This window comes from Periplaneta americana, chromosome 12 (assembly GCF_040183065.1).
Source record: "Periplaneta americana isolate PAMFEO1 chromosome 12, P.americana_PAMFEO1_priV1, whole genome shotgun sequence".
Taxonomy (NCBI): domain Eukaryota; kingdom Metazoa; phylum Arthropoda; class Insecta; order Blattodea; family Blattidae; genus Periplaneta; species Periplaneta americana.
Window position 1 is genome coordinate 111,297,911 of NC_091128.1, and position 288,358 is coordinate 111,586,268.

The following is a 288,358-nucleotide window of genomic DNA, read 5'->3' on the forward strand; positions in this document are numbered from 1 at the left end:
TTCAGGCTCTCCTGAGCTCTAAAGCGCGCGCTTGCGTCTGTGGGCATCAGTTGACATGACTGACTTACGCTTTGTCATATTACTATGATGTTCCGAAGTAGCCTACATTTGATGTTTCGTGTAGGAATTCTGCATTACCATATGGTGAAAATGAAGAAAAGTTCTCTCCGGCACCGGGACTCGAACCCTCTGAGTGCATCACTGTATATAGTGTGTTGGATATTGTGGCACTGTCATATATTCTGTGACACAGTACATGAGGGTAGGCCACCAAAGGGGAATTAAAAGGTAGAACTTAAACTGAGAAGGATTCAATCTGGCATCTAAACTAAAGTCCCGGTGCCGGGAGAATTTTTCTCCGTTCTAGCCATTCTTCATCATATCGTAATGCACGGAAACCATATGTATTTCAGTACATCTTAGTAACATATTAATACTGTATTACCCGTCCAAGACGAATGAGGACCCGGAGGTTCTGCGAATTAAACTATTTATCTGCTGTGGTTGTGAGTACATCCGTGTTCCCTCTCTGTCGGCCTGTACACTAAAGCGAATCGAAAAAAAAAATCCGAAATTCAAAACGTAAGAGTGTCGAAAAGTTGCCTTGTAGTATCTAATTTAACCAGTAAAAAAACTAGATCTCAGATTTAATTTTTCACCGAGCCGCAGGAAGTCTAAAGATGATCGTATAGGCAGGCCTACCTAAAAGTACAAGTAAATTTTTTATTTATTTTCATAATTCTTCGGTGCATGGTTAATAGGGCTCAAGTCACTTCTTTTCCACAATCTTTGTTTCTGAAAAGCTATTAAAAAGAGGAAAACTTAAGTTTTCGTTGGTATTACGGACTTGCGTCTGGGTGGAATGCAAGTCATAATACAGTAAAATGATTATTCTGCCTTAAGTTTTATTTTATAACTTTTTTTGGTATTATCGGTTTATGTCGACATATGCCCTAAGTATCATCACTATATGATGTACTGCCAGTGGCGGCTCGTACCTGAAAATAATAGCGTGCTAAATATATTTTTAGACTCTCCTAATTTTTGAAGATGAAATCCATCCGTCGACATTTTGATTGCACCGAGCACGCTATGAGTTGTCGCCCAAAGTTCTCCCTCACTGAGCAAGGGCAAATTTATTGGTGTGAACGTGTTTACTGACAGTGTAGTGAGAGAATACATTGAAAATAACAAAGTGCTTAAAGGCAATTCTTTCTTTCTAACTCGTTGGCTTTTTCACACAACATCGTGCTCACTATTGTGCAACCCGGTACGCTTAGAATTGCGCTTATCAGATTAGTAAGACCTATGAACACACCGAGATTATCTGACGTTTCCGTCTCATTGTGGCACGTAGCGCTAGGTCAGATTTCCCACAAAATTTAATACAATCAATTAGTTTCGATAAAATATATCGATTTTTTCGATTGTTCTAACTCTGAAAAAGTAGAACAAAATATGAAGGTGGGGGCAAGGTGAAGTGCTGTTCTGCGCATGAGCAGACACTGCTAGCCGGGGTGAATTGGGAATTAGCTCGTAGAGTAAGGATGGATTCCATTAAGTCTATAGAACCAAATTATCGAAAATAGCTGTTAGAAGCAGAATTTATATTATGTTCGTTTTTTTAACAATATTATTTCGACGATAATTTTATGGCGTGTTACAGCACGTTAGCACGTAAGGAGCAGCCGCCACTGTATACGGGAGAAATATCATGTTGATCACTTAAGATTTTTAGGCCTCTGTACTTAAACTAACAGCTGCCAATATTGTATTAATGTGGAAGCTTTTAAGATTTATATTTACATTGTTGTTATATTCTGTAATATAAATGAAAGGTATTAACGAGTTACTGAGTGTGTTGTTAAAGATGTTCTATAGTATAAAGAAACTGGTTCTTCTTGAACAAAAGCAATAAAGGTAGATAAATATTTTCATAGGAGTATTTTCTGTAAGTATTTCTATTTTAATATAAAACAGGCAAATTGACTCGCTCTATAAATTACAACCAAATTAAAATCATGACTTTAGTGAATGATATTATTTACTACATACAATTGATTCCGTATGGGTTATTTTTTGTCTACTGCAATACAGTTTTCTTCAATTTCTCTCCGTTCTGAGTGTGACAGAAACTACTGTGCCTATATGAAAACATTAAACATTATTGCAGTGAATTATGTTCAAAGTGTAATTAATCATCATCAATATCTATCAGGGTTTAGGCCATTTGGCCTGTTCCGTCTCAGGTGAAAAGCTGGTCTCTCCATCGCTTCATAGCTTCGCGGGGAGCATACCCAAACAGAAAACAGGCAGGTTCAGAGGCCTTAAGGTGGCATTCCCACCACTGAATTTTCTCAGCGATGGGTTGGTAACCCATTCTGAGGAGATTTTACTTACTCGTCATTCTCAGGAGAAACAAAGTGTAATTAATGTAGGCTATAATATTGGTAATGATAGTTATACTCTTTTTGTGTTACGAGTATACGGAGTAAATACATCGGCGGAAGGCTATTTGTAACATTTAACTAAAATTATGTGTAACTAAGTATATCACAATAATTATTAACTTATAAATATTATTTAATTGTGCAATGATACAAGGCTTTATGCCATGAAATACAGATTAATACGCCGCGTGGTCGCTTCTTATGGCTTCGCGTTAGTATCTGGTGCTTCAGTTGCCTCTATAGTCTGATCGTATTACTCGGCCAAGGCGAGTGTAGCCGCGGGCATAATGTGAACTATCGCGATGCGGTATTACGAACGCAGGAGCAGTAGCGCCACGGCTCCGGGTTGCAGGACTCCACTGGCCTTGGTCGAGTAATACCGCCTGCCTGCAGTAAGGTATCTTTTGTAAATAGAACAAGTGGAGCGCTCACCTCCCAGGCCCTTACTTGCCTTGGACGGGTAATATCTTTGCGATGGAAAATAAACTACTATTAGGCCTACTACTACTACATAATGCGAAGTTGTACGAGGCTGGGTAACTTTTGGCGCTAAACCCTGGACTCATTTAACTGGCATTATCACCTTCATATCATTCAGCGCTAGATAACCTTAGAAGTTGATAAAGTGTCGTAAAATAACCAATCTTAAAAAAAATGTAAACCAAAGATGAAGGTCAAGATCGAAAAAATATTTAAATTCTAAATCACAAACAATCTGATTTATCCCTTAAATCATAATTCAGTTATGAAATTAAGTAGAAAATGTGTTCAGTTACCTTTTTTGAAAATATTTTCTGTCCTTAATTTTTTTTTAACAATCACTGTCAGTAAACACGTCCACACCAATAAATTTGCCCTTGCTCAGTGAGGGAGAACTTTGGGCGACAACTCATAGCGTGCTCAGTGCAATCAGCAATGTGTACAGAATAATAAAAAATGAATATGTTTATTTTTTCTTAATATACCGTACTTGAATACTCACAACTACACATCACCCTATTTACTCAGGTGGACTGCAACTGTAGCTCACATGAATGAAATGACTCTCACTCTGAGCACCTGGTCAAGACAAAAGCTGTAACACTCGTGCATTGTTACAAGTGTAAAGGAGAGTATACAAAAGGAAAATGCCGCCAGCCGATTTATGATTGACGTCATGCCTCGATAAACAAGAGCATAATAGCCCACGCGTAGACTGAAGTCTTGTGACATCTTGTAAGAACCATCTCCTGGATATGTAAGCAAATTTTAGCCTTACGTTGTATGAATAGTCCGTTATGAAAACTGATCATCTGCATTCGTAAATTAAATGAGTTCAGTTTTTGTATACCTAAGAACTATATTCGCATTTTAGGATTGAATGAGAATCTGCAAGCAAGTCACCATTTTCATCCTTGAGCACGTTTACCCTTGCCTGACATCCTTTCTTAAATTCCTTTATTCTCTTATACAGGGACATCATTTTATTTTTACTTCAATTTTTATAGTGCATGAGTTTTTGAATGTACTTACCTCTCACCCCTTCTACTAATGAAGTTCCAACTGTCCTCCACATAGAACCAAGGCCGCATAATAAAGATTCGACCTCAAAAAACTCGAATTTTCGTGCTCTTTTCGTCATTCGAATCCTTCTAATACTAACCCAAAAAATTGTTAAAACTTGGGAAAGATTCGTTGTAACTCCATTGAAACCCAATAGAAGCGTTTACTAATAAAATTACGGCCATTGTTGCAATTTCGGTGGTATCCGGATCGCTAATATCACCTAGGACGGCCCTAGTGCCACATAGTGATGGGCAATGTCTTCAACTGTCAAAACTATCGACATTCAATTGTTTTCAATATTGTCGATAGTTCAGTCGATTGTTGATTGTATTGAAAAAAGGAAAATCATTCATTATACTGTATTTCAAAGTTGGCTCCGTCCTAGCATTGTGGGGGTAGTTATTTCTGGACATTTTGAAGAAAATTGAGAATAATAACAAATTTCAATGTCAGCTATGTTTGAGAATTTTATAAAGTGGGTAAGAATACCAGTAATATGCGTGATCATTAGTGATGGAGGAAATAATTTAAATACCGATATATTGATATTGCAATATATTGCAAACCTAATTTCGATAATCGATTTATAGGCTATTGCAGAAATATATTGATATATAGAACGATTATCGATATATCGCTATTCCGTAAGCAAATTAAATTTTCAGGTGTACATTAATTACTGTATTTACAATAAAATTACTTAAATTTTAATATTCCTTTCTACTATTGGAATTAACATCATAACATTGAAAAACATAAATGTAAAATTGTAACAATAAATAATACATTTTCAATACCATATGATATAGGTCCTACCCTAAATCAAAAATTATGGTGGAGGTAAGGTGAGCTTAAATGATATAGTGGGAAAGAGTAAAGTGAACTCTACGTGGTTGAGTATTTGATATATTTTTTTAGTAGGTTATTTTACGACACTTTATCAACATCTTTGGTTATTTAGCGTCTGAATGAGATGAAGGTGATAATGCCGGTGAAATGAGTCCGGGGTCCAGCACCGAAAGTTACCCAGCATTTGCTCTTATTGGGTTTAGGGAAAACCCCGGAAAAAAACCTCAACCAGGTAACTTGCCCCGACCTGGAATCGAACCCGGGCCACCTGTTTTCGCGGCCAGACGCGCTGACCGTTACTCCACAGGTGTGGACAGTATTTGATATTGGAACACGATTAAATTTTTCCAATTTCATATAGGATTCAATCCAGGACCCAGATATAATGCTCTTTTCTACCTAACAACGAAATAATTTTTGTTGTTGTTGTTTTCTAACGCCAGGCGTTTGAGAATAAAGTCATTTCACCTCTTGCACTCCAATATTTTTCAAAGATATTATCATGATCAGCCAATGAAGCACAGATTTTGAGGTGTTCCGAATCCATTTCTTGGTTTGATTTGCACAATGGGCAGTTAGGGGACTGATATATTCCAATTCTATGCAGGTGTTTAGCCAAACAATCATGGCCTGTTGCCAATCTAAATGCAGCTACAGACGATTTTCGTGGTAAATCGGGAATTAACTGTGGATTTTGATGCAGAGAGTTCCATTTTTTCCCTTGGGATTGTGTTATCAAATTTTGTTTGTTGAAGTCTAAGTATGTAGATTTAATAAATCTCTTCACAGAGTAATACGTAGATTTAATAACAAGTCTGTAAGTAGCAGTGCTGCCCTTCTTTGCTAAAGCATCCGCATTCTCGTTTCCCAGGATTCCATAATGGGATGATATCCATTGGAATACAATTCTTTTATTGAGTGATATTAATTGAGAGAGCATTTTAGTTATTTCTGCTGTTTGAGATGAAGATGTGTGTTTAGAGACGATTGATAGAATAGCTGCTTTGGAGTCTGACAATATAACTGCATTCCTAAATTTATTGATGTGGCATAGAAGATTCCTGAGACATTCACTTATTGCAATGATTTCACTACGAAATAATTTTTAAATGTAAGTTAAGTAAACAGAACTTGTAATTATTTTTAAATGTAAGTAAGCCTCGATTAATATATTTATTGAAAACTATTGCAATTATTATGTATGATACAACTATTAAAATTATAATAATAATTATTAAGGCATGATCATTTATATGTAAAGGTTTAACATTACTATCAATAATATTTATATACCATCCATTATCTTTATATATATATATATATATATATATATATGGTCCTATTTTAAATAATCAATTATTGATAAATAGATTTAACATATATATATAAGTAATATATTCTAATAATTTAGATTTATATTAATATAAATCATATATATATATATATACATATATATATACCTATATCTTCCTTTCCACGAATAAATAATATAAGATTCTGATTGTTACCACCTTCATTAACCGTATTACTAGCCAGTAGTATAGTAGAAAGAGGTGCAGGGGTAGGGTGAACAGTATACCCACCACTAGCAAGAGGTATTGCTCATGCCAGAGCATCTGTTGATCTAGCAATTAGAATGTTACAAGTTTCAAGAAACTTCACAGTTGATTTGATATAATCCTTCTGTAGCAAGTTCCCAATGCAAGTTATTGTCACACTCCAACATTCCAAACAACAATGGTAATGATGATAGGGATAGAATTTTTATGCACTAAAAGATATAATAAGAAAACAGAATGTGAGTCCTAGGCTGTACATAAAAATCATAGCCGTAAACAAATATCACATCGGTATTAAATCTTTTCATTTCAGAATGTAGAAATACGTACAAATTTTGATACCCGTTTTGAGGTCAGACTGTTCCCTTTCAGGGTGGGAATTGCTTCTGTCTTGGGAAACATTAATAACAATATTAAAACAGTAGCAGATAAACCTCCCGTCTGTCTCACGTTCGCACACGCTGCATTTTGAATTTGGTGCTGCATATTAAGCCATTTGAATTCGAATTCCAGTCCTGGCCAATTAGAGCAAGGTATTGATCATATTGGCTATTTCAAGGTTGTACAATTATGTAACAGTCCACTTATTAGCGAAATCTCTCGGGAATTATCGGAGTTTCTAGAGTGCATTTTGTTGTTGTTGATAATGATAATAATTCCACAAAAAGAAAACGATAAATTTATGAGAAAACCGATATATTATACGGTATACTGAATCAAAATTTCGATACCGATATATCGATATATCAAAACGAAAATATCGCTATTTCGTAAAAACCGATATATCGTTCCCATCTCTAGTATCATATGCAGAGGAAACAGAAGAAGAAAAAGCTGCCGGAGTTAGGAGTGACTGATGAATATTGTGATAATGAAACTGCCATGATGGCTAGTGTTGAAGCCTTATAGGGAAGAACAGAATCTGATTATAATATTGTGTGTTGCCTGTAATTCAATTCAATGTGAATTCAGTTTATATTATTAAATATGCAGACATATTTCTTAAATTAAGATTTCTACATTTTCTTTACGTGTGCTGGGGAAAAACAAAATATACCGGCTGCATGGAGAGTAGTAAAAACCAATATGCGGAGTGATTTATATAGAACTAACACATCTCTTTCTTACTTCATTTCAAAACGAATGATGTTAGCCAGAATTTGTTACTCCTCAAATGTATACAATAATCGAATAATTTAAACCAATGTACCGTATTTGCTCGCGTAATTTGCGCTCTTTTTAATTAACTTTGGCCACTGAAAAATTGGGGTGCGTAAAATATGCGGATTTTTCAAATAAGAGGTCCTGTTCTGAGTTTATCTCAATTAGTATATGTGTAGGTAAGTATTTACGGTAGGGCTAATTTTCTATACCGGTAACTTGTCTCTACCAAGGACAAGCATTGTTAAAGTAGCGGGACTTTGGGGTTTCTTTCTGAAGCAGGTACTTCAGTTGCTGGTGAATGACCTACGATGGACTGTAGGGAAGGAAAATCCCTACTACACTGAAAAAATATGTACGCAATCCCTACTACACTGACAAAAAATATGTACGTAAAATGTGTGCGCAAAATACACGGAGCAAAAATAAAATTCAAAATAATCCCTTAAAAATTAGGGTGCGCAAAATACGCGGGGGCGCAAATTACGCGAGCAAATACGGTAATAGCGATAACTCGTTCCGATAATAAAACTAAATTACATTTAAACATATCTTTTAGATTGCAACTAGACCGCGGTTTTTTAAGTCCTACTGTAAAATAAACTCTTTCAGTAACTCATAATAATAATAATAATAATAATAATAATAATAATAATAATAATAATAATAATAATAATAATAATAATTCTTTATTTATACTGCCAGAGTTAAGGCCATACACTCTACCAGGTCACGAAGTATACAAGCAGTGAAAATTTAACAAAAAGTTAAAGAACAGAATACTATCATATTAAAAAAAATAATAATAATGGCATAATAAAATCGACACTAAACAACATGAAAACAATACCATAATAGAAAAAAGGAAGTAGAATACATTGGAATATATAAAAGCAACACGTTTAGTAGAAATAGTTAATATGGAAAACGTAAGGAAGAATACAACAAAATTAAATGTAATAAAATAATAATAAAAAAAAAGAAATACGAAAATTAAATAAAATTCACAATAAAAAGGCTATGATAATAAATTCATCTGGTGATCAAGAGAACAAAAAAGGGGAAAGTAAGGCTTTAAAAACATAAAATAGACTCTAAAAGTATAGGGTAGAAAAAAATTAGTACAATGTTAAGAAATTAGTAAATTGGTTGAAAAATGACAAAGAATACAACATTAGACCAATACATAGAGTTGTAAATGACTATAGGAAATAGTATTTGAGTGTCCAAACGGTATTCATATAGAAGATTAAGCTGTGTCTAAGGTACTGGTACTGTCACTTAAAATTTTATGTACATATACGTATACTTAAATGCATTTAAAAATGCACAAAGATTGTTTCAACTGTTCAAACCATAGTTGGCTTCGCAATAAATTACAAAATTCTTTTATAAGTGTTGTAGAGAAAAAGTTTGGCGCTTGAAAATCAGTGTATAAGCAGAAAAAAAAACTTCATACGCGACGGGGACATACTTCAATTTCGGCACATCTTCAACTGGAATGTTGCAATCAACTACACCGGATTACTCCATAAGAATATCTACTGCTCCACACAGTTCGTTCAGGTCCTTGTTCTTTTGTAAAAATTTTCTATTTTTGTACGCACTTTTTCTCCCACAGCTCCTGGCGCTTCCTTGATTTTTCTTTTTGTTTAAACTCCTCCAGTAAAGTCGTATTTTCATAAATAGGTTTCCCTGGGTTACGAATTCTGAAATGATCGTATAGTGGGACCTAATGTCAGCCAAATCACGGGAGATGGACGAATCTTCGCTGTTTTGTCCAAGTAACACAAAAGCATCCTCGAATAGATTTTTTTTTATAGCTTGCTGGACCTTTAAGAAATGTTTACTGTAGTACTCTGCTGCTTTTAACCATGTATCCCATCGGGTAAGAACTGGTTGAGGTGGCAGAGGAATATCTGAGAGCTCTTTTCTGAAAATCTGTATCCTTGGCGGTACTTTAACTAAAATTTCTTCACCGTAAATATTAATTTTATTGGCCCTAGGATATTCTACCCTTACTTGTTCTGCTACGCGGTTAATGCCATGATCAAGACATGTCACTCGTAACACAAAAAGAAAGAACACCCTAAGCAACGCCATTGCAGTAACCATGTATATCGCGGCATCTGTGTAGGCGAGCAGCACTTTGTTTTGTCAACATTATACCTATACATATAATACTTTCAGTCCATTCTTAACAATTATTCCTAGTCTTGGGAAGTTGCTTTGTGCATGTCAGGTAAGCTCGTTATGGCGCATCTGGATTTCCTGACAACTAAATTGGCAATGTATCGACCAAGCTTGTCAGTCGGTTCGTCAAAAGATTTCAAGATACCTAAGTGAGTCTCCAGTATCGTGTAGGATTCTGTTCATTGCGTCATTTAGGTTGAATCCAAAACCCCGGAAGAAACCTCAACCAGGTAACTTGCCCCGACCGGGAGTCGAACCCGGGCAACCTGGTTTCGCGGCCAGACGCGCTAACCGTTATTCCACAGGAGTGGACGTGCATGCTGAATTAAATGGGACTTTTTATCACTCGAAACCTAAAGAAAATAGGATCCCTTATAGAATGGTGATGGTAAATTATTTTATAATTAATTGAGTTAAGTTGAAATTAATATCATTTGCTTGCTATTCGCTTACTTAAATATTAAAACTAACGGATTCATCTAGTGATGTCGTGAAAGAGAGGGGAGAGAGAGAAAAGAGAAAAGTCATTTTTTTATTTCTTACAACGTAAAAATTGGATTAAAAAACACTTCACAAACAGAAACAAAAATTAAAATTCGCTGTCTAGTTTGAAATAGGCAAAAAAACAGGTAAAAACTTCGAAATAGGCTGTTTAGGCACTCTCAAATAGTATTTTAAGCATAAATGTTCATGAAACGTGTAGTGTAAATACTAAGTCCCAAATCTATATGTCATCAAGAGAGAAATAGTTTGTTTCTCTCTAAAGATCCGTGGTCTAGTCGTTACAATCCAACGTTCATTTGGTATAAAATTCGAAAAGAACCCGCCTAGTAAAAATTCAATTCGCGCGTGGTACACACAAAGAAACAGGTTGTCTGTGCAAAGGAAAATCACCTGGTCGCCCATCAACCTCAGAGGAAGACAGAGAACGTGTGCGGATATGTTTTGTGCGCAGCCCGCAGAAATCAACAACTGCAGCAAGAGAACTGGACAACAAAAACAACAGTGTGGAGGGTTCTCCGTAAGCATTTGTCCTTCAAACCACTTGTCTTAAACTACACCAACAACTATCCAATGACGATCACAGGCGTCGAGTTGAATTTTGTAGCCAGTTCTAATTACGGGGCTTCAAAACTTTATTGCAAGTAAATTATATTGAACTCAGGTTAATAAAACCAGCTCAGAAATAACGAGGAACTCGAACAGTTTTTTTTCTGACACAAATGTTCGGCAGATGAAGGATTTATGGAGAAATTAATTTTCAATGATGAAGCTACTTTCCATGTCAGTAGCAAAGAAAAAACCGCCACAACGTCAGAATATGGGGAACTGAAACCCATGTGTCTATGTGGAACACTAGTGTAATTCTCCAAAACGTAATGTGTTTTGTGTCATATCCATAGGAGAAGTGTACGGGTCATTCTTTTTCCATGAGAGAACAGTAACAAGGGACATGTTAGAATAGTGACTTATACCTCAGTTGCAATAAAATCTAGCCCTAATTGCGTTTTTCAACAAGACAGCAGTCCCACAATTAAGTTAGTCTCTTCTTGAGCACAGTGCTGCCAAGACATATGCTATTCGTCCTTCAGATGCCGCGTAATATCGCAGACATAAGGGAACGTATCAGCAGTTGACATTATTGACAGGTCGCTGTTGATGCGAGGGCGGCAAGAACTAGACTTTCGTGTGATCGCGTGCCGTGTGAGACATGGTACGCACATCGAACATTTGTGTCAGAAAAGAAAATTTTTGAATCCCTCGTTCTTTCTGGGCGGTTTTATTAATTTGAGTTTAATAATTTACCTGTAATAAAGTTTTGTAACCCCTCAAATCTTTATGCTACATGATGCACAATACACACAAAGAAGAAAACAGGATTTATGATTATTTGAAAACATTAGAATATATTTTAACACTAAAAGTTACTGCAGTATTGCTGTATTGACAATATAGTAATAATTTACATACTAAAATGCTACATGTTAAATTGTGCGATTACATTTGGAAAATTGTCAGTGAATCAAAAAAATATGTTAGGGTAAGTGCAAAACTCTACATATCACAATAAAATTATTAAGATTTCTTTGCAGTTATGGATGTAGTAAATTAGATATACGGTACATGTAAACAACTGAATATATAAGAAATAAATAATATTTTCTGAAGGCTGATTAGTGTATTGTGTGTCTAGTCAGCTGTGTATGTAACGGCGAGGGAAAGGAACTGGCCACCTACCCCATTATCTCTTGGCTTAGTTACTATATAAGTGGTGGCTTATTGGTGTCACTTGTGAGGTTCAAAGTCTTCGGACAACAATAAATACTATTTCAAAATTATAATACAAAAATCCATATTAGAGAATCCTGAGAAATGCGAACAGAATATGACCCAATACGAGAAATTTAGATCTATGTTATTACAACATCTCATTAAACTTAGATAGCTCAATTTTAGGAAAAATATTTCCATATTGTAAATAATTACAGTTAGGTTCTAAATGATAAAGCTTCAATTATTCAACATTTCTGTTTACACAAAATTTTGGAGTTTAAATATTGCTGAAATGCATCTCAAAACGATGAAGCACATCTACATAACAATACTTCATTGAATTTTACTAATCACAGTTTAGTCCTCATATTGAGGTAGGATTTGCAAAAACAATAAAGTTTCATATGAAAGTCTGCTACACAAGAACTCTGGTTTCCATATGAATTAATTCGACTAACACTACCTGTAACTTGAACACTGCTGTTGCCTATACAATGACGAACAGTACCCTCAAACAATGCTCCTCCGGGAGTAGTCCTAATAACTATCACATAGTCCTTCAGTCCTTGATCTTTAGTTTTATTGTACAGATGTTCACGAGGAAACTGAACACTAGCACTTATAATTTCTGCCACTTGGAGTTGCGAACACACACCATATGGCTTTAAGAGGGAATTAAGATGGTCAACTAATATTAAGGACATATTTTTAATAATAGCGTCTCCCACTGGCAGAACCTTACTTTGTTGGCACGTACACCAATGTGGTTCTATTCCAGCTTCACTACAAGTCCGAGATTTATGCATAGGAAGAAAAAGACTAATGCCTCTGGGCTTTTGTTTATATTTACCCAATTCCAGACTTCTTCTCTTTATTGATTCCTGCTCAATCTGGTCAAGATTTAATATATCTAGTAGAGTTTCATGTATATCGAATGGTGTAGTAAGACGTTGTGTATTTCTGCGTAAGTTAGCGGTAGCAGTAGGATATTTATTTCTGAACCACTCCGGAAAAATAAAAAACACAAATGGAAGTCTTTCTTCCAAACGTCCCTGATAGGTTTCACGAATACTTCCCCATCGAATTCCATGATCACTCATGAAAATTAATACTGTTCGATTTAGGGATCCAGTTTCAATTAAATTATATAGAAATTGTTCATAAGTACCATCACCTAGACTGGGAAAATTGAGATAATCATGTGTCAGGCATGCACCCCAAAAGAATCCGAAGAAATCTTTAGAAGCCATAGTAATTGCGAATTTTGATATATACTGTAACAATACTGAAAGAGACATCTGGGATCCTATGCATAATTTTGCGCCTAATTTCTTGTTAAAACCTATATCATCCTCACTTTGCATTAAATATGGTCTTGAATAATAATCGGTCGGTTGTTTCTTAAATCCACGCCTCGCATAAATAAATAATCCTATATTGGAAGCATCTTCCCCGAAAGCTGTTCGGTATCCGGCTGCACTGAAATTCTTCCACACCCAATTGCACTCATCGAATACAGCGTTATTATTCGGCCAACATACATTTTTTAATTCCTTTGCAGAAAGACCCGAAAGGACTGGAATTAGATTTGGAAATGTATTATCTGCCACTTTGTTATAACCAAGCAATTCGATAGCTTTCATGTTTTGAAGAATTTTCAAAGTTCTGGGTAGTTGTCGATGGAAATTCAGACGTGAAACGGAATCCATCCCAACCACCAGTACACTCACACGTTCTCTCTGTCCAGTTGAGGAACTATCTCTTACTTTTTGGCAACGTTTCTCCACTTCTGGCTTTAAAGGAATGAAGGCGTGGTAATTTCTGTATATATTCTGGTTGTCCACATAACATGACACCTTAACAAATTCTTCTGGAATAAAAACTGATTCCTTGAATGAAATGCAGTTATTCGCAAATCTGAAACAAACAGACTAGAGTTAGAATTAAATTGTTTAATACAGATCTCTGAGTTACTTGTAGCATTTATTTGATGCTTACATTATATTGTAATCAAGATATCTGTCTACTTTTCTGGGCTTGGTCCTCCAGAACGGTCGATAGCAGCAGTCCAGTTGATCTAGATCGCTTATATTGAAGGACGACAGTGCAGACTTCACGATGAATAGTGACGTAATGTTAGAATCAACCAGTAGCGGATGCTTTTCGTGACATTTCAGAGGTGTCTCTTTAAATATGAACTCTCGAACAACTGGGTCAAATGGATCCAAATCTGGAATTCGACATCCATCTGTGTCAACTACAAATCCAGACTTTATGTTAGGTAGTGGTTTATCTGAAACTGAAACAATATTTGACTGTTGTTAGAAATGATCAAACACTGTGTTGCATTTTCTGTCTGATGAATCGCGTAATTTGAATCGAAAATTATCGTGTATAATAGGGGTAATAACTATTCCTAAGTCATTGATTTTGATTAGAAGCATTAATGTATTAGTTTTGTCTATATTGAGAGATACTTGTTCCTGTAGGTCTCGCCGAAATTTGTTCATCATGAACCAAATTGCTGACGAAATATAGTCTGACTATATCTTTCAAATAATAACTTCTATTCGACTTCAGTAAAATTTATAAATTGATGTTCTTGAAAGTGTATACGTGCTTTGTTTTAGAAAAACATTTGTTGGAAACAATTTAGCCTGTATTGTTCACAATGCTCCTAATTTAATTTATCTTACCTGGCACGGTAGCGTGTGGCACTGTAACATGGTAGTATATTTCACCATCAAAATCTAGAATGTACAGAAGAGTTCCAAGTAAAACAAGAGGAATCCAAAGTAACCTACGATGGAAAGTTTTAACTCTGTTTCCCCTTGTATCGTCCGTCTTATTTGCCGTATCACATTTAGTTATGGAATGCTGCAAATGCACCATCTGTAATAGTAATCATAATAATAATAATAATAATAATAATAATAATAATAATAATAATAATAATAATGATAATGATGTTAATAATAATAATGCAAGAGAGCACGTAATAGTAATTTTATTTGAAGAAATAAAAGAATTTGATCAATATGCTGAAATTTCTTCCTAATTTGCTGAATAACATTATTTTACCTTCATACGGATACTGTATTTAATATACTTACAGTTCTAAAGGCTAGATTTATAGGCCTACATACGAAGAAATCAATGCCGTAATGCTAACTTGTATCAGATGAACTTAGTAGCTTGTTCAGTATACGTAGGCTATATGCTCTGAGGAAAAAACTAGTATAACAAATATTCTCAAATGTAGGGTCATATAAATTTGTCTTAGACCAGTAGGTTTCATGTTCTCCTGATGATACTCCGCTAGATTTCGTTACTTGGGATGTCGATGTACAAACTACAACTAATGTAGTTACTACAAACTCAGCATATATTGTTTCCACATAGGTTTCTAACATAGTTCCTACCCTGTAGGTCTACCTCCTGCCCTGCTATACCTTCGATTTATGTTTGCTCTGCTCCGTTACTAGTCCTGTGAATTATTGTTAATTTTAGTTAGCTGTAATTTGCTACTTACGAATAATGAAATACAGTATTCATTTGTACTGTATGTTAAATTCAGTTAGCTTGTAATTTACTATTTAATTCAAAATTCTCTTACACTGTTGTTAACATATTTAACTTGTGATTTGTGATTTATTTTACAAATTCATTTCCATTATTGTTAATTTTAGTTAGCTTGCGATTTGCTATTTACTTTAAAAAATTGTTTGTACTATTTTCGTACATTTTAGTTATTGTGATTTGCTGTTTAAAATATTCAATTAAACTTCTGTTGTTAATTTTACTAAGTTTGAAATTTGCTGTGAATTTGTGCTTATTTTATTTTGTTTGTAATTATGATTTATCAATTAGCATATTATCGTATAATCTTGTTACTGTATTAATATTCCATGTCCAAACATTGTATTACCCTAGGGTGTAGAATGGGTAGAACGGAGAAAAATTCTCTCCGGTACACAGTGAGTAGTTCAGCGAGTCTAGCCGGCCAAAAATCATTTCTCGAATACTAATCGCTCAATTTTCATAAAATTTGGTATGTATCTCCAATTATTGAAGTGGATAACTTTAATAATGACAATAAAAATAGCAACTATTTTTACTGAAAATAAAATTAGTAATATTGTAAAAAAAATTCGATTTGAGTGAAAAAATAAATTAATGTTCATAATGTGGGATCAGCTTAAAAATTGAAAGCGTAAGACGAAAGAATATTGCTACATATCTTACTCGTTCACGCGCCAAATGCATCCCCATCAGAATCTGTATCCTCGCTGCTAGTCTCTCCTTCGGCAGCACCGAGTAATGGAGGCTCGGAGACAACTGCAGCACTACTATTAAAATCTACTGCGATTTTCTCTCCTTAATTTCTTTAAGCTGGTGATGTAAGGGTCCAAAGAAATAAGTAGCCTGAGTAAAAAATCGGTATTTGTATCTTTCTTGATGTTTTTCTTGCGAAGACTTCTCTGAAAAGTATAATATATAGTATTTTTTTCCTCGTTTCCTGGGCTTCCTCAGATAGTGTCCTGTGACCTTCTGTCCCTGAGCCAAAAGTTTGTGAAGGTTTGTAGGCATATAATACTATTTGTGCAAGCATAAATATAATTCCCTTGTCTCCTTTGAATACATGTCAAGTGCCGTTCATCAGTATTGAAAAACCGTAAGAAAAAGGTTTCTGATATATTATGTGTAAACAACTTATTAGATTCCATCTATTCCCGTAATATATGCGGTAGTGGAAACCTCCCTGAAAAATATTCTTGTGGTATTTGCATCGTTTTTATTGCGACTGCTTTTTTTATCATGTCAACAAGGTAGTCCTCTTTCCTGCCTGAACATATCCTATCTTCAGTGTTTCGCAATAAATAAAACGGTGGATCTAAATTAACTGTTACAAGATTTTGCATTTCCCTTAATTCTTTATATTGATTAGAGGTCAACTGTAAATCAGTAATCAAAGCGAGATCCTTATTAGGTGACAATAGTTGGTCGTTCCTGCAAAATCAATTTTCATATTGTTTTCTCCATTTTGTCGCACGTTGAAGTAATGCAAGTGAAAGCTCACCTACAATTTTGGCTGCATCTCATTTCCTAGAAGTTCTGAAACACATATGGGAAGCAGAAAGCTTTTCTTCTGGCGATCTTTCTTTAAAAAGTGGACTAGTTTTTTTTCCGTTTTGATCTTTCTCTCATTTCTCCGAAAAGTTTACGTAGACGTCTTCGAATGCTTGTATTGACAGACTAAAATTGGAATTGTTTTGTAGTAGATGGATAAGTATTATATATTTTACTCTCAGACTTAAAATCTTGGTTCAAACATAGCGCATTATATTTTAAGAAAATTTTCTCATTTACGTTGTATTTTTCCCACCGTAATCGAATTTTCGAGCATAGAAATTTAATTCATTTTTATTGGCTGTAAAATGTCTTCAGAGTAATCTTTGAGACCAACATGTTCAATTATATTCGAGAATTTCACTTTTCTCTCGCTCTTGTTCCACATCTGGAAAACAGCTCTCCGGATTACGGAGCGCATGGTGTCTGAAAATAATTAATAGCTACTCTGTATGCACCTGTTTGCAGAAAAAAATCACGACGTCGTATTCAGAAAACTATAATGAATATCTCTACAAAATTTTATCGAGGTGATAGAGGGCTACACCTTTTAAAAGTCAACTCGAAGTCATATAATAGGGTAAAACTAAAACTCTTTGCACATGTTTATCCAGACACTTATTCTAGACAATAAGATAATAATTTTTGTCACGAAAATCAGCTTATATGTAAGTACATACCTTATCATATATCCACACTCTGTATTAGAAAAAATACTATACTAACTTCACCACTTTGCACCATCCAATTGCAATTGGACTTTGGTTTCTTCGGAGGTTTTCCCCAGCCGTGGGACTGAAGCCGGATGGTCTATGGCGAGTCCTTGGCATCAACCCCTTTGATTTGATTACCCCCTTTGATTTGATTACCTGGTTGGGTTTTTCCGAGGTTTCCCCCACCGAAAAGGCAAATGCCGGGTAATATTTTGGCGAATCCTCGGACCTCATCTCATCTCACTACATCTCGCCAAAATGTAAAAAAAATTGTACAAAATTGTAAAAATTGTATAAAGTTACTAAATTGTAAAACTATAAAAATTTGTAAAAATTGTAATTGTACTATTGTAAAATGTTGACATGTTCCACATCTTAAAGCTTCATTGCTCATGTAAGATCTATGGAATAAAATGAATGAATGAATGAATGAATGAATGAATGAATGAATGAATGAATGAATGAATGAATGAATGAATGAATGAATGAATGAATGAATGAATGAATGAATGAAACTGCGCGCCTGCCTCTGCTGCGTAAATGATCTTACTGGAGACATGCAACTTTCGCTCTGTTGTGAGGGTCCCCTAACAGATGTAAGCATCTGTCTACATTTGGATAGTATACTTTGGAGTTTTATAAACACGTCTATATAAGAATTTAGCATTAAAGATAGGGTGTGAAAATTGATTTTTGGCCGGCTAGCTGCTTGAAATTACACACTGTGCGGTACCGGGACTCGAACACAGTTTTCCAGCTCTGCGTGTTGACGCTTTATCCATAAGCCACACTGGATTCTAGTTCCGATGTCGGATTGAATCCCTCTCAGTTTAAGTTCTACCTCTTAGTTCCCTTTTGGTTGCCCATCCTCATGTACTGTGGCACAATGTCCAACATACTATGTACAGAGGTGCACTCATTACGAGTGACTAAGTGGCCGGGGTCCGACGGAATAATTCGCTGTCTTGAATCACAAAGTGATTACTTACGCTTTGTCATATTACTATGATGTTCCGAAGTAGACTACATATGATGCTTCGTGCAGGAATTCTGCATTACCATATGGTGAAGAATGGGTAAAACGGAGAAAAGTTCTCCCCGGCACCGAGACTCGAACCCTCTGAGTGCACCACTGTATATAGTGTGTTGGATATTGTGCCACTGTCATATATTCTGTGGCACAGTACATGAGGGTAGGCCACCAAAGGGGAATTAAAAGGTAGAACTTAAACCGAGAAGGATTCAATCTGGCATCCGAAACTAAAGTCCCGGCGCCGGAGAGAATTTTTCTCCGTTCTACCCATTCTTCATCATATCGTAATGCAGAATTCTTGCATGGAAACATCATATGTATTTCGGTACATCAGAGTAACACATTAATACTATATTACCAGTCCAAGACGAGTGAGGACCCGGAGTTCTACGAATTAACTGTTTACCTGCTGTGGCTGTGAGTACATCCGTGTTCCCTCTCTGTCGGCCTGTACACTAAAGCGTATCGAAAAAAAATCCGAAATTCAAAACGTAAGAGTGTCGAAAAGTTGTCTTGTAATATCTAATATAGTATACTTTGGAGTTTTATGAACACGTTTATATAAGAATTTAGCATTAAAGATAGGGTGTGAAAATTGAAAAGTATAATGAATATCTCTACAAAATTTTATCGAGATGATAGAGGGCTACACCTTTTAAAAGTCATATAATAGGGTAAAACTCAAACTCTTTGCACATGTTTATCCAGACACTTATTCTAGACAATCTATACTAATAATAAATCTGTAGCCAAAATTTTTCTGGTAATTTTCGATTTTCCAAAAATAATTGGTGTTAACATGTATAAATTAACCATCTTGAAACCGAAAATCGCTTTTTTGAAATTTTTGTTTGTATGTCTGTCTGTCTGGATGTTTGTTACTTTTTCACACGGTAATGGGTAAACCGATTTATATGAAAATTGGAATATAAATTAAGTTCGTTGTAACTTAGATTTTAAGCTATATGGCATTCAAAATACTTTATTTAAAGGGGGGGTTATCAGGGGGCCTGAATTAAATAAATCGAAATATCTCGCTTACTATTGATTTTCATGAAAAATATTACATAACAAAAGTTTCTTTAAACATAATTTCCGATAAGTTTTATTCTATACAAAATTTTCATAGGACTGATATTTAATGAGATAAATGAGTTTTAAAATTACAATAAGAACGCCATCTAAGGCGCTGTACTGAAATAAAAACAAATGACTTCGTCTATAAGGGGCCTTGGACAACAATAATCGAAAGCTATTAAACATAGCCTAAGAGAATGTTTCTGTGTTTGTATGAAGTAATATCGGAAGCTAATTAATTGTTTAATTATTATTTCACCATTGGAAAGTGTAGTTCCTCTAGATGGACATAATTCTACAATATTATTACAGTAACTTCTGAAACATATAGCAAGTAATATAAATTATACACATTAAAACTAAATGATATGTCAATCTTCATTAAACTATGGTTGCATGTAATAACAATTAAGAAACATGTTAAAGGAATTGTCATTGCACCAAATGATTGCTCTCTGGACCAAAATGACCGCATTTTAATTATTTAAATACAGTTTAAATTAAGTAACATATTAAACGATTTATCCTTCTATCAAACACGAATGTTCCCTGGAACAAACATCCTATTTCAATTATGAAATACTATATATTTATTTCTAACGGGTGCAGCGGAGCGCACGGGTACGGCTAGTAAGATAATTTTTGTCACGAAAATTAGCTTATATGTAAGTACATACCTTATCATATATCCACATATATATAGTGTGTTGGATATTGTGCCACTGTCATATTATATTCTGTGGCACAGTACATGAGAGTAGGCCACCAAAGGGGAATTAAAAGATAGAACTTAAACTGAGAAGGATTCAATCTGGCATCGTAACTAAAGTCCGGGCGCCAGAGAGAATTTTTCTCCGTTCTACCCATTCTTCATCACATCGTAATGCAGACTCCTATCTAAAGTACAAGTAAAATGTTTATTTATTTTCATAATTCTTCGGTGCATGGTTAATAGAGCCAAATTTTGGTCTCCATTACTGGTGATCGCCGTTGCACTACTTATTTGCGTCAACGCTTAAGTATTGCTATTCAACGCGGAAATGCAATGAGCGTTTTGGGTACTCTTCCAGAGTCCAGCCCTTTGGACGAACTTTTTCTCCTGTAAAATTTTTTATCTCTATGTAAATGTTTATATTTAGTTTTTATATATGTGTAATTGTAACGGTGATAATATTGTTAATCAAATAATTTTTTATTCATTTATTTTTTTTTCATAAGTGTATATTATTTTTGGGAGTGTTTTTTGTAAATAATTTTATGAGGTTGTTATTGATATGCTGATAAATTATTTGTACGAGTGCATCCAGCCTGGTAAAATAAGCATTTGTAGCGAAAACCTAATTTTAATTAAACTTTAACGAGTACTTATTCTGAAGATGAAAGAGAGATGGAACGGAGAAAAATTCTCTCCGGCGCCGGGATTTGAACCCGGGTTTTCAGCTCTACGTGCTGACGCTTTATCCACTAAGCCACGCCGGATACAATCCCGACGCCGTTTAGAATCGTCTCAGATTAAGCTCCATCTCTTGGGTTCCCTCTAGTGGCCGCCCTCTGCACTACGTCATAGATGTCTATGAACGCAGGACCGAAGTCCATACATGTGTTGAGGTGCACTCAGATGAGTGACTGTTTGGCCGGGATCCGACGGTATGGGCGCCCATACCGTCGGATCCCGGCCAAACAGTCACTCATCTGAGTGCACCTCAACACATGTATGGACTTCGGTCCTGCGTTCATAGACATCTATGACGTAGTGCAGAGGGCGGCCACTAGAGGGAACCCAAGAGATGGAGCTTAATCTGAGACGATTCTAAACGGCGTCGGGATTGTATCCGGCGTGGCTTAGTGGATAAAGCGTCAGCACGTAGAGCTGAAAACCCGGGTTCAAATCCCGGCGCCGGAGAGAATTTTTCTCCGTTCCATCTCTCTTTCATCATGTGATGACGCAGAATATCTGCGTGGAAATATCATATGTACTTCGGTACATCAAAAAAAAAAAAAATATATATATATATATATATATATATATATATATATATATATATATGAGTACTTATTCTGTAAATTAGTAAATAAAATATAACCAATAAAAAAACTAGATCTCAGATTTCAATTTTCACAGAGCCGCAGGAAGTCTAAAGATGATCGTATAGGCAGGCCTATCTAAAGTACAAGTAAAATGTTTATTTATTTTCATAATTCTTCGGTGCATGGTTAATAGGGCTCAAGTCACTTCTTTTCCACAATCTTTGTTTCTGAAAAGCTATTAAAAAGGAAAACTTAGGTTTTCATTGGTATTACGGACTTGCGTCTGGGTGGAATGCAAGTCATAATACAGTTAAATGATCATTCTGCCTTAAGTTTTATTTTCTAACTTTTTTTGGTATTAAAGGTTTATGTCGACATATGCCCTAAGTATCATCACTATATGATGTACTGGAGAAATGTTATGTTGATCACTGAAGATTTTTAAGCATCTGTACTTAAACAGCTGCCAACACTGTATTAATGTGGAAGCTTGTAAGATTTATACTGTATTTACATTGTTGTTATATTCTACTGTATAATATGAAATAATCGTATTAACGAGTTACTGAGAGTGTTGAAACAGCGTTTTTTTTTCAGCCGATGTTATACATAGGTGCATCTCAAAAAGATTAACAATAGTTGCACTGTTTGTTTTGTTTTTCTAGTATTTCCGATGTTAAAAAAGTTTATTTCCTGGTTCACTGGAGAACATCACTACTACAGCAACATGAGCTACTTACCGTCCCGCAGCATCCGATGTCTCATCTACAGATACAAATACTTTGTTACTAAAAAAAAAAAGTAGCCACGTTCAATTTGTAGGCTAGCGGTGTCAAAGAGGACGGAAGCTTTGTAGTTTCAATAATTTTAATTATGTCGCGCTGTCCATTGTCGTCGTCAAGTCTTTTGAAGGCCGCTCCAATACTCCACGAGGAGTGTATAAACCAGAGTTGCAAATTTTAGCAGTGTGTCTTGTTCTAGTTCACAGTGAAAATTAATTATATTACAGTTCAGTGTATAATAAAAAATGTGGAGGCCGTGGGAAGCGAGTGAAGTGTCGGAACCGATACCCATGAACGTCAATAACGACGATGGTAATAATAATAATAATATAATAATAATAATAATAATAATAATAATAATATATCAGAGTTAAATAACAATTCAAATTCAAAAGCTAGACCAAAATTATGTAAGCAGTGTCAAACGTTTGTGTGCAATGCTCACACGTATGTTCTGAAAAACAATTTAGGTCAAGGAAAAATTTCGGAGACATCTAAAATTCTTAAATTAAATAGAAATACTGTAAGTAAAATTGTAAAAAAAGGGACCTAAGACACCTAAAAAGCGTGACACAATATTAATAAAGTAGATGGTTTTACGCGTGATTACATTCGCCATGAAATATATAGTTCTTACAATAAGGGCCAATCCTTAACAATAAAAGAATTATTACAAAAAGTCAAACTTTCCGGTTTTCCTTATGGAGAAACAACCTTAAGAGAATTGGTTAAAAAACTTGGGTTTCGTTTTCGTATCCTGAAAAGGAAACAAGCTATTACCGGTATGGAATCCGCAAGAATTGTGGCATGGCGTTATAATTATTTGCAACGCCTAAATCAACTGCGGTCTGAAGGATCCCAAAATGTATTTCTTGATGAAACATGGTACGATACCACGATGTTGCTCGGAAAGGATGGGATGATGGCACATGCAATTGTATTTTGAAATCTCCATCTTCAAGAGGGAAGCGTATCATGGTGCTTCATGCTGGGGGAAGAGAGGGATGGGTTCCCAATTGTCTTTATTTATCTGCAAGAACCATAAAAGATTCTAAAGCGGATAGTCACGATGAAATGACAGGTGAAGTTTTATAAAATTGGTTCAAAACTAGATTACTCCAAAATTTACCAAGAGACAAAAAATGTGTTATTGTTATGGATAATGCGAGTTATCACTCCAGGCAAGCTATCAAATTTCCCACTCTTAGATCATCTGTAAAAGACATCATAAATGTTATGCAATATCACAAAATTCCATTGCCTCATCCCATTCCTATTAAAGCAGCCATGATGCAAACAATTAGGAAAGCCAATATTAATAAAACATACATAGTGGACGAATTAGCTACCTCTTATGGACATGAAGTTCTTCGTCTCCACCCTTATCATTATGTTCTTAACCCGATAGAGCTAGTATGGGCTCGCCTTAAGTCCCATGTGAGGAGAAACAATACAACCCCAACCCTCAGTGCTAGTGTGTGTGAGCATTTAAGAGAAGGAGTTGAAAACATAAATTCTAACCTCTGGTCGTCCTGTGTTGACCACACAATCAAGGTCGGAGAACGGTACTGGATACAAGACACAACAGGAGATGGGAAACGTTTCATTGTGGATTTAAGAGAAAGTGACACGGATGATGAATAGATATTAAGAAGTAAGTACACCTATATTCATTAATTATTTACATTTAAAATAAAATTACATAATTTTTACTTATATTACTTTATTTTATTATCCATTTATTCTATTTAATTATTTCTTTAAATAATTAATTTAAAATAAATAATCTAAATAATATAAATAATCTTCAAATTAACTCATGCTTTGAGCAATTAAGCCTAGCCCATATCCATGTTATATTAATATATAGCAGCAACAAACAAGACGTGACAACGTCGCATTTTCATTTTATTATCGGTGCATGCAATAAAGACCTACAAATCTTAAAAGGAATGCCACTGCCTAATAATTAAACGAGGCAACTTTACCTATAGCTGTTCGAATGGGTTCAGAGTTTTTTCGTATATCCAGACCATTAAGTTGAACCGCATTGATGCTAGGCAGTTTTCTAGACGTGCATTTTTCTATAAACCGTTTAAAATGTGGATTTCTGAGCTTGTGTATTGGAATATTCGCCGATACCATCACAACCATCTTGCCATTAAGTGAAAACAGCACCAGAAGTACTGTAGGAACTGTAGGTAAGCCACTACAATGCAAAACAAGCAGGCAGCAGCGGAGAGCATCATAGGTTCGAATCCTAAACAAATCAAACGTAGGCTACGTTCGTTCTCCGGCGCACCACACACAGGTTGCCCTTTCCTGTCACACTGCAGTACCTTTGAACCCATGGCCTCCGTGACGTCAAAATAGGCAAGCAACAACCAACCTAAAATCCGTTCACTCTAGGACAAAGTGTCGTCCCTGGTCATAATACAGTAAAATGATTATTTTGCCTTAAGTATTATTTTCCAACTTTTTTTGGTATTAACGGTTTATGTCGACATATGCCCTAAGTATCATCACTATATGATATACTGGAGAAATGTTATGTTGATCACTTATGGTTTTTAAGCGTCTGTACTTTAAGAGCTGCCAACACTGTATTAATGTTGAAGCTTGTAAGATTTATATTTACATTGTTGTTATATTCTATAATATGAAAGAATCGTATTAACGAGTTACTGAGAGTGTTCTATAGTATAAAGAAAATGGTTCTTCTTAAACAAAAGCAATAAAGGTAGATAAATGTTTTCATAGGAGTATTTTCTGTAAGTATTTCTATTTTAATATAAGATAGGCAAATTGACTCACTCTATGAATTACAATTAAATTAAAATCATGACTTTAGTGACTGACATTCTTTACTACATACAATTTTGATTCCGAATGAGTTATTTTTTGTCTACTGCAATAAAATTTTCTTCAATTTCTCTTCGTTCTGAGTATAACAGAAATTACTGTGCCCATATGAAAACATTAAACATTATTGCAGTGAATTATGTTCAAAGTGTAATTAATGTATAATATTGATAATGATAGTTATACTCTTTTTGTGATACGAGTATACGGAGTAAATGCATCGGCGGAAGGCTATATATTATTGTGTTTATTTGTAACAATTAACTAAAATTATGTGTAACTAAGTATACCACAATAATTATTAACTTTTAAATATTGTTTAATTGTGTAATGATACAAGATTTCATGCCATGAAATACAGATTAATACGCCGCGTGGTCGCATCTTATGCCTTCGCGTTAGTATATATCTGGTGCTTCAGTTTGCCTCTATAGTCTGATTGTATTACTCGGCCAAGGCTAGTGGAGTCGCGGGCGTAATGTGAACTACCGCGATGCGGTATTACGAACGCAGGAGCAGTAGCGCCACGGCTCCGGGCTGCAGGACTCCACTGGCCTTGGTCGAGTAATGCCGCCTGCCTGCAGTAAGGTAGCTTTTGTAAATAGAACAAGTGGAGCGCTCATCTCCCAGGCCCTTACTTGCCTTGGACGGGTAATATCTTTGTGATGGAAAATAAACTACTACTACTACTACTACTACTACTACTACTACTACTACTACTACTACTACTACATCATAATGCGAAGTTGTACGAGGCTGGGTAACTTTCGGCGCTGGACCCTGGGCTCATTTCGCTGGCATTATCACCTTTGTATCATTCAGCGCTAGATAACCTTAGAAGTTGGCAAAGTGTCGTAAAATAATCAATTTAAAAAAAAATGTAAACCAAACATGAAGGTCAAGATCGAAAAAATATTTAGGGTGCTATTCATAGACATTTCGCAGCACGCGCTACGAGCGTACTAAGCTAGCCCCGGCTATCCACTGGTTACTAGTACAGAATTCAAATCATATCATCGCTAACACTGGTTTATGAATACGAAAAACGCTGATCATCCACCGGAAGCCCGCGCTAAAAATGTCTATGAATACGGCCCTTAAATTCTAAACCACAAACAATCTGATTTATCCCTTAAATCATAATTCAGTTATGAAATTAAGTAGTAAATGTGTTGTTACCTTTTTTGAAAATATTTTCTTTCCGTAATCTGTTTAACAATCACTGTCAGTAAACACGTCCACACCAATAAGATTGCCCTTTCTCACTGAGGGATAACTTTCGGCGACAACTCATAGCGTGCTCAGTGCAATCAGCGTATGCAGAATAATAAAAAAATTGAATATGCTTATTGTTTTCTTAATATACATAAATGCTCACAACTACACATCACACTATTTACTCAGGTGGACTGCAACTGTAGCTCACATGAATAAAGTTACTCTGTGCAGCTGGTCAAGACAAAATCTGTAACACTCGTGCATTGTTACAAGTGTAAAGGAGGGTATACAAAAGGAAAATGCCGCCAGCCGTTTATGATTGACGTCATGCCGCGATAAACAAGAGCATAATAGCCCACGCGAAGACTGAAGTCTTGTGACATCTTGTAAGAACCATCTCCTGGATATGTAAGCAAATTTTAGCCTTACGTTCTATGAATAGTCCGTTATGAAAATTGATCATCTGCATTCTTAGATTAAATGAGTTCAGGTTTGGTATACCTAAGAACTATATTCGCATTTTAGGATTGAATGAGAATCTGCAAGCAAGTCACCATTCTCATCCTTGAGCACGTTTACCGTTGCCTGATATCCTTTCTTAAATTTCTTTATTCCCTTATGCAGGGACATCATTTTATTTCTACTTCAATTTTTATTGTACCTGAGTTTTTTAATGTGCTTAACTCCCACCCCTTCTACTAATGAAGTTCCAAGTGTCCTCCACACAGAACCAAGGCCGCATAATAACAGTACTGAGTTAATGACTATAGTACGTTCCAGAAATATGTTCGCGTCTTCCAGTGACGAAAGATCTTTCAATATTGAATCATATTTTCGCACAGGTACTGTCGTCCGTTTGCCTATGTCGCATCCCGATTTCCCCCACCTGATTCTGCTCGCCCCTCTGTAAAGGCTAGTGGCTGGGATGTCTTAGCTGTTTTCTGAAAACATTAATTTCTGTTAGGAATTGGATGTCTACGTAATATTATACAACTGTTTAAAATAACTTAAATAAAAGGGCCTCGTTAAGTAATTAACTGCCACGTGAGTTTCCCCCTTTCTATGACCCTGCGACAAAACCACTTGGACGGACAGTAGATAGCATGTCTGAGTAATTTTATCTTTTCGGATCGGGTAGAAGTGAAGATTGAATTTACAGTACGTACGGTACTCTTTTATAGAGTAGGTACAGAATTATTTCAATTTGAGTTACTAGTACGAAGGAGGAAACTGGTAATTGGAATTAGGTGCAATAGTCTATTGTGCGATAATATGCACAAAAGAACTGAAGCCTGTATCGAAATGAACGGCCACCATTTTAAAAAATGTGTTTAATATCCATATTCTGATTATTTTTCAATTTAACTTCATTCTCTATATTGTATGCTAATGTGCTGTAGACAGTATAATATACACTGCATAATGAATACGTCCGAATGGATAGCTCAATTCGTGAGTAAAAACACATATTGTTAATTCTGTACTGTATTTTGATTAAACAAAAACCTTATGAAAATGATCAAACTCTAAATTGCGATATTTCCTATTTACGTAAATGGATGAACTACTTTTCTTCCCTCCTATACCTAGTAAAGTGATTTGTTTGTATTTTACGCCAGTATCATCGAACTCCAGTCGTGGAAGGGGTTCTCAACCGTTAATTCAAAGGTATAGCCAGGTTATTATTAAAAATGTTAGTAAAAATAAAATGATGTCCCTGTATAAATCTCTAATGTTTTTATTCCTACTATTTGTTTCTACCTCATTCAGCTTTTCCTTCAAGTAATCTCTCTTTTTTATAAAATATACTTACAGTAAATTATATCAAATAGGGAAGGATGTCTTTAATATTACAACGTCGGCCCAATTCAAAAGGGAAACAACTAAAAAAAAATTCACCTTTCGATTTAGACATATGTACATGAGAATCGCAGAAAATTACTCTTTCTAGGTCCATACAGCAACAACTCGTAACGTTTCGTATACGCAACATAAAAGGACTAAATCCATGTGCAACTGATCATTAGTAATGAAACAGACAGTCCAAAACGGCAACAACGCGAAACTTTTAATGTTGTGCTATTATCATTTTAAGAGTACTTGGTAGGGCATAGTTATTTCCTGTTAATCTAAAAGACAGTGAATGAGTTTTAAGCCTGTTGTTTACATTTGCTTTAATTTTGCTTTCTTTTCATTGCAATTTAGTCTTTATAATTATAGTGATTTGAAATTAAAATAAATATAAGTGTAATGAACAATTGAATGTTATGTATTAAACCATAAATATTCGGTCTGTGCACTATATCCAGGGGCGGGGAAAAGGACTCCTATAGACATATTTTATTGCAGTGTGTCGAAACGGAACATATCCGGAGAAAATATCTACCACCCTCGATGCTAAGTCAGAATAGGAGTTCGCTTGCATGTCCTGACCTCGTGGGGACTAGAGAATGCGAACAATAGACTGGATTGTTCTTGAAGGTGAGACAGACTAGAACTTCAGCTGTTGAAGTTTGTGGTGCGAACTGACGAAGGAATAATGGTAACTACTCAGTTATACACTTTTATGTCTGTTTTAGGTTAGAGTATATTATATAATGTGTTTTATTTGCGTCATTTTCATTTTAATCTGTTTTTTTTTTTTTTTTTTTTTTTGAGAGAGAGAGAGTGGTTGGATCTAATCATGGGTGAGAGGGGTGAAACCTACAAAGTAGGAATTGTTTTACACAGCATGTACAGTCAGAAGACCCGTGATTGGATTTAAGAGAAAATTATGATAATATAGTACATCTGTATGTATCCGGGCGTCATATGAGGATGTCGGTAAATTGGCCTCCTAGACCAAATTGGCTTCAAATGGATAAAGAAATTATTTCTTCTGACCGATTTCGTTAACATTATGTATTAGTCGTAGTAACATAAAATAAATCAAAGCTTTTTTACTAATGGAGGATAGTTAACTGATCATCATTCACCCATATGAAGCCAGTAATGTAGATCAGTTACCGACAGAGTCGTTGCCCAGGATGCGAAATTAGAGGCTTAACTACGCTACGCTCACGTTGAGGCGAGATGGTGATAGAGATTTGTTGGGATGCCACACGGAAACCGGAGCTCCCGGAGGAAACCCCTGTGTTACCTGGACCACGGGCTTGCCCAACAAAAACCATAAGTCGGAGGTACGCTGGGGGTCACACAAGGAACTACAGGATTATAAATTCAGCGCTCTAGCCACTAGACCACCGTGGCGGCTAGTCTTAAAATGTTGAATCCAGTAAAGAAACTCAGGCTGCACATAAAAATGTTTAGGTGCTATGCTAACCTGGCGCCCGGGATTTGTTTACCTCTGACTATAACCATTTTCTAGAATTTAATATTCTATTGTTATCGTTTAAGAAATATTTTACTGCAGTTATATATGCAGTCTCAATATTTATGCATCTATACACGTTACATTATATTCTGGCCATCATGCTACGAGACAGAATGACAAACGAAACATTACAAAAACTGACGAACACTACTGATGCAGCAGTACTAGCCACGATAACGAAGTGGACCTGGGGGGGGGGGACATGTGGCGAGACCACACCAGACAAGATGGACCCATGCAGTCACGATGTGGGACCCCTACGTCGGAAAGAGAGAACAGAGAAGACCACGGCTCAGACGGTCTGACATGTTTGCCAAAGAGGCGGGGAAACAATGGTCGAGGACAGCAAAGAACAGAGTTTTGTGGAAAGAAATATGAAAGGTCATGGTCTAGTAGCGAAGTGTGACAAAATTTTTGGGTAAGCTGGGCTGAAGGCATGGTTCGGAAATAGTGATCTAGGTCGTGCTTTACGTCCTATAAGGTAAACGAAACGCGGAAATGCTCCTGTTTCTAAATTGATCTTGTCCCTTCTTCGAAAATGTTTGTGAACGCTCAACTTACCCTGCCTACCCTGAGCTTTGCCACTGAGATTTCAGTATTAAAATAGTGTAAATAGTAAAGTCAGTATTTGTAAAAGTGTGAGATAAATTTTGTAAATAGTAAAGTCAATGTTGAGAAATAGTATAAATAGCATCAGTGTTTATCAAAGTTCTGGTGTTAGTATTATGTGGGCAGTGCATAAAATGAACAAAGAACAAAATACTGAGACTAAGTAAAGTTTAACAGGGTTAGTAACCATGTCACAACAGTAGGCTATACACGACAAACTCGCCTGGATTGGCTCGTCAAGCGAGTACACCTGAGTCATCCCTGTCGAGAGGGTTCTACCCCATCACAGGAGGCCTGTGCCCAACATGGGACATCATGGCTAGCATTCATTCATTCATTCATTCATTCATTCATTCATTCATTCATTCATTCATTCATTCATTCTCGCCTTACATTTAAAATCAAATGTGCAAGCTCATCTGATGAATGTTAAGTTATACGTTGAACACATATAAATGTTATTTATAAGTTGATCGTCATTCTTTATACTTTCAAAAAACCACCGCAAGTCCTTTCAAAGAAGAGGTAGCCTACATGCAGACAGAGCAATTGCTTAATTTTGCGGCAGTAAATGTGCATCTCGCTCTGTTGATAATGAAGTAAATCAGGTAGCTAAGTAGATATGAAAGAATAAAGCGTTGATATTGCCCCAAATATAAAACTGAAACCAGTACGCAGTTTCAAATAGGTATCTAGATTGTGTTTACAAAGAAGGGTCTAGGAAGTAAAGAGATAGAAGCAAGAGTTCACCAAGGGAAGAATTGCTTTTTAGCATGTTGTCTGATACACGTCTCAACACTCTGCTTCGATATTGTTTATTTTTGCCGTCATGTCTGCCCGGAGATTCTGTAAGGTTCGTGGTCTGCTTTTGTCGGATATATCATTGAGATAATCACACAGGAAGCAATTCGCTGACCTCAAGCCTGGTTATCTGGGGGGCCAAAAATTTTTCGAGGTACTACGATCCAATAAGATGTTGATGTGTGCCACTGAAGGTGTGGAACATGGGCCATCCTGTTGGAAGTATCTCTGCGTAAGCTCGATGTTGTCTAATGCTCAATGATGATCGTGGAAATGTACTTGTACACATTCGTGTTTCCTGTCTGCAAGCTGCCACCATAGCGAATAATGTCAATAGCTTTTGCAACATCTGTTCTCAGCGGCATATCATTGAAAGGAAAATAAATTATAATATTAAAGCAGAATGACAATTATTTCGTGTTTTCCTTAATTTTGTACCTATCGTATGTGGTCAATCTTCATTTTCAGTCTCCTTTCTGTGTCCGAATTATCATAATATTAACTTATAAAGCTGAGAAGTTGATAACATAGCTGATAGTGTAAAATTCAAATTATTGCTTGTTTCTCTGCGCCTATTCTGAAGGTATTATATACAGGCATGCCCATTGCGAATTCTAGCCTTTAAACGAGATGCAAACGTGTCGCAGAATATCTTTTAAGCGTGTGCCTGCATTCGATTATGAGATTCTACGCCACTGTTGCACCTGGTTTAAAGTTAGAATTGCCCGCAATTGCGTGCATTACAGTATGAATACTATTATTCTCCTGTCTATTCATACTGCACTTTCTGCGAAATTACCGAACAAATTTTAAACTCAAAGAAAATTTGGTTCTACACGTCTGCGACAATATAGACCTCCCGTTTCCTTAGTTACATTTTAATTTTACGTCCTAAACCACAATCTTAACTCTAAATTGTTTGGGGTAAGTTACGTAGGTAGTAACATTTGGTAGGTATACTTTTTTTCGGAATAATTTTTCTTCTATTTCAGACATGCTCTGTATTTCATAATGATATCATTCAGAGGTATTGCTCTGAACTCTACAGCTGGATCAGTTTATGAAATATAATTCGTTACCAGAAGAACATGATAGTCGGAGATGTTATATAACTTTGTAATCTGTTCAACTTCCCTGTCTTTGACATAAACAAATGTAAATTCAATTTTGAGTGAAAACAATATTATTCTAAGTACATTCTTTCCAGATAATTGTCATAAATGTTAAATGTTAACACAGTTTAAAATGTTACACCAGAAAGAGTTTTCATACAAATAAGTAAATTAATTTTTTTACAATTGTGAACTTTGGAAACACTTACTTTCGGCGAACGCTTGGAATATATATTTTTAACCTTGTAACATCTTCTCAAAAGACTGCACAATATGAGAACATAGTAAAGCAGTTTACACACTGTATATATATTCTTTATCTTCATCTTCAAGACTGAACAGTCGGACGTGTTACATTCAGCTATCTTTGAGAATTTATATTTATCTTTATCTTGAAGACTAAACAGTCGGACGTGTTACATTCAGCTATCTTTGAGAATTTATATTTATCTTCACCTTCAGACTAAACAGTCGGACGTGTTGCATTCAGCTATCTTTGAGAATGTATATTTATGTTCATCCTCAAGACTGAACAGTCGGACGTGTTACATTCAGCTATCTTTGAGAATTTATATTTATCTTTATCTTGAAGACTAAACAGTCAGACGTGTTACATTCAGCTATCTTTGAGAATTTATATTTATCTTCATCTTCAAGACTAAACAGCTGGACGTGTTGCATTCAGCTATCTTTGAGAATGTATATTTACCTTTATCTTGAAGACTAAACAGCCGGACGTGTTACATTCAGGTATCTTTGAGAATTTATATTTGTCTTCATCTTCAAGACTAAACAGTCGCATGTGTTGCGTTCAGAAATCTTTGAAAATTTTCAAGAATCTTAGTTATTCCACTCTTTTTTATTTAGTCAGTTGCAAAGCATTTTAATAAACGAGATAAATACACCTTTTCAAATACTTTACGAGAAAAGTGCAGGCATATTTCGGTTGGACCAATATACTCCAATTTAAAATAATACTATTTAGTTTTCTTTGCAATTATGGATGTTGCAAAACTTATATTCTATATTATACCTACACGTAACTAAATGACTAATATATAATAATTCAAAATTCTTGTAGAATAGTCCATTTTACAGATTTTCGTGCGATCTGAGAAACATCAATAAAATACAAAGCAAAGTGACAAAACTAAATCTGTATACTTACAACATCTCATTAAACTTGAATCCCTCATTTTTGGAAATGAAATATTTTCACGTTGTGAATAATTACAGTTAAACTTGTAAAGCTTCAATTATTCAACATTTCTTGTTACACACAATCTTGGAGTTTGTATATTGCTAACAACATCACAAAACGATGAAGGCACATCTACATAACAATATTTCAATCAATTCTACTAATCACTAGATAAATCACAGTTTAGTCCTCATATTGAGGTAGGATTTACAATAACAATAAAGTTTCATATGAAAGTCTGCTACACAAGAACTCTGGTTTCCATATGAATTAATTCGACTAACACTACCTGTAACTTGAACACTGCTGTTGCCTATACAGTGACGAACAGTACCCTCAAACAATGCACCTCCTGGAGCAGTCCTAATAACAATCACATAGTCCTTCAGTCCTTGATCTTTAGTTTTATTGTACAGATGTTCACGAGGAAACTGAACACTAGCACTTCTAATTTCTGTCACTTGGAGTTGCGAACACACACCATACGGCTTTAAGAGGGAATTAAGATGGTCAACTAATATTAAGGACATATTTTTAATAATAGCGTCTCCCACTGGCAGAACTTTACTTTGCTGACACGTACACCAATGTGGTTCTATTCCAGCTTCACTACAAGTCCGAGATTTATGCATAGGGAGAAAAAGGCTAATGCCTCTGGGCTTTTGTTTATATTTACCCAATTCTAGACTTCTTCTCTGTATTGATTCCTGTTCAATCTGGCCAAGATTTAATAAATCTAGTAGAGTTTCATACATATCGAATGGTGTAGTAAGGCGTTGTGTATTTCTGCGTAAGTTAGCGGTAGCAGTAGGATATTTATTTCTGAACCACTCCGGAAAAATAAAAAACACAAATGGAAGTCTTTCTTCCAAACGTCCCTGATAGGTTTCACGAATACTTCCCCATCGAATTCCATGATCACTCATGAAAATTAATACTGTTCGATTTAGGGATCCAGTTTCAATTAAATTATATAGAAATTGTTCATAAGTACCATCACCTAGACTGGGAAAATTGAGAAAATCATGTGTCAGGCTTGTGCCCCAAAAGAATCCGAAGAAATCTTTAGAAGCCATAGTAATTGCGAGTTTTGATATATACTGTAGGAATACTGAAAGAGACATCTGGGATCCTATGCATAATTTTGCGTTTAATTTCTTGTCAAAACCTATATCATCCTCACTTTGCATTAAATATGGTCTTGAATAATAGTCAGTCGGTTGTTTCTTAAATCCACGCTTCACATAAGTAAATAATCCAATACTTGTAGCATCTTCCCCGAAAGCTGTTCGGTATCCGGCTGCACTGAAATTCTTCCACACCCAATTGCACTCATCGAATACAGCGTTATTATTCGGCCAACATACATCTTTTAATTCTTTTTCAGAAAGACCCGAAAGAACTGGAACTAGATTAGGAAACGTATTATCTGCCACTTTGTTATAACCAAGTAATTCGATAGATTTCATGTTTTGAAGAATTTTCAAAGTTCTAGGCAACTGTCGATGGAAGTTCAGACGTGAAACTGCATCCATTCCCACAAGCAGCACACTAACACGTTCTCTTTGTCCAGTTGAGGAATTCTCCCTTGCTTCTTTGCAACGTTTCTCCACCTCTGGCTTTAAAGGAATGAAGGCGTGGTAATTTGTGTATATATTTTGGCTATCCATGGAACATGACACTTTAACAAATTCTTCTGGAATAGAAACTGATTCCTTGAATGAAGTGCAATTATCCGCAAATCTGAAACATGGAGAATACAGTTATAATTCAGTTATTTTAAATATAGTCAGTCCTCTTTCGAGTAAGTCGTGTTATTATACATTATTCTTACGTTATTTTGTTGTCAAAGTAATCGTCTACGTTTTTGGGCTTGGATCTCCAGAATGGTTGATAGCAGCAGTCCAGTTGTTCTACATCGCTTATATTGAAGGATGGCAATGCAGACTTCACGATGAACAGTGACGTATGGTTAGAATCAACCAGCAGCGGGTGCTTTTCGTGACATTTCAGAGGTGTCTCTTTATGTATGAACTCTCGAATGATTGGATCAAACGGATCCAGATCTGGAATTCGACATCCAACTGTGTCCACTACAAATCCAGACTTCATGTTAGGTAGTGGTTTATCTGAAACTAAAGAAAAACATTTCGCTGTTATTGGAGATGAGCGAAAATTGTGATGCATTCCCTGTGTCACGAATTTTTTTTTTTGCAAAATTTATTGAAAATTATCCTGTCAAATCGTTGAATATGACTGACTTTTCCTGAAATCATTGATTTTGTTGATTAATATATTTGTTTGGTCTGGATTACAAGTACTACGAGATATTTCTTACTGGGAACATTGCTTAAATTTTGTGTTATAAATGCAAACTGCTTACTACTTAAATACTCCTGAGTGTCTGTATAACACTTTTAGGTGAAGAAAAATACACTATGCTGCCCATCTTCACTGAAAGCTATAAATGTATGTCAACAGAAGCTTTTGTATGAGAAAAACCTTTGTTGAAAATAATTTTGCCTTCTTATTCATAAAATCCCTGATATAATTTGATGAACTTACCTGACACGATAGTATGTGGCAGTGGAATATGGTACCGTAGTTCACCACCAAAATCTAGGATGTACAGAAGCGTTCCAAATAAAACAAGAGGAATCCAGAGTAACCAACGATGAAAAGTTGTAACTTTCCTTTCATTTTTATCGCGCAACTCATTTGCAGAATCACATTTGTTTGTGGAAGGCCGCAGAGGCACCATCTGTAACAACATCAGCAACAATAATAACAATAATAATAATAATAATAATAATAATAATAATTATTATTATTATTATTATTATTATTATTATTATTATTATTATTATTATTATTATATATGGAAGAGCGTAATGGTAAGTGTGCTTGAGCATATAGTAGATTTTTGTTAATATGTTGTGATATCTTTCCAATTTCCTGATAATAATAGCATTTTTAATCTTCAAAACAAGAGTATCTTTAATTAGTTATACCGATGATTCATATGTCTAGAACCATTCTATGAAGAAAGCGTGTTCAATACACATATAAGAGATGGTTGTCACGGGAATATCTACATCAAGTCTTTCCAAATATACTGTCATGTAGATTTGTCACATACCAATTGCTTTTACATTCACCTCATGTTACTTTGCTTCAGATTTCATAGTGTGAAGTTGTATGAAATAACCAATCGTAAAATTTAATCAATTGATACATAATATCCGCAATAAATAACTTCGAAGCCGTTGCATTTTAAATATTTCAAAATATATTCAGTGCAAGAACGTAACTCCAGAAATAGTTTTCATTGCTGGAAAGTAATTTAATTGAGATTTACTTAAATTTAATGAGGAATCATGACAATTGACATGGCGTTTCCTTCGTAATAGCAGTTATGGGAATTAATTAAGACGTAATATGCCTGCTTCTTATTTGGAATCAAAAACACACAATATCAATTTTCTCCAAAACATAGCAGATGTTTGGTTCTGCGCGATTTTTATAATGGGTACAGTAAATTGACATGTGAAACGATATAGTTCCTACAGAACGAAAAATGTTTTTCTGAAAGAAATTCATTATTGCATAGGAATATACAACATTTCTGTAATTCCTTAAGTCTTTCGGAGCAGAAGACTATGCATGTAGAGTTTATCTTTCATAAGGAACTCTCCCCTGTTTAGTTAACCTACATCGTTATTCGTTAGACTACGCTGACTTGAATCTTGAAAACATCTTTTGAAAGTGTATTTTTTAAATGGCTGTCTACTAATATATCCTAGCAGACGTTGTTTTCGTCTACTTTTCAAACTCTACTGTTTGGTACATTACTTTCACTAAACCATTCCATTTTCACATCGCGTACTGCTCTTATTTATACGCCAGTCAAAAAAAAGTTTTGCATATTACATAATTTTTTATTTCTTGGTCGAATGTGCCACAAATTTCTATTACATGTCAAATGATTAGAGAAAAAAAAATAAAGTTTTAAACTTCTTACACACATAAGGGAAAAAAATATAAATCTTAATTTGGAACAAAAATTCAAATCTCATTGATTTAACAAAACAAAACAAAAACACATCTTGAGTCAATTCAATAATGTATGTGGCCTTCACGAACTCGTAGACATTTCTGGACACGACGTGACATGCTGGAAACCAGATTATCCCATTCGTTTTGAGGAGGATTGTCCCATTCCTGCATGACAGTTGATATCACGTTCCTTATGATTTCTGGAGGGTGTGGACGGTTGGAAATTGCTCTTTACAGAAGGCACCAGCATGTTATACACAATCCATATCCGGAGAAGCTTCTGGTCAGTTCATCTTATGAATTCCATGTCTCTACAAGAAGTTATTCACAGCACCGGCAAGGTGGGGACGGATGTTATCATCCATAAACATGAATCCTGCTCCAATGTCTTGTGCAAATCCAGTAACGATGGGTCGAAGAGCATTATCCTTGTATTTCTGTGCAATCCTTTTGTCCTGTATGTGAACTAATGGTATGAGACGTCCCTACATGACTTCTGCCCAGAACAGTGCTGAACCACCTTGCTGCTTGTGTATTCAGCCTTAAAGAATTCATTGTTACGTTGACCATTGGATCTCCACACACGAATGCTGTTGTTATCTGCGTTAAGGCCAATCCCTACTTCATCTGTAAACAATGTTTTTCCCCATTGTTCCCGAGTCCAGTTTACATGGTCTCTGTATCATGTTACACAATGTGCTGTATGTTGTGAAGTGAGTCGAGGAACATTTATTAGTCTTATATCATGCAATCGATTTCGTACTGTCTGAATTGACACGGTGGCCTCTTCAGTCCTGCGAAGGTCCCTCTGTAACTGGATGTAGGGCATCGCCGTGCAGAAATACGGAGATACTGGTGTTTTCCAGCCGCTGTTTTACATGGCAGTCATGCTCTCTGTCTGCCTGCTATGGACTTAGTCTCCTGGAATTTTTTCCATAGTCTAAAAACGTCACTTTGATTACAACCTATGATTCCTCCTGTCTCCATTTGTGTCATACCTTGCTGTCTTAAGGTGATTATTCTAGTGCGTTCTATTGCTAATACTGGGTGTTCAGTTCAAAGTGTGTCATGGCTCGCTGTATGCCGTCATATGGCTAGTCGATGAGCCTAGAGAATTCAATCTTCCCACACTTCCGCAGAGGTGTATTACTTATGTGCCAGAGAAGTTGCCTACCAAGTACGGCGTTCATTCAGACGAGTACTTACCGATACGTACGGTAACGCCGGTAGTCGCAGGAATGTGAACTGTTTCGAAACGTGTACTGAGGTGAGCTTTTTCTTACTGTCGGTATATGGGGAGAGGGTTAAGACGATTACTTACGTATTTGTTGGCATTAACTTGGACGGTCAACATGGACACGGAGCATTTGAGTTGTGTTGTGGAATGTTGCCGTACGCAACCGAGGATAACAAATACCCTGCGTACGACTTGGCCGCGCAAAACACAGTTCGAAAGAGGTTATGGTAGCACACAGACCGTACAGACCGCCATCTGTTGCTACGAAGTTCAAGTTATGCCATACACGTTCTCAAGTTCAGATTGAACGCCTTGATTAATAGGCAACTTCTCTGACACAAAAGCTGAAACTCGCTTCAAATCGCTGACTCATTAACAGTGACGTCATGACACTTTGAAATGAACACCCAGTAGTGTGTGTCGTGGCATTAGTGTAATGTAAACACCAAAAAACAGCAACCTCTCCGACCACTTCCACATACCAACTCGTTTGAACTGTTACTCGTCAAGAACTGAATTTTTTTTTTATGGAATACACTTTATTAAATACTGTCGACATTTCTTAGCTTATTAATTCTTTTGTCTCTTGTGATTTTTGACTATATTTTTATTTCCCTCATTTCGGATGTTCAAGATCAGCAGCTATGTATCTCAAAAAGAAATTATATAACTAAAACTAAAAAAAGCTAAACTTAAAACAATTACTAATGTTTAGTTTTGTAATTCGTTATAAATTTCGAAATAAATAAATAATTTTGCTTGAAGGTTAGGTGTAGCAGTTTGTATCGGGAAATCAATTTACGCTGGTCAAAAAAAGTTTTGCATATTGTCATAAAATCCATATAAGACCCACATCAGATGAAAAAAGTATTGTATCTTGCCTTTTTATGATCTTTGAAACAAGTTTCATGTGTTTAATTGACTTACTAAAATTCTATTTCACTAATGTTAGCTTCACCAAAACGTTTGAAGGAGCCGCCATTTCCAGTTGACTATCTATGTGGGAAACAAATGACGATCGCAAAGCATGTTTTATAGAACCGTAAAGAATTTGCAGTTTGAAATGTTGGCTAGGAAAGTGATAAAAAAATAAGTTTTATTGGTCAACAGTAGTATGACGTAGTAAAAGTGTAATATTCATCTTCATCTCACTCAGATTCTAGATAAACATAGTTGTAAAATAAACGAAAGAAAAAAACAAGCTCAGTCCATAAAGCCTATTTTACAATACATCACGTGTCTTTCATACAGTAATTTATTTACGAGTTTGTTCAATTTTAATCAGTGTTTATTTCAAGAAATGAACTGTAATTAAGTTAATTTTAAATAAACAACAACTATTTTTAACAAAATAATCTGCCCTCACTGAGGGTGACCATAAAGATCCAGAATAAAAGCACTACAGAATAATTTAGAAAGACAAAAAGATTAAATACAGGAATTGTTTAGTAAAACATCCAGAGAAATGCAAACCCAATAGAATCATCTATGGCCAAAATATAAATGGTAATGTAATATTTGGATTCAATCCTTAAGAATATCCAATAAAATTTTTTGGATTTCAAAAAATCGGAGACCGAGTGCTTTTAAAATATTCCATGTGAATTTAGGAAGTGTGCCACGTGCACCAAACAAAATACCAGAAACACTCCACTGACTAGTGGGAATGTTATATTTCTGACTTAGGTACGGGATGCAGGACTCATAAATGGATTTCTTCCCCTCATCAAAGTGTTGTGCCTGCAGAGCATCCCTATCATACATAGTATGTATTAATTACCGCTAGTTTATGCCAGCGACGAGGAGGTTGCAATGGACAGATGAATTACAGCATCACTGATGCGTTTTGTTAACAACATTAAAGCATTTCTTCGATCCTCTGTTCTGCCAGTCTTTGATCGTCAACCTGAAACAAATAGAGTAAATTAAGACAAATTCTATTTGGTGAAGTGTAACACTAGTGGTTTCTCGTATAAATAAATAAATAAATACGTGCAGTAATTCTGATATGTAGAAGATATCATCTAAAAATTGCCAATAATTCAATTAGGCTATAAAATACACATGAGACATGAAACTGACTATGACTTATAAAACCAGAAACATAAAACAAATTATTAGCTCACTGAAGATTTCACTGTTGGATTGGATAACATAAAGCAATAAATTGTAGAGAAAAATTACGGTTAATGGGGTGACTACAGTGTGAGATCAAACGTGGCATTTGCATTGCCGGTAAACGTCTTCGTATCATCGTACATGTCGGCACTTCCAAGGTCTTGGGTAAACCATATTCAGGATGACTAGGTTTACGTTTGTAGTATCCAATGTAGAGCATTATTGTTGTTGTGAACAGATATAGCAAAGATAGGAAAAAATAATTAAGATGATGTGGTCATCTGATGGCTATGCGAATATATGGTGGTAAGATTGTTAAGCGACCCCTCTGTTAGCTCACTGCTACATGACGGGCATATTATTTCGAGAACTCGAGTTTTATCAGTCTGGTATATACAGTCACGAAGCTTGAGTTGTTGAGGGTACTAGGAACAATAGATTGTGCCGGTACTATTTCGCATTGTCTGTGATGAGGCGATAGTAGCAATCCTAGTGGTTTGTAACTATCTATGGATGCATATTCCCTACTTATTGAGGTTCGTGACTGTATATACTAGACTGTGGTTTTATCTTAAGTGTTGGCTGGAATGATAGTTACATCTTGTGCACAAGATCAGCTGAGAATGAAGGTTTCAGAAACACTCTTCATTTCACAACATTCTTCCAATCTATATATTATTTCTTTTCATAAAAATGTAGTTTCGGAATAAGGTGTACGAGTTTAGGTGAAGCACTACAGTTGTTTTGTATTTGGAACGTTCGCGACTACTGTTCGCATTTCAGGAGAAGATCCCAGGAAGAAATGCGGGTTTTCCCCCTCTCTTACAACCAAATCCGACACGGAACCAGCCGGCCAATGACTGAGCCTCGTTCGTCCCAGCCGGCCAATGACACCACCTCTATCCACCTGTTCCTTCAGAGACGCTAAGTTACTACCTCTTCTCTTACTCCGCAAGGACCATACTCCTCTCGTGAAATTTGTACAGTATGTCGCTGTTAATATCCATGGGATTATCATGCATGGGAAGCACACTGCAGAATTTCTGGGAGAGGTCTGAGTTATCTGATGAGCATTAGGTACCTTCTCTATTGTATTTACGATGTCTTCGAGATTACAAACATGACTGTAGAGTCACTCACTAATTTCATCACATCAACTGGGACTTCTGCGCTTAATGAACCTGTCAGTATGGTGTACGTGAAGATGAGGATGGATACTCGTTTGCTCCTTTGTACGCTTAAACACACAAACCTAAAGACGTACAAAATTAAGCAAGTTAGAAACTGTAACTCAAAGGAGAAAATATACGTGGAGAAAATATATATGGGGATGTGCTGGAAGGGGCTCACAAGGGCTTGTGTTAAACATTTATATTAGTTCCGAGACCTTTGTTAGAATAGCTCGTGAGGAAAAACCAATAATAGTAACGCACTTTTCTAATTTAACTATTTCGTATTCTACATTCTGCTAGAGCGATCGATTGAAGATATAGGAATTTAGCGGCTTTTGTACTGCTTATTAGAGGCTTTCTGTAATTGTGATTTCCGATAATTCGTGGAGGATAACTTAATGGGAAAGAACAATATCTCTTTGCCATTAAGGGGTTAGGTACAGCTTACAGCAGTAAGATTTTGTAAATATTCAACATTTTTTTCCTCTATTACTGTATCTTGCACAATAATGAAAATTAGTATGTGTAAAACACTGTCCTTCTGCTATATGAAAAAAATATTTTTACGAATTAAAAAAATATATTTAATTTTTTTTCCTCAAAATTCAGTTCACTGTGCAGTGATGAAGCTTTTCCCACATAACTCAAAAAACAAATGGAATATTATTTATCAAGGAATCTAGTTGAAAGAGCATGATATTATAAACATGAATTTCAGAAATAAAATAAAAGAGAGAACATGAAAAAGTTAAAAAGTTTAGGAGTTATGAGGGAAACGCTTCATCACTGCACAGTAAACTGCCACCATTCCGAATTTTGAGAAATATATATATAAATAATTTGTTTAATCATAAAAATATTTTTTTCATATAGCAGAAGGGCAGTCTTTTACACATACCAATTTTTATTATTGTACAAGATACAGTAATGGAGAAAAAAAATGTTGAATATTTACAAAAATTTTACTGCTTTAAGCTGTACCTAAACCCTAAACTATAGCCAAAGTAACAAAAAAGTCTGGAATTCTATTACCATTAGCAACACGGAAGCTGAAAGAGGCTTTAATGTAATGGGTGACATTGCCAATTCTTTGTGAAGGAAGTAAGCTTACAGTATTTCACTTGTCAGTTTAATGACTATTAAAATTATCGGTAATTGGCAAACCTAGGAAAGTATGGGACTCGGTCCCGTTTGTGCTATCCTGCTGAACACATCGGTGAACGAAATGGGAGTTTGGGACCTATTTTGAAGGTAAAAAGTTGTTGTTGTTATTATTATTATTATTATTATTATTATTATTATTATTATTATTATAAAGTAACAAATTGTGTCCCTCTTCCCCTGCCCCGTATTTCTCCGCTGGCCACCACTCTTCTTCTTTTTTTGTAAGCTCCTTGTTAAATTATTGCCATCAATCCCTGGGTAGAACTCACGAACAAGCTTGACTCAGAGAAAATATGAAAATCAGAAATTTGAAGACTGGACCGAGATCGATGGAGGATAAGGAGAAGGGAAAGTCTAGGAGAACAAGGGAAAGAGAAAAAGAACGAGAAGATAATGAAAACAATGGGAAGGAAAGGAAAAGATGGGGAGTACTAGAAGAAGAGGTTACATTTTTATGTGATGTCGGTCAATTCTCAAGTTGCCCCATACGTAGTGAGGAGAAAGACGTAGTTATACGTCAGGGATGAAACGATATTAGCTCCCAATCACGGTAGAAGAGCTCGACCTTGATCACGAGCGCATAGCGTCGTAACGTAGACGTCAGGGATGTACATGCACATGCAGTGAATAAAGGCAGCAATTATTACAATAACTTGCGTTACTAAATTTCTGGCTATGTAATAGGACTAATTATTCAGTTATTTAATATACACATATTTTGTATAACTGATCTGAACTGCGCCCGAGCACGAGCTTCTGCTCTTTCGGGCTGCAATGCCTAATGTAGCTCAAGTGTATAGTATTAAATAAATAGTATTATTATTATTATTATTATTATTATTATTATTATTATTATTATTATTATTATTATTAAATATTATGTACATATATAAACAAATCGCAAAGGGAAGGGTTTTTTGGGAACAAAAAGAGAAATAGGAGAAGTTAATTGTATATGAACCATTTTCTTGTTAACAGCAATTATTTATTATGTAAATACTTAACTTCATTGGTTAGGAGAAACTAATAGGGTCTACCTGCTCCACGTGTGTGATCTCTAAGTACTTTTGAGTATATGTTGAAAAAATAATGACAGTATTGATTGAAACAGAGTATATTGATTGTGTGATTGTGAAAATGTAGTCCTTACTCTCCAGTCGTGATTATGTAATGAGTTTCCTTAGAGCGATTTGTGAGATGCACGTAATACGAAAAAACAAATTGATTAAAGTAAGATATTGAGAGCCATCGTAATTTTTGGGGTCAATCATTTAAGGGGATATGTATGATTTTTAAAACTTCCACAATTTTCGGCCAAAATTTGTGAAATTTAAACTATATAAACAGATCTATAATAATAACATCTGTACAAAATTTGGTGCAATTAGGTCTAATAATTTTGAAATTATATTTTAAGTATATTTTTATATTGACGTTACTAAAAAAAGCTCCTTGCATCAAAGTTTTCAAAATGTTTATTTCATATTTGCTCAAAATCCTGAAAATAGTTATTGGAATAAAAGTGAATTAGCTTTTTGAGCTTAGTAATAGTATATGTTAAAGTGCAATCAAAGATAAAATATTATTTCTAAATTAAAGAAACAAGTAGTCTAATAAAAGTAAATATCCAGAAACAAGCAATAAATAAAACATCAACAATACACTTAAAATAAAGAAATAAAAGGAACCTAGATACAGTCTACTGACCCAAATGTAAATTAATTTACCTTCGATGTCAATTCCGAAAACAATTTATTTCTCTCTTCTCCTGAATAATGCCTATATATATTTTTTTTCCATGTTGCGTCTCATAATGCTGTTTTATGTTGCTTTTTTGCAAATGATATATTTTTTACACAACAAACACTGGACTTCATTACCATGTTCGAGGCATAAATATTGTATCTTCCACTTTTCCTTGAAAGCTTTAAGAGCTTCAGTTCCGTCATGATGCGCTGTGTTCTAAGATCTGTACATCCTTTAGCAATGTTTACAGGTAAAAGAGCTCCGCGCGCGCTCAGCGGGCAGAAAAGAGCTCTCGCTCTAAAGTATTAGTCGCCATCGCAAGACTGTTATACGTCAATAAGAGTAGCTTCTATAAGGTGATGAAGATTATGAATATACACATAAGTACATTATTATTATTATTATTATTATTATTATTATTATTATTATTATTATTATTATTATTATTATTATTTACATTGATTATCAGACATCAGATACTGAGAAAGTAAAGATTCATTTTAGGCCTCTGAAAGAAACAAAGAAATTTTGAAATGGCGTAAACATAAGAAAGGGATAAAAATATATTATAATATGAACACAGGAAGCAAGAAAAATAGGATACACAAAAATATCCTTAAGGCCCGTTATCAGTTTAGTCTGCGAATAATGAGTTTGAATTACTTTTATGCTCGACCATGCCGAAATGTAGTAATTATACACCTGGTAGCAGCCCTTTAATGGACCTCATTAAAGTACACCTATTCATTAAAGTCCAGGTTTTCCACCAATCAGAAAGCACCATTGTAGCAATATGAAAGCGCAAGTATCGATTATTCTCGGATATGCAATCGAAAGACAACTAGCGAAACGTCACGGAGGCTGGAAATCCAATACTGTCGCAGAAGGTTATGTTCTGTTACTATAATAATTAGCGTTAATTGTAAATAATATTCAAATAAATTCAATTTGTCATCTCGTTTTCCAATGTCTAAATCAATTTCCAGGTTATATCAAGATTAATGTTCATTTTACTCTCTAGATTATATCAAGGTCAATGACATTTGTTCCTCGGAAAAAATTAATAACTTCGCGTCTGCGCACAACTCACAATTTACGAGGTATTGCACAAGGTCACTTCCGCTCCCCAGTCAGATAAGAATAATGTGAATACTTATGAATAATTTGAAGTTAGAAATATGGTCGAGCATAAAAAGTCGTATGAAACTTGCCTATAATGGTAATTAAGACGCTCGTATGAAAATTATGAAACTCGCTTGCGCTCGTTTCATAAACATACTCGCGTCATAATTACTACCATTATAGGCTCGTTGTATAATGTATTATTTTTAAACAGACAATATAATGTTAGTGTTAATTATATAAATAGCTCGAAAAACAATAACGAGTTAGAAAAATCTTCAAAGAGAAAGCGCAATATAAAATTCTAACACATTACCATATTAATGTTGTATATTTCGAAAATTGTAATCAAATTTACCGCTTTGTTAAAAATGGAGCATTGTGATATTTGCATTGGTTACATAACAAGAACAGTTTGCTATCTATTACCGATACCGACGAAGCCAGAATTTGCATTTTTAAACTTCGACATTGTACAAATACAATCACACGATAAACACGCCACCAATTATAGCCTATTTTCCACATGAGAAAAGATAGTACTAAATTGAACGCGACAAAGAAATTTTACAATGACGTAAACATATCAAATAGGCCTATGTTATCACAAAAGTGTAACAATGGATGTCTGGTTTTGAAGTAGTTTTGTTTGTGTGTGTGTGTGTATGTGTTTGTGTGCGTGTGTGTGTGGAGACTGACGAATGTACTTTTTCCACATGTAGGCACTTCATCTACCTTGACGAATTAAGTGGTACTAGCGATAGAGTATCGGCGAATAACGACAGCACCAGTCGCTTTATATTGATTCACACACATTGGCCAAGTTAAAAGAATTATTAAATGCTCTCAGCTCTCTATGTTGAAGCAGTAATTAGGAGAGGGAGAGACCGATTTATTAGCGAAGTGATATCTCCATATTTTTATTACATGTATTCGCGGGGATGTTCTGGCGACTTCGTTAGAATTAGCTTCCCCACACAGGTGTTTCGTCACTTGTCAGCATCGGACAGATTTAGGGCCACCTTGAGCGGGGTTTCGTATAGAGACTCGATGAAGCATAAAATCCTAAAGTCGGACTAGACCCGTGGGAAAGATACTGCCAAGCTTGGGTTTTCCAAAGAACGGGTATTCTTGTGAGATATACAAACTAATTTGAGGTTATGGGAAATCCAAAGTCTAAATTTAGAGATGACATATTTCGCGCCCAATAAGAAGAGATCTTGGTCCAGCTTATGAGATCACTTTGGACCAATAGGGAATAGATTTTAGGCCAGATAGTGACGTAGTTTTTTACCAATAGAATAGTTAGTTTTAGCGTAGGATAGGTTTTTATAAATAAGGGTGACGGGGAGCGGAGATAATGACTACTATTTCGCTTCGTGTCGACACAATCACAAGATCTCATCGTGTCGGCGGCCCTACATACAGGGCACGATCACAACTTCTCATCGTGTCGGCGGCCCTACATACAGGGCACAATCACTACTCCTTTTCGTGTCGACGGCCCTACATACAGGGCAGAATAACTATTTCGTCTCGTGTCGACAGGATAACTACTTTTCTTCGTGTAGACGGCGCGACATCTTTTTTTTGTGTCGGCGGCCCAACTTAATAGTCTTTCTTCAGGCGAAGACTCGATAGATTGAACTTTGTCATCGGCGAGGCCACTCGTCAACGTTTAGGAGCTTCGATCATAGTGTACTGGGCAGAGTATTGAATTTATAGTATCGGATAGAGCTTATTCAGAGTTGCCATAGAGTCGATACAGAAGTGCGACCAACGATTGAATTATAAGTCAGCCGGAAATACATACTCTAGGGTTTACCAAGTGAATACGACAATAAACTTATAGTTTTGGAGTTTACACTGCCTTTTATATAAGTAGCCGGCTTGGTATTATTCCCGACATCATCCTATACCACAACAGTACCTCGGCTACCCTGAGTGAATCTCACGCAACATCGAGACGCACCCACCCTCAAATGGCGCCCAACGTGTGGTCACAATAACCACTCACCCTCAAATGGCGTCCAACGTGGGACCTCAATAACGACACCCCACCCTCAATGTTCTGTTACACTGGTTCCCTAGCCATTCGAAAAATGATCCTCTATTTACACATTATTTATACGTAGTTTAGATCACTCCCCTACAGTTACAGTTTTTACTGTAATACTAACAACTAATAACAATAAAGTAAAGTAATAACCGTAACAATACGATTGAAGTCTATGGCCTAATTACATTATAGATTAGAACAGTGGTGCATATTCAAGCCCGTACGGGCTGGAGCGCACGGCGGACAAATTGCTCTGCGCGATGGTTACATTTCTTCCCCTTCTAGAATACACCGACAGAGGAGTAGCAGTGCAAAGGTTGTCCATGTACAGGTTAAGTAGAGCAGCGATGGAGGTACACTGTTCTTAATATGTGGAAAACATTGCATTATGAGAAATTAAGTATACAGAGACGCTAAATTGAAACGATTGAACACAAATTAGACCTCTTCTATCGGTCCCATTCCGAAAATCCAGGAGATCTGCCTCCAAAGTCGCAGCTAAAGGTAAAGAAGGTTGACGTTGAGAGATGCGCTACTTTCATTCGACAGAGATATAATCCAAGTTCACACAACTTAACAGTTTCGGTACCAACTTCCTAGTTCTGCTTATCATTTTCAATTACCTTTGTAAAATTTCTGCTTACAGAGTTTTCATTACGAAAGATAATATGAACGAAAACCGTTATAGTGTACACAGTGTTGTAATTTTCACTAAAGCTGTTTTTCTGGAAGTAATTATAGTTTTGTTGAAATCACAAGAACACTGCCAAGATCTTGGATTCTCTTCTAATGTTCCAACACCGATATTAAATACATAAACTATAACTAGACTCGACAATACACATCTTGGCTAATCTTACCTTTTGTCACGTTAAGCGACGCGATATTCTCACTCACGCACTTTTCACCGCATTTGCACCGCTTACCGTGTAGTGAGAGTTTAAACGTTTGTTGTACAAATAGGCATAATCGATAAAAAATATATATCTCGAGATATTCGATTGTTCATACATGTTGATAATATCCGGAAGCTGAAAATGACTCTCGAATTTTACATGCAAATACACAATGCACCTTTTCTTCTACGAAGTACTATGATATATACTGCACCTAATACGGTAGAGTTTCGTCTTTGTTTGTGAAATTAGGTAATGACAGAACATTCAATGCCACAATAGCCATAAATGCTAACAATTCCATTGTTTGTGCCAAACAAGATAACATTGTGTCCAGTAAGTTTGTGTAAAGATAAATATAATTATTAGGAGCCCTGTACACTGCAATACAGGGTGATCTGTTTAAGTATGGATAAAATAAAAACACTGTAAAACATTTACTACTGAACTTCATTTGTTGAAACTTTGTGCATACAACACTGAAAGATGGGAGATTTCTCAGAGCTCAACATGACCCCCATTGCGCACCCTGCACAACTCATAACGGTGATGCCCATGTCCGTTGTAACATAAGAGGGGTGATTTGTTGAAAAGCTTGAATAATTTTTACTCTCAGATCATCAATGTTTCTGGGTTTCTGTGAATAGACAATGTTCATTAGATATACTATATAGGAAAACAATTCTCTTACATAGGCTGTAGTTTGATGGAGAATAAGTAATGAATATAGTTTATTAATTTTTATTAGTTGTACATATTTGTGGCCTTTATTTTCATGTAATAATTTAGTTTACGACTGTTGAAAAAAGGACTAATTTATGTTAAACGTAAAATTGAAGAAACTGTTTCTAGCTTTAGGAACAAAATGGGTCGTTAAACTCAGTGTATTATTTGGGTGATTTCAGCATATTTAATGTGCTCCGTTTGTTTACTAATTTGGCAGAAGAAATTAATGATTGCATGTTTCAAATTCTTTAAGTTATAGGATAAATTTTATTACGTATGTTTCAAATAGAAACAGATGGAATGGTGCATAACCAATAGGCTATAAGAGTGTACCGCCACTGAGCCTGTTTCAACTATCATCCCCTCCTCTCTCCTGCACAGCGACTGATTCACGTGTAGACTTGTGCACTGTGCAGCTTCAGCCAGCACGACTGTGCGATCGTTTGACGACGCCTGATTTAGAATATTTAGCAAAAGGTATAAGCTAAAAAAAATTAATAACGGGAACGTTTTCAGAAAAATTTATAATTACATCAGTACAATTAATAAACTTAGCAAATCAATATGCTAAAAAAAATTCCTTAAGGGGTACATTTTCATCCCCAGCTAACTCGAATGCCTAGCGTTTGATTGTAAGTAGCAAGATAAACTTAAAAATTCCTTCCAGCGTCAATTAAGAACACAACCGAATTATTTGCGAATTTTCAGAATAAACAAATGAAATCTTTGCAATTACAACCTGATATGATTACGTTATTTCAAATAATCACTACACATAGCAGCTATATGGGCGAAACTTACAGTTACTGAATTTGACTACAGAGGACTCTTTCAAATGAATGTCACTCGATCATCTCCCCACGCTAATATCAATCAGTCGCTCGCTCGGCACCTGTTGGAGTGCTACGTGCAGGATCGTCTACGATGTCTCACGCAAATTCAGAAGCATATTACTTACATACGGTACATGAAGTAGACTTTATGGTGAGTAAAAATAATACAAATTAGTAGTGACTGACAATCACAAATTCCACCTTAAAAATTGTTTCCAGAAGATAACAAATACTGGCGTGTTCTAATGAAACATGCAAAGCGATAACAAGAGTTGTACCGCAACAGGTTGTAGACGTATTATAAATTTCAACCACGAGAAAGTTGCAGTAAGGTTATTAAAAAATAAACAGGGAAACCAAAACTTCCAAGTTACCCGTCGAATAGTGCTATGTAATGTATTTTATAAGTAACTTCTATTCATTAATTCATACTTTTCTGCCAAAGTGCAGGTCTTTCACTGCAAACCCAGCATTTTCAATCTTTCTTATTTCCTGCCTTCCTCTTAGTCTCCGCATATGATCCATATATCTTAATGTCGTCTATCATCTGATATCTCCTTCTAGCTTAAACTTTTCTCCCGTTCACCATTCCTTCCAGTGCATCCTTCAGTAGGCAGTTTCTTCTCAGCCTATGACCCAACCAATTGCTTTGCCTCTTTCAGATCAGTTTCAGCATCACTCTTTCTTCAACCATTCTTTCCAACACAACTTAATTTCTTATTCTCTATCCATTTCACACGCTGCATTCTTCTTCATATCTTCTACATTTCAAATGCGTCCATTCGCTTCTCTTCACTTCGTCGTAATGTTCAGGTTTCTGCCCCACACAATGCCACACTCCATACAAAACACTACACTAATCTCTTCCTTAGTTTTTGAATGTTACTTATTAAGATGTAGACTATGCATAAATTATTCTCATAATTAAAAATATCAGCGGTTTCCAGCTAAATCCAGTGTTGTTTTACAATCAACAGAGAAATATGAAATATTGAATTCTGTAACGCAGATATATTTAAGTACGGTTGGCGGCAATGAATATTATCTTCGCCATCTATTCATACAAGTAATAACTAAAGAAGTCCCACTTACACCAACACATTATCGATCACTATCGATTAGTAGTCAGATATCTTTGAACGCCAGTGTACAATATCAAAGTACATCGCAAAAGTATACTTACTCGTAAATATTTTTATATGAAATATTAAAGTAGCTTCAAAGTGTTTTTTTCCTCGAAAATCATAAATAAAGAACAAAATGTCAAAGGACATTTTTGTTAGTTTTACTGAAACGTTTCACCACTGTAAACAAATGGATAAGGTTACATTCCACTATATGTGTCTGGCCACATATGGAATTCTTTGATACGCCAACACAACCTGGTGCTGGACTGTGTGTGTTGTGCGTGCGTCTAAATATATGTGGAGAATAACAAAATGAAGAATGCTACAATACGAGTATAGCGAACAAATACAAACTCTAAAAGAAATGATATGATATACAATGTGTTAGTTAAGTATGGAATATTGCTAATAACTCGTTATATATTTATTTTATGAAAAAAAAAACCGAAAACAAAAGTTGTTGGAGATACCTAACTAAAACTTACGGCTGTGGTCTCACAAAAGTATTGATTCATGTACAAGGTGTGACAAAAAAATAACACTTTTTTTAAATGGTACCGTATATTAAATTTTACATATTTTAAACCTCGTAGATCGAGTTTGATGCCTAACGGAAGAACCCAGAGAAGAATCCCAATTACGAACTTGTCCTATATAAATGTTACTGTGAATTTTTTAACGAGTATGACGAGGACTCGAGGACCCGAAGGTTTAGACCAGCGGTCCTCAGCACACTGCACCCTCGGGCTAACGTCTCTTGTCTTCAGAGAAGACACTGCACTATGGTGCATTCGTAGCTGCTGGCAGGTATGCTCTCTACCTTTTCCTGCTGCACGACGGGGCACAACATGTTGTTCCACTTACCCTTTACCCATTTCAGCGAGTGCTGACGACCACTGGTTTAGACCATTCAGCCACCGCGAGAACTTCCGAGCGGTTTATCTTGATTAAACTTACAGTATCACTAGAGTCCTGCATTTGGTTACCTAAAGCTTCCAAACGTAATGTACTATATTTTCAAAACAAATTTTGTTCTTGAAATATATATCTATAAAATCATTAACTTTTCAACACCATCTCCACAAAAAGAGTATCTTATAAATTCAACGATTTTTACTTCTAAAATCACCAGAACTACTGTGCATTAGTTTGTCCCAATATCTGATGAGCAGGCTTCGAGACTTTGGACCCGATACAATAAGTTTACTGTGCATGCATTATAGGTTGTTGACTCGCTGCAGGTAGATAGAGATGTGTTGAGGTAACAACGTCGCTATTTAGAGTAGAGTACGGTAGTATGGAGAAAAACACATATGTACATTCTGAAAGTAAATATACATTACACAATGATAATGTCAAAAGAATGTGAAGAGCATTTATTCACCTGTCTTTTATAAGCATTTGTGTTTAATTATACACAGTGTTAATGGTGGAAATAAGCATGTAGCAATTTTAATTTCTTCATTTATCCTATTGGTCGTCTTTAGGAAGTGCAGTTACAGTACCGAATTGCAATGTACTACAAGATACATTTTCAGTGTCTCAAACGTAAGTCTTTTTCGGTTATCTGCCAAAGTTTGTACTGTAGAAAGCTGCGCTTTACGTCGCATGACGTGATAGGAGCAAAACGAAAAAACCTAACATCATTGCAGTCTCTAAAAGACAGTCCTTTATTCTCGGGTGACTCTATGTCCACTAATTTGCTGTTTATGTTACACAATGTTCCATATCTGTTATTTTTACATAAAATTGATTTCCACTTCTGTTTTATACATTCAGTAACCGGTGTAGGCCTACTTGATGTCTCATTAATTCTCTGCATCATTTTCTAAATTAATTTGAGGGCTTTCGGCATCTCTTGCTCTGACTTTTCTAACCGTGTAATACTGTCAGACACAGTTTGTATGAAAACCAAATTATTCGTCAGAACCTTCAAATCCAGAGCGTTTTCCTTTGCGTATTTGTTGGCATCTATTCTACAGTACCCCAACCCACTGTACGCTTTACCACTATCCTCAGAACGCCGTTATGCGGATTTCCCACTGAACTGCTCTATTGGGTCCGAAGTCTCGAAGCCTGCTGATGAGGCATTTCTTCGTCATAATTTATTAAATTTTCTTGGCGCATATTTCCGGAAAATATGTAATTATTTTAATAATTGCCGCATTAACATGTAATTAAGGATTACTTGTGATTTGCATTGCACTGTTTATTTCTCTGGGCTTACATTACAGGCTTAATTATATCGTTCTCGATTGTATTCCAGTAACGGTATTAACAACTCGTTCTGCAATATCCCGAGAACATGGTCTCAAACTTTCCTTTTTATATGGTCCTATTGTACTCGATATACAGTGTGATTAGCTCGCTACAGGCCCCAAACTTTTCACATTAAAGTCATTACGTATATTGCAGTTTGTAACGGAAATTTACACATACAAAAGCTTGAACTTTGTAAAATATAAGAATAAAGCCACGCACAATTAGCGGCCCTCGACGAAGCTAATTGGCGAGAAATTGCAGTCATTAGCAGGATACTCTTTATTATATTCCAAAATTTATAACGTAGGTAGTAGTGACGAACAAAAATAACTGACGCTCTCGCTCGCTGTGTTCGCTGCATTTGCCTTTCGTGTCTCGGCTCGTCATTCTCGCTGCGCTTCGAGTCTCGCTCATCATTCTCGAAATAGCATTTGGTCGGCGTGGAAAGATTTCGTAACTTTGAACATACATCATTGAAATAAATAGCATTATAAATGTTTAAATAAGACAAAAAGACAAAACAGAACAGTATCTTAGTTATCAAAATGTTCTGGTTCTATTATATGATATTGCCTATGGTTATATAAATAAAAAAAAACAGTTCTCAAATAAATTTGCATTTCTAAGAAACATAAATCATGACGTTAATATCTTTTTACTTGAGATTGCACACTTGATCTTAAAGATATGAAAAGAAAATTCCTAGCCTTTTAATAAGGGCCTAGTAATTAAATAAAGACTGGGGAATGGATTATTATACACTGAAATGTAGAGATGTTTCAAATAGGCTACTTGATTGTTTACACATATGTATGTAACAGTTGCCCAAGTAGATAAAAGTTCAGTCAGGTATAAACAACTGTGGTGATTCAAGGTTGCTTGACTTCGGGATGTCGGGACTTCATCACAATATCGAGTCTCGAAACACTCACAATCAGTCTGTACGTCAAGGACGCGACGTAATACAACATTGTCGTGCGGGGTTTCGGCTTTGCGGGCGCTAGTCTCGTTTTCTCGATCGTTGTTCATCTGTAGTAAGTAGTCTACAAAATGTATCGATACGAAAGCGAGCCATTTTCTGTATAAAAGTTCAAGATGTGTTTATAAACATTTACCTAGTACAAAACAAAATTCGTAGTAACTTTATTGGCAACAATTTTCAGCGTCTAGCAAGCTAATCAATCTTCCTTACATCAGTTCTGCTCTAATCTCTTCATTTCGTTTCTTTGTTATTTTAAGTGTAAAGAACTATAAAAAAATACTTTCTTTTCATCGGATCTTTTCTGATTGTCAATACCGTAAGTACTTTCGATCATAATATTATAATCTCGTCTTACTTCGTTCTTTAATATGTATCTTGAAAATTTTACAAATTGCCGAAGTAATTCCAAAAACTTGTAATTACAGAAAGCAAAACTTTCCAGTAAGAATAAAAATATTAATGGGGCATAACCAGGCACTTTGACAAAATATAACTACCAAAACCTCGCATTGAGCATTTACCAGATTTTGTTTTAACAGAATAAAGCACCAGAAACTCGTAGCCTATACAGAGTGTTTCCGGGCTAGTGTTACAAACTTTGAGGGATGGTGGGGAAGGACACATGTATCAATTTGAGATAAGGAACCCTGGTCCGGAAATGACCTAGGCCTAGTCGAAAGTTACAAGCAAAAATAGTTGTGTGGAAATGAAATAATTTTATTCCTCTGTACACCTTATTTGTGTGTATTTATGTGTACATCTTACACATGCTGTATTCATCTGACGTTATTTTTGTTGTCTACTTACAGTATTCCATTCAGTGCGCTGTCTGAGGGATGGGGACAGGAAACTACAATAAAGCAATGCAGATAGCGTAATGTGTAACGGACATGGTCGGTCCTGATATGCATGTCTATAGACAGCAGTGTATTTTTTATTTTATTGGGTTATTTTACGACGCTGTATCAACATCTAGGTTATTTAGAGTCTGAATGAAATGAAGGTGATAATGCCGGTGAAATGAGTCCGGGGTCCAGCACCGAAAGTTACCCAGCATTTGCTCGTATTGGGTTGAGGGAAAAACCCCGGAAAAAACCTCAACCAGGTAACTTGCCCCGACCGGGATTCGAACCCGGGCCACCTGGTTTCGCGGCCAGACGCGCTGACCGTTACTCCACAGGTCTGGACGACAGCAGTGTATGTGTACAAGTTGCAGTGTCCAGTCGATCAGTTCTAGTGAAATGGAGGAGTACACGAGATTGCAATAAGCGGACATGAATTTCGAATACGGATGAGCCAATGGGAACAGTAGACTAGGTCACAGATTGTATCCGTACAAGTACCCACGTAGGAGACATCCAGCCCATACCATCTTTCTACGATTGTTCCAAAGGTTAAGGGAAGGAGGGCACGTGGTACCAAATTACAATTCCATTTCCACACAACTATTTTTGCTTATAACTTTCGACTCAGTCATTTCCAGACCAGGGTTCCTTATCTCAAATTGATACTTGTGCCCTTCCCCATCATCACTGAAAGTTTGTAACACTAGCCCGGAAACACCCTGTATATCCAAAAATTAACTATACGAGGTTTTGTATTAACAGGTATGCTATAATTCAGTGTACGCGGTTTTGTATTTTGTCTTTTTCGGAAAATTTATTGTTCATTCTTCTATAAACGTTCATAAAATACTCGTATTGAAGAGCGATATATTGCAACCGTTAAGCCCGAAACCTCGATTTCAGATGTTATCAGATTTACGAGGTTTCGAAATATCAGTTACAATAATGCACTCATTTTTATATTTATAGCCTTCTTCCATGTACTCCACGCGTGATGTAAGGTACAATATTAGTGAGTATCGCTATTACCTTCTGTCAGATGCGTTTCCAATTCACTGTGGGCTAAAGCAAGGAGATGCACTATCACCTTTACTTTTTAACTTTGCTCTAGAGTATGCCATTAGGGAAGTCCAGGATAACAGTGAGGGTTTGGAATTGAACGGGTTACATCAGCTGCTTGTCTATGCGGATGACGTGAATATGTTAGGAGAAAATCCACAAACGATTAGGGAAAACACGGAAATTTTACTTGAAGCAAGTAAAGAGATAGGTTTGGAAGTAAATCCCGAAAAGACAAAGTATATGACTATGTCTCGTGACCAGAATATTGTACGAAATGGAAATATAAAAATTGGAAATGTATCTTTTGAAGAGGTGGAGAAGTTCAAATATCTGGGAGCAACAGTAACAAGTATAAATGATACTCGGGAGGAAATTAAACACAGAATAAATATGGGAAATGCCTGTTATTATTCGGTTGAGAAACTTTTATCATCCAGTCTGCTGTCGAAAAATCTGAAAGTTAGAATTTATAAAACAGTTATATTACCGGTTGTTCTGTATGGTTGTGAAACTTGGACTCTCACTTTGAGAGAGGAACAGAGACTACGGGTGTTTGAGAATAAGATTCTTAGGAAAATATTTGGGGCTAAGAGGGATGAAGTTACAGGAGAATGGAGAAAGTTACACAACACAGAACTGCACGAATTGTATTCTTCACCTGACATAATTAGGAACATTAAATCCAGACGTTTGAGATGGGCAGGGCACGTATGGGCGAATCCAGAAATGCATATAGAGTGTTAGTTGGGAGGCCGGAGGGAAAAAGACCTTTAGGGAGGCCGAGACGTAGATGGGAAGATAATATTAAAATGGATTTGAGGGAGGTGGGGTATGATGATAGAGAATGGATTAATTTTGCTCAGGATAGGGACCAATGGCGGGCTTATGTGAGGGCGGCAATGAACCTCCGGGTTCCTTAAAAGCCAGTAAGTAAGTAAGTATCGCTATTACCAAAAAATAGATCCCTAATAATTTTGTATGAAGGAATGTGGTAACACAACGACCTATTATTCTTCTTCCGAGTCATACGTCGACCAGAATCATAACCTAGCCTTAAGATTCGACAGCAGGGGAGTGCTTGAGTTTCCAGTCCCATTGGCAGCGAGTCTTGTCTCAGTATAATTTGCGATATTCAACCGTGTATTTATATTTAATGTCTAGACCAGCGGTCATCAGCACAGTGCACCCTCGAGCTAGCGTTCTTACCCGCGGATAAGACACTGCCCTATCGTGCATCCGTGGCTCATGGCCGGGTATGCTTTCTACCTCTCCCCTCTGCACGAGGGCGCATATTTAGATGCACTGTTTACCCGTTACCCATTTCAGCGAGTGCTGACGACCACTGGTCTAGATCATCCGTTTTCAATCGGTGTGCCGCGAATGATCCGTTGTTGTGCCGAGAGAAAATGAAAATAGTAAAGGTTGTTGTACCAAAAATGAGGAAAATAAAAGTGAAGAGCAGTAAAAAAAATGAGTCCACAAGGGTGAACATTCAGCGAACGCGATACAACTCAACATTCAGTAAACACATTCCCTCCTAAAATCCTCAAAATTCCGCAAGTTTAGGTTATAAGAATGTGCCGAGGGATTTTATATTAGCCTATACTTTTAGTATGCCACATGTTGAAAGAAATTGAAAAACGCTGGTCTACACCTTTTCCAGTTGTATTTCAGAAAATATCAATTGTATTTCAGAAATTATCAAATGTATTTCAGATTAGTCAATTTCTTCTTCTTCTTCTTCTTCTTCTTCTTCTTCTTCGGTTCTACAACGGGTTCCAGCCTTGACCGCCCCAACGATGCTTTTCCACGTCCTTCGATCTAACACTTTTGTTTTCCATCCTCTAACACAGGTATGCTCAAAATCGTAAAAGCCCCGATTACGCGGATGATGCTGCACTGCATAACACACACTGTGTACGGACTGGGCTCCGCAACTACATTGCAGCACCGCCCGTAGCATAGTTCTCACAGTCTTACAAATACGGATAATAAACTGAATTTGAAAACTGAAAGAGTATACACTGCAATATTCAGTTATTACATTATTTATTACATTTAATATAGTTATGATATAATAATATCATAGATAATATCATTTTCATATTCCACCATACAGTCTACTTTGCGGTCTATTCAACATCTGCATTCTTTTCTGCAAGTAATCGGGAATCTATTTCCAACGAGTTTACTGCAATGCGCTAAAGATGCTCATCTGTTAATCGGGACCTATGTTTGAATTTAGTAATCTTCATTCTCGAAAATAATTGTTCGCACATATATGTCGAGGCGAAGGTAGCTAACATAGTGGCAATGAATAAGCTCATCTTGTAATATTTAGTTTTGTTCATTTTTTAAATAATTCTATGCTTAACTCATATTCTCTGTATTTAGTTCTGAATTCTACGTTACTTAGTAAATCAATTAACTCGTCCTGGAACTGCACTGTCACGGATTGTACTAAATTTATGAAAAGATTAACAAAAATACTAATATCACTCTCCATACGTCTAAAATCACTAAATCTACGTTCTGTGAGTTCACATTTGAACTGCTGCAGTACAGAGACATAATTAACTATATTCTGTTCAGGCACCGTACATCTCTTTACAAGTTCACCATCCGTGAAGGGTTTTAGTGACTTAGCTAATTCCCAACATACTACATAGGCTAACTTGCTCCAAAACATAGACTCTGAATTATTCGACTCACTTCAATGTTTGGCCTTTCATGAAGTGCTTTCAATTCTTGAATCTGTAGTGCATGTTGCACCACTGAAAAATTATTTTATCAAAATATCTATTTCTGCTGGAATAAAATCACCACAATAACAATAATAATAGTAATAATAATAGGTCTAATAATAATAATAATAATAATAATATAATAATAATAACGTTGGTATATGAAAATAGGCTATATTACAGAAAACAGCTTCTCTGTCACTTCGGCATGTTCTGGGTAGCAGAGCCTATGATGTAGTTTTATGTTGCTCAGTAGTATTCCTGACAGTACCTTACAATATAGTAATCACTTTCCGTTTTCACCGAACGTACAACAAAAATAGTCTTCCTCCCACACTGTACGGAATGATCGTTTGCCTACAGAAGGTTTTGACTGTGTCATTGTCCCGCACTGTTCGTGCGTTTACTAAGTACTTGAACTGCCTTCTGCAGCCATCCGTCGAGCTTCGAACGGGGAACAGCACGCGCTACATTCGAAGGTTGTGATTGCAGAACGTAATCGGGAGTCAGAGAATGAGCATACCTGCTCTAACACCTACTGCTATTACATCCTTCTCCACTTTATCCAGCCATCTTAGCTGAGGTCTCCCTACTTTTCTGGTGCCAAAAGGTATAGTGAGAGTCAATTTCTTGCAAGGATCATTTTCATCCTTCCTACAGATATGGCCCAGCCACCTGACTCTCCTAGCTTTAATTTCTCTGCGAACATCTGGTTCTTTAAAAAATTGGTATAATTCATAGTTATATCTTTTCCTCCAACTGCCCTCATCATATACTGGTCCGTATATCGTCCTCAGAACTTTTCTCTCAAATATAGTCAGCCTACAATTGTCGGCACTACCAACTGCCCAGGTTTCAGATCCATAAAGCAAGACTGGTCTTATTATATAATTTGCACTTAGTGTTGAGGCTGATATCATGGAATCTTAACTGTTTTTGGAGTCCATGATAGCATCTATTTGCTGTGAGGAGTCTATGTTGGATTTCTGTACTCACATTATTATCTGAGGTTTAGTCAATTTAATTTCAGAAAATATCAATTTTATTTCAGATTTGTCTATTCAGTTTGTAATAGTATCAAATGTATTTCAGATTTGTCAATTGTATTTCAGATGGTATCAAATGTATTTCAGATTTTTCAATTGTATTTCAGATGGCATCAGATATATTTCAGATTTGTGAATTGTATTTCAGATTTGTCAATTGTATTTCAGATGGTATCAAATGTATTTCAGAAAATAAGCAATGCACTTAAGATTACATAGTCATTTTTATTTCACAAAATAACAAATGTAGGCATACTTGAGATTTTAGCATATATTTAAAAAAATGGAAAATGGATTTAAAATATCCTCAACTTTATTGCATTTTAGCATTCGACAGGCATATTCTCCATAGCTAAAGCTGCAGCATGATGAATTGTACTGTGTTGTACAGCACGAGCACAATCACCACCAACAATATTGTGTGTGTTGCTTCATCAATTTTACTCTCTACTGTACAGTAAGTAAATTAGCCTGCAACACAAGGAGTTATGACGTCAGGAATTCCAAGATGGGTTTTTACGTACGTCTTCCCTTTATACCAAATGATCTCGATTGGATTTAACATTGGAGAATAAGGTATCAACCGTAACTTCTGAAATACAAATGATAGTTTCTGAAATACAATTGATACTATCTGAAATTGAATTGACTACTCTGAAATACAAATGATACTATCTGAAATTGAATTGACTAATCTGAAATACCATTGATATTTTCTGAAATACAACTGGGAAAAGTGTAGATGTCCTGTAAGTAATTCCGAAATGTATCGGAGATATTAAAGCTGAAGACAATGTTTAAAGTTCCTAAGTCTCTTTACAGCTCAATCACCATGAAAGCCTAAGATCTCGTAACAAAAGCAATTTTAGTCCTGTAGCTTCGGTTCAGATAAGATCTCTGTGGGCTAGTAAATGGGTATTTCCCTGCAGATCAACAAGAGACTGCTATGAATAAGTGAAGGCAACAAACTTCGGGGACTAGTTTGTAAACAGGTTCGTTTGCATTTTAGAGAGAGGTTCTGTTATCATAATGGATAATTCAAGTTACGTCGCCTGTGGTGTATGCAACACCCAAGGGGCGCTGCTGTAATGGATGGAATTCTCTGTAGTAGATTCTAGCCGTGTTTAGTAACGCCTCTGCGGTGGCCATATGATCTAAACCGTCATGCAAGCGATCCGGGATTAGAGTCCTGGATTTTTAATTGAAAAGCCGATAATAAAACCTGTGTGGAGAAGACCGTATCTGCGGTTTTTCTCAGGCTTCTCCAGTTTCCCATTTATACAGTAGTCATTAGTAAGGAGCGGATTCCTATGTAATTAAATATTATTTTTGCGTGTGATATAACACAATTAACAAAGTTAAAAATTCCGAACATGACGTTTCAAGTTTAAAACCCCAATTTTATTTCACATAAAAACACATATTTCCACAAAAAAAATTATGTAAATACATATTTTCAGGAAATCTATTATAAACACATAAATCTTGGAGTTTTTTACTTAAATAATTTTTTACAAGAACTTTTAAACATTTTAAAACTAAATCAATTATGTTACTCAGAAGTGCGTTATCTTTTTAAGAATTCTTGGTTGCTTCGTGCTTCTAAGCTATCCGTGGTCCATTTCTGTAATAGTTTCGCCTCAAGTTCTGAGAACTGCTAGGCAGCATATCAGTGTTATTATTAGAGAATAAATTAACATGGACAAGGAGGAGAGATCTTGCAACACATAATTAGGAATGTTTATTGTTGCTGAAGATGATTTCATTCCACACTTTGTTTGTGAAACATAACAGATAAGAGCTCGGGTATGAACATTATTTAATTTAAACAAATCTCTCGACTCTCGCTCATGTCCATCAAGTAAGGCAATACGTCATGTTGTGATTCCCTGTTATCGGGCTTCATCAATCGATATCCTTCAAGATATACTGAAAGATGGTTGTTTCAAAAACGATTTAGCTTTCCTATTAGCAAATCTCAGCTTTTTGTGTGACGCCATAAAAAAAACTTGAAACATCCAAAAGCCTGTTGTCTGAAACATGGAGGTGCGTGCCGTGGAAATTAAACTAGGCTCGCTACCAGGTTCAGAGGTACAAGTACTAAGGAACAAATTCCAGAATGTGTTTGGGAAAAACAGTGAATATAAAAAAAATGTGTAAAGTTGCTCAAGTATTGGAGGATGTGCCTGTAGGTGAAATTGACGGTGTATGTGTTTGTGACATTCCTCTCTTTAAATATGCACGTCTGACGTCCTGTGATGTGGAAAGATCGTTTTCACATTATAAGTCGTTGTTCGGAGATAATCGGCATGCATTTGTGATGGAGAATTTGGTGGTGACCTTTGTTGTTCACTGCAATTCTCGGCCAACTACTAGCACTCAAGTGTGGTTGGTGAATACCTAGTATTTTTTTTTTCCAAGCTAAGTAAGGTATTTTTGTCATATTTAAAAAAAAATATATATTTTTTTTTTCATTTTTAGAAAATATTTTCGTACTTTTTAGCACATAAAAATAAATATATTTAAATTTTTTAGCACATAAAAATCAGCTCCCTAGTCTTTAGCATCACCCGGCCGCTCTCCATTCCATATTTCTCAGATCACTGGTTAGTGACGTGTAGAGGGCTGGTCTGGTACATGTATGACTTGTCTTGGCTTTTCCAGGGCTGGGCCTAGAACGGTCCTTGCACTTAAGGCTTGCTTTGGCTTATTGCGCGTCTTATACAGGGTGATTCAAGACTAATAACCCGCGCCTTAGAGATCAGTTCTATAGGCCTTTTTGAGCATAAAATGTCATTATCAAACGTTAATGAGTTACATGATTGAATCCTACGAAAGTAACAGTGGTTTTGAGCAGAACTAAGAGTTATTCACTTAAAATTCACAAAAATATTAATTCAAAATACTGTATTAATCATAAAATAAACATACCTCCGTTTGGAAGCAGATTTTCAAATAGGCCTATCCCTCCTTCCTCAATGCATTTGACCGCACGGATACGATTGGAACTTAGCATTACGTACTGTTGAAGACTCTAATCTTGGAACCTGACAGGAATGCGACGCGACCCTACAGTTAGCGATAATGACCCCTTAGTAATGCTAGCCTGCTACCAGATGTTTAAAAATTATGTTCTGCTCCTACCTCACAGCGGAAGCTGTTGAGCAAGTCATGTCAGCGTCACATTCAAGTACAGTGTCACTGTTTTTACTACTCCTACTGCCATCACCGTCACAGTATTACTAATGTTATCACTATCACTACCACTGTCTTAAGCCCCTTTAAATTTAAAATAATTAGGCTTGTAATGTTGGGGACCGATAGAGTACATTACGGTGGTTTCAAGTTGACTATCCGTTCACCAGTTAGTACTCTGGCATGCATAAACACTATACCTGCTGAATACTCCGTTCGCCAGTCACTAGTGTAGCATGCATAAACAGTGTACCTGCTGAATAATAATGTCAAAGGTGGAAGGCTCTCAGGCGCATATTTTTGCAGCGGAATTTGGTGAGAGTTTTGAAGTGAATGGCGGGAACATTACACGTAAACTATGTAATACAAACATACGAGATGACAGCGATTTTATACATACAGAGCCATTGTAGCATAAGAAAATAAAGGCGGAAACTCAAACCCACGAATAATTCTATGATAATTCTTCTGCACATAACGAAAGGTACGTAAAAATATTTTTTTGTAATGCTATGTAGCGTATATTTACTTTTAGACCTATCCAGATTTGTTTATGTGCACTTTGTAATTCGTGTAATCGATCGCAGAACAAAGCCAATGTCCTCTTACTAGCTCACGTCCCCGGCTATGTACCATACTGCAATCAACTTGTATAATCGGTCCCCAACATTACAAGCCTAATAATTTTGTTAATCATATATGATTGGAGTCCATGTTTTTCACAGTAGCCTGTTGTTTTTTCTATATTTCCAATGTGTCTACAGAATTCTCAGTTCGTGTGGACACTTACACTCTTATTTTGCCAACATTTTCGAAATATCATATTGCTATTCACTCCGCTCTCGTCTATATAAAAAGCTGATTGTCTCTTGCTCCGGAATTAATTTATTTGCACCAGATACTAGTACAATACCTCGAGCTCCAGTCTACGATGGGTGAAATTATTTTCAGAACGTCTTGTAATATTGAACACGTGCATTGATGATACACAAGTCTCAGTACGTTATCTGTTGTTTTTGATTTCCCGCTTCACTCCGCTACTTCACCCCGCAAGTTCCAAGATTGGAGTCAACAGTACCTCGTCACGGCTGTCCTTGATAAGAGCAGCTGATGATCACCAGATCTATCTTCTTCACCCCCTACTTCACGTCACAGCGTAACTCTTCGTTTAGTTTACGTTCCAATGTTTGTATTATAATGTAAGCAGGGATGTAGTGGAGGTGGAGCGGAGCGACGCACAGGTACTGTGTTCGAAGGTGGAGCGGAGCTCCGGCACTGATTTGGAATTTTAAAATCTGTTTTGACATCACAATACTTTCCCAGCTAACGATATCTTAGTTAATGTCAGAATATTTAGTGATTATATTTTCTGTGCTTCCTTTAGAAAATCGGAAAAAGTTCGGAAGTAGAGGGTCGCGAGACCACTATAAGTGACAGGACAACCACCAAACTAAACTTTAGTGCGTCTGCGCGAAATGATCACATTCCTAATACAGTTTCGTTTCGTTTCGTATTTCGTTAGTTTTCGCGTCTTTGTACGATACAGGAGATTGTCTATGGTGTTACTTACCGAAATGTGTTGTGTTTGTTTCCCAGTTATTTTACGGAGTGAATTTTAAACAGTTAATTTACTGCCTATAACGTGACTAAAAGACTGCTTGAAACTTTTGTTTTTATCTATTGTCCTTCAGTAAATATGGAACAAAATAAACATAGACAAAAAAACATTAACTTCTTTCTTTTCTCGTGTCATTGCTGTTACTAGTGAGTTACAAAAGCTTCCTCTCCTGATATTGTTGATATCTCAAGACCATCGCTTCTATTTGATGAACCTAGTAATTCAACCAGAGATACTGTTCCAGTAGGACTGCGAAGAATATTCAACGTCATAATGTTCAAAATAGTGAAAGCCAAACAGTCGGCCTGCAAAGTGAGTGGCCGAATGTATGGAATGAAGAAAATATGTGGTCAAGAAAAAAAGAAGCTTATCCGTTGATTGAGTGTAAGCAATGTAAGCTAGGCTGTAAAATGTGTCATGAAGTAACTGCATTAGGTGCATTAAAAAGAGTACATTTCTGTATCTAATTAATGGCGCTCATATTCAGTAAATTACTACGGATCGAACAGATCAGATCAGCTTAAGTCACTACGAAAAAATCATTGAACACAAGAAATCCAGTGCTCATAATATAGCACAAAAATTATTAATACGTCTGAGAAGCAATCAATTGAAAATGTTGGCGAATAAACGAGTGCAGCCCACCGTGAAGCAACAAAAGCGAAATTTAGATCAGCTTATTACATTGCGCAGAATGATCACCCTTACAGTGACCATTTCGGTTTACTTGAGCTTGAGAAGCTAAATGGAGTAGATATTGATTAGTTTTGCCTTGCATTCTCTTTACAGTCTTACTTTATGGCATTTCTTTCTTTGTCTTATTTTTTTTTGCATCCAAACCTTCCCCTTCCCCAAAAGTTAAAAAAAAAAAAAAACAAAAAAAAACAAAAAGAGCTCCGGCACTGTAAAGTTTGGGACTACAACCCTAAATGTAAGTAACTCCAAAGTATGATTCACAGTATGATGTTTGGATTTGTACGAATAACTTTCAAACTAATGATATTCGGACCCATGTTTATATGATATTTTATGCTCAGAATGGCTGTAGAACTGATTCCTAAAGCGCGAGTCATTAGTCCTGAATCACTCTGTATATGAGATGGGGTGTCGAGCACAACACTCGCTATAGTTCATACACAAAGCATAAATCACACACGAGAACGATCGCTACACCACTCTCTAGTCTTTCGAAACAAGCGTAAACAAGTCACTGGAACACTCACTAGACATATGTATACCTACATAGCTACGTATAGTGAATGGTTACTTTATTTTATGCTCGACCATGCCGAAATGTAGTAATTATACACCTGGTAGCAGTCCTTTAATGCATGTCATTAAAGTACAGGTGTTCAGCCAATGACAAGTCAGCTTACAGGTGTTGAGCCAATGATAAGTCAGCTTTGTACCGTTATAAAACCGCAAGTATCGATTATTCTCGGATATGCAATCGAAAGAGAATTAGCGAAAAGTCACGGAGGCTGGAAATCCAATACTGTCGCAGAAGGTTATGTTCTGTTACTATAAGAATTAGAGTTAATTGTAAATAATATTCAAATAAATTCAATTTGTCATCTCGTTTTTCAATTCTAAATCAATTTTCAGGTTATACCAGAGTAATGTTCATCTTATTCTGTGCCAAGGTCAATGAAATTCGGCCTCGGAAAAAATCAATACTTTCGCGTCTGCGCACATCTCACAATTCAGGTCAGTTCGCACATAACCATAATTTTGAATACTTTCAAGTTAGAAATATGGTCGAGCATAAAATGTCGTATGAAACTTGCCTATAATGGTAATTAAGACGCTCGTATGAACATTATGAAACGAGCGCAAGCGAGTTTCATAAACAATCATACTTGCGTCTTAATTACTAACATTATAGGCTCGTTGCATAGTTGCATAATGTACTATTACGTGTGCTACATGGTCCGATTTGTTTAATGAATTCTACAAGTGACATTTTACCATAAAACACTTCTACATGCAGCATCAAATTTATTTCACAAGACGAATGTTTTGCTTTTTTCTGCGAAGCCGTGTTAGCTGTGTTGATTCGTGAATCTTGATTTATATTTCGCATTGTATCCTTCAGCACTTCGATAACCTTCCAGAGAGAAACATACGAGCAACTTGGTATCCATCCTTCCTTATCACCAGTATGTAAAATCATAATCCTTTGTATGTGAATTTCGACTTACTACAGTATTTTACTGGGTGTGCGATATACGGTTTAATTTTGGTGTTTAAACTGTTAGAGAACGGAGAATGAACAATAGGGCTACTCATTTCACGTTGAACAAAATCTTATAAAATTTAAAATACACTCCACAACCTAATTTTAGTTAAATGTTCAGAGAACACAGAAAATAAGATACGCGTATTTCAAATTAAATTGAAAAGGTTAAGAAATGTTTCTACACTTCCGTTCCAATTGAATATTCTAGAGAATGTAAACAATAATTATGCACATCTCACGTAATAAAAATAACATTTTTAAAACATTTGAAACTTACAGGAAAAAAGTATAGAGAGGTGGTTTTACGTTAAAGGAAACAAAATTAAAAATATTATTGTTAAAGTCTTCGATTTAATTTTAATTGAAAACAGGCATAAGAAGAGCTTATTTTACGTTATACAAATCTATTTCATGATTTACAAATAACTCCGTTTGTCGAACTACAAGAAGTTTCTTCAGCCAATTAGAAATAGTTTCCTTGCACTTTGATTTTTTAAATATTAACCGGTCAACTTACATATAAGAAATCAAATTTCCCGAGCGGTCTTTAAAGCAGTAATTTTGTTGTTATGTTTACATTTCTAGGCCGACGTATATATGCCTCTCTCCAGGCATAACCTTTACAGCGTTGCAAAGTACATTACGTTTTAAAATTCCTTTGCAGAACGAAAAGTTGTATTTGTTAGGATCATATTTCTATACATTTAAAGGACAAAACTAAAATTCTTTCAATCATTTTTTTATCGTAATACTCTGATCTCTTAAATTGACTGAGCATATCGGGAATTAATCCGATAGCTTTCCCAAAATACGCAATGAAATGTTTCATATAAAATATTTTTTCTTGAAAAGGAAGCAAGAACGAGCAAAATTGTGTTAAACTCTTTCGTTTGAAATATCTCAACGAATAATCCCTTGAAATTATTTCATTACTTAACAGTTGATCTTGTATAAACAGGAAAAGACCATATTCTGTAAATTGTGTCATGTGGACATAAGATAAATGAAAAGATGCTCCATTCAGAAAGTGTTAACAAGAGACAATGACAACATTAAATTCAATAAAAAGGAATTAAGATATGTCCTCAAGTTCCAGTTGATACTCAACTAATAAACCTAAATTTTTTCGCGACTTGTATTTAATAATGGTACAGTCACGCCTATTGACAAATCAGGAAATAAGCATGTGGCAGAGTTTGTTGAAAAATATACGCATGGGAAAATTCACCTACAGTCGACACTAAAGAAATATTACTTAACGGGTTCCTAGAACTATTCTCTCGACAGGGTAAGAAAAGCTGTGGAAATCGAGAAAACACGGGTTTCGCCGGATGAAACCACAAATACTAGTGACATGGCAAATGTTATAGCGGAAATATTTTTTGTCTAATTATTATTGTTAGTAATAGCCTACATTGTTGTTAACAAGTAAAGTTCTAAATAAACCGAACCACATAAGCTCTGAGTATGCTATGTGTCTTTTATGGCTAAATGGTATCGCTCGATAGAACATAGATCAAACTGTAATCGTGCTGAGTTTCGGTACATTTACAATGTATATTTCGTAACAAGCGCAATGTTTGCATGCTGATCCGAGGTTGCGCTTGGGCTGATTATCTGGTTGAGTTTTTCTTTGCGAGGTTTTCCCCAACCATAAGATGAATGTCAGGTAATCTATGACGAATCCTCCGCCTCATCTCGCCAAATACCATTTTGCTATCACCAATTCCATCGACGCTAATTAATCCAGATAATACAGCGTCGTTAAATATCAATTTAAAAAATGCAATGAATTTTAAGTGAACTGTGAATGTACAAAATGAGACATAGTACTTCAGTGTGTAGGCTAATTTCTGTATTTTATGTTTTCTTTTACAAACATACAAGATGTAAGTGGTGAACTTTGCAGATTAAAGTGCCAATAAAATACGTACATTAAAATAAATAAAAACCTATTATACACTTTCTAATTAAGTATATGATTAATTAAACAAATAAGGTTGAAAGTCTGCGTAGTTTGACAACAGCGCATCGTCGGCTCATCTACGAAAACACACACGAACTCGGTCTGAATTGCAGCGTTCCGTCCCTTAGTCATTTCAGTAGGGTTGTCAGACTTCCTAATTGCAGGAAATAACGATACGCGTTAATCTGTTTACTTAAATTGCAGGAAAACCGTTCATTTCATTGAAAAACTGCAAAGGGATAAATAATTTCTTCTTTTTCTCTGATGATAAAAGTAGAGGTCCTAATCGAATACGGGTAGTACTTACAGAGTAAAACAGGTTTAACATTTAGGGATTTTTTTTTCAGAGGAAATTATTCATTGGAACTAATATGGCATTAAAATTTTGTTGTTGTACTGTTCAAGGAACAGACAGTTAAAATATGCACAATTATATTACTTCCACTCTATAATTGTATAAACATGTACAGTAGTGGCAAAAAAATCGGACCGATCCTTGTAGCCGATTTCAGAGCCACTGCGCATACCACACCCGCATTCACAAGATAGCGAGTAATCTATTGAAGTTTAGTTTCGACTGCTGACGTAGCCCATTTCGAAAGCCATTATAAAATATGCTGGTAAAATTCATGTTCTGGGAATAATAAGTTAATTAAGTAGTAAAATGTCTCTGCAGTCGAAAATACTGGGAATAAATTTGAATAAGGAACAAAAAATAAGTTTCCTTCCCAGGCAGGATTCGAACCACGAAAGTCTTGGTTATCAGTCTATCGTGCTCTGGAGTGAACAAGGCTCTGAAATCAGCTACAAGGGTCGGTCTGTTTTTTTTTTTTTTTTTTTTTTTGCCACTACTGTACAACGTCGCAACTTGTGTCTGTAGTTTGTATATTTATGAAACTAACGGTTTTTTTTTTGTACAAAATTAAATAGTACGATATTAGAAGTATTGTATTTGTACATTTAAATATTTTTTCATCCGACTGTACTTACGATCAGCATGTTTGTAGTAAGAGCATAGGTACCACACTTTCACCCACCCTTTCTTACTATAGAGTTGAATGGTCGAGTTCAGTTAACTTGTAGCAGAGTACCCGTGTCCGAAGTCTAGCTTCGATGTATCTAAGTATGAGGTACGATCGAACGATATACGTCCATAGGCAAGCAGACGCAAGTAGAACAACAATGTAATTATTATATTCCTACTCAAGATACTAAGTATGATAAAAATAAAAAAAAAAACCGGTTTGCCTCGTCTCGTGTAGTCTGCTCTTCCTGATGTATGTTTACGTGTTATGTGGGTGGCAGTAGCCTTCTGTAGATAAATCTAATCTAAAACTGTGCGGTTCTACACACCAAAGCGTGACGAAAATTTTGGGTAAGTTGGGCTGAAGGCATGGTGATCTAGGCCGTGCTTTAAGTTGCTAAAAGATAAACGAAACGCTCCTGTTTTTAATTAACTAAATTCTAAATTGATCTTGTCTCTTCTTCGAAAATGTTTGGGAAAGCTCAGCTTACCCTGCTTACCATGACGTATCACCACTTACACAGGAGGTGTGTACAGTAGTGGCAAAAAAAACCGGACCAACCCTTGTACTCGTAGCTGATACAAAAGAATCCTGTGCTGTGTATTGTGTCAAACTGTGGTAATTTCAATATGGATAGTGAAGCCAGAGGTATGTACTGCTATTTAATGTAAAAGTACGTAGTTATCTTTGTCGAATAGAGATAGAAATGTAATATTGATGCCAGATGAAAATAAAACCATGGATAAATATATAATAGGATGCGAAACTTAACGAGTTTCCTGTAACACATACTAGAGGCGCTGTTGTAGAAATTGATCTTGCTGCCATCTATTTTTGGGAGAGGCGTTATTACAAATAGCAGCGCACCAAGTAACGAAAAGAGTAATTACTCCATGATTTAGCAGCGCACCTGGTGACGAAAATGTTAAACTGTGCAGAAAGTATTCCCTCCCACCCTCATCGATATTCAAAACTAACCCAATTTAAAATAAAACATTTACAGTTTTATTCCTCACAGCATATTCTACTGAAAATTCTTACTGGAGCCAGCAGGAAGATAAAAGAGACGATGTGTTTTACACTACCCGATTAAAATATAACCAGACAGAGACGGAAAATAAAGCAAAAGGTTAGATAATTGGGATTGTATTCTTTGGGTATTTATTGTACAGCACAATGGAAAAGTCTGCAAGAACTACGTAGATAGTTCAATTTATTATATTACTATTACTTTACAATACATTCAACACTATTTTTACAACGTCCATAAACTTCACTGTTCAACATACACTGCTTATACACACACGTATCACTTTATGTTCACTTATTAGTAAGTTTCAGTCCGCCATCTTCTCTCCTCGACTCTCCCATACAATATCTCGAAAGGATAAATAGAGAACTCTCAGTAATGTACCCAACAGTAGTTCTAATGTTCACTATCTACGACGTCGGGCGCTGATCACCTTATTTCAGAGCACCACATCTAGATGGTGCTGACCGCAGTTTCGCATCCTATTACATATTTATCCATGATAAAACTCTCAAAGTTTTTTCGTCTGTAAGTTTGAGGCACTGAAGGAAACAAAAGACAGTAAAAATCGAACAAATGCAATAAATTTCATTGTTACAATTAATTATATAAGATGGATGTGTTTTGTGACTAGCAAAATTTGAATCTGTGACTCTGAAATCTGCTACAAGGGTCGGTCCGGTTTTTTTTGCCACTACTGTACATGTATAGTATATGTCCTGCGCCTGTTAATATGATCAATATTGTTCCAAAGGTGACAAACGAGCGGTGATTAAATCCTGAATAGCATAAGGTTCTGGACACTTCACTTACAGACCCAATTTTTCACTATATGATTTTAATTTGTTCGGATACTTTAAGAAACCTCTAAAGGGGCACAAATTTCACACAGATAAAGTGATGGCCGCAGTGGTGAAATGGTTCAAGGAACAGGCAACGTCTTTTATTTTCCCTACCTCTCAACACAATAGGAAGCATGTGTGAATGCTAAAGGAAACCAAATACATGGTCCATGGGCCGGTATTACACTATCAAAGTTCTTTGGCAAAGATTTTTTATTTTGACAATATAATGGGTTTTCTTTTATAAAACTTTCTTCGATAAAAGATCTTTTATAAAATGTACGTCCATCTTATTATCTTTCATAAAAGATCTGCCTAGCTTGAAACGAATATGACCGAACGTAAATATTGTAGGACTGTTACTACGATTAAAATGATGATAATGAGAATATGAAGTAAATGAAATGTTATGAAACACACAATACTGACTACAAAAACAAAAATAAAAGATGAGCAGTGTACATAAAAATTACAGAGACTATAACTGCTGTGCAGGAAAAATGCACAAGTCTGGACAAACTGAAAATTATCTTCATTGTCAAATAATTTATGTAACTTTTAGAGTCCTTGCATTGCATCTCTTTTTCATAAAGTTTTGGTGGATATTTTTCTATCATGACCTGCAATCCATGGTTTAACCCACAGACGTTTTCTTTTTCTGTTTCTCTTTCAGCAATATGCATATTGCAATATTTTTAACTGATTGTGGCTAAACATGCATAGTAATGTTCATCATTCATTTCTGCATATCTGTGATCTAAAAATACATTTTTTATTTAACTATAAATGGAGGCTGATGATTAGAGTTCGAAGCTGAGGCACAGTATCTCTTAAGTTATGTGCACACAGGATAGAACGACAGTGCTCTGCCCTCATACACAGACCATCACAATCGAATGGAGTCGTCGTAATACGCAATAGGCCTACATGCTCAACAAGGAGGGGGAAGGAGACCTTCGCTTGAAGGTCAAACGTAAATATTATGTTGGGTAGAATACAATGTATAGTATTATCGTTTCTCAGGTGTAGAAAAATAACATTTTTCTTAGGTCTGCAGTACGTAGAAACAGTTATTTAGAGCAATACTATTTACGAAGGTACTTGGTGGTGGTGGTGGTGGCGGTGGCGGTGGTGGTGGCGGTGGCGGCAATAATAATAATAATAATAATAATAATAATAATAATAATAATAATAATAATAAAAGCCGTCTTTCTCTTCTGTAGGCGCGTGAGCATTTATCACCACAATATCGCACCATCTACCTTTAAGTACTATATACGATAACCTGCCACTGATAAATTCGACCTTTTTTACTGCTTATTTTATTCTTTTATGAACAAAGATTTTTTTTCTTAATTGGTGATTGTTGTTTCCTTCCCCATAGTACAGGGACATCATTTTATTTTTACTAACATTTTTAATATTAACCTGCCTGTACCTTTAGAGAACCGGAAACACCGTTCGCTACCCCCTTCCACGACTGGAGGTCGATGATACTGGCGTAAAACACAAACACATCACTTTACTAGGTATAGGAGGGAAGAAAAGTAGTTCGTCCATTTACGTAAACTAGGAAATATCGCAATTTTGAGTTCGATAATTTTCATTAGGTTTTTGTTTAAACAAAATGCAGTATTGTATTAAGAATAAGTGTTTTTACTCATGAACTGAGTTATCTATGCGAACGTATTCATTATGCAGTGTATATTATACTGTCTACAGCACATTAACGTACAATATAGAGAATGAAGTTCAATTGAAAAATAATCATAATATGGATATTTAAACACATTTTTGAAAATGGTGGCCGTTCATTTCGATAAAGGCTTCAGTTCTTTTGTGCATATTATCGCACTATAGAATATCGCATCTAATTCTAATTGCCAGTTTCGTCCTTCGTACTAGTAGGCTAACTCATGTTCAAATAATTCTGTACCTACTCTATAAAAGAGTACCTTACGTACTGTAAATTCAATCTTCACTTCTGCCCGACCCGCACAGATAAAATTGCTCAGACATGCTATCTACTGTCCGTCCAAGCGGTTATGCCGCAGGATCGTAGAAAGGGGGGGGGGGAACACGTGACAGTTAATTACTTAACGAGGCCCTTTTATTTAAGTTATTTTAAACAGTTGTATAATATTACGTAAACGTCCTTACTTACTTAACGTACTATACTCACTAACTCAGTGCTGTTTACTATATGCAGCCTTGATTCTGTCTGGAGGACAGTTGGAACTTCATTAGTAGAAGGGGAGGGAGTGAAGTACATTGAAAAACTCAGATACAATAAAAATTGAAGTAAAAATAAAATGATGTCCCTGTACAAGTAATCTCCTATTTGTGATATGTCATTCCCATTTAACCTAATCTCCTGTACTCCCACAAAGTCTATTCTCTAATTATAGGTGGGGCAAAACGTGATTTTTCACTCACCGGTGAAACAGTGACAGCTCATTTTCGATCACGGTGATTTTAATCAGTGATCCAGTGATTTGAGTGGATTTCCAGTTGCCGGTGATGACGACGAGAGACCGGATCAGCGGATCACTAGTAGAGCAGTGATCTAGTGAGTGGGGGCGATTGGGAGTGATTTCTCACTACGAAGTGCGAGCAATCAGCTGTTTTGAATTATTGGTGAATGCGATTAAGATCGTAGATGCATTAATGTTAAAATAATGAAAGGAATAAGATAGGCTATTATGAGTGTATTGAGAGTGCAGAGAAAAAACAGAACTAACTCAGAAGAAATATATTATGGTGAAATCAGACACATTAGTTGAGATTATGTGCGGATTTTTTAAATAAAAATATCTAACTTAAATACCGGTATTATGTAATTTTCATTTGGCTGTATGTAAAATAAAGGTGATAAACTGATAAATGTGGTTGAACAAAGTAATATTTGTAGGCCTGCATTGTTACATCAACCTTAATAATATAGCCTCTCCCTTCTTTTTATTCACACATTCCACAGTTATAGTATGGTTAAACTACTACAACATACGGTAAATATTAGTGGTAATTCTCCAGGAAAGCTACATCAAGAAGGCAAAATATTCTTTAGCTTAACTGGCTTCTGTGATATAGGTCTATAGATATAATGATAAACAAGTGACTTTTATTTTGCAGGTACAAATACTTTCAAAATATAAATCGTTTTATGATTGCCAGTATATTCTAACGCACTGTTTTAGCCCGCCTTTTTTTTCGTTATTTAACGACGCTGTATCAACTACTTGGTTATTTAGTGTCGATGGAATTGGTGATGAGATGGTATGTGGCGAGATGAGGTCGAGGATTCGCCATAGGTTACCTGACATTCGCCTTACGTTTGAAAAAATCTGGGAATCATACCAAGTGGGAATCGAACCTACACCCTATCGCAACTCCAGCAAGCAAACGCGCTACTGCCTGAGCTACGGCAGTGACCATTTTCTTGTTACTAGGTCTAATTAATTTTTTCTTGAATGAAAAAAAAAACGATTTTTTAATTGCGCTTCTGTAATTTCACCAAGCTGACTAGTGAAACTTTTGCCTCACTGGTGTCCACCACAACATTTTTAAAGCCCCGCTAAACCGCTAATTACCAACATAACATGAGAGGTGTCCAGGACGAATTAATAGAGAAATGGTCATTTCTCTAGTATTGCGTCATGGACCTCTAGAGTGTTATTATACATTTGAAACAAGTAGGGGGCAGAAGGGCTATAACAGTGCATTATAGTATAACTATCGAACTATTTTATGTTAAAAGTTCTTAAAAATCTACCAAAGAAAGTTATGCCATATCACTAAGTTGTTCAACTGAAATTTCAATACTTTCTTTCATCACAAATCATTACAAGCTTACAAAGAACAAAAATCCATGTACTGTCAAGCAGTTCAAAAATTGCTCAACAGGTGTCAGAAGACTGCAATGTAAGACAAGTTGAAATCACTGAGGAAATGATTCGTTACAGCTGTTTCTGGTGCAATGAGTAAATCACTGCTTGATCACTGTTTCACTGGTTAATGCACAGTTCACTCACTGGAGTGAAAGTGATTTTCTAATCACCGGTGAAAAATCGCTGCTAGTGATTTTTTCTTCCATCTCTATCTCTAATTAGCTAATTTTTTGCTACTAATGTTGCCCCTCCTGTTCTATAAAGACTCGTGACATTATTCCAAGTATCAAATCTCATAACCTTTTTCCTTTGCTGTGATCTGCCATAGAATCAGTCCCATTCCGAGGTTTATGTTGGGGTTTCGAGTGTTAGTTGGGAGGCCGGATTGAAAAAGACCTTTGGGGAAGCCGAGACGTAGATGGGAGGATAATATTAAAATGAGTTTGAGGAAGGTGGGATATGATGGTAGGGACTCGATTAATCTTGCTCAGGATAGGGACCGATAGCGAGCTTATGTGAGAGCGGCAATGAACCTCCGGGTTCTCAAAAAGCCATTTGTTTGTAAGTAAGTAAATATTAACAATAGCCTATGCCAATATCATGTCTTCCTTTCTGGTCATAAATTTATAGTCATAAAACTACACTTAGGTCTGAAAGTTTCACAGATCTAACAACTAAATTAATAACTTTTAATAATGTGCTGTGTCAACTATTGCAACCCCGCAAGTCTAGGCAATTCAGATTTTTTTCCAGAAAATACTAAAGAAAAAACTGAAGTCCATGTGTGTGTCAAACACTAGAACTCACCATTATGTTTTAATAAAAATTAGTCACTTCAAAATACCATACGCTTTGAAGATAATCAGTGTTTTATGTCTCCTGAAAATTGTACTCAATTGGACATGGGGGTTTCTGCAATTTACGGTGAAACTGCACGACATACGTGGCCTTGAGGTAACGTGATATCAGCCGACTGCGTATTGGTCCTCTCTCTCGGCCCAGATCCGAAGCAAACTCTCTGTACTTATGGCTGTATTATTTACGTAGGTTTGTGAAAATTAATTACATATATCTACCTAACAGTACAACTTATAAATGAAGTCAAATGTGCTAATTTTGGAAGTATGTAGATTACTTCTTGTATACTATATGGGAAACGAAAATTTACCTTTTCCATTTTGGTGGCTAAACCTATTATATGATTTTATTTTGGTAGGTATTTAAATAATAATTCAATAAATAGACTATAAATGATATTATATTATAAATGATGCAAGGCAATAAAGGAACTGAATAGTTTCGAAACGCATAGAAAGTAAGTTATATTCAGAAAATAATATTATGTGTTACCTATTAACCCATATGCAAATTATGAGTATATTTTCCGTTGGGACACCGTAATATTGAAGAAAGCATTGAATTTCTTTTTATAAAGTCATTACATTTCTAATACTGACCCATGAAAATCTCTCCACACTTTTGATATGAAAAAGAATACAATACAGGTTTTACCAAAAGTTTAAGGACACTCCTCCATAGGTAATGTTTCACTCTGTTCTTATACTTATGTGAAACCCCCTGATGTTTATACAGGGACCAAATGCCTGTGTCCACATCTGTGGAGTAACGGTCAGCGCGTCTGGCCGAGAAACCAGGTGGCCGGATTCGAACCCCGGTGGGGAAAGTTACCTGATTGAGGTTTTTTTTCCGGGATTTTCCCTCAACCCAATACGAGCAAATACTGGATAAATTTCGGTGATGGACCCCAGACTCATTTCACCGGCATTATCACCTTCATTTCATTCAGACGCTAAATAACCTAGATGTTGATGCAGCGTCGTAAAATAACTCAATTAAAAATGCCTGTGAAACGTCAAGTTTTTACTGCATACCCAATCCATCCTTCAAACTGTGGATTATGTAACAAGTTTTCTGTTATGAAACTTATTGAAAAATTACATATTGTGTAGAAAGAAAATTAAATTACTCCAGAATGAGTTGACTTAGATCAATGAATTTTGGAATGGAGTTAGATATTATCTTCAGTCATTCTACCACAACCCAATAATCTGCGACTTTACGTCCACACTCATTGAATTTCGACTTATTTTAATTTTTTTCAAGGAAGAAATCCAATCTTTCTACACTTGTAACAGACTCCACAGCTGATTACTAAAAATGGAGGGAATAAGCTGATTCACCAATGTTACCAACTCTCAATGTTATGGTGTAAATGGCAGTGGCGGACCCGGGTGTATTTGTCATGAATTTCAAGTTCAAGAGAATTTTAGAAAATGGCAATTTTTGCTGGAGGAAAAGAAAAACAATCTGGATTACAATGCCTGTACGAACTGGCACAAATTTTTTTTGAACAGAAAACAATAATTGCACAAGAAGTCTTTCAGATATGTCTAAGTCCATTATAAAATTCACTGATCTAAGTCAATCCATTCTGGAGTAATTAATTTTTTTCTACACAATATATATATATATAATTTTTCAATAAGTTTCATAACAGACAAGTATTGTTAGATATATAATGTACAGTTTGGAAGATAAACAGATTGAGTTTGCAGTAAAAACTTCACTTTTCACATGCATTTGGTCCCTGTATAAACATCAAGGGTCATATTCATAGACTTTTTAGCGCGGGCTTCCGATGGATGATCAGCGAACTAAAGTTTTAGTATTCATAAACCAGTGTCAGCGATATATGATATGATATATGATATATGATATATGATATATGATATGATATGATATGATATGATATGATATGATATGATATGATATGATATATGGTATGGTATCGTATGGTATGATATGGTATGGTATGGGATATGATATGATATGATATGATATGATATGATATGATATGATATATGATATATGGTATGGTATGGTATGGTATATGATATGATATATGATATGATATGATATGATATGATATGATATGATATGATATGATATGATATGAATTCTGTACAAGTAATCAGTCGATAGCCGGGGCTAGTTTAGCACACTCATAGCGCGGGCTAGCGAAATGTCTATGAATAGCACCCCAAGGGATTTAATGTAAGTATAAGGACAGGAGTGAAACATCACTTATGGAGGGGTGTCCTTAAACTTTTGGTAAACTATAGGAATTTTACCTTACATCTGGGAATACTTCCGCAAAGCTAGAGGGTAACCTTGCAACAGAATATATTAATATTTTCCTAGAAACGCCTTGTGATTCAAGATCTGTGTTGAAAATCAATTTTAGGGAAGACTGAACTAATACCATTGGAGCATCGATAGGAGTGATTATGGTGTAGTTGCTCATGGATATTTGGACAGCGCTCATGTGTGAACGAGCATCCATGTGTTTCTGGAGCAAGGAATTAATCCGGTAATGTCAATCCACTGGGCCGTGATCCAATAAAACGTTCATAGCAAACAGAAATCAAAGCGACACAACATTACACAATGTTATCTGTCACATGGATATCCTAGTGAATTTACGACTGTTAACTGGAGGACAGAAGTATTCAAAAGTTAGTTTGTTCTTAAATTTAGGTGCATAAATTGGACAGAAAGGAGTAGCGCATATTGCAATTTAATTATATCAAGTTATTCATCGCTGTTTAAAACATATTTCTAAGAGTAAATCAAAGACATCAAAACTGAATTAAAATTCTATCCTTGCTCTCTTAATCTGTAAAATACTTTGATTTAAGAAAACATAGAATAAACGTTAGGTAATATTAAAATGACTATGAATACTACGTGAGCAGAGATGGGTTATCCGTAATCCCATCTTATTCATCTCCCTTTCGAAAAGTTTGATCTGAACCATATTATATACAGAATGTTTGTAACTTAACATGCAGTATTTTAAGGACATATTCCTTGTTCAATTCTACATAATTTTACCTAATGTAACATTTCTAATGATTTACAAGATACACAAGCCTAAAGTTTCTAACTGGACACACAAAAAGTGTCTGTTCTTAATTATGAAATTAACAAATCCCTGCAAAAATCTTGAGAACTTACACGCTTCATTTCAGAAAATCATTCACTGGAAATGAAAATGCTGAAAATAATAGTTAAAGTCCAGGTCACCGTTTTTTGGCGTGTGGAATAAGTAATGGGAACGTTATGTGCGAATGTTTTACATTTGCCGCAGTCAATCTGACCATTATGTTTGGCAAATGGCTGATGTGACGTGTATAGAAAGTGGTACCATTCTTAGGTGCACTAGCAACATGCTCACAAACGGGCACTATATATCTACGACACACGCCAAAAACGCTGGCGCCAGCTGTACAAAGTATAACAGAAACACCCGTTTTGTTCACAGCTTCACAAACCACGCCACACGCCGACGATGTAACACCACAGATTGACCTGTATCAACACCAGCGATTTAGCAGACGGAAATAATGATTTCAAAGGGTATAGCTACCAAATATTACGCATTGAACTAAAAGCAAGAAGTGTTGACATTTTCTATCGTTTCCTATATGCGGAATAAATTTAGATATTGCATAACATTACAATGATATCATTTTTCCGTAATAATTTTTCCTCTGTAATAATGGGGAAAATCTTAATAACTATAAATAGTCCGTAGGAATAGTTGGCACTTCTGTATGATTACAACATATGATTTACACAAAACTGACAGTGAATCTAATAAAATCCCAATGACTGCCTGAAACGTCTATGGTCGAATTAAAAAAATAAAGTAAAATAAAATAAAGTATTCATTCATAGTTTCCTGTCAAAAGGCAGGTCTTTCATTGCAAACCCAGCATTCTCTAATATTTCCTCTTTTCCAGCTTCCTCTTAGTCTCCGCACACGATCCGTATCTTCATGTTGTCTGTCATCTCATATCTTCTTCTGCCCCGAACTCTTCCTCCGTCCACAATTTCTTTCAAGTGCTCCTTCTGTAGGAAGTTCCTTCTGCTAGTGACATAGCCAATTTATTTTTTTCTTCCTGATCAGTTTTATATAGCCTACTTTCTTTTACACTGTAGTATAGGCTATATTTTGATATCCTTGTAAGTATAGCCTATACATTACACAACCCTACACAACCAATAATAATAATAATAATAATAATAATAATAATAATATAATAATATATTTATTCTGGCGAAATTAAAGCCATCAGGCTTTCTCTTCCACTTAGCCAGAAACAAAAGAAGCTAATACAATTGGATACCTTAAAGTAGAAGGGTGCAAAGTGCCAAAATGAAACATTGGAGATAAGATAAAAAAAATATAGCTATAAGAATAATTGTACACATATTTGTGTCATGTTTTTTTACTGATAGAAAACAGCAATAGTACAGTGTTTACTCATTAATGATAGTGGTATGTAAAGACATTATTTCTCCATATTTAATTATATAACACAGATTGTGAAAAGGGTTAAGTAATGGGTACAGTTGCAGTAGAATGTTGCAAAGTCCAATACCTATTTTTTCCTATTCTGGAGCAATTTTTACTCACAGATCTGCCTGTAGAACTGCCTATGCTTCTCATTTGGAAGATAGGGAGTCATTGCTAGTAGATCCCCCTTCTTTTCTTCAGTAATTTCCCTATTTTATGCTTTAACTTGAAACAATGCTGACTGCACATCTTTCACGGTTTTTTTTTTCCTTTTAAGCACTTTAATGGTATGCACTGCTTCATTATCATGGGACTATTTCACAGAAACACTACCTGCTTTACTAACATCATACTGAATGCAACATGCCTTAGAAATATTCAAGTTCTTGATGGAAATTAGTTGGTCAGCAACATCTTGCATATTAAGGAAATCTGACTCTAGCACTGAAACGGTTTGAAATGGTTTTATAACTTTAGAGTCTTGTACGATTTTAAGCAGGTCACTAAGAATGAAGGCTTTTGTCACTTTCTGTCGTTTTTCAATCAAAGCGAAATCAGAATCGCATTGCAAGAAACTGTGGCCGCTGAGAAGGAAACGTTGTTATATGTGCTCAAATAAACCAATGGCAACTAAAAAGAGACACATGAAAACCATTACACAAGTCTTGTTTCCAGCTGCACAGTTATCAGATTCTTCTTGTTTGTTATGTCCATATTAATCAGTTTTAATACACATGAGGCAATCTCATTGGCACCTCTACTCGCGATGCTTTCATCCCACATACACATATAAGACTGCATTGTATCACATACACAAACTCCAAAGTTATAACGTGAAAGCTGACATCTGTAAAACATTTCGCTGTGTGTAACTTTGGGCACAAACATGATCTGTTGAAGATCCATTGCATTCTATGATGCAGCTCAATAGGGCGCTTACCGTCTGCAACTGCATGGTGCTGGCAAAGTAACATCTAAATATCTCGCTTAAGAAACACAAGTGGATGTAGCCTCTTTCACACATCATCCTCCTAGGTACATTGCACCTTTCTGCATAATAATTCGTTTTCTATGATTTTGGCACTTTGCACCTTTCTACTTTAAAGTATCCAATTTTACTAATATTTAAAGAACACTAATAAAAAATTTATACAGTCATACAAGCACAAGTTGAGTAAATTAATGCAAACATGCTAATAATAATTACAAAATAATATAAGGCTAGAAGTTACATTCAATGAATATGCAAGCGGTAAGTGAACCAATATTACAAATTACAAGAATAACAACAAGAATAACAAACTCAAAGTAAATTATAATTATACAACACTGAGGAAAATTACATATATATACACACACACATATATATAAAGGAGAATTAAACATGAATACTGGTCACGTGTTTAAACAATTTACTTTTAAATTGCAATATCGTTCGACAGCTCCTGAGGAAGCTGAGTAGGGAATTCCAGAAACAAATTGCTGATACTGTGAAGGAGGAAGACTAGTGAGCTGTTTTATGGCAAGGCATAGATAATAAAGGGTCATTTTTAGAACGAATACCTAGGCTGTGATAAGAGGACAAGAAATTAAAACGCACCGAGAGATACTTAGGCGAAGAAGTATGGATGATGCGATATAGGAGAATTAGTGAATGGATATATCTTCAATCCTGTAATCTTACCCATTGGAGCGTTTCAAGGGATGAGACGGTTCCTCGTATAGGATAAGGAGATTTTCATTAGATTAGTATTTCGTGTAATATTCTTATATGGATAGGATGCGCGGACGTGTAAGTTAGTTTCAAAATCTGAGACGGAAGTAACAGGTGGACAGGAAGACCGAAAGGAAGCTAGGCGGACAGGAAACATGTGTCCAGGCGTGGAGTTGACTGATGAGGGAATGTATGGACTTTGCCTGCGGGTGGTCAGTAAGATGACGCCAAGCCAGGTTCCAAAAGAGATGATCTGGTATATGTCAGAGAATGGTCAGGACGCCGGAAGTAGGAGATGTTCTAGTTAACGAACAATTTTTGAAGAACGCGTCTTAAGTGACGTAAGTGTAATCATGGCCAATCAGGATTCTTAATAGAGACACGTGATATATAGATAGGAGGGCGAAATTCTATGTTTGGTGGTTGAAAGTAGGGGATAGATTTGGCAGATAGACAGAAGGCTTATAGAACGCGTACGGAGAGGTCACACTCCACATATTCTCGGCAAACCTAACTCGGAAGTATAACAATTTACGGACTTAGAATTTTTTAGTGAGTGTAGTAAGAAGTCGTGTGTTGCATTATTATTATAAGTCTGAATTCTTTCCTCTCATCACGTTATCAACTGTCCGTTATATTACTGGTGTTTTATAGTACAAAATATATAATTACGTGAACTCAGAAATTAGTATATCAACTTGCGGGAAGTGAGAGCGAGATATTATACACTTGGACGCGCATTTCTGCTAATCTGAAACGAACACTTAATAATAATAATAAACGTTTTCATAGTTCTTACCAACAACTTCTGGTGTGCGCCTACATCATTTCAACCTACGAGCACGTCTCCCAAACCCCATGTCCCGACCGTTTTTGCAGCTGACCTGGGAACCTCATCCTCTACCGAAGTAATCTCGAGGAGGCTGGCGCCCAAATTAATCAGTGTACGTAATTAATTATTGACATCGACGTGCATCCTCGAGATACTTTCCATATTTCGGAGCTGGCAGCCGAGGGCGACGACGACGGTTACAGGGAAGATGTAATGTCGTATTTGCGGATGTTGCAAATGAAACGTATGCAGGCATTATGGACGCGCTGCAATCTTTGGGCTAAGTTATAATTTAAATCTGTTAATAGAATGTCGCAATAGTCAAAATGTGGCAACACCAATGTTTGTATGAGAATTCACCATATACCCATCATTAGGCCTATTATTATTATTATTATTATTATTATTATTATTATTATTATTATTATTATTAATATTATTATTATTAATTTTAGACTTTTTATCTTGTTTTGATGCATAGTACCACCTCTCAAAATAATGAATATTATGGAACCTCTACTACGTATAGATTACAATTATGACGATTATACTAATCTTATTAGGCTATAGTGTAACTGTAATCTTGTATTTCTTATTCGACAGGAAACTTCTGTATCGTGTCGTATCCCCAAGCCGTGACTTCACTACTCTGACTGTGACGCGAGCCAAATAACCACAGAAAATTCTTACCAATGGCTCCATCATCAGACACATCAGGTACTGTTCTCGTAAAATGTAAATCATACCGTATTTTCTCTGAGACATAATTTGTTTAATCAGATAACCTAAATTATCGTAGAACTATACGCTACATGAAGTTCATGAAACAAAAATATATATATATATATATTTTTTTTCAATGTTTGCGAAATATATTCGCTGAACACTTATTTCAAATCCGTGTTGATAGCAAAGCTAGCACCACGTCAACTTGCAAAATCACATAACGTTAATTTTACTCTGTGTAAACTATCCGCTTTGCGTGTGTGTGTGTAAAACCTCTTTGCTGACTACAGTGTTATGTGAATCAGTATATTACTTTAAACCTTCAACATCAATAATAATAGAAGAGTTAAATTACGGTGATACATTCAAATGAATACAGTGTAGATCTCATTGTTATTCTGCATAAAGAATGGATTAATCAATTATTTATAAGGCTAATAAAGCGCGTGATTACGAATAAAATGTATATTAAAATTTTCCTACCAGCTATTATTTCGTGAATTTTCTTATTTAATTATGAATGTACTGTAGTTGGTGACACCGTAGATGCGTGCACTTCACACATCTCAACACGTCTAGTACGTTGTGAACATTATACCGGGTGTAACTCTTGCTCCTATTCTTTTTAAAATATATAGTCCCGTACATTCACAGGCAGTGCCGTAAATACGAATCTTCCTTAAGCCGGTGTGCGTATCATTTGTGGAGACAGTTTTGTACGTATAACTAACTGTTTCCATATTTATCAAAGCTAGAGTAGGGATAAATCATATGTCTTGTGTGCAGAAAGATTTCCCTATACGAAGGTCACGTGAATTTCCATAAAATTCAGTGCTGCCTAGATTTCGAAAAAATAGTACTACCCCCAAACAATATACTTTGCATACTTCTACTCGGTAATAAGTTTTGGAATAATATTCTGGGGAAATTCCACAGATATTAACAGTATATTCCTACTACAAAAAAGAGTAGGCCTAATTAGAATATTAGTAGATGCCAAATCTAGGGAATCGTGTAGGACTATTTTCAAAAAACTACAAATAATGTCCATGACTTGGCAGTATATTTTTTCATTGATAATATTACTCATGTGTAATCGTGAAAACTTTGTAACTAATTCAACAGTTCATAGCACAAATATACGTCAAAAATGACTTTCACACTCCATCGGCAAGTCTATCGTTCTATCAAAAAGGAGTGCGTTATATGTCAGTAAAAAATTTTAATAGACTCCCTATCGATATAAAAAATGAAACTCAAAACATAAGATTATTTAGGGCCAAATTAAAGAAGTGCCTAATTTCTCACGCCTTCTATTCTGTAGGTGAATTTGTGGCATTCAACAACGCTTCATGAAACTGATATTAAAACTTTTTATTGTACTTAGTAGACTATATTGTAAATCTCTTCTGTATATATTTCAACTAGACTGTGACTATAAATTAAGACTTTATAGTAGTATTAAGTTTTTTGACTTGTTCCATATTCTAGCTGTGAAGTAATGTATGAATACCATGGAATGTTAATAAACACAATACAATAAAGTAAAACCTATGATGTAGAGAGTTACCAAGCGAAAGGAGGTAGCACACGAAGAGGACCCCAACATAGGTAACGAACTATGCCAAGTTCTCGCCAAGCTTATGGCACTTATTTTTCACGTTGTAAAGATAGGTCCCAGTGCAGGCCCTTATGGAGAATGTTGCTTGTATGCTTTTCTTATGGATGTGGTTACGACAACGTTGACAATTCTCCGGATTTGTAATGCGGAGGCCAAATAAGTAACATCACAAATAGTTTTCATCATTATATTGCACTTTGTTCAGTTATGGATCTTGGAAAATTTGTTATGTTTTTGTTCCTTAGATCATGACGAGTATGTGAGCATAAATAAAAGTAGCTATATAAAGTTGTTTCTCATTGAACATACGAACGTCAAACGAAACTAATTTCTTTTTCAAGTTTCCGCTAGCTAAAAGAGAATTATCGACATGCTAGGAATTTCCGTGTGATTACTTGCCTGAAGAACTTCCAATGAGAAAGTTTTAGCCAGAGATTTGAAACTGACTTTATAAAAATAGAATATCGATATAGTCATTCAGTTACGATTTATCGGTTGATAAACTTTAAGATTTTTTTCGAGAGTTAGTGGGCACGGAATAGATCGACGACCGAATCTCCGTAGACAGGAAACCTCACTTTTATCCATGGCGAACAGTGGTTAAAATATTCTATTATCGCATTGTTGGCACGTCGACAATCAGAACGTTATTTTGATTACTGTAAATAAATAATGTAACCGGAAGTTGGATCGTAGAAGTGCTGTATTTCTCGCTTTTTCGTGTGTTAAAATAGTAATTTTATTATTTTAAGTTTCTTTCACATATATTTCTGTGATTTTGTTTGACAGCTAGCATAAATCATTGGAAACAATAATAAACAAAAAAAATAACTATATGTTTATAATTATATTATAAATAAAATGAAGGTAAAAGTGTAGCATCCATTGCTAATGAAGTGTGTGAAACTACAGGTATGAGTAGAGCAGGGACGGAGACCTTGTATTGTAAACAGAGCAGTAGCATGAGTACATGCATATACGTAATAGCAACTATAGTGTGTCCAAAACTACTTCCGACCTGAAATGGTGCCTTCAGCATGTTACCATGGCAACCGTTCAAATTAACCAATCACGAGAGTCGCGTAATCATGGTAACATGACGGTGTTGCAGTGTCTGTGTTTACAAGTTGCACGTGCATACAATGCCCGGGATGACTCCTAGTTGGCTGGTTAGCGCGTGTGTTGTGTGAATTAAAAATATTGTTTAGTTTTATTATTTTTAGTATATTGATAATTATTGTGTTTAAATTATACAGGGACATCATTTTATTTTTACTAACATTTTTAATATTAACCTGTCTATACCTTTAGAGAACCGGAAACACCGCTTGCTCTCCCCTCCACGACTGGAGTTCGATGATTCTGGCGTAAAACACAAATCACTCTACTAGGTATAGGAAGGAAGAAAAGTAGTTCATCCATTTACGTAAACTAGGAAATATCGCGATTTTGAGTTTGATAATTTTCATTAGGTTTTTCTTTAATCAGAGTACAGTACTGTATTAAGAATAAGTGTTTTTACTCACGAAGTGAGTTATCCATGCGAACGTATTCATTATGCAATGTATATTATACTGTCTACAGCACATTAGCGTACAATATAGAGAAAGAAGTTAAATTGAAAAATAATCATAATATGAATATTTAAACACAATTTTGAAAATGGTGGCCGTTCATTTCGATACAGGCTTCAGTTCTTTTGTGCATATTATCGCACTATAGACTATTGCATCTAATTCCAATTGCCAGTTTCGTCCTTCGTACTAGTAACTCATGTTGAAATAATTCTGTACCTACTCTACGTACTGTAAATTTAATCTTCACTTCTGCCCGACCCGAAAATATAAAATTACTCAGACATGCTATCTAAGTCCGTCCAAGTGGTTATGCCGCAGGATTGTAGAAAGGGAGGAAATCACGTGACAGTTAATTACGTAACGAGGCCCTTTTATTCAAGTTAAATTAAACAGCTGTATAATATTACGTAAACGTCCAATTCCTAACAGAAATTAATGTTTTCAGAAAAGAGCTAAAACAGCCCAGCTTTTACAGAGGGGCGAGCAGAAGCAGGTGGGGGAAATCGGGATGCGACGTAGGCAAACGGACAGTACCTGTGCGAAAATATGATTCAATATTGAAAGCTCTTTCGTCACTGGAAAACGCGAACATATTTCTGGAACGTACTATACTCAGTAACTCAGTACTGCTTACTATCTGCGGTCTTGGTTCTGTGTGGAGTTGGAACTTCATTAGTAGAAGGGGTGGGAGTGAAGTACATTCAAAAACTCAGGTACAATAAAAATTGAAGTAAAAATAAAATGATGTCCCTGTATTACACGTATATTATCTAGTTGTCATCGGTGGAGTGTGTGACTAGTGTGTGTTTTCTAGTTCCTGCGAGAGTTTCTAAACAGGTGACTTGTGCAATGTCGGAACAGGCGGAGTACAAAGAATATTGTACAAGGTGCCCCGTTACAGAGTCAAGCGCGAGGGATGGTGTGAAAAAAAAAAAAAAAAAAAAAAAAAAAAAAAAAGGACAGTGTAGATGATGACGCAGGGTCCTCAAGACTAGAAACTCCGGGGAAAAGAGAAAAGTGTAACAAATATAAATGCTTTCCAGCACGATGCTTTTCTAACAATATTACATGGACGAATACTGTCAGTAAGGTTATCGTATTAAATTTAAAACTTGTTTTTACAGTTTATAGTTCTTTCAACGCTTTTCTAGCAATATTAGGCTACATTACATTGAGAAATACCGGTACTACTACTACTACTACTACTACTACTACTACTACTACTACTACTACTACTACTACTACTACTACTACTAATAATAATAATAATAATAATAATAATAATAATAATATACTAATAAATAATAATGTACACTAATTGTAATGCATAGTATTCAACAACTTGGATAGCAATGAATACGTTTATGTCAGCTGTTCGTTATTGCACTCTATCGGCAGCGCGCTCGCTTACACGTATGGACAACATGGCAACATTGCTCCCCCCTCTCTGTAAGCTGTCAAGTCGGAAGTAGTTTTTGCTATGATCTAGGGTTTTGGTCACACCATAAGGTAGCGGGAGAAGCTAAGCTCTCTGAGAAAGATTGTTCTCCGTCATTGAAGTAGGCGGCATGTTTAAGTTGAACAGACAAGGTGAAACAGATACAGTGTCGACACCTCGCTAGAAAAGAAAAAAAAGAGGATGTAGGGCCTACTTATAAAACTAGCCGTAAAGTGAAATATGACGATTTCGTGCGGAGTGCCATACGCAAATGTTTCCATTGCTTAACGTTCGGGATAAAAGCTCTGGTTCGGGCATTCCTTCCGATTAGGTAACCAGTCAGGCTACCAACTACCAACCATGGTGAAATGCTACCAACCAGGCTCCGTCTTGCACGTACCCGAAGTGAACAGTGTGGTAGTTTCCTAGTGAAGTTACGTATCTTGTAGTACAGTTGTATTAAGATGGAACAAGCGACATCACGTATTTTCAAATTGAATATGCGTGTAGAGGAATTTGATAGTCAATATTTTAGAGCAAAAAACGAAAAACATACTACGGTATGTAAGTTGTGTAAGACAATGTAATGGATTAAAACGTCAAGAAGTGAAACGCTATTTATAATACATCATGAAAAGTGTTAATTCATCACCAAGTAAAGAGAGTGAAGAAGCATTTTCACCTACACAGTCTCATTCCTTTCAAGAATTATGTGAAATAATGGTAGGGCCTATCTGCTAATATTCCGTTTTCCAAAGCTGAACATTCTCATTTCAAAAACTTTATTAAAATGAGCAAATTGAGGTCTCTCAAGTCGAACAGCTCTTAGCAAATATTATTTTCCTAAATGTTATGAAGTAATGTGGAATCAACAAATATTCCAATGCCTGATTCCCTAAAACGTGTAGAGAAGTTATCTGACAATATTAACAAAACAAACTTCAGAACCAATTTCAGAAAAAGTCAGCATAAGTTAAAAATCGTTCAGGAGAAAAATCCTGGTTATTCTGCAATCTCCGGTACTAGAAATTTTTGCAAGGTAAACAAGGCAAACTATATCATCGAATCATGATGTTCGATATTTTAAATTCGCACCAATTGCTTCGTATGACGTCGAGAAAAGTTTTTCTCGATATAAACGTTATTTCAGGGAAAGGAGAAAAATATTCACTTTCGAAACATTTAAAAAACACCTCATTGTACATTCCAACACATCAGATAGTAAAGATACGCCAACTACCATTAATGTGAATACTCATTAAAAAACGGAATATCATTCTAATCTATGTGGATTTTGGTTCAATTTTACTCTACGTTGCATGTAGAACTGCCAATAGTCAGAATTTCAATTCATTCATAAGTAAATTACTTACATTAGATACGTATATTTCAGTTTAGATGTTCCGCACAGTGTACAACTTTTGTATTCCACCTAACTATACTTCGTCTTCATGGCTGAAACCTGCGCTTGTTTACATCAGCTCACAGTCAGTTACATTGTAAGGTTGACGCGCAGGCGACTTGACATCCATGGTATAGGTATACTACAAGCAAAACTCAGCTCAGACTCCTCGCGGCACGCATGCTATACCCCTCTTAAGTAGGCGTGAGAGCATGCTGTGAACGGGAGCATACGTCATCTGCGCGAGACAGTCACGCCCGCTGGTTTCTGCGCACTGAGTTTTCCTTGTCGGATGCCTATAGCAAATGTTCTATCTCTGCTCATTAGTGACACCAATATCACTCATGAGACAACTAAGCCAGGAGGTAAAGGGGTAGGGTGGCCAGTTCCTTTTCCCCTTCATATCGACAATAAATCAGTTGTAATGCAATACAGCGACCCTAGTCGGAAGGGTGGAAAGATTAACGCGCGCCATATAGGCTACTAACCCTCTGCTGAACTTCGTCCTGGTTGGGAGAAGTTACGGGGTTTTCTCTCACCCCATTAAGAGCAAATGTTGGGTAACTTTCGGAGCTGGACGCTGGACTCATTTCGCTGGCATTATCACCTTTATCTCATTCAGACGCTAGATAACCATAGCAGCTGATAAAGCGTCGCAAAATAATCAATTAAAAAAATTCATCCGTATTATTAAACAAGTTACAACCATATTATTGTCAGGGAACGTCTTCTGTATTCTGAAAATGTTATTTTCTAATATGTGTTCAACAATAAACGTGATTTTTTTCATTATGCCTGCTTCCTTTTTCTCAGGGATTAATCGCATTCCTTAAAGCAGGGGTTCCCAACCGGTGTGTCGTGCAGCTCCATGGAGTGTGTCGCGAAATTTTGGATTTGAAAAATAAAATTTATGCCATCCAGAAAGTCCCTTTACATAGCATTTTTTAGTTGCAACGAAGTCTTTGATATGGTACATTTTATTTTGAGACAGACTTTACAATGAAACGTGAACACCTGCAACAATGTTCAGTTCAGTTTTTCAACCATAAGGCCACGTATAGAGAAACTCTGTGCAACCCACCAACCGCAGGTTTCACATTAATTTAACCCTCTACTGCATAGTGTTGCCTCAAAGCAACACATTACTTTTTATTCTTTTATTTTTTCTGTGTGATGTTTATATGCATTCTGTTGCTCTGAGGCAACGGTCTATAGTTAGCAACGAAGACAGAGTCGGAGAAAATTTAAGAAGTTGTATCTCTGAGTCTCTGGCGCCAATAAAATAGCTGAACGTTATTTGAGCAAAAATGACTCATGCAGTAGAGGGTTAAATAGGCGAGTTTTCAAAAACGATAATCTTTTATCGGACATCCGGCATACTGTACTCCAACCACGAGAAAGTCTCTGGGGAATGAGAAGCAGCGGGGTAATGCTATGAATGAATGTTGATGTCATAAGGTTACACGTGGGTACTCGTATCTCTAGTGGCTAGCTCTGACAGCACAAACGATAACATTGATACACACATATTTATACTACCCTAATTACAAAATTAGATCATGGTTAATCTCCTGGTCTTTTAACCCCTCCATACAGGAAATAACATATGCAGGAGAGCGCATGTTTTTTAAACTGACGTTATAACGGTAATATGATCTATTTCACTCCAATAGATGACGCAATAGTAAGCATATTCCTTTCACGGTTGATCTCCTGGTTGGAAAACAGTAGATAGGTTGGAATTTTTGACATATACCTTTTTTTTAATGCCACTCAAGTTGCTGCTTGTTCTTTTAGAATTTTCGATTGCGTCTTAACATCGACCTATCTATAACACTACATAGAAGTTGTTATGAGTACATTTTTCTGGCGGAACGGCATTCCTGCACCTTTTTGTTGCATTTTTCATCATGGGAACCGAAATATTTGTGAATAACTATGTTTTTAATATAACTTTTCTTTGAATTCCGCTTTGACCTTGAAAGTCTTAGTTGGACGAAAATTCCCGTGCAGTGAACAGTAATCATCTCCCCGTTCGCTATAAAATATTCTACACAGAGTTCCACCAACTTTTTCTCCAGAAGAAATGTACTGGTTATTATTATTATTATTATTATTATTATTATTATTATTATTATTATTATTATCATCATCATCATCATCATCATCATCATCATCATCAAATAAGTGTGTCGTGATATCGTGGGCGTTCAGTAAAGTGTGTCGTGAGTCAAAAAAAGGTTGGAACCACTGCCTTCAAGTAATATATTAAATTTTTGTATAAGAATTTCTGACATAGAGACTCTCAGAACTGAACTTAAATATAACTACTGAGATAGTGTAATTACCTCCACATGATATCCATTGAAGACCAAGTTAATCTTCATGTTAGTCTTGAGGTGTCAGAACTATGACTGTTGTATCCACGAGCAATGTTGAACAATACAATAAAATTACTATACGCACTGTATATCTGAGAGTTAGAAAACTGATTATAACCATACTTACTGTAGTTCTAGCCCCAAACATTCTAAACTATTTATTTACAGTTTCACGTATTTCTTGTCACATGTACATTCTTACTGTCCATGATTCCGACAATGAGTTGTCTATACAGTTTTTTTATGGTAACCAGAAGACGCTGAACGAAGTTGACTCATCAGCAGTTTAGCTTGGATGGCAATTACAAAGCCGAACACCTGCATTATCACATTTTACAAGACGATGCATGAGGTCACGTTCGTTGGGTCTGGGCCTGGCACTGAATTGTATTGATAATACAGCCGTGAAAAAAACTGAACGTGACATAGGAATGAAGTTAAACTCTAGTGCAGTTATTATACATCCTGTGATTGGATAATAATCCAATTTAACAGCACGAGTGTCGGTAAGCAGACTGGTGTTATGACATTGATATCAGAGTAGTCTCTTCGTAATGCTTACGAGTTGTCATCCGGAAGTGTGTGCAAAATTTATCAAGTAGATTAAAATGTTTATGCTCGACCATGCCGAAATGTAGTAATTATACAACCGGTAGCAGCCCTTTAATGCATGTCATTAAAGTACACCTATTCATTAAAGTTCAGGTTTTCGATTATTCTCGGATATGCAATCGAAAGACAACGAGGGAAACGTCACGCAGGCTGGAAATCCAATACTGTCGCAGAAGGTTATGTTCTGTTACTGTAATAATTAGCGTTAATTGTAAATAATATTCAAATAAATTCAATTTGTCATCTCGTTTTTCAATTCTAAATCAATTTCCAGGTTATATCGAAATTAGTTCATGTTACATTACATCAAGGTCAATGGCATTATTGTTCCTCGGAAAAAATCAATACTTTCGCGTCTGCGCACATCTCACAATTTACGAGCTATAAACAAGGTCACTTCCGATCTTCTGTCAGATACAAATAAAATGAATAGGCCTACTTCTGAATAATTTCAAGTTAGAAATATGGTCGAGCATAAAAAGTCGTATGAAATTTGCCTATAATGGTAATTAAGACGCTCGTATGAAAATTATGAAACTCGCTTGCGCTCGTTTCATAAACAAACATACTCGCGTCTTAATTACTATCATTATAGGCTCGTTGCATAATGTACAGGGACATCATTTTATTTTACTAACATTTTTAATATTAACCTGGCTATACCTTTGGATTAATGATTGAGACCCGGAAACACCGTTTGCTATCTCCTTCCACGACTGGAGTTAGATGATACTGGCGTAAAATACAAACAGATCACTTTACTAGGTACAGGAGGGATGAAAAGTAGTTCATCCATTTACGTAAAGTAGGACATATCGCGATTTTGAGTGTGAAAATTTTCATTAGGTTTTGTTTAATCAAAATACAGTACAGTATTACCAGTAAGTGTTTTTACTCACAAACTGAGTTATCCATGCGAACGTATTCATTATGCAGTGTATATTATACTGTCTATAGCACATTAGCGTACGATAAGAGAATGAAGTTAAAATGAAAAATAATCATAATATGGATATTTAAACACATTTTTGAAAATGGTGGCCGTTCATTTCGATACAGGCTTCAGTTTTTTTGTGCCTATTATCGCACTATAGACTATTGCATCTAATTCCAATTACCAGTTTCGTCCTTCATACTTAGTAACTCATGTTGAAATAATTCTGTACCTATTCTATAAAAGAGTACCTTACGTACTGTAAATTCAGTCTTCACTTCTGCTCGACCCGCACAGATAAAATTACTCAGACATGCTATCTACTGTCCGTCCAAGTGGTTATGTCGCAGGATCGTAGAAAGGGGGGAATCACGTGATAATTAATTACTTAACGAGGCCCTTTTATTTAAGTTATTTTAAACAGTTGCATAATATTACGTATTATATTATAACAGAAATTAATGTTTTCAGAAAAGAGCTAAGAAAGCCCAGCCACTAGTCTTTACAGTGGAGCGAGCAGAAGCAGGTGGGGGAAATCGGGATGCGACGTAGGCAAACGGACGACATTACCTGTGCGAAAATATGATTCAAAATTGGAAATTTTTGTCACTGGAAAACGCGAACATATTTCTGAAACGTACTATAATCGCTAACTCAGTACTGCGGCCTTGGTTCTGTGAGGAAGACAGCTGGAACTTGGTTAGTAGAAGGGGTGGGAGTGAAGTACATTAAAAAACTCAGGTACAATAAAAGTTGAAGTAAAAATAAAATGATGTCCCTGTACTATTATACTCCTATAGTGCAGTCGATTAACGTCGTTAATTAGCTCCACAAAATTCCGACAGTTATCGGTACATCGGTGCCATGTCTGTGTATCGGTTTTTCATCCAGGTGGCCCGATTTCGATTCTCGGCCAGGAGTCTGTTTCACAATGTTTACAATGTTTGTAAATGATAAATTTTGCTCGTAGATCGTAAAATTCTGCTTCACAATCTGTGTTTGTAAAAATAGAACTTTATAAAGGAAGTGAAAGTTTTACGAATTAAATTTTCATACTTTACAGTTCTTTGTTTCAGAGTGAATGTGCAAATTTTACTTGGCTATCACATTTTCTACAATTGCCCTTAGATGTGCAAATTTTGAAAATGCAAAAAATTATGCTTAACGGAAATCTTATAATATAAAAGTCAATGTGGCTATGTATGTATTGCCAAAGTTTGCACATTTGACCTTCATAACTAGGAGAAGAACATAGGCTACATTAAAATTGGACAGTGGTCGTTAAATTATTGAAAATAATTAAATTGAGAAAAAAATACGTTCAACTATGTATGTATAATGTAAGTTGGACGTCATCCAATCACGAATCAGAAACGCGGTGACGCGAATCTTTCGTTATAACTCTCCTCCGTTGGCGGACATATTACTACTGAAATATTAAACAAAATGACATTAAATTAAAATTAGTAAATGAGGGACGATCTCTTGATTGAATGAGTCATTTGGCATGAATATACAATATAATATGGCATAAACACATTTTAAAAACTGTAGGACCAAAAATTAATCTTTGCGTAACGTATTTATTATTATTATTATTATTATTATTATTATTATTATTATTATTATTATTATTATTGTTATTATTATTTGCGTCCCCTAATGTCTTATTATTTGTAATTTGTCAATTAAACTATATTAAACAATAAGCATGTATTATGCAAATCTAGTCTTTCAGGTGAAGCTCCCTGTAAAGCAGATTTGAATAATTTCAAGGGAAAAATTGTTCCGGGGCCGGGTATCGATCCCGGGACCTCTGGTTGAACGTACCAGCGCTCTACCACTGAGCTACCCGGGAACTCCACCCGACACCGTCTCAACTTTTCTCTTTATATCCACACAACTCGCGTGGGCTGACGAAACGCCAGATATATATACGTTACTGTGTACGTTAACAGAAAACCACAATTTCAAGTCACACAGAGATTGTGTGCACTCGTTGTGGGTCTCTGGCGTTTCGTCAGCCCACGCGAGTTGTGTGGATATAAAGGGAAAAGTTGAGACGGTGTCGGGTGGAGTTCCCGGGTAGCTCAGTGGTAGAGCCCTGGTACGTTCAACCAGAGGTCCCGGGATCGATACCCGGCCCCGGAACAATTTTTCCCTTGAAATTATTCAAATAAGCATGTATGTTATCGAAAAAATACTTATTTATAGGATTCGCTACTATCCCCGGTTTCGCGTATCCATTCTGGTTACGGAACGTATCCCCCGCGAATACAGGGTGATTACTGTACTAATATTCTAACTTTGAGTTCCATTCAGCCTGTGTTATATGCTCGTACTACGAATACAAAACCTTCCCATTCTCGATCGAGAGGAAATGTACGAACTATTTTCTCGGAAATCGCATTCGATCTAAAACAGGAAAAGACAGACTGCATTTATCTGAGCGAAACTGTTCACTGGTGAACTCTCTGTATTACACTTCTCTGTCAATATAGAAAAAAGCCAGTGTTCACCTATGTACTTATAGAAATAACACGCGTAGCAGGTCCCCTGCAGTCGGCAGGCATCATGGTTAGCTAGAGCATGAAAGTCGAGCAATATCATGGATAGTAAAAAATCGATCATACGAGAATGGGTGTTTAAGAGTTGTTAATTAATTATAAAACGTGAATCTAATACAACGTTAATACAAATTAACTTCATTTCCTAGAATATATCTGTCTATAAAACAAATGGACAGAGAGACTGACATTACCTTAAACTCTCCAGCAATATCCTTAATATTTGCGCCGTTTTCAAGGCGTTGAATAATATTTACTTTGTCAGAAATACTCAGACGTGAACATATTTGTGACATGATGCTTTACCGGTATGCGGGGGCTTAGATTCTCGTCACAACAGCCACGTTGTACTGTTTTGCTGCTTTCTTTAGACTCAAACGCATTCTACTAAATAGGCTATTGTTACATCATGGTTAATGTTTCCTTGAAGAGATTGCAGTTTACAGTGAATTATGTCAAGCAGTTAATATCAGCAGTATTTTGTAAACATTGCGAAGAAATTTATCCTATTGTTAGCTTGACTGCAAACTTTGATTGTTTCCCTTTTATGTCTTATCTGAACGTCAACACGTGAGTGCTATAATCAATTGTGAATAACATTTTGTGCCTGTGTTGTGATTGCAGTCACGACGTACCGTGTCTTTATTTACTACGTCGTTCGACAGATGTAGTTTTGAAAGTAGCGTGACATTCGGGAGAGTTTTTCTTTTGATTAATAACATCATTGTACAGTTGCGAGCGCGTAAGAGGCGGAAGTTTGTGAGGTAAAGGAACGCGATTGCTGTTCGATTAAGGAGAAATGTGACCAAGCAGAGCAGACCGATTATTTAGTCCTGACAGCTCGACGACGCGAAAGAGGGGAAGTACCAGGAGTAGTGGGGAGAACTCCGGAGTAGAGACAGGGCGAGCGGTCAGTAAAGAAATGCAGTACAGCAGACACATACCGCTCTACCGCACGGATGACATCTGATCGCTCTGAAGGCAAGCGACTGACTAACCCAAACACCCCTTGGCGCAACTAAATGGACTCGCCTGACCCAGTTGCCGACGACTGTCAGGATTAAATAATCGTACTTGTACTAGAGAGCTGCAGAATAGGGCTTACAACCGGTTTTCATTCCACCGGTCAGAAAGCATCCGATAAGGCCTATCTAGCATCCGACCGAATGTTCGACCTGCAACCGGTTGTCCCTGATGTTTTGCAGGTTAGACAAAACACTGACATTTTCTGAACACACAAACAGAGTAACAATTGAAGGAAATGTACTATGTGTAATTTATAAATTGTATATGCTTAATATAGACTTACAATTGATTAGACACTTTATTACACTAATATAGGCTATAGACGAAAAAATGGACACCTGTAACAACGAAGGAAATAAGTGTATTGCATAATATGAAATCTGGTGTGTAAAGAAATGCAAGAAAAGAATAAGTTACAATTACTAAATAGAACAGCAAGTAAGTAAATAGGCATACATTTATTGCAACGTTTACACTTTAAACTCAAAATGCATGCAAACCTCTAAAATATAGGTACAGCTCGACCAAGTTAAGTCTGCGAGCCGAGAGGGGAAGTTGGAGACATTTCTGTAGGGAAAGGAGGCGGTAACGAGAGGAGACCAGTACAGTTTCATATGACAGCAAAAAATTTTCCTACTGCGCTTCAGTTCATAGAGAGGTAACAATTTAAGAGGCTTTGAAATAGACTGTACTTCTACTTCTGCTTGACAGTGAGGTTTGGCGTTCTGATTGGCAAGCGTGGGCGTAGGAGAGAAAGTTGCATGAGGGGGGAGGCAGCGTAACTGTTGCCTTTATCTGAAGACAAGGACAACAAATGCGTGCGCTCCGTAGTGTATTTTAAACGATGTGCACACGTTGAAATCTGAGCGTCAAGTGACCTATGTGGCAACTGTGTTTTGCCTCTACATTCCATCCCGATATCCCCACCCGCAGACTTGACTTGGACGAGCTGTATCCTACCTAGACCTACATATATTATAACCAGACATCGGATTCTAGGGCAAATGCCTACTTTGTTTCTTTAGGAGAAAAGTAAAAATAATTATTAATATTTGTGTTTCATGGAAATTGAAAGGTATTCAAAGAGTTTTATAGTGCCCTAAAATGCCCTAAAACGGTTATTAGAGCCTAATTTGTTAATATTCGCCTAAAAATGCCTAACTCACTGTAAAGTTTCGCATTTTACTCTTACTTTTATAATTTATACATGCATTCACTGCGAAATTTAAGGAATTTAAAAAGTGGAAAGTTTGCTTCACACCGGTCATGAAACCATTGATAAAGGAAACAAAATGTTTTGAATCTCACGACACTCGCAATAGATTTCACCGAATTTAACGTGTTTGGAGGCATAAATGCCGACAAAGAACCAACCTTAGTTTTGAAGCAGGCAACAATCACAACATGTGCTGCTAACGATTCAGAGATATACTATACTATAAAAATGACTGTTTTCGGTCTGAAACCGATTAGCTGTACTGCCCTTCAGAGTGTCATAAAATCACAATTTTTGGAGAAAGAGTGTTTTTGAAATATTTATGAAAAGTCGTAAAACTGCGAATTAGTAGGGTAAACCGTTATAAAATATTTAAAAGAATGGCCCTCCTAGTGTTAACACTACCAGGAAATGCAACAATAAGTGGAACTTTGTATTTTTGTCCAATTGAATCTCAATAACAACGGTTCATTTGAATGCTCGTTAACAGTTGCTCTTTCCCTCACCTTATTTGTGTTGAGAAGTTTTGAGCGGTAGGACGTTTTCCTGTGAAGTTTAACGCGATAATGCCGAAAAATATAAGTGCAAAATCTACATTGATCCGGCAATGGCTAACAGAATATTCAGAATTCACTTATGATGGAAAAATAATATTCTGCAAGATTTGTAGCAAACAGGTATGTAACAATAGTTGAAATATATAAATTCTATTAATTTTAATGAGTAGGCCTATAATATTTATACATTGACTGAGCTATCCTGAGGTATAATTCTTTTTAAGACCACTACACTTTAACCTTTTAAATTCCGATAGTTAAAGTATTTGCAGGTCATTAAAATTTTGATTGTTCGAACCCACTGACTTTGTGATAGAAATACGGCAATACAACAATTAGGATTTTATTTTAATTCAGTTTACTTTACATTTTTAGATTTCGCAAGAAAAGAAGTGCCACCTAAAGCAGCATGTGCAAGGAGCGGCTCATAAGGCTAAAGCTCAGCAGAAAAATCAACTGCAACAAACTTTACTAACACAGCCTACTTCATCCAATCTCAGCAGCAATTTCTATGCTTATTTAACCAGAGCGTTTGTTTCTGCTAACATTCCCTGGAATGCAATTGAAAATCCGGTTTTAAGACAGTTTTTACAAAAATACTGCAAACAAAATATCCCATCTGAGTCGACCCTAAGAAAAAATTACTTAGACAGAATATATAATGAAACTTTAGCTTCCATTCGGGAGGATATAGGTGATTCTTACATATGGGTCTCTGTGGATGAAACCTCAGATCCTATGAATAGGTATATAGCAAATATGGTAGTAGGAAAACTTAGTCCTGATGGACCTTCGATTCCACACCTCGTATGTGTTAAGGAACTTTCGAAAGTGAATAGCCAAGCCATTGCTTATTTTGTAAATAAAGGCCTACAGTCTTTATACTCAGGTAATATAGACGATTCTAAAGTTCTGTTGTTTTGTACTGATGCTGCCTCATACATGGTTGCTGCAGCTCCACTTCTTAAAACATTTTATCCTAACCTCACGCATGTAACCTGTCTAGCACATGGTCTTCACAGGGTTTCTCAAACAATCCGGAATGAATTTCCTCTTGTCAATTCGTTTATTTCTAACACAAAAAAATGTTTTTGTAAAGCCCCATCCAGGATTTCAATATTCAGAGAGAACTTTCCAGATATCCCACTCCCACCTCAGCCGGTTGTTACACGATGGGGAACCTGGATTCAGTCAGTGGTGTATTATTCTAAGTATTTTAAAGAAGTGGTCACAGTTATTGATAAATTACATGAAACTGATAGTACAGCGTGTGTGAAAGCAGTGAAAGATTGTCTGAATGACTCACGAGTGAAAAACGATATTGCCTACATAACATCAAACTTTTCTTTCATACCTGCAAGCATTGAACAATTAGAACGTGAAAAACAATCTCTTTGTAGCCAAATAGCAATAGTAAAGGAAGCTCAAGTGAACATACATTATGCTTTGGGCGAAACTGGGAAAAAAAGTTAAAAATAAGTGGGACAACGTATTAAATAAGAATGTAGGATTTTCATTGTTGGAAAAAGTATCAAGAGTGATATCGGGGGAAAGTGTAAATGTTCCAGTAAGTATTGATGTTTCTATTGTACCTAATTTAAAATTTGCGCCTCTCACATCAGTTTCGGTTGAAAGAAGTTTTTCTGCTTTCAAAATGATTCTCAGTGACAAAAGGCAAAGGTTAACTGTGGAGAATTTAGAAAAAATTCTGGTGGTGTACTGTGCAGATAATTATAATAAAGTCTGAGCATGGAACTGAATTTCAATAACTTAAAATGAGTAATCTTGATATCAATAATCATTATTTCATTAGTTTCAATATATTAAATTTGTGCAGCTCTGTTTATAAATATAATATAGTATTCTTTTTTAATGTTTGAACAAACTTTTTTGTGCGTATTTTAGTGTATAACTAAAAATTTCAGTGAAAGAAATAAGTATGATACCTTGATGTGCCTAAAATGCCTATTTTCATTAAAATAGAGCCTAATTTTACAAATTTTGAGCTTATTTTAGGCGCCTAAAACTGCAATTTTTAGTGCCTAAAAATCCGATGTCTAATTATAACATATGTAGGTCTAGATCCTACAAACAGAACTCAGCTCGGACTCCTCGCGGCGCGCATGCTATACCCCTCTTACTCCCCTGCAGTAAGCTTGAGAGCATGCTGGAAACGGGAGCATACGTCATCTGCGTGAGACAATCACGTCCGCTGGTTTCTGCGCACCGAGTTTTCCTTGTTGGATGCCTATAGTAGTAATTTGTTAACGGCTTTTAATTACTCTAAGCAGATGCATTATTGTTTCATTAATAAATCATTTTAATAAGATATAAAGAAAAGCACTCTCAAGCTCTAAAGCTTATACAGGGACATCATTTTATTTTTACTAACATGTTTTATTTTAACCTGGCTATACCTTTGGATTAACAACGTTTGCTACCCCTTTCCACAACTGGAGTTCGATGATACTGGCGTAATATACAAACAAATCACTTTGCTAGGTATAGGAGGGAAGAAAAGTAGTTCATCCATTTACGTAAACTAGGAAATATTGCGCTTTTGAGTTTGATCATTTTCATTAGGTTTTTGTTTAATCAAATACAGTATAGTATTAACAATGAGTGTTTTTACTCACGAACTGAGCTATCCATTCGGACGTATTCATTACGCAGTGTATATTATACCGTCCACAGCACATTAGCGTACAATATAAAGAATGAAGTTAAATTGAAAAATAATCATAATATGGATATTTAAACACATTTTTGAAAATGGTGGCCGTTCATTTCCATACAGGCTTCAGTTCTAATGTGCATATTATCGCACTATAGACTATTGTACCTAATCCCAATTACCAGTTTCGTCCTTCGTAACTAGTAACTCATGTTCAAATAATTCTGTACTTATTCTATAAAAGAGTACCTTACGTACTGTAAATTCAATCTTCACTTCTGCCCGATCCGAAAACATAAAATTACTCAGACATGCTATCTACTGTCCGTCCAAGTGGCTACGTCGCAGCGTCGTAGAAAGGGACGAAATCACGTGACAGTTAATTACTTAACGAGGCCCTTTTATTTAAGTTGTTTTAAACAGTTGTATAATATTACGTAGACGTCCAATTCCTAACAGAAATTAATGTTCTGAGAAAAGAGGTAAGACAGCCCAGCCACCAGCTGGCGAATAAAAGCAGGTGGGGGAAACCGGGATACGACGTAGGCAAATGGACGACAGTACCTGTGCGAAAATGATTCAATATTGAAAGCTCTTTCGTTACTGAAAAACGCGAACATATTTTTGGAACGTACTGTTTACTATGACCGTAAGGCTACTATGACTGTATATGCGGTCATAGATCTGTGTACAGGAAGGTTGAACTTCATTAGTAGAAGGGGTGTGAGTGAAGTACATACAAAAACTCAGGTACAATAAAAACTGAAGTAAAAATAAAATGATGTCCCTGTACTTTCACGATGCATATTTTGCTCTTGACGATACCAACTGACCTGGATGAATTAATTAATGGAGCTTTGAATCAATTACTGAATGAATAAATGAATGAATGAATGAATGAATCAATGAGTCGATAGATTTATTTTTTTTATTTTAGTAGGTTATTTTACGACGCTTTATCAACATCTAAGGTTATTTAGCGTCTGAATGAGATGAAGGTGATAATGCCGGTGAAATGAGTCCGGGGTCCAACACCGAAAGTTACCCAGCATTTGCTCATATTGGGTTGAGGGAAAACCCCGGAAAAAACCTCAACCAGGTAACTTGCCCCGACCGGGAATCGAACCCGGGCCACCTGGTTTCGCGGCCAGACGCGCTGGTGAGTCGATAGATGGATGGATCGATGAATGTAGTGAGAGAGGTAGAATTATCACGATGATAATCGCGTCCTTACAAGGGCTCTTGGAACTCCTGCATGACTCAATGTGATCTGCCTTTGCTGTTCACTCACTGAGTAACAACTCGAATATTCGTTAAACCGAACACTTAGACACTCCGCGAGACGAAAAAGCTTGGCATACTGACTGCAGCGCCTGGCGGGCGTTCAATAGCAATATATAATTTATATTTTTCGTAATCGATTTTGCGCGACTCTAACTGCTACATACAGTAGCTATAGTCGCGGCATGCTGCGGGAAGTAACGCATTTTACTTTAATGTTTACAAGAAATGGGACACATAACTACAGGCTACTTGTAGGACTGTTCATTTAAATAATAGTCTATGATTTATCGAAACTGCACCTCACTAGTGGGATTGATAAAGTATTGTTTATAGTTTCTCTTACTTCACTCACTGTTGTTCCACAATGGTTGTAGCGTCTTGAAACAGACATATCTTGCTCTGGTGTAATGAAAAGTACAAGTGTAGTAGAAAGCTAGAAACTCCTTCCGTTTCAGTTATCAACTTATCAATAACTATATTGTGCAGAAAACAAGCTCACTTTGCTGTAATACTAACTTACTTACTTACTTACAAATGGCTTTTAAGGAACCCGAAGGTTCATTGCCGCCCTCACATAAGCCCGCCATCGGTCCCTATCCTGTGCAAGATTAAGCCAGTCTCTATCATCATATCCCACCTCCCTCAAATCCATTTTAATATTATCCTCCCATCTACGTCTCGGCCTCCCTAAAGGTCTTTTTCCCTCCGGTCTCCCAACTAACACTCTATATGCATTTCTGGATTCGCCCATACGTGCTACATGCCCTGCCCATCTCAAACGTCTGGATTTCAAGTTCCTAATTATGTCAGGTGAAGAATACAATGTGTGCAGTTCTGTGTTGTGTAACTTTCTCCATTCTCCTGTAACTTCATCCCGCTTAGCCCCAAATATTTTCCTAAGCACCTTATTCTCAACCACCCTTAACCTATGTTCCTCTCTCAGAGTGAGAGTCCAAGTTTCACAGCCATATAGAAGAACCGGTAATATAACTGTTTTATAAATTCTAACTTTCAGATTTTTGGAGAGCAGACTGGATGATAAGAGCTTCTCAACCGAATAATAACACGCATTTCCCATATTTATTCTGCGTTTAATTTCCTCCCGAGTGTCATTTATATTTGTTACTGTTGCTCCAAGATATTTGAATTTTTCCACCTCTTCGAAGGATAAATCTCCAATATTTATATTTCCATTTCGTACAATATTCCCGTCACGAGACATAATCATATACTTTGTCTTTTCGGGATTTACTTCCAAACCGATCGCTTTACTTGCTTCAAGTAAAATTTCCGTGTTTTCCCTAACCGTTTGTGTATTTTCTCCTAACATATTCACGTCATCCGCATAGACAAGAAGCTGATGTAGCCCGTTCAATTCCAAACCCTGCCTGTTATCCTGAACTTTCCTAATGGCATATTCTATAGCGAAGTTAAAAAGTAAAGGTGATAGTGCATCTCCCTGCTTTAGCCCGCAGTGAATTGGAAAAGGATCAGATAGAAACTGACCTATACGGACTCTGCTGTATGTTTCACTGAGACACATTTTAATTAATCGAACTAGTTTCTTGGGAATACCAAATTCAATAAGAATATCATATAATACTTCCCTCTTAACCGAGTCATATGCCTTTTTGAAATCTATGAATAACTGATGTACTGTACCCTTATACTCCCATTTTTTCTCCATTATCTGCCGAATACAAAAAATCTGATCAATAGTCGATCTATTACGCCGAAAACCGCACTGATGATCCCCAATAATTTCATCTACGTACGGAGTTAATCTCCTCAAAAGAATATTGGACAAAATTTTGTACGACGTCAACAGAAGTGATATTCCTCGAAAGTTACCACAGTTGGTTTTGTCCCCCTTTTTAAAAATAGGTAGAATTATGGACTCCTTCCATTGATCTGGTACAATTTCCTTTTCCCAAATAGCAAGTACAAGTTTATAAATTTCGCTATATAATGCACTTCCACCCTCTTGTATTAATTCTGCTGGAATCTGATCGATACCTGGAGAACACCTCTACTTACCAACTAATACCGAAATGCAAAGTCGAGCCCTGGACAGCCTATAATGAAAAAAAAAAACTCGTTCATTACCTATAAGAATTTGTCTGTGGAGTATAATTTTAAAAATTATGGCTTCAGCGGATATTTCATGACCCGTAAGAATTCCAAGGAAGCTAAAATATTTCGCGAGATCAGGCCAAGGATTCACCTTGATTGCCTGATATTTGTCTTACAGTTGGGGAAATTCCAGGAAAAATCTGATCAAATAATTAGCTTAAGTGGGAATCGAACAAACACTCGAGGATCAGCAGGCAAACACGGTACCACCAGAGCTATGCGGAGATCTAAAAATTACTTCCAAGCATTTATATAGAAACTTTTGAAAGAGAAAATACTCCTCCATCTTTTTGCTTTCCATATGCGCCAACATCAGTAGTTATGATAGGTCTACTATGATTGTTACGAATTTGTAATTTTGCGTCAGATATAGGGCCTACCAGTACTTTACAATAGGCCTACCTATAATGGAAAAATATTGTTTGTAATAATCGTAGTATACAGATCCGGAATTTTGAGGACACAAATTCGAATGTGTTTTCCGTCTATGGTTCCAACACAATTAGGAAAATTCCATTGTTTTAAGTAATTCGCCATGGTTTTTGAAGGTAGAAGCGAACGTTCATAATGGAAACAATTCCTTATCGAAAAACAAGTGTCATAAATTATTTAGGTAATTTGATAGAAGACGGGCACTTGGTTGAATATAGTAAGTATTACCAACTTTTTTATTTCAGAGTTAAATGTTAGTGATCTTTTAGTGACTTTTACATATTAGTTCTAGGTTTTTATACTAGGTGTCGTCGTGATTTTCTTTTAATTTGATTGGTTATAGTTGTCATTTGTTTTAGAATTTTCGTTAATTTTGAATGGATAATGACGTTATCAGTTGTTCTTGGTCGTTTGACGTGAGTGATGTTATGTTGTGTCTGATGGCTAAAGCTATTGAAAATTTGTCATTTTATGATTTTTGTGATTTTCTTTCGATTTGATTGGTTATAGTTGTCATTTATTCTAGAATTTTCGTTAATTTTGAATGGATAATGACGTCCTGTTGTTCTTGGTTGTTTGACGTGAGTGGTATTACATTATAGATTTGTCTGCATTTGTCGAATGCGCATCATCATGCTTACGAAAAGGCACTTTTCAGTGCCAATAATTTATTTTGTGTGCACAAGGTTGGAATTTTGAAGTAAGAGGGAAAGGAAGGAATCCGTGTTCTGAAATTTATTAAATTTTGTGTCGATTTTGGTTTACTTCTTTCACTGGTGAATAAGGATTGTGTTGAATGTTGAGAAAACTGTTTTTCTGTGGTTTAAAGGAATTATTTACTGAATTTTCTATAGATGTTAAGGTGTAATAAGTGTTCGAAGAGAATTTCATTTAGTGTAAAGACTTGGTTTGTTTATGCAAAGTTGACTGTACGACAAAGTGTTGGTTTAGTTTTTTGTTGCCTGCATGGTTTAAGTTTAGATTGCCTTAAAGCCTGTGTCATTTATACTGGAAGTGATGTGGTTGTCGATGAAGACGTCAATGAGAATTGAATTTTATTTGATAAGGTGACAAATTATTATGTTTTGTTTCGTGTTTTAGTGATTTTTGGGGGTAAAGTGCGGACGAAAACTGCCAGAAAAGTACTACCAACTATGAAGTTCGAATGCCACGAAACGCCAAAAAAAATCAAAAGCGAAAAATTAAATATATTTTCATTTTTTTGGAGGGCTTGTTCTTCTTTAAAAATATGAATATATATTTCATTTTTCATCTTTGATTTTGCGATGTTAGGTGACATTTGGACTTCATAGTTGGCAGAACGTTTTTGGTAGTTTTCGTCAGCCAAGTTGGATTTTGCCCGTCTTCTAGCAAATTACCATTATTTATCTTATAGCAGTGTGTAAAATCCTGTAGTGGTCTAAATTATGTCTATCTTGCGTAGTTGAGGTTAGAATGAGTTCGTCACAATACGCGCTCACGTTAGCCAAGACGCGCTCACTATAACCATTTACTTCTGACGAAATTAATGCATACATTTATAGGCTATTCGTTACCAAATGCATGCGTGCGCCGTAGCTTATACATAGGAAGAACTTTACGGTGGGGATGAGTGAGCTAGCTAGCTACAAGTGGAAGCGTAGCAAGGGAGGAAAACTTCCGCGTCCCCTTTCTTCTTATCCCTCCCGAGATAACGAATGGCCTATACTTAAACTAGACATTCTTAACCTATGGGTCGCCGTGGCTTTCGAGATGGGTCGCCATAGCTTCCCGGAAAAAGAAATTAAAAAATGTTATTTTAAGTGCTTAATTTAAAATTATGAACATTTTAAGAAATACGTTTTTACGAACAATAATGAAGACATAATGCCTGCGGAATGAAGAGGTTGTTAGTATTTTGTAGTAGTAGGCTATAATATGGTATTATTACAATAACTCTGGTAACTTCGAAATAGAGCCATGGGTCGCGCAACTTTATCTACTAGTTGAATTTGGGTCTTGCTAGTAAGGTTAAGAACCGCTGAGTTAAACCGTTAACGATTATATCTGTTTTCGAACAAATTATTTACTTTGAGTTATTTTCTATCATAGTCCATATCTCATACGTTTCATGTAGACTAGTGGAACTTAACCGGTCGCCGACGCCCTCTAGACGACCAAAGGGCATTTAAGAGAGACCGGGTATATAATAATAATAATAATAATAATAATAATAATAATAATAATAATAATTCTTAGGAGAAAATCCACAAATTATTAGGGAAAACACAGGAATTTTACTTGAAGCAAGTAAAGAGATAGGTTTGGAAGTAGGCTAAATCCCGAAAAGACAAAGTATATGATTATATCTCGTGGCCAGAACAATGATTAACGATGTAAATAGGCTACATTACAAGTTTCTCCAGACCTACATTCATTAGCAATATCCTAATGACCCAATCCTAATACATTTATTGTAATATTTTAAAAATAAACCAAATTTCACATTATTGTGTTTCATATTTTACATCTTACGTCAGGCAGCCGCACTAAAGTAATGTGAAGAAAGTTAAGAAACACCGATGTAGACTCCATAGGCCTATTTGACTGTTAATACAATGTTATAGTTGGTGTTGTTGAAAAAATTTGTACAGGGACATCACTTTATTTTTTACCAACATTTTTAACATTAACCTGGCTATACTCGGAAACACTGTTGCCCCCTTCCATTACAGGAGTTTGATGTTACTAGTGCAATATGTAAACAAATCATTTTACTAGGTATAGGAAGAGAGAAAAGTAGTATATCCATTTATGTTGTAGGGAAATACGATATTACGATTTTCAGTTTGATCATCACTTTTACGGAATTGATCAAAATACAGTAGAGTAGTAACATTTTCTTTTCAAAAACTCAACTTTTCAGGCGGCTATGTTAATTATGTAATGTCTACTTTATTAAGCATATTAATTATTGATGTTAACATACAATATAGAGAGTGCATTTAAATTGAGGGGGTCATAAGTAAAGGGCTGTAAGTGCACTTAAGTTACTTTTGAGAAAATGGGGTTTAAATATTTAAGCTTTCGTAAAATCGGTGAAATTTTTATTTAAATTTTAATGTGTGATGCGATTAAAATATCCCTTTGCCACTAAAATTTTAGATACTTTTTCTTACATTGGATGCACTTAACTCATGTTATTACAAATGTCATTAGCATTCCTTTGCTTCTAGCCACCTCAATTCAAAAAAAGCTAATCTGAATTTTTAAACAAGTTGCCGTTCATTACAATGCAGGCTTCAATTCAGTACGCATATTATTAAAAACATTTTGAAGCATATTCTATGAAATTGAATTTATCGTTTCTTGAATATAATTTTTTAGTACGATATTATTAATATAGGTTCTTTCTTCTATAGAAAACGCAATCATATTTATGAAACACACTATACACTGCAGTGTTTACTTCACTGCTTGAAGACTTCGAATGCAACAGCGGCCGTAAGTTTGTGTGTCTGACGGGAGCAAGGACATTAGTGAAGGGGTGGGAGTGAAGTACATTCAGAAATGCAGGTACAATAAAAATGCAAGTAAAAATAAAATGATGTCCCTATATATCATGAATTACAACTGGGCCTGCGTCCCTAATCTTCAGTTTTTTATTGTGGACTTCCTCAGTGCGGATCACGTGACCAGGGAAAGCCTTTAGAATATAATGTTTAATATTTACCAATTTTCTTAAAAAAAAAAGTGGGAAAGAAAAACTCCCCAAAAAACGCAGTCCTTGAATTTAGATCGTCATTGTTATTATTTATTATGAGATTATTATTATTATTATTATTATTATTATTATTATTATTATTATTATTATTATTATTATTATTATTATTATTTCTATTGATAATGATAACTTACCACCAAGAATTCCACGTAACTCTAAAGCTGTCTTTTCCGTTGCACACACTACGCCCGATAACTATTTTATAATAATGGTGATAATACAATTTTGTGCTGCTCATGCAGACTGCAATTCCCCACTGTGTGTTAGAGGGTATGTTATTTTGTTGGCTAACACAAGAAAGGGCACCGCGTAGTGATTCAATCATAGCTATAAAAACATGTGTAATAGTATCGGGTGAAAAGAGGATCAATTCTTCAAAGCCTGCTCCGACACTGTTTCTTTTTCTTTGTAAATTTCTCTTAAACTTATCGAGTTTCAAACTTCGGCCTCCTGGGAAAGACGATAATCATGTGTGACTCTTCATAATCTCACTTGCGGACAGGATGCATACCTCAGCACAATGCAACATGCTATTCCCAGCGGAGTCGCTTGACGAAATAAGTTGATTAGAATGTTGCTAGCGACTTCCAAACTTCGGTCTCCTTCTACGAAATTCGATGTGTGCGTTAAGTTACGTACTCATCAAAATTTTACTTGGGAACAAGAAGCACACCTCAACCCATACTGTAAATGTACAGTCTTAGAAAAAAGTGTTTTCTTCGTACAGATAATTTATAAGTCCCAGAAAACAAGCAGTGCGCATGATCAGACGTACAACGAAACAAAACTAATTTTATTACCCCAACTGGTCCTTCTCTTGTGAACCAGGTAGCTCGTCTTCTGATCATGTACACTGCCTCCTTTCTGAGACTTACACAGTATCTCTGCAACAAAACGTTTTTCTAACAAGCAAACATTCTTATCATGTTAATAATGTCAAAATAAGTGTTATACAAATTTTGACCACTCAAACGCAATTATGATTGCCGTCCAGAAGATAAATTTCTCTGGGGCCATTTACAGAAAGAAAACACAATGCCATGGAAAGATTTATTGGAACAGAGACAGCAATTATTGAACTATTTTTAAAACTACTCCCAACCGGAGATAAGACATTTGTCACACCGTGGGACCAATTTTTGTATCCCTGTGCCGTAGAAGTCTGCCGCCTGAGATCGGAACCAGTGTATGACAGCCGTCTGCACCTCTCTGTCGATCCCATGGTATGATAAATGTATCAGTTCCGGAGGGGAATATGTTGAAAAATAACTCAACAATTGCTGTATCTATTCCAATAAATCTTTCCATGAAATTGTGTTTTCTTTCTGTAAATAGCCCCTGGGAAACTTACCTTCTGTACGGCGCTCGTAATTTGATGAAAAAAAAATAACTTTTTTATCTGCCCACCCAGAATGTTTGCTTGTAAGACTGTACATGCTATTCCCAGCGGAGTCGCTTAAAGAGGAACACAACACAAACATATAAATTGAATCAGTCATATATTCTAATGGTAGTATTAATTACGAGACAATCAGCAAAAACGCGGCCCTGTTAGGTTAAAAATTACGCTCATAAACGAAAGAAAACTGCAGTGGTGATGACATCATTGAGCCTGCCTGCTACGTATTAATGACTGTGATACAGGTGATTGTTGTCGTAGACGTGAGACATAGTAAAATTATGGCTTCGGGTGCCATCAAACCTGAGAAAGACAATTATAATACTGATAAGAGTGAAAATTAAGTTCAAATCATAGTAAAGATATGCAGGTAAAAAATCCTGGCGTATATGTTCAATGAATTCCGATGCGGATTATGCTTGTTCTGTGGAAGTAGACTCAATTTCTTTCTTCTTCCACCAATCAGCTGTAAAAATATTCGTATGATGTCACTGAGCCGACAGTCCAGGCAAATACCTTACTATAATAATACCAGACAGCTAGCAGTTCTGCGTGCGAACGACGCTGGTGGTGCTATCTAGACAACCGGTGTGGTGAAACCCGCGAAACAAGCTGTAATCAACTGCAATGTATATTGTTGCTGGGCTAGTTAATAGTTTTATTAATTAGTGTTTTAAAATGTCAGGGTGTATATGTGCTGTTTATAATTGCTACAAAATTACAGCATTACAAACTGCTCCAAATCGTACTTTCGATTTCCTAGGGATCATAAAACGTGAGTCAACAACATTCCTTAGTAGGCCTAATTCCTTCGTCTTTGTGTTGATAGAAAAATAAAAATTAGCTTTTTTATTTAGGCCTAATGAATGAATAGAAGTTAAAATATATCTGCAATTTTAAGGTTTTATCAAATTAAGTTTTATTTTTGTCCACATTACTTTATTAATTATTACAAACATCAGATTACTATCAATTTTATCTTTGCAGTTGTCAACAATGCGCACTTAACCCAAGTAAGACTCAAGCCATAATTATTGGACATAAGCGTTTAGTTAACTCCCTTAATAACAGTAATCTTTCAGTTGTTACCCTTAACAACACGCTAATTCCTTATTCATCTGTCGTAAAAAATCTTGGCTTCTTTTTTGATAATAATCTAAGTTGGAATTTTCAAGTTAAAGAAACGATAAAAAAAATCTGTTCCTCCATTCACTGTTTGAGTCGCTTGAGAAACTTCTTGCCCCAGCAACTAAAACTTACCCTAGTGCAAACCCTAGTAACGCCGCACTTCGATTATTGTGACGTTTTGTTAAGTGACCTAAGTTCTGAATTGTCAGTTAAGTTACAGCGAGCTCAGAATATGTGCGTCAGATACGTGTGCAACATCCGACGGTATGATCACATATCACCGTCCTTCGCAAGTCTCTCGTGGCTCCGACTTAAAGAACGTAGAACTTTACACTCTTTGTCTTTACTCTTTCGAATTCTGCACACTTCAACACCAAATTACCTTTCGTCTCGTTTCTCTTATCTATACTCTAGCCACGACGTAAATACCAGATCACTTATCTGTGGCACGCTAAGTATACCTCTTCATAGAACATCTTGTTATTCATCATCTTTTACAATATCCACCTCGCGTCAATGGAATTCCTTGTCACAAAGTATTAGGGGCTGCAAGACAATAAACACCTTTAAGAACAGCTTAAAAGATAACCTTATTAGCATTTCATACTGATTTAAACTATCACTGACTACATTGTTACTTTTTTCTTTAGACATCATCCTGATTGTGCTGTATTTTAATTGTCTCGTAATAATCTCTTTCTATTATCTAATATTATTTGAAATATATTAACATTCTATGTATTTTAGTTTAATTCTGCTACACAGTTTATTTCAGTGTTTAATTAATAGTTCATAGTATTTTGTTGTTTAATTTGTAAATAACTTTTGTATACATGTAACTCTCATCTAAATCAAATTGTTGGATTCTTTGTAAGTTCATGCATATGTATATACACTTTTTGCTGGTTGAGTGGAAGAGAAGGCCTTACGGCCTTAACTCTGCCAGCTAAAATAAATCATTATTATTATTATATAAAGCATTATTGTAAATTCATTCTTAATCTCAGAATTAATTTTGTATCACTAAACCAAAGAAAAAATATGTAACAATTAATTACGGAAATTAATATGAAGTATGCAATATTTATAATAATATGCAGCTTTGATATAAAATAATAATATTATATTAAATACTATTCAACATTTCTTAAGTGTCTCTTATATTAGACCACATTAGTAACTCACGTTTTAAACAATAGTGCGAATTCCACTATGCTAATATTTGTATTTGTGGACGTAATTCCACGCCGCTCCGCTAGATGTCAGGTCACATCAATGCTGCTAGTATACAGCTGTCCGGTATTATTATAGTAAGGTATTTGGTCCAGGTCTGTCAGCTTGTGTATGTAGAGCATATGCACGTATGCGAGTGTAGTAATTATTTGTTACTGTGAGTTTAATTTCATTCAGTTAGAATTATTATTAATTTAATATACCCTTTTGTAGTGTTTTTAGTTGTTCTAATTATACCAACAATCCTGATAACAAAAAACTAGCAATATTTCTTCATATGTTTCCTAATCGTAATTCCTCACCGACATGGTTTAGAAATTGGAGGGGTATGTACTGTAAAAGGAAACATGGACCTGGAGCTAGATTATGTTCGCTACATTTCACTGAAAATGACTTTGACCAGTCTTAATTATTACAAATGAAATTGATGAAAGACGAATACAGTCTTAGACTAAAACCCGAGCCTGTACCTAGTGTGAGATGTGAAAATCATTATTTTTATCCAAGTAAGCCCTATTAATAACAACGGCTGGTATACATATAGTTTAAGTAAATTATATTATTAAGGTTTTCGTAATATAGGGACATCATTTTATTTTTACTTGCATTTTTATTGTACCTGCATTTCTGAATGTACTTCACTCTCACCCCTTCACTAATGTCCTTGCTCCCGTCAGACAAACAAACTTACGGCCGCTGTTGCATTCGAAGTCTTCAAGCAGTGAAGTAAACACTGCAGTGTATAGTGTATTTCATAAATAAGATTGCGTTTTCTATAGAAGAAAGAACCTATATTAATAATATCGTACTAAAAAATTATATTCAAGAAACGATAAATTCAATTTCAGAGAATATGCTTCAAAATGTTTTTAATAATATGCGTACTGAATTGAAGCCTGCATTGTAATGAACGGCAACCATTTTCAGCAACTTGTTTAAAAATTCAGATTAGCTTTTTTGAATTGAGGTGGCTAGAAGCAAAGGAATGCTAGTGACATTTGTAATAACATGAGTTAAGTGCATCCAGTGTAAGCAAAAGTATCTAAAATTTTAGTGGCAAAGGGATATTTTAATCGCATCACACATTAAATTTTAAATTAAAAAATTCACCGATTTTACGAAAGCCTAAACATTTAAACCCCATTTTCTCAAAAGTAACTTAAGTGCACTTACAGCCCTTTACTTATGACCCCCTCAATTTAAATGCACTCTCTATATTGTATGATAACATCAATAATTAATATGCTAAATAAAGTAGACATTACATAACGAACATAGCCGCCTGAAAAGTTAAGTTTTTGAAAAAAAAAAAATGTTACTACTCTACTGTATTTTGATAAATTCCGTAAAAGTGATGATCAAACTGAAAATTGTAAGATCATATTTCCCTACAACATAAATGGATACACTACTTTTCTCTCCTCCTATACCTAGTAAAATGATTTGTTTACATATTGCACTAGTAACATCAAACTCCTGTAATGGAAGGGGGCAACAGTGTTTCCGAGTATAGCCAGGTTAATGTTAAAAATGTTGGTAAAAATAAAGTGATGTCCCTGTATATACTACGGTCTTTATGTATAAAAACCCATAGTAAATTCTTTCGTGCGTAGCAGAAAGTTGATCTGGAAGGCCGTGTTTAGTTTATGCTAGAATTGATACTATTTATATGCGTAACAAGAAATATATACTTTTACTTCTAAGTATAAACTGAGGGAAATCGTAGTCTGCCCTTTGTGAGACTTCGTTAGCTTAGCATAAACATTTATATACAGTAGAACCTCTACTATGCGTGGTAATGAAGGGTGTGGATTGAACGGTTAATCGAAAAAACGGATAATCCGTACCATATAAGGTTTTCATAAATTAAGTACATAATACAGTTTCCTAATTTCTTCCGCGGTCTTGCGTTTTTAACATGCCAGATAGTGAATCAGACGTTCACTAATTTAGGTATGGTTTTCAATGACGGGTTTTTAAAGGCCAAGGAGACCCTTTATGACGACTGTCTGTAGAAAGACAGGAATAGTACAGGTCTCATGTTGTAGATTTACATACTTATTACACTTCATACTTACTTACTTACAAATGGCTTTTAAGGAACTAGCAAGTTCATTCCCACCCTCACATAAGCCCGCCATCAGTCCCTATCCTGAGCAAGATTAATCCAGTCTCTACCATCATATCCCACCTCCCTCAAATCCATTTTAATACGGTATTATCCTTCAATCTATGTCTAGGCCTCCCAAAGGTCTTTTTCTCTTCGGTCTCCCCATTAGCACTCTATATGCATTTCTGGATTCACCCATACGTGCTACATGCCCTGCCTATCTCAAACATCTGGATTTAATGTTTCTAATTATGTCAGGTGAAGAAAACAATGCGTCCAGTTCTGCGTTTTGTAACTCCATTCTCCTGTAACTTCATCCCTCTTAGCCCCAAATATTTTCCTAAGAACCTTAATCTCAAACACCCTTAATCTCTGTTCCTCTCTCAAAGTGAGAGTCCAAGTTTCACAACCATTCAGAACAACCGGTAATATAATTGTTTTATAAATTCTAACTTTCATATTTGTTTTTAAATAAATCGTGCACAGTTGTAATTCCTATTTCGTATTCTGATGCGTGATGAACCACAGTTTCTCTTTTCTCAAACCACTCAATTACTTGTACTATTTTTCGTAGCACAATTCCTTTTCTTCGACACCTGTGGAAGATATTTTGCATTGAATTTAGGCCCTTCGAAAAGCAGACCATACTGTATAAGAGTAAAAGTTTGTAAAAAGAAAAGACTGTAGAAAAAATTCGTACTAAAATAATGTACAGTACTTCGTATTTTTTCTGCAAAAAAAAAAAAAACAAATGAGAGAGAAAGACAGTCGGATAATCCACCATTCGGTTAATAGGGTAACGGAAAATCGGGGTTCCACTGTAGTTTAAAATGGCAGAATTTATAAAAATTCGCTCTTGAAAATCCTGCGAGGAAAGACGAGAATCATCAGACCGTGATTATAAGAAGTTATATAGGTTTCACGAATAAAATATGTTATGTGATCAACGATCGATCGTTGCTTGTGCTTTTGTCTTTTCGTCCGTGTGCGCGCTCGTCTGTGATTTTGTCTTTATCTGTACGTGTGTGTGTGTGTGTTTTCCAACGAAGTTTCTTATGTACAGTATGTGCACATATCCCACACGCGTATGGCTAAGCTAAAACAATATAAAATGTATAGTTATTTTGCTGTCTGTTAATGTTTGATTTCATTTTATGCATTTTAGTCACTTTGTACCTTGAAGATATTTAAATAGCAACTATGAAGTTAGATACAAATCATTCCAGTTTTGCCTTATTCTCTTTATTTCGTAAAAACATGCATTACATGAGATTCTAGCACAGATATAAAACTACGCCTTGAGGTAAACTGTGTTTATATTAAGTAATAGATCTCCGATAGCATCAGCCTCCACACCGCAACCGTTAATACGACATCAAAGCCGCCGGTTGTTGGCACGCACGAGGGAAGTGGGCGTGTCGGCACGATATCAAGTGAAACAGTATCAACAACGCAGCACCTTAAATTTGCCTCAAATTTCAGCCAATTTAGAATCCGGTACTAATTATGCAAAGGTTCCATTATTCGTCTTACCTTGCAAACGCCAGTAATTTGCCTAAGAGAGATATTTATTATTACAAGTTCTGACGACGGATAATTGTATAAGATTATGGCTGTGACCGTACTATTGCATGCCCACTGCATTCTGAGCTTCAACTAAAAGAAGATATGAGTATTTTACGCAATATTTAGAATAAACCCTCTTGCATAGGAAATGAAAAGCTTATGTTTAAAAAGTACGTAATTAGTTTCGTAATTAATCAACAAAATAGCAGAATAATTTATTAGGGTAGCATGTATTTTCGTTAACTATCAAGCTATTTTAAAAATAAAACACTTCTACACAAGGAACCGGGGTTTATCAGCAGTAATCTCACTAGAGATTTATCTAGAGAAAATCAAAATACAAGTGGGATTTAATTGACTATTACACGATTAGAAGAAATAAAGTATTCTAATACAATAAAATACTAATTGACTTACTAAAATTCTATTTCACTAATGTTAGCTTCGCCAAAACGTTTGAACGGAGCCGCGGTAAACAAATGACGATAGCAAAGCATGTTTTAAGGTAAGCGTTCACTACATCGTATCGCACTCATCGAACGAATCGCACGGATCGGAAAAAGACAATCTTTGCTGTAATTGTTATGTAACTGCTTTCACTACATCGTATCGCACGCATCGCCTCTCGGCAAATCCGTCCACGTTTCTTAGATGAGCAACTTTTCCGATGCGTGCGATCATGGCCTTCTTTAATAAATCAATTTTAATTGCTCAACTGTTACTATTATGTTGTGCCATGTTCAGTGTCGCGCCAAAATGGCAGACGGAAAACTTATTTCGCTTGTAGAAAATTGCGAAGAATTATATAATTTGAGGCGTTCCCATTATAGTAATCAAGCCATTTCTTACATATATATTATGCAACCAATATTTCTTTCGTTTCTTCCTCTTGAATTATGACGCATGAAGCAATTACAAATTATTATTCGCTAACAGTTATAATTAACAGACCTAACCTCAATTCCCCTGTTTTCAGCAATGTCAGTATCGTACGACGTCATGTTTCAAACAGATGATAGGTGAATCCGATGAGGCGATGAGGTGGAGCCGTTAAAGTGAACGCACTGCACTTAAAATATCCGTTGCGTGCGATTCGTACGAGGAGTGCGATACGATGCGATGTAATGAACCTTTATAGTACCGTAAAGAATTTGCAGTTTGAAATGTTGCAAACAAAGAAACAAATGGTAGGGTGGTGATAAAACAGAAGCAAGTATATAAAGATTAGAAGAAATAAAGTAATCTAATACAATAAAATAGGTATTAATTGACTTACTAAAATTCTATTTCACTAATGTTAGCTTCATCAAAACGTTTGAACACAGCCGCGGTAAACAAATGACGATCGCAAAGCATATTTTAAAGTATCATAAAGAATTTGCAATTTGAAATGTTAGCAAACAAAGAAACAAATGGTAGGGAGATGATAAAAACAGAAGGAAGTATATGAAGATTAGAAGAAATAAAGTGCTCTAATACAATAAGATATTAATTGACTTACTAAAATTCTATTTCACTAATGTTAGCTTCATCAAAACGTTTGAACGGAGCCGCGGTAAACAAATGACGATCGCAAAGCATGTTTTATAGTACCGTAAAGAATTTGCAGTTTGAAATGTTGGCAAACAAAGAAACAAATGGCAGGGCGGTGATAAAAACAGAAGGAAGTATATAAAGATTGGAAGAAATAAAGTACTGTAATACAATAAAATAGGTAGGTATTAATTCACTTACTAAAAGTCTATTTCATTAACGTTAGCTTCACCAAAACGTTTGAACGGAGCCGCCATTTTCAGTTGGCTATCTATGAGGGAAACAAATGACGATCACAAAACATGCTTTATAGTACCATAAAGAATTTTCATTTTGAAATGTTGGCAAACAAAGAAACAAATGCTAGGGAAGTGATAAAATTGTAGCGATAAACAGCCATGATTGGTTGAAATATATTCTTTCGTATCGTTTTATTCGTCAAAAGTAGTATGACGTAATAAAAGTGTAGATAATAGTCAAAAGCATTACATTTATTGTAATTTGCACATGTATATACTGTCTTCTATTCCAATAAGCAGTTTCTCCTTTTGACATGAAACATCTATGTTCGAGGTACAAAAAAAATCGCATTTTATTTATTTTTTTAACTTCAATTCAAGTACAGACATTTCACGCAATCTTTGGAATTTACCTTCTTCAAATCCCCTGTAAGTCTGTCTTACCGACAATTTAATTTCGCTGTACCAACTGCGCAGTTGTCTAGTTTAGATGAAATTGGTGATAGCAGGATGACTCCGAAGATTCGCCGGAAAAATAAAAGATCATGTAATCAACCCAAGAGGGATTGTAGCTACTCGCATTAATTGAGTACATTCCCAGAGCACGAGATTCGCTCGTTAACCCTCCGACCACGTCGACGGCCAACAACATCTCTCCCATGCTGCAGAACTGTCATCACTCATCACGTTCGTAACAGCACTGAATCAGTCGAATGAAAGTTTGAGTTTTTTTTTTTTTCAAACAGAAATTCAATAAACACCGTTACAACAGGATTAAATTTACCGGGATCCGGAATTTTCGTCACCCGGTGATTTCGTTGCATGTTACATTTTGCCATTGCAACATTTTGTCACCGATTCACTTTTGTCACCAATTTAATTTCCTCATCACTATTTGCCTTCACAATTTTCTCCCCTTCGTGTCGCTTCCCTTGATGATACCTATATAACATGTTATGGATGAGCTAACCCCAATCCCAATCTTCGAATACTTTGAGGATAATTATGTCATGGGTCGTAGACGTGGCAGAGGTAGGCAGCAGCCCATGTTCCCTCCATGTTACATTCGTACCAGGGAAAACCTGCCCAGAACAACAAATGCTTACGAAACTTACGCCTCAGTACTTTAATGGGCAAAGCACATCGCTCCTTTTAGCATTCCTTCAGTTGCTACAGGAGAAGACTGCAAGGATACATCAGGACATTGAGAAATTAGAAGCAGGTCAGTCTCCACCAGAAAAAAAGAAGAAATATACGTCCTTAGATAACAGAATTACACCAATTGTCGATAGGTATGAATCCTATAGAACAGAAGATAACATTCTTGGTTATCTACGTGCCATAGTTCACAACTTCAGTGGGAATTTTGGTTGAAACTCCATAAAACAGGATGAATGTATGCAACTTCAAAATCCATGTTAATATAGACCATTAAATAATTATAATAGTAATGATGGTTTTGGACTCATAATAAAAACAGCCTAAATGTAATTTTCTGCAGTATAAAAAAATGATGATAAAATGTATATAATGACAAAATCTCCTCAGTGACAAAAAACGTAACAAAATGTATTTGATGACCAAAAATAATGAAACATAGGTGACAAACTATAAAGGTGACGACATTTCTGGTTACGAAATGCCCCAGACCCAAATTTACCGCAAATCTCTTAAGTGATTGTTTTTAAACAAACTCTTATAATGCTAAGGTTACCATGAAACGAATCTAAGGACGTTGCTGAAAAAAGGAGGCCTTTTTAAAAATTTGCATGAACAAAATTAAAGATAAAAATAATGGCTCACCTTAGTCAGTTTTCTCACTAGTTGCTGGATCAGTATTACATCTTTACCCTACTTATCGGTGGAGCTCATTTTGTGCACAAGAGCCTGAAGAGACGAACTTATATCTTGTAACAAATAACAATGGAACTGTTCACAGGACATGTCCTTGAAATTATATTTCACCATGATGATACCTCTGACCGTCTCCGATAGCATGCGATTTCGTTATTTTGTCCATTGAGCAGATATTAGGGAAAATACTCTCTCAGCACTTCCATTGTGACTTGGAATAAATAAATAATTAGAATTGACATATTTTTAAAAGTTCTGAGAAAGTTTCAGTGCTCGCAGAACTATTGGAATTGACGAATTTGCACCACTGTTTATCTAAACTTAAATCTTTGTCCAAATTAACTTGATTGGCATATCTTTGTACATTGCAGAATAAAATTGATAAAATAGCTTAAAATCATGAATAGTGATGTTTTTAGAGAGTAAGAATTCAATGCATGTCAATAGGTCATTATAGTTTGTTTTTTATGTGCTCCAACTTCAACCATTGAAAACAGTTAAATTCTTTCATAGGTTTTCACCATTTGTTTAGATATTCTGTGCATAATATCGCACATTATTCAATATTCATATTAATTCTAGTTGAAATGCGAAATGCTGGACATTTCAAGTTTTTTCAAATGCCTGCCGAACAAGATAAAATGATTGAAAAAGAGAACATGTCCTCCTTGACGGATGGTAATCCTATATAATACGAGTAAGAAAATCGAATGTTTGCGTTAAACATATTCTTCTTTAAAAGTGTGTCCGGTTTTTAAGTTTTCATGAAACTTGGAGAGACCAACAATACGGGAGGGGGCATCAGTGAAGTAGGGGAACCGAGACGGCAGGGGGGTCCTCTGTTTTCATATTTCTTAAGAAGAAGAAGAAGAAGAAGAAGAAGAAGAAGAAGAAGAAGAAGAAGTCACAAAATATTCGCGGACTCTTTTTACATGCAAGAAGAATTCTGTTAAGTCACATATTATTAAAATGGTAATTATGTTTTCAAAAAGTTTTAAGACGAAGGCTATTGAAGGGTTAAGACTAAAGTACTCTATTTCTCAAGAGCTATTCTAAATGTGATGTTTCAGTTAGGATACTACTATATAGTTATTAATCAGGCTACATTACACTTATTTATACTTGCATATTAATGTTTCTTAAATGTATTTCTAATGTTTTCACTAAAGTATGCATTTGTTTTTAAAATTACGTCTTTATTTTTACTGATTATTATGAGAATGGTTATCTATTAAAGATTGTTTTATTAAAGATTTATTTCTGTTACCCGAATAATATTTTAATTTCAGTAAGAAACAAGATTGCCAGATATTGTAATAAAATGTCCTTAGTTTGTTGTCTTAGTACCGTACTATATTTAAATTACAGAATTTCACTACCGGTATCCGTTAAAATATCAGCAGGGCCCTGGAAAGACCACAATTTCTACGGGCGCTCTTGCAACTGGTGAAAGTATTAATATAGACAGGGCAAGGAAAAGATGGAGTAAACAGTTACAGTAGTTTTAGTTCTCGGGGCAGACGTACCGTTAGACGAATGTAAACGTTTCGGCTTCCTATGACGGTCAACACGATTAAAATTACTCGGAATATATGTCGAATTTGTACTATTAAAATACAATATTGATCTTAGGTTTTCGCGGTTGAGCCAGTTTTCCATTTCCAGAATTATTCCACAATGAATGTAGCAGTAGCTGCTGCTTCAAATTCATCCTGATGCGACATAGTAATATAGTGTTATGTTTAGGTAGCTTGGCCGGTCATAACGTTACGTGCAGTAAACCAGGTAAGTCCATTACATACTGAAAAGGGGGGGAGGGTGTATGGGTTATTCGCTGTGCAGCTCCTGTAGAGTTCACTTCTTTTCCTCTTGCAAGTGCGTACTTTACTAACTATTGCAAAAACATTAGTACCTACCGTAATGTAACCAACAAAGACATTGTATTTTACTTTATTGTGTGTGAAAGAGTGCATGTGTTCAGCACGAGTGTTTGGATAGCAGTGAGTGGAAAAACTGTGATCACCCATAGAGCGCAGGTACGTGACCGATGTTTTACGAAATACATGCAGTTCTCCTCCTTCCGCCTCCTGCCCCATGAATATGCTGAGAAACTGACTCACTCCACATAATCCCTACTCATATGTTCGCGCATAGCACCGACCTAGCTATCTAAACACAAAAAATTTAACAGCAGCTGCTGCACCTAATTCAACCTGATGCGACGTAATTCCATCTTCCATTGTACACCGTGGGCAATAATAACAACAATAATAATAATAATAATAATAATAATAGTAATAATAATAATAATAATTTATTTTAGTTGGCAGAGTTAAGGAAATACTAAGGCGCCAAAATTAAGTACAGTCTCGGAGCCTATTCCTAAAGGGTTTGTTTCGGACAAAATGGTCAATCAATTACCCGCCATTCGGTGAAATAATTAATACAGTCTCGCAACAGCTCTAAGAAGTCCGAAACGCATGGACACGGTTGTTGTGGGTCAGATTTGCAGAAGACGCCGCGTAGCTGCGAAGACCCCCTGCGGACACGTGGGGCATAGCTCCTACTGGAAACTGGATCGATACACGTGGTCTCTCATCTCACTAGAGGCCGCGCCAGTCAGTCACAAGCATTCTAACATTTTTATCTGCAGTGCACAGCTTCAGACTATGTAGCAGTTGCTGCTTGAAAACAAGGCCAATAGATGGGGGTACGCTGCCAAATCTTCCCTTTGCAGCAAAGTTAGCACATTGAGAGAGAGCCAAATCAACATCATATTTTGGATAGATATTCTACTGAATTGTAATGTTTTATTATTATTATTATTATTATTATTATTATTATTGTGATGATTATTATTATTATTATTATTATTATTATTATTATTATTATTATTATTATTATTATTATTATTACTACTACCTTTGTGGTATATCGCTATCGTTATCAATAGTTATCATTAATACAATTACTATTGCCACTGACATTGTAGCTAATGGTTTCCAAATAATAGTATACTGCTGCTGCTAGTTCCAGTAAAACCGATAAAGTGGGTCTTACATCTATAAATTCGTGAAGAATAATGATTATGTTAAATAAATTGTAACATAAACGAACAATACTTCACAAATCTTACGGAAAATTCTCCAGTCCATTGTCTTTCTTACAGTCACAAGATTAATCGGTTGCATCTCATAACAAATGCTTTGCTTCAGGTCTTTAACACAATTGTTTTGGTTTATTCCACCTACTCTGGACTTCATGGCCCCATATAAAAATGTAATAGGTTGAAGTCAGGTGATCTAGCTGGCCATTCAACGTGTCCTCTTCTTCTGATCAATTTATCAGGGATATTTTGTTCATAATATTCAATTTTCTCTCTCAAAATACGCATCATCTTGCTGAAATCAGATGTTTTCCAGGAGAACATTAAGAAAAAAGTATCTGTAAACTGTATGCAACACAACCACACACAAGCTGTATCGCAGATACTTAATAACGTTACAATTTCCTCATATTGTAAATGAATCATTTTTCATGTTTCTCGCTGAAGATATAAATATATGGGTTATCTGAGGATGGTGTGTATAGCTTGTAACATAACGAGACCAGTATCGAAAATTATGACGATTGATGTTCGGGTTAAAATAGGAAGCTGCATCATCTGAAAATATGACAGGCCCAAATGCATAAAAAGGTATAAAATGTAGGCCCAAATTGTTTAGTTATCGTACAGCCAAGTTGCAACCTTAAGTGGGACATTTCAATGCTTTTGATAGCGCAGCTCAAGACACTTTTGCAGTAACGGGAGGCCGTGAGAAAATCGAAGAAATGCTGAGATGGCGACTGAAGTCTTCGGTCTGGGGTTTGAGTGGAAAGGGTAGGAAGAAGGAGATAGCACTGCGTGGTGTTTCCTTGCAGGGTCTCGAGAGAGAGGTTGGTTGTGTGTGCACGCAGAATGGGACATTGATTGCTGTTCATAGCACTCAAGATACGAGGGGGAACCCTGAATATGGCAGACCTCACGTCGTCATTCGTGTGTACCGAGTTCACGAACTGCATTAAACATGCACGAGGTTTCTGGGAACAACTGTCACAGGCGGGAATGACGGCAGGAGGAAATTAAGATACCAACGACTGCATTCTGCACGACGACGTGTCACTCAGTTTGAACCACTAAAGCATTTCGCTCGCTTAGAATAAATTATGTATTTCAACCTGATATATTTTTAAATTCAGAGCCTTGGAATTGGTTTTGTCTGCCAAAAAAAATAATAAAATTTAAGGTAAAGTACAGATAAATATGCAGACAGACAGGCTCGGCACAAACGAATATCTTATACAGGGCCACTTATGATATTGGCACCCCACGTCCCCATTCGGTTTTTGTAATTTTTTGGGTCTCTTAAATACTGAACCCTAAATAATCCATTGTAATAGTATTTTCAAGAAAATAAAATACAACATGCCATACAGAACACACCGCAAAAACATCTTAACACACAGAAAGGACACAGATACGACTTAACAGTTGTATGCAAACTATCATGCAATAGTTTCAATGACTTCTACATTGAACAGACTGGAAGATCATTTAAAACACGTTAGAAGGAACATATCACAGTCATAACCAAACTACACAACAATTCACAGAACACATCACGAACTCCAATCACAACTACAGCAACATAGACATTGACATGAAAATACTACATCCAGCCAAAAACCAGAAACTTGACACTTTAGAACAATATAAAATTTGTAAACATACAAAAACATACCCCAGCACATCCTGAACACTCAACTCAATTTCAAAACACACACCGTTTTCGACACAATCATGAACACACCCTAACACAACAGGAAACCAGAAGATAGCGCCGGACCTTCACTAGGCTTCGGACAATGAAGAATACCACTTCGAAACTAGTCAGCCAAGTAATTTTCTAATGTTATTACAGTAAAGAAATTATAAAGTTAATCAGCCATTGTAATAATTATATTAAGTGATTTGCCACACTTGACTCCATACAGCGACATTCATGATGAAAGTTAAAGTTAATGTTATTCTAGTTCAGTCCATCACACTGTATCAAAATTTTTTTTGAACACTTACATGGCGTTACTTTCAAAATGTCATATTAACTCCTAATTCACATAAAAATGTCAAGAGTTTTTTTAAAGAAAGCATTTTCATCACATTACAAAATGCTGAACTACCCTATTTCCTCACGCAAATTTTCTGCGCGTGGCTTTGCTTTCTGCGAAAGTATTCATCATTTGGGAGAGATCCAAGTTTTTGACAACTTCTCCCTCAATAGTGACATACATACGAACGAAAACACACTTGCATATTCACATGAAATAGTTATTCATAAAAGAAGAGAAATAGAGGATTAAGAGAGGAGAGAGGAAGAAAGAAACTGAAAAGGATATAAAAATAGAGAAAAATGAAGACATTTGACTTCATTTAGAAATTGTGTTTAAATAGATATACAGAGTGTTTATTTTTTTGTCTGTTGTTTGGCGAAATTTTTCAGACGCCATATTGTAGTTTGAATCTAGCGCTTGTTTTCACTGCATACGTGTTTGTTGTTGTGATCGATAGGGAAAATGAAATAATGCTGAGCGTTAATCTAGTATGATCCATGTTATCGATCTAGAGTATCATAATTGGTTGATATGTAACATTTTGTTGCATATGATTTCTCTATATCAAATGAGCACGGGCAGGGCCGCCGAGAAGGGGGGACAAAGAGGGCAAGTGCATATGGGCCCGTGAGCAGTAAGGGCCCGTCAGATTAGGTGAGTCTGGTTACTTTTTATTATCACGAATAATTATTCACAGATACATACCGGTACTATAAAATTTTGTAAGAACATTTGTTACATGAATCTGACATATTAACCAACAATAGTAGAATTAATACAAATTACCACTTCATTATGTAAATGTTTAACTTTTATATAATAGAATATCAGATTCCCACGTTAACAATCATCGACACGACACTTGAGGGCTCTGGGATTTGTCTGAAATATGTTCCCGTCGCTTGTACCGAACACGTTCAATTGGCTTGTCCTCTTAACTACCAACCCCTGCCATCCCGCCGCAATATGCTAGTGGACTCTCCCAAATCTAAGCTGGAGGACTACATTTCCTTTTCAGTAGGGCCTACATAGTATGTTCCGTGACGAAACTTTCGTCTTTACGTTGTCGTTTTCCTAGTAAATTCTATTCATTAGTGTTACCAGTGGACAATGGACAAGTAGAAGCGTAAGTCGGGAGCTGAGAAGCGCAAAGAGAGACAGAAAAATTGGAAGATATTAAGAAAGGGGGCAGAACTTTGTTTGAAGTTGGTGTGAAATTGAGCGACCTTGGAAAACTAAAAAGTAGCAGACAAATTGTGTCATTCAATGTGTTGTTCGAAAACAAGAGCCTTTCCAAAAACAGTATTACAGTATTTTCAAAACTCAAGAATGAAGAATGTGTTCCCAGAGACTGACTAGTGTGTAGTGAAACAAATCAGGGAAAATAGTACAATGACCGATTTGTTTCACTCCACACTAGCCAGTCTCTGGGAACACATTCTCCATTCTTGAGTTTTGAAAATAATACTGGAAAGGCTCTTGTTCCGTCACTGGGAAGGTTATTAGGCAGGTTGGGAGTACTTTTTCGAACAACACATTCAATTTGTCTGCCACTTTTAGTTTTCCAAGATCGCATGTTACTTGCCATGATTCAGAGTTAGGAACTGGTGTGTGTAAATTTGTTTCACTTGCGCATATTATCACATCATTTTTACTATTGTTTGCTCGTTCTGATTCAATACTGTTATCAGAATTTTTTTCTAAACAGTCACAACCATCAATATTCACTTATAAATATCAACTGTTTTCATTTTTGACAACCTGAACAGACGGGCTTGAGATTGATTTATTTTCTGAACCTTCACTGGCAACGATCAATATCACCAACTTCAAGCAAAATGAAGGAAATAAAAATATATTCAGAGTAACAATGTGTCAAGAAAGACTGAGTAACTTGGCCTCCTTAGTCTGGAGAGCGATCTTAATAGGTCTTTAAATTTTGATGATATAATTGATGATTTTGCATCAGTGAAGTCAAGGAGAGTTGTTTGTTGATGTTGGCCTGCAAGTCAGAAATTACAGCTGTTTAAGAATAGTGAGTGTTTTATGAAAACGAAATGAAACAAACGACAACGAAAAGACGAAAGTTTCGTCACGAAACATACTATGTAGGCCCTACTGAAAACGAAGCGTGACGAATATAATAAATTGTGCTAATGTGAAGTTTTTCTAAAAGTTTTCAATGTAACAAAAGTGTATATTTTTAGATTCGTATCTGTGTATGGTGTTATCTGTTATTTATTTTGCGAATAATAATTATTATTGTCAGAATAATTAGTAACTTGTCATTTTTAACTTTTTTTTTTCAATGGGGCCCGAGCACAATATTGCACAGGGGCCCATAAATCCTATCGGCGGCCCTGAGCACGGGCTAGGAGTGAGGGTATTAGAAGTGTAACCTAGAATATTTGTTACGTGGAAAGGTGTTGTGTGACTGTGGTACTATGTCTTGAAACGAGAGTGAAAGAAAATTGAATAGAACAATAATAGTGAGTGAATTTTGTTGTGGTGATTGTTATTATTATGAGATGAAGGATTGTTATTATTATGGGATGAAGGAGGAATAGATATTAGAGGAATATGGAGAGTGGTCGTTAGAATAGATAGGGTTGGAAATGTGTTAAGTTATGGGCAGGAATGTAATTTTGAAAACCGGTCAGTTTAGTATAGAAATCTGTAAATAGTAATGGTGAGTCCCTGAATACAGAAATGTGAAGGGCTATCAACCTCGTTTTGCTTAACGAAAATAAGTCATATATCATATCATATCATATCATATCATATCATATCATATCATATCATATCATATCATATCATATCATATCATATCATATATCATATCATATCATATATCATATCATATCATATCATATCATATCATATCATATCATATCATATCATATCATATCATATCATATATCTCGGAAAACGTATTATTTGTATTTTTTGTGTTAAATTTTATATTACCTTGTTAACATGTTTCAGCCTGCTATTGGCTATCATCAGAACTGGTTGTTGCTGGTCTTGGCGCCTTTTATTTTGTTTCATATGGGGGTGTGTTTGTGTAGTGTAATGTGGAGTCAAAGAGTATGTGTGTTCTGAAATTGAGTTGTGTGTTGAGAATTTTATTTAGACGTGTTTGTGTGTGTGTGTGTGTGTGTATGTGTGTGTGTGTGTGTGTGTGTGTGTGTGTGTGTGTGTGTGTGTGTGTGAAATTCTCAACACTCAACTCAATTTCAAAACACACACACTCTTTGACTACACATTACACTACACAAACACACCCCCACAGAAAACAAAACAAAAGGCGCCAAGACAAGCAACAACCAGTTCTGATGATGGCCAATAGCAGGCTGAAACATGTTAACAAGGTAATATAAAATTTAACACAAGAAATACAAATAATACGTTTTCCGAAGTGATATAGTGTTAAAAGTTGTGTAATGAAGATGTATCATATCATATCACGTATCATATATCATATATCGTATGAGTGAAACTAATTTAGATTTTGGCTTTCTTATATCCTCATATGCGTCTCGTCACTTCAGTTTGCCTTTCAGATTTTTTTTTTTTTTTTTCGTATACTGCGTATTTTGAAATTCCCTCACATTTTTCGTTCGTTTATTTATAATACCTCACTTCCTGAACTGTCTTAGATCTCTCACGTGGATATAGCCGTTTGTAAAGACCTCACCGTGGAGGATATCATTCTTATCCTATTCCTATCTGAAGATGAAGGTAGATCTAATCTTTGAAACGTGAAATTTTATACTTCAAGTCGGCCTCGGTAGCGTAGTTGGTATAGCGCTGGTCTTCTATGCTAGAGGTTGCGGGTTCGAACCCGGCCTAGGTCGATGGAAATTAAGTGTGTTTAAATGTGACAGGCTCATGTCAGTAGATTTACTGGCATGTAAAAGAACTCCTGCGGGACAAAATTCCGGCACACTGGCGACGCTGATATACCTCTACAGTTGCGAGCGTCGTTAAATAAACAATAATTTAATTTATACTTTACCAACAATAAAGAATCTGATCTACCCTGATTAAGCTCATGGGCTCATGGTTTTCTCCCTAATTTACAATGAATGGTAGAAAGAAAAATAGTTCTACACCTTAATTTGCTACGTCCGGTTGAAATATTCTTCCCTGCTCTGAAATTCCATAGTCCATATTTTCACCCTTATTCAATCTAGATACAGACCGATTGAATTTAGTATGCACAGCATTAGCGAAAACCTCTGATGCGGCTTCACTTAACGTTCTCGGTTGCCTGCATGTGAACTCTCTGGAGTATCATCATGCAACTGTTCCCTTCAGTAGACAAGTTTGATATTCCATTTCACGGCGTGCTGCTATTTTATGGCGAGATGGATAATGACGTTGAACAAATATGCACTCTGGCAGGGAAGAGCGGGAGGAGAGAGGCGCAAAGTGTTGTTTGACAAAGGAGGAGTCACTCGGAGCCACGTGGGAAAGTGATTCCTCTCTACCACACAAAATACGTATAGACTATGAATTTGCTTTTATAACTTAATCTAAATATTCATTTTCACAAGAAAACGACTTGTAACGTATACTCCAATTTCTTTCAATGCTCAGCCATCAATTCCGACAAATTTTTCGCTATTTTTACGTAATTGTTATTAGATAGGAATTAGATTTAAACAACGATCGAGAAAGCAAGACTAACAACGCCCGTAAAGCCGAAAACCCGCAAGACATTGTTGTCTACGTCGCGTCGTTGACGTAAAGACTGCTTGTCAGTGTTTCAAGGCATCGAGATTTCGGGAGTGATCAACTCTCGAACGTCAAGCATCCTTGAATCACTACAGTTGTTTATACCAGACTGAATTTTTATTTACTTTGGTAACTGTTATATATTTATAAACAATCAAGTAGCCTATTTGAAACATCATCTCTACCTTTCAGTGTATAATAATAATCCGTTTCCAATCTTTATTTAATTACTAGGCCCTTATGAAAAGGCTAGGAATTTTCTTTCCATATGTTTGATATCAAGTGTACAATCTCAAGTAAAAATATATTAACGCTTTATTTAATGCTATGTTTTATGTTTCTTAGAAATGCAAATTTATTTAAGAATTTTTTTTTCTATTTTTGTCACCATAGGTAATACATAATAGAACCAGAACATTTTGATAACTAAGATGCTGTTTTATTTTGTCTTTTTGTCTCAATTAAACATTTCTAATGTTATCTATTTCAATGATGAATGTTGTTGAAAGTTACGAAATCTTCCCACGCCGACCAAATGCTATTTCGAGAATGAGCAAGACTCGAAGCGCATGCGAGTTACGAGACGAGACTCGAAAGACAAATGCAACGAACACAGCGAGCGAGAGCGGCAGTTAGTTTTTTACATCTCTAGTAGAAATATTACTACAATATTAGGCGTATTAGTGGATGTAGGAAGGAGTAGGATTTCTAGAATGGAAGTAGGAAGAACAAACTGATAGAGACAGATGAATTATTATAGGCCTAGATGAGGCATTCTCAGCCTTGTAATCGCGATCAGCATGGTGCTCTTTTAATGACATTTGATGCTCTCGTTATCCGAGTTAAAAATGTGCTCGCGAGCACGAACGCTCGTAAGGTTCTTTTTTCGATGCAAACTTTGTTATACGAGCCAGAAGAAATAATGTTCCTAACCATCCATTATACTAATAGGCCTTTCCATATTTCATGGTGTATAACCCATTTTCAATTAAGCTTGGACTTAGTCAGAAAAATCAAGGTTATTCATAGCCTTTGGAAAGCGAAGACATAAAAAAGATTCCAAATACTGTGGAGTGTTTCTCTCAAATGTGTAGCTTTGTTCGGGACGACTCTAAGCGTCTTCTCTTTGGACATCACTGAAATTTTGAATGACATATAAGTTCAAGGATCTCATACTCATGAGTGTTTAAAAATGTATATTTTACTTGTTATTTAATTTATTTAGCCTATATATTCATATATTAAGCCTAACCCATTTCACAGTGCTCGCTCACTTAGTATTACGTGAATGCGGTGCTCACAATCTTCAAAGGGCTGAGAATCCCTATAATAGACCACTGATGGGCAGATTTCTACACTGCGTGCATAGTTTTACATTGTTCAAGACTGAAACGGCGCGGCGTACATATTTTATGCACGAGGAAGGCCTGTTTTCCACAATAATACAAGAACGAGAATGGAAAAATTGTTTAAATAAGTAGATTTAAATGTGAGCATTCACAACTAACAAGAAGCACGGCAGCCGAGGCAGTGTAACTCGAGAATACGAAGCGATAGAACGTTCGTGGTGGTTTCAAACGATTTTAAACGAACCAGACTACAATCTCATTGAGCAAAAATCACCAGTCGACAAGTTGAAGTGGAAAAATTCGAAATTGATATGAGTGAAGAGAGAAAATTCACAATGTCAAGGCACATCCAGCGCAGATGGAAGAGGCTGTATAAGCAACGGATAGCAAACGATATTGTACGATGGTTACTATAGCAACTGACATGTTTACTTTCAATTATTAATACCAGATGGCGAACTTTAATCAATAAAAATTTACTTCACTGCTAAGCCTGAGTTCATTTCTTCATTCTTACTGACATGTTTACTGTCAATGCATACAAGATGGAGACATGTTATCAGTTTTTTCATCTATACTAATAATAAATCTGTAGCCGAAAATTTTCTGGTAATTTTCGATTTTCCAAAAATAATTGGTCCTAACATATATAACTAACCACCCTGAAACCGAAAATCGCTTTTTTGAAATTTTTGTTTGTATGTCTGTCTGTCTGTCTGTCTGTCTGTCTGTCTGTCTGTCTGTCTGTCTGTCTGTATGTTTGTTACCTTTTCACGCGATAATGGCTGAACGGATTTCGATGAAAATTGGAATATAAATTAAGTTCGTTGTAACTTAGATTTTAGGCTATATGGCATTCAAAATACATTATTTAAAAGGGGGGTTATAAGGAGGCCTGAATTAAATAAATCGAAATATCTCGCTTATTATTGATTTTTGTGAAAAATGTTACATAACAAAAGTTTCTTTAAAAATAATTTGCGATAAGTTTTATTCCTTGAAAAAGTTTGATAGGACTGATATTTAATGAGATAAATGAGTTTTAAAATTAAAATAACTGCCATCTAAGGCCGTGTAATGAATTAAAAAAACAAATGACTTCGTCTATAAGGGGCCTTAGACAGCAACAATCGAAAGCTATGAAAGATAGCCTAAAGAGAATGTTTCTGTGTTTGTATGAAGTAATATCGGAAGCTAAATTAACCGATTTGTATAATTATTTATTATTTCACCATTGGAAAATGTAGTTTCTCTAGATGGACATAATGCTATAATGTTATTACAGTAACTTCTGATATAATATAATATAATATAATATAATATAATATAATATAATATAATATAATATAATATGTAATATTATATAATATAATTTAAGTTATTTGAAGGGTTCAGAACCTTAGTGGGCCAAGCGCCATTTACTGAATACGTAAAAAACAAGGGTTAAAATTAAGTTATTACCATAATTCAATGGAAACCTATAACAAGTAAAATAAAATATACACATTAAATCTAAATGATGTCAATCTTCATTAAGCTTTGGTTGCGTGTAATAAAAATTAAGAAACATGTTAAAGGAATTGTCATTGCACCAAATGAGTGTTGCATTTTAATTATTTGGATGCAATTTAAATTAAGTAACATATTAAACGATTTATCCTTCTATCAAACACGAATGTTCCCTGGATCAAATGTCCTATTTTAATTATGTAATTACTTTATATTTATTTCTAACGGATGCAGCGGAGCGCACGGGTACGGCTAGTTCTTATATAATACATTCAACATTCCACCCCGACAGACTATTCGGGCATAAAACTTGCGACTGTCTCCGATACAGCCTACAGCCTACCACGATTTCCTCGAGGGAAAAAGGCGGTCTAGAGTTGTGTTGGTTACTTCATCTTCTTCTGGTTCCGTGGTCCAGGAATTGTACTAGCTCTACTTCATTGCGTGAGCAGAAACACTTTTTTACGTTATTTATTGCGAAGGTCGTTATCTTGATGAAAAGCACATTTCTGAATAAATTTTATAACTTGGAAACAACCGACTTTCGGGATTTCAACTAGCTATACACGTGACTAGTGTAACAGACTTTGTTATTCAGTTATAGAGATACTCTTCAGGTATGGCATGACACATTTCTGTGCGGCCTAGCTTTGTGTTTTGTGCGTGGTTGTGACACCACGCCCTGCACACTCGCTCGATACGACCAGCGCATGCAATCATTCATGACGTCTAAGTGTGTGTTGTGTGCTTTGCGGAATGATTTATTTAGTATTGCTATTGATTTCGTTATTGTGGCCGTACGTGTGTGCTATGCCCCTTCCCTTCAGTGAATCTTGACAAATTACAGAGCAGCAGATCGAATGAGTCATAATAATTACTATAATTTCAGGGGTTACAAGAATGAGTTCCGGATTCGGGTTTTATCTCTGACGTGATCGGCCAACATCTCTCTCCTTTCTCAATTTATAATGCAAAGCGTCTTTAGCTAATTTTTGATAGTATAGACTAGAAAGAATGAGAATAAGAGAAAAACTGATTAGATCGTCCTTGAAGATCGTGCAATGAAATAAGATATATCCCTGCAGTAGACAATAATAATAATAATAATAATAATAATAATAATAATAATAATAATAATAATAATAATAATAATGCGAGGTCTTATCATTAATAGAGCTCCAACACGAGTATACCTGCTTCATTCATTCATTCATTCATTCATTCATTCATTCATTCATTCATTCATTCATTCATTCATTTATAGTGTTCTGCCCAAGGGCATATCTTACACTGCAAACCCAGCATTTTCCAATCTTTCCTATTTTATATCTTTACCTTTGTCTCCACATATGAACCATATATCTTAATGTCGTCTATCATCTTATATCTTCTTCTGCCTCGAACTCTTCTCCCGTTCATCATTGTAACATTACTTCCAGTGCAACCTTCAGAAGGTAGTTTCTTCTCAGCCATTCACCAAACCAATTCATTTTTCTCTTTCTGATCAGTTTCAGCATCATTCTTTCTTCACTCACTCTTTCCAATACAACTTTATTTCTTATTCTGTCTGTCCACTTCACACGTTCAATTCTTCTCCATATCCACATTACAAATGCTTCTATTCGCTTCTCTTTACTTCGTCGTAATGTCCATGTTTCTGTCCTATACAATTCCACATTCCACACAAAGCATTTCACTAGTCTCTTCCTTAGTTCTTTCTCCAGAGATTCGAAGAAATGCTCCTTTTTCTATTAAAAGCTTCTTTGCTATCCTCCTTTTGACTTCCTGGCAGCAGCTCATGTTACTGCTTATAGTACACCCCAAGTATTTGAAGCTGTCCACTTGCTCTACTGCTTCATTTAGAATTTGCAAGCTTACCTTCTTTATTTTTCTTCCTATGACCATGGTCTTTGTCTTATTTGCATTTATCTTCATCCTATACTGTTCACAGTTGTCATTTAACTCCAGTAGCATATCCCTTAGTATCATCTCCTCTACTGCTAACAACGCCATATCATCACAAAATCTTAATCATTTTATTCTTCTTCCTCCTACTATCACCCCTCTGATGTTCTGAAAACAGTTCTTCACTAAATCCTCCAAGTAGATGTTGAACAGGGTAGGTGATAAAGGACATCCTTGACGTACTTCTCTCCCTATTTCACTTCCTTCTGACATCCTTCTCCTATTCTGACTTTGACTCGTTTCATGTAAAGGTTACCGAATAGCCTTCTCTCTTTATGTTATCTGAACACAGACCATTCTGCTTCTTTATGGTAAGAGGCGAGTGGCAGTGTAGTACCTCTACAGGCGGTATACGAATTCGATCCTAACGAGAATGGTTGGAATTAAGATTACCCTAATTCGGCCCCAATACCTTCACTTTTACTGTTTCTGAAAATCACAAACGAACTTGGAAACTGTTAGCACAAGGTCCATTTTTTTACAGAGGTCCCTAATAGTTACCAACACATTGCACTACGTTTTCCTTGTTTTATTTCTCAGTAAGCAAAAAGCTCTATAAGATACAAATTATTCTGCAGCCCATTATAGGAGCGTAGCCTATATGAAAACGTGCCATCACCAAATACATCCACATTGTCGTACAAAAGTTTAAGGTTAGCATTGTTACTAAAAATTGAATTAGCATAGCGCAAATTTCAAACTCTGACTGTTTCTGACTCACGCGTTCGTACAGCATGTCAAACTCTCACAAATCGATTCCTGACAGTCAGAATTGATTTGCGAATTAAGTGCAAACCAATCTCAAATCATAGATGACGCATGAGCATTAAGATGGTTCTATCATTGCTTTCATCATGTTATTTCCAACATAACCAATACGAGTATACTTACTTACAAGAGGCTTTTAAGGAACCCAAAGGTTCATTGCCGCCCTCACATAAGCCCGCCATCGATCCCTATCCTGTGCAAGATTAATCCACTCTCTATCATCATATCCCATCTCTCTCAAATCCATTTTAATATTATCCTCATATCTACGTCTCCGCCTCCCCGAAGGTCTTTTTCCCTCCGGCCTCCCAACTAACACTCTATATGCATTTCTGTGCAAATCGAAAATAATTTAAAAACGTGTTTTTATTGATGGTACAAGGGTAGATAAACAAGTGCATAAAAATATTTCTTGCACCAATGATGAAATAACGACATATAGCTTATGTACTTACGCGGTATTATTCTGAAGTCGTTTTCAGATTAATTGTAATAAAATTATTTTCCGGAAGTGTTTTAAAACTATTTTGGACAACTACTAAATATACATAGGCCAAATAGAAATGATCGGGACGAAGTTGAAATACAAACTGCTGAACCATTTATACCCGAACCCACACTTTCTGAAGTCGAAATTGCGATAGAAAATCTGAAAAATTATAAGTCTCCAGGTATCGATCAAATTCCAGCAGAATTAATACAAGAGGGTGGAAGCGCATTATCTAACGAAATTTATAAGCTTGTACTTGCTATTTGGGAAAAGAAAATTGTACCAGAACAATGGAAGGAGTCCATTATCGTACCTATCTTTAAGAAGGGGGACAAGACTAACTGTAGTAACTTTCGAGGAATATCACTTTTGTTGACGTCGTACAAAATTTTGTCCAATATTCTTTTGAGAAGATTAACTCCATATGTAGATGACATTATTGGGGATCATCAGTGTGGTTTTAGGCGTAATAGATCAACTATTGATAAGATATTTTGTATTCGACAGATAATGGAGAAAAAATGGGAGTATAAGAGTACAGTGCATCAGTTATTCATAGATTTCAAAAAGGCATATGACTCGATTAAGAGAGAAGTTTTATATGATATTCTTATTGAATTTGGTATTCCCAAGAAACTAGTTCGATTAATTAAAATGCATCTCAGTGAAACGTACAGCAGAGTTCGTATAGGTCAGTTTCTGTCAGATGCGTTTCCAATTCACTGTGGGCTAAAGCAAGGAGATGCACTATCACCTTTACTTTTTAACTTTGCTCTAGAGTATGCCATTAGGAAAGTTCAGGATAACAGAGAGGGTTTGAATTGAACGGGTTACATCAGCTGCTTGTCTATGCGGATGACGTGAATATGTTAGGACAAAATCCACAAACGATTAGGGAAAACACGGGAATTTTACTGGAAGCAAGTAAAGAGATAGGTTTGGAAGTAAATCCCGAAAAGACAATGTATATGATTATGTCTCGTGACCAGAATATTGTATGAAATGGAAATATAAAAATTGGAAATTTATCTTTTGAAGAAGTGGAGAAGTTCAAATATCTGGGAGCAACAGTAACAAATATAAATGATACTCGGGAGGAAATTAAACACAGAATAAATATGGGAAATGCCTGTTATTATTCGGTTGAGAAAATTTTATCATCCAGTCTGCTGTCGAAAAATCTGAAAGTTAGAATTTATAAAACAGTTATATTACCGGTTGTTCTGTATGGTTGTGAAACTTGGACTCTCACTTTAAGAGAGGAACAGAGACTACGGGTGTTTGAGAATAAGATTCTTAGGAAAATATTTTGGTCTAAGAGGGATGAAGTTACAGGAGAATGGAGAAAGTTACACAACACAGAACTGCACGCATTGTATTCTTCACCTGGCATAATTAAGAACATTAAATCCAGACGTTTGAGATGGGCAGGGCATGTAACACGTATGGGCGAATCCAGAAATGCATATAGAGTGTTAGTTGGGAGGCCGGAGGGAAAAAGATCTTTAGGGAGGCCGAGACATAGATGGGAAGATAATATTAAAATGGATTTGAGGGATGATAGATAATGGATTAATTTTGCTTAGGATAGGGACCAATGGCGGGCTTATGTGAGGGCGGCAATGAACCTCCGGGCTCCTTAAAAGCCAGTAAGTAAGTAAGTGTTTTAAAATAGAAGTTAGGTTAATTTAGGCCTCTTCTTTCAGATGTCTGATTCAAACACTTATAGTGATAACGATATGGAATATATATCCAGTGGGATGAGTTAGACTTGCTGGAATTATTTGAGGAAAGAGACAGGCCTAAAAATGAAACTTGTATTTTCAACATATTATCCATATGGTACAATAACAGAGAATTTATTATTTCTGTGTAACCTGCCATGTAACAGAGAATCACCCTCAACAATATGAAGTATCGCAATATTTTAATTTATTTATACTGCTGTCGTAAGTTCAAACACTTATCTAGACGGCAGTGGTTCCAACTAGTTTGAAAATGCGTTCGTACAGCTCAAATCACGGATGTTGAAATTGGGACAGTTTGCAAACAGTTCTCAAACCATCACAAGCTTGCTGTGCGAACGAACCTAATATCGAATCACAAATAGTATTATTGCGAAATATTGACCTACCAAAATTAAGCAATGGAACAAAAATTGGTGTGAAAAAATTCAAGCAAAACGTAATAGAAGTGACAATATTAACTGGCAAAACGAAAGGAGAAGACGTTTTTATTTCACTTATTCCTATGATATCCACTAACATGCTTTCCGGTTTTAAGGAACTGCAGTTTCAGTGCGACTAGCATTTGTAATGAGTGCGAGGGAAAGCTTATACAATTCTTCCGTCGAGCGGTTCTTCAGTTCACTTCGGTGTATGCGCAATAATACAAAGGCAGTCCTACCTCAGCCATAACGTCCATGTATACTTCAAAGCTTACAGTACAACTGCTCGAGTAGTGATAACAAAGGCTGTGTTTCAGACGGATGTTTAAAAACAATTTATCACGATTGATTAATTATTACGGAAGCTTTATAAAAAGATTTGCATACCAAATAGTAATTCTTTATTTAACGTCCCTTTTTAGTACAGAGGCTTATTAATAGACAATGTCGTAATAATAATATGGCGAGTATGAATGAGGCAGCGAAGGCGCGAGAATGCTGACAAAGGATGCTTCCGGTCTGAATACTCGAACATAGATGTAATCTGGCTTACTTTACTAATTTGAGTCGCCCTGAGTGGCGCAGTTGGCATAGCTCTGGCCTTTTGTGCCCGAGGTTGTAGGTTCGATCCCGGCCCATGGCTCCTAAGTGTGCTTAAATGCGACAGGCTCATGTCACTAGATTTAGTAAAGAACTCCTGCGGGACAAAATTCCGACACACCGGCGACACTGATATAACCTCGGCAGTTGCGAGCGTCGTTAAATAAACCATGATTTTTTTTTCTACTAATTTGAGGACGCTAAGTCTCGTGATGATAGACTTTCCTGTGTCAACTCAACCGTTCAGCCTGCAGCGCCATCTAGAATTATAAAATTCAAAGACTCTTTTGGTTCGTTTTGAAGGGAAACGCAATTGCAAAATGTTTTTAATGGGCACGAAAATAAATGAATAATGAGAAAAGTTCATACATTCCTAATAGTGTACGTGTGGAATGTTAATAAAATAATCAAAACAGTAGCAAAGTGGGCAATGGGAACAAGTTACAGTTAAGGCATTTACTATGATCAGTGTTTTTCCATTGGCATTTGAGTATTCCATATAGAAACGCAATGTCTATTGCATTTCTCAATGAGACTTCCTTTCCAGTTTTATAGCCAGCCACTTGTCATCCATACAGATTCATAGGTTGGTATATTGGTGCACATACAACTTATTATATATTCTAGTCCCGAGGTAGAAATTTTACATGAAAATTTCTGACATCGCCGAGAATCGAACCCGGGCCGGCTAGTTTGGAGGCAGACGCGCTACCACAGAGCTAACTCGGAGCACAAATTGAAAGTTGAAAACATTACAAAATTTTCCAAGGAAGAGAAGAAAAACTCATGTAACCGTAGATCGTCAGGTGCAAAGAGTTGTAAATGGTTATAATGAGTAAAAGGGACATGCTGTTTCAGGACATTTATTCTGATATACTGTACATATAAAAATATGTACTTGAATTAGATAAATAAAGCTAGTACACTTTTAAATCCTGATCAGGAAGAGGAAAAGAAATTGGATGGATCACTGGCTGAGATGAAACAGCCTACTAAAGGATCCACTGGAAGGAATGGTGAACGGAAGAAGAGTTCGACAGAAGAAGATATGAGATGAAAGACGACATTAAGATACATGGATCATATGCGGAGGCAAAGAGGAAGGCAGAAAATAGGAAAGATTGGAGAAAGCTGGGTTTGCAGTGAAAGACCTGCCCTTGGACAGAACACTATCAAGGAATGAATGAATGAATGAATGAACTTTGAAATCATTTGTAATTTAGGCTTTTAGTTTTTTATTAGAATTTCATAAAATATACAAATTTTACCTTAACTTCAGCTTGGGATGTACAGGCGTTTGGGACTAAAAAATTGGAACACAAAAAAGAAGGGACTAAGTATCTCTGGGAGAAAAAAATTGGGATGAAAGTTACTTTATTGGTACCATTTGCTTGGGACAAATCGTGGTACATTCGATATATAATTTGACTTGGGGATAAATGACGTCAGATCTCTACTAACAGGACACCGAAGTGACGAAGTATCACTTCGGCAACAGACAAACAACCATGCACACAATGGAGCGCTGCTCGACAATGACACATATTCGTGCACAGGCGTCGCCATCTTTCAACTTTTGGTTTGTTCGACGAAAGAGTAATGAAACGGAGAAAAACTCTCTCCGGCGCCGGGATTTGAACCCGGGTTTTCAGCTCTACGTGCTGATGCTTTATCCACTCAGACACACCGGATACCCACCCCGGCGTCGGACAGAATCGTCTCAGTTTAAGTTCCAACTCTTGGGTTCCCTCTAGTGGCCGCCCTCTGCACTACGTCATAGATGTCTATGAACGTAGGACTGAAGTCCACACATGTGCTGAGGTGCACTCGTTATGAGTGACTAGTTGGCCGGGATCCGACGGAATAAGGGAACCCAAGAGTTGGAACTTAAACTGAGACGATTCTGTCCGACGCCGGGGTGGGTATCCGGTGTAGCTGAGTGGATAAAGCATCAGCATGTAGAGCTGAAAACCCGGGTTCAAATCCCGGCGCCGGAGAGAGTTTTTCTCCGTTCCATTACTCTTTCGTCGTATGATGACGCAGAATATCTGCATGGAAATACCATATGTACTTCGGTACTTTTCAATAATAATAAAATAATATATAAATAATATATATTTTGCTTTGTTGTTTCGCTTGTGCCTCTTGTACTCACATCGATCGTCTTGATACTTGGATAATACTGTTATTTAGTGGCGATATCTTTAGGCGCCTCATTAAACAAATGTAGGTTACTACTGAAATGTGTAATTTTTCCTAGTAAATAGTAAAAACAAAGAGAATGAAAGAATAAATAAACATAAAATGAAGTTAAGAGAGAAACACAAGAAATGAAGGAAAGAAAGAAAAACAATAGAAACTAAGAACAAACACAACAAAGAAAAAAAGAAAAAATAACAAAGAATTAAAAAGCAGGCAAGAAAGGATAATACCAAAGATAAAAGTGATCAAATTATTAAAAAAATAGTAGATTATAATATAATCACAGTCTAGTATATACAGTCACGAAGCTCAATACGTAGTAAATATGCATCCATAGATAGTTGCTCACCACTAGGATCGCTATTATCGCCTCATTACAGACAATGCGAAATAGTACCACACAGTCTATTGTTCCTAGCACCCTCACAACTAAAGCTTCGTGACTGTATATACTAGACTGTGATAAAATTGTGTTTAATTTGGTTGTTATATTCAACTATATTAAATGTTCAAAGACTACTTACATGAGTGCTGCCATCTCTTCAAGTGCACATTATCCATTGTAGACTACATCTGAAACAAGAAAGAGTTAACATAATGTCAGTGTTAAGAATTTATTATTGATATCACGGTCGTGAAGTGATAATTTTACAACAGCTTCTGGTAAAAAAAAAATTCTATCCACTATGAAATCCTGTGACTTTTTCGTAGTAAAACAACTTTCATCTGAGTATTTCTATTTCTGCTTCTTACACTATTCATCCATTATTATATTAATATCATTTAATGCCCGCGTGGTCCTTCTCCTTGGTCTTGAGGTAGCGTGCTGGACTCCTGATCAAGGTGGCCCGGGTTCGATTTACGGTCGTGAAGTCAGGGGAATTTAATTCGGACCTTTTCACGGGGACTGGTTGTCTGTCCATTGTCCCAGTTTGTGGTGTCTCGCGTGTGGTCAGTGGAGTTGTGGGTCTAGACACAATAAGCCTCAGGCTGCGGTGCCGAAATTAGTGAAAAAATCACTTAATTAAACATAAAAAATCACTTACTTAAACATAGCTATCTTTCTTTCTTACTCTGCTAAACCTCTCCTTTTACCCGACTTACTGTACACCACATTGGATAGGAGAGGGATATTCATCTGATCGTACACTAGATATCTCACAAATGCAGGTCTCCCAGTCATGGGACCCAGGGCCACCGGTAAAGACATTACAGACGATTACAAGACAAAGGGCATGGACGGAAGATAAATTTTTTCCATTACCCACGCCGAGAATCGAATATTGGACTGCTTGTTGGGAAACGATTATACCACCAACATTATAATCGTAGAAGAAGTAAGAAAGACCGTAGAAACATATGAAAAAAATATCGATTACACAAACATATGCTGATATTTAATTGTTCAGACATTTCGTACCTTTTTATGGTTCCATCCTTAGGATCGCAGGGTAATCTACTCTTCACTGTGTTGGGTCTTTTTGCGTAGTTAGCCCTTCATTGACAACAGGACAGGCGATCAAAAGTGGGTTTGAGAGTTACGATTCTCAATATGTAATTTAGACTCATTTACATCGACGTAACATTGTAGGCAACAAATACAATTAAATAGGATTGACAATAATAATGTTGGTAACATTTTTTCTGCAGCAATACTGTAGTCAGAATTCAGTTTTGTTCAGGATGCTGAGAGAGAGAAATATGTTCTACCGTTTTGGGCAATTTTGAGAATAATACTTCTTCACTTCCGCTTCCTGGTAGTTTCTGTATTTCCTTCTTTAATTCACGTTACACCCTTAATTTTTTCTACCTCAACTCTACATATTTAACGCTTCTGAAAATGTCTTGCCATGTATCATGTTTCTCGTATTTGTGTAGTCCTTAACATTCCATAAAATAGGTCGAATTGTGTACATTTCTATTAAAGTAACTATATTTCATCAATTCCATTCCATAATAGAAAATGAAATAATACTAACCAAGAAATGAAATTCTTGAGCAAAATTCAATGCACATAGGGTATAGACAACAACGTTACGCCTTAACAATGTGTCAACATAACAAGTTTGCAATATTTCTTGATGTTTACAGCTCACTGACGAATAACTATTTTTTGTTGTCAAAATAATATCAACATTTACAACCGCTCAGTGTCGCCAACATCTTTAGACTAAAAATCCCTAAAATAGAGGTATGTTTGATGAACAATGTAAAATTGTATGTCATTTTCAAGTCTTTCTATCAAAACGGAACTGTCCCCGAACGCGACCTTTGCTCTTTCGGGGTACTTTCATGTAGCGTTTTTATGTATATGTTATTATTAAATAAATATATAAAATAAATAAAAAATATCCTATTTTTTCCCGGGATTCCAATAAAAAATCTCTACTTTCAGAATATAATTTCAGCTTAAGATTGACTAGGCCCTTATAGTGTTTATTGACAGAACTTCTAATAACAAATAGAATACTTCATTTCACTTCACTGCTTGGTTATTTAAAGACGCTGCTGCTAACCACTCCGGTCAAGCTCCTACGTCGAAATGTGTCGTTACGAAAAGTTCATTTTCACATAGTATTCTTTACAGGTCGCTGAATACAATTTCATTTTTCATATTCATTTTAGTAGTAAATATGATTCGAATTCTGTAGTATAACTGTATTCGTAGTACCGAAGTACCGCATCCACAGTTGACTAACTATTTTAATACACACATAGGCCTACAATTGCATTATCCAATCACCTTTCCTATGAGAAAAAGCTGCGAGTAAAGAAACCGGTGAAGAAACGTCACATACTCTCTAGTGACACTTTTTCTTCTCTAATAGCAATGAGAAATATGATAAAAATGGAAAGTAAAATTTTTATTTTTATTTTTATTTTTTTTTTTTTAGGAAATATAATTCCAAGAAAATATTCAACACAAATTTTAAATATATAACTAAAATGTAAGATGAAATGGAGGAAAAGACTTACTTTTAGGGGGGAAATCAAGAAAGCCTTAGAAAGAATGAATTTAGGATAAATTATCACGACATCCCCAGATGGTATTTCAGTTTCCTAGAACTAGGGATAAATCGCTACTGTTGGCAATACTGCAACTGCTTTTTCACGTTTTTATTAATGTTGTCAATTGTCACATGTTGCCAACAATGTTACGCCGACGTAAATGCGACTTAGTAACTGCGAAATGTTGGGTAAATTACATCTCAACAGATGGTTACAAAATAAAAAATCATACTGAAACGTTTTAGAACCCCGCATCTTTGTAGATAAACGATAAGAAAAGAAATAGTAGGTTAACAAACAGCACACACCTATAGTTTTCTTCCCAAGGGCAGGTCTCTCACTGCAAAACCCAGCATTCTTCAATCTTTGTTATTTTCTGCCTTCTTCTTGTCTCCGGACATGATCCATAGACTATATCTTAATGTCATCTATCATCTGATATCTTCTTCTGCCTCGAACTCTTCTCCCGTTTACAATTCCTTCCAGTGAATCCTTTCGTAGATAGTTTCTTCTCAGCCAATTTATTTTTCTCTTTCTGATCAGTTTCAGCACCATTCTTTCTTCACCCACTCTTTCCAACACAACTTTATTTCTTACTCTGTCCATTTCCATGATTCATTCTTCTCCATATCCACATTTCAAATGCTTCTGTTCGCTTCTGTTCAATTCATCGTAATGTCCACCCTACACAAAGCCACACTCCACACAAAACACTATCTCAACAGATGATCACAATATCTAGAAAGAAATTACTGTGAAATCACATTGAAACATTTTCGAAAACAAATAGTAGGAGTGAAAACAAGACAAACCGATATTGTCCGAGAAAGCCACACCACTGTGCTTTATGTAACAGAAATCTCGTAGGATCTGCTCGGGATGAAGCCACGATCTTCTGAGGTGCGAAAATAGATGTTGACTGACTGAGCAACGGCAGTACTGTTGATGAGTGACGCTGTAATAGTGATGATGATGATAATACAGACGTTAATGAATAATCGAATCATTCAAACGATTTTTTTAAAGAGGAGCGAGTTCCAGACATTTCTTCATACACATAAATGAATGCCCTTCAGCGCTTCCCCCTCTGCTCACTGATAAAGGGTTATCTGTTGCCGGATATCGCCCACAGTGTTTTGTTCTGTAAGATCTTATTCGTAGTCCCTCTTTAATGTAGACGACAGAATCTCACAGGAGCTCTGTCCTGACGCGCCGTCTCGTCAAGGGAATAGGAGTTCAAACCACGGAAATTCCGTGAGAAATAGTGGAATATGCAGCTTATCCCAAAAATGTTTTCGTTTCATTTGTCATTCTCTTTGCAGTGTTATTCCCACATCCTTCGAGTAGCATATGTTTTAAGATTATTAATAATTATACACCGTGTCCCGCTTAGAGGGATCGAGAAATAAGTGATAATTTCAAGTGTAAATAATGGTTTATTAACATAACTTTTTACATAACTCGATGTAGAAACTCTCCGAGTTTCGGAGAATGCTAAGTGCAACTCGATGTGTACGCCTTGAGTTGCTCTGCAGACATCTAAACGACGGTATTCAACCTTCCGACAAGTGTTCTGTGGCATTTGTGGAGTCAGAAGATTAAAAAATATTAGAAAGAGTAAATTATTTTACATATCTCGGATACACATTATCTTTTTTCGATGAAGTAGACATTTCACAGAAAATTTCTAAATACACCAAAACAACGCGAATAATTAACAACATTATGAAACCTTCCCTAGTACAAAGACATACTAGAATTCGCCTATACAAGACCTCGGCAAGACCTGTACTTTGTTACGGCAGTGAGGCACGGACATTGGGGCCATTCCATGTCAAATCAACACAAAAAAGTGGACTTTTCAACCCGACCACCTCAGATTTTTATTAAATTTGGTGGAATGGTAAAGAACCTTAAGTTAATTAATTATGTAAAATTTTAGCCCTCAATAATGCACGATATCCATACAGCAATTCTGTCAATACGAGAAAAAATGTAAAAATGTCGCATACTATGTCAACAAAAATAATTCATAACTTCTCTTCTAATTGAGGTAGAATCTTAAACTTGGGGTTATTTTAAAGCTAAGGGATCATACGTGTCAATAAAAGTAGGTTTGCATCAAAGTAATGAATTCTCTATTGAATGGTCACGTGAAACACATTTTAACATTGAATATCTATAAATGCGGGACATAAATTATTTCGCCAAAAATGTATGTTATAGAGGTAAGAGCATTCTCCCCTTGTGTAAGTTTCATTTTGGGAACGTTTCAGGAATATCAGTAAAAAATATATCAATGTTTTGGCTTGTAGCACTTAAACCCATCTTACACCAACACTGCATGCGCGCGAGTTCGTACTTGTCTGATTATCTGCGTCGTCGATCTGTCAGGCCGTCATGAGTGGCAGTTTATACAGTTTTTAATTTATACAAAACGTGCGATCTGTTTCAAGTGCAGTGTCGTTAATTTTTGTAGTATGTGGTAGTTTTGTGCGATGTAATGGAGTCGCGTTTTAAGTTATAGGCCTATGTTTGCTGCAATCCCTTCGAGAAATTAGGGCATTGTAATTAGAGGAAAATTTAAGAAGTGTTATATCGTGGATGCTTAATGTATTTCCTGATTTAAAACAGGAACAAAAGGTGTGCGCTATGTTTTGCAAGGAAATAAAAATATAATATGATGCTATTACGCAGAATCCTCAGAATGACTCTAGTAATGAAGAATACGTCGATTCTACAGCAAATGTAAGTTCATTAAATACAAGTCTTTTTGACCAAGGCGTGTTACTTATTAAACAAAAAAGGCTACAACAAGAGAAATATAAGAGACAGAAATTTGAAAATATTGTAAAAGATAAAGTCTTCGATATTAAAGACGCCGAGGAACCAGGACTTTTCTGATTCTGAAATTTTGTCTCAGTTCGAGGAAAATTTTCAAAATTCAGGTAAAATTGAGAAAATCACCATTTTAACACTACTACCTAAAAGCTGAAGCGTAAATAATATAAAAAAGAGTTTCTTTCAGCTTTCGAATACATAATTCGGAAAGCAAAAGTCCTGGCAAAAGGAAAGGGAATTCTGTGTTCACCAAATCCGAAGCCTGGAAAACCCTTGCTCGCGGCTGTTGCCGGTAAAGTTAAAGAATTCTGTTGTTCTGACGAGATAAGCAGAATGATGCCTGGTAAGAAATATATGTTGTGATTAAAGAATCAGGGAGTAAATCACATGAGCAGAAATGAATTATATGCAGTGTTTAAAAATTCTAACCTTAAAATGAAGGTAATATTCTCCAAATTTTCAGCTCTTAGACCAAGAAATTGTATTCTAGTTGGAGTTAGTGGAACTATACTGTCTGTGTTTGTGTCCTTATCAGAATGTAAAACTTATGCCGGAAGCAATTTATTAAAGTTTCAGGTCTACGTTGATTTCTAGAAACTTTTTCGTTATACCTTCCAACTTATCAACATTTCTTGGCTAATATGGTGTGCAATCCTTCTCATATAAATTGCTTGTTCAGGAAATGTACAGAATGTCCTAACCATTCAAAATAAGAGAGGGTTTAGAGAAATGTTTCGAATAAAACTTCAGTGAATCAGTGACCTACAAGCAGTGGATGACGACTGACCGATCAACGCTTGAGATCATAATGAAACCCACAGACAAATTTTTCGACTGTCTCTTGGAGAAACTTGGTGATTTACTGACTCACTCATTTATATCATCTGGTCAAAGTAAGTTTCTACGTGATATGAAATCATTTCTACAGCCATGCCTGCTTATTATGTTATGCGATTTCGCTGAAAACTATTATTTCGTAGTCCAAGATGAAATTCAGTCATATCACAGGACTAATGTGCAGACAACCATTCATACTTTTGTAATATATTATAACGGATCGTCATCCGATACAGTCTCTATTAAAAACCTGATAATAATTTCACACTGCCCGAAATATGACACTACAACTGTACATCTGTTTCAAAAATATCTAATGGAGTCATTAAAACAAACATCTGTAATTCACCACAAAAATTATGTATTTCTCCGATGGATTCTCTGATCAGTATAAAAATAGGAAAAAATTTCCTGAACTTCACATTACATGAAGAAGATTTTGGATTTCCAACAGAATTGCATTATTTTTGCATATCGCATGGCAAAAGAGCATGCGACGTTGTAGGTGGGGCACTTAAAAGGTTTGCGGCTTGTGCTAGTTTGCAGAGACCATCCGATAAACAAATAACTACACCTAGGAAAATGTACGACTGGACATGGGATCATCTACCAAACATTAATACCGTGTATGTGACTGAAAAAGGCTATACTGAAGAGGAAAAAATGCTTTCTCTTCGATTTGCAAAATCCATCGCAGTGCCTGGAACACAAGTTTCATACAGTCCTGCTGTTTAGGATGGGTATTATACTTGCTAAGCAGTTTTAAAATGCAGCATCCTGACTGGAAAGATTATCAGGCTATTTCATCTCAGCAATGAAAGGTAAGCATTTCTTACAGAACTTCAGGTTTAACAAAATCCATGTGACAATAATTTATTTGAGGTAATAATTAAAAAAATTCGAATTATGTACTACATGTTAAATTACATAGTAACATTCAAGAATATGATCAAATATAATTAAATACAACGAATGTGTGGGACATAATTATCGCGACTTATACGGTTAGCTTACGCTTGCAGTGACATAATAATTTTTATCTTTGTAACCTATGATAATTCCAAGTTGAAACTTATCAGTTCATTATATCACTAATTGAGGCGTACTATATATTTTTTTCCTTAAAATAGAACCCCCGCATTTTTAAATATGAATATATGAAAATTGTTTCACCATGTTTTTTAGTGTAATTGAATACATGCAGAAAACAATATAAGCAATAAAAACTATCACATATTAAGAATGTATCACCCAAATTTTGTAAATTTATCTGGAGACGTTGTTGAGATATATAATTTTAATTGAAGCGGCGTGCTTACAAAAATATGATTTTTCTTCATGTTTGAAACGCCACTGACAGAAAACGAAAAGCACAGGACTTATGAAACTCGGCAGTTTTAGTTAGCGCGGCAGGTAAAACAAACCCTCAAATTTTGAAAGAAATCTGAGTCGGTTGGGTTGAGCGCCTTGTTGATTTCATATGGAATGACCCATTGAGGAAGAAAGGCGAAAGCAGAATATCACTGCCTAGGAGCATAACTAAATCCGGCCCTGGTTTCAAGATATATTTTCGGCAGTAAAGCCTGAAGTTGAAATCTGTAAATGATAGTAAAATGTCACAGATAATACGATTGATAAACTCTTAATTATTCTAGCAGCCCAACCACTGTGAATTTCTAAAATCTCACATTTAAAAATTTCAGATCTTGAGCATTACGATCTTGGTGAAGTAACCTGTGAACAGCTCAAAATATAGAAAACAGTAAATATTAATACAACTTGGTATGATGCATATGATTCAAATAATGGACTTAAATGAATAAAAATAAATTGTTTGACATAAATTACCTTTCTATCAACGAAAATAAAACCATAATTATTCCATTCTCATTATCTGAAAAATGTAACAAACCTCCTACATCTATATTAAGTATTAAATTACATAATTATGATTGTTGTCTTATACAGTCTAAATGTCCGATTAAAGAGTCCCCTGAAGTTAAGTATTTAGGCATAATTTTCGATAATCATTTAAAATGGAACCAACGCATTAATTACCTTTGTAATAAATTACGTAAAATAGTATATTATTTTGTTTTTTGAGAAATTACTTGTCAATAAGTTTATTACGCACAATATATTTAACTTTATTTCAATCGGTAGTTATATATGGAATTATAGGATGGGGTAGCTCATTTAAATCCAATTTTAATCCACTTTATTTATTACAGAAGAAAATAATTAAAATATGTCTTCATAAACCTATTGATTTTCCATCTCAAAATTTGTTTTTAGACTTTAATGTACTTAACGTAAGACAAATTTATTATATTGTATTAATAAAATTCATACATAAAAATCGAAATGATTTTGAATTGTATTCTCATAGTTATGAAACAAAAGGTATGAATTCTTTAAGATTGTTTGAACCAAAATGCAACACTGTTACAGTATTTAATCATAGTAGTAATTTAGCCCCAAGAATATATAACAAATTTATATTTAAATATCCTAATCTTGTCAATTCTAATAGTTATAGTATTAAATTTAAAAAGTTATGTATGGATTTTATAAAAATGGAAAAATTGTAAATTTAAATTTATATACTATAATTGCATAGTAGACATAAGACAAATTGTATTGTATACTTATTAATTTCAATTCAGGAATCCGCCCCTGAGCACGAGTTCTCCTCTTTCAGGGACGAGCTAAAGATTTTTCTATATATAATATATGTCATGTTTTAATTATTAGCAAAATAATAAATATATATATATATATATATATATATATATATATATATATATATATATATATATATATATATATACAAATAAACGAAACGATTGATAAACGCGAATTATTCCTAACAATCTAATCACAATCTAAATTTAAAATCTGTTATTCAGATCCTTCATACTTTGGGGGATGACCCTGATGAAGGAACCTGTCTGGCTGTTGAGTCAGTCTATCAAACAGAGTCAGATTGTCTTTAAGCACTGAGCTTCTACACGTGATTCTATGTCAATGACCTATTGCGATTTTTTCCTGGAATCTCTCCATATACGTCTTATGGCTAGTCTTCTTCTCTGACTTTCAAGTGATGCATTTAGTGTAGATTCCAGGCGTTTCCCTGATTCTAGATAGCTTTTCGTTTTTTATGGCCTGTGTGTTGCCTACATCCAGGGCAGTCCGAAAACTTATTGATTACCCCTTGTATGCAATTCACATTCTTCATACTTTGAAGAATACGACACTGATTATGAAATTATGAATAGTTCTAAAATATTTCTGATAGTAGCTCTACATCCTAAGGCATGATTGATAAACGTGAATTATTCCTAACAATCCAGTTACGGTTAAAATCTAAAATATGCTATTCAGATTCTTCAAGTTTTGGGAAATACGACCCTGATTATGTAGGCCTAATTCGTGTATAGCTTTAGTAAATTTTAAGACACGATTGATATACCCAAATTCTTTTTCACAATATTAGCATGGTGTCTGTTGTTTTTAAATCTAATGTATCTTCCTGTCCGATCAGATACTAAACCAAGGTCTTTAATATTACATCAACAATTTTATTATAGGTTGTTTGAGAATTTAGACGGAGCTCAAAATGAATAAGTATCTAGATTTTATCTCTGTAACAGCGAGTTAGTTTCCTAATATCACAAAATAATATTTTGAAAAAAAAACTACTGATTGTAATCTGAAATGCATAAGTATTAGGTGAGAATTGAAACCAAACACGCGAGGAATAATTCACGCTACTATGGGGCGCGTTTGTTTGCCAGGCTTAAAGTCGAACACTCCAGAACCCTCACCCATGAGGTAATAAAGATATATCTCGATCACTCAGTTCTCAGAGCTGGTTTTAATGTCGACAGAAACAGAACAGACATTTTGACAGCCAGCAAGTGCGGCAACATGGCGTAACCTTTGCTACCCAGTTTACAATAATTATCACTATGATGCATTTCCATTAGCCTTTACTGAATAATGTGATTCATTTTCCTCGACGCTAAAAGCCCTTTGACCTCTGCGGCACGAATGGTTGCTACAGTTAAAATATCTTCGTATGAATTCTCTCTGTATCAGATTCTGGCAGTACAAATGCTGTGATATTAAAATGTAGGGTTACCATCCGTCCGGGTAAAAGGAGGACATGTCCTCTTTTTTAATCATTTTATCCTGTCCGGCAGACATTTTGAAAAAAAAAAATTAATGTCCGGCATTTCTCATTTCAACTAGAATTAATATGAATATTGAATAATGTGCGATATTATGCCTAGAATATCTAAACAGGCCACCGGCGTGGCTCAGTCGGTTTAGGCGCTTGCCTTCGGGTCTGAAGTTGCGTTCGGGCGCGGGTTCGATCCCCGCTTGGGCTGATTACCTGATTGGTTGTTTTCCGAGGTTTCCCCCAGCCGTAATGTGAATGCAAGGTAATCTACGGCGAATCCTCGGCCTCGTCTCACCAAATAACCTAGTAGTTGATACAGCGTCGTTAAATAGCCAACTAAAACAAAAAATATCTAAACAAATGGTGAAAACCAATGAAAGAATTTAACTTCTTTCAATAGTTGAAGCTGGAGCACATATAAAACATAAAATATGATGATTTGTTGACGTGCATTGAATTCTTACACTTTAAAGATGTCACTATTCATGATTCTGAGCTATTTTATCAATTTTATTCTGCAATGTACAAAGATATGCCAATCAAGTTAATTTGGACAAGGATTTAAGTTTAGATAAACAATGGTGCAAATTCTTCAATTCCAATAGTTCTGCGAGCACTGAAACTTTCTCAGAACTCTTAAAAATATGTCAATTCTATTTATTTATCCCAAGTCACAATGAAAGTGCTGAGAGAGTATTTTCCCTAATATCTGCTCAATGGACAAAAGAACGAAATCGCATGCTAACGGAGACAGTCTGAGGTATCATCATGGTGAAATATAATTTCAAGGACATGTCCTGTGAACACTTCCATAGTTATTTGTTATTTGTCAGGCTCTTGTACACAAAGTGGGCTCCACCGATAAGTAGGGTACAGATGTAATACTGATCCAGCAACTAGTGAAAAAACTGACTAAGGTGAGCCATTGTTTTTATCTTTAATTTTGTTCATACCAATATTTGAAAAATCCTCCTTTTTCAGTAATGTCCTCTTATTTTAGATTCCATGTCCTCCTATAGAAATTCTTCTCATGGTAACCCTATTAAAATGGGACTTGGAAATTAAAGTAAAACGTTAGGGGCTAATTTGAATGTAAATCGGCATTTTGAATAATTGGAGGACAGATCAATTAGTTAAAAAATTTCTGCTTGTAAAGTCATTTCACTTATTATATTCGTTAGCTACTTTCCTGTTGTATTAAATACAAAGAAGAACTGGTATCATAATGCGAAAATATCGATTTCAAGATTTACATGTAATTCTGCATTTTCAGCATCTCTAACATAGAAGAATTTGTTCTGAGAAAGCCGTCCGTCTGTCCATGTACATTAATGTAATTTATTTTAACTTTGGACGAGTCTTTCTAATTCAGTATTTTTCGAGTCAATTTAACCGGAAATACGTGGTGGTAATGTAGTGATGATGGTGGTATTAGTAGTGATAATGACGGTATCAATAACGATAAAAGTAGTTGTAGTGGTGGTGGTGATTATCAGTAGCGGTAATGGTGGTTATAGAGGTCGTATCAATAGCGATAATGGTGGTTGTAATGGTGGTATCACTAGCGGTCATGGTGCTATTAATAGCAATAATTGTGGTTGTTGTGGTATCAATAGTGGTAATGATGATTGTAACGGTTGTATTGGTAGTGGTAGTGTTGGTGGTGTTGTTATTGTTAGAGGTGGTATTGTGGTGATGATTTTATTAAATTTTATTATTAATGTTTATTTCTTTAGGGAGAGGAGTACGACAAGGATTCCCTTTATCACCTACCCTGTTCAACTTCTAATTGGAGGATTTAGTGAAAAACTGTTTTCAGAATATGGGAGGGGTGTTAGATGATATGGCGTTGTTATCACTGTTATCAGAAGAGGATACGATACTAAGGGCAGCAAAATGACAGCTGTGAACAGTATGGGATGCAGATAAATGCAAACAAGACGAAGACCATGATTGTCGGAAGAAAAATAAAGAAGAAAAATGTGCGAATTCCAAATGAGGCAGTAGAGCAAGTGGACAGATTCAAATACTTGGGGTGTACTGTAAGTAATAACATGAGCTGCTACCAGGATGTCATAAGGAGGATTGCAATGACAAAGGAAACTTTTAATAGAAAAAGAAGCATCTTCTGGAGAAAGAACTAAGGAAGAGACTAGTGAAGTGCTTTGTGTGGAATGTGGAATTGTATGCAGAAGAAACATGGAGATTACGATGAAGTGAAGAAAGAGAATAGAAGCATCTGAAATGTGGATATGGAGAAGAATGTAGCATGTTAAATGGATAGAGAGAGTAAGAAAGAGTGGGTGAAGAAAGAATGATGCTGAAACTGATCAGGAAAAGAAAAAAGGAATTGGTTGGGTCACTGACTGAGAAGAAATTGCCTACTGAAGGATGCACTGGAAGGAATGGTGAACGGGAGAAGAGCTCGGGGCAGAAGGTATCATATTTGGAGATAAAGAGGAAGGCAGAAAATATAAAAGGTTGAAGAATGCTGGGTTTGCAATGAAAGACCTGTTCTTGGGCAGAACTATATATATATAATTATTTAATGTATATATTTACTTTCTTTATATTGTAATTAAGGGAATAGTAATAAATTTATTTTTGTCCCTTAGCGCTCATGATAGTGGAAGTAGTGGTATTGGTAGCTGTAGTGGTAGCAGTAGAGTATCATGTTTTTCGAATAAAGGCCTGCAAGTTTAGGCTGTCCGCTGAAAGAAGAAATCAAATTGTTCCCAGGCCGTTTACCTAGAAGTTTATTATACGATTCTATTATTACCATCACCTCCAGTCTCATAATATTAAGTGTATTTTGCAAATGCTTCTTGAAGCTTTTCTTTAGTCTGCCTGGATATTTTTCGGGTAGGTTTGTATTAAATGTCACTTTAGGTACTTGTTCATCAGCTATCATTTATATTTATTATTTCCATCTATGACGCACGTTTTTACTTACTTTTAATTTAAAGAAGTTGAATTTCTTTCTTATACCTTTATTTTTATATCTATCTCTTAAAGTGTAGCCTGCAACAAGTTGTAAAGAACTCAGTTCTTTTGCTTGAGTTCTTCTTTCTTCAAAATCATATAATAACAATAGCCTGGGAACTGCCATAACTTTATACAATATCTAATACTACTTATGCTACACATAGGCCTACATAATAAAAGTTTCGCAATACTTAAAACACCACGACAGGTAACAATGTGCATTAGGAATATTTTTATTTCTTTCGTTTTCCTGTACATTATTATTCAATCACTTACCGTTAATCCAACGAACAGAGCGTCGGCTTTCCACCCGGGTTCGAATCCTTGTGAGTCTTAAGTGGTATTTTTGGTAAATAAAGATGGTGCTCTATGGTAGGTTTTCTCGGGGTAGATCAACTCTCGTTTCTTTCCCCACCAACATTCCGCCATTACTATATTAATCATCGTCACCATGCGGTACTATGTAAATCACCTCACATGATGTATCAAGGGCGACGCTATAGCGGCGAAAAAAATCTACAATAAAATTGCGGGACGCCATTCTTAAAGAGAAACGCTTGGCTGAATAACGCAAAGTACCCGTCATTGGACAAAAAAGATTCTCTGTATACTCTCACAAATTGCATTTGAATTGAATTTGTTGAACCCGATCAGTAGAAACTCTGTTTCTTATTTAAATAAAGAACCAAGACGACATGTCTCGATGTCTCCGGACTGTCCAATCAATAAACTATCGTCTGAAAACTGGCCAGTCCCCACTCCTCAAGTCTTTTAAAATTCATCAGAAATAAGTTATCATGCTGTGTGCCATTGACCTTACAGAGACGTTGGCGTATCTCTGTTTCAAGTCCAAATATAGAAAACAGATATATATAAAGCGCATATTGTTCCTTTCTGAATGAAATGACGTCATCAGATTAATGTGAAAGTTGAATCAAATTGGCCATTCCCACGCTATAAAATGGCTACATATAAAAGATAAAAATGCTGGGTAACTTTCGTTGCTGGACCCCGGACTCATTTCACCTTCACCTTCATCTCATTCAGATGTTAAAAGCCTAAGATGTTGATAAAGCGTCGTAAAATAACCTACTTAAAACAAGAGAAATATCACTAGGATCTCCACTGTCGAAAATTAATTTTTTGGTAACGACCGCTAGATGGTAGTGAAGGTGTAAGCTATTACTCCATATTATAATTTCATCAGGGTTATAACGTGACTTCTTTTGCAGTCGCTAGATGGCAGCATAGTGAAATTGATAAAAGTTGTTGTCTTAGAAGTGCATTAGGCTGATCAATCTGTTATATGTGATCAAGGCTACTACTAGCACTAACAATTACAGTACACTTGTTACTGTATTTTAAGTAACAGTAAAGTTTTAAATACCCCACATTAGCACAACAGTGTTCGCGAGTTTATAACACTGTTTGACACAGTGTTTTCGTCTAAATTTTGTTATCATTTTGGCTTAAATGTCTAAGTTCTTACCATGATATTATCTCGACCTACCGATAGAGCAACGCACAATGGTTTCAAGTAGTGCCTTTACCATCTTGACTAACGTGAATAGGAATTTGATTCTTAGCAGGGAAGCATAAACAATTTTCTTTCCGATTTCTTGTATTTTTCTTGATCTTATGCCATGCTGACAACAGGTTAAAGAACGCAACTCGACGGAACTTCACGGAAATAAATGTGGTAATATAAGTTATATGCTTACGATGCACTTAGCATAACATTATTCATACAACTCTGATCGGTGTTTGTCCTCGGCTAGGGTTTCCATTCGTCACGCTTTTTTTTTTCAGGGACTGTTCCGTTCTTTTTCTCGCAAAATATCTCGCTGTTACGGAAGTATTTTGGGGGACACTCAGATTTCTCGCTTTATTATGATGATGCTTTGTCAGTAGCCTTATATTTTACGCCAAAACGCTGTAGTAGCTCACACATTCTGATTGGGCGATATTTCATAAGGAACAGCTGACGACGACGTTGAGAAATATTCAGGAATATTGTGGTTTTCATAATATAAATAGGCCTATTCTGCCAAGTTTTTCTGTGGATTAAGACGAGTTATTTGACGAATTTTCGTGAGTATAAAACTATGTAATATGTAATAAATATTCATGTGGTTATAAAAATGATACAAAATGTTTGTTTATTTCAATATTAAAAACATTAACATTCAAGAACATTGTTTATTTGGTAAAATTTTCTGTGGAAATTATGAGTCGACTACTGTTTGAAATGTGTTTTTCTCTTGCAATACTTTTTAATGGCCAAATAAAACAATACAATAACAGTTGAAACTATGAAGGTCTTGCTCATTGTGAAAAGACATTTTAATGAGCTGAATTTTATATAGCAAAATTTCAAAATAAACTGAACTTTCTGATCAAATATATAAATCACATAATAGTACGGCAACAAAGAAGCATATACTTCTGGAGAATAAATGGACAAAAAGTCATTTGAATGCAGAATACGAAAGTAGATGTTCACTACAATTTGTCAACAATTTTTGGATTTATTAATCTGTCCTTCCCTCTTTTTTTAAATATCCCACAGTTTTCCTTATACGTTATATAAATGTACCCGTTTACCATAAAATACCATGGGTAACCTATAATATCTTTATTAGGCTCAGCTAGAATATAAATGTCTAAGAGTCGCCCTGAGTGGCACAGTTGGTATAGCGCTGACCTATGCCCGAGGTTGCGAATTCGATTCCGGCTCAGGTCGATGGCATTTAAGTGTGCTTAAATGCGACAGGCTCATGTCACTAGATTTAGTGGCATGTAAAAAAACTTCTGCGGGACAAAATTCCGACACACCGGCGACGCTGGTATAACCTTGGGAGTTGCGAGCGTCGTTAAATAAACCATAATTTAAATATTTTACATGTCTAAGACAGACAGTAACAAACTGTAAAGGTATTCCTGATTTCTCAATATCTTTTTCTAAAAATAAAAACAAACAATCATTTAGGTTAAGATATATTTTTGGACGCTTGATTCAGTACGGAGATCTGTAACTAAGAGCTTCGACTCTAGGGTGCAGATTTCTTCTTCATATGTATGATCCTGAAAGGTCAGATTTTGCCCAGAGAGTTAATTTATTTTTAAACTATTAAATATGAAATACAGTAGCGTAAAAGTTAATACTAATAAGTTTCTCTGTTGGCTCTTGCTTAGACTATATTTTATGTCAATGAAGATTTGAAACTTCCTCGTTTATTCCTGCGAGATACCATCAAGAGAAGAAAGTAAATTAAAACAAGAGAACCACGTATATATTGATTTTTGCCGGTTGAACAAGTGGCCATGAAATTGACAAACTATTAAATTAAGTTGGTATACGGCAGGCAATAATTTTATTGTAAATAGCTCCATTCAATACCATGCGTTATGCTTTCCAGTTATGTGCATCGTAATCCCTTGATTAAAGCCTTGGTTTTTCTGAACCGACGCCTGTGAGGTGCGAGGCCCGCCTCGCACAAAACCGGACTACACGAGAGATAGTGGTTTCTATAGCTCGAGGTGCGAGGTCTGCTCACCTCACAACTATAGAAACCACTCACTATCTCTCGTATAGTCCGGATATGTGCGAAGGTCTCGCATGCTTCGGTTCAGAAAAACTAAGGCTTTAGACGGAATTGAAATCGTAACTTCCACGCAGATTTAACTGTCTGTGTCTTTATAAACTGAAATTTAATATTCGAATCAATATCTGAAATGTCACTCCACGTTTTAAAGTTTCCTTATATAACTTTGTCTATGACATTTTAATTATAAGAAAGTCTGTTAAGGACATTTTGTTACTGAAGTCACAAATGTTCGTAATTAAAAGTTCTTTATTGCATTATTCCTAGTCTTTCATTAAAATCCGTAACATTTGCACTAACTTAATTTCCAAGTTCCGACTTGTCACCATATTGAAGCGTTTCTCGGAGTACCGGTATTCAGTTTTCCGCTCTGCACAATTCATTTTACAAGCTACAGAGCTTCATTACGCAAAATTAAATAATGTAATGTACCGAACAAATCCTCCAACTGCTCTTTTCAGTTGTTTAAATTAAATTATTTATTTTATTGCCGCAGTTAAATAAATGGCTTATATAATGGGTTCACATTGACAATAAAACTTGTGAACCACATGTTGGAGATTTCTTTCGCCATATTGTGGTTTTGCATATGCTGACGTGGTAAACAACAATGTCAGGACCTCACCGCCGAATATCGATTATCCAGTCAGAATGTTATTGGGAGGAGGGAGCGGACGGATGAGTGGGCGGGAACAAATACCGATGAATATGTATGATCGTTACTCCCTAACTGTTTTTCTTAAACGCTGAATCCAGTCTCGACTCGCAAGCTGGTTTCCGAATTTCGGTAATTTGGAAAAATTACTTGTAAATCTTCTTAGTTGTGATGTTTTTGTAGAGCAAATATTGTATCTTCTTCTTCTTCTTCTTCTTCATCATCATCATCATCATTTTAATCATCCTTGTCTTCATCTTAATTTTAATCAATTACTATTTATTTATCCCTGTCGTAACCTCTTCACAATCATGATCGTCTTCATCGTAATCTTCTTTTCACAGTAGTCATCGTCATCGTCTTAATCATCGTCTGATGACCCCGTAAGGAAATATTCACAGCGGATTTTTGGTAAGGTGCACCAGTCCCCTCGTAGCACTAATATCTATGTAACTCTAACTTAAACCTAAGAAAAACACGAATACCCAGGCCATAAATACCAAGGTACAATTCCTAACCAAGGAAAAATCCTTTAGCAAAATCTTGAATCGAACCCAGAATCTCCTGGTCGCGTCGCTAACCACTAGACCAAGAGGCTGACCCTTATCCCGTGTAGAAGCACAGATACGATTAATAAATTATCAGTTGTTTTGCTTTGCAAGTTAATTAAGTATTCTTCTAATACTTTTATTGTGTGACACGTTATTTCATATTATTAAAAATTGTATTTGCATATTATTAGGCCTATAATTACCTTTCTTTCTATGTACAGTCCCTCCAGTTTTATCTTAGTCGAACAGTTGCAAGAACTTTCTGTAGAAAGATAGTTGTAAAACAGTATTGTAATACTAATTACCCAGTCACTAGTGCATAGGGCCTACAATTATTTTACACTAAACAGGCCCTGACTTGCAAAATCGGCTCGAGGTAAGTAGATGTGGTCAGTTCCATTTTTCTTAATTTGAGTTCTCACTCTAGTAATGTAAGAAAGATTGGTAGTTGACGTATAAGACTAAAGTAAGTTTTCCCACTGGAGGAAATTAAGTTGTAGCTTAATTGCGGTGGAGATTCATGTCTGTTCGCACTAGAACAACTTTGACTTTAGTGGCTGCAAATTCGATATCATCTTCAGTTTGTGAGCACGCCATTCTATACATACAGACAGCAATTGTCAACTGCAGTCACCAAAATACACAACACACCCAGTTGCTATCAACTCAGTTGATCAACAGAAATCGTTGTTGAATTTAGATTGAAAGAGTGGGGACGTATGCATCTTGTTAGCATTGCTGTATTAATAACGACTGTAGTTGCGTTGAAGTACAGTTTAGTTGTTCCAGTGGGAAACCTCCCTAAAATATATCCTTTCAATCTCGTTTCATTTGTCACGGTACTCTATGTAATGAATAAATCAAGAATTAAATTGGTATTTTGTTTTATTTTTTGTAAATAAAAGTCCATTAACGTTTTAATGAAAAGTATTACATTTCATACGCATCACTGCCGATTGAATATTCTCATATATATTGATTTTAAAAGAATGTACAACATTTTAGGCGAAATCGACAGGCAGGTTACAAGTCTAAATCCACTTTTTCATTATTAGCAGAGCTAGGAACTTCATAACGAAACTGTGAAGTTATGTGTGCTTGGACTATATCTCTACCGAAAGAACAGTAGTAACGCAGCTGTCAACGTCAGCACACCAGAAAAAACAAATACAGTCTGGTGGTTACCAAACTTCTCTTTGTGCCAATGATACATGCCCTTAATATAAAAAATATAACAAGAAAACAATATACAGAAAAAGGCAATAATTGGCAATTATAATCTTCGTAATCTTCAATGTAGAATATCTGAAATATGATACAGTATTCCTTACTACATTACCAAGTGAACAATAGCTTCTGAATCCAGTAGTGCATATCATATTATATGGCACTTCACAATAAACCTATAATTCTTTCCAAGAACACTTCATTTTCGATTTAATGACATTAGACTTGTGTGGATTTGTGTACGATTATAATTGTATATATTTAAACAATATTATTCTTCCACATTTCATGGCGTCAGCCATTTCTATATTTCTGGACTGCAGCGAAGTAATTGCCGTAGGCATTTTTTTGAAGGATATTGGAACATATCAACATTATACTATACATAGATCGAGAAAGAATATGTCTACTTGAGTCAGATTTTTAAGTAGAATGTTTTTCTTCATGCAAAAAAAAAAAAAAAAAAAGGGGGTATTCCACACAGTGTTCCTGAACTAATATTCGTTTTGTAGAATATATTTCCACACTACGTATCAGTAAAATTTTTCTCCATTCTTTGATGTATGATGACCAGAAAATTTTGAAGTATTGTTTTCAAATTCATGTGCTTAGAAGATTTAAATTCTGCCATGTTAAAAATCGCTCACTGAAGTGCACAACTTCACTGCGAACGTTAGCACGTAATGAAACTGTTTCTCTAGTATGCATATTGCTGTAATGTAGTCTAGACTTGCGGATATATTATGAGTTGTTCATGTGAACAGAAGTATAGTGTACACAGAAGACAACTAGTGCAATAGAGCAGGCGTGATCTATATGCGTGGCTGCACTCAACCTGAAAACTATGTTTTGGTACGAACTTCCTAGGGCTGATTATTAGGCTGGGTCTTTTCGTGAAAAACTGGAAATAAGCTTTCATAGCATCGCAATACTTCTCTATAATTTGTACAATAAAGAAACAGAGAAAACAGAAATGTAGCTTGTTGAGTGTTATGGATTTGAAAATTGCATTGTTAAAGTTTTACCTTCAATTTGAGAACGAAGTGTAGTTATTTCTCCAACTTGCATGATGTTCTGTCCTCTGTTAATTTCCGGTCATTATTTTTTCTGGTCGTAATAAAAGCAGATAGCATCAGTCATGGAGGAGTCAGGGCGCATTGCGCTGTATTTTATTGATAGCATGAATAACCTGTGCAATGAGTAAGCAGCCGAGTGTTTATGACAACAAAATAAACTATACGATGTTTAAGCGTGACTCTACTAAAGGAAAATATCGCGCACTTCCATCAGTATTTACGATACAGAATTAGTCAGACATATCAGATTTTAAATTATTCGCCGCTTTGGAGTAGTCTGATTGCAAAACTAGCGGGTTCGGGATCGAATCCTGATTGAGACAAGTTGCCTGGTTGAGGTTTTTTCGGGTATTTCCCTCAATCCATTAAGAGCATATGCTGGGTAACTTTAGGGGCCAGCCACAGGCGTAGCTCAGGCGGTAGCGCGTTTACCTGCTGATCTGTAGTTGCGCTCGGGCGTGGGTTCAATTCCCACCTGGGCTGATTACCTGGTCGGGTTTTTTCCGAGGTTTCTCCCAACCGTAAGGCGAATGCCAGTAATCTATGGCGAATCATCGGCCTCATCTCGCGGAAGACCATCTCGCTATCACCAATTCCATCGACGTTAAATAACGCAGTAGTTGATACAACGTCGTTAAATAACCAAGTAAATAAATAAAGTCTTCAGGCGCCTTACCTTGGGTTCATTTCGCCGTCATTATCACCTTCATCTGCATCATCCTGCCTACTTCTATATTCATCTGTCATCCTCTCATACGGGGCGAACAGAATCCGACCTAATGGGTGCCCCAACCTCAGAACAGGATTCATCACAATTGCCAAAATGTAAGCAGAGAAACAATAGGCTGCACGTCAATATTATGCACATCTCAAAAAAGAATAGATTTTAAATTTAGATTTCGGATTGATAGCTATTCAAAAACAGAAGCTGAAATAAAGAGTGCGGCAAAACATCCTCCCTAATTTAAAGTTTAAATAAAAAATAGATGGATCAAAATAAGGAAACTGTATTAATATGAATGGTATCTAAACAGTGGGAAATTTTGGGTTTACATGCGTTGCCATAGCGATATCAAATGACATGCGCAAAACAACAAGAATTGAATAGGAAACTTTATTAATATGAATGGTATTTTAACAGTGGGAAATTTTCATTTTTTGAATAACGTGTCTCTCAAGTGGTGTCCTTCACTATCAATGCATTGCTGAATGCGACTTCGGAAATTCTGCAGCACTCTAACTAGCATTTCTTGAGGAATAAGACCAATTACTTCCAGTATTGCATTTATTAGGTCTCACAAAGTCCTCGGCCGATGTTTGAACACCTCAGCCTTAAATTGCCCCCCCCATAGAAAAAATCCCAGGGTGCAAGGTCTGGTGATCGTGCTGGCCAGGGGACGTCGCCATATGAAGAAATTATGAGTCCGGGAAATATCTGTCTCAGGATTTGGAGAGAAATCTGAGCTGTGTGAGAGGTGGCTCCGTCCTGCTGAAACCATACCTGGTCAATCTGCAGCGCATTGAGTCTTAATGCCAAAAAATTGTTGATCATAAAATTGTACCTCTGAGAGTTTACTGTCACAGTAGCACCATCCTCTTCAAAAAAGTAAGGATCAAGTATCCCGACTCTTGCAACCACGCACCATACACTAACTCGGTCGTTATGTAGAGGTTTTTCCATGAAGTTCACGAGGGTTCTGTTCACTCCAATATCGGAAATTTTGGTGATTCACCCATATAAACCTAAATTTCCTACTCTTTAAATACCATTCACACTAATACAGTTTCCTTATTTTGATACATCTGTTTTTTATTTAAACTTTAAATTAGGGAGGATGTTTTGACGCAACCTTTATTTATAATAATTTACAAAAAATAGATTAAAACAGTGATTAGGCAAGGACTGCTTTTGAAAATTGTAACACTCGTAGTATGGTAGTTACCTATGTGAAGCAATTGTATAAAATGTGAATCATAAAACAAATCGACACGTACTATTCTCTTGTGCGTATGCATAACATTCAAATAGCTGTATCTCCATACCTATTTTATAGTTAATCTATACGTCTGTCGACAGTTTTTTTACTACGTATGTCCTACGTAAATATATGCAACATTGTAAAGCTAAGCATCTGTCGACAGGTGATCTCACGCAAACGTTGTTGTATGTAAATTTATGCAGCGTAATAAAACTATGCACTTGTAAATTTTTTATTTCACTTTTCCAAATATGGATGAGAAAAAATTCCTTCGAACATGTCGTGGAGATACGAGGAGAACAAGGGGAATCCGAGGATAACAAGGAGAATACTATGAGAACAAGGGTAATACGAGAAGTACAAAGGGAAACAAGGAAATACAAGGAAACGAAGGAAATACAAGGAGAACAAGAGGGAATGTAAGGAGAACAAGGGGGAATACAAAGAGAGCATACCTAGTGAGGAGAAAGACGTAGTTCTATGTCAGAATTGACGTTGGAGTAGGAGGTCATCATCATCATCATCATCATCATCATCATCAACTTTCAGGTTTAGGCCTTCAGACCTGTCCCGTCCTCAGGGAATATCGTCAGTCCATCTTGTTCTTGGGCGCCCAACATCTCTACGTCCTTTGGGCTTATAATTTAGCATTATTTTGGGAAGTCGCGTTTCATCCATTCTAATTATGTGGTCATGCTAATTTCTCTTCTGTTGTTCTACTCTGTTGTTCATGTTAAATATGTTCAGCTCTGTTCTGATATCAGTGTTCTTTCTGTGGTCTAGGAGAGTCCCTGCAACTGATCTTAGGAATTTCATTTCCGAAGTCTCTATTTTCCTCTTATCTTTCCTATTTAAGGTCCAATTTTCGCATCCATACATTAGGACTGGTGTGGCTACTACTTTATAAAGTTTCAGTTGCGTTATAATTTTTAATTAAAGTATTTGGTAATCAGTGTACGGTTAAATACAATACAATTGGCAGGATGCTTTGTATTAGACATATGATGCTATTAATAAATGTCTAACTATTAATACAGTTTGTATTGCTACATTAGAGGTGAAAATGGGAATGACAAGACCAAAGATGAGCCGGAATCAGGATGGAATATTAAAGGAGGCTGACTGCGAATATGGAAGAATGGAGAATGTTTCGAAGAATGATACAGCCCGAAACTGAATTCTGGAATCAATGATAGTGTTTAGAAAGAGGTTGAACTTTTAAAATAATATAAATCCAACGGATCTGCCTTCGTCCCGAGGTATGGAAGTGGAACGTCATTAATCATTACCAGACAGTGGATTTTCGGTCCCGATGCTGAATGTTAGGTGTACGTCAGTTGCATGGAGGTCATTGAAATTATTGCTACGCTCCCTTCGTATGTCAAGGGGCGTGACGTCTTGTCGTTATTTAGGGACCGAAAATCCGCTGTCTAAATGCATTACTGTAATGCTGTACTGCAGAGACAGGTTATGTGGCAGTCGAGGTATTGAAACTATGGACTTGTTGAAATACATCTTCCAGTGGTATCAGGTAAATAAAATACCTCGGTGGATTATGTTAGAAACAGTGAAGAGTTCTAAACGCAATTGCTATTAAGGAAAAACTCTTTTAAATAAAATTACTTGCAGGTGAAGATACAGAATGATTTTAAAACCGTAACTGGGCTTCTCTTTCATCTCTTTCAGGATAACCTAAATTTATTCTGAAACATTTGAGCCTAATACTAAGACCCATTGGGAGTCCCCTTCATCTTAACTACTACACAGATAATCTATGGAAAAAATATAACTTCGGAATATGTATTATATGTCTTTCTCCTGTTAAATTTTACCGTACCTGACTTTTGTTTTGTTTCCTGTAGGGGTGTGTTTGTGTAGTGTAATGTGGAGTCAAAGAGTGTGTGTTCTGAAATTGAGTTGTATGTTGAGAATTTCATTTGGATGTGTTTTTGTGTGTCTGTATATTTCGTATTTTTCTAGTGTGTTTAGTTTCTGGCTTTTTGGTTGGATGTGTAGAATTTCCATGTCTGTGTTGATATCTTTATAGATGTGGTTAGCATTTGTGATGTGTTCTGCATATGTGGAAGTGTTTTGTAATTTTGTTATGGCTGTGATGTGTTCTTTGTGACGTGTTTGAAATGATCTGCCTGTCTGTCCCATGTAGAAGTTGTTGCAGGTGTTACATTTGAGTTTGTATACGCCTGTGTGGTTGTATTTGTTTGTGTTGTTTGTGTGTTGAGATGTTTTTGTAGAGTTTTATTTGTTCTGTATGCGATGTAGTAATTTAATTTCTTTAATGAGGTTGCAATCTTGTGTGTGTTTTTATTTTCGTATGTTAGCGTGATGTATTTTTTGTGTTCATGTGTTTGTGTTGTATTCTTATGTTTTTTGTGATTAGGTTTTGTCTGTCGTATTTTGTTGTCTATTATTTTGAGGTTGTATCCGTATGCGACCCCAACAGGAAACAAACAAAAAGGCGCCAAGACCAGCAACAACCAGTTCTGAAAGAAAGACATATAATACATATTCGAAGTGATATAGTGTTAAAAGTTATATAATCAAGATGTATAAAAAAAATCTCTCATGAATTCAGTGGCTTAATCAATTTAAATTTTCTGGGAACAGTTTCCAAGGATTTTATATCTTGTTCCATGTAACTCGATAAACTGGAGCAGGATATATCAATATATTCTCTCTGTGGGAGCAAGCAACCCGACCAGAGGAGATTACTTACAAGTTCAAAGGAACGTAAACTGCGGCTACTTCACTTCTTCATTATATGAAGTATAAAGGAAAGTGATGCTACAAAAAAAATCAGTTTATGTAGTTTGTAGATACATGTTTACAGACGTTTTGATAACGAAAAAATTGACAAAGTCTGTCTGTTGATTTATGCATAGAGATTTCTTCTTAACTATTAGAAGAGTTACGTTCAATGTCAATCGTTTGAAATAGATTTCCAAGAAAGTATGATAAAACATAAATAAAAATACTTCTAAAATAACAAAAATAATGAGCCAACGGCGTAGGTCAGTCGACTGAGGCGCTTTCCTTCCGATACGGAGTTGCGCTTGGGCGCGGGTTCAATTCCCGCTTGGGCTGATTACCTGGCTGGATTTTTTCCGAGGTTTTCCCCAACCGTAATGCAAACCGTATGGTGAATCTCGGCCTCATCTCGCTATCACCAATTCCATCTACGCTAAATAACCTCGTAGTTGATACAGCGTCGTTAAATAACCAAGTAAAAAAATAGAAATAATGTTCAATTCTTTGTTGTAATCTTCTCGTCACACTTTTAGTGTTCCAACGAGCCAATTCATCACTGGATTTTTTTTTACAAAAGTAAAAGTAAAGTAGTGGTAGTGGTAACAACAACAATAACAATAATAATAATAATAATAATAATAATTATTATTATTATTATTATTATTATTATTATTATTATTATTATTATTATTATTATTATTATTATTATTATTATTATTATTATTATTATATGTTTTACTTTGGTTCGCTCTAAACTTGAATATGCATCTGTAGCCTGGAATTCCATTACTTCAACCGATTCGGTTAAATTGGAAAATATTCAAAGAAAATTTATTTCCTTATGTGCTTTTCGATATATACCCAATTCCACTGACTTTAACTATGAGATTACCTGTAAATATTTTAACTGTTGTAGCCTTTATGCTAGACTTCTAAATCTTGATTATCAATTTTTTTGCAAAGTTATCAAGGGTGATATTGATTGTGAGTCTATCATAAACAATATCAGCCTTCGTATTCCTACAAAAGGTTTAAGATTTCAAAAAAATTTTTATAACCGAAATTCAAAATCACTTTCTCCAGTCTGTAGATGCATAAAATATGCCAATTTGCATGGGTACAATTTAGATCCTTTTAAGGTTTAGTTTCGTTTTGATTATTAGTTTTTACTGTTTGTACTCAATTTTATTTATGTATGTTTTTGTTATTTAAGATATTATTTATTTTTGTTTTGCACCTTTGTATCTTCTGTTTGTGTATTGTGCTGAACTATAATTGGCCTCTGGCTGTTGTTCAGCATACAAATATTAATAATAAATAAATAAATAAATTATTATTATTATTATTATTATTATTATTATTATTATTATTATTTGCTCATAATAAAAAACATTGTTAACAGAAGAGGAGATGATACAAAGGAATATGTTAGTGGAGCTATGACAGCTGTAAGCAATATGGGATGAAGATGAATGCAGCAAGACGAAGGCCATGTTATCGGAAGAAAAAGAAACTTGCGAATTAGAAATGAGGCAGTAGAACAAGTGAACATCTTCAAATACTGGATGTATACTAGAAGTAGTAACATGAGCTGCTGCTAGGAAGTTATAAGAAGGTTATCAGTGTCAGAAGAAGCTTTTAATGGAAAAAAGAGTATATTCTGCGTATTTCTGAAAAAAGAACTAAGGAAGAGACTAGTGAAGTGCTTTGTGTGAAGTGTGGAATTGTATGGGGTTTACGACGAAGTAAAGAAAATTCATTTTAAATGTGGATATGGAAAAAATGCAACGTGTGAAATCGACAGCCAGAATAAGAAATGAAACTCTGCTAGAAGGTGTGGATGAAGAAAGAATAATTCTGAAAGTGATGAGGAAGAGCAAAGGAATTGAATGGGACACTGGCTGAGAAGGAAATGCCTACTGAAGGATGCACTGAAAGGAATGGTGAATGGGAGAAAAGTTCGGGGCAGAAGAAGATATCAGATGATAGACGACACTAAGATATACGAGTAAGTATGGCTCGTATGCGGAGACTAAGAGGAAGACGGAAAATAGGGAAGATTGGTTAATACTGGGTTTGCAGTGAAAGATGTGACCTTGGGCAGTAAACATGACTGAATGAAAGAAAATTTATTTTGTTTCTAAAATAACACAATATGGCGACTTAGTCGATATTGCCTGTTACGAGTTTCTTCTTATTTTCTTCTCTTAAAACAAACAAAGTGGCAAATCAATGTTTTAAATAAATGCTGTTTAGTCTGAGTGCACTGCTTTCTTGACATATCTTATATTTCATAGGGTTCCATTCCACAATAGGCCTAATTTTCTCAAATTTTCGTATGTATTTTTAAAGAGCATTATTTTCACTGATTGGACAAAGAGTATGAAAATGTCTGTCTTTATATGTAAATTTGTTTAGAATTCAAATTTGGACGAAAAATAAACTAATGAACTGTAACCATGAAGACATTAATCAGAAATCACTACCGCGTAGCTCGTTAACATAGCGCGCAATTGTAGTCCTGCCAAAAGGAACCTCGGCGGCGCCTCTGCGTGAAGTCCGCGACGACCCAGGAAATTGCGCCGCTTAGTGTTTTATAGCCTACATCCAAGTTTGTTTCGTGAAAGAAATTTATTAGTCTATTATCTACAGAATTACATATTCAGGTGAAAAATACTTTACGTAAATCAAAATAATATTTAAAACTGAGTACATAATTATTTTGAAAATAATCATTTTAGGAAACAAAGCAAGCAGTTGCATAAATTCTCACAGAATTCGTTCTTCCATATTAGGCCTATATGTGTCATTTTTTTTATTTTGTAATATTTTTAGTTGACAACAATTTCATTGAAAATATCAATAGTTGCATGCTATATCATTTTTATTAATATGTCGATAAATAATCATTACTATATTCGTAATTAGACTTTGTAGAGGTAAGCTTCATGCTTTCATGACATCCGCACTAGAATGAGGTGACATGGCTGACACCATTCTCCGACAGCCTTTTATCCCCGGAACAGACCTGGTACTCAAGTTGACAGGAGGCTGAGGGATCCCGGAACCATTCTGGAAGTTTCAGCAACGGGAAGAATTGCGCCACCACCCAGAATCTAACCCAGGACTTTCGAGTCCGTAGCTAGTTTCGCTGCCAACTAATATATCGGGCCGGCAAATAAATGTATAATAACATAAATAAAGAATAAAAATAAACAAAAATAATTACATGAAAATAAATAAAATTAAATAAAATTTAAAAAGTAAAACGGAATGTTGAAATCCTATCTATTACTAATATTGGAAAAGTATTTTGAAATCCTAAGCACCAAAATAGTTTATCTCTTCCTTTAATATTTTGTATTGTATTTAATGGAATATCAAACAAAATAAAATGGCCATTTCGAGATGAACAATATAGGAATAGAAAGATTCGAACGTAAGAACGAGTTCATAGAAAGATTCGAACATAAGAGCGAGTCACATTGTATTTAATGGAATATCAATCAAAATAAAATGGAAATTTCGAGATGAACAATATAGGAATAGAAAGATTCCAACGTAAGAGCGAGTTCATACGATATCGAATCGGTAGTTTTACTGAATTTCTCGAAACGGGAATTTATTCCAATTGATTTCGTGTACACACGGTTCGACTTTTTCTCTGCGTAAGGGCCCGATCACACGGTACGGGAAGTTCTCGAAACGGGCATTTATTCGAATCGATTTCTTGCGGACAGAAGTGTATACACGGTTCGATTTTTTCCCCATATATAACTTAAACTTCATTATTAACGGGAAATAATCGTATCGTGTGTACATTTCTGTCTGCAAGAAATCGATTCGAATAAATTTCCGTTTCGAGAAATTCTCGTATCATGTGAACGAGCCCTTAAATGTCTACTCATTCTTAAATACGTGTCGAGTTGGTATAGTGCTGGCCTTCTAAGCCCAAGGTTGCGGGTTCGATCCCGGGCCAGGTCGATGGCATTTAAGTGTGCTTAAATGCGACAGGCTCATGTCAGTAGATTTACTGGCATGTAAGCGGGACAAAATTGCGGCACATCCAGCGACGCTGATATAACCTCTGCAGTTGCGAGCGTCATTATATAAACCATAACATTTAAAATTTCAAATACGTAACAAAAATGGCAAATTTTTACATCGTCTTTTTATAGCCATCGCCTTGCATAAATTTTCAATGACTTATAAAGCGTGAGCATTCTCTCTTTTCTCTTCGGAGTTTTGCCATTATATACGGATCAGGCGCTCATAAAACCTGGTACATAGAGTTTTAACAACCGCGGTCCTCCGCCGAGCAGTACAGAAAGAAACCCCTACTTCGCTCAAGACAGGTATGGAACTAGGCCTATAGATATTTTACTTCGCTCAGCGTAATGTGAGGTCAGATACCTGCGAATCCAGTGAAATTTGTGAAAATAAAAACAGTGCTGGGGCTGATTTTCTTGATATATTCCAGTTTTCTCTCCCATCTTTCCAACAATTTATAATTCGTAATATTGCCTATATCCCGTGCAGAGATTAAAATGAGAGAGTCCAGAATCTCAATGAAAAATCAGCAGAAAGTGGGAAAATGATTGAGTCATAATAATAATAATAATAATAATAATAATAATAATAAATTATTATTAATATTGTTCCTATTATTAATATATTTTTACTTTACGAGTATTATTAATTTTATTATTTTAATAATAATAATAATAATAATAATAATAATAATAATATTATTATTATTATTATTAATAAATTTTTATTTATTTATTTATTTATTTATTTATCATTGGTTAGCTCAAATTGCGGAAGAACAATGTGGTTTTCGAAAGGGACGTTCCAGTGTAGATGCCATATTTATAGTAAAACAGTTGTTAGAAAAGAGGCGAGAATTTAACCTCCCTCTATATATGCTATTTTTAGACTATGAAAAAGCATATGATAGAGTCAATAGAGAGAAGTTATGGTTAATCTTAGAATCTTATGGCATTCCAGAAAATCTTTTAAATTCTATAAAAAGTCTTTATGAAACAACTGCTATAAAAATTAAGTTAGATCATGACAAATATACGGAAACAATAGTAACTAACCAAGGACTTATTATAATTAGACAAAGCAATTTAAGAACGGAATGAAGTAGCACCACAAGGCATACAATTTGACGAACACGCAAGACTAAATACAACAATATATGCAGATGACCAAGTTTTGTTTGCAGAAACTGAAGACGAATTGCAACGCTCTGTTTTTAAACTACAGATGGTTTTAAAAGAATACAATATGAAAATATCAACCGAAAAGACAAAAGTAATGGCAGTTTATGGCAAAAACCTTCTACGGGCAAAAATAGTGGTTGATAACAAATTAATAGAACAAGTGACAGATTTTGTATTTTTATGAAGTCATATTTCTTTGTATAATTATCAAAAAGACATATATAAAAATATATTGAAATATAATCAATTAAATGGTATCTTGAGAAGGAACTTTGGAAAACAAATGCGAAAAAAAGGTCCAAATTCAATTTCACAACATAATATCAAAACCAGCTCTGTTATATGGCAGTGAATGTTGGACACTGCGGCAAAAGGAAATAAATGGAATCAACACATCACAAATGAGATTTCTACGATCACTGACAGGTGTTACCTTGCGGGACCGCATTAGGAGCGAAAACATAAGAAATCAGTGGGACGTTGAGGAGATGACAGCAGACGTCCAACATTATCAACGTAAATGGAGAAACCACCTTCTTAGGATGCCTGAACATCGTTTACCAAAGAGACTATTGTATTACCATCCACGAGGACGAAGAGATAAAGCAAACGGACCAATTCCATTTGTAGTTCACAGACGGGAAACAACCCAAAACTGTATTGGCAGAAGAAGAAGAAGAAGAAGAAGAAGAAGAAGAAGAAGAAGATCATTGTTATCAATGTGCCAGCCAATAGTGATTAGCCAGTACAACAGTAATAAATTAATAATGTTCTATGGTAAATAGACTGCAGTATTTTACAAGTAGGCCTATGCAAAAACGGAGTCTACAATTTAAATGGATCGAATACATTGCTGTGCAAGCTAACAGTTTTAATGCCTCTAGTGACAGGCGAAAAAGATTTAATTTTTTTTTTTTTTAAGAAAACTGTGTGAGTTCTCATACCTTCCATAGGAACACGAAAGCTAATGTTGTTAATGAAATAATTACACGGTATAGCATCTTTTAATAGTCCTGAATAAAAATGGGAATCGAGTTATTCCGATATGGAATATAACAATAGGGGAGAGTTGGGTAGTATCGGACATCCGGTAATATCGGACAGTCAGTTTCTCTCATCTACCACCAGATGATAGTCCCTGAATGACATGGTTACGTTTCTGTGATGTCGCATACAGAAAAGTAACCATGTCATTCAGGTACTACGATCTGGTGGTAGATGAAAGAAACGCACTGTCCGATATTACCCGATGTCCGATACTACCAAACTCTCCCCTAATAATACCGTTAATAATAATAATAATAATAATAATAATAATCATCATCATCATCATCATCATCATCATCATCATCATCATCATCATCATCTGAAAGATTCCTCAACAAATTATTCCAATTCTAAAAATTGAAACCAATCTCAATTATCTGCGGATATCATTCCCTTCTCTCCTTATCTTTATTTTTCTAGAATTAGGCCTATAGTTCCTAAGGAAGTCTCTCCTGCTTAATGCTGTCATACGAAGTGAATTAATTTTGTCGTGTACGTACTGGAAGTTAAATGTTGTTGTTTTGACATAGCCTACCTTCATTACATATGTTATCAGTTCCTTTAAGACCTGAAATGCTTATTAAAACTGTATTTCAATTGTTTCTGTGCATTCATTTTGATTGCATTAATTTTTTATATCACAGCACTGCGTTCGAGATCGTATCAGATCGTATTACGCTATAAGGACCTATAAAGTTGTATAGAATTTTTAATTTGTAGCTGTGTTTGTAATTCTGTATACGGCTCTGATAATAATGCCACAAGAAATGTTGAGATTAATTTAATTTAATATCTGTATTTTTACAACAGTTTCTCTCATTCATACGTTTAAACCAGTGTTTCTCAACCGCCGGGCCGCGATTCGGTACCTGGCCCTGGGATCAATTATACCGGGATATTCTCCTGGAATTTGTCATTTTACTTTTCATAAGTGTTCTTCATGAGGATATATATTTTACAGTGGAAATATTCTTAGCAGAATCATTTTCGTGATTGTGTCGAAAAGCGCACACCAATTCGTTTTTTAAATCTAAATTCTAAAATCTAAGTAACATCTGTGTAGCAAATATCACTGACCATGCCACTTATTTTTTAATTATCGGGAATTTTTCAGACTTAGAAACCTTTCAACCTATTTTTCACCACATATATTTGTGAAACTGCATTTTCTGCCATGACCGTGCTTAGAACGAAACAGAGGAACCACCTGCTGCAACATTGACTTCTCCATTTGACTATCACCACAGTCTAGTATATACAATCACGAAGCTCAATACGTAAGGAATATGCATCCATAGATAGTTGCTAATCACTAGGATCGCTACTATCGCCTCAGCACAGACAATGCGAAATAGTACCGGCACAGTCTATTGTTCCTAGTAGCCTCAACAACTCAAGCTTCGTGACTGTATATACTAGACTGTGCTATCACTTCAATTCATCCCAGAATTAAGAAGCTAACGGACAGAAGACAGCAACAAAGTCTCACTAGCCTCGCTAAAACCTTAAAAATTCTCTGGTGTAATAAAAATGAAATATATTAAGCATTAAGGTTAATTTTTTTCAAAATATCATAATTTATTATTGTTGTGTTAAGGTGCTGCGTTTTTAAATTCATAATATTAATTAGTAGTGTTGTAAATAGTGTTAAAATTAAGAGATTCATACATTTTATACGTAAAATTACATACTGTACATTGCATATAAAAACATTTGGCGTGTGTATGTGCGATAAAAGTTTCGTCGACATGTTGACACCCTTCTCTTGCTTCCCCTGCTCAACTGACTTCTGTGGTGAGATACAGTGCATAATCATTCTTCTCATTATCATTTCTTTTCCAGACCAGTATCATTAAAATCAATTTAATAATACAATGGTCAACGTAATACATTTTATAAGATTCTGGTGATCAGAAGGGGACAATTTGCCAATGAAAATTAGGATAAATTAATTATGTTGACTTCAGAAAACAACATTCTACAAAATTTCATTAATCCAGAGATTGATAATTAATTAAATTATTTTGTCAACTCGCCACACCGTTTTCATAGTGCACTAATATTCTTTAAGTATTAAGATTACGCAGTACATAATTATTAATTCTTATGTTAGTTAACTGTATGAACTTTAAACAAAATTGGAAAGGTATTTACGAGTAAATTTGTTGGGAGCAGGTCCTCGTCTTATGGAAAAAGAGTCAACATCTGTGGAGTAACGGTTAGCGCATCTGGCCGCGAAACCAGGTGGCCTGGGTTCGATTCCCGGTTGGGGCAAGTTACCTGGTTGAGGTTTTTTCCGGGATTTTCCCTCAACCCAATGTAAGCAAATGCTGGGTAACTATCGGTGCTGGACCCCGGACTCATTTCACCGGCATAATCCCCTTCATCTTATTCAGACGCTAAATAGCCTAAGATGTTGAAAAAGCGTCGAAAAATAACCTACTAAAATAAAAAAAATAAGTATGAAAAAAGAATTTACCGGGCCACTGTCTCTCAAACGTTGAGAACCACTAGTTTAGACCATTAAAATCGCCAACAATTATGAGAGTTCATTTATTACATACATTTTAAAGCTTGTATTTTTAAAGTGGATCATTGAACTAGACACCTAGGCCTACTCAGAAAAATGTTCTTCACCACTTGTGTAATGCTTTACGCGTATCTTTCTCTTTGGCGGGAGCGCGGCAATGCAACCCGCAGCTCAGCTGCTCCTTAGCGGCAGTAGGCCGATACAACCCACATTATAGCATAAAAATACAAATAAAATATTCCTTAATAATGTAACATGCACTATGATATTTAATTTACTGTATTTCATGCACATTGTAACCTATAGACATCTAAACCCATAAAATCACACAACGTCTAATTACTTAAACGTATTTACCACGTATTTATTTCTACGAATCCCCTATCATATATTTTTTTTTCCTTAATTATAACACTACAACTGCAATGATAATGCTGCTATTGATAGCTATTATGACGACGATGATGAAAATAATGATCATCTACATTATCTAACTACAGTGATTGGGTCCTTTGTCCTGTTTCATCACAATTATCACATTTTTATGAAAATTATGAACCAGTACAAGGTATTCCCAAGTGCCTCAACAGGCTGTTTATTTGAACAACATGGTACACGATTACCAGTAGGTACCATTTAAAACTTCAAAAGATAAGTCCAAGGTAAAGGGTAATACAGCCAGTCCCTGTGAAAAGAAGATAAATCTCATTTACTCCATGTTAATCGAACGTGTGTTCACTAGGTTACATACAGAAACGCGTAAAATAATAATAATAATAATAATAATAATAATAATAATAATAATAATAATAATAATAATAATAATATAATAATAATAACAAAAAGGTTCTGCCAGATTAAATAAATAAATTATTATTATTATTATTATTATTATTATTATTATTATTATTATATCTATTATCAGGCAGTTCATCTCACTTGACGATATGTGTCAGAGGAAGAACAATATAGGCCTACATCTGAAGTCTGATTAGTGAAATATATTACTAGTCAGCTATGTATAGGTAGGTACAATGGAGAAGGAAAGGAACTGGTCACTCTACCTCATTATCTCTTGGCTTAGTTGCCTCATGAGTGATTCTTTTTTTTGTCACTTTTGAGGTTTAAGTCTGTTTTCGGACAGTTGATTAAGCAATAATAATAATAATAATAATAATAATAATAATAATAATAATAATAATATTATTATTATTATTATTATTATTATTATACACTAGGTTTAGCCTATATACTGTATATTATCTATTAATATATTATTATATATATTATTATTATTATTATACACTAGGTTTAGCCTATATACTGTATATTATCTATTAATATATTATTATATATTATTATTATTATTATTATTATTATTATTATTATTATTATTATTTCATTCCTCCACAGAGACCAACGCTTATATGGTCTTACATCATACCGTACATTGTCTTTAAAGTTCCTGCACATGCAGCTTTTGAGTTCAAATACTTAATGATGTAAATAATTATTTATTAACAATTATTTTTGTTCATTGAGGAGCCCAATCTAGGCTGCCCTCAATTCAGTGCCATGTATTGTATTTATATTTTATTTAGAAATGATCTGTACAGAGCTAAATGCGCTGATCAATCATTAAATTATAAAAAAAAATACTTGATGAAACATTATTCGCAGATAATCCTCCACGCTGTGTATAACGCCCGTATTTCACGTTACGGGTTCTCTTAACATGTGCGCAGTTTCTACCTACAGAAGAGTCGCTTTTGCGTTTCTGTGATGCTGTCTCTTCGCGGAAACTTTTCAGATAATTTTGAAGAGTATATATTGTTTATATTACCAGTAACTATTGTTACAATTTTTGTTTTCGTTTTTCATTTCGACAATCAGATCCTTACATTTCAGTATTTTTCCTGCGTCTTTTCTTAGTTGTAATGTTTCGGACTTAAAAATTTGCAACATCTATTACTTCAAGCATATCGGTACCCCTTCTTGTTAATTTATTACATACATACATACATACATACATACATACATACATACATACATACATACATACATACATACATACATACATACATACATACATACATACATACATAAGGAACCCGGAGGTTCGTTACCGCCCTCACATAAGCCTGCCATCGGTTCTTATCCTGAGAAAGATAATTCAGTTTCTAACATCATGTCCCAGCTTTCTCAAATCCATTTTAATATAATCCTACCACCTACGTCTCGGCCTCTCCAAAGGTTTTTTCTCCCCTTAGGTCTACCAACTAACATTCTATATGCAATTCTGGATTCACCCATACGTGCTACATGCCCCGCCCATCTCAAACGTCTGGTTTAATGTTCCTAATCATGTTAGGTGAAGAATACAATGCGTGCAGTTATGCGTTGTGTAACTTTCTCCATTTTCCTTTAACTTCATCTCTTTTGGTCCCAAATATTTCGTAAACACCTTTAACCTCTGTTCCTCTCTTAAAGTGAAATTCCAAGTTTCACAACCATACAAAACAACCGGTAATGTATATAACTGTTTTATAAATTCTAACATTCAGCTTTTTTGAGAGCACGCTGGATAACGAAAGCTTCTCAAACGAATAATAACAGGCATTTTTTCCCATATCTATTCTGTGTTTAATTTTCTCTCGAGTATTATTTACATTTGTGACCGTTGCTCCAACGTACTTGAATTTTTTCACCTTTTCAAAGGATATATTTCCATTTCGTACTATGTTCTGGTCACTAGAAAAATAATCATGTAATATTTTGTTTGTTCGGTGTTTACTTCCAAATCTATCTCGTTACTTGCTTCAAGTAAAATTCTTGTTTTTTTCCCTAATTCAATGTATTATTATTATTATTATTATTATTATTATTATTATTATTATTATTATTATTATTATTATTATTATTATTGCTAGTACACGACGCTTCTACTAAAATTCCCTCGCGAGAGACGCAGTTACCTGTGATCATGGACTTTGTTAAAGCGGAATATGTCACGCACTCAAGTTTAGCCTGTGGATTGATCCGAGAAAGAGAGGGAAGCGGAGGATGGGGGTGTAGGCAACGACACAGAAAGCGAGGATCGATGAAAACACGTGAAACACGACGTCGCACTTGGCCACATACTCACGTCCAATGAAACAAGATGTCTGCGGCAGCAAGATGTGTCCAACAGTTTGCAAGCGGGCTGGCGCCCGGGGCTCCCTTCAGCCCCGGATCCTCTCGAGGCCCCACCGTGGCGCACACTGAGCCCGACATTCCGTGTGCTGCTCCGGGCTCCGGGGTGCAGACCATTGCGTCTGCGCTAGCACATCGCCATGGAAACACCGCGTTCTCTTTTGTGAGTGAAATAAATTAATGCAATTTTTTTAACGCATTCGCTCAAGCGGACAAATTTGTGGGCATTCATTAATCTATGCAACGAAAATCAAGTACATACGCCTGCCAATATTTGTTTTCCATTGGATTTATTGACTATAAAGATTACGTATCTCAAATGCAATTACAGTTAACAGTTGTTGCGAAGTTAGTACGCAACAACAAGTGGCTTTAATACGCAGTTCGACCGTGAAATAATGAGGCCGCAATCATTTTATTGTTACAAAACCCCAAGTTCCAGAAACTAGGCGTTCAAGTTGTGTTAGTCCGAACGTGTTTATGCATTATTAGAGATAGTCAAAATTCGTGACTCGCGAAATCGCAAAAATCCTAAAAACCAAATAAACATATTAAAAGTATTTATTTCAGTCACTGACTTCACAACGTATGTTTAAGGTGTTAAACCTTTACATTACATGTTTGAAAGATGTATAAACGTTTTCGTTGGTCAGAGCCAACATCATCAGATACGAAGTACATTTCGGTAATATCAATAATCTCTACATAATTTCTACAAATACAATACATATTTAGTGACATGTAAACTGAACCTTATTAAAATCAACATGGTTATGATACATTTTGACATTCTTACATGACAGCCCTTATTGTCAATTATTTAAAATACACGTGTAAGTTGCAAAGTATATATGTTTGCAAGTCTTCACACATGGAATAATGAAGTAACTTGATGTAAAAGAATAAAAAATAAAAATAATAAAATATAAAACTAAGGTAGAAATGTTGTGAATGTAAAGAGTTGCAAATTATAGTACTGTATTTGAATACATTTATTGTGTTCATATTTTTGTTTCCCATTAATGCACATATTTAACCATTCAAACGTATGTACTCGTATCATGGTGTGTCTCATATTTTATCTTGATTGTTATTTCAAATTAATATGATTGTCTTATAAATGCTAATATTATAAATTGGGTTGTCTAATGTTGATAGTAATATACATTTAATTTGACGATGATGCTGTTCTTCCAATCTGGAAATAATTGAATTCAATAAGTTGATGATCCAACTTTAAGCAGTTTTGAATTTAATTTGTGTACTATATTAAATGGATGGAAACTTACATGGTGATGTGGGATCAGTATCCAATACTATAATCGTAATAAACTGTGTAATAAGGCTCAAGTCAGGTGTCAGAATTAACTGGAAAAGATCAAAAGTTAATTAAATTAAATTACTATCAATGACGTTAATGAAACAACTATTTGACAGTATCATATGGATTTCAATGAAGATCAAAATTCGGTGCTGTTATTTAATAATTACGAGGATGAAATAGTTGTGTGCGATTATTATACACTGCTAGCATAATTTAATATACAATACAGACTTCTCTGAAAACTAAAAAATGAATTGCAAATAAACATAGTTTAAAACATGCTTCACATATAAAATATCATGTAATTACACGTTTCAACTCGCGAAACACTTGCGAAAAATCGCAGAAATCCTATGACTCCCGAATTTAGCATATTTTCAGTCGTTATTCGCGAAAAGACGCAATTTTTCAGCAATTAATAAATACATTATCCAAATTTGGAAATTTTAGAAGTTTTGTTTGAAAAATGCATATAGTTAAAAATATTCCTGGACTTTCAGTGCGAGAAGGTTTGCTGTCGTTACGTGAAGATCACAGTGATTTTGTGGACGGAGCACTCCAAACTATATGGGTTCCAGTTTCTAATGTTGACTGTGACCTTTTTTCACAGTTCTCGTGCGTGCTAATAAATAGAACAAACCTTACAATGACAAACTTAGAATTGTTGTCTGCGTACAACTTTGACTGTTAAAAATGCTACGTATCTTTAGAATTGTTGTCAACGTAAAACTTTGAACATTATAATTGTCAATTATTTTAAGCAACATAATAATTTAATAAAACAGGGTGAAAATTTCAGGTTTACTCAAGAAATTTTTGTTTTCACTCAAGAATTTTTATCCTTTTTAACCAAGAATTTTAGCTTCTTTTATTCAAGAATTTTGACTGTCTCTATGCATTATATAGAGAATGTTTAACAGAGGGCAAAACTTCAGGGTAGATTCCTAATAAACTTACTTACAAATGGCTTTTAAAGAACCCAGAGGTTCATTACTGCCCTCACATAAGCCCGCCATCGGTCCCTATCCTGAGCAAGATTAATCCAGTCTCTATCATCATATCCCACTTCCCTCAAATCCATTTTAATATTATCCTTTCATCTAAGTCTCGGCCTCCCCAAAGGTATTTTTCCCCTCATATCTCCCAACTAACACTTTATACGCATTTCTGGATTCACTCATACGTGCTACATGCCCTGTCCATAACAAACATCTGAATTTAATGTACCTAATTATGTTAAGTGAATAATACAATGCGTGCAGTTCTGAGTTGTGTAACTTTCTCATTTCTCCTGTAACTTCATTCGTCTTAATCCCAAATATTTTCTTATGCACCTTATTTCCGAACACTCTTTATCTCTGTTCCTCTCTCAAAGTGAGAGTCCAAGTTTCACAACCATACAGAACAAGCGGTAATATAACTGTTTTATAAATTCTAACTTTCAGATTTTTTGACAGCAGACTACATGACAAAAGCTTCTTAACCGAATAATAACACGCATTTCCCATATTTATTCTGCGTTTAATTTCCTCTCGAGTGTCATTTATATTTCGTCGTTGTTCCTGCAATAACTCCTATGTGCAAAATATAAAATTTTTCAGTAGGAAGAAAAAACACACTTATTCATCCTATGACAGCCATACATAGGAGGCTGTGAATTCTTACATTTTCGAAACAAAGAAATATAATTTACATATAGGAGATTTTATTATTTGCTGTATCACTAAGTTATTTAATAGAGCAAAAATCTGAAAATCGATAAATATGTCACATAGGAGTTATTGCAGAAACAACGACGATTTGCTACTATTGCTCCAAGATATTTGAATTTTTCCACTTCTTCAAAGAACGAATTTCCCATTTTTTATATTTCTATTTCGCACTACGTTCTGATCACGAGACGCAATCATATACTTTGCTTTTTTCGGGATTTACTTCTAAGTCTATCTCATTACTTGCTTCAAGTAAAATTCCCGTGTTTTCCCTAATAGTTTGTGAATTTTCTCCTAAGATATTCACGTCATCCGCATAGACAAGCAGCTGATGTAACCCGTTCAATTCCAAACCCTCTCTGTTATTCTGAACTTCCTAATGGCATATTCTAGAGCAAAGTTAATAAGTAAATGTGATAGTACATCTCCTTGCTTTAGCCCACAGTGAATTGGAAAAGCGTCAGACAAAAACTGGCCTATATCAGACACATTTTAATTAATCGAACTAGCTTCTTGGAAATACCAAATTCAATCAGAATATTACATTAATTTCTCTCTTAACCGAGTCATATTTCTTTTTGAAATCTATGAATAACTGATGCACTGTGTCCTTATACTCTCATTTTTTCTCCAATATCTGTTGAGTACAAAAAATCTGATCAATAGCGATCTATTACGTCTAAAATCACATTTATGATCCGCAATAATATTATCTACATATGGAATTAATCTTCTCAAAAGAACATTGGACAAAATTGTTTACGACTTCAGTGAAAGTGATATTCCTCCATAGTTACTACAGTTAGTCTGTAAAAAATATGTTGTATCAACCTGGGTGCAGAAATACTTAGTTTCTGATTTATTAAGATTGTTGAAATAGTATGTTCACACAACCTCAGAAATGTTCGTTATGTTCATCTCCTACCTCAATACAGGTCTCATCTCGTCGTCTCATTGAGTTCCCAACTCTCTCCCAAATCCCTGAACAGCTGCCTCAATTAGGCCACGAATAGTTTTCTTCATCATCGTCTGAGGACGAATACAAAAAAATACCTTACATAATCTCAAAGGAAAAAAGTCCACTGTGTTTAAGCCAGGTGAGCGTAGTGGTCATGCCATTGGTCCACCTGTACCTATCCATCAACCAGGAAATATTTCATTTATGTTCTCGAGGGCAGTAACACTAAAATGTGTGAGCGCTTCATCATACATGAAGTGCAGTCCTCGACCGATTATGTCGTACAAGAAATCAGCCAATTCATTTCGCAAAAAAGCGTTATAATTCTTCATTGTAAGCCTCCTCGGCTGAATGAGAACTCAAAAAGCAAGCTTTCCAACATTTCCGGTGCAGATGTTCATGTACAATCTCATAACAGCGAGACTGAACAGTATAATGAAGATTTTCTTCTGCACAAACGTGCTATTTATGAACATTCTGGATTCAATCTCTTGTGATGATCTTACTGGGTAGCTTGTTAATTCAGAAAGAAAGCATTTACGAACCTATGTCGATATAAACTATTTTTCTTCTCTGCATATTAGGAATCCATTCCTAATATTTTGCCCTGCATTTGTGAAAAACAATGTTTATGAAAGCTCAGATACCACCAATCCCAAACTGGGAATTTACAAGTTTCCTCATACCAAAATTCTCAGAGCATCTCTACAGATTCTTGACATAATTTACACATTTTTAAGCGTATTTTATCAGCCACAAAAGCTTACTTTAATTTCCCAACCGTGCTTAGAACATAAACTTGTAGAAAATTTCCAAAATGATGCGAGTTTTCTCCACATTTTCATTGTACTGAGCAGAAAATGGCTGCCTAGACGAGGTCCATCCTTACAAACGCATGCACCATGGAAAGATATATACCGTACTATAAAAAAATTAAGCCGAATCTTGGTACCAGTCCTGCTGAATGTAGACAACAAACTTCGCAAGACTGTCCGCCCTGGTTATTTTATTTTCCCAGTACCCACCATATCTGGGAAGGTGCCCGATGGGAGACTAGCAACTCTACACGGGACAGGTCTTTCACGACAGTTTATTTTTTTTCATGTGATTTTATGTAGATATTGACTTACATTTTCTGCATTGACTGTTCAAATTGGGGCCACCGACCTTACTATAAAGTTGACAACGACGTTACATTTTTTGTTGGACTTTTGTGAAAACTCCCTGAATTCCTTTAATCGCTACGATAACAGCATGAATCTTGGCTATCAGATCTTCCTCAGACTCCACGGTGGTCTCGTACATGAGGCATTTCATGTAGTCCAATCAGGAAGACGTCTAGGGGGCTGAGGTCAGGTGAACGTGGTGACTATTGTGAAAGTCCCCTTCTACCAATCCAGTGACCTCCAAATATTTGGAATACGTCGACATCTCTTCGTACAAACCGCGAGCAGCCTTCTCATTTCTTCCAGCTTCTCCGTAAATCAGAAGCATGTCCGTGTATTCAGCGAACTTGTACCGAATTACACTTCAGATAGGAATTAGAAATTACGGATGCGTTTTACTACAATTATTATCAATTCGACATGTAAATGAGTCGAAAACTGACGAATCCACTTGCAGTCCTTCCACAACTTCACTCACCAATTCCCACAGTGTTTACTTTCCGAGCAGTCTAAAATGGAGCGGCGATTGGTCTAACGCAAGATCAATCCTCCTAGTGATATCAAATAATACCTTTCGAATGTCGTGTAGGATGGGTGACCTACCCATCAGGAGCTATCTTCCGCATGCTCTAGCGGCGAAAGGAGGAATTTCGGACCACAGCTACATGTTTATTAGCAAAATATGTTCCTTGTAGCACCTACTTCCTGCCTTGAAACGTTGTCTCATGAGTTCATTAACACTCCGTATGTGACGAATGAATATAGAGAACAATGTTAACTAATATTCAAATAATACTTTTGTTTCCTTTTTAACGTACTAACCTAGCTTGCACGCATGGTAGAAACATAGAGCACATTGACCTGCCAAGTTAACTATCTCTCAGCCAATAAATGCTGCGAATGGCATGCAGAACGTTGTTTATGTCTTGGAGACATGATACGTGAACATCCCATAGAGACTGGCACGGATGCCTCCACGCAATCTTATCGGGTACAAGGAACCAAGCATTACGATCTGGTGACAAGCTGCGAGTCGAGTAGGCTTCCACGGGGTCAGTCTCACTTGTGATGGAGGATATGCAGTGCACTTCAGCCAAGATATCCGAAGCAGTCTTCTTCATCGTCGTAATTACATAATCGCAATCATCATTGTTATGCAATTGCCATTCCCGTCATCGTGTCATCGTTTCTACCATCATCACCACCACCTCAACTATCATCATCATCATCATCATCATGTCCAACATAATTATCATCTCGGCCATCATCATTTTCATCAAGACCATCATTTTCGTCTTCAAGATCATCATCATTATCGTTTCAACCATCATCACCACCACCACCACCACCACCACCTCAACTATCATCATCGGCATCACCACCACCAACTCAACATACTATCATCATCTCGACTAACATCATTATCATCTCGGCCATCATCATTATCGTTTCTACCATCATCACCACTACCTCAACTATCATCAGCATCAGTACCATCACCACCACCACCTCAACTATCATCGTATCATCATCTCAACCAACTCCATCTCAGCCATCATCATTTTCATCAAGACCATCATCATTATCGTTTCTACCATGATCACCACTACCTCAACTATCATCAGCATCAGTACCATTGCCAACACCACCACCACCACCACCACCACCACCACCACCACCTCAACTATCATATCATCTCGGCCATCATCATTTTCATCAAGACCATCATCATTATCGTTTCTACCACCATCATCACCACCACCTCAACATACTATCATCATCTTGACCAACATTATCAACATCACTACTTCGACCACCACCACCTTCATCGTTGTAATCACTGTCCTAGCAAGTCGAATTCGAGACGGCGAACAGCTTACAATATTATATCTGCAGTGCTTGGGAAAAGTGACATAAGTCAGTTTCCACAAACCTTTTTTTGATAATTTATTGACAACTTACACTGGTTTATGTCGTTTTGATTTTTTCTGTATGAATTATTGTAATGAGAGAAATACTTATGTATTTTTTTCCAAGCGAGCAGATGTTCGGCCATCATCATTATCATCATTAGTTGTCAGTAAATTATCAAAAAAGGTTTGTGGAAACTGACTTGTGTCACTTTTACCGAGCAGTACAGAATATAGCATACACTCCTGCCTCCTTTGCGCCTCGTCCTCTTCCTTCCGTTCTTTCTTCTCCTTTGTATTATTGATCTATTCCTCATCTTCCTTTCCTTATTTTTTTTCTGCTTGTTCTCTATCTTTTTCGAGGTGTCTTGCCTCATTACATGCTGTACGACTACAATCTACATCAATACATTGCACCATCCCCGTACCATGGCACGTAGATATTTCAGCTACAAATCCCAAACAATTGTGCTATGTGGATTACTGTCTATTGTAATTGGGGCTTTGCCCTGTTACAGACATAAATAAATATGATACAGGCAATCCGACACTGCAAGTTAATGTGATGGGCGACAAAATGTTAGATTTCACAATATTTTATATGAAAAACAATATACCTTACACTTGTTACTTTGAGTGAAATATGTAAGTGTGAACGAATTTTTTTTACATGAATATCTTATGTTGTTTCTTTTCTTATCTTCCTTCGCACTCTGTGCGACACTTCATTGCAAGTGCGAGCATATCACTCCGTTCGATATGCGTATAATAAGGTTACGAAATATTAAGGACTGGATGATAAATATTACACAGGATCCATTAATGTCGCGAGAAGCCGCGGAGAATGATGGATGGGATTTTAAAAGATTGATAGACCGCGGTAACAGTACACTACGCAAAGGGCGTTTGTTCGGCAGGGTGGATACCCAGGGGTATGTAAATTACAACGACTGCTCGAATTGAACCTCTCATAAAAGAGAGAATCTGTTATCCTTTCTCTCATTTCTCTTTTTTTTTATCTTTTTCCATACTTTTGTTTCCTTCTTTATCATTCTTCCTTTCCTGTCGTTCCTCTTCTTTAATTTTTACTTCTTTGACCTGTATTAATTACTTTTGATGTCAAACGGCTACACTCGACCATACTTACTTATGGTTTTTAGAGAACCCGGAGGTTCATTGCCGCTCTCACATAAGCCCGCCATCGGTCCCTATCCTGAGCAACATTAATCCAGTTTCTGCCATCATATCCCACCTCTCTCAAATGCACTTTAATATTATCCTCCCATCTACGTCTCGGCCTCCCCAAAGGTCTTTTTCCCCTCCAGCTTCCCAACAAACACTCTATATGCATTTCTGGATTAGCTCATACATTCTACATGTCCTGCCCATCTCAAACGTCAGATTTAATGTTGCTAATTATGTCAGGTGAAGAATACAATGCGTGCCGTTCTACGTTGTGTAACTTTCTTCATACTCCAGTAACTTCACCCCTCTTAGCCTGTTCCTCTCTCAAAATGAGAATCCACGTTTCACAATCATACAAAACAACTGTTTTATAAATTCTAACATTCAGCTTATTTTTGAGAGAAGACTGGATGATAAAAGCTTCTCAGCCGGATAATACAGGCATTTCTCATATTTATTCTGAGTGTACTTTCCTCTCGAGCCTACAGCTGGCAGAGGTGACCAACTTAACTACTCTTACGAAGCACTGTGTGCATTCAAATTAGAGGTGGGGAAAAAATAACGTAACAGCACCTTGGAGTACTATATTCCAAAATAACGCTAGTACGAAATACTTGCTGTTACAAAATACTCGTTTCACTTTGGAACCACATTATGACAACGCCTGTTCCACAGAACGGAACATGTTTGGCACTATTGAAAACAATGGGTGGGCTCAAACATTTGAGGTATAAGTTAAATAAATGTCATACGTATAATGATAACATGATAAATTATTGGATGAGCTCGGATCCCACGAGCCCATATAAGTTGGCGCCGTTGTTTAAAAACAGAATTGGGAATCCTTTCGTCGCACTGAAAAAAATGTTGGAATCTAAAGTGAAAGATAAATAGTAAAGATATGAAGAGCCTCATTAAAAAAGTACACATTATCTTGAAACTAATGTTACTGAATACAGGATTTTATCAAATAATTATTAGCATAATGCATGTATTAGAGTACAGTAATTACATTGTGAATCCCGCGCCGTGGCGTCGTGGTCTAAGGGATCCTGCCTAGGACTCGCGTTACGGAATGCGCGCTGGTTCGAGTCCTCATGAAATTTCGGCCAGTGTATGGGACCGGTGCCCACCCAGCATCATGATGCACTTGGGGAGCTACGATAGGTAGCGAAAATCCGGTTTCGCAAACCAGCTCTAACGATTGGGGGGATCATTGTGCTAACCACACGATATCTCCATTATGGTTGGATGATCGTCCACCTCTGCTTCGGCAAGTGGACGTGAGGCCAGCAGCCAGCTGATCGGTCTTGGCCCTTCACAGGCTGTAGCGCAAAAAAAAAATTGTGAATTTTATCAAGGGAGGTGAAAATATATAGGTTATGTTTTATTTACAAATATTTTACAATTTTAGTTTCATTACCAATTCTTGAAATTAAACTAAATTCTGTTAAAACATGACTATTGTCGAAGTTTTTCATTTACAAAACTACAACGGTAAATTTTCATATTTCATTACAATGAGATTATTACTCTTCATGGCGATATTAATATGAATTTTAGCACGGCCGAAATGATTATAGCTTTCATTTACTAATTTTTGGAGAAACTGAACACTATTGTGAACTTGAGCTGAGCACAAGAGAAAGAATAGGTTAGGTTTTATTTACCATTGGGATCCACTTCGATATCGTGACCAATAAAATTTACAAATAGACCTAATTTAAAATTGCATTACATTTGCTGCTCCGAAAAACCTAATCTACGAATTCAATTTGGCATTAGAAAACATTTCTTTTCCACGAATTCACATCTCGGCTTACTATGACATACTGCATCACATGACATACAGGGACGTATGTGATCATTTAGCGTCCTAAATACAACTGTTATATTACATACTAGTCGTACGTGCATGTTCCAAAATACCACTGTTACATTACATACTACATACTACCGTTCCATCAGATACTATACTAAAAGCCAGGTTATGAACCGACTAAACAGGAAGTAGTTGGCAGGGCGAGAGGAAAGTGCGGGTTAGAGGGGTAGCCTGTGCAGCGATGACACGTTGAGTATGGCGGGCCGGTGGGGGGAAGGAGAACGGAGCTTTTCTTTGGACCTCACGTGAAAATGTCGTCTGCTAACGAAAATCTGGCAACGGAATCACGGAGACAGTGTAGCCAAACTTCCCAGTTCTTTTGGTGTACCACGTGCTTTACGAGTCGCATTTCGTACCAGCGTCATTAGCTCGTGCTTTCTTAAAAGCAGTAATTTTAATTACTAATATTGTGGATAGTGTTATCGAGAACTATATACAGTAGTTATTTTAAACATATCGATGACAAACGCTGAACATGCTTTGAATCTCGCGCCACTATGTGGCAATAGAGCTCAGAAAGCGAACGTTGCTTCCGGTTTAGTCGGTTCATAACCTAGCTTTTAGTATAGTCAACCGTGCGGTTCCAAGATACCACATCTGAAAAGATGTGTTTTCGTTATCTGAAAAAAAGTTTTTCCTAATTTTATATTAAAAGATATATAGTAGACTGTGACACCACTGTGCACCTTGTAGTTACACACAAGTTACATATGGTACTGTTATTTCGGAACTGTTATTTGGAACCTAGTATTTTCAAGGAACTGGAACAGTTGGAACCGTTAGGAGAAAATAACAACTTTTCCCATCTCTAATTCAAATGCACTCAGGAACAAAAATGAGCAACGTTGGCATTGCAGGCATTGGGATGATCTGTTCTCGCTTACTGCCCGTATACAGCGAAGTGTTTTCCTGCACAAAGAGCACGAGTTGACCACCTCTGATCTAACGCAACTCAGAACATACATTGCCGAGGGATAAACATCCATTCTCTGGCGGAGATTGAACCGATGACCATGTCTTTCACGCAAAGTTAAAACTATGCTTCAGCCAGTCGGCTTAAAAAAGGTCTCAAACCTTGTACTTTAAATTCTGAATTTCACGTCTACGACTGGATGACTTTTCTCCTCAAAATTTCCAGAACGGCTCCGGGGTCCACTCAGTCTTTCGTTAAATTGAATGCAGTCTTTCTTGGGCGTAGACGAAGTGTAGTGCTGACCACATCACCTCATTATAGTGCATGGAACTCTACCTCCATGCTCCCATTTTTCTTATGGCATGTGCAAGGGATATCTTTCCTCTTAGCTTTGTTTTTATACTGTAGCCTATTTTTTGTAGGCCTAATCCGAGTTGGGCGTGAAGTAGCAATACCAGGATTGCGTGCATCTCTTAGTTCTGTGATCATTTACTATTCACAAGAGTGGCTTAGTTATTAACGTGTAGTTTAGAGGTATCAAGAACGCCTTCTGTTTCCTTGAACAATTTTACTACCGTTTGTTTTCAAAACTGTGGTCGTAATACAACTCCCGTGACTGGTACTACTTACAGCATTGTGTTGCTTACAGAAAGAGCACGTTCGCTCCTGGCTTCAGACTGGCAATAAGTCTTTATTCTTTCTCGACTCCAGGAATTTCCTTATGATTTGCAGGCAAGGTATTTTCCAACTGACGTAGAGTAACACAGGATACTCAGTTTCTAATAATAATTTCATAACTGAATCGATTCTTTTTGAAAGGTCACATGTCCACTTTCGTCAATTTCACAGGAGAATAAAAAAACTGTTTATTTTTCGAATGGTACTTTGTAGTATAATCAGATATTTTTTGTTCTACGACAGAGGTGTAAATTTACATTTATATGCATAAACTAATGGTAACATCACTAAAACACAATTTCTGTTTGAGAGAATTCAATATATTCTTTAACCCGCGCATGGCCAGATTTAAGAACTTAAGCATTTTTATTTAATTATTATTATTCTTTTTTTTTACACTCTCTATGTTCTCGCAAGTAAGCTTCTTGTTTTGTTAACGTAGCTTTTGTATCAGATATATTGATAGTATTGCGTCATAGCGTATGACGTGACATCCATTAGATAACAACCAAGCATGTTATGCAGTGCCGATCTTCTTACTAAGTTCATTAATATGTTTATTAACATAGCAGCTATTTTAGCTGCAGTGAATCTGAAAACAGATTCTGAAAGCACGTGAAATTCTACTTACATCTTAGCCAGCATGTTTAGATTCATCTCCTGCTACTCAGCAGACTCGAAAGCTTAAATTAATGTCCTCAAGTTAAGTATCTCGAAATAATAATCGACCAACATTTACGTTGGGATAAACATGTTGTTTTTCTGTGCAAGAGATTAAGAAAAATTATTCACTATTTTGTCATCCTACGAAATTACGTACTAGACTATCCATACTTTATGACTGATTTACCTCGCATTAGTACAAGCAATATTACAATACGACACTATAGGATGGAGTAGTGTTTATAGTACCTCCCTCATGCCAATAACTCTGCTACAGAAAAGAATAATAAGAATATGCCTTAATAAACCTCTTGAGTATCTTTCAGAACTGTTATATTCGGGATTAAAAGTATTTGACTTCCATCAAATTTATAACAATGTATTACTGAATTTCGTACATAAAAACCGAAATATATTTAATTTATATTCGCATAAATGCGTATAAAACCAAAAGATCAGACAACATATGCTTGACAGTACCTAAATGTAACACAACTGTAGCTTATAATCACAGAAGCGACTTCGGTCCAAGGCTTTATAACACTATAATAGCTAAATTCCCAAACATACAATTTGCTCATGCTCCTCTTTTTTAAATTCAATTAAATTGCTGTTTAGAGAAAAAATTTGAAGTTCAATTATTGCCATATCTGTATTTTTTTCTTACTTTGTACTCTGTTCTTTAATAAAATGTCTCAACATTATGTGGAATGCCCCCTGAGCACACATATCTGACTTACTCTTTCTGGGAATGCTAGAGTGTTTCTATATAAAAAAATCAATATGTATCTTTGTTCTGGAAATAAAGTATTATTATTATTATTATTATTATTATTATTATTATTATTATTATTATTATTATTATTATTATTATTTAGTAAAATGTCGTACATACATACATACATACATACATACATACATACATACATAAAGTAGCCACGTTCAATTAGTAGGCTAGAAGTGTCAAAGAGGACGGAAGCTTTGTAGTTTCAATAATTTTAATTATGTCGCGCTGTCCATTGTCGTAAAGTTTTTTGAAGGCCGCTCCAATACTTCACGCGGAGTGTATGGACGGAAGCTTTGTAGTTTCAATAATTTTAATTTTGTCGCGCTGACCATTGTCGTCAAGTCTTTTGAAAGCCGCTCTAATACTCCACGCGGAGTGTATATATAAACCAGAGTTGCAAATTTTAGCAGTGTGTCTTGTTCCATGTTATATTAATATATAGCAGCAACAAACAAGACGTGACAACGTCGCATTTTCATTTTATTATCGGTGCATGCAATAAAGACCTACAGTAGCGTGCAAATTAATCCGAACAACGTAATTACTTATGTAAAAACACTCAAAAAACGGGATAAAAAAGGATCTAACACATACCTCAGTAAGCTATGTGGCCTCCCTTGTTCCTAATAACAGCTCTGAAACGATTTGGCATGGATTCCACTAATTTCCCACAAATATTCTTCATTTCTTCATCGCGAAACCATACACCAATGAGGGCAGAAATCATCTTCTCCTTTGTAGAACAATCCATTTTTTGCATTCTTCTTTTGCAAATTGACCACAAGTTCTCAATGGGGTTGATGCCGGGTGAGTTGCCTGGCCAGGGGAGTACCTGAATATTCTTCTTGTTGAATTCTGTAGTTTTTCGAGACGTATGGCATGGTGCCAGGTCTTGTTGGAACACACCTCTGCCATCCGGAAATGATTTTCGCAGCTGGGGTACGATTCTGGTTTCCAATAAGTGAATATATTTGTCAGAATTCATCATTCCCTTGATAGGTATTAATGCTCCAGGCCCTTCATGTGTAAAACAACCTCAAAACATTACTTTAGGGGGGTATTTGGGTGCTTGTTGGAGATGAGCTGCTGTTACTTTTTCGGATCCTTTCCGTACGTAAGAAACACGGTGGCCGCTGGGGTACGATTCTGGCTTCCAATAAGTGAATATATTTGTCAGAATTCATCATTCCCTTGATAGGTATTAATGCTCCAGGCCCTTCATGTGTAAAACAACCCCAAAACATTGCTTTAGGGGGGTATTTGGGTGCTTGTTGGAGATGAGCTGCTGTTACTTTTTCGGATCCTTTCCGTACGTAAGAAACACGGTGGCCGTGGACCTCGAAATGAGACTCATCGGAAACAAGTACATTCTTCCAGTCATTCACTGTCCAGTGTTGATGCAATTTTGCCCACATTAAGCGTCTTTTGCACATAACAGGGGTTAGCAGTTGCTTCTTAATAGGCTTACGAGCCCTTCGTCCAGCTTCCAAAAGCCTACGCCGCACTGTTGTGACGTGAATATTCGCCCCAGTGGTAGCCATTAACTCGCGGGTTAAGTCGACAGCAGTTAGTCTAGGATTTAATTTACTTTTCCTGACAATTAAACAATCATCTGCAGGTGAAGTCTTCCTTTTCCGGCCACAGTTTCCTTTTTTCTGGGGTGTGATGGATCCAGTCTTCCTGTATCGTTTTATGATCGAATTAACAGTAGCCAAACCGATGTGACATTCTGCAGCAATTTGCCTCTGTATCATAGAAGAATGCTCTGCTAATGTTATAATTTTAGACCGTTTTCGTGGAGTTGTATCCATTTGTGAAGACGACAGAATGTACACAGGATTGCAGTATTAAGTCTTCAACACAACTGAAATGCTTATAAGTACAAAACTACAGGCAAAATGTCACATATTATAAAAAAAAATAATAACGACAGACCTTCAACGATGGAATTACACGTACTACAGATGTCAATTAAAGCGGTATGAGCAGCTGTGAGGCCAACAATGACAGAAAATGTAAAAATATGTCGTGTTCGGATTAATTTGCACGCTACTGTACAAATCTTAAAAGGAATGCCGCTGCCTAATAATTAAACGAGGCTACTATACATACAATCCATACCTGTCGAGTAACGATTACCGCGTCTGGCCGCTAAACAGGTGGCCCGGGTTCGAATCCGGTCGGGGCAAGTTACCTAGTTGAGGTTTTTTCCGGGGTTTTCCCTCAACCCAATATGAGCAAATGCTGAGTACTATCGTTGCTGGACCCCGGACTCATTTCACCGGCACACCGGCTTTATCACCTTCATCTCATTCAGGTGCTAAATAACCTAAGATGTTGATACAGCGCCGTAAAATAACCTACTAACTAAATGCATACATACGTACGCACGCGCACATAGTTTACAGCTTTCGCAGATAGACATATTCACGTCAAAAATTAAAATAAATGATGATAATGAAACTCGTAGGATGAAGTTTTTAAAATGCTAATGTCGAAATGTGGCTTATTCAAAAGAACAGTTATGTGGCTGAAGAGTTCAGCTTATATATTTGAAGCAGGTCCCCAGATCTACTATGTACATTTTCGCAGTTTTTTTATGAGGAACATATTAACTACTCCCCGCATTTCACAGTAACCTCACTGTCACAGAGGTCAGCTACGACTTGGTCCAGATCGATACTTTTCAAACCAGCTCCCTCAAACTCATTTTAATATCATCTTCGCACCTGCGTCCCGTGAGAGGAGCAGTTCTTCACTTCCCACGGATCTGCGGATCTTCTCAGCTGAATCACTTAAAAAGATTCCGTGGTATTATTGCTACCTTCAAATTTCAATTTAATAACGGAATAAAGTGACGAACCGTGTCAGAGATTTACTTACACATAAAGCATGTTACATTATTGCCTCCAGTATTTACAACAAAGTTTGCATTTGATACCGGCATTATATGTTTTACTGTTAGTTGCCATTCACATTCTTGACAAGTGAGAATTAATCCCTTAAAAAGAAGAAAATATTAGCAAGTTTCGTATGTCGAATTCTAAGGTCAGTGGTCAGTGATTGATCTTTTCGTGAAAACATTGTTGTAGAATATTTTTCTTTACATCATCAGTGTTGCCAATTCAACGGTTTTCCCGCTAAATCTAGCTTTTTTGGATAACAGTCTCACGGGTAAAATTATATTATCCCGCTTAGCGGGAATACTAGCGGTTTTTAATCTTTGACGTTTCTAAAATGAAATTAATATTAGCATTATTGGCGGCTTTCATAATTACATTTAATTCGTTCAGTATGGGTTTTGTGAAATAATTGATGTGTTAATGTAGTGATAATTTCATATATATGTTACCGTTAAAACCCGAAATCCGTCAAAACCAGTCTCAACTAGTGAAAACTAGTTTAAGCAAATATAGATAGATATAAAGTGAGATTTCGTAAGATCTAGAATCAATGACAAGTTAGGTTTGATTTCCTTAGGTTTTTGTTTGGTAAAAGTAAAAAAAACCTAAACAAACCGAAACTAACCTGTCATTGATTCTAGATCTTACGAAAATTCGCTATCTATCTACATTTTAACACTAGCTTTTCCTAGTTGGAAAAAGCTAGTTGAAACTGGTTTTGTCGGATTTAGGGTTTTAACGGTAACATATATAGTGCAATAAGAATTTAAATAATATGTTGTGGCTGTGATAAAAGTATTCAAAATTGCTTTACAGCACTACATTGGCAATGACAAAATTGTGCAATATTCGTTACATTGGGGGGAGGATGTCGTTATATTGGTGGGTGAATGCTCTAACTTGACCATTATTATTATTATTATTATTATTATTATTATTATTATTATTATATAAGTATACAATAAAATCTAGAGATATTTTTTAGAAAATCGCGGGTTTTCGAAAGCCACCTAGCGGGATTATACGAACAACTGTTGGCAACACTGTACATCATGTAGTTTGTTTGCTACTTGTTTCAATACAAAGAAAGCCATGTACCACTATGGAAGTTCAGTAGAGCATCGATTATCCGAAACATTGGGGACGGGGGGTGTTCGGATAACTGATTTTTCGATAACCGATTATTTACGAAAACAAATTTTATCGGTGTCATAGAAGCAGTATGAAATAAACAAACATTATTATTAAACACAAAACTGTACATGTATATTTTGAATCACACGTCCTACAAATAAAATAGAGAACTGACTAGCCTAGTCTGACAAGTTCAAAATGGCCATTAAAGTAGGAAATACAGTTTAGGAAAAGAAGTCCAAAATTTTCTTTCCTTCAGAGCTGAGACTCGTTTTTTCTTGCAAACAGCACTAAAGGAACTTCTACATGGCGAGCGCGCAAATTTGAATTTGCCGACTGGAACCGATGTTTCGGTTGATCGGTATTCGGATAATCGATGCTCTACTGTTATTGAAATAAGAGAAATGATGTCCAATAAACAAATCCAGCGTTTGCATGAATAAATTTGAGACTTTTGTGACAAAAGGAATAAGTTCTGTGGAACTTTTATTAAAGAGGTAAATCGAAATGTCGTCATTTCTTCGGACTTTATTTTGTTTTTATTTCAGTGCATAAATATTTTTCATTTCGTCATTACGATGTAATGAAAATTTAAAATGTGTGTTCACCTAATCTCGATATCACATGCTTCTTTAGGACCAAGAGGGGCTATAATAGGAGAGAAGGACTCATAAGCCGAATTAAGTGTAATCTGTCGAGAAGCTTCTCGCAACAACGAGCGTCCAAAAATGGCGGGAATTTCAAACGACTTCGCTGCACAAAAAATAGCGGGAATTACAAACGACATCTCTGCACCTCCCCGTTATATTCATATTTACATCAATGTTTGAAATTTAACCATCCCTATTAAAATGTTTACTTTCCCCCTCCCCCCCTTTTTTTTTTGTAAAAAGAAAACCTTAAGCCAATACCATCAGTGTTTTCAGAACATAATATCACAGAAAGCAGGTTAGGATAGGTGTGTAGCATTATGTGAGAGGTGTTGACGACACTGAATACTCCGTTAATCTCTTCCATAAATTACGTCGCATTCAGGAAATATGACGATGTTTTCATTAACACACGACGGATTTGGTATATAAGTAAGGTATGTATTTGAGACGGGCTGGGTGAACATACAGCTCTCCCAGTGACCACATCAAATTTCCACCACTCCATATTATAAATCCTAGGGATTTTCTAGCTATTTTAACAATTTTCTCTAGTGTCTGGTTCATAAGTAACCTTCACCTTACATTTTTTCCTAACCAAATGGTCTCTAAATTTAATTATTTAATCAATTTTGCTTTGAAAAATCATGTGAGCTGCCATGTGACATTTAAACAACTCTTCAACTTTAATCATACGACGCACGTGCGACAATAGAGTCGTGACTGGGATATTATAACCACACAATCGTACTTTCTATTACGTAGGCCTATTAGTTAATTACTTATTGTTTGAATATAAGTGTTAAACGTTTATGTCATATGAGCGCGTGTATTAAATTTCGCAAATTTCCAGAACTCGAGTAAGGTACGAAGAATGCTAGATTAAAAAATTTGCCACCTCCTTCCCAAGACTTGCCGCCCTAGGCTATAGCCCACGTTTGCCCATGCGTAAATACTGCCCTAAAAATGTAGTGTATGAACTGTTATGTATTTGTGTGTGTGTGCGTGCGTTTGTGTGTCTCGGTTTAGTGTGTGACATTATAATGTCGCGTGTATGTATGTAATTTGTAAAGCTATTCCATCACTCACTTTCATTTGATCATGAAATAACGCAACGCAAACCAGATGTCATATTAAAGTTTCAAGACGATTACGCAATGTGTAAATACAAACATTTCAGTTAATTGTTTTAGACGGAACGTAAATACGTAAATAACGCATGTGACGTACTGTACGGATTGTCGAGTTGGACGTATTCTGTCTGGTTGTACCTCTAATTAAATTATAAGCTGTATTCGAATTCCCGTCCTAGCGTTGCTTCCGATCAGTAAGCAAACGCGTTACCTCCTGATCTACAGCAGTGGCTGGGTGCATATTATATTATTTTCAATTGGTTTATTTTACGACGCTTTATCAATTGCGATGGTTATCTAGCCTATAAGTGAAATGAAGGTGATAATGTCAGCGAAATAAATCCAGCGTCGAAAATTACTCAGTATTTGCTCTTAATGGGTTGAGGGAAGACCCCAGAAAAACCTCAACTATGTAATTTGTCCCAATCAAGATTTGAACACGGGCCCGCTCGTTTCACAGTCAGACATCCTAACCGTTACTTGGTGAATGTTACTTATGTACCTGGCACTACAGGAAATTGCTAAAATACCTTCAAAATGCCTTAGATTTATACAGGGACATCACTTTATTTTCACCAACATTTTTAACATTAACCTGGCTATACTCGGAAACACTGTTGCCCCCTTCCATTACAGGAGTTTGATGTTACTAGTGCAATATGTAAACAAATCATTTTACTAGCTATAGGAGGAGAGAAAAGTAGTGTATCCATTTATCTTGTAGGAGAATACGATATTACGATTTTCAGTTTGATCATCACTTTTACGGAATTTATCAAAATACAGTAGAATAGTAACATTTTTTTTTTTTTTTTTTTTCAATAACTCAACTTTTCAGGCGGCTATGTTCGTTATGTAATGTCTACTTTATTTAGCATATTAATTATTGGTGTTAACATACAATATAGAGAGTCCACACCTGTGGAGTAACGGTCAGCGCGTCTGGCCGCGAAACCAGGTGGCCCGGATTCGAATCCCGGTCGGGGCAAGTTACCTGGTTGAGGTTTTTTCCGAGGTTTTCCCTCAACCCAATAGGAGCAAATGCTGGGTAACTTTCGGTGCTGGACCCCGGACTCATTTCACCGGCGTTATCACCTTCATATCATTCAGACGCTAAATAACCTAGATGCTGATACGGCGTCGTAAAATAACCCAATAAAATAAAAAAATGCAATATAGAGAGTGCATTTAAATTGAGGGGCTCATAAGTAAAGGGCTGTAAGTGCACTTAAGTTACTTTTGAGAAAATGGGGTTTAAATATTTAAGCTTTCGTAAAATCGGTGAAATTTTTATTTAAATTTTAATGTGTGATGCGATTAAAATATCCCTTTGCCACTAAAATTTTAGATACTTTTGCTTACACTGGATGCACTTAAATCATGTTATTACAAATGTCACTAGCATTCCTTTGCTTCTAGCCACCTCAATTCAAAAAAAGCTAATCTGAATTTTTAAACAAGTTGCTGAAATTGGTTGCCGTTCATTACAATGCAGGCTTCAATTCAGTACGCATATTATTAAAAACATTTTGAAGCATATTCTATGAAATTGAATTTATCGTTTCTTGAATATAATTTTTGGTACGATATTATTAATATAGGTTCTTTCTTTTATAGAAAACGCAATCATATTCATGAAACACACTGTACACTGCAGTGTTTACTTCACTGCTTGAAGACTTCGAATGCAACAGCGGCCGTAAGTTTGTGTGTCTGACGGGAGCAAGGACATTAGTGAAGGTGTGAGAGTGAAGTACATTCAGAAATGCAGGTACAATAAAAATGCAAGTAAAAATAAAATGATGTCCCTGTAGTATGGAGTACTGGAAATTGGAGCAATATGCCCACCCAACTTGCTCCAAATACATAGGCTATCTTATAGCCTATACCAAAATCGTCGTGCGTGAATGAAGAGCACGGCCATATTTCGTAAATGTGACGTAATTTAAGGGAGAGAATAAGAGAATAGACGGAGTTTGTGGTATGTCTGCCTACTATGTTTAAGGAACTCTATCAAGTTGTGCGTACATTGCTTGCTAAAGTGTCCCGGATCCTAAGCCTGGCGCAGTAAGAATTGAAATGTGTTGTGGCTGTGATAAAAGTGTTGAAAAGTGCTTTATAGCGCCACATTGTGCAATGATAGAAGTGTGCAATATTCGTTACATAGGCTGGCGGATGTCGTTACATTGGCGGGTGGATGCTCTATCTCAGCGGTCATCAGCACTGTGCACACTCGGGCTAGCGTCTCTTACCCGCGTATGAGACACTACCGTGCATCCATGGCTGCTGGCGAGTATGCTTTCTACCTCTCCCTTCTGCACGACGGTGCATATTCCGATACACTCCTTGTCCGTTACCCATTTCAGTGAGTGCTGACGACCACTGCAGTCTACGTTACTCCATAGCGTTAGATTTACATGATTTTATTTATAGTATGTATGTTTTCGAATAATAATTAAAAAATAAACTATCAATATTAATATAATTCGCAATATTACGAAGGAATTAAATTGTTGAGAAACGCACAGTGTAGTAGTAGTATACCTATATCAACTTCGTGGCACTAATTTTTCTTAGTTGTAATATTAAATATGCAACATATCTTTACTTACCTTGCCTTGTTCACATCCAGCACTCTTGTAGTCAGATGAAAGGAAATTTACTACCAACAGCTAAACTTAGAAGTGTACATACAAACACTAGCAACCATTCTACTTTGGTAATCAAAAACGAATTGTTGTCAGGTTGTCACTTTATAGAAATATAACTGGAACTGACCATATTATATCTTGTGAAGAAATAATCATTTTTCAAACGCGTTGGTCTCCACAAAATAAAATTACAGACGCACTCGCGTATTGGCTACATTTTTGTAACGCAGCAGCTGAGAGTCCGTGATGCTGCAGTCGTATCAACCGGAACAAGTGACGGTGTAATTCTAATCGGACGACTATGACGGGTGGACTTGGATCCTGGACTACAAAAACAGAGCTCGCCGACTGCCCGTTTCTACATATTCTCCCAGACTAATTAATTAGTCGAGATATATATAGCTGTACAAAACAGTATCTCGCGAGGGTCATTTTATCGCACAGGAAGAAAATGTCTACAAGCAAAAAACAATTGAGTAGTAAAACAGTTCTGTAAACAGCCATACTCGAAACAAAGCTATAACTCGATAACAATGAACGATATGGGATGTTAAATTAGTTCGTTTACAGCGATTCAGGGATGATGGAGAAGGTAAAGGAGAACAGTTTTCGTATGTGACAATAATCCGGTAGATAGCCGTTTTCCCACTAGGAGCATTATCAGATTGGATAGGTACGTACAGAGGTGACAACCCGGTGCCATTACTAGACATTTCGCGAATAATCGCGAATTGGGCATTGCAGAAACAGCACATATCATGAAAACTAAATTTTTCAGTAGACACAAAAAACGGTATTACTGGTGGTAGACCACATCATTGGTTATAGTACTGGCTTCTTCAGACAGAAGCCTAATCGATATGTCGTTTTGTACCAAATTTATTGGAATCTAATGAATTGTTAATGAAATAAATCAATATATTAGCTTGACATGTGCTGTTTCTGCAAGGAATCAAAATTGTAGTATAATAATTTCAGTTCAACTAAAGTTTATTTGGATTAACCTTGGTCCCGTGGAGCAGAGGAAAATCGCTAATGTGGGATACGATATGCGTGGATACCTTAGCTCCGTCCCACTTGCCATCAACTTCTAAAATCGCAAGCTCTGCAGCAGAATCTGCCGTACGCAATAAATGTCGTAAATACATACATCTAGTAGACAATTACATCTTCATCGTCTTTGTGTGGAAACAATAGGCTCCTGGTGTAAAGAAGCAAAAGACCTGGTTTCCGAAATTGGCAAGAGTTTGGTGACTGTTACTGGAGACCCTCACTGCACCAATTACCTACGGCAACGAATAGGAATAGCAATCCAACGTGGAAACGCAGCCAGCATTTTGGGAACCTTTCCAGACGCCAATTCTCTCGATGAGATTTTCTTTATTTGAATGTCTGAAAGCAAGACAAGGGTGAAGTACGAAGCCCCGTAGAATGAAGATAAAACTCTACTCACGGCAAGAATCGAACCACGGACCGCTTCGTTGAAAAACACACGCACTTTGTACAGAGAAATAGTGACAGACCATAAATTCAACCTGTTACGAATTAAAGTCTAAAAATTCCTCGGGATATGATGAAATTACAAGTAAAATATCAAGATATTTGTCAAATTAGGGATATAATATATGCATAGGCCTACTGTGTAGGCCTATTTAATACATAAGTTCAGCATATAAATGAACTTATTTTTCCACAATAGGCCACTGAAGAATATTATTGTAAAATTCTTGATATTCAGGTGGTATGTATTGCATTAGTTTGCCTATATCGTCAAGCTTCTCTTTTTTGAATTAGCGCGACTTTGTCTGGATATGCCTATGAAGAAGGTAAATATGGTATTCTCTTTTGTACTTACAAGCAAACATTCTCCTGGGGGCCAGATAAAAAAATTAATCTTTTTTTCTTCCATCATTTTAATAATGTCAAAAGAAGTGCTTACACAAATTTTGGCCACTCGAGCGCAATTACGAAGGCCGTAAAAAAAATAAGTTTCCCTGGAGCCGTTTACAGAAAAAGAACAAAATTTCATGGAAAGTTTTATTGGAACACATAGCACAGTTATTTTTCAACATATTCACCACCAGAATTGAGACATTTGTCGTTCAGTGGGATCAATTTTCGTATCCTTGTGTCGTAGATGTCTGCCGTCTGGAATCGGAACCAATGTGTCGGCACATGTCTTTGACATGAGTTGTTTCTGCGCGCTTCCATGATTTCACAGGTCTCCAAATGCGAGACGGCTATACTGACATATGTGGTTTGATAGGCCTATATCAACAGTCCATGAAACTCGACTAAACTCATTTCGCCACAAATAGTGACATGTGCTGTTTCTGCAATCCCTGATTCAGATATACAGTATATCGAGATCTCGTAGTATAGACTAGATGTTTCATTTCCTCCTCCAAAAAATAAACCATACAGAAGAGATTGGGCGATCGAGGCGGCCACCTCTACCAATGCAACAATCCTGGAATGTTGCAATGTGTGCAGGTGCGTGTGTAAGTGTTTCTAGTAGGAAAATTGTCAGTAGGACTGTTGTCACATACGGAAACTGTTCCTCTTTACCTTTCCTATAATTACTGACTTCTGAGCCTTTGTAACGAAATAATTTAACGTCCTGTGTAGTATTGTTTATGGTAAAGATTTTCTCATTAGATGCTATGAAGGTGCATGTGAGTCATAGAGACAGAACTCCATGCTTCCTTGACCTCAGCACTAGGAAGAGGTGATGTGATCGACACCATACTCTGATCATCTCTTACCAGCTGAAAGGACCGGTATTCAATTTGGCAGGACGCTGAGTGGACTTGTTCTTTGTAGCAAGGAGATAACTTCTAATTAGTCTCTCACATCCTCATTTTTATATGACCCAGTCCGGCGCAGTTTTAGTGCAGTAGTACTCATTAGAAATTAGAGGAGAACGAAAGTGAGAAATAATTTGCCGAGTCACAAAATTTAAAAAAAATGACCATGATACAAACAAATAATAGTACAGGGACATCATTTTATTTTTACTAACATTTTTAATATTAACCTGTCTATATCTTTGGATTAAAGGTCTAGAACCGGAAACACCGCTTGCTCCCCCTTCCAAGACTGGAGTTCGATGATACTGGCATAAAATACATATCACTTTAATACTAGGTATAGGAGGGAAGAAAAGTAGTTCATCCATTTATGTAAACTAGGAAGTTCACTTTTGTTGACGTCGTACAAAATTTTGTCCAATATTCTTTTGAGAAGATTAACTCCGTACGTAGATGAAATTATTGGGGATCATCAGTGCGGTTTTCGGCGTAATAGATCGACTATTGATCAGATTTTTTGTATTCGACAGATAATGGAGAAAAAATGGGAGTATAAGGGTACAGTGCATCAGTTATTGATAGATTTAAAAAAGGCATATGACTCAGTTAAGAGGGAAGTATTATATGATATTCTTATTCAATTTGGTATTCCCAAGAAACTAGTTCGATTATTAAAATGTGTCTCGGTGAAACATACAGCAGAGTCCGTATAGATCACTGTCTATCTGATGCTTTTCCAATTCACTGCGGGCTAAAGCAGGGAGATGCACTATCACCTTTACTTTTTAACTTCGCTCTAGAATATGCCATTAGGAAAATTCAGGATAACAGGCAGGGCTTGGAATTGAACGGGTTACATCAGCTTCTTGTCTATGCGGATGACGTGAATATGTTAGGAGAAAATACACAAACGATTAGGGAAAACACGGAAATTTTACTTGAAGCAAGTAAAGCGATCGGTTTGGAAGTAAATCCCGAAAAGACAAAGTATATGATTATGTCTCGTGACCAGAATATTGTACGAAACGGAAATATAAAAATTGGAGATTTATCCTTCGAAGAGGTGGAAAAATTAAAATATCTTGGAGCAACAGTAACAAATATAAATGACACTCGGGAGGAAATTAAACGCAGAATAAATATGGGAAATGCGTGTTATTATTCGGTTGAGGAGCTCTTATCATCCAGTCTGCTGTCCAAAAATCTGAAAGTTAGAATTTATAAAACAGTTATATTACCGGTTCTTCTGTATGGTTGTGAAACTTGTACTCTCACTTTGAGAAAGGAACATAGGTTAAGGGTGTTTGAGAATAAGGTGCTTAGGAAAATATTTGGGGCTAAGCGGGATGAAGTTACAGGAGAATGGAGAAAGTTACACAACACAGAACTGCACGCATTGTATTCTTCACCTGACATAATTAGGGACATTAAATCCAGACGTTTGAGATGGGCAGGGCATGTAGCACGTATGGGCGAATCCAGAAATGCATATAGAGTGTTAGTTGGGAGACCGGAGGGAAAAAGACCTTTAGGGAGGCCGAGACGTAGATGGGAGGATAATATTAAAATGGATTTGAGGGAGGTGGGGTATGATGATAGAGACTGGATTAATCTTGCACAGGATAGGGACCGATGGCGGGCTTATGTGAGGGCGGCAGTGAACCTTCGGGTTCCTTAAAAGCCATTTGTAAGTAAGTAAATAAGGAAATATCGCAATTTTGAGTTTGATAATTTTCATTAGGATTTTTTTTGTTTAATCAAAATACAGTACTGTATTAACACTTGGTGCTTTTACTCACGAATTGAGCTATCCATTCGGACTTATTAATTATGCAGTGTATATTGTACTGTTACAGCACATTAGCGTACAATATAGAGAATGAAGTTAAATTGAAAAATAATTATAATATGCATTTTTAAACACATTTTTTTTATGGTGGCCATTCATTTCAATACAGGCTTCAGTTCTTTTGTGCATATTATCGCACTATAGACTATTGTACCTAATTCCAATTACCAGTTTCGTCCTTCGTACGAGTAACTCATGTTGAAATAATTCTATACCTATTCTACAAAAAAAAAAAAAAAAAAAAAAAGTACCTTAGGTACTGTAAATTTAATCTTCACTTCTGCCCGATCCGAAAAGATAAAATTACTCAGAAATGCTATCTACTGTCCGTTCAAGTGATTTTGTCGCAGGGTCTTAGAAGGGGGGGGGGAATCACGTGACAGTTAATTACTTAACTAGGCCCTTTTATTTAAGTTATTTTAAATAGTTGTATAATATTACGTAGACGTCCAATTCCTAACAGAAATTAATATTTTCAGAAAACAGCTAAGACAGCCCAGCTACTAGACTTTACAGAGGGGCGAACAGAAGCAGGTGGGGGGAATCGGGATGCGATGTAGGTAAACGGACGACAGTACCTGTGCGAAAATATGATTCAATATTGAAAGCTCTTTCGTCACTGGAAAACGCGAACATATTTCTGAAACGTACTATACTCAGTAACTCAGTACTGCATACGCGGCCTCGGTTCTGTGTGGAGAATGGTTGGAAATTTAGTAGTAGAGGGGGTGGGAGTGAAATACATTAAAAAACTCAGGTACAATAAAAATTGAAGTAAAAATAAAATGATGTCCCTGTATAATTCCATTTGAGGAACAATGCATTTCACAGTACTGAAGCTTAACAAAATGAGAGGATGTTTTATTATTATTATTATTATTATTATTATTATTATTATTATTATTATTATTATTATTATTAATTCATTCATTCATAGTTTTCTGCCCAAGGACAGATCTTTCATTGTAAACCCAGCATTTTTCAATCTTTCCTATTTCCTGCCTTAGGCCTACTTTAAGTCTCCGCATATGATCCATATATCTTAATGTCGTCTATCATCTGATATCTTCTTCTGCCTCGAACTCTTCTCCCGTTCACCATTCCTTCCAGTGCATCCTTCAGTAGTCAGTTTCTTCTCATTCAGTGACCCCAACTAATTCTTTTTTCTTCTCCTGATCAGTTTCAGTATTATTCTGTCTTAATCCATTTTTTCTAGCATAGCTTCATTTCTTATTCTGTCTGTCCATTTCACACACTCCATTCTTCTCCATATCTACATTTCAAATGCTTCTAGTCACTTTACTTCGTCGTACTGTCCATGTTTCTGCCCCATACAGTGCCACACAAAGCACTTCACTAGTCTCTTCCTTAGTTCTTTTTCCAGAGGTCTGCAAAGATGCTCATTTTTTATTAAAAGATTCATTTGCCATAGCTATCCCCCTTTTGATTTCCTGACAATAGTTTATCTTACTACGGATAGGAAGTAAACCCCAAGTTGCCCCAAGTATTTGAAGCTGTGTATTATTATTATTATTATTATTATTATTATTATTATTATTATTATTATTATTATTATTATTATTATACCGTATTTTACCGTGCATTTTTTTTGTCCGAAATATACAAGTAAAAAATAGGAGTGCGCGGCTTTTTCGAAATGAAGTTGGCAACATCGCCCGACTTTCCTCCCACGCAACGCTCGACTTCCCTCTCGCGCGACTCAGGTGGCAAACCAAGAGGATTTTATATATATATATATATATATATATATATATATATATAATATCTAGTCCTCTTTTGGTAAACGCATTCCACTATCTCCCCGCGTGGGTATTTCAATTGTTAATATTGTTAAATGGCGTTTGGATTGCAGTACACGTGTCAGAATCAAATTTCAAGTATGATAATTGATAGATGTATAGTTTGCGCGTCTTATATATAGGAGGAGATCAGAACATTGTTTAGCACAGGGTGGCGCACATTTTGAACACTTACTATGAAGAGTGTACGTACATAAACAACATACAACATTTATCAGAAAATACCATTTTTGTTGCTTTGTGAGTAAACAATAAAAGTTAGAAAAAAAAGTTTCAGTACAAGTTGTTTCATTTTAAAAGTAGTTTCCAATGGCACTTTCAATGACCCATGTTCTCATTTGAAATTTCGAAGTTGACCACAGGTACCCCTACTTTCGGTTTGTTACGGAAAACTATACTACCACCAATCGATTCTTTACATAGGTTTTGATTATCAAAATTTTTTTCATGAACAACCAGTACCATATAGTTTTCGAGAAAGAAAAAGGTTGATATGGGTGGTCTGAAACACCTGGTATATTTTATATATCAGTGGCGTATACTGATTAAAGGGTTTGGGCTACCGCTGACCCTATTATTACACAAAATATATCTAACAATTACTTTAATTTTAATTACTATGGTAAAACTAATAATACAAAATTATTACATTATGTTATATTATAAACTTTTTCTTTTGTAATTTCCTTGGGCTACCACCGGTAGCCCCGGTAGCCCGCAAAATACGCCCCTGTTATATATATATATATATATATATATATATATATATATATATATATATATATGCATGTCATGTGAATGCTTTCAAGTGATTGAATTGATAAGTTGACTGTCCTATGTGGTTAGAGAGAGAGAAAATCCAAAAAGGATAGTTGCTCTTGAAAAAGGGGTACCGAGAGGTAACAACACCTAAATTAATTGTAATCAACAATATAATTTCTGTTTATTTGCTTGTAATAAAAATATTAAACTGAGAAATCAATGAAGTGCAAAGTTAATTTTCCACCATACAATTTTATTATTCTTTCAAATGTGGCAAGTTTCATCAGTAATGCTAAAAAGAACTCTAAATGCTAACATAAAAATGCTATAAAATGCTAAATTTTTCTTTATCTTCTTTTAAAACGCGAATTTTGTATTATTTGAATATGCTAAGATCTACCATCTCTAAATTATCACCTTTTATCACTCAGACGCTAGATAACCATAGCAGTTGTTAAAGCGTCGTAAAATAACAGATTAAAAAACACATCTTCTGTGCAATTCACTGCCTGCTGTGGTGCCACCTTTTATATTTGATTTAACGATATCCACGTGATATCACCAGCGAATAGGGATTATAAAGAATGGACACTTCGCGTCGGTACCTTTGATGTAGCCGGACTGATTTCAATGACCTTCAAGCCATCTAGAGCGTGAGATTCTGCTTTCTCCCTAGAGTTGGCGATGACATCACACCAGCTAGCAGTCGACACAGCGGAAATATAACACATAATTAATACATCTAGGTACATTATGTACTCAAATAAAATAAATTGGATCCATAAAATAATAAATCCTTCATTAACTGTAATGTCTAGACTCTAGAGTTCCTTTATAATGAGAGTTGAGACGTTGACCCCAACAACAATTAAAATATGTAATGATTTGATAGCAGTGAAAATGGAAAAACAAAACTCCTATGAGAAGTAAAACCATATACCTATATTATATTATATACAAATATTAAACGAATTTGATACTTAATTTTATAATATATTATATTATTTTATAATATAATTTATTATATCTGAAATATAAAAAATTACTATTACAACTAGTTTGTCACTGAGAAATAAGGAAAAGCTGTTAACTTGAATTTATTTGAAGCAAAGCGTTACTGGATTATGCAATAAGGTAGGCGATGTTTGGATCCTGTGTCTCAACTCTATACTCAATTATTATCTTAGCGTATGCTCGATTACACTAACCTCTAGCGCTTGAAAGCAGAACTAATCGCTGGCGCACAGAGAAACAAAACACAGGAAAATTCGCTGTGTCCATTCTTTATAATCCCTATTCGCTGATGTCACTGTCTGTGTCGCCTACCTATCGGATATAGAGTCCAGATTTGAGAAGCTACTTTCTGAAAATCAGGCACATTTATCGCATTATTTTTTACTTTATAACTACTGAAACGTATTTTGGTTTTCGTGCTTAACGTTGTTTATATTACTAAATACAAAGCTAATATTTGTTAATAAGGTATTATTTATTTTATTTGAAATTACCTCGCGATACCCCGTCAGCTCTGTACACGACCCCCAGGAGGTCGCGGCCCATAATTTGGGATCCACTGTTTTAGAGATTTCATGTATACAGATTGGAATGACATTTTAGGTATTTATTTAATTTAATCAGTCGTTGAAATAAAACAAACAAGGTTGTTAGCATATGTTTCTTTGTTTGTAATTTTCTCTAGTTTGCGAGAAAAAATGCACTAAATTTAATGGCACACATGAAAACCAGTTACATTCACGATATTCTTCAGAGTATTATCACAGTCTAGTATATACAGTCACGAAGCTCAGTACTTACTAAATATGCAAACATAGACAGTTGAAATATGCATCCATAGATAGTTGCTAGCCACCAGGATCGCTACTATCGCCTCATCACAGACCCTTTCCCCAGTAGACGATAAAATGTATTGTACTTTCGATATCGTATTCTTTTGAAAAAATTAACACTTTCCTTCCACTATTGAAATACGAACTACATAAGGTTCATTTATTATTTTCATAAAGCATATGTTATATTTTATAAACTCACCTTCCTGGATCTTTCGGAAGAAGGATAACTCTGACCTCTTTTTCTTAGAATTTATAGTACAACAAACGTCTCCTTGCCTCATATAATTATTCAAATTATTGTATTTTAGCCATTTACAATTATTACAACCGATAACAAACATTTCACAGTTTACACAACTTTTCACAATAATGAGAAATACGGCACAGTCAATGCCTTTTCGATCTGTACCTCTATTTATTTGCCTATGGGTATTACACATACGAACAACGTAATTTTCACACCAAAAATAATGTTACACCTTAACTCTCAAGTGAATTATGTCTGCAATATCTCATAATTATTGTTTTAAATTTTATTCATGCAATTACACTACATTTGAAAGAAATATTGTAAATTTTATACTAAACAATAATGTAGTTTTATTGTTACAACAATAACTCTTCACTTTCTACAATTTAATTCCACTCCCGTCAACAATGGGATTCGCTCTCCACACAGCAACACAGTATTCGTTATTGCACTCCACAGACGACAATGACAATTTACTTGGATTATTGAGAACAACAATGAACTGTTAATTTTAACTAATGTTCACAAAGCACTATTTACAAATCAGAATTGTCAGTTCTCAGTTCACAGTTCGTTTGCCTTGGCTAGTTCTTCTAGCTCAGTCACTCAAGTTCACAGTATCTCGAACCACAGACCTTCAGAGACAATCCACTGTACTCGAACTCAGGTCCCCCAACTGCGGTCCACTGCACTCGAACTCAGGGCTTCAAATGCTCACACAGCTGCGGACACACTCAAGTCCGACTCCGGTCTCGAACTTTGGCTGGCTGGCTGTTCACCGACTACAACACTGCAACTAACTAAACTGCTAAAGTTCATCCGCGTGTCGTAATTTATAACCACACCACAGTTGCGAGAAATTTCTGGAAGATTCCACTCTCGAATAATCTGGATTTCTCTCCTTTCTGCCGCGGTCGCTGTCTCCCCTCTCTTCTCTCCGCCATAGCACATGCCCCAGGAAGCAGATGCGCGCGCAACCCGCCCAAAACACGGCTGACCTTGCCCTTCTTCTGCCGGTCGTGAGATCGAATCTCACGTGGCTGTCACAATATGTTACTCTTTATGCATTCCAACTAATTTATATGGTTGAAAAGCCGCCCTTCGTGATCGGGTTAAGGGAGGCACATGGTCTGCCTTACGGCCTGTATTAGATCACGATGGTAATGGCACAGTCTATTGTTCCTAGTACTCACAGCACTCCAAGCGGCTAGCAACTATCACGAGAAATGCAAAAAATTATCTCAAGCTTCGCGACTGTATATATTAGACTGTGGTATTATCATTCCAATAATTTCTTGTGATAATGCTTTTCTCTGAAATATTGGTACACTTCAGGAATTACAAGGATACATAAAGTTCATTCATTCATTCATTCATTCATAGTTGTCTGGCAAAAGTCAGGTCATTCACTGCAAACCCAGCTTTCACCTATCTTTCCTATTTTCTGCCTTCCTCTTTGTCTCCGCATGTACGTAATGCATATATCTTAATGTCGTCTATCATCTAATATATTCTTTTGCCCCAAACTTTTCCCCGTTCACCATTCCTTTCAGTGCATCCTTTAGCAGACTGTTTATTCTCAGTCAGTCACCCAGTCAATAGCTTTTTCTCTTCCTTATCAGTTTCAACATTATTCTTTCTTCACCTACTCTTTCCAACACAGCTTCATTTCTTATTCTGTCTGTCCACTCTTCTCCATATCTACAGAACCCAGAAACGGTTTCGGAGAGAACGCCCCTCCTGCAAGCGGAGGAAGACATGCATCATGCGTCATGACTGAATATGCCTATGGAACGAGATGAAGAAGATGAATGATGTGATATGAAATCTAAATTCTTTTTCTACAGGGAAAGGGAAGGCAAATAGACTGTGGAAAAGAAAATTTCAACTCGGCATTTGCCTAAGTAACTGTGGAAAATCACGGAGAAATCACAGTCAGGTTGGTCGGTCCGGGGATTTGAACAGCGGAGCTCCCAAATGTGAGTCTCATGCGGAACGCATGAGCCACCTGGCTTGGTAACAATGTTATAACGGTTGAAAGCATTTTTTGTATAGCCCTACGTTAGGTGCCATGTAAATATTCTTTTATTTATTTATTTATTTTAGTTGGTTATTTTACGACGCTTTATCAACATCTCAGGTTATTTAGCGTCTGAATGAGGTGAAGGTGATAATGCCGGTGAAATGAATCCGGGGTCCAGCACCGAAAGTTACCCAGCATTTGCTCATATTGGGTTGAGGGAAAACCCCGGAAAAACCTCAACAAGGTAACTTGCCCCGACCAGGAATCGAACCCGGGCCACCTGGTTTCGCGGCCAGACTCGCTAACCGTTACTCCAGAGGTGTGGACAATATGCTTTTATGATTATGTAAATTTGTAATACAGGAACTGATTTTGTTGTACATTACAGGAGCTACTCATCTTGATGATCCCATGCGTCTCTTTCCTCAAAACTCTTCATTTCCGAACTCAACGCTAACTGCTTCAGATGAGCGAATGGTGGACTTCATGGTAACTTGGTGGACAAATTTCGCTCGAACAGGGTACGTGTATAATATGTTCTTAGTTTAATAATAGGATATTGTATGTAAAATTACTCAACATAATAAATCGAGAGTAAAGTATCATACTTAAAATGTTTTTTTTTCGGGTATGAAAAAAAAAATTAACAATCACATGTACCTATGAGGAGAGATCCCTTCTTCTCGAAATTGGTACAAAAGAGTACATAATGTCACTTGACTCTTCTTCTTCTTCTTCTTACTTTCCGATTTAGACACTTTTGCCTGTTTCCGTTCACTGTATTAACCATCTTGTTTGTGGTCTTCCCTGATCTTCTCGTCCTATTGGTCAGTACGATAGACTTACCTTTAGCTAACGGGAATTTTTCATTCTTTTAACATGTTGTTTCCATTGTGCCAGAGGAAGAACAATTGCTTATATGCGTCTGAAGTCTGATTAGTAGACTTCGTTGAATTGCCGCACGCAGCATGCAATCAGGTTGCCGATATACGGTAGTATAGAGGAGGTGAGCGACCGCCCGGTCTCGTAGTATAAGCAGTTCATGTTAAGAGTTGTGACCGGTCCAAATAGATGGAGCAGCTACAGCTAATGTATACCTATGTAAGCACTTGTTTTTGCATTACTGTGGTTGGAATAGTCAAAGCTTAACATTTGTTCAGTGCAGACAAGAATTCAATCAAACATACTACAATGAGAGTGTTGCTGTTCCAAATAATTGCCCCTGCAATACCCTTACCCCCGCAGCCAGTTTTGACCCGTTGGGGAACGTGGTTGGATGCTGTTAATTATTATGCAGAACATTACGGCAAAATAATGGCGGTAATTGATGCATTGGATAGCACAGATAGTTCCGCTGTTGCAGCTGTAAAGTCATTGCCTTCTTAACAGCTATTGGAAGTTATTTTGTTCATTGATTCTGATTTTAAAATCGTGTCCAAAAGCATCATCCTGTTAGAATCGTCTAAACTACAACTCTCAGAAGCCCTTAATGTAGTGGATAAAGTATCACAAACCGTTATCCAAAATAACAATTCACTAATTTCAGAAACAGTGAAATGTAAGTTGAGAAACATTATTGCTAAAAATTCTGCCTATTCACAACTTCGTATTATCGTGACTATCAGGTCACGACAAGACGGCTGAAGTTGGTGTACTAAAAAGTAGTGACTTTCCGTTCTTCAAATATGCACCTATTACATCGTGTGATATCGAATGTACATTTTCCTAATACAAAAACTGTTTGAGTGACCATCGGAGGAGGTTCACTTTGCAGTCGCTCAAAATGTACGTAACTCTTCACTGCAATGCACATATTCAAGGATGATGTGAGTATATTACATTAAATTTTAAGAGTTAATATATCTCACTATAAAATAATTGTGTATTTACATGTTTAGACATTTCCTACTTCAATGATCATTCATTATATTTCTTGAATGTAGGATACAGGTTTTATTGTAGCCGCAGTATACTGCTCAATGTTTACATCAGAGGCATATTCCATCCGTTGCACGCCCCCTTCTCATACAGTCTATACCGTGTGAGAAGTAAAGCTTACGATTCTCGTGGCAATTCCACGAAGTCTACTGATTAGCATAATATGCAGCTAGTCAGCGATGTATGCAATGGAGGGGAAAAGGAACTAGCCAACCTTCCTCATTACCTCCTGCCTTAGTTGCCTCATAAGTTGTGCCTTATTGATGTAACTTGTGAGGTTCAGACCTGTCTTCGGACAGTTGACTAAACAACATCAAGGCTTTTAAGGAGCCCGGAGGTTCATCGCCGCCCTCACATAAGCCCGCCATTGGTCCCTATCCTGAGCAAGATTAATCCATTCTCTATCATCATAAACCACCTCCCTCAAATCCATTTTAATATTATCTTCCCATCTACGTCTCGGTCTCCCCGAAGGTTTTTTTCCCTTCGACCTCCCAACTAACACTCTATATGCATTTCTTGATTCGCCCATACGTACTACATGCCCTGCCCATTTCAAACGTCTTGATTTAATGTTCCTAATCATGTCAGGTAAAGAATACAATGCGCGTAGTTTTGCGTTGTGTAACTTTCTCCACTCTTCTGTAACTTTATCCCTCTTAGCCCCAAATATTTTCCTAAGCACCTTATTCTCAAACACCCTTAACCTATGTTCCTCTCTCAAAGTGAGAGTCCAAGTTTCACAACTATACAGAACAACCGGTAATATAACTCTTTTACAAATTCTCACTTTCAGATCTTTTGGCAGCAGACTGGATGATAGACGCTCCTCAACCGAATAATAACAGGCATTTCCCATATTTATTCTGTGTTTAATTTTCTCTCGAGTATCATTTATATTTGTTACTGTTGCTCCCAGGTATTTTAATTTTTCCACCTCTTCAAAGAATAAATTTCCAATTTTTGTATTTCCATTTCGTACAATATTTTCGTCACGAGACATAATCCTATACTTTGTCTTTTCGGGATTTACTTCCAAACCTATTTCATTATTTGCTTCAAGTAAAATTCTCTTGTTTTCCCTAATCGTTTGTGGATTTTCTCCTAATATATTCACGTCATCCGCATAGACAAGCAGCTGATGTAACCCGTTCAATTCCAAACCCTCTCTGTTATCCTGCGCTTTCCTAATGGCATATTCTAGAGCAAAGTTAAAAAGTAAAAGTGATAGTGCATCTCCTTGCTTTAGCCCGCAGTGAATTGGAAACGCGTCTGACAGAAACTAACCTATATGACTCTGTTGTACGTTTCACTGAGACACATTTTAATTAATCAAACTAATTTCTTGGGAATACCAAATTCAATAAGAATAGAAGGAACACTTACAAAAATAATTATCGATCACTATTGATTAGTAGGGTCAGGTATCTTTGAACGTCAGTGTATCTTTGGGTGAAGTCTAGGAACATTCAAACAGTTTCTTATTTCTCATCTTCAGACTTTATTGCTTGTCGGATTTAAATAAAAATAGAAGATCTGTTTGTACATTCACTTATACACTTGTGTGTAAAATAAAGCACTTTAAATTTATGGTTCTAAACCCACGAGGCAGAATGTCTCGTCTGGTTTTTCGACTCTCGTCCAGGTATTGTCCTTACATAGTTGTTTGTAAGATGGTCGCCACTCCATGTGGCGTGGTTTTTTAACCGAAGTAGGCGGCGGGAGCAGCAACATGAGGGGCGTAGACAGCTGGAGCAGCGGCAATCAAGGGGGCGGCAGCAGGAACGGCGACAGGGGCGGCAGCAGGAACGGCGACAGGGGCGGCAGCAGGAACGGCGACAGGGGCGGCAGCAGGAACGGCGACAGGGGCGGCAGCAGGAACGGCGACAGGGGCGGCAGCAGGAACGGCGACAGGGGCGGCAGCAGAAACGGCGACAGGGGCGGCAGCAGGAACGGCGACAGGGGCGGCAGCAGGAACGGCGACAAGGGCGGCGAGGGCGTGATTGATCGAATGTGCGGTGTAGGAGCTTCCGAAGGGGGCGACGGCGTATGGCAGAGCTAAGGGGGCGACTCCGGCCATGGTGGTAGTGGCCAGCAGCAGGAGGGCGGCGAGGACGAGGATCTGGAAAATAATGAAGTACGGTCAATTGCGATATAATTGCACAGGCTTGAAGTCTTTTGACATACCAGATACTGTTAGCACCATGGTGAGAACACTTTAAAATTATCATGGTTTATAGAATAACTCATCTCGGGTTCTCAGCCAGGTGAGTTGGAGATTTGCTTCCAAGCTTTCGATGGCTAGCTCTGCCAACATCTTCGGGTTATGACTTAATTCCCTGAAGATGATGGTAGAGCTAGCCATCGAAAGCTTGGAAACAAATCTGCAACTCACGTGGCTGACAACCCAAGAAGAGTTTTTCCACATCAAACGCCGGGAAAGCCTCAAGTCATACATCATGATTTATATTAAATATTTCATATTAGCATATTTCATAATATGTAAACATTAATTATAAAACAATATAGTAATATGATATTTTCGGTCCTTAACTTAATAACATGATCAAGTAAAACAGGATTTAAAATATCTCAGTGCATATGTTTTATATGTACTTGCAGTGGAAATAAATAATTGTCATTAAAATACATTTATATACAGAGTCATTCACGAGGATTTACCGTCCTTTACGAAGCTTATTTCCGAAGACATTCTGAGCAAAAAATGTTATATAAACATGGGTCCTATTCTCAATATTTACAGAGTTACGTTTCGTTATTGGAACGCATTGCTGTGAACGCGTGATCTTGGTCAGCGTGCAGTCAGCAGCCAGCGCGAGCGCTACGGAAATCAAAGATAGCCGTATGCAGTTCCGTAGAGCGACGAGTGCTGTTCACTCGACCTTATCTCTACTCCGGAATTCTCCTCACTATTCATATTACTTCCCCTCTTTCGCGTCGCTGAGCTGTCAGGACTAAATAATCGGTCTGTAAGTCTTATACCAAACGTGATAGGAAAGTACTACGTGAACATCCTTTCTTCCCCTGTCCCCGCTGAGAAGTCAGACCCCACTACCACGGCTAGACTTACCGGGAACGCACAGTACAGATTTAATACAGCGCATCAGTCGACCTCATGCTGATCAGGAAGAGAAAAAGAAATGTGACTGGGTCACTTGTGAGAAGAAACTGCCTACTGAAGGCTGCAATGGAAGGAATGGTGAACGGGACAAGAGTAGTTCGGAGTAAAAGAAGATATGAGATGATAAACGACATTAACATATATGGATAGTAAGCGAAGACTAAGAGGAAGGCGGAAAAGAGGGACGATTCGAGAATGCTGGGTTTGCAGCGAAGAATCGGCCTTTGGGGATAAAGCTATGAATGAATAATTATACACTGCTGAAGAGTACATTACGATATCCACAATTACTTCAATTTTTACTTTTTTTTATTTTAAATAATAAAATAAAAAAATTCTCAGAAATAATATCAATGTTCGGCAGTACGTTTTTCTTCCAGGAAACTTTACAAATCTGGGCTAAGGAGTCGACTGAGAAACAGTTATATTTATGTTCAGAGTTAAGAATTGAAACCGCTAATGTTACACTGCCTGATAGGCCTATAGAGAATGTTAGCCTATATCTAAAATAAACGTCAAACGTGTGCAGAAGGTCCTTCAAGAGAGAAAAATGAACTCTTGGTAACTTAAGAAAATGTTTTTCCACTCCAATTGCTATATATGAGCAATGGAATTAATGCTCAGAAAATAATTACCTTTTTTTCATTTCTCAGTTTGTATATGAGCTATTCCATCTCAAATCGACCGAAATATAGAGAAGAGTGACCTTACAATTTCTAAATATAATGCATCTTTTTTACGTAGAGAACTGTGATGCATTGCTTTGTGCAAAGTTTGAGGCATCAGAACTTCATAGTGTTTAAATTAAAAATATTTAAATTTATCGTATTTTCATAAAATTAGCAACTTTAAATTGTTGTAGCTCCGAAACCCTTTCACCCAATGATCAAAATCATGGTTTATTTTGATGCTGAGAAATTAAAGTTTATATTGACATATAAACAGATTTCCTTACTTTTTATGGAAATGAGAAATTTCGATTTTTCCTCATTAAGACGCCTTTGGCTAGGAAAAAATATTTTAAAAATATATAGTTAGATTCCGCATTGAAAGTACAAATAAACACATATTTTTACTGATGGTATGTTGATAAGAAAGTATTGAAAATATCAAATACAGAAAATAAATAGTACGCGCGTGAACTAACCAGCTGACTGTGAGACGGGAGCTAGCCGAAACAAGCAAGGCCAGGAGACAAACACGTGATGTGTCGTCTAGCAGTCATGGCTGTGCTAGCTTTATCACAGGTTTTCATAAACACAGGAGTAAAATGACACCCAATGCTCGCTTATCTTCAGCTCTCGGCCAGTGCGTGCGGTACTGCACCGTTCAAGTCTAGGCGTGTGAAAATAATCTACTTAATATCCTCGAAACTTATTGCAGCACCTCTAAGCAAACAATGCCGAATCCCTCTTAATCATGCATGGTTTTTTCTCAATATTTTTTACATTTTTACAAATGGCCAAAAAGCCTAAAAGCAAGTAAAATCAGATTATCTGTCTCTCTGTGTACAATAAAAGTAAGGATTACTCTTAACATAACCTACCAAATGTCAGCTTCAAAATAAGCTCTCATTCAATGTTCTGCAGTAAATGGTTCGAGTTCTGAGCGCTGAAAGAGGCTTGTTTTTATAAAATACACTAAATTTGTCGCTCAATAATACGAAAACCGTTTAACTTTCGATAGTATATTTTTTAAAATGCATTCCCCTCAGCACCTTGTATAAGTAGGGAAAAATTAGAGTATAAAAAATGCGTAGTTTTTTACTGATCGATTTCATATGGAATAGCCCATATATATTTATGTACCAATATTTGTTTCTTTCTTCCAATGCTTTGTGATACAATATAATTCAAGTACACACTGTTTTCTCTTAGAAGAATATATTACATTAATTAACGTGAAGTACTGTTCATTTATAAATAAATAGTCATGAAGTTATAATTCGAAAATATTTCAAATTTCAAATAATATTTTTGACTTATTCTTTTGTTTTTGTAGAAGTTGTTATATAAATTCATTACAATTTATTTACTATGATTATGATTATGATTATTATTATTATTTCTATTATTATTATTATTTCATTATAATTTACTTTTTATTATTACTATTATTATTGTTATTATTTTTTTCTCTCTTCTTCTCCGTTTTATTAGAATATAGTAATAATTAGACTTTGCAGTTTGAATGGGGCCTTACATAACAAATTGCCATTGGAAATTTGAAAGCAATTTATATATTTTTAATCTTAATGCGTTATATGAAAAATATAATCCCAGAAATCTTATGAAACACGCTAGAGGTTTCAATGTGCTGGGCTTGTTTACTGCGGGGAATTGACACAAAACAAAGTGTAGTAATTTTAAACGACGCTTCCAGGTTATTATTAACTTGGACGAGACAGGAAGAACTGTAACCTAGCACAACCTGATAAAGCTTCACCTACTTATGAATTACATTGCAATGCCGTCTTCTTTTGTTACTCACAAATTTCATTGGCTACAAAGCTAAAAATATATGAGGGAATATTCTGAAGGAGTGTAATAACGGAACTCTGCAAGATACAAAGGATCATAAAACGAAATTATCGTTCTTCAACCTCGATTTCTATGTGTACTCTGTCCGGTTTTGAATTGTATTAGATGTTATAGCTTCGTGTGTTTTTATATAAAATCGTTCTTAATCTTTACAAAATTATCAAATCAGGATCATTTTGTTTCCAAGTTTTCGTTGTTATTTGTAAGACATTTAAAATACAAGTGTACTAATTACGTTTATTTTTACATATCGAATGAAGTACTATAAATAAAAATGATATTAAATATTGGATAAAGCCAATTAAAATGTTAGCATGTAGTGTTTCTTTGTGATTTTTTACGCAGACGTCCAATTCCTAAGAGAAAATGTTTTCAGGAAAAAGCTAAGACAGCCCAGCCACTAGCCTTTACAGAGGGCCAGCAGAAAGGATGGTGGAAATCGGAAAGAGACGTAACCAAACAGACACAGTACTTATGCGAAAATATGATTCAATAATAAAGGATTATTCTTTGATGTAATCCAAACAAAAATGTTTAATAGAATTTTGCTCGTCTTTGCTTCCTTTTTGAGATAAAAATTGTTTTATACGAAACATTTCATAGCGTGTTTTAAGAAAATAATTCATTTAATTCCAAATATGCTCAGTCAATTTAAGAGAGCAGTGTATTATGATAGCAAATGATTGAAAGAAATTTATTTATTTTTCTTTAGATATGCAGAAATTTGATCCGAACAAATGTAACATTGTAAAATTTCTTTGCCGAACATCCGTAAGTTGCAGGATTCACTGTTATTGAAACATTATCTTGACCCATATTTTTACTTACAAAATGAACTAGGAATGTCTTCAATAACGACACAACAGTCACTACCAATAGAGCAGTACAATACAAATCGTTAGATATATTTCGATTATAATTGAAGAGTCCACTGCAAAAATGATGGATGTCATTTGGAATGCATTTTGCAGGAGAAGCAATTGAAAGTTTGAAATGCTTAGCGCTCAAAGCTTAACTGTGATTTTCCGATCATTACTGGAAAATGACTATCAGTGTTAATGCCTTATAATCCTCTATGTACATTCTATATGTTTTAAGCTATGCATTGACAGTCTTGGTTCATTTTCGACAAGAAAGTGACATCCATCATTCTTGCAGTGGACTCTTCAATTATCAATCCAATCCCATAGGTAAATCTTGGTTGGCAATAATTTCTTTTTTTCCAAACGGGCCACAGTTCAGGACTGACGTCCATTTGTAATAGAACAACATTTCTACACCCACATTTCACATATAACTATCAACTAGACTGAAATTATTTTGTTGTAAAATGATGCGCCGACCTGTAAACCGCCAATTTCAACAGTAAAGTCGTTTTTCGAAAAGATGGACTGAAGCTCTTTTGGAAAGGAGGGATTCAATTACAAAAGAGGGTCTTGCACTTACCGGATTAACTTCTCCGTGTGCCGAACATTCGGCACACTTCATCGAGGAGCCTCTCATAGGAGTTTCGAGGCTCCTCTTCGGCTGGGGCATCTGGTGGTGGGCCCTCTTCCGGTGGAGGTGGTGGTGGTGGCTCTTCTCCCAGAATTTCTACGAGAGGATCTGCAAAAGTTACATGTCTCTGATAATCTTCCTCTGGTTCTATTGTTGTCTCTTTGTCATTTTTCTCAGGTTCATTATCCTTGGTTTCCTGTTCATCTTTCTCGGGTTCCTTATCATTGGTTTTGTTGTCATCTATTTCGGGTTCCTTATCCTTGGTTCTGTTGTCATCTTTTTCAGGTTTATTATCCTTGGTTTTCTGGTCATCTTTTTCAGGTTTCTTATCCTTGGTTTTCTGGTCATCTTTTTCAGGTTTCTTATCCTTGGTTTTATGGTCATCTTGTTCAGGTTCCTTATCCTTGGTTTTGTTGTCGTCTTTCGGAGTTATATCACTGTCAGTTGCTCTTGGGTCTTCTTTTGAGCTGCCACTCCCAGGTTTTCTTTTATCTTTCGTGGCAGTGGCAGGTTTTTTGCCAGGTCCTTGTCCGCTTGTGCCTGGGGGGCTATTTCCGTCTTTATCCGGTTTTATTATATACAGTTTTGTAACATCCCGGAGGGGCGGTTTTTCTTTATGGTTATTGTATAGGAGGTAAGCTCCAATTGTGGCCCCTCCGGTGACCGCCACTTTAGTTGCGGTCCCTGTATTCGACCAAGATCTCGCTAGCGTACGTGCAATAACTTTTGCGGTCCACATCTTTCCTGTTATAATTTGAGGAACGTTTCCAGGCAACGCACAACATAGGCTCTATTGTGAAAATGCATTATTAACTAAGCACATCACAGCCAAAACAATGGGTTTGTTCCAGCAAGAAACTCAGAACACGTTCCGAACTAATACCGAACTTCTTTCGACGCATGCGCCAGTTGTGTACGGTGTCAGAACGAGTTCGGGATTTTACGTTGTTCGAACGTTTCTTGAACTGTTCTCTCACGGTCTTCGGAGTTTCTTCCCATATTAAAATTATAATCATCTTCCGAACTTAATTTGTCATAAACTATATCACTCACCTTGCAAATCACTCACGATCGACCAATTTCACTCGTTCGGAACGAGTTCTAAAGCTTGTTGGAAAATGGATCTGGGAGTTCAGTATCGGTTTGGAATCAGTTCCAGTCTTGTTGGAACACATTGAGCTACTGCGCATGAGGAGGCAGTTCAGAATCGATTCCCGAACGTGCTGGAACAAATCTATTGAGACGATTCGGTTGTTACTCACTAGTTGAATGTTTTATCTGTCAATTGAATCGTTTATTTCAGAAACCAGTCAAGCTCCAAGTTTGCCAGTTGTGTGCCATAGTGTTCTGCCCAAAGGCAGGTCTTTCACTGCAAACCCAGCATTCTCCAGTCTTTAATATTTTCTGTTTTCCTCTTTGTCTCCTCATATGATCTTATATCTTAATGTCGTCTTTCATCTGAAATCTTCTTCTGCACCGAACTCTCCCGTTCACCATTCCTTTCAGTGCATCATTTAGTACGCAGTTTCTTCTCAACCAGTGACCCAGCCAATTCTTTTCCCTCTTTCTGATCAGTTTCAGCATCATTCTTTCTTCATCCACTCTTTCCAACACAGCTTCGTATCTTATTCTGTCTGTCCATTTCACACGTTCCATCCTTCTCCATATCCACATTTCATATGCTTCTATTCGCTTCTCTTCACTTCGTCGTAATGTCCATGTTTCTACACCATACAATGTTACATTCCACACAAAGCACTTCACTAGTCTCTTCCTTTGTTCTTTTTCCAGAGGTCCGCAGAAGATGCTCCTTTTCCTGTTAAAAGCTTCCTTTGCCATTACTATTCTCCTTTTGACTTCTTGGCAGCAGCTCATGTTACTGCTTATAGTACACCCTAAGTATTTGAAGCTGTCCACTTGCTCTACTGCCTCATTTAGAATTCACAAGTTTACCTTCTTTACTTTTCTTCCTATGACTATGATCTTCATCCTGTTGGTATATATCTTCATTCCATACTGCTCACAGCTGTCATTTAGCTCTTGCAGCATATTCCTTAGCATCATCTCCTCTTCTGCTAACAACGCCATATTGTATGCTAATGTGCTGTAGACAGTGTAGGCTGTAGGCTGCTATATATTGCATAATGAATGCGTCCGCCTGGATAGTTCAGTTAGTGAATAAAAACATTTATTGTTAATACTGTACTGTTTTTTGATTAAATAAAATCCTAATGAAAATTATCAAACTCAAAATCGTAATAGTTCCTAATTCACATAAATGATTGCATTACTTTTCTTCTCTCCTATACCTAGTAAAGTGATTTGTTTGTATTTTATACTACAGAATCATCAAATTGCGGTCTTTCTGGTTCTCAACCGTTAATCCAAAGATATACAGTAGCCAAGTTCATATTAAATATGTTGGTAAAAACAAAATGATGTCTCGGTACATCGTACTGATATTTTTCTAATAGAAGACGTCATCTCAGAATTCTCTAACTGGGATCAATTTGTACTGTCTCCAGGTCAAGGGTTTATGGTCAGTAATAACGGCCTAGAAGGTACGGTCTGGAACGTTTATCTATCCCCAGGTCAACACTCATTTTTGACACGTAGAATGCGCTTCACTTGGTCTATAAACCACACGACTGTCTGTAATCACACCAATGCCTTGCACAATCTCTATGTATTAACTCCGGTTAATATTATTCTCGTAACAGATTAGACTGTAAGCACGCGTTTTATTTTTTATTAAAAATTATTATTATTATTATTATTTTTGAATGCCAACATATCTTTGATAAGTATACGTTAAAGAACATGCAGTAAAATTTTCTAACTTTGTAGCATAATGTTTGTGGATTCCTTAGCAATGTGAATGCAGAGATGTGGACTAAAGAAAAGAGCAAAAAAAAATTACTTAAATTTGTGTATGTTTTATACTTAATGAGCGCAGCCTTTTTATAGAGGACGTAATTCATGACAAAACCGTCGTAAGGTTCTAAAATCTCGTCAAAGTGTAAAGTAGGCACTACAGCTCATTTTCTACAAAAAAAAAAAAACGTGATTTTGGACGAAAAAACTACAAAATTTTCATCTATTCCATCTCTTAAGAGCCAAATTCCCTACAGAAACAATTAAACGTAATGACCAAATCAATACTTGCAAGACAAATCGACGTGGACGGAAGTAGTGAGGGTCTTAGGTCAGCCACGATTGGGAACCCTCCCCCCACCAGTCGCATTAAAAGAAAATCGCGCATCATGCATGTTTTGTTTTATGCTCTATTCAGTAATAGTACATTATGCAACGAGCCTATAATGATAGTAATTAAGAAGCGAGTATGGATGTTTATGAAACGAGCGCAAGCGAGTTTCATAATTTTCATACGAGCTTCTTAATTACCATTTAGGCGAGTTTCATACGACTTTTTATGCTCGACCATATTTCTAACTTCAAATTATTCATTTTATTTGTATTTAACTGACCTTGAGCAATACCTCGTAAATTGTGAGATGTGCGCAGACGCGAAAGTATTGATTTTTTCCGAGGAACAGATGTCCACATTGACCTTGATAGCCTATAAGAACCTACAGAGTAAACTAAATATTAACTTTGATATAACATTGAAATTAAATTAGACATTGAAAAACGAGATGACAAATTGAATTTATTTGAATATTATTTACAATTAACGCTAATTATTATAGTAACAGAACATAACCTTCTGCGACAGTATTGGATTTCCAGCCTCCGTGACTTTTCGCTAATTCTCTTTCGTTTGCATATCCGAGAATAATCGATACTTGCGGTTTCATAACGGTACAAAGGTGACTTGTCATTGGCTGAGCACCTGTAAGCTGACTTGTCATTGGCTGAACACCTGTACTTTAATGAGTAGGTGTACTTTAATGACATGCATTAAAGGACTGCTACCAGGTGTATAATTACTACATTTCGGCATGGTCGAGCATAAAAGTTTATAAAATGTGCGTTCTTATAAATTCAAAAACATGGGGTGAAAAAGGTTGCGTTAAATACCAGTAAATTAATAATGAGAGAGCCACCGGCGTAGCTCAGTCGGCTAAGACACTATCTTGTCTGTCGATCCGGAGTTGTGGTCGGGCGCGGATTCGATCCCCGCTTGGACTGATTAGCTGGTTGGGTTTTTCCGAGGTTTTCCCCAACCGTAAGACGAATGTCAGATAATCTATGGCGAATCCTCGGCCTCATCTCGCCAAATACTATCTCGCTATCATCAATACCATCTACGCTAAATAACCTAATAGTTGACACAGCGGCTTTAAATAACCAAATAAAAAATAATAAATAAATGAGCAACAATAATTTATTTTTCAATAATGAAATGAAGAAAAGAGAAGTTAAGCTAAGCTTCTGGTGTTATATTATTTAGTTTTCTTGACAGGATAAATTTGCAATGAAATATATTGAAATGGCGAGTATTGACGAGGGAGGCTTTGGTAACTCGTTTGAAGACGAAATAATAAAGGTCATGCGTTTTATTTTACAACACTATGTTTACAAAATGCTATATATTGCCAATGCAAGGCAGGCGAACGCCTTATAAAACGATGAATTTGCCATATAACGTGCAAATTTCCACCCCCATGGTTCAGCAGTAAATTTCTGAGCTTAAAACTTGTAACGTAATGTTTGTGTCGCGGAAATTCGAGAGTTAAAAAGAGCATGGTTTATGTTACAACGCTGAAAACTACTTCAACTGGGAACTTTTTCTGCTATTTCGGAACTCGCCTTATGCTACGGCCACTTGCTTCCCCGAAACTTGCGGCTCTATATATTGACTACATTTATGCTGTGATTAATCCGCCACTGCGGAGAAGAATCCTTCTGTTTAAGGTAATTGAATCGCTTGGTTCAGAAACCAGTCAAGCGCCAAAACAAGAAAAAATGAGTTAATGGCGGCATAATGTTCTGTGAGGGTATACGTACATGTTAGTGCTGAAAATAGTCAAATGCCGTCCTCCTGTAATGATGAGACATTATGTTGACTTTCGTGTTTAGATCAGAAACCAGTCAAGCGACACCACTTGGCGGTTTCTGCAGTAAACTGCGGGTAGATTTTCTCTTTCACAGTTGTTCTATTTTTGATGAACCTCTGTGACAAAGGGGGATTTGACAGTATCACCCACAATTTCCCTGTTCGTGGTCACTCGTATTCACCGTGACACTCCAGAGGAATATATGGAGCTTATACGAAAAGCCAGTAAAACAAATCGTTTTACTATTCATAGCGTTACCTCCCAAGATATCTGAAGTTTCAAAACATGATGGCTTCATTCATACAAGAAGCTTACTAACTCAGACGAAACCCCTGGTAGAGGTGTTCCTAAAGACCAAAAGGAGAGTTCCAAGATATCGATACACAAACAGTTTTGTTACAACAAGGACACTCCTGGAAAAGTGATAGTAAAGCCAAATATTGATGAAATCATTCAATCAACCTTCACTCTGCTGAAAACAGCTTGCTCCTGACTTACCCATCCAAATGGCCTATCCTTCAGAAAAAAATAAGTTTAAAAACATCATTTATTAGGCATATAATAATAATAATAATAATAATAATAATAATAATAATAATAATATTGTTGTGGATATTTTAAAGAAATGTTTGAAAATGATGAACGTTCATTTCGATACAGGCCTCAGTTATTTTGTGCATATTATCGAAAACGTTTTTAATCATATTTTCTGAAATTTAATGTATTGTTTCTAAAATGTAATTCTTTAATTATTCTATTGTTGTAGCATATTTAGCAAACAAAACTGTTTTACAGTAAACCCAAAAGAAATAATGCAAAGAAATCAGTCGACATTGTGGGCCATAATCTTGCGTCTGTTGAAGTAATTCTGTATCTACTCTATAACAGAATACCTTACGTACTGTAAATTCAATCTTTTCAATCTTCACTTCTGTCCGATCCGCACAGATAAATTTACCCAGACATGCTATCTACTGTCCGTCCAAGTGTTTATGTCGCAGAGTCGTAGAAAAGGGGGGGGGGACATCAATTGAAAGTTACTCACTTAACTAGAACATTTTATTTAATCTCTTTATAATGTTACGTACATGTCCAATTCCTAAGAGCAAATGTTTTCAGAAAAAAGCTAATACAGCTCTGCCACTAGCCTTTACAGAGGGGCCAGCAGAAACGGGTGGGGGAAATCGGGAAGCGACGTAACCCACATGTGCGAAAATATGATTCAATAATGAATGCACTTTATTCACTGGAAAATGCGACCATATTTCTGGAACGTACTATACTCACTCAGTACTGTATACTATGAGCGTATGACGACTTTGACTACATATGCGGTCTTGGTTCTGTGTGAAGGACGGGTGGAAGTTTACTTAGTAGAAGGGGTGGGGGTGAAGTACGTTAAAAAATTCAGGTACAATAAAAATTGAAGTAAAAATAAAATAATGTGCCTGTATTTATGTATGTATATATGTATTTCATTTCAAAACTTCCCAGTCTAAGTAACTAATTATTTAAATTGAATTCAATTTAAATCAGAAACATGTCAATTTATATATTGAGGGGAAATTCTGAAACCAGGCTTAATTGCATTTTAGATTTCACCTCTCACCCCCCCCCCCCACTTTGAAATTTCAAATGGCACCTCTATATTTTTATACCGGCTGGACATTTCCCGTGCCACTAATTGAAGCCATTTTGAGGTTTATGGGACATAAGGTTAAAAAAAAAAAACTTCTCAGTTTTAACTCTTTATCACAATTAGTTTCGTTATGTGTCTGACCGCCGGTATTCTACCTCGAGCCATGTATTATGAAGCATCTGTAGTGTGACATTGTTGACAGCAGCATAAATTGTTTCCTGTAAGTCTTCCAAATCACGTACTGGTGTCCTGTAGACCTGGTCCTTAACAAATCCCCACACGAAAAAACCAAGTGGTGTTAGAATATTTATTGAATGAGTATCTGTCAAAATGACTTATCAATATTAAAAAAAACAACAACAAATATTTAAACATACAAATAATTCATTGAATTTAATAATATGTTGCTAACGTTTTCGCCTATTTAAGCATCTTGAAGCGTATATACAATATTTAAAATTTCTCGTGTAGTACATTAATATTGACTGATATTGGCATATTCATTAAATAGATAATTAAACAATCTTAAATAAACATATTGAAACAATACATAAAAATTAAATAAGTAAAATGATATTTGCTTTAAATATTGCTTTCAATTAATTTACTTGTTTAATAGTTAAAACCAAACTAATATTCAAAATCACTTCAATTTTTGTAACAATAGTTAAAATAACTATTACTACATCTAAGAAAATTACATTTTTTAAATTTTATTTGACAATTTTTGTACATTGGTACTATCAATTGTGCTTAAATAATTAACATTTCAACAATATGAGACTTGTGGAGAGGGTGACGTCCATTAACGTTCCTCAAAGCATCAACAAATCAGTGTGTCTTTTCCTCTTGAGGCGACGATCAGTCCGTGCAGGGGGCAGGTTCCGAGGAATCTGGTTGATTAAGCTGTTCACAATGTTGCATATAACCGTGTGTAGGAAGAATGAATTACAGTCTCTATTTTGGCTAGGTCTAGATCTGAATGAAGTGTTTCATTTCTGATGTACCATGGTGCTCCAGTGATTATCCTTAAGTGCCCGATTTTGGAATGTTTGAATACGCTTGATTTGACTTATAGAAGTCGATCCTCATAATGAACATTCATAGAGCCAAATAGGTTTGAGAAGCATTACATATATTACCTTTTGTTGGAAAGGGAAAGACAAGAGCTGGAAAGTATTGCTTTCAATTGATGAAGTCTGTATCTTAATCTCTGGAGGGTGTAAATGAGATGTTTATTCCAGGTCAAGCGTCTGTCTAGGATGAGTCCAAGATATCGTACTTCTTCATGCTACGGCACTGGTGAACAGTTGAGGTATAATGGAAGTGCTTTTTCTTTTTTGAGGTATGTGAATGTTACTGTTGATGACTTATTTGTGTTCATGGCTGTTCTCCATTTTTTGTTCCATATTTCAATTTTTTGTATAAAGTTTTGTAGATTGGTTGTCACTTGTTCACCAGTATCTCCTTTGCTAAGGACTAGCAATGTCATCAGCGAACTGAGCTACAATTAGAGAATCTGATTTAGGTGTTGGTATATCATGAGTGTAAATTAAATAGAGAAAAGGGGCTAGAATGCTCCCTTGAGGTACACCAGCAGAAATATAACTAATCTGAGACTGTACACTTTCGTAAATTACTGTATAAGTTCTCTTCTAAGAAATGATTGAATTAAACGGTAGTATGTGTCAGGAAAATGTTTTTTTAGTTTGAATAAGAGGCCATTATGCCACACTTTATCGAACGCCTTTTCTGTAGAAACTTACAATAATTATGTACATTAAAACAGGTTCAATTTATATCAATGTTACACCTATATTTAAGGTTAATTAATTCAGAAATTATATCTTTATTAGGCCTAATGTAATGCACATGATCGTACAAATGTTTATGTACTATTGCAAATTTATGATTTGTGTCGTGTGTCATATATGTCAAGCATTTGTTGTTTTATTAAAGTTACAATTGCAGCAAAGTAATATGACCATGCTATTCGTGTTAATTCCAGTATTAAACTTCATTACATCATATATTAGTACACGTCGGAATTGTTTCAAATAGATCCTTCGGCTTGGGTTGCAAATTAGATCGTAGGTGGGTCATTTACAAAATTTGTATAACAAACTGACGATTGAGAACGGCAAAATTAAAGTACTATTTAGTTCATATTCTGCATGTATTAATATAGTGCAATGTATCTGCCATAGTAATCAGCCACTGTACACTCACCTTGCTTTACAGCACTGTTTTGAATGATGTAACAGACATGACGGAGTAACAGATCTGACAGGTAATAGACATGACAAAGCAAACATAAGCATGTGCTAACCTAAAATTTTTTTGCTTAAAAATCTTCAAAATAGCAACTTAACTACTGCACACGTGCATTATTATGTCTTCTTGATCTTGACTTTATATGTTGTTATTTGTGGAAAACACAACACAAACAGATCTGACAGAGTAAAAATGCACGCTTAGACTAAAAAATAAAGCAAGAGTATGACACACAATCTCGCCAAATCAAAATGGGTGAACATAGCAGTACAATCAAAATGACTCTTTTTGCATCATCTTGGCTTGTGCTGACATCTGTGGGATTTCTTATTCAACTGTGTATCCATAGGAACCAGTGGCGATTTCTCTTAAAGAGCACAGGAGCAGTGCACCACCTCTTCAAATAACACTTTTTTTTTAAGTTATATCAATGAGCTGCAGTAGACTATGTGAGCGACATAATTCTTTATTATAATACGGTACTATGTAAAAATAACGCTGCACGTGTACTGTTCTTGTTGACGCCTGGGACTTAGGTTTACCACTCGACACTTGCGGCACACTGTTCCATTTGAGCATGCGCAGTAGTAGAGTTTCACTGGCAGGCTTTGGAGCATGGTAGGGGGCCAGTACAGTTTGCGTATGAGGGGTTAAGAGCACTTTCAGATGTGTTCTGCAGTCGGTGTTGGCCCGTTCTATCATAAATATTGCAATGAATAGTGTGCAAAATCTTTTAAATATGTAATTTTCTGTAAGAACTTTACACGAAAAGATAAAAATAAAGAAGATGGGTAGACGTACACAGGAATTAAAATTATAAGTGACGAAGAGCAGTAACAGAGAAGTGACAAGAAAATTCAACATTCGGACTTACAAAAAATACAATATGTGGCTGCAATATAAAAGACGCTGTATTTTGTTTTCCTTGCCTATTGTTCGGCGGCGAACATTCATTAACAAAAACAAGTAGGCTACGTGTTATGAATTGTATTTATTTTTCTGTTTGAATTTAGGACTGTGCGTAGTAACTAAATAATTTTGATTATCGTTCTGTAGGTATGATTGATTTGAAGCACATGAATGAAAGAAATAAAAACACGATTCTTCAGCTGCACACTCAACAATAATGTTAAATTAGCAGTGTTGGGTCAAACAAACATACAGACACAATTGGATTGTTGCACTTCACAATGATAAAGTTACCAAGAACAGATATGAGCGTGCGGTTTTATTGCCTTTAAGAGGTCACGATGGCGGAAACTCATCTTTAAACGCTAGTATTTTTCTGGCCTCATCAATTTTAGTTCTGAATTAGACGCACTCTTAAGGAACATTTGGAAAGAGCAACAGTGTTTAAGAGCACATCAAACACTATACAGAACGAAGTCCTTCAAGCCATTTTGATGTATGCCATGATGAGATTTCAAAGAAATAAAGAAAGCTGCTGACTTTTAGCAGTTAAGGCTGATGAGACGAAACACGTATCGAATGCTTGTGAACGTGTGAACTGTGTTATAAAACGCAATATAGCGAAAACAATATTATTTACGGTGTGCTGCAATAGAAATTGAACACTTTACTTTGCTATTACTGGACCACATAGGAAACTGACTAACTGCAATTTCTTGACTAACAAAATTATGTAAATCTATATCTATATAACATATATTAGTAGTTATGTTGTGGTTAGTATCTATAATAATAATAATAATAATAATAATAATAATAATAATAATAATATGATAATACGATAATCATAATCATAATAAATATTTGTGCACCACCAGGATTATTTATCACCACACGCCACTGATAGGAACAGAATGGTGTAACAGACCTGACTGACTTACTGGACTAGAGTAATTATGTAATAGTATTTAAGGAAATATAAACTCAGACATACTCATACATAATGAATAAGTTTTGATAATATCAAATATTTCTTTGATTTTTTCTCAATTGTATTATTAAACAAACCTTTATCTGGAAATAATCATGCTCCATTTTAAAAACTTAACCAGTATGTACACAGCATTATAGCTGTTACTATATAGTACATTATGCAACGAGCCTATAATGATAGTAATAAAGAAGCGAGTATGGATGTTTATGAAACGAGCGCAAGCGCAAGCGACTTTTTATGCTCGACCATATTTCTAACTTGAAATTATTCAGATGTATACATTTTATTTGTATCTGACAAGATCGGAAGTGACCTTGTTCTAGGCCGTGAATTGTGAGATGTGCGCAGTCGCGAAAGTATTGCTTTTTTCCGAGGAATAATAATGTCATTGACGTTGATGTAATCCCGTTAAACTTGATATAACCTTGATTATTGAATTCGGCATTGAAAAACGAGATGACAAATTGAATTTATTTGAATATTATTTACAATTAACGCTAATTATTATAGTAACAGAACATAACTTTCTGCGACAGTATTGGATTTCCAGCCTCCGTGACTTTTCTCTAATTCTCTTTCGATTGCATATCCGAGAATAATCGATACTTGCGGTTTTATAACGATACAAAGCTGACTTGTCATTAGCTGAACACCTGTAAGCTGAGTTGTCATTGGCTGAACACCTGTACTTTAATGAGTAGGTGTATTTTAATGATATGCATTAAAGGACTGCTATCAGGTGTATAATTACTACATTTCGGCATGGTCGAGCATAAAGAATTTTATTTTATTCTCGTGAAATATTTCACATGAAGGAAATAATTCTTGTGACGTTTACTACATTAGTATTGAAACTTCTCACTGTTAGGAATTTATAACTCTATCGTTATAAATGCAATAATGGGAAGGGTAAGAATTGATGGACGTCATTTGTTATACAAATTTTGCAAATGACCTAGTATATTTATTAACTGCATTTCATTGTTTAAATTCAAGTCAGAAAATTGTTCGATGAATTAAGGGTCGAACAGACCATGTATTTAAACGTTGACACGTGTATAATCCAGTAATCAATTTTAGATTTATTGTAGTAGGCCTACGTCTTTGGGAATGCTGCTGGTGATGCTTAGAAGTCAAAGCATCACCATTACCCATTTGAACGCGTACTTTTCACGTTATAACTACTTATTTTCTTTATTATACTTATAAGCGGAACACGGTGAAGGCCTACTTCCTCTTTAATCTTGCGTAACATTGTGCTACAACGAGGTATATTGTTATTATTCGGATTATAGAGGAAATTATCTGACGTGATGCTCTCCACATAAATGTCTAGACATCACACGGACTCCACTTCTTCTTTCTATCTTTCAAAATCACTTGAGAATAATGTTAGTAGTCTCGAACAAGACAACTGTTGTATTGTTAATGGGTATATTTAAAATAACTGCCAAGCATTTTACCGCTCCCCAGGATATCGCTGTGGCGGACGTCCCTCTCACTGTATATGACACTCACAGGCGAATATTTGAAATGTATGCTTGTATGAATTGTTAGTGTCATCGTAATACCTAAAGCAATGTAAAATTTAATTTTATTATCCATAAGTTGTTTAAGACTCGACGCCACGACTTATTGCACTTTTATTATTTAATATCGTCCACACAAGTCTCTTACAATTATTGTACAATATTTCGGAGCTGTAACTTTTGAAAGGAATATGATAATTTGATTTTTGTTCACATATTCATAGGCACAGACTTCTTTGAAATAATGGGGAAATAATCAGGTATCTGCACAAAAGCCTGAGAAAACTTCAATTGCTGTTTAAATGTCGTTAAGAGGAGTTCCTTTTCATCGCATATAAAATAATGGTAAAAATAACCTGTCTTCATTGTAGGCCTAGTAATAAATTTAATACTATTTATCAGAGTTCATTTATTTATTAGTCATGTGTGTATACATATTACTTACTTATAAATGGCTTTTAAGCAAACCGGAGGTTCATTGCTGTCCTCACATAAGCCCGCCATCGGTCACTATCCTGTGCAAGATTAATCCAGTCTCTATCATCATATCCCACCTCCTTCAAATTCATTTTAATGTTATCCTCCCATCTACGTCTCGGCCTCCCCAAAAGTCTTTTTCCCTCCGGCCTCCAACTAACACTCTATATGCATTTCTGGATTCGCCCATACGTGCTACATGCCCTGCCCATCTCAAACGTCTGGATTTAATGTTCCTAATTCTGTCAGGTGAAGAATACAATGTGTGCTGTCCTGCATTGTGTAACTTTCTCCATTTTCCTGTAACTTCATCCCTCTTAGTCCCAAATATTTTCCTAAGAACCTTATTCTCAAACACCGTTAATCTCTGTTCCTTTCTCAAAGTGAGAGTCCAAGTTTCACAACCATGCACAACAACCGGTAATATAACTGTTTTATAAATTCTAACTTTTTAACATTTTTGACAGCAGGTGTATATACATTAATCTTTAAAATGTAAATCTTTCACCTTAAAATATTTTTTGAATTCAAACATATTTTTTTATAAATTCACAACTTGCCTTGTATGCGATAACAAGGAACTCCCCTTCGTATTTTTCATAAAATAACAGTCTGATTTTTCATGTAGTACCCATGGCAACTGATTAAAGCAAACTACGGCCCTTATACACTACCTTATTCTTTTTATTGCTTTCCTAACCCTTCGTTGATCCTTGCAGCGATTATGAACATATACTGACATTTACAACCCAATGTGTCATGCTGTTACCATTGATTGCAGTTTTATTTTGGACAATTTCTTTGTTAAGATTTTATCAATTATCAATCATATTTACGCTGATCACTTAGCAAGCCCACACTCGAGTTGATCACCACAATAAATGATCACTGAAACTGAATGTTGATAATGGTTAGTTTTAAATTTCGAAACAAACTTAACTGTTTATCAATAATAATTTAACTGATATTAGACCAAAATACAGTCCAATACACTGGCACTTTTACTTGAATTATTGATTCCGTATTATTATTTTCGCTTGGTAATATTTATTTTATGACCATCGTGCCTAGGACTGGCGTTACGGAATGCGTTCTGGTTCGAGTCCTCATGGGCCAAGAAGTTTTCTCATTAAATTTCGGCCGTGTATGGGAATGGTGCCCATAAGTATCGTGATGCTGTTAGGGAGCGAGGATAAGTAGGGAAAACCGGTTATGAAAGCCAGCTATAATGGGTGGATCATCGTGCTAACAACATGATACTTCCATTCTGGTTGGATGATCGTCCACCTCTGCTTCGGCAAGTGGACGTGAGGCCAGCAGCCGGCTGTCGATCTGGGCCATTGAAAGGATGTAGCGCCACAATTCTTCTTCTTCTTCTTCTTCTTATTATTATTATTATTATTATTATTATTATTATTATTATTATTATTACAATTAATTAGTTACAAATGGGTTTTAGAGAACCAAGAGGTTCATTACCGCCATCGGTCCCTATCCTGAGCAAGGTTAATCCAGTCCCTACCATCATATTCCACCTTCCTCAAATACATTTTAATATTGAAATTATTCAAACCTGCTTTACAGAGAGCTACTACCTGAAAGCCAGATTTGATCAACATTTTAATATTAATCCACCCGTCTACGTCTCGGCATCGTGCTACATGCCTCCCAATCTCTAACGTGTACACTTGATGTTTCTGATTGTTAAATGAAGAATACAATGCGTGCAGTTCCGCGTTGTTTAACTTTCTCCATGCTCTGTACAAAATTCAAAATCTTTTTCATCTACAGCAGGCCTGCACAAGGTTTGCGCTCTCCGAGCCGGCTCACAGCTCATGAGCGGAATGCAGATATTAGCTGCGCTCTGTATAAGGGTGGACTGGAACAAGGGGCGATCTCGTACAAAATGTACACAAAAGGAAGTACTATTACGAGTGTTTATGAAGTGAATTCCCGTTCAGTGTTTGCAAAACTATCTTGTACTAATATTAATTAATAAAGAAATATTTATTTTACAGAATTAATAGTAATTCTATAGCTACTTATATGTACAACATCATTTTGTTATATTTTTATTTATCAGTATATCAAAACGAGGTTATATGCTATTGGCAGTTGAAAGCAACAGTAGCCTACTGATCGTAATGAAACATCAGCTACAGATGTTCGATGTCTGCCTTTATGAAAGTTGATTATAGAAAACAGTTGCTCACAAATATAAATGTTGAGCCAAACATAGCAATCATTTTCACAGCCAGCCTGTGTAGTCGTGGATATTATTGCTAATGTTTAGTCTTGTGAAACTCAACCAGGCTAGTAGTATTATTCAAACGATCTTTAGCCCTTAGGCCACATTGAAGATCCGTTTTTAATAAATAGCGCTTGGCCCACTATAGCTCTGAACTCTTCATATCCTTGTTTATTTTTATTAAATTGCGCACACATGTAACACAACTGTTTCACGTTGCTTACCTACTGCTACAGTACAGTATGGAGGAATCTAAACGGAGAAAGCAAGGGTTAAAGCTAAGTGAATGTCATGGTTTAATATCATTTAGTTTTAATGTGTATACTTTATATTACTTGTTATGTGTTTCCATTGAATTATTGTAATAATTACATTTTAACTCTTGTTTTCTACGGTTTTAGTAAATGACGCTTGGCCCACTATGGTTCAGAACCCTTCATATAATATAACGTATTAATGTTGTTGTTTTCTAATGCCAGGCGTTTGACAATAACGTATTAATGTACTTCATTGAGTTTATTAGTTATAACCGGAATAGTACAGTATAGTACAGTATACAGACGCTATTGGTTGCGGTACGGTAGGACAGCCGTGGCGAAAATGTGATCGTGCGCCGAGCCACTGTGTAACCTGCAACGTGCATAGCACCCATGGAGGGAGGCGGACACCCGAAGGGGAAGTGAAGCAACTGTCTGACTTATTAACGGATTTTCATTTTCCTTATGTCAAGTATATGCTTTGTTAACGTACTAATCATTAGTTTGTAGCCTTGTATTGTATACAGTTATATTATTTACTTACTAATGACTTTTAAAGAAGCCGCCCTCACATAAGCCCGCCATCGATCCCTATCCTGAGCAAGATTAATCCAGTCCCTACTATCATATCTCACCTCCTTCAAATCCATTTTATTATTAACCCTCATCTACGTCTCGGTCTCCCCAAAGGTCTTTCAGGTCTCCCAACTAACACTCTATATTATGCATTTATGGATTCGCTCATACGTGCTACATGCCCTAACCATCTCAAGCGTAAGGATTTTATGTTCCTAATTATGTCAGGTGAAGTATACAATGCGTGCAGTTATGTGTTGTGTAACTTTCTACATTCTCATCAATCTTCATCCTCTTAGCACCAAAAATTTTCCTAAGCACCTTATTCTCCAACGCCCTAAGCCTCTCTCCCTCTCTCAAACTGAGAGAACAATCGGTAATATAACTGTTCTATAAATTCTAACTTTCAGTTTTTTTTGAACACAGACTAGATGACAAAAGCTTCTCAACTGAATAACAGCAGGCATTTCCCATATTTATTTGCATTTAATTTCCTTCCGAGTGTCATTTATATTTATTACTATTGCTCCAAGATATTTGAATTTTTCCACATCTTCAAAGGACAAAATTCCAGTTTTTACATTTCCATTTCGTACTGTTCTGTTCACGAGACATAATCATATTACTTTGTCTTTTCGGGATTTACTTCCAAACCTATCTCTTTACTTGTTTCAAGTAAAATGCTCGTGTTTCCCAATCGTTTGTGGATTTTCACCTAACATATTCAAGTCATGCGCATAAAGAAGCAGCTGATGTAACCCGTTCAATGCCAAACTCTCTCTGTTTTCCTGGACTTTAGGGAAAACACGGAAATTTTACTTGAAGTAAGTAAAGCGATAGATTTGAAAGTAAATCACGAAAAGACAAAGTCTATGATTATACGTATGTCTCGTGACCAGAATATTGTACGAAATGGAAATATGCAAATTGGAGATTTATCCTTCGAAGTGGTGGAAAAATTTAAAAATCTTGAAGCAACAGAAACAAATATAATGACACTCGGGAGGAAAATAAATATTGGAAATGCCTGTTATTATTCGGTTGAAAAGCTTTTGTCATCCAGTCTGCTCTCAAGAAGTCTGAAAGTTAGAATTCATAAGATAGTTATATTACCGGTTGTTCTGTGTAGTTGTGAAACTTGGACGCTCACTTTGAGAGAGGAACAGAGGTTAAGGGTGTTTGAGAATAAGGTTCTTAGGAAAATATTTGGGGCTAAGAGGGATAAAGTTACAGGAGAATGGAGGAAGTTACACAACCTCACCCGACATAATTAGGAACATTAAATCCAGACGTTTGAGATGGGCAGGGCATGTAGCACGTATGGGCGAATCCAGAAATGCATATAGAGTGTTAGTTGGGAGGCCGGAGGGAAAAAGACCTTTGGGGAGGCCGAAACGTAAATGAGAGGATAATATTAAAATGGATTTGAGGGAGGTGGGATATGATGATAGAGACTGGATTAATCTTGCACAGGACAGGGACCAATGGCGGGCTTATGTGATAGCGGCAATGAACCTGCGGGTTCCTTAAAAGCCATTTGTATATAAGGTATGTATGTATGTATGTATGTATGTATGTATGTATGTATGTATGTATAGGGTGATTCATTATTACGTGTAAATACTTTGTGTGTGTGTGTAATGTAGAGATGAAACTAAGACTGAAATGTTCAATACAGCTTTTTCTCAAAAACTTTAATTCCAGAGTTAACGCCATTTTGCGTGGAACTTGCGCTCCCAAACAAAGAAAGGGTAACACACCAAATGTAAACTAATTATCACTTTCGTACAGTGCATTTGGACTTCAGTACAAAAACAACCAAAGTCATTAAACCTATATCCTCAGCAGTCCACTTATGGACGTTTTGTGAATTAAAGCAAACACAGTAAAGAATGTAAAGCAATTTGTTCTAGACTTTATACATTTATATAATTCTTAGTGCAATGCATGTTCAAAGTGCTGACCCTCAACTTGAAGACATTCCTGTGCTCGCCGCCTTAGTGATCTCTGAACGTCACACAGCCCGTTCATCTCATCACGAACAATTCCACACGCATGTTCAATTCGCTGTTGTAGTACTTCTACGTTAGGTGCAGCAGAGGCATACACTAACGACTTCAGGCGGCCCCGAAGGTAGAAGTCCAGAGGGTTCATGTCCGGTGATCTGGCTGGCCAAGAAGTTGGCCCTGCGCGGCCTATACATTGATCTGGATACGCAGCAGTAATACGCAGGCGCACCATCGTGCATAAACCATAAGTTCACTCGCGTTGCAAGAGTGATATCATTTAGCAGAGCATGCAATTCGGGTTCCAAGAATACGTGGTAGATTTCCGCATTCAACCGCGGAGTTAGAACTCGAGGTCCGAGTAACTGATTCCCCACAATACCACACCAAATGTGTGGGAGAACAGTAATGCCTGTGCAGTTACTGCGATATAGGTGCCATCTACTGGAACTCTGGAATTAAAGATTTTGAGAAAAAGTTGTATAGAACGTTTTAGTCTTAGTTTCACCTCTACAATACACACACAAAGAATTTACACGTAATAATGAATCACCCTGTATGTATGCATGTATGCATGTATGTATGCATGTATGTATGTATGTATGTATGTATGTATGTATGTATGTATGTATGTATGTATGTATGTAATAAGCATAAACATGTAGCACGAGGACATACAACTGGTAACTGACAGTCGAAGCGTCGGCTCCAATGGACGATCGATCGACTCGTCTGCCAGTCGTCCGGTATACGGCCTAACAAATATTCAGCTGTTCACGGTTCCAGTGGGCGGCTAGTGCCGCCAGCGAATAGGGATTATAAAGAATGGACACTTCGCGTCGGTACCTTTGATGTAACCGGACCGATTTCAATGACCTTCAAGCCAGCTAGAGCGTCAGATTCTGCTTTCTCCCTAGAGTTGGCGCTGACATCACACCAGCTAGCAGTCGACACAGCGGAAATGTAACACATATAATTAATACATCTAGGTACATTATGTACTCAAATAAAATAAATTGGATCCATAAAATAATAAATCCTTCATTAACTGTAATGTCTAGAATCTAGAGTTCCTTTATAATGAGAATTCAGACGTTGACCCCAACAACAATTAAAATATGTAATGATTTGATAGCGCTGAAAATAGAAAAACAAAACTCTTACGGGAAGTAAAACCATATACCTACATTATATTATATATAAATATTAAACGAATTAGATACTTAATTTTATAATGTATTATATATAATTTATGATATCTGAAATGTAAAATATTATTATTACAACTAGTTTGTCACTGAGAAATAAGGAAAAGCTGTTAACTTGAATTTATTTGAAGCAAAGCGTTACTGGATTATGCAATAAGGTAGGCGATGTTTGGATCCTGTGCCTTAATTCTATTCTCAATTATTATCTTAGCGTATACTCGATTACACTACCTCTAGCGCTTGAAAGTGGAACTAGCCGCTGGCGCACAGAGAAACAAAGCACAGGAAAATTCGCTCAGTGTCCATTCTTTATAATCCCTATTCGCTGATATCACTATTTAATATAATTGTGACGCAGAATCGCGCGGAATATAATCGGTCGCATGAATGCAATCACCGCCACCGGTGCTGCGATACATCGTCCATCCGCCATCGATGAATGTATCGATACTTTCGGTATGGAAGTGTCGCGTAATAAGTAACTGTACTTAGATGTTGGATTTTTTTTGGATAACTACATTTTAGTCATGAATACAATATGTGCAATCACATTTTCGTGAAAGATAAATGTGTTACTTTATAAGAGTTAGATATAATTCGTATTATGTACTGACGACATTATTTTGTTAGTAAGTAGCTGATTTTCTTGAGTGATGGACGTCTTTAACCTAGTCTGTTGCATGCCGTTTCATTTATGTGATATATTTTTAAAGGAAACATAATTCTTTAAAGACTGTCTTATTGCATTAGGTTAATAAAATGAATACAACATTTTTCAAATAGGCCTAGTTTCTTTACTACTTTGCACGATCCGGTAGTAAAGAGGTCATTGTGTCATTACTTTCTACTTTGGGTTTTTCGTTGAGATTTGACATTTATATATAATTAATAATTAATATTACATTATAAAAATATTAACATTGTTCATATAGGTCACTAGGAGAGAGAATGATGACTTTAAATATTTGTATTTATGAAAACGAGTTCTGCTGCACATCCTTTTAAGGATATAGAGAAATAGGTATCTCCCGACTTCCTGTCACTGTATGAACATATGTCATACACGTGGGCACCGGCAATGCCTTTGCTATGAAATTTAATAAACAAAGAGAATTTACAAAATACGAGGCAGCTCCATAATGAAGTAACTATTGTTATTTAAATACAATTTTTGGTATTTCTGTTTACCAAAGAAAGACGGAAATGCATTTACATACCGTACTTGGCTTCAAGTCGAGTCATACGTATCGCAAACAAAATAGAAATCAGTATTTAAGGGCGGTTCCTAATTTATTGTATCTTCGAAGCATGACAAGCATAATGAAGGATTTTAACTTCTTTCTTGTTACTTCCTTCTCACAAAACTCGTATGATTGGAGAACTGCAGTTGCTGTCGGTCAGCAGGTTCATTGAATTTGTATGGAGTTCTACTTAGTTACAGCCATCGTCTTTTCCCGTATGTTACTAGAGTGGTGCTGGTTTATGCCGTGATACCAGAAATATCACCCATTATTTTATTTTACTGTTATGACTTCAGATTTGCATAATATGGTTCTTCAAAATTGTTCTTGAATAAGCCTACTGGTATAAATGATTACGATATAGGCCTAGGCCTGCTTGATAAAACGATAATTAAAACATTATTGTTCACTGTAGGTAATTGATACAGAAGTCTAACCTTGTGAATACTACATTTTAAAATAACTTACCTGTATGTTTATTCTTCAGTATTTTAAATAGGCCTACTACATTTTAAAATAACGTACTGGTATGTTTATCCTTGAGTATTTATTCGGGTAATCACATATATTTGTTATTGTAACCATGTAGAACTTGTTTGTTATTTCATGCCAATTTATAAAATTGCCCACACGAACTGCATGAAATGCTCTCTCAATATGTGCCTCAGTTTTTTCTGTCTAATTTACGTACAGCATTCATCATCTGTAGTCCGTTAAACTAAAGAATGGATACTATATTAATAAAGCGAATAGCCCATAGTATACCGTAATGTAAAGATACTTGATATAGCCTATAACATTTCTCAGTATTTCTAACATTGTCAGCAAACACTGACAAGGCTTTTAAAAAAGTGACAGGGGATTATATGAAATACTTGGATTGCGTGAAACGTCTTTATTTTTGGTATGTAGTAAGTTCACAGATTTCAGGTCATGTTTGTACCACAGTCTGTCACATTGCAAGTGCAACAAAAGTTATTCTTAATAGGTGTTAATAACCTTCCATGTTTGTTGTATTGTATTGTATTGTATTTATTAACATTCCATGGTATTCATACATGCTTACAGCTAGAATATGGAACAAGTCAAAAAACTTAATACTATTATAAAATCTTAATTTATAGTCACAGTCTAGATGAAATATATACAGACGAGATTTACAATATAGTCTACTAGTACAACACATAGTTTTAGTATCAATTTCATGAAGTGTTATTGAATGTCATGAATTCACCTACAGAATAGAAGGCGTGAGAAATTAGGTACTTCTTTAATTTGGCCCTAAATAATTTTATGTTTTGAGTTTCATTTTTTATATCGACAGGGAGGCTATTAAAAATTTTTACTGCCATATAACGCACTCCTTTTTGATAGCACGATAGACTTGCCGATGGAGTATGAAAGTCATTTTTTTGACGTGTATTTATGCTATGAACTGTTGAATTAGTTACAAAGTTTTCACGATTACATACGAGGAAGACTATTAATGAAAAGATATACTGACAAGACATGGGCATTATTTGTAGTTTTTTTAAAATAGTCCTACACAATTCCCTAGATTTGGCACCTACTATTATTCTAATTACTCTTTTTTGTAATTACTTTTTTTTTGTTATTGAGACTTATGTGGCTTGCACTTGCATGGCCGATTGTTATCAGCTTATGACGTCGTTATTTCATTTCATATATAGTTCATTTGGAAACTGTCGTCTGTCGGCTGATACAATAACGGAAGTGATTATGCTGCCCCAATAATCAACTTTAGGAGCTTCATCTTACACAAAATATTATACATTTCCCAGTTTGTAGGTCGAATAGAGACATTTCACGTCATAATTTGACATAACTTATGCATACAGTCGACTCCCCGATAATTGGTGGAAATTAATGCACGAACTTCCGTAAAATACCGAAAATCGCGAATTATCCGCAAATTTTGTTTATTATTATTTAAAGTCCAGTAAAAGTTAATCTAACAGGTTTAATTACTAAAAATACACTTCAGAATCAAGTGCAAAATGTGAAATAGTGCAAAACATTTTGAAACATATTATTATATTATTAGGAGTTTAACTGTTAAAACAAAATCAATGGTTCAATAAACTTGTAAACATTTATATGTATGACTTGAGGCTTTCCCTGCATTTGATATAGAATAACTCTTCTCGGGTTCTCAGCCAGATGAGTTGGAGATTAGATTCCAAGCTTTCGACGGCTAGCTCTGCCATCTAGCCATCTGCTAGCCGTCGAAAGCTTGGAATCTAATCTCCAACTCACCTGGCTGAGAACCCGAGAAGAGTTATTCCAACATTTATATGGTTAAGTACTCTTTGTCCCTTGTGGCAGCTCACGAGTGGTGAGAAGATTTCTAAATTATCCAAAAATTATACTGCAGTGAGATAGAATCTTAAGTCAAGAAGCACAACTTTTACAAAGTATCATAAGACATTTTAATTTAACAAAAATAATCAGTCATCTTTATTTAATATATATTTTTTTTTATTTTAGACAGCAAATTTCTTAAGATGGCGTAAGAGAGTGTAAATCGAGTAAAAACGGAAATGGCAATGTCACTTCGCCCAAAAAAGAAAATGAAAAAGAAAAAATCGCGAATTAACCACATGCTATTTATTGGGAGTCGACTGTATATTTGAATTTGTTAAGTGGATGTACACGAACAATAAATTCTGCCAAATGCGATTTAAGACTGAATTATACTATTTCTGTTTCAGATATGCTTGCAATGGGAGAATACCAGTTTTTAGCTTTAATAAAAGTCTACCTCTCTGTTATCATTGTAAATATACAATGGGGACTTGCAGAAAATTTTACAAATATTAATCTTCCAACAGAACATATTCCTTATTATTTCAATAGTTTCCCTGATGTAGCAAATAAGTGCAAAGCGGATCCGTCATGTCCATATAAAGTAAGTACACATTTTGCTGTTTACCATATTATTGCTTAAATTCAGTCAGAAGGTGTTTAGGATATAATATAGTCCAGCGAAGAAGTAGGTCTATTGAAAGATGAGATTATTTTCTTTCACATGATTTCTACTGACGTTCATCCTTACCATAACTTTAGCCTAACCATTGAGGGTCTATATGACTATAGGATATCGGTAGTGTGTTTATGAGAATATATGTTGGCTAGATTGGAGAATGGGGTGATGTCATGTGGTCGACGTATGTGAGAAGGTTATTGGTTAGTTGTGATGTCTCAGTGAGTTTTATTTACTCGTCGTGTTGGTTTACGTCAGCCATGTTGTGACGTCAGAATCGTTTGTCAAACTTGACGAAAATTAAGCGATATCCTATAATAAAAGAATCCCTTTTTTTTATTATGAACATTAAATGAAGGAATGAACGTTGTTAAAACTGGTCGGAAGCTGCTACTGGTACATAGCAACTTCAATATATAAACTTACCATGGCTTTGGTTAGTTTTGTTGTCTAGCATAGAAAACTTAGAATTTCTTTGAATATTTGAGATTCACTTGTTTTTGATTGAATGAGAATAGATAGGTGCAATATTTTTTCTGGAATGTATCCAGTCACATTAATAATGATAAAAATTTATGTTACTAAATTTTGATATTCAGTACAGTTTCGAAACTTGCTGGCCCAAGATCGATAAGTTACTAATTTTCCTCAGTGCTATACAATTATAATTCTTGTAATTTGTATTATTGGTTCACTTATCACATGCATATTCATTGAGTGTAACTTCTAAGCCTTATATTATTTTATAATTTATTATTTAGTATGTTTACATTATTCTACTCAACTTGTGCTTGTATGACTAGGCCAATTTTTTTTTGTGTGTTTTTTAAATATTAGTCTGTATAATGAACACCGATCAAAATATCCCTGGATTGCTCTTTATTATTACGATTATTATTAGTATTTGTTATTATTATTATTATTATTATTATTATTATTATTATTATTATTATTACCAGTGTTGTTCACACCTGTGGAGTAACAGTCAGCGCTTCTGACTGCGAAACCAGGTGGCCCGGGTTCGAATCCCGGTCGGGGCAAGTTACCTGGTTGAGGTTTTTTCCGGGGTTTTCCCTCAACCCAATACGAGCAAATGCTGGGTAACTTTCGGTGCTGGACCCCGGATTCATTTCACCGGCATTATCACCTTCATTTCATTCAGACGCTAAATAACCTAGATGTTGATACAGCGTCGTAAAATAACCCAATAAAAAAAATAAATAAATTACCAGTGTTGTATTTCATTTGTATTGTTGTATTCATCTGTCTATATTTTATGCCAAATATTATTTTATATCTTGTAATTTAGTATATTTTATGTCTATTGCAACAAACTGTTGCACATGACATTAATAAACGATTGAAAACGATAAGAAGATTGATTGAAACATTAGTCTGTAATCATAAACTTGTATTACTGCAAATTGTATTAGCTTCTTTTGTTTCTGGCTAAGTGGAAGAGAAGGACTGATGGCCTTAATTTCGCCAGAATAAATAAATATTATTATTATTATTATTATTATTATTATTATTATTATTATTATTATTACAAACAATAATTGTTCTTTCTCTGATATAAATATCGTCAAGTAAGATGTACTGCCTGATAAAATAGATGTACATAAGCCTATCAGCCAGAACCTTGATCAGAGGTATTCAAAGCATTGTTAAATAAAATACTACAAATCTACATACGTCGTAGTGTCTTTATTATTTTCGTATTCACAAAAGTTTATTGTACTTGTATGTCTTAAATGCAGTAGCTGGTCATGCTTTATCCAATGGGAAAGACATGCTACTTGCATGAAAACCATAGTCATGGATTAATGTCTCGATCATGTAATTGATTTTTGTCCACTAAAAGTGTAATGTCTGTATCATCTTATATGAAGGCCCATTGCAATTTTGAACCCACCCATTTCATAGGAGTACCACTACATGTCCGTCTGCCATGGGAGGAGGAGGGAAACTGGAAATGTAAGCTTGGAATAAATAATATCAGTGATGTGAAACAACTTAATCTGGAAATTTATTTTCAGTCTGTGGTGTTGGTATTAATTATTCATGCTATAAATCAAATTAACGAAAAATGTAAAATGTGTTTTTACATTATTTAGAAAGATTATTTTGGATGTCAAAAACAATTCCTGTTACAGGAACAACTGGATCAGAAAGTTTGTTGGGGTTATGAACATAACTGTAAATCTCAAGATTCATATCTTATACCGTCCTGTCCTGGAGACCACAAGGGCTGGGTGAAGACTAAACAAGATCAACTTAAAACTTTCTATAGCCAAGGAGATTTTGGTTATGTACGTGATCAAATACAAGAAATGATGGTCATGTGTGAACCAACATTTATGGTAATGTTTTTATTTTATTATATCATTTATTATTTTTTAATGCAGTTATACTTGTTAATGCAAGTTTATTATTATTATTATTATTATTATTATTATTGTTATTATCGGTATTATTATTATTATTATTGTTATTATCGGTATTATTATTATTATTATTATTATTATTATTATTATTATTATTATTATTATTATTACTGTTTCAATGCAATGTAAGTCGAATCATACTAATATGATAGAAAGATCTTCAGTTAGTTTTTTTGTATCATTACTTAAATTATTAATGATGATAAGTAGGGCTTGGATTTCTGTGACTTAAAAACTCTGGAGATATGCATGCACTTATGCCCTAATAAATACTGAAATCTAACACAAAAACTTGGAAACATGACGCAAAACAAATTAAATATTGTTAAAAAATTACTTATGAAAGTTTTTTTATTCATCATTCTACAATTTTTTAATATTAACTCCTTGTATTGGCCATAGCGAACAGTTCAGCCTATAAAAATAAAAGGGGGGGAGGGAAAGAGGGGTGAAAAGTGTTCGTCTGTCCTCTACTATGTTAACAGGGTTACTGTCTGGCAACAGTAGGGTTTTAAATCTCTTAAACATCATATGTTTAAGAGGGGTGAAGGATGGAGGAGGAGAAAGAGAGACCGACCAGCAACAATCTGGCCATATTCTTAACATTCTTTTGTTTTTTTGCGTTTTAACAACTTACTACTAGCGAATTCAGTTATCTTCGAACTTAATTTAACTATCCACAAAATATTTCTAAGGAAAGGAAGCCCAAAATAAATAATCAAACGCTAACAAAATCTCTTATCATTGCTGGCACAAAACTTATGAATAATACTTGGAGCATTGCTAAAACTACTGTAATATGACCAAAAATATGCTTTTCTACCATTTTTTGGTCAAATATAACTTAAAATATTATAAAATATACATTTATATGGTCAATAAAAACCTTTCAGAAAAGTTAGAAATGGGTTTAACTTAAGTTTGTAAAAAGAGATCAGGATAAAAGAATGACATGACTGTCATAGAAATCTGAGCCCTAATAATAAAGTATGATAGCGGCTTGTGTTAGTTAATTTTTTTGTATTTGCAGGAAGACTCATCTCTTGAATGCACCAAACACCTTAGATTTTGTAGGGGCCGCAACCTAATGTTGAATTTTACAGATTTGTCTTCACGCAAAGAACAGTTAAGATATAAGATGGATGTGCTTAAAGAAGGACAAATTGGAGGTTATTGTAGGTGAGATACAAAATATTTATCCATATTTCTAAAACAAGTTGAACGTTAAAGTATCCACGTATTTGAAATTGTCATTTAAAAACGTTTTGATGATTATAATGTTTTGTTACTGAATTAATACATATTATCAACCAAATGTTTCATTTTTATGTAAAATATTGTAAAAATGTATGGTTAATAAATCAATGTTATATCATTTTTTAACAGGTTACACAAATCAAGACTAGAAGAAGAATGTGATCAAATAAGTCCTCTTCAGTCATGGGGACCAGAATTACGTTATTTTACTACACTTCCAAGACGTCCAATTATAGAAAAAGACTGTGATATTGTAATCGAGAAACCTACCTTTATATTAAAAATAGATGCTAGTAAGTGCAATTGGTTCTTGATTTGAAGTAATGTTACATTAAAGAGATGGTCATAGTATGTTTTCAGCACTCTGATTGAATGTTCAAAGAACATTGTGAAATGTTAGAAAATACAGTGAAACCTCGGTAATATGCTCTTCAAGGGACCACATAAAAATAGTGTATTAAACGGGACCGCGTATTAGTGAGAGTGGGTAATTTTTGGATTTTTACAATTTTAATACAAAGGTATGAATCAGCATAAACATTTGTTGAAGAAATTTAAGGATAAAAAACTGTAATTATGCAGGATTTTATTTTCTTTCCTTTCATAAAATGTCACAAGAAATACGCTGTCTTAACAATTAAAGTGCCCATTAATTTTAAAAAGTTAATTGTTTTCTGTCTTGCACTTGTTCCAGTAATATGAATAATTGCATTTTCCACACAATTTAAATCGGAAGTGACATCTAGAAACATTAATGAATCTACAAATCACACACACTGCGGCAAGGGCTTCGTTATGAGAAGGCTTTGGAATGTCTACTGTCAAAATGACGTCCCTCTGCTGCTAGAAAAACCTGGCACCTTTTCAACACGTTTATTAAACACTTAATATATATTTATTTAATAGTGAAATACGTAATCTGTATTGAAAATGTTCGGAGGATTTGTTGCTGGCAGAAAATTTGTGATTTAAAGTAACTAATACAAAGATTCCCTCTGTTGCAGCAGTCAACATGTATCATCATTTCTGTGATTTTTTTAACCTATATGCCTCGCTGCATGTGAATTCATCACATCCCAGCACCTTCTCAACGGATATACACATACTAATTTGGGAGACTTACACATACCAATCAAGTTTTGGATCAGTGTGGGAAGCGTTCACTTCACATCCCCTCTGGGATCTGAAGACATTCAGAGGAGAAACTGTGTGCTTCAGGAACATTGTATTCCCATTGCTTCCCAGAATGATTTTCGGTCTTTATTATAACACGCCAATTGTAAGTAAATATGTTTAGGAATTATTAATATTTCATTCTTTAACTTTAAAGGGCTCGAAATAAGTAAGTTAATATTGTTATAACGAAGAAGGAAAATTCGTATGAAATGTACTGTATAAAAATTGAATACTTGAGTGCAACAAGAACGTTATAGCGGTTTCAGAATAAGAAGGCATATGGCCTAAGCCAATTGAGTGCTAGCAACAGTTCGACGTTGTCACACAGTGCACGGTGCACGAGACGTGGAAGACAGAGAAAACAGATAAGGACAGAACATATCAGTTGCAGGTCTCTCGCTGAGCGAGCTGGTTGAGACCTGTTTCTTCATTGTGTGTAATGTTTAAATATAATTACTTTTACTGAAGTAATTCTCATCTCAATTTTTATTACTTCTTCGCTTCATAGATCAGTAGCTCTTGGAGTCACTGACTTGCGAAATAAAGTGACAGATATGTAGAAATTTACTTTGCTAATGTCTGAGAAAGAATGTTTTAATTCTTACTCAGACTTCCTTGTACAGCAAAGCTGAATTTATTATTGTTTATTTCTCCAGAGGAAAGATAAGGTACAGTTTGTTTGTAGGGGCAGCCTAAGAATCTAGCGATAACAAAACGAAAACATATCTATAGATACGTACTTTAGTATTGAAGTTGGAAAGTATTTCATTTTTCCTGCGTTAAATGAAGTCTATATAATTTAATTTAATTCTCTAGCTTATACATACCTAGTGGTCCAGGGTTCTACATTCTGGTTACGAATCTGGTTATAATGCAACATAATCATAATGTGTGTTCATATATAATTCAGTACTCATACTGAAACTGTAGATTATTTTATTTTTCTCTGTTAAACTAAGTTTATCTAATTTTATTTTATCATCTAATTGTTACATATCTAGAGGTCCAGTGTTCCATATTCTGGCTAAGAATCCGGCTATAAGAATATAAGCATATCTGTTCATATGTAGGCCTAATTCAGTACTCATATTGAAACTGAAGATTACTTTCTTCTACTTTGTTAAATCAAGTCTATCTAATTTAATTTAATCCTCAAGCTTATACCTACCTAGAAGTCCAGTCTATGTTCTATCACTCTGGCCTGTGGCCATATAAACCTACGAGTGAAGGTAGTTGTACAGAAGCGAATATGAAAACCGTAATCCAATAATATCGTTAATATATTGAAGATAAAATTGTATATTAGAAAAAAACGTATAAAGTGTAATATATATAATGAAAGGTGTTTAAAATAGAAATTGAGTTTCGGAATTATAAAATCTCCTCGTTCCTAGCATGTCTGTATTTATTTTAAAAGTGAAATGTAGTTAATGTGCTTCATTTTATAAAGTTTTCTAATGCTCTTAAGGAAGAATGTTGTTAATGCTCTTCGTATAATTCATGGAAAAAGAGGCAGAAGTGTTTATGTTTACAATATCATCCAAATATCTCATATGTTTATGCAATATTTCGTCTTATACCATGTATAATATTTCAATGAAAAGTGAAAATCGTACCTATGGTTATTCTCAGCTTTCTTCTTCTTTCCACGTTCTATTATAATGGCACTGCTAACACATACTACTAATGTATTTCAAATATCGTACGATGAAGTAATACACGGTTCTGAAAATTGTACAAATAATTAACACGTTTGTTTTGAGTTATTTTCAAGGAGAGGTAAATTCAAGTATACCACTTATTTTAATTGTCTCTTTTTCCTGTCCAAGAATATGAGAAATGTATGCACTTCTAAACCACATGCCTCTGCAGTCAGATTCTTTGTTCGTGAAGAACTGACACGCACTGCATCATAAGTTAGTCCCTTAAAAAAATTATATACAAAAATACCATACTCATCGCTTGTGAGTGTAGGCCTATCCTTTTGCGTATAACAGATGAAACATTAGAGCCAATTGCAAATTCCTTCAAGAGACATTGTTACGGTAAGTTATACATCATACAAGAGAAAACAGTCCACATCTGAATTTGAAAATAAACAGATTCTATCTTCGTTTACAGAGACGGAATTGAGAGCAAAATATGTTCTATGCTGTAGGTTGGATATCTCTGTTTAATCTTAAAGCGATAACACGCGAACCAGTTGACATACAATTGCCATTCTTGTACTGTTGGATTCAGAATTCGGAGCTCTATCGAATGGCATAGCTTAAAATTCATTCCTAGCCATAAGTATTGTGCGCGCAAGAAAGAAACTAATACGCGACACTTCAGCGAGACTTCGCGACGATTTAACTAGGCAACACCGCTTCACTGTCACTGGCTAGTCGAGATAGACCGGCCTGAACTAGCTCCGCCTTATATGCCTTCTTATTCTGAAAACGCTTTAGTGGTAAAATAGTATGTTGAGAGAAAAAAAAAAAAAAAGTCAAAATTTTTATAGTGTTGAGACTTACAGCTACATATGAATATACTGAAAAATATATTTATTAGTAAAAATACAAATTGTTAACATTCTGAAGTACCATCGAATTAAACTATTTTTACAAAAATAATGGACTTTTGAAATAATACAATTAATGCTGTTCTTGTATAGAAGAGATAATTCCCAGACTTTTATGTTGGAACTTTCACATTTTTCTTGTTTACTGGATTATTCGTATTTGAACGTGTTTTACAACTCAGATTTCTGAGACTCATTACTGGTGGAATCAAAACAACTCCAATAGATTCTATGAGGTTCCTCACTAATATTAACAGCATCAAAATGATAATAGAAGAAAAAGCACTGATTCAATATGAAAAACTATCAGATTACCAGAAAACATTGGCATTCATACAGTCCTCTCTGTAGATTGAAAACTCAAAAAAGTTTCATATCCATTGTTCAAGAATTAAAACAGAAAATCAATATCCCGAATTTAAAAGAAAACTTACAAATTAAACCAAACCCTTTAACTCTATTAAATATAGAATATAATCTAAATTTAACAGAAGAAATACTGAAATCAGAAGTAAACACTGAAATACTGAAACAATTTTCTTTAGAGACAATTAATATTAGGTACCCTCCACAAAACTGGCGGATCCTTGATCTCCAGGGAACAAGGTGCCGGTGCAGGTGTTACGTGCTGTCTCTTCTCACTTTATAGATCTCTTGGATATGGAACAACAAGTTTTGATGGTGAAATCATGGCAATAAGTGAAAGTATCAGGAATCTTCTATGCCACATCAATAAATTTAGGAATGCAGTTATATTGTCAGACTCCAAAGCAGCTATTCTATCAATAGCCTCTAAACACACACCTTCATCTCAAACAGCAGAAATAACTAAAATGCTCTCTCAATTAATATCACTAAAAAAAAAAAAAATTGTATTCCAATGGATACCATCCCATTGTGGAATCCTGGGAAACGAGAATGCAGATGCTTTAGCAAAGAAGGGCAGCACTGCAACTTACAGACCTGTTACTAAATCTACGTATTACTCTGTGAAAAGATTTATTAAATCTACATACTTAGACTTCAACAAACAAAATTTGATAACACAATCCCAAGGGAAAAAATGGAACTCTCTGCATCAAAATCCACAGTTAATTCCCGATTTACCACGAAAATCGTCTGTAGCTGCATTTAGATTGGCAACAGGCCATGATTGTTTGGCCAAACACCTACATAGAACTGGAATATATCAGTCCCTTAACTGTCCATTGTGCAACTCAAACCAAGAAATGGATTCAGAACACCTCAAAATCTGTGCTTCAGTGGCTGGTCATGATAATATCTTTGAAAAATGTTGGAGTGCAAGAGGTCAAATGACTTTATTCTCAAACGCCTGGCATTAGAAAACAACAACAACTCAGATTTTTATTCAAGTTCTGAATTATCACTTCGGTCAATGTTATTCGCACTGTCCATGTTTAGAACACACACAACACAATCAGCATTTTCTGGTTTCAAACATTTAGGCAGAGACAACGAATCTACAACTGTTCATCCCGGAAAAATCGTACCGCGACAATTCGTCCCAAACTATTTATCACAACGTGTTTTGATACTGCTACAAGATTTGTACCACAACAAATCCTTCCAAAATATTTGTCCCAACATGTTTTCATCCCACGTTCGTGCCAAATAAGTCATAAGTGTTTTCACAATTGATTAATGCACTGTTGAGTGAAATAAAACATTACATAATACTTTTAGAATAGATTTTCTGCTATGTCGAAATTAATTTGGTTTTGCCTTTGTGATATGGTGAGACGTGATATTCCATGATGTTTAACCAATTTGTGCAACGAATTTTGATCTTGTTTTAAATTTTCGCCTGTTGTTAAATAACTGATAAGGATTATTTCTAGACAATTTCTTAATTACTAAAATTTTTTAATTATTAAAATTTCGCAGTGGGACAATATATCGTGGTATGTCATAGATTTGGGACGAAATATTCTTGGAACAATTTGTCATCGGATGAATTGTCGGGATACAAATTATATTCTTGGGACTAATTGTCGCAGTACGTATTTCCCGGTACGATTTTTCTGGTAGGATTTAACCCCTTGTTCAGGAACATCACTCAAATTAAGGTCTTGGTAACTTTGAGGAGAAGAACTGTGATTCTAGTGGCTTATATTTCTTGGCTGATATTTTCTTTCCTGTATGTGCAGATATGTTTCACCATAATTTCGATATTGTTTTTATTAGTATTTCTTTTCTTCCCATTCATTTAAATTACATTTACTCTTAACACAGTCAACACTTTCGTCTTCCGAGATAATGATTTGTTCATCAATCCCGGCCATCTTGCTTGGTATAATATAATGCTGTGCTTGATACTGAAATCAATCTTCTTAATGTATCCAGCTGTTTGCTGACAACATAAAGTCCACTGTAGTCTTTTCAGTTCTTGTTTTTCATGAGAAACGAGGGGTATTTTGATCGGTGTTCATTATAGATGCCTGTTGCTAGTAGCAGAGTTGAGGTGTAGTCAATATATATTGCAGGGCTGTGTCTTCTGCAACTGATACTGATAATTTGTGGTTTATTTTTTTATTTTTTTTTTATTGGTTTATTTTACGATGCTGTATCAACATCTAGGTTATTTAGCGTCTGAATGATATGAAGGTGATAATGCCGGTGAAATGAGTCCGGGGTCCAGCACCGAAAGTTACCCAGCATTTGCTTGTATTGGGTTGGGGGAAAACCCCGGAAAAAACCTCAACCAGGTAACTTGCCCCGATCGGGATTCGAACCCAGGCCACCTGGTTTCACAGCCAGATGCACTGACCGTTACTCCACAGGTGTGGATTAATTTGTGATTTATGTATGGACAGTATAGAAGAATGTGTTCCAGATCTTCATCATGATTATTACACCATAGACAAGTAGGATTATCAGAAATGTGAAATCAGTGTAGGTACAATTGTGTGACAATGTGACCTGTTCTGGCTCTTGTTAAAAATGCTTGAACATGTCTGGGCAAGTTTATGTACATTTCCAGGTCATATGGTTTCTTTTGTACGGACTGTAAAATTTTTCTTTTGTCAGAAGAGAGCCAATTGTTGATCCATAGGTTTATAAAATGAGACCTTACTGAAGCAAAGGCACTGGATAGAGATATCACTTGAAGAGGTCTTGGTTGCAAATATGTTGCCTGTTTTGCAATATTATCGACTTTCTCGTTTTCAGGTATACCACAATGACTAGGTATCCATTGAAATGTTATTTCCTTTTGGAGTTTTTTTAGTTTACTTAGTTGTTTCTGAATTGGAATAATTCTATGTGCGTTTAGGTTTGATACATATTTCATTATATTAAATATAGCCCTCTTGGAGTCAGATGAGGATGCAATAACAGCATTGTGTGTGATTGGTTTTTCATGGATCTCCTCCATCTAGCGATGAGGTAGTGAAATAATTTTTTTGAAGTCGATAGCTCATAGTTTGATTTTTTTATTTATTTTTTTTTTTTATCTTAGTATGTTATTTTACGACGCTTTATCAACATCTTAGGTTATTTAGCGTCTGAATGAGATGAAGGTGATAATGCCAGTGAAATGAGTCCGGGGTCCAGCACCAAAAGTTACCCAGCATTTGCTCATATTGGGTTGAGGAAAAACCCCGGAAAAAACCTCAACCAGGTAACTTGCCCCGACCGGGAATCGAACCCGGGCCACCTGGTTTCGCAGCCAGACGCATTAACCGTTACTCCACAGGTGTGGACTCGTAGTTTGAAGAATGTAATGTGTGCATTTATGCAATAACAGCGTTAGATGTTAAATGCTCTTGTTGCACCCAGATATTCAATTGACATGTTTTATGGGCAGTTTTTAAATTTTTTTCTCTTCACAAAATTTCAATACAGGGATAAGAATATTTAACTCTATCCTGTTTCTCTTTTGTATGTAATACTTTAATATAGAGTTTCCTATTTACAAGGTGCCTCAATATCTTTGTCTACTGTTTCTTTCTGTTAGTGGGGGGAGAGGGATCGTTTATAAGTTTAGGGGTGATATAATAAGTGATGGATCTTACATCACGAGTGTATGATTTCATAAACTTAACTCCAGTGAAATATGTTGGAAGTCATCAGTCTTTATAGTTACGCAATATTGTATTGTTTGCTACAGTTTAAAATACCATGCTCTCGATTAAGTCGTGTTCCCCACTTTTGAAAGGTAAAAATAATAATAATTAAACAGAAATTACAAAAATAAAACTTTTAACCAACTTAGTCGAGACAAATGAAAAACCATTAAACACAAAATACATTTCAGTTAACGAATTTTATCCTGGAACAGGATCCTCCCGTCTCTGATGCTAAGTTATCTAGTATTGGTCAATGAAGTTTTGTGGAGGTGTTATTTCATAAATTTCTTGTGAGTTGTGCAATGAAGTGATTAAACATGTGTGATTTATTTCAGATCTGGGGTTGTGAAAAGAGTGGCCTTTTCCATGCATTCTCAAAGCACATTTTACATAGATTAAAAATCCCCTTGCATAAACGATCTGATTCACGAATTCATGTAACATTACTATCAAGGGACACAACATATAGAAGGATTCTAAATGAAAAAGAACTAATTGAAGGATTAGAGAAGAATAAGAATTACGTTGTTAAAAAGGTAAGGAGGCTCTTGCCACTTAATATTTCAAATTACTTATACATGTCAGAAATTGATAAGGAATGTTTTATCCCTTTGCAGTTTTTCAATGAAATAAATGATTTTTTTGCAAACTAAATAAAAAGATTATTAACACATCATTATTTTCTGCTATTAGGAAGTGTGGCAACTCTGGCACTGTCTGGCAGTGACTAAGGGATAGGACTCTTATTCAGACAAAGTGCGTGTGTGTATTTGTAGGTGAGCTGGCAATGTGCTGTTGCCATGCTATGCCAACTCTTTATCCCAATTTTCTAATTAATCATGCACTTAATTACAAAATGCATAAAAGTTTTTTTTATTTATTTTAATGTATTCTACTGCGCCTTCAATGTACACAGTTATATCACTTCCACCATGTATATAATTTAAAGAGTGAAATAATTAAAATTGAAGGAGTAAAAATAATAAATTGTGAAAACAATTAAAGACCTAGAAAAGTGAGTATCACGTTGGTGACCAATACTTTCTCATAATTTTTTTACATGTTTGGAACAATTCAGTTTCTTTATCATGTTGCAAAATTTAAACATTTGACATCATTTAGAAGTTAAACCGCTGCAGTGACCAAGTGGCTTATCATACAGACATTCTGGGTTAGAGTCTTGTTTTGGCCTTGGATTTTGACAAGGTTACATTTAGTTTCGTTACGGTAGGCCTTAAATTCCCGAGTGGTGGGGATGGAGTGCGCGGACAGCGGGAATTGTACAGAGTGTTTAGTTGACGATTGGAGTCACAAATAACACACACAATGTTCAATAACAAATGTAGTAATGCAACACTACGTAATAATGTGCGCTCAACAAACACGTCCCCTGCATAGTGCCATAACTTTTTGCTGCCTCTCTCTGTATGCCTGGTAATCCTACAAAGTATGGCAACTCAGCTACTTTATCCAAGTATGCGTCATTGTTCTCTATGGAACATTGTGAATAAGATTTCACGCCTTTGCACTCAATGGGCAGGTAATGTTTTATATTTGTCCATTTCCTGCGGAGATTGTGTTCACAGTGTGAGGGGAGATTTCGAATGAGCTCATTTACAACAGTTCCCTTGTTAGAATATTTGTAACAAAAATTAAAACGGAAAATGTATTATGTGTCTTTCTCGTGTTAAATTTACATTACCTTGTTAACATGTTTAGCCTGTTATCGGCCATCTTCAGAACTGGTTGTTGCTGGTCTTGACGCCTTTTGTTTGTGTTTCCTATGGGGGTGTGTTTGTGTAGTGTAATGTGGAGTCAAAGAGTGTGTGTGTTCTGAAATTGAGCTACATCATCAGTAGCGAATGACAAGATGCACACGTTTAAATGTAGCCGACCTGCAACGTGATTGGCTGCCGGAAATAAGAGCGACGGGACTATAGTTAATGATGTCTTATTTTTATATCAGGTGATCTACAACAGGGAAATGGACTTCAAGAAACAGCTAGAGTCCACTTATAATACAGATATTTTCATTGGAATTCATGGCGCTGGTCTTTCTCATTTGATGTTCCTGCCAGATTGGGCTGTAGTATTCGAATTGTAAGTGTTTTCAATAATAAGAAATTCGAAATTCCAGTGCTTGTGATATTTGTAGAGATATACATACAGTAGAGCATCAATTATCCGAAACAATTGGGGACAGGGGGTGTTCGGATAACCGATCATTTACGAAAACAAGTTGTACTGGTGTCGTAGGAGCAGTATGAAACAAAGAAACACTGATATTAAACACAAAACTGTACATACAGTATATATTTTGTATCACGCGTCTTACAAATAACACAGAGAACTGACTAGCCTAGTTTGACAAGTTCAAAATGGTCATTAAAGTAGTCTACAGTTTAGTAAAAGAAGTCAATTTTTTTTTATTTTATGTATTTATTTATTTATTTTTTTTTTGCTTCAGAGGTGAGACTCGTTTTTTTGCTGCTAAATCTCGCAAATAGCGCTAGCAAAACTTCTACATGGCGTGAGCACAAATTTGAATTTGCCGACTGGAACACTTTCGGTTAACTGATGTTTTGGTTGGTCGGTATTCAGATAATCGATGCTCTGAAGCTCAATAATCCAAACGTCTGATAATCTGAATGTACTTCAAAATGTACATACATTACCGAAAAACACGGGAAACGAGAGTTTTTTTCATTAAACTTTCTTGTACTGGAGGTACGTATGTAGAGTTGATTGTAGTGATTAGTGAAATACAACATTACTATTAATTTTGCTTTACTATTCTTTATGCTTTAACTGTTTGTTTGATATTTTTAGGTAGAGTAATTTCATATTCGGTAATTCTAACGAACTGACAATCCAAATTATCCCCATTCCCATTTGGATTATCCAGGTTCTACTAAATTGTTTGAAGCACAATAAATTGAGAAGAACTTAATGTCTAGTTTTTAAAATGATTCTGATGTATATATGATATTTTAGATACAACTGTGAAGATGAGAGTTGCTATTTGGACCTAGCAAGACTGAGAGGGGTAAAGTACATCACTTGGCAAGATAAAAGTAAACTTTTCCAACAAGATGAGGTAAGAATACAGAACATGAAACATAACTCTGAAATATCTTGTACCTGGCCATCATAACTATGCTGTTGTCAATTTGATCCTTAGTATGTAATGTATTTATTATTATTATTATTATTATTATTATTATTATTATTATTATTATTATTATTATTGTTATTATTATTAGTATCATCATCATCACAGTCACAATCATCATTGCTATTACTGTTATTTTAACTATCTTTTTTTTTTTCTTGTGTTAGCTTAATAAGTGCTGTATAGTATTCTTTGACCGTATCAATTCTCTATAGGGCTTTAATTTAATTTGTAATATTTTTGTCAGTATTGTGTTTTTTGTATTTATCTGTGCTATTTGGTAGGATGAAATAGAATACCCTATAGCCTTAATCCTGTCAGATTAATTAAATAAAGAAAGTAAAAAATTATTCAGTGAAATTCATAACGTTATGTGAAGTATAAAATCATTTATTACCATAGACTTGAAATTGCAAATAAAATTTTCATACAGTTAGCTTATATTTGTACGATAAATACTTTGAATATTTTTAGGTGGTTGGTAAAAGGCGTGTATGGTTTATAATGAGGTTCTAAGCCTTCTCGTACGTTTTCTCATTGAAAAAGTACGAATTAATAAAAACGTTTCCTATGAAAGTTGTTTCTTTTGAAGAGCTCTATCAAATGGTATTCTATATGACTCTACTCCCATATGAAATTTGAAAGTGATACGCCACCGACCATACTTCCTATTAGGGCTGATTGATGAAATCAAGCTCAAGTGAAAGTTCACATGTGTTTTAGTTGTAAATATTTTTGTCTCGGAAAATTTTAATGCTCTAGTTTCTGAAATAAATGACTTACGTGTGAGCCGAATCATCCATTACCTTTTCGTACGTTTTCTCATTGAAAGAGTAGGAATTAATAACAACGTTTCGTATGAAAGTTGTTGTTTTGAAGAGCTCTATCAGTGATACCCTATTTGACCCCGACTCCCATTTGAAATTTTAAAGTGACCCTACTCCCTATTACATTTGATTGATGAAATCAAGCTCAAGTGAAAGTTCACATGTGTTTTAGTTGTGAATATTTTTGTCTCGAAAATTTTAATGTACTAGTTTCCGAAATAAATTACTGTTACTGGTGGTCTGAATCATCCTGTATAAATATAATGTACGATGAAAGAGTAGTGGAACGGAGAAAAATTCTCTCCGGCACTGGGATTTGAACCCAGGTTTTCAGCTCTACATGCTGATGCTTTATCCACTAAGCCACACTGGATTCCCATCCTGGTGTCGTTCCACCTCTTGGGTTCCCTCTAATGGCCACCCTCTGCACTGCATCATAGATGTCTATGAACGTAGGACTAATGTTCACATATGTGTGGAGGTGCATTCGTTATGAGTGACTGATTGGCCGGGATCCGACGGAATAAGCACCGTCTTAAATCACGAAGTGATTTACACATATCATATGTATGAGAATCCGGAGTGGCCTAGTGGATAAAGCATCAGCACGTAGAGCTGAAAACCCGGGTTCAAATCCCGATGCCGGAGAGAATTTTTTCTCCATTCCAGTACTTTTTCATCGTACGATGACACAGAATATCTGCAGGGAAACACTATATGTACTTCGGTACATTAAAATAACATATAAATATAATGTAATTAAATGGTCAGTGGTGTTATAATGTCTAATCTCAGCCTTTCCTTGCTTACATTAAGTTTAAACCTGCATTTAAGGGAAAAATAATTAGGCCTAAGAGATTTGTTAAAAAGGGATTTTACTGTATATACCAGTGGGCCCATCTAATCATTTGTCATTGTTACTTACGTATCTACTTTTTCAGGGTCACCATCCTGAAGGTGGTGCTCATGCTAAGTTCACTAACTACGCCTTTGATGTCGAAGAGTTCCTGAAACTTGTTGCAGTAGGAGCCAAACATGTGAAACATCACAAAACTTTTCAAGATTTCCTCTCAACACAACGTGATGAGTTGTAACAGTGCGTAGCACAGTCTGAACCAGTCTCTCTTATTTAACACCAGCCATTTCTTGGTGGTGCAAGTTAAATTCTGACAGCTACTTTTCTTAGAAGTCTCATAGAGGTAACTATTTTTTTAAACGTGTACTAAATCATAATTATTTCATTTATGACTTCATTTTAATGCTTTACATCTATATAAAACACAATAATTCTACTAGTATAGGTACCTGATATCTAGGTGAATCAAGATATTTAATTTTCTCTTATGTTGTTTGTAAAGATAGTCTTGTTTCCAGTATTTACTTCATTGTTTTGTTTAATTTATTTGGAATACAGTGGAGTTTTGGTTATCGTCATTTACTTCGTTATCGAAACTGTGATAATTTAATGCTGTGTTCTTTATTCTGGGATGTACTGCTGATGGGTTGTTCAACATAATACTGTATAATATTATGTGAGTGAACAGTGTTACCCCTATACAAAATAAAATACACCATTACTACACAACATGTGAACAAGGAAAAAAGAAAGGAAAATCCTCCTGGACAACAAAGAATTAATACCAGATTCGCAAAGGGTACATGCATTAGCAGCTTTCAAACTCTACATAGATCACAATTGCCTGACTGGACATCTCTACATACTTTTAATGTATGCTTCACCTCATTGTAATAATAATGATAATAATAATAATAATAATAATAATAATAATAATAATCTATTTTACCTGGCAAAGTTAAGGCCGTAAGGCCTTCTCTTCCACTCAACCAGCAAAAAGTATGCATGCATATGAATGAACTTACAAGCTACAAAGAATAAAACAATTCGATTTCGATAAAAGTTACAAGAGTTATTTATGAATTAAACAGTAAAATACTATGAACTATTAATTAAACAATGAAATACAAATTGTGTAGCAGAATTAAACTAAAATAACATAGAATGTTTATATATTTCAAATAATGTTAGATAATAGGAAGAGATTATTATGAAACGATTGTGAAAATACGGCACTATCAGGATGCATGTCTAAAGAAAGAAGTTGTCAGTGACCTTTAAGTCAGTATAATTAGAGTGAATTGCTAAGAAGGTTATCCTTTAAGTTATTTTTAAAAATGTTTATTGTCTTACAGCCCCTAATACTTTGTGACAAGGAATTCCATTGTTGCAAGGTGGAGACTGTGAAAGGTGATGAATAACAAGATGTTCTACGAAGAGGTATACTTAGCGTGCCACAAATAAGTGATCTGATATTTAATTAGTGGTTAGAGTATAGATAAGAGAAATGAGACAATAGGTAATTTGGTGTTGAGATGTGCAGTAAATCGAAAGAGTAAAGCCAAAGAGTGTAAAGTTCTACATTCTTTGAGTCAAAGCCATGAAAGACCTGTGAAGGATGGTGATATGTGATCTTATTGCCAGATGTTGCACATATTAATTAACTAATTAATTAATAGAAACAATGATAGTGAAAGATGACGATAATCAAAGTTCCACTGTAATTGTAAATAAGGTAAGTGATACGGTATTCCAGTCCATTTCATTGCATATCTCATAATTTAGGTAGGTACCTTCAGTTTTTATATCAGAATATTTGTATTCTTGGTACAGTAAGAAATGACAACGTATGATAGTCAGTGACTTACAATATCCACAAGATTTTAAATTAATTTATTGAAATAAATGCCAAAGCATTCTGTTACGAGTTATCTAAAGTGAGTATCAAGTAGTGACATAAATGGAAAATGAATTTAAGCAATAAACAAGGCAGCTCAACCAAGCATTATACATATTTAGTATTATATAGAGAATTTACTACTATTTATTGTCTTTCTTGCATACAAGTGCGTGAATATAGTTGCTGAAAGAAATGCCTGTCTTGTGCCATGACTTTTATTTATTACATAACGCACAGTTGTCTGCTTAACTGGTATTTTGAAAAATAGTAAACGTCTTGAAATATGAATTCGTTTTTGTTACAATGCTTACAAGTACAGAGAGAGCCATTTATAATTTAAGAGCAATTACATCGCATATTGTCGCAGCAAGTAATTGACACTTACGGCATCTCTTCATGCATAAGCAGGCTGATTCATCTTTACAGTGAAACAACTCATATTCAGATGGTATTGTGTGTCATTCTAAGACAATGGCTTGGTACAGAGAATTTTTCTAGTGGAAAATTGTTTATAATATAATAAGTCTGTAAAATGTGTTAAAAAATAAATTCATAAGTTTAGTCGCAAATGCCATATTTACTCGAATATAACATGTCATCAAATATAATACGCACCCCAATTTTTATCCTAAAATTAAAAAAAAAATGCTGGCGAGTTTATTAAGCACCTGTACTAAAAACCATTCTATATTATCAAGACAGATTATGAAGGTGTGTGTGTGTCTAATGCCTACCCACTTCACTTTGAGTGATTCGGTTCCGCATTTTGCAGATAGATGGCAGGACTGTGACTCATTTTTTTAAATTGCACACCACCTTGGCAGGCCACGTTATGCATGATGTGTATCTGCGAAGATTTATGTCGTGTACTAGGGTGAGTGTATGTTAAGGTTTGTGTAAGTGTAGTATAGGGAATGGGTGAGGATGATGAAAGTGAGGAAGGGAGAAGGGGAAACCTGGTGCCGGCATGTAGCCTACTCCTGTCGAATAACACCAAGGGGGCCGCCAGGCTTAACGTCCCCATCCAACGGACGAATCACTATCAACAGTGACATATGCCTTCCCTTCATATGCACTGCGGAGATATTTGGGATTTAACCCAGGTATATTGGTGCACAGTTTAGTGATTAGAAGTTGTACACCGCCACCTCTCCTAGTCCCAAGGTAGAAATTTTACAAGAAAATTTCTGACTTCACCGGGAATCGAACCCAGGCCGACTAGTCTGGAGGCAGAATATTCGTCCTAATTTACAGTATCAGAACTGAAACTTCTGGTCAGCAGATGTTGGTTGATGTTAGCACATTGACAGTGATTAACATCATGCCACTGTTTCATCAGTAATTGTTGGTAATTTCTTTGGTTTATTTCAAGATGCATCATTGGTAAAATCGGTATATTACATAACATTTCAGAATAAAAGAAAAAAGTGTCATTGAGTCATTACAGTAGTTAAAAATAATATTGGCACTGTTCTTTCAAAACCTTGTAACTCCAAAAATATTAATAGAGCGTAAGTAGGTGCTTCCACAAAATATAATTACCAAAACCTCTCATTGACTATTTACCAGATTTTGAGTTAACTGCAGAATAAAACCCCAAAAACTCGTACATGCAATCATTAACTGTCTGAGGTTTTGATTAACAGGTATGCTATCATTCCAATGTACGTGGTTTTGTATTTTGTAATTTGCGAAAAATGTATTGTGGATTCTTTTATAAGTATTCATGAACTATTGAGGATCGATATTTTGCAATCATTCAGCCTGAAATCGAGATTTCAGCAGTCATTGAATTTACGAGATTTTGGAATAATAGCAGCAATATTTGTATTAATAATTATTGTTGTCAAAAATAAATATGAAATTGTGAATGAAAAATGCACAAGAGATGAGAAAACACAAACCCCCACAATGGCTGTTTCTCACTATATCTCGTAGCATAAAATTGAGCGTTAATTTGAGTAATTTGCTAGAATATGAGTGTTTTTACAGAAATTTTATCTGTAAATAAGTTTCCACTAAAATAATTCTCTGACCAATACTGTACCAACAAGCCATTGCGTTAGAATAACTGGATAGTCACGTTGTGCTTACTTCCTGAAAGGTTGACTCAACTGTTACGAGAGCAAGTGCCAATAATAATGCATTTCGTTGATGGATGCTGTAACTGCTCTGATGTTATAAACAGATCTCTGTATGTATACTAATGCTTATGTCACCAGTGAAGTTTTATGATTGTGCACAATGTATATGTACTAGAAGTCTAAAATATGCTCTCTCCTAGATGTATTTTTTAAAGCTTCCCTTTCATCACATTACTGATGCAGAGTTACAAATACAACTTTGTTAAAAAAAACCGGATCCTTACATAAAGTGATAAAAATGTATATATGTAACAGATTTCATTAGAATCTTCCATCATCTTCTGTTTTATTAATTGTAGTTCATATGTTCTGCTTGAAGCCTGAAGATTAGCTGTTATAAGACTGTGAACTAACTACAGTAATAATGAAGAAAATTGAAACAACGAAATTTATGTATAAAAATATGCCATGTCGAATAATTGCATATAACTATGTATTGGAAATGGACACATGAAAACTGAGCAGACTGCTTAATATAAGAAAGCATTATGTTCAGTTCTCACCTGAACATGCCACCATGTTACATGCCTGAACTTTGTTAATTCTGTACAGTTTATACTGTAAACAACCTTCCTTTCAAAACAAATTGCATTATCTCGATAGTGTTAACCTGCCCAAAATCACTTTGTGTACTATTTAATCTCAAATGTCGACCTGGTTGGCGCTTGGTATAGCGCTGGCCTTCTCTGCCCAAGGTTATGGGTTCGATCCTGGGTCAGGTCAATGGCATTTAAGTGTGCTTAAATGCGACAGGCTCGTGTCAGTAGATTTACTGGCATGTAAAAGAACTCCTGCGGGACAAAATTCCGGCACATCCGGTGATGCTGATATAACACTCTGCAGTTGCGATATAACATTAACATTTAATCTCAAATAATTTTCTGGAAATTTACTCCTGATTCTATGAAAACATTTCAGTTAACCAGCGAGATCAGGGCTGGCAAGGAGTATTCCCTGCTTTGGCAATACATAACTGGAGCATGCCCATACGAGAACACAGCTGACTGAGTAGCTGAGGTATCTGTAGTATTGTATGGTGACGTGCACTAGGGCTACACAGTTGTGCAGTACATTAGCGGCAGTGCTACACAGTTGTGCAGTACATTAGCAGCAGTGCTACACAGTTGTGCAGTACATTAGCGGCAGTGCTACAAAAGGTCCTGCTTATTTCTTATCAGTAGTACCACTGCTTGTATGACTGCAAATAAATTATGACTAATAAAATAAGCAGTAACTAGAGAAACAAACTAAATGAACAGTAAATAAACATATTTATTCTACTCATATTATAATACTCTTTACTATGCTTGAATAGTAATAATAATAATAATAAAAAAATTATAGTAAATAAATCACAGCTTTTACATTAAATTTCTTGTCAAAGAAAACAACATTATCACAGTTTGTAAATCCAAAATTTTATAAACAACAAGCATACTTAGCAAACAAGCACATTATAGTGAAAATAATTAACATAACAGCAAGCCTCTCTACAGCTCTTAACCTACGAAGTGCAATCCGTCACACTTGCTCTTAATCTTGGCTTCATTCTTTTCATTCTCGATATTATGCTTCAGGATCGAACTTTAGATTGTTAAACACATTAAATATAAATTGGAATAATACCACTTAGCCTTACGTCCTCACTTAGTACCATGAGTAAATTCATCCTTTCATCACTAATAATGTCTCTATATTTTTCAACATGGAGCACATCATAATGCCGCTTTAAATTGTATTTTCTGCACCCGACATGCTTTACAAATAAGACACTGTCCATCTCCCTACTTCGATTATTTAAAAAAAAAATAATAATTTCCAGTCATTGTTAAACTCAGTTCCAGGTTTCCACTTTGCGACATCCATGGAGATACGTAATACATACTTCACCTCTGATCTATACGAAACAAACTGCCTACTTTCCCCTTCACCTCTGTCTTAGAGAGGAGTCCTGCCTGTGAGGGAACAAACATGATTTCATTTGCCCATACGGGTAAAACGCTCATACGGGAAGCCAATTGCCAGCCCTGAGCTAGACTGTTTATATGAGATCTATCTAGAAAGTGTTCATCCATTTAATAGTTAAAAAAGTAACCTTAGTTCTTTTGAAAGTATTCCTCTTTGGGCCTCATACACTTACCCCGGCATCCCTTCTACCTACAATTTGTTAAGTTCTCTTTCAGGATTACCTAAGGCCTCATTGCATTCTCGTTAACTGTTTGTTTTGCTAAAAACTCTGCACATGACGTAAAGAATGAGTAGGGATACTATCATGAATTTTGTTGTCACACATTTGATGCTAAGATCCTCAGTCAGAATCTCAGAAATAATGTGTGGAATCTCCGGATCTCTTCTGATTCTCACACTGTCAATTATCCAGTTTAAATTGTGTAGTTGGTGCTAGTAGCTTTAAGAGTGATTTTGTGCTCGAGCATTGGTTCGATTTCTGCTTGGGCTGATTACCTGATTAAGGTTTTTTCCAAATACCATCTCACTATCACCAATTTCATCGACGTTAAATAACCCAGTAGTTGATACAGCGTCGTTAAATAACTAAGAAAAAAGACCCACTCACAGTGAAGTCATTTGCACATGCTTCAAATGGATATCTTCCAGTGACTTTCTGGTGAGAGGCATAGTGCACTTAGTGCAATAAATGAGCATCAAATTAGGCCACTGATCTGTTCTGTCATCACATTTCCTTGTCATTGTGTTGGTGTTTATATACCAGTTTTGGAGATTGATTATTTTCCTTTTTTCGTAATTGGTTAACCCCTTTCCAGTATTAGAAATATTTCTGTAACTTTTCAGCTTGTTTCTTGAATTCTCAATATGAAATTCATCATTTCTAGAGCAACTTCTGGCAAATATTAGAAATTGCGTTTCTTGCTTTTGCTATTGAGCTTTTTTTTTTTACAAATTGATCACGTTCCACTCTATAGATTTACTTGCTGTTACAATAAGAAAGGTATTCCTACAACTTCAGGTGTTAATGTTGTGATTTGTGTTGAGACTTGAACATGCTTACAATATAAACTGTACAATAACCTGTTTATTCTCTGAGATACAAGTAGGTTACTTAATTGCGAAGTAAGATAATTCTTTCTGTTGTGTTAAAATTTATGTTCTTATACCTGTTTCACCTTTTATAGCCTATCTTTACTATGCAATGATTGTTTTATCCACTTCATTAGTAGACTAAACTTTTTTAAGCTTGAAGTCAAACTGCAAATCTACTTCGGATTTTTTATAATAATGTAGTTATCTGTGAAAATTAAGAGGCGAGTAGTTGAATTCATTAGTCGAATATTTACCAGTGACATATTTAATTTATAGTATATTTATTTGAATGTAATTATATAGATGATATAATATATATTTTCTACATTGATAGTAGGTATTGGTCTTTGTATGATATTACTGTGTGATTTAATATGTAGATATAGTTATCAGGATCTGATAGCATAATATAATTAGATAATTATTATTTTTATTGTTAAATATATTTTAAGTAAGAATCATCATCACCAAAAGTCTCAAGAGTACATGAATTAAAAATAAAAACGGTTAACAATAGTAGATATTCATGTAGCTTTTTTAAACAGATTTAATACAAAACAATAGATTGTGGAGAAACCGCAAAATGGTGACCCAGCTGTCGTCTGAGCCACTTACAGACTCTGGTTATGTAGACAGAGCTTGCCATTAGTGATACACAGTATAAGTTGTGCATATTTCGACAACCTACAAATTGTTAATATAAAATATTACTAAACATAAGCAGTTGAAAGATCATTTACTCATCATATTAAGAAAAGAGAAAACCTTCATTTCTCAACAGGAGTTGCAGCAGGTGATGCATCACTTTTTAAAGAGATACAACAAAATATGTTTGCAACAAGAAGGCAGACAGTTTCAACATTTTTCTTAATTTATGTACACAATTTCAGCATTTTTCTTAATTTATGTAACATAAATTGCGATATGCTTTAACTGCTTACGTTTAATAATACTTCACATAAATATTAAAGGGAAGTCTGTTAACTTCAGAAGAAGGGTATGTCCCAAAGAGGGCTGATGTGCCACTGACGACAAAGACATCAACGATGATGATAATGATGATGATGATGATAAAAAAATTAATAGTTTGTGGTGTGTTGAATTACTGATACTGTGCTGCATATCACCACAGTCTAGTATATACAGTCGCGAAGCTCAATACGTAGTAAATATGCAAACATTAGATAGTTGCTCACCACTAGGATCGCTAATATCGCCTCATTACAGGCAATGCAAAATAGTACCGTCACAGTCTATTGTTTCTAGCACCCTCAAAACTCAAGCTTCGTGACTGTATATAGTAGACTGTGATATCACCGATAGCAATCTGTCTATATAACCAGTCTGCAAACATCTCAGCCAAAGTGAGGTCACCACATTGCCATTTCTCTATAATCTGTGCACCCAGTTTATAGACACACATTCATATACCAAGCAAAGTTTACCTACATTGAATTATTGTGATCAGAAGATATTAAATGTTCTTTTGAGTTTAAAATTTTTGTGTTCCTTTTAAGGTAAGAATATTCTTAGATTTTGATATTATTGTATAGTTATTTTTAGACAGCCACTCCTAACAGTAAATCTTTAATGCTAGGCAATCGTGTTAAAAATTGACTACCATATAGTAGTGTACGAAAAGTATTTATAACACTTTCAACTCTTTGTGCTGATTGTCAAATATTGTTTTCCACCAGATGTCACATGACAGCAATCAATAAAGTCATTTAAACAATAGCAGCCATACTTTTAAAAATGACTGTTTTTGGTAAAAAAAATATACAAATTAAGTAAATTGCCTCAACAACTAATTTATTGATAACTACAGTAATCCCCCTTATCTGCAGAATCTGTATCCGCAGTTTCAGTTATCCATGGTTAACCTTCGCAACATTTTTTACGTATTTTATCTCGTAATGTCTTAGCCTGAAGAATTTTATAGAAACTCTAGAATTTAGTCACATTCTGTATTCATAGATTGGTAATATCAATCACCCACACTGGCCTTAGTGGCATTACCCCACTATTTACTTTTCACTGTTCTAAATTTGTGCTTCAGAGGCTGACCATAACAATATCTCTGAAAAATACTGGAATGCAAGAGGTCAAATGACTATTATCAAACGCCTGGCATTAGAAAACAACAACACTTTTCACTGTCCTGACAAGTGCTGCTGTAGCAATCTATCAATGGGATATTTATAGGGTTTACTATTATCCATGGTTTTGTGTATCCATGATAAGTTTGGAATGTATCCCCCTCAGGTATGTGGGAATTACTATATATTTGAAACAATTAAGAATTAAATGTAATTATAAAAAAAATAGGAGACACTTTGTTTTGAATCAGCGACACCTCAATCTGCAATCCCATGGTCTAACACTGAGTTATACCCCTACTTAGTTTTAATGTTACCAAGTTTCACTATTACAATGAGGGGGAATTGTCTGTATAGACTAGCATAGACTGAAAAATGGTGTACACACGTCTGTTAAAAATGATTTTATTTTGTTTTTATGATTGCTCCATTTGGCCTTTGGCCTCGTTTTGCAAATATCTCGGCTTACAAAATAAAATGCTATTTTTAACACTTTTATTCTAAACAACTAACATGTTTCATTGCATAGGAGTTGCTTTTTTTTTTTTTTTTTTTTTTCCTTGAAAATATATGGTGCAGCCATTAGTGAAAAATAAATTAAAATGGCAAAGATTGTCGTATTAGCTTTCAGTGATCAGCTTCCATGTAACAGGGGAGTATGCAAGCAAGCAGGGTCAAGTTGCGTGATTCGTAGTAGAAGGGGAAGGAGAGGGGAAGGAGGGGAACTGGTATTAGTGTACGATGTTAGAACTGTAACGTGAATAATACCTTAAAAGATAGAAATTACTATGGTGTTACTGAATTAAAACCACTTCTTTATTGACTAACTTGGACATGAAGATTCAAGAGGGACAAACTGTGATGTGTAGACAAAAATAATATTATTTTTTTAAATATATTTTCACTCCCACAATAGGTCTTCTATGTATATTTGGCATGGGTGCATATTACATTCACCAGCAAACTTGTTTCTTTTTGTTTTGTTTATTAGGTGTTATCAAAATTGTAGTCCGGGTTATAATCAAATAAATACAGTACGATATTTTAACTGCCTTGTTGCTTCTGAAATGTCAGTCTTCAGTTCAACTCGTCAGTTCTTTTGTTCTAGATACGAATTTTGTCAACTTCTATGATAAAAATATAGCATAGCATTAGAGGATTTTTAATCTGTAAGGAAGAACCAGGCCTTTGTAATTTCAAAGTGAAGTTGTATTAATTGAAATTTTTCTGCTTGATAATGTTAATGATTGAGATTTCTGTAAGTTTGTTTTATTTTATGCAGTGGTGAATCATTATTGATAACATATTATGAGAGTAGTTTCAAAAGGTACTTACAACTGTACTGCACATGCATGCATAATCAATTCATTGCTCAAATCTCAGGGCATAGCAAGCATATGTTATTCAATAGGTCTTAGTTACACTTGTGTGTTTTGAGGTTATGTAAATTACTTTTCAGAATGCCATTGACTGAAAATGTATCTAATTGGGAGTTTGTGCAGTAATTCAATTTATGAATGCAGTAGAGAAGTCATTTATTGAAAAAAATATCAGAATGCTTCCTCAGTGTGTCAAATTTTGCATATTAATGATAATGCAACTCATTGTTGCTTGGAGAAGGAAGAACTGTTTTATGATGGCACGTGCATTTTACACATTTTGTGACAATTCAGTTCTTTTTATCTTATCGGCAATGGTATTTCTGATTATGCAGTTGAACTTGATTATAGCAACCATGGTTATACCTGTTTTTTTTAAAGATGGGACATGACAGTTAAGCGGCCTAGCTTGGAGCTATAGTGCTATGTTGCCAATATGGACTTCCATGCTGTCAGCTGATGGAAGCTAGCAATTGATGTTAGATGTCTGATGTTAAAACATTGACAATTGACGCAAAGGTAAAAAAAAAAAAAACAATACAAAAATCGACAGAGAATAAAAGACGAAACCTATCAATGCCAACATTGTGTGCACAGTAAATGTCGCCAAGAGAGCTATTAAGCACTTGCCATGTGAGAACTGTAAGTTTGGCAACTCAACTATTGTTACCATGGCAACAGGCCTACCACGCTATGTGACATTCAGTTGTTTTTTCCGATTGCAACACACCTGTTCATGTCCCATCTTTAAAAAAAAACAGGTATAGTGCGACGCAGCTACAGTGACAATCATGAAGTACGGGTTTTATCTGTATTAAACAAATGTAATTTTTTTATTCTATAACGACAAATTTTTAATAAGCAACTCATTTATAGCAACATTTAGCAACAGTGTAAATTCTCTAAGAATTCATGTTCTTTGCACATTGAACCGAGAATGTCATTGAGGGGAATTCAAAGGTAGAACAATGATGTCATTAATGACAAATACCTTTTCAGTTACTGTAACAAAAACATTTTACGGGCCAAGAATTGGAATTCTAAGAAAAGAAAGTGTAGTTTGGAGTAGATCAAACCCTTCTTGTCATGGTAACAACCCTTTAAAAACATTAGCAGGTCAAGTTGTTTATCATACTGTAAAGCTTCAGACATTGTTTTCAAATGCAAACAGGTGTTACGTAAAGGATAATGTAGCAAGGTGCAAAAGAAAAGGTGTAACTGTGGAAGACAAAATTAATGTTATAAAATATAAAAAATTGAGAATTGTAGAAAGAAAGCTGATGTGTGCCATGATTTGGGTTTAGTTAAACAAGAATTGAGAATGGGTATTATGTAAAATTGAAGCAGAAGAAAATTACAGATGTATTTTGTACAACTGAAGCAAAAAAAAAATAACAGATTTCTTCAACCTAGTTCGTAATTGTGAGTAGTGTATCTTAATTACTTTACAGTATAGAATTTACTATAGAGTTCACTATTTTGTACAATTCAGTACAGTATTTTTTTTTTCAAAATAATAATAAACAAAACAGTGTAAAATATTTTAAAAATTTGATAAGTTGTGATGCTATAGGTCTATATAAAATGATAAATTAAATAATAGCGGTGTACAGAATACGGAATATTGAATTTTACTACCAACTGTATTTATTTCTTTTTATAGCGACACTCATTTATTGTGACATAATTTCTTTAATTCCTTCAATGACACTATAACAGAGTTCAACTTTATTTTTTTTAACTGTTATCATTCAAAAACACACAAATGAAATAATTTATTGTGCACCCAAATAAGAATATAAGCTTTTGCTTTCTGGATTGCATACAAAACACCTTGTTTCATAATCCAAAAAATAAGATATCTGGACTTCATTTATAAATTGTACAGTTTAAGTATTCATTCATTCATTCATTCATTCATTCATTCATTCATTCATTCATTCATTCATTCATACATACATAGTTTCTGCCCAAGGGCAGATCTTTCACTGCAAACCCAGCATTCTCCAGCCTTTCCTATTTTCCGCCTTCTTAATCTCTGCATATGATCCATGTGTCTTAATGTTGTCTATCATCTTCTTTTGTCTCGAACTTCATGTAAATGTAGTTAGTATTGCACAAATTTACATGAAATTACTGTTCATATTTTGTAATCACTATCAGCATATTCCGAATCTCACCGGACCGGTGGAAAACAATGACGTCACACTGCAGCGAAATTGGAACAAAACTGCTGGAAGGTTCGATGGCTATCATGGCGACTGTACAAGTTGTCTGTGCTACGCTAGCAAGATTTTGCAAAATTTCCATACTGTCATCTCGTTCAAAGAAAAGAGCGCATAAACAATTTATTTTTTGAACCAGTAGTAATAACTAGTCCATTGACATGTTCGCTCATAAGCCATTAACATATTGTTTTTACATTGTGCACATTACAAATAATACAGCAGAACCAAAGCAGAACACATTGCAATGACACAACATTACACGATGTCATTCATCTGCTAATGCCCGCCCTATACAAGAACCAATCAGATTCACTGATGGTGGCTGATGGAGATCGTCACCACCTCTGCAAGCTGATGGAACCGGTGTGCGACACCGGTGGAACATCAGTGATGTCATCGTTGAAATTCGGAACACCGTGATGCCATCAAATTGCTCAGCGCTGAGATTCGGAATACGCTCTATAGTATATATGATTTACTATTTACAAGAATTACTATTCAAAAGTAATAGAAAAATTTTGTTCAAGCAGTATTGTGAAATTACAACTTTAAAGGGGAAGTTGTAAAACTGTATTCTTTTGTAGACATTTGCTCACGTATAACAAGGTTTTTTAGTGACAGATATTTTTTCTAAGATAGAGTGACCCCAGTGATTCTGCCTTCTTAAATGATTCGTAGGAAGAAATTATTTTATGACTTCATCTACAGAAAAGTAAAGATTTTACAGAAAAATGCTGTCTGTTTACTTCGTTTTGTTTCTGTTATGGTATGATTACATTGATTTTAAAAAAGTAATTCATTTAGATACCTTTTAAGTCTTAAGAGTTTTGTTTCAAGATGTTTTAAATAGCAGGTATAATTCTGTAGATAATTTTCGACATGATAGGCTTTGTTATGCTTCATTTTCATAACGACTAAAGTATATATAAGTACTGTATTATTTTTGAAGTGCTCATAAACCCTAATTTCTTTGTGTGGATATGTTTTCGGTAAGGTGCATAAGGTAAATTAATTTCTCCGACAAAAACATTTTAGAAAACATTTCATGTATCACTTGATTATATAAGAAACAAAATCATGAATAAATCGTTTAAGCCAATTTTGACTAAAGCATCATCTTGTAACGTTAATTTTTTAATAAAAATTATTGTTTCATATGCATCAGTCCCAAATTAAATTAACTCATAGACACTGAATATGAAAAAATCCATTTAATAGTTCGAAGAAATGGATATACATGGAAAGACAGACTCAGCATGCCGAAAACCACTTTTTTTGAGGTCAGGGACATTGAAAACTTGTATTTCAATGAAGATTTCTAAACATATTTTTACACATCGCAACACTTTCTCTTGATATTTCATATAATTAGAAGTAAAAGACGTGAAAATGTGGCGAAAGTCTTGTGAAATGTTACAAGATACCTTCCCGTAATAAAAAAGCGAACATGAACCATAGAAATTGACTTAACCTGTTCGAAAACGAATTTTCACACAGAAGGGTTTTGAAATTTGTCACTCTGAGACAAATTATTGAACATGTTTCGGGATTACATAGAGAAATAAATATAAAGCAAGTTTCATGTTGTGTGTGTTCATCAACTAAGATTTTATTTTAGATGTGCCTTATTTTTTGGATTGTTTCTCTCTTACTTGAACAAAGTTATGAACAGATATGTATTCAGACAATGTGAATTAGTGTTACAAATATTTACAGGTTCTCAAGTTTTATGTAATGATACTGCTGTCAATTAGTATAATGAAATGAATTGTTGAGAAAATGTTTTCTATGTTTGTTTGTGAACTGTTTCAATTTTAACATAACGACTTCATTTATGTAAATAAACAGCGGCACTCAAGATGTGATGGATTTGTGGTATTATTAAGACATTCCAGGGATGTGTTTTTAAAGTTTTATTTACGTATGTATTTTTATGTAAAAATTTATATAGAATAATATATATTATACACTTCATAATGGTTTCCATTGCTAATGCATATCCTTATTTGTGCTTTATGTCGAAAAATAAGTTATTTTACTTTTTTTTTTTTTTCTATAAAAGTGCTGATTAAGGTTACGTATACCTATAAAATCGTATGATTCAATGTTCTCTTGTATTGGAGAAGATCACAATTGTACTGGAAATTTGGTTGTAAGAGAAGAATTCATATTTCTTAGGTTACGGTACTTTTATGTTGTAGTATACCATCGTATGGGGTGAAATCAGACTCTGGGGTGACTTCGGACATTTTTATATGATTTTATTTAAGCAAATATAAAAACTGTATAATATATTTTTTACCCAAATTTTTGTATGGTCTAACAAGAGAGCTTGCCGATTAAATTAAAATATTTGTACGTCAGTAGTTAATGTCTGGTGGCCAGATAGCGTTAATAATTAAAATTGTTACTTCTGTCGGATTTTAACTAGGTAATTTAGTTGCTTCTTTGTCGTGTACATTGTTGACGTAAAATTACATTGAAAAATATCACATCTTTCTTTAACCTATTGTCGTGTTGTGCGATAGTTATTGGTTTTCTATGCAGTCACTTGTCTGTTGTAAGAGCGATAACTTCTGTGACTGTATCAGTGTGGGGTGATATCGGACGATGCCACGTAAATACAAGACACTGCTTGGAGTTACATGTAAGAAGAAAGTGACAGATGTAGGAGTGAAGGATGTAGAACTGAAATTCCTGCGGTCGTACTGCAATAGTCAATCTAGTCTATTTGTTTTTACTGCTGTTGATGATGAAGATAGAGTTTTCCAAAAGAAAACATTGCCAAAATCCTTTTAAAAAAACCGCAGGAAGAAAAGGGAAGGTTTTTATTTTCCAAGAAAATATTTTGTAAAACAAGTTGAAAATACTAGAAAACATAGATTTTCTTTCATACATTGTAATAACGATTTCTGTTAATGTCTTAATAATTGTATTAATATTGCAATAACATGTAAGAAATGTAAGGATAATATTGAGTATTTAAAAAAAAAATCTTTAACTGAAAGTTTAATGATGATAATGTTTTTAAAAGTCATTTTACTGTCCGATTTCACCTCATGAAGGAGCTATTTCAGACGGCATTGAAAAAGTATGAGTATACAAAATCACCCCGCAACATGGGATGACACTGGACACTTTACATTTGTTTTTTTTTTTTTTTAAATTATCTGATTACTATAAATATGAATTTCTTTGAAAACTACATACCTAAAATATTTCCCCCACGATACACCATATTACTAAATCAAAATTTCAGTACACCATGAAGTTAAAAAGTATGCTAAATCCATCCAATTTCACCCCATTTGACGGTACGATAATATTGTATCTGGAAGGGGAAATGATTAATATATTTTAGGTTTCTCTGATATTGGTGGTCACAGCATTTGTATTGGAAATCTAGGAAGACTGTGGTTGAATTACTCATATTTATTGGGTATGATATCTCTTATATTGAAGGAGACGGTAATGATATAGTGTTATAGTAGGATAATTATATCTATAGATTGGTTTTCTCTTATGGTACAAGAATGATTCATACATCATGAAATCGTGATAAAATATTAATTATATATTTGTTCTTCTTGACAGCTTTTAGGTTTTTTTTATTATTATTTTATTTATTTATCTTTTTTACTAATGGTGAGTACTTCACTGTTCGTCATTCATCCACATGAAGCCAGTTGTGTAGACCAATTTACAGACTGTCATTGAACAGGGTGCGCCATAGGAGGCTGGTCTATGCTGCTCACACAATGAAATGAGACAAGACAATGATGGAGATTTGTTGGAATGCCACAGGGGAACCGGAGCTCCCAGAGAAAACACCTGTGTTACGTGTCCATGGACTTGCTCAACATAAGTCATACATAGAGATTATGTTGGGGCTCGAACTCAGGTCCACAGGAATTTGAGTCCGCATTCTAGTCACTGAAGTGCCATGGCAGCACTTTCAGGTGTTGTCAGCTAATTGTAAGACCTTATTGGATTCTGTTAACCTGTGAGTATGAAAAATTCTTGATTTTTATTGGGAGCCCTTCCTTGTATTCAGAGACAGGGTTCTTTTATGTCTTGCTTTGTATGAATGTCAAGGATAACATTATTAGTCTGTTTCAGTATTTACCAGTATGTGTCTAGTGACATTTTTCATTCCATTTCTTTATAATTTCAGGTTCTCTTCAAAAACGTATTATCTCCCTCATAAAATTTGTTGTCCTTCAAGATTCTGTTATGTGCAGCATGTAATTAAACAAGACCTTAGCTTGACTTTGCTTTTGGAGGGCTGGACCCAGAATGGATCCTTGCAGTTGAGCTTGCTTTGGCTCACTATGCGATGATTGTTCTAATCTGACAGGTGGCCTGGATGGCATTCGTGAATCTGATGCTGACAGATGGGCCATGTTGCTTCAGCCTTGTCAGAGCCAGATGAGTAGCCTAATAAACTCAGGGCCTGGAGCCCGCAGCCTATTTTTAATTATTGCAGATGATAATGAAATGAGGGGAAGATGGAGTTTATTGGTGAAAATAATCATGAAGGAAAACTGGAATACCAAAAGAAAAACTCTCTCCAAAGTCTGTTTTGTCCAGCACAGATTTCATCACGATCTGACTGGGAATTGAATCTGGGCCACCTGGATAGAAGACCAGCTCACTAGTGCTCGAGCTATAGATGTGACACGAAATGTGATGACTGATTTTCTTTCTTTCTATCCAAAGAGACTGTACAAAGAAATTTTTATCATTGTTAAAGATTCACCATCTTGATACCGGTAGCAAAAACAGTAACTGTTTGATTTGTTACCTAGATCAAGCAAATGAAGAAATTTCTTAGTAAATCTGACATAACATTCAGTATGGCAATTATGACAGTAATAAATTTGGAATTGACATTAGGTAAAACTTACAAATGTTATAGATTTTTATACCATTCATTTTTCTGAGTGGAGTTCAACTTCTGACAATAGATAGAGAATACTGTATTTAGTACTGTATCATATCGTAGAAAATGAAGATAATGTATACATGTATTATTTAAAACTATATTTGCTACATAGAATTTTTTAAACATTTACAATTTACTTACAGAACGAAGTGCAGTGCACTACAAAAATATTTCTCTTTTCATATTAAACTATCAAAAAATAAATGCAAATTTATGTCGGAGTTCTAGCAATATTTTCATCTGTCTGTGGTTTATTGGGATTGTTCATCAGTAACCAATCAGCCAACCAGACAACAGGATCAACTGGCTTCACTTTACAAAGCTGAGCTAGTCCTTCTAGTAGAACGGGGTTCACACTTTCTGCTAAGTAATCTGTCACAGCTTCACCCGTCACAATAGGCTCTAGTATCACTGCAATGAAATACATAATCATTTCTTAGACACTCCACTTAACAAATAAAATACTGTAATAGAATTATCAAAAACAAATGATAAACTGGTAAATGAGTTTGGTGTAGGGATTTATTAAGTGCTGCTGTAATAAACACAGTTACAAACTTAAATAAGACGTTATCCACATATTAAAATATTATATGAGTACATTACTGTATCAAAATAAACAGTGCATTAAAATATGATAAGATTGAAGTGTGAATTCTTATGAAAACAGATAAATGCTGACAACATGAACATTTAAAATTATGATTGACCTTAATACCGTGAGATAAAATGATCTGTGGAGTTCACAGCCATGCACACAAGATCACGAATGTTGTGGGAAGGTGTATTGCCCACCAGCAATGTAGAACCTATTTCAGGATAGTGAGGATGTATTGGACCTGTGTTGTGTTCATTGTGATTTTATTTGTGGATGAATGTTAGTATTCAGTAAATAAAGAAAGTGAAATGACTTAGAAAATTTTTGTTACGGAACATTTAGTGAGAAAGAAAGATTAGAAGAAGCTGAAGTGATATTTTAGACGTAGAGAATCCAGAAACATGAGTTTCTTCACAATCGTATGATTACAACTTCTTCATTCATAAGTGGAGATTTGCAGGATTTGTGTGCAGTAAAATAAGGACTGTTGTAATTAACCTTACGGACGAAAGGGTTAATTACATTTGTTTGTGCTTCAAATTTAGTCCCAAAAAATCTTCAGGAGCAGAGAATAGCTGCTGTGAGTAATTTTAATACATTTAATTCTGGTAAGTAGGCTTAATGTCACGTTTTATTTATTTATTTATTTATTTATTTATTTATTTATTTATTTATTATTTATTCATTTCATATATTCCTTTATTATTCATTAATTTAATGTATTAGCCATTACTTTATTAATTTAATAGAATAGTCTGTATGTTACATGAAATGACCAGTAACAAAACCAGATAGCTGACGGCTAGTCTATATTTTATATAAAATGAGCAGTGACAAAACTAGATAGCTGACAGCTAGTCTATATGTTATAAATAAGGAAAGGAAGTTCATGCATTTGCGTATTTGTTCTCTATCGTTGTGTGAATATGCTGAAAGATTATCTACATGAACCACAAATTTCTGAATACAATGATATTACTTTTATTGTGCATAAAAGTGCATATTTTGCCTTTATTTATGAGAGCAGCGTATTTTAACATTTATACAGGGAAACTGCATATTATGTATGTTTATTTGTCTTTCCCTCATTTTTAAAAGTGTGTAACCTCGTAAACACGACTAATTTATGTTTATGAATTTTTAACATAACGATGACGCCCTCATAGGGAGCCTCTGAAGTTAGCAATTGGTATTCCTTTACTGCAGTCTTTAGCAGATTTCGATAGAACAATATCCAGTTCCAGGAAATGTAGGAGATAAAGTGAACGAGAAAACAGCAAATATTGTTTCCAAAAACCCTGGCTACTATTAACTTCAAGAAATTCAAGATATTCTCGAAGGAAAAACACCCCAAAAACCAACAGAAATTTTCTATAGAACAGCTCACAGCTTTTGTGCAAGCCCCTCTTACTTCTTGTGACATAGAACGAAGATTTTTGCGCTACAAAGCTATGCTGAGAGACAACAGGCGAAGAATGACAACAGAAAATCTACGTCACTGCTTAGTTGTGTACTGTAACAGCATAAATGGAGCATTCAGCAATGAGGCAAGCACTTCAAAATCCTTAGACTAAACGTAAGTTACTTAAACTTTATTATTCTGTTAAAATAATCTCAGATTGATAATGCATATTTTGTAGCATATTTATCTATTTTTACTGCATAAATGCATACATATTCTTCACGTTTTCAGGGCATGAACTTCCTTCCCCTGGTTATAAATATGAAATGAGCAGTGACAAAACCAGATAGCTGATGGCTAGTCTATACATTACATGGAATGAGCATGATAAAACCAGACATCTGATCATTAACATCATCATCAACATCACCACCACCATTATTATTATTATTATTATTATTATTATTATTATAGTTATAGTAATCTCCCCTTCATTATCTGCGGAATGTATATCTGCAGTTTGGTTATCTGCGATTAACCTCGGTGACATTTTTACGTAATTTAGTGTATAGCATCTTGATCTGAAGTGTTTTGTAGAAAATCTTTACAGCCAGTGAGCATATCCACAAGTGAAGTAATATACAATGTAATTATTATTATTATTATTATTATTATTATTATTATTATTATTATTATCATCATCATTATTTGCTTCTCCTAATGACTTATTGCTTGTAATTTAATTAAACTTTATCATAGATATGTAAGTAAATGAAAGAAAACTTATTTATAGGGTTTGCTACTTGCAGTTTCGTATATCTGCAGAAGGTTTCAGAACATATTCCTTGCAGATACAAGAATTACTGTGTTGTTGTTATTATTATTATTATTATTATTATTATTATTATTATTATTTACTTACTGGCTTTTAAGGAACCCGGAGGTTCATTGCCACCCTCACATAAGCCCGCCATTGGTCCCTATCCTGAGCAAGATTAATCCAGTCTCTACCATCATATCCCACCTCCCTCAAATCCATTTTAATATTATCTTTCCACCTACGTCTCGGCCTCCCCAAAGGTCTTTTTCCCTCTGGCCTCCCAGCTAACACTCTATATGCATTTCTGGATTCGCCCATACGTGCTGCATGTCCTGCACATCTCAAACGTCTGGATTTTATGTTCCTAATTATGTCCGGTGAAGAATACAATGTGTGCAGCTCTGCGTTGTGTAACTTTCTCCATTCTCCTGTAACTTCATCCCTCTTAGCCCCAAATATGTTCCTAAGAACCTTACTCTCAAACACCCTTAATCTCTGTTCCTCTCTCAAAGTGAGAGTCCAAGTTTCACAACCATACAGAACAACCGGTAATATAACTGTTTTATAAATTCTAACTTTCAGATTTTTTGACAGAAGACTAGATGACAAAAGCTTCTCAACCGAATAATAACACGCATTTCCCATATTTATTCTGCGTTTAATTTCCTCCCGAGTGTCATTTATATTTGTTACTGTTGTTCCAAGATATTTGAATTTTTCCACCTCTTCGAAAGATAAATCTCCAATTTTTATAGTTTCATTTCGTACAATATTCTGGTCACGAGACATAATCATATACTTAGTCTTTTCGGGATTTACTTCCAACCCTATCGCTTTACTTGCTTCAACTAGAATTTCCGCGTTTTCCCTAATCGTTTGTGGATTTTCTCCTAGCATATTCACGTCATCCGCATAGACAAGAAGCTGATGTAACCCATTCAACTCCAAACCCTGTCTATTATCCTGAACTTTCCTAATGGCATATTCTAGAGCGAAGTTAAAAAGTAAAGGTGATAGTGCATCTCCCTGCTTTAGCCCACAGTGAATTGGAATAGCATCAGATAGAAACTGGCCTATACGGACTCTGCTGTAAGTTTCATTGAGACACATTTTAATTAATCGAACTAATTTCTTGGGAATACCAAATTCAATAATAATATTATATAAAACTTCTCTCTTAACCGAGTCATACGCCTTTTTGAAATCTATGAATAACTGATGTACTGTACCCTTATACTCCCATTTTTTTCCAATATCTGTCGAATACAAAAAATCTGATCAATAGTCGATCTATTAATCCTAAAACCACACTGATGATCCCCAATAATTTCATCTACATATGGAGTTAATCTTCTCAAAAGGATATTCGACAAAATTTTGTACAACGTCAACAAAAGTGATATTCCTCGAAAGTTGCTACAGTTAGTCTTGTCCCCCTTCTTAAAAATAGGTAGGATTATGGACTCCTTCCATTGTTCTGGTACAATTTCCTTTTCCCAAATTGCAAGTACAAGTTTACAAATTTCGCTAGATAATGCCCTTCCACCCTCTTGTATTAATTCTGCTGGAACTTGATCAATACCTGGAGACTTGTACTTTTTCAGATTTTCTATCGCAATTTCGACTTCAGAAAGTGTGGGTTCCGGTATGAATGGCTCAGCAGTTTGTATTTGAGTTTCGTCCTGATCATTTCTATTTGGCCTATGTATATTTAGTAGTTGCCCAAAATAGTTTTTCCATCTGTTCAGGATTGAATGAGAGTCTGCAAGTAAGTCACCATTCTCATCCTTGATCACGTTTACCCTTGCCTGATATCCGTTTTTAAATTCCTTTATACCCTTATATAAATCCCGAATGTTTTTATTCCTACCTCATTCAGTTTTTCCTTCAAGTAATCTCTCATTTTATTCCTAAGTGTACGACTTGCTTCCCGTCTTTCATTGAAATAATTATTATCTCTATTCTCCACAATTGGATCCTTTAAGAATTTCAATTTTGCCTGTTTCCTTCTATCTACTACAATGGAACAATCTTCATCAAACCATGATTTCTTTTATTATTATTATTATAATTATTTAACCTGGCAGAGTTAACGCCATACAGCCTTCTCTTAACACTCAACCAGGACAGACTCACATACGCGACATTGTTGGCTATTACATCTTTATTTCATCAGGTTTGAATGTGGTAATCCAGTGTTTATAAGTTACCCGTATACGTAGTATAATAGCTATTTGAATCACACAAACGTTTTTTATGCTATAAAAAATAAATGTTTTCTTATACCTCTTTTCGTAAGAAATGACATTAATACTAGTACAGCTACCGTTTTCTTCTCTGTTTTTGTCTCTTTACAAACATGTAATAAAATGAAGGATCGTAAATATATTGTATGATTGACTGTTGCAAAGACGACTCTTTTGTAAACAACTGGAATATAACCGTTCTCAATACATCATGAAGGCATTGATGGACGTACTCCTTTGTATGAGTAAATGCTCTGTTCGGTTAATATACGTTATTTATGAAGTGACTGTAATCAATATCGCATTTGACAGTAGCCACTTCTTGGATTTGTGACTCATGTTCCGTATTGATCTAATAATGTAGAGAGCAGTTTTCAAGGTCGCAAATTCAGTCAATTCCAGGAATAGGTAGTTACCCCTTTTGTTACCTAAGCGATGCCATAAATTCTACGCGGGAATTTGATATTTTTTTCTCAACTGTAATCAAATACCAGTATAACATAAATCAAATCATTTTCTGAATATTACCACTCTTTGAATGTAGTATATTAGCATAACTTCCATAATATGTTAGAACTATTTTTATCTGGTATAAACTCTATGAAATTAAATTAAAATGTTTTTAGTACACTTTTTCAAATTTATCATAAATAATTACGGTACCATGAATATCAACTTTTAAATCACATTTTTAATAAAAGTGTTCTAATCCGAAAAAGTTAATGGAAATGCGTATTTTTATTGAATGCGCAAATATCTATAAATTTGAAACTGGTATATCTTTACTGATCTTTCTTATAGGTCGAAATAAAGTCAGATTCATATGACATGTTCTTTTTATTTTTTTTTTTTTTGCCATAGAATGTATATTTTATTCTATTTTGTATATTTAAGAGCACATATTGAGCATTTTTGTCGTTTCACCAATTTTTACTTTTTGCAAATACTTATTAGCAACAGTTGTTTCTTCCCCCATTATTGGTAACACTTTATAACAACGGAGTATTGTGTGAAAGCTGAAGTATTTAAACTTAAATTTTGAGTGCTGTTAACAACAGTGGCAGGATTTATAATTTTATTAGGGTATGCTTGGATAAAAGCAGGATCTCTATTTCACCTTTAATTGAAACATATTAAAGTGAGGTATTAACAACTATTCGACAAAGATAACTTTACGTGGCTTAGTGTTCCGGTATCGGTTTTTGAAAGTGTTGTTGATTATTTTATTAACTTTCGTATTTTCGCATGTCTTACTTGCAAGTTATATTATCTACTATTGTATTTCATTATTTGAGATATTGCCATTACTACATTATTTATACCGGTATTTTAAAAATATTTTATATTTGGTGACTAGAATAAAAAAGCCACTGAAGGAACACTTCGGCTAAGCAGTAATTTTTAGTGCATATTTCAGCAATTTAAGTGCATAAATATATGCGTATTTTGTGACTTTTTAAATTCATAAACTTCCGCCTTCTAGTAATGACATGTGCTATCTATTTTTCCTCTTAAGAAATGGATAGAAGTTAGACATCTCGAACATACTGATGTTTGTAGAGATTGAAGTGTTCTTACATATTCATTTGGGATGATGACAGTGTTGAAGAGTAAAAGAAATAGAAAAAACCAAGAGTAGAAACCAAAGAAGATGGGAAAGATATTACTGGTATTATTTTATCATCATCATCTCAAGTAATAGGCTCTTATTGGCCTGTTATGGTTTCATTCCGTCTTTTCATGGGTCAACTGATGGATCTTTTCCCTCGACATGTATAGTGGAGGATCTGTCAAGGCAATCTGGAATGATCCATTCTCTGACATGCAGGGACCAATTCTGTCTATAACTGAAGCGTTGGCTGGAACAACGTTATAAATTACATTTGGTAAAATTTACAGGAGCTGCAAAAATGTGTACACGTACAACGTTGTTCTTATAGGGTAGCAAACTTTTGTGTGGACAAATTTCACGTACTGCATTGATGGACAGTTGCAAGCCAAAGAGTATAGCAAGGTAACATGACATACAACATTATTACACGGAAATACGCCGAATGAAAATTTTGTAACTTACAGCGTTGTTCCAGCCAACGCTTCAATTGTTGACATGTTCATGAATAGATGGTGATATTATTATTATTATTGTTTTTGTGTGAAATTGGGGTATAGTTAAAGATTCTAGCCCTACCAAGAAAGCCACAAAAATTATTAGTTTTAAACTTTGAATATACTGAATACAAAGCTGAATTGGGTATTAGCGTTGGATCATCTTATGAAATTTATGTAAAATACTCGAATTTGGCATAATTTTCTTACGAATAAATTATTTCTCATGAGTTTTGAATAGGGCACAGAGTAGAATTAATATATTTTTTTATTTTAGTGCACTTTTTTAAAACACCCACAAATTTTCAGAAAATTAAAAATGTGTAAAAACTTTTTGTAAACTCAGACTGGACAACAGGCTACTTTTTAAAGACTTACTTTCTGGGAAAAAAAAACGTATTTCTCTTTCAGCTGACTCTTCATTGTCACTTCCATGAAGCCCATTGAACGCGTCGTCTCTATCGTCTCCATACTTTGCCCTGAGGCAGTCAGGGAACAGGTCACGGGCATCAGAAACTTTCGGGGGACCAATCAACTTCTTCCAGTCATCAATAGCATTTTTCTTTGACAG

The 288,358-nt window shown here is 35.6% G+C and overlaps 5 protein-coding genes, 1 long non-coding RNA gene and 1 other non-coding gene across 11 annotated transcripts in view; 3 read left to right on the plus strand and 4 right to left on the minus strand.

Moving 5' to 3' along the window:
* Positions 1 to 9,540: 9,540 nt before the first annotated feature.
* LOC138710819 (uncharacterized) lies at positions 9,541 to 28,292 on the minus strand. The gene is made up of 4 exons (XM_069841958.1): positions 26,836 to 28,292; positions 14,728 to 14,923; positions 14,030 to 14,330; positions 9,541 to 13,948 (listed from the first exon to the last, which is right to left on the minus strand). Exons 2-4 carry the CDS (start codon positions 14,921 to 14,923, stop codon positions 12,382 to 12,384), a joined length of 2,064 nt encoding a protein of 687 aa, XP_069698059.1. The 5' UTR covers positions 26,836 to 28,292; the 3' UTR covers positions 9,541 to 12,381.
* A 5,549-nt stretch (positions 28,293 to 33,841) lies between these two features.
* Positions 33,842 to 202,884, minus strand: LOC138710824 (uncharacterized). 2 transcript variants are annotated; one of them, XM_069841969.1, is made up of 6 exons: positions 202,572 to 202,884; positions 143,769 to 143,817; positions 41,044 to 41,169; positions 36,536 to 36,731; positions 35,805 to 36,105; positions 33,842 to 35,713 (listed from the first exon to the last, which is right to left on the minus strand). In XM_069841969.1, exons 4-6 carry the CDS (start codon positions 36,729 to 36,731, stop codon positions 34,147 to 34,149), a joined length of 2,064 nt encoding a protein of 687 aa, XP_069698070.1. In that variant the 5' UTR covers positions 41,044 to 41,169; positions 143,769 to 143,817; positions 202,572 to 202,884; the 3' UTR covers positions 33,842 to 34,146. The 2 variants fall into 2 exon arrangements, with proteins under 2 accessions (XP_069698070.1, XP_069698069.1); XM_069841968.1 differs by lacking the exon at positions 202,572 to 202,884 and adding an exon at positions 180,915 to 181,046.
* LOC138710826 (uncharacterized) lies at positions 51,152 to 214,496 on the plus strand. The gene is made up of 3 exons (XR_011335312.1): positions 51,152 to 51,250; positions 85,502 to 85,615; positions 214,363 to 214,496. It is a non-coding gene; the product is annotated as an uncharacterized lncRNA (long non-coding RNA).
* Positions 142,968 to 143,039, plus strand: TRNAY-GUA (transfer RNA tyrosine (anticodon GUA)). The gene has a single exon. It is a non-coding gene; the product is annotated as a tRNA-Tyr (tRNA).
* A 2,260-nt stretch (positions 214,497 to 216,756) lies between the features above and the next one.
* LOC138710827 (larval cuticle protein F1-like) lies at positions 216,757 to 218,601 on the minus strand. The gene has a single exon (XM_069841970.1). It carries the CDS (start codon positions 217,990 to 217,992, stop codon positions 217,615 to 217,617), a length of 378 nt encoding a protein of 125 aa, XP_069698071.1. The 5' UTR covers positions 217,993 to 218,601; the 3' UTR covers positions 216,757 to 217,614.
* Positions 218,602 to 242,661: 24,060 nt separating this feature from the next.
* On the plus strand, positions 242,662 to 273,988 carry Eogt (EGF-domain O-GlcNAc transferase). Of its 2 annotated transcripts, none has more exons than XM_069841972.1 (10): positions 242,662 to 242,858; positions 246,203 to 246,399; positions 248,631 to 248,837; positions 249,952 to 250,100; positions 250,308 to 250,471; positions 251,186 to 251,457; positions 258,341 to 258,541; positions 259,972 to 260,105; positions 261,000 to 261,102; positions 262,946 to 273,988. In XM_069841972.1, exons 2-10 carry the CDS (start codon positions 246,205 to 246,207, stop codon positions 263,096 to 263,098), a joined length of 1,578 nt encoding a protein of 525 aa, XP_069698073.1. In that variant the 5' UTR covers positions 242,662 to 242,858; positions 246,203 to 246,204; the 3' UTR covers positions 263,099 to 273,988. The 2 variants fall into 2 exon arrangements, with proteins under 2 accessions (XP_069698073.1, XP_069698072.1); XM_069841971.1 differs by having other exon boundaries at positions 242,663 to 242,858; positions 251,183 to 251,457.
* Positions 273,989 to 280,805: 6,817 nt separating this feature from the next.
* The window catches only part of LOC138710829 (nucleoside diphosphate kinase homolog 5-like), a 20,162-nt gene continuing 12,609 nt past the window's right edge, over positions 280,806 to 288,358 (minus strand). For all 3 annotated transcript variants that reach the window (XM_069841973.1, XM_069841975.1, XM_069841974.1), the window contains 2 exons: positions 288,166 to 288,358; positions 280,806 to 281,026 (listed from right to left, as the gene is read on the minus strand). The exon at positions 288,166 to 288,358 is cut by the window's right edge and continues 120 nt beyond it. In XM_069841973.1, coding sequence (XP_069698074.1) covers positions 280,827 to 281,026; positions 288,166 to 288,358 — 393 coding nt within the window. In that variant the 3' untranslated portion in view covers positions 280,806 to 280,826. The remainder of the gene's footprint in view (positions 281,027 to 288,165) is intronic.

What these genes read in the sequence shown, in the direction of transcription:
- LOC138710819 (XM_069841958.1), bottom strand. Translation starts at nt 14,923, where the DNA reads ATGGTGCATTTGCAGCATTCCATAACTAAATGTGATACGGCAAATAAG. An exon ending in GCCACACGCTACCGTGCCAG is followed by an intron (nt 14,331 to 14,727) that starts GTAAGATAAATT and finishes ATATTGTTTCAG; the next exon opens with TTTCAGATAAACCACTACCT. An exon ending in TATCTTGATTACAATATAAT is followed by an intron (nt 13,949 to 14,029) that starts GTAAGCATCAAA and finishes TGTTTGTTTCAG; the next exon opens with ATTTGCGAATAACTGCATTT.
- LOC138710824 (XM_069841969.1), bottom strand. Translation starts at nt 36,731, where the DNA reads ATGGTGCCTCTGCGGCCTTCCACAAACAAATGTGATTCTGCAAATGAG. An exon ending in GCCACATACTATCGTGTCAG is followed by an intron (nt 36,106 to 36,535) that starts GTAAGTTCATCA and finishes GTTTTTCTTTAG; the next exon opens with TTTCAGATAAACCACTACCT. An exon ending in TACTTTGACAACAAAATAAC is followed by an intron (nt 35,714 to 35,804) that starts GTAAGAATAATG and finishes TCCATGTTTCAG; the next exon opens with ATTTGCGGATAATTGCACTT.
- LOC138710827 (XM_069841970.1), bottom strand. Translation starts at nt 217,992, where the DNA reads ATGGCCGGAGTCGCCCCCTTAGCTCTGCCATACGCCGTCGCCCCCTTC.
- Eogt (XM_069841971.1), top strand. Translation starts at nt 246,205, where the DNA reads ATGCTTGCAATGGGAGAATACCAGTTTTTAGCTTTAATAAAAGTCTAC. An exon ending in TTTATTATAACACGCCAATT is followed by an intron (nt 251,458 to 258,340) that starts GTAAGTAAATAT and finishes GATTTATTTCAG; the next exon opens with ATCTGGGGTTGTGAAAAGAG. An exon ending in AGAATTACGTTGTTAAAAAG is followed by an intron (nt 258,542 to 259,971) that starts GTAAGGAGGCTC and finishes TTTTTATATCAG; the next exon opens with GTGATCTACAACAGGGAAAT.